This window comes from Cuculus canorus, chromosome Z (genome assembly GCF_017976375.1).
Source record: "Cuculus canorus isolate bCucCan1 chromosome Z, bCucCan1.pri, whole genome shotgun sequence".
Lineage (NCBI taxonomy): Eukaryota > Metazoa > Chordata > Aves > Cuculiformes > Cuculidae > Cuculus > Cuculus canorus.
In genome coordinates, this window is record NC_071441.1 from 13,803,247 (window position 1) to 14,033,552 (window position 230,306).

General features: G+C 39.5%; 2 protein-coding genes across 4 annotated transcripts; one reads left to right on the plus strand and one right to left on the minus strand.

The window, feature by feature from the left end:
• The first annotated feature begins 36,507 nt into the window (after nt 1-36,507).
• HOMER1 (homer scaffold protein 1) lies at nt 36,508-128,684 on the plus strand. 2 transcript variants are annotated; one of them, XM_054054884.1, is made up of 9 exons: nt 36,508-36,648; nt 56,964-57,120; nt 66,074-66,205; nt 70,407-70,499; nt 80,442-80,584; nt 104,622-104,778; nt 117,602-117,712; nt 119,374-119,454; nt 125,152-128,684. In XM_054054884.1, exons 1-9 carry the CDS (start codon nt 36,644-36,646, stop codon nt 125,338-125,340), a joined length of 1,068 nt encoding a protein of 355 aa, XP_053910859.1. In that variant the 5' UTR covers nt 36,508-36,643; the 3' UTR covers nt 125,341-128,684. The 2 variants fall into 2 exon arrangements, with proteins under 2 accessions (XP_053910859.1, XP_053910860.1); XM_054054885.1 differs by lacking the exon at nt 125,152-128,684 and adding an exon at nt 119,992-120,301.
• Nucleotides 128,685-137,185: 8,501 nt separating this feature from the next.
• JMY (junction mediating and regulatory protein, p53 cofactor) lies at nt 137,186-204,110 on the minus strand. 2 transcript variants are annotated; one of them, XM_009566291.2, is made up of 11 exons: nt 203,214-204,110; nt 184,517-184,690; nt 172,150-172,300; nt 170,034-170,203; nt 161,970-162,135; nt 158,022-158,209; nt 152,777-152,863; nt 150,312-150,407; nt 148,528-149,074; nt 145,838-146,148; nt 137,186-142,507 (listed from the first exon to the last, which is right to left on the minus strand). In XM_009566291.2, exons 1-10 carry the CDS (start codon nt 203,976-203,978, stop codon nt 145,841-145,843), a joined length of 2,652 nt encoding a protein of 883 aa, XP_009564586.2. In that variant the 5' UTR covers nt 203,979-204,110; the 3' UTR covers nt 137,186-142,507; nt 145,838-145,840. The 2 variants fall into 2 exon arrangements, with proteins under 2 accessions (XP_009564586.2, XP_053910858.1); XM_054054883.1 differs by lacking the exons at nt 158,022-158,209; nt 161,970-162,135.
• Nucleotides 204,111-230,306: the final 26,196 nt, after the last annotated feature.

Here is a 230,306-nt window from a genome sequence, read left to right on the forward strand (position 1 = left end):
TCCTATCTGCCACTAAACCATGTCCCTGAGCACCTCATCGACCCGTCTTTTAAATACCTCCAGGGATGGTGACTCAACCACCTCCCTGGGCAGCCTCTGCCCATGCCCGATGACCCTTTCTGTGAAAAATTTTTTGCTGATATGGAGCCTGAACCTCCTCTGGTGCTGCTTGAAGCCGTTCCCCTTTGTCCTGTCCCCTGTCACTTGGGAGAAGAGGCCAGCTCCCTCCTCTCCACAACCTCCTTTCAGGTAGTTGTAGAGACCAATAAGGTCTCCCCTCAGTCTCCTCTTCTCCAGGCTAAACAACCCCAGTTCCCTCAGCCATTCCTCGTAAGACTTGTTCTCCAGTCCCTTAACCGGCGTCATTGCTTTTCTCTGGACATGCTCCAGAGCCTCAACATCCTTCTTGTAGCGAGGATCCCAGAACTGAACACAGTATTCGAGGTGCGGTCTCACCAGTGCTGGGTACAGGTGGAGAATAACCTCCCTGGATCTGCTGGCCACACCATTTCTGATACAAGCCTGCTGGCCACGCTTCTTTTGATGCAGGCCAGGATACAGTTGGCTGCTGGCTGCCTGGGCTGTGAGTGCACGTTGCCAGTTCATGCCGAAGTCCTTCTCTCCCGGGCTGTTCTCAATCACATCATCCCCATCCTGTACCGAAACTGCGGATTGCCCCAACCCAGGTGTAGGACCTTACACTTGGCCTTGTTCAACTTCATGAGGTTCACACAGGCCCACTTCCCCAGCCTGTCCAGGTCCCTCTGGATGACATCCCATCCTTCTGGCGTGGCAACTGCACCACTCAGCTTGGTGTCATCTGCAAACTTGCTGTGAGTGCACTCAATCTCGCTGTGTATGTCATTGATGAAGATATTAACCAGCACTAGTCCCAGTATGGACCCCTGAGGGACACCACTTGTCATGGATCTCCACCTGGACATCAAGCCATTGACCACTACACTTGTCTCCCTGTACTCAACACTGGTGAGACCACACCTCACCAGTACAGTTTTGGGTCCCTCACTCCAAGAAAGACATAGAGCTACTGGAGTGTGTTCAGAGGAAGGCAATGAATCTGGTGAAGGGTGTGGAGCAGAAGTCTTACGTGAAGCCACTGAGGGGACTGGGGTTGTCTGGTCTGGAGAAAAGCAGTCCAAGGGGAGACCTTATTGCTCTCTACAACTGCCTGAAAGGAGGTTGTAGTAAGGTGGGTGTTGATCTCTTCTCCCAGTTAACAAATGATAGGACAAGAGGAAATGGTCTGAAGTTGCACCAGGGAAGGTTTAGATTGGATATTGGATAAAAAGTTATTCACCGAAAGACTGGTGAAGCATTGGAAAAGGCTGCGCAGGGAAGTAGTAGAGGCACCATCCGTAGAAGTGTCCAAAAAGCATGCAGATGTGGCACTTCTAGACATTGTTTAGTAGGCACAGTGGTGTTCAGCTGATGGTTGGACTCAGTCTTAGAAGTCTTTTCCAACCTTCATGATTCTATGATGCTGTAAGTGTCTTGTCTGGCAGTGATGGCCTCCTCACGCTGATGAAGGAGTTACAGGCTCACAGTGCCTCTCCACTGACAGCTGGTTCTGGCTGAGGCCAAAAGGTAGGTAGAGCACTGTGGGTATTTGGATTTCTGAAGTTATTGACCAATGGTAACTGAACTGCTGTTCACAAGAGTGTCAAAAAGATAATATTTCAATAATTAAATTAGGACTTGGCCACCAGAGATTGTAGGTGTGCTAGGATTTAGTAGGCATGTTAGTATTGTGTTGATGGTTGGACTTGATACTTAGAGGTCCTTTCCAGACCTAATGATTCTATGATTCTATGATTTTATAAATCTGAAGTCAAGAGTGAATTAAAATGTTTGTACCCTGATGGGTAAGGATTTCAGAAGATATATGAGCCAAATCAAGTTTGATACCTTCCTCTGGAGAAGGACAATTACCCGAAGTGGACTCTTGGCATTGAGTAGATAGCAAAACAATGAATTTGCACACACACAGAAGCTTCCACTTTAGAGAGGGAAGGGGCAAGCTGAGGGCTGGCTCTGCTGAGAGCTTCTTGCTTGAGGGCTTGCTCAGCTGAGATCTTAAACAGAAGATGAATAGTATAATAGAACTTTAGTTTCACAAGAATCTCACCACTGCCCAGTTATGCAGGACTTTGATTTTCATCTGGAACTGAGCCCTCTCTATATGCTCTTTGTTTGGAATCGAAACCTAACTTTCCAGCTTCTGCTTAAGGCAGAAGCTTTGTGTCTTCACTGTTGCAGTCAGTGATACAAGTCTTGGTATCTGGACTTCTACTTCATAGAATCATAAAATCATAAAATCATTTGGTTGGAAAAGACCTTTGAGATCATTGGGTCCAACCATACCTGTCCATATCCCTGAGAACCTCGTCTACTCCTATTTTAAATACCTGCAGGTGACTCATCCAGCTACCTGGACAGCCTGTTCCAGAGTCTGATAACCCTTTCAGTGAACGGGTCACTTGGCCCATTCAGACAGTGTTCTCACACTGTGTGATCACTCTTCTCACCATTATCTATCCATTAACCAATAACATACCATTCTTCAGGGCTTCTCACATTTGCCATGTATTTATTTATAACAAATATGATCTGATACAATTAATATGCTTAGTAACAGGCAGTGTTTATAGCATTGTATTAAGCACCAGCATTTTTTATACAGTGAACAGGAAAAAAACAAGATTTAGAAGGGCATTTACCTAAGTAAAGTACCTTGTGTTGCTATGTTTTGCCTTGACTCCTCTTCCTCCACTTCTTGGCACACGGCACCCTGGTGTTTTGTATGTGCCTTAATACAGATAGAAAATCTAACCCTTTTTTTGGAACAGTGTGTTCTCTCTTAAAGATTTTTCCCCATGTCTTACCTGCATCCACTTGTCAAGATAGCTGCACATTTCAGTGAGGCACCCAAAATAACCCAATGTTTTACAAATAGCCAACAACCTTCTGAGATAAATATCTGTGCGTTGACATGCTGAGAGCTGCTCTATTTTTTTTTTTCAATATGTGCCTTCTTCCTTCCTGACCCTGACTGTGATCTCAGAAAGTGAACGGGTTAGATTCTTTTCTGTCAGAATAGACCTACAAAGCTTTACTTCTGGTTTTAGTCATTCAAGCAAAGAATTAGACCAGCAGTCAAGAGATACTCAGATGAATAACTGTACGACAAGGAATTTGAGAACTAGCACTAGAGATGCCACCAGATATCCCAAAATAGAGTAGGATTAGTGTAGGACAAGGCCTGACAGGCAGTGGAAAAACCCAAAGTACAGAAAGATTGTTTAAGGGGGATGTGTTGGATAAGCTTGGCCACAGACCTTGGATAAGCTAAAAACAAGAACTCCCCTCAAGAAAAGAAGAGCAAGGAGTAACAGCTATTTGGGCTACGTGCAAATGGCATAGCAACCATCTAGATGGGAGGAAACCTTGTTACTGTCGAAAGAAACTAATGACCTGCAAAAAGAGTAGATATCTGTAGCTATGCAGCAATGCTAAATATTAGCTCATACAGCAATGGACTATAACCAATCAGTGTGAAACACGTCGCTTGTAACTAGTATAAATATATATTAAGAATACAATAAAATCGACATCTTGCTTGCATCAGGCTGTGTCCCGTCTCTCAATCGCAGCAGATTAGGACCAAATATTGCTTTAGAATAAAAAAGGTGTATTTGTTGTAGCAGGACAGTTTGTAGAACTGATTTATTGGAACAATAACAATAAAGAAAATGAATTACCAGTGGAAGAAAATTACCATCTGTAACAGAAGCATAGGCTACATTCAGCCTCTAAAAACTATAAAGAATATTTAGTTCTGATGGATAGAAGAGTGTAGTTTCCAGAAGTCATTAGCAAAGAGGTCTCTGATAAACCAGCTACAATCTGTCTTAAAGAATAGAAACAATTATGCAACAATAAAGTTCCTGTTTGGTGCTGTTAGCAACTTTCTGAAACATAAAAGAGTTGAAGTGCTTCAGGTATAGTTACCATCTGAAGGTAAGTAGCGCTGGGAAGTTTCATCAAAGCAGCTCAACATTCAAAAGTTCAAGAGTTCAAGAAAAAAAAAGAAAAAAAGGACACCCTACCTTCCATTCCTCTGTGGAAACCTTTGTCTAATCTTAAAAAGTCTATGTGCTCTTTTCGCTGTCTTTTGGCACCAGAGAAGGCCTATGGGAACTGAGACATATAGAACATGCCTTACCAGAGCAAACAGCCTTATGAGAGAGCTGATACTTTGATACTACTGCTTCGAATCGTCATAGAATTGTAGAATGACCTGAGTTGGAAGGTACACAGAGGAATCATCAAGTCCAACTCCTGTCCCTGCTTAGGACAAAACGCAACATTCACACAGTGTGTCTGAGGGCATTGTCCAAATGCTCCTTGAATATTGTCAGGCTTGGCACCATGACTGCTTCCCTGGGGAACCTGTTCTAGTGCTCCACTACACTCTGGGTGGATGAACCTCTTCCAAATATTCAACCTAAACCTCCCTTGGCACATCTTCCTGCTCTTTCCTCGGGTCCTATCATTGGTCACCAGAGAGCAGAGATCAGCACCTGCTCCTCCTCCTTCCCTTGTGAGGAAGCAGAAAATTGCAATGAGGTTTCCCCTCAGTCTCCTCCAGGCTGAATGGTCCAACTGACTTTAGCTGCTCCTTATGCAACGTCCCCTCTAAACCCTTCATCAACTTTGTGGCCCTTCTCTGGACACTGTCCAGTGGCTTGATAGCCTTTTTGTATTGTGGTGCCCAAAACCGCACACCGTACTCGAGGTGGTGCCTTGCCAGTGCAGAGTGGAACAGGACAATCACCTTCCTTGACCAGCTACAAATGTCATGCTGGATGCACTGCAGGACACTGTTGGCCCTCTTTGCTGTCAGGTCACACTGTTGGCTCATGTTCAGCTTGCTGAGAACCGAAATCCCCAGATCCCTTTCCACAGGGCTCCTCTCCAGCCTCTCACTCCCCAGTCTGTATGTATATTCAGGGTTTCTGTGTCCCAGGTGCAAAACCCAATGCTTGCCCTTATTGAACTTCGTGCAACTGGTGATTGCCGAGCTCTCCAATTTATCTAGATCCCTCTGCAGGGCCCCTTTGTTCTCAAAGCTGTCAACAGCTTCCCCCGATTTTGTGTCATCAGCAAACTTGGTTAGTAAACCTTCAAGTCCTGCATTGAGGCCATTTATGAAGATGTTAAAGAGTACTGGCCATAAGATGGATTCCTGTGGAGCCTCACTAGTGACTGGTCACTGGCCCAATGTAATCCCATTTATAACGACCCTTCGAGCCTGACCCATCAGCCAACTGTTCACCCATTGCATTATGTATTTATCCAGCAGTAGGTTGGACATTTTGTTTAGAAGGATACTGTGAGAAACAGTATCAAAGGCCTTGCTCAAATCCAGAAAGGTTACATGAACTGGTTTCTCTGGGTCAACTGGGTGGGCAACTTTGTCATAGAAGGAAATCAAGTTTGTCAGGCAGGACCTTTCACTTATAAACCTGTGCTGGCTGGGACTGATGTCTATGTTGTCTTTTAGGTGTTTTTCAGTAGCTCTCAGAATAATCTTTTCCATAATCTTACCAGGCACTGAAGTGAGACTGACAGGCCTGTAGTTATTAGGGTCATCCCTGCAGCCCTTCTTGAAGACTGGGACAACATTTGCCAGGTTCCAGTCAACTGGCACCTCTCCAGTTTCCCAAGAACACTGAAAAAATCACTAAGAAAGGTCTTGCTATAACATCAGCCAGCTCTTTAAATACCCTTGGATGAATCCCATCAGGCCCCATTGACTTACAGGAATCCCGCTGGATCAGCAAATCCCACACATGTTCAGAATTGGTGGAGAGTTTATCATTTGCAGACTTTGTCCTCTAGCCCAGGGCTCTGGGTGTGCCTGAACCCATCATCGGTGTTGAAGACGGAGGTGAAAAAAGCATTAAGTGTCTCTGCTTTGTTTGAATCCCTGTTTATGAGGTGTCCATGCGAATCAAGTAACGGGTCAATGACATTTCTGGCCTGCCTTTTGATATTAACATATTTTAAAAAGCCCTTTTTATTATCCTTCACAGTGTTGGCCAGCTTCCACTCTAACTGAGCTTTGGCTGCACAAATATCTGCCCTACAGTGGAGAACAACATCCCTGTAGTCCTCTCACGTCAACTGTCTTTGTTTCCACTGGCCATATAGCTTCCCTTTATGCCACAGTTTCAGTAAAAGATCCCTGCTGAGCCAGGCTGGCCTTATGCCTTGCCTGCATGATCTCTAGCATTTTGGAATTGCCTGGTCCTGTGCTTTTAGGAGGTGGTGCTTAAAAAGTCACCAGCACCAATGGACCCCAGTCCCTTAAAAAGCTTTTCCCAGGGGACCTAACTAAGCAGTTCCCTGCTTTTAAAAGTGTTACCTGATTACAGGTGATTAAAACCACGTACTCATGTACGCATTCTTTTCCTACTGGGAAATTACTCAAGTTACTTGAAACATTTTTAGAGTCAAAACCAGCTGTAATATGTGATCATTTATGATGTTATTAGTCTCCAGAACCAGGTCTGAAATAATGAAACTTGTATCAGTACAGTGCTTCATTTTAAGTATGCCATTTTCTTATTTTGTACTGAGACCAAGCATGGCAATTATATTAAAATAAGAAATATAACTCTGATTAAATAAATGGAGCTATAACAGGGGTTAATATGGTTCAGGATCCACAATGAAGACTGTAGCTTTTTAAGCACGATACCCATATGATATGCTTTGCGGTTTGTTTAGCAACCAGGATATTCTGGGATTGAAGCCAAACCAGAGACTTAAGTCTAAAATAAATTTTATGCACCAAGCAGAAAGCAGCTTTCCTCAGGAAAACAATACAAGGTTTTAATAATAATACAAACCCATGAATTAGATGTACATTAAGAAATAATATTCAAAAGGCACAAATCACTTGTCAAAGCTTGGCAGGTGTCCATGTAAATATCCACTGCATTAAAAGCAATATTCAAAAGCTTAGCAAGTAAATACTGAAGGAAAAATTAATAGTTCTCTTAATTAAACAAATGCAGTATGTTTTTTCCTGCTGTGCGGCATCATGGCTCTGGTGTTCAACATTCAGCAAGGTTTAATGATGTTAATACATGCCTTTATATGCATTCTTTAGTGCTTTTTAAGTGAGAGATCAGTTGATACATTTATTAAATACGTGTAAGTATACTTAGTTTATTACAGGCATTGATATGAAAATGTTAAGCATCTATGCAAACATGTATGTTTTATCTATGAATTCCAATTCAAAATTATAAAATACAGACTTTACAAAAGTAGTGTGCTTACTTATAGCAAAATATATATTTACAGTTATCTTCATTTGGGATGATCTAAGAAACATGTCTACATATGAATGACCCCTGTATCTTTTTCAGATGAATTGTTTGTAAGATGCCATTTTAGATTATTTGGGGTTTTTTTTAATGAGAATTAATGCTGTTGTGATAACTGCTGTGCAATAGTTAGATTAGTAAGTATATTTTTCCAAAAATGTCATGACTTCCATGCTTTGGTTTTGTAAATTTTGTAATTAAATTCTTCTAAAGACAACTTTTTTTTTAAGGAAGGTATGAGTTCTGGATTTTCCGGAATTTTAATATTTTTTCTTTTTTGTGAATAAAGACAAGTTTTAAAATAAATAAACAGGGTCATGAATTTTGACTGAAAATTCACAGTGGATTATGTCTATTAATTGTGCACAGCTCTACAAAACTGGGTATTTTCACTTACTTTTATTTTAATACATCATAATCTTGGATGTTCCCCAAGTCAGTAAAGTTTTTGAAAGGTTTGCCTTGGATCCTGAGTGTTGGGTATTTAAAATGGTCTTCGATTATCGTTACAAAGGTCTAGTAAATAAATACTTCACAGTGGCCTACTTTTTACCAGTAGCTGAGAAAAATTGATTTAAGGTTAATGAATCTGGAGTCAGTACCTATTCATTAACTTAACTTTGTGCATATATTAACATCCCCAAGTAGGGCGACAGAGAAATACTAGCTTTTTTCTGTCTTGAACTAAGCATTTTATAGAGACAACAAGTATTGCCTCTACTTTAAATGCATCTTTACTAAATAAGGCACGCACTTAGAAGTTATGAGGTCTTAACAGGCATATTGAGATTTGAACAAGTTGTGAAGGTCCTTTTATGAGTTAATAAATATAATAGAACTTGCTACCTGATGTCTTTTTTCTTAACATTTCTTACATGCACTGGCAGAGGTAGGGTAGGGTGCCAGAGCTAGCTTTTGGCGGTCAACTTATATTCTGTTCTATTAGATTTCTTCACTGTCTACTTCAGATTTTTATATGCGGTTTTGATTGCATACTTGTTTGTGTAAAATGCATCTGAACACCTCGTGCATTTGATTTGGGAGTTTTCCCCTGGTTAAGAACTAAGTTTTGTCAGTTGGGTGTAAATAATTACAGTATTTTATGGGAAAAAAACTTTATGTAGTGGCTTCGATGGCAAAGATGTGTCCCTGTCAACTAAGGAATTTGTTAATCTTACCCTCCCAGAGCAGATTACTAAGGATATTACTATTCTGGGTACTACAAGTCTCCTTACACAAAACCCATTTTAAAGTTTGCCAAATTTCAGATAAATTTGGAAGAATGAGGAACATTTATATGTACCATAAAGACTTTGAAATAAAATGTATTAGTGTTAAGAGGTTTTACTCAAGTAACCAGAACATTTTTGTTAACAGGTTTAAAGATTACCTTAAACTTTACAATATGTGTATATGTGTTTTCTTCGGGGGTTTTCTATGAATTCTTGCAATAGGAATAATTAAAGACATAGGTTTCACTTAGCATTTAAGTAAAGCAGCCTATAAAAAGTTGGAACTATATACTTTGGCTCTGAAAACTCAGGTCCCTGTCTCTCAAGTTGCTAGCCTTTATGTTACTAGTAAGCTATAAAAGAGATTTTAAGATGTAGGCAGCCAAGAGATGGACTCTGTGTGCCCGTAGACACTCTTACTGAAGTCAGCTACAGAAATCTAATCAAAAGTTATAGGTTCAATTCTGTCTAATGCAGCAGTAATCCACAGTGTTGCTCTTATTCACAACCAGCAATCTTCTAGGTCCACTTGGTGTATGTTACGAAATGAGCTGTAATTTAAATAAAGTCATTTTTCCCATTTTACATTTTCAGATGTGTTCCTTCCTGCCTTCAGTTTTAATTTAGTGTTTGTCAGGCCAGACAGCTTTTCAGCCAGTGTCACAGAGGAAATGAAACAGGGCTCTGAAAGAAACCTGCCAGCACCTTATCTATGAAGAGGCTACCACATATCCATAATACATTGCACCAGGTTGAGGCAAGTTCAGTCTTTGTTGTGAGCTGTGTATCAGCACAGTTTCTTCTGAATAATTTATAATGTTGCTGTGCAAACTGGGTTAGTATTAGGAGCCCTAGAAATGTCAAGTTTCAAAATAATCCATCTATTGGTAAAAGTATTCAGTGTGAAATACTATATTAGAGCAACACTGAAGGCGAGCTTTTGAGACCACAAAAGGCAGGAAATGCAGAGTTAAGGTTGCCATGGAAACCTTAACTCTACACCTTTAGGTAGGTAGGTAGTATGATATGGTTTTCATTACCTCCTCTTTATACAACTCTGTAAAGTTGTTCTTCTTTTATTATGTGAATTCTAATTATATTGGATGCTGTTTGTAATACATATTAATTACATTCGTTATTCAGTAAACGTTAGAAATCAGGCATTAGCTGTGGCTGACAGTATCTTGCACTCTCCTATTAGGGTGATTGTATGATATGTATCTAGAAAAGAATATTACAACTAGCTAATTGACCAAGGTATTAAAAAGTGGTTTTGCTGAGTTAAAATTGCACAATATGGCCATCACATTACTGAGTAATATCACAAGAAGAGCAAAATCTTAGAAAACACAGGTAATTTATAGGAGGTAAACTGAAAGTGATACTTCATGGAAGTTTAGCAAGGATGATAGAAGGCTTCTTCAGGAAAATGAGAAAATACAGTATCAGTGCTTTAGAAGTGTGTGTTGTTCTCTCGGGTGCGTCATCTTGTACTTCACAGGACAAAACTCTTGTTCCTTCTCCTACAGTTTCCTTCCCAATGGCTCGGTGAACCTCAGCAAAGTTTGCATTAGGCTGAAAGCCTGGAAAGTCTCCAGCCCAATTCAGAATTCTTGTATCTGCCTGTGAAGGGGCAGACTTATCTGAGGTTTTGCTTTCTTTTAATTAGCCATTGGCTTGACTGATATGCAAGAAATGTCCAGACGTTGAACATGAGGAACCTCAAGTTGAAAGACCTGGCAGTAAGCTAACATTTTTGTATGGTATCTTGAAAGTGCAGCAAGTTGTACGGTACTTTGGTGTGAAAAAGTCCTTTGTTTATGAAAGGAATTCATATGATGTTGATGCCGTGAAAAGCCAAACTCAATAATCACTGCCAACTTGATTATTATGCAGATTATTCTTTAATAAACAGCATCAGGGTACACATAGGGTAATCCACCTAATATGTTCCACCACTGAGACTGGTTACATGACTTTTGTACTGGTTAAACATACATATCCATATAGACTCCTGGAAACATGTTACATGTCCATTGTTTTTCACCCACTCTTGTACGCACATCAGAGTTTCTTTGTCTTCAGAAGCCTCTGATGTTCTTTATCTTATCTCCTTCCCCATTGTGTCCTCTTGGTGAGCTCAGGTCTGTCCTTTGTTCCTACTGCCGGACTGTCCTTTCGATACTTGCTTTGTTCCTTGTTTCAACTAGTAAACAAGCTAAACTGCTGTTACAGTCACGTTCTTCCTATCTGCAAGCTGGCCAAGATTTGATTCTTATTATTCTTATTATTGCTTAAGCTAATTCATTCTCTTAATGTAATGATTTATTCCTTCCTCCAGTGTCTGGGAGAACATGTTTCAGGGAAGGGCACACTTTCAACTAAAATGTCTAGTATTGAAGTTCGGGAGATTTTAATCAGAATAGTATAATAAAAGGATACACTGTGAGAGATATGTTGACAGCCAACTGTGTCCTGGGCTGCATCTGCATCTAAAGAAGTGTGACTAGCAGGTCGAGGGCGGTGATTCTGCCCCTCTGTTCCTCTCTTGTGAGACTCATCTGGAGTATTGTGTCCAGTTCTGGAACCCTCAACATAAGAAGGAGATGGAGCTGTTGGAATGGGTCCAGAGGAGGGCACCTCCCATATGAGGACAGGCTGACAGAGTTGGGCTTGTTCTGCCTTGACAAAGCTCAGAGGAGACTTTATAGCAACCTTCCAGTACCTGAAGGGGGTCTATGAGAAAGCTGGGAAAGGACAGCTTACAATGGCTTGTATTGATAGGACAAGGGGTAACAGCTATAAACTGCAGAGGGGCAGATTTAGACTGGACATAAGGAGGAAATTCTTCACCGTGAGGGCGGTGAGACACTGGCCCAGGTTGCCCAGGGAAGCTGTGGATGCCCCATCCCTGGAGATGTTCAAGGCCAGGTTGGATGGGGCGTTGGGCAGCCTGATCTGGTGGGAGGTACCCCTGCCCATGCCAGGGGGGTTGTAACTAGATGGTCTTTAAGGCCCCTTCCAACCCAAACTACTTGATCATTCTATGATTCTATAACAGGAGCGTAATTAATTTTTCTCAAGCCGTTGGTAGCACCCTGGTCACCACGCCTCGGGTACCCCCGCCCCCCCTCGCTCGCACGGCGCGGGCTCCCGGCCCCACGCGGTCCCCACGGCTCCCGCCAGCACGAACCGCCCTCCCCCCCGCGCTGGGCCAATCCGATCGCCGGCGGCGCGCGGGGCGGGGCTCGGGGAAGGGCGGGAAACCTCCGGGGCTCGAGGAAGGGCGGGAAACCGCAGGGGCTCGAGGAAGGGCGCGAAGCTGCAGGGGGACAGGGGGAGGGGCGGCCGGTGCCTGAGAGGAGCGAGCCTTCTAGACCCCGGGACACGGCCCGGCCTCAGCGAAGGTGTGTACCGAAATGCTTCCACGAAGCATCCTATGAGTCTGTGGTGAGACACTGGCCCAGGTTGCCCAGGGAAGCTGTGGGTGCTCCATCCCTGGAGGTGTTTAAGGCCAGGCTGGGTGGGGCTTTGATCTAGTGGGAGGTGTCCCTGCCTAGGGCAGAGAGGTGGAAGTGGAATGGTCTTTAAAGGCCCTTCCAACCCAAATCGTTCTATGATTCTATGGCTCAAGTTTTAGCTTTCCTGCTGTGAAAAGTACACGGATCTCTATTGTGCAGTTAATAACGCGCCAGTTCTGACAATCAGATTTCTCCTTCCAGCTCAGATTTTTATTTTTTTTTTTCCCTTTAATTTCTTAAAGTGCTCTTCGTGGTGCTCCCTGAAAGCAAAGACGAGATTTACTCAGGAAGGCTTCCTGAGGCTCGTGCTGTTCCTGCCCGGTAAATGAGCTTGCTGTCCTAGTGCAAAGAGCCAACTACAGTGCAAAGCAAGGCGGGAATGAGAGGGGGGGCTCAGGACGCAGCCCGTTCTAATTGCCAGACTTACTCAGCTTTCACACTACACGATCAGCCGAGGTGTAATGGAGTGTCTACATTTATATGGCTAAAATTCATGTCAAGCAGCAACCAATGAGATTTAAGGCTGAAAGGTGGTTCGACCTGCAATGTCCAGTGCTCCAATGCTGAGCACTTCTCTCTGAGATCATGGACAAACCAGGGCCTAAACGCCTGGCGGTACAGAGGGCCAGGAAAAGGCATGCAGCATCTTTAGGGCTGCATCTGGTAAATGCCCTCCAGCAGTGTTCCTCAGGGTTCAGTCCTAGGACCAATTCTATTCAATATATTCGTGCATGATCTGGATGCAGGTGTTGAATGCACCCATATTTAGTTTGCTGATGACACCAAACTGGGAGGTGCTGCTGACTCGCTTGAGAGACAAGCTTGCAAATGAATCTAGATAGAACTGAGCCACCCTGTTGGAGCACAGCCAGACAGTACATAGATGCAAGATGACACAGGGGCCATCCAAGAAGTTGCTAAGATTGGCACCTGCTTCGGGAGTCCTTCGGGTGGGGAACGCACCTAGCAGCAAGCACATGAGCAGAACAAGGGAGAAGACTGCTGTTATCTGTAGCCTCAGGAGTCCAAGTACAAGGGATCCTCTACGTGATATACCAGCGAAGGCAGTCCTTCTGTAGGTTAATTTATGAGTGAGGGAAGGATACCAAGTTGATGTCTGATCTCAAGCTACAAAACTGACTTTGAATCTGTTTTGCACTTCAAGTGTCATAGTGATTAACACGGTATTGTAAAAATATCACAACCAGGATTCCCTAATGTTGAAAGAAACATCTGATCAAACTGAAAAATGAGGAATTTAGAGCATTAGTTAAGCACTAGCAGTATTTGAATCCCAGTATTCCTAAGCAGAGAAAATTACTTGTAGTAGAATTCTAGGGCAGCATGAAGAAAATATCAGCTAGAAACAAGTACCTGCTAGGTTCCATTATTCCTTGCTGAGAGCTTAAGGAACTTGTTTTCACTTTTCTTGCTAGCAAACTTTAGGTTAGAGGTTGACATCTCCTCACAGAGATACTGCTTCACACTCTCTACACTGTCTCCCTTATTTAGCATTACAACTGTATTCCTTTAGGGGACAAAGTGCACTGTTCTACTCCGTGTCTGCGCACGTAGGTCTCCTAAGAAACCCAGAGCAGGAGTAGGAAAGAGGGAAATGTTGCTTCCCGATAGTTATTTGGGCTGTGGCAAAGCGACATATGTGCCTCCCATTGAGATCTAGACAGTTTTCTCAAATTCCTCAGTTTAGGTATGTACAATGGCAATGTGAAGCATCTCCATGGAGCTTCTGAAAGAAAACTATTTCAGAAAGACTTGTTTCCCCATACTGCCTCTGCAGTGGATGTATGCTTCTGTATAGCAGAAGGTGAACTTCAGTCCATGTTATGAACTTAATTCATGGTGGGGTTAACTTTTGTCGATAAGCATGAGAAAGAATCTAGAGAAATAAACTTCCCTGAACTTATGTGAACTTGAAGAAACATTCACTAAAGCTAACAACAGTCAACCAACCTATACTCATATTACCCTGCCAGACTTTAGAAAGTACCCAAAAAGTTTTGTAGCTGCAAATGCCACAGCACCACACACTAACCTTCGCTTATTTTGCTCTTATCAGATATCCCAGAGGTGATATCTTAAGATAATTTAAAAAGGGCCCTTCAAAATATTGCATATGAGTGCACGTAAGCTGTTACAGATCTAGACTTTTCAAAGTAACTAACCAAGATCATGGCAATGAATGCATATCCTGGAATGTACTGCATTTTGTGCAGAGAATGTGATGATGTGCATACTCCTCTCTCTGAGTCTATATCGACAAATGTTCACAATCATCACAGAGGATGAGCTAAAATAAAACATGTGCTCTGTATACCTTTTGACATTAATTTCCTTGTACGATAATAGATCTGTTTCTTTGTAGTGAGGTTAAATGGATCTAAGCTTGGACACAATCCCAATGGTTTATTGTACTAATCAAATTAAGCAAAACAAACAGAAATAATAACAGGAGTGCATGCATCAGTAAGGAAATACATTTAAAGAGAAGTAGTGTGGCTGACTTGACAGGATGTTAGTTTGGGCCTCAGAACACAAAGGCCATATTAATAGACATGCTGGTTTCTGGCAACCTTGGACAGGGTTATTCATTCTGGGATTTTTTTCCCCCAGTCTGTCTCTTACATAGGGTACTGATATTTAATGTAAAGATCTGAAATTTCTTAACCTCTAAGGTAAGAGCCTCAGCTAAGAAATATTATTAGAAAACATAACTTATGTCAGGATTTGTAATTGGAAGCCAACATGCTCTTTCAGCTTTCTCCTTAGTTTCCATGGGATATTTGTAAGGATTACCGAAAACATCAAGTTTTATCTTTTTTTTTCAGTCTAAACCACTGTATGTAGACATTTTAAAACTGAGATTTTTTTTTGTTTTTTTACTTCTCTTGCCTAATCAATATTAGAAAAAGTATGTATTTTTTCTTACCAAAAGTAACCGTTGCACCTTTATACTTCCATAACAACCCACTTATTGAAACCCTAGCCCACTTAAGTCAGTAAAAAAATTTTGATTTAACAGGCTAGTTTTCTCTGTAAGACTGTCTTGCTCTGGAGGGAGAAGGAAAATAAAACATTGTCAAAGTCTTTGAGTACTCAGAAAACTATGGAATACGTTTAAATATAAAATTAATTGAATCAGCTCTTTCTTATAAAGTTACACCAATTTCTGTATAAAAAAAATTGAAGATTGTTCATAAACAGCTTAGTTATTTTTAAATTTAGTTTGAAGAATTTTGTTATCTCAGCAAGTTTTTTCTCTTGTAGGACACTATCCTTCATGCTATCACTTCAGGCCATAAGAAATATCCACATTGGAAAAAAGTATAAATACAGTCCAATTCACCATGACTGAAAACTGTGCTTATAATCTTCATCATCTCCTGCTGAAAGGCTTGAGGGTGGTGGGGAAAATGGGACTGGAAGAGGAGAAACTATTTTAAGTGATACTTCAAGGTGAGGAACAATTACAACTAACTGCAAAACTGATATTCTCCTCCCATGTTGTAGTGTTGGAGTTATTTTTGGCCCTCCTGCTGAGCACTGAAAGATACACCAGAGATTCTCTTTGTGTCCTTTCCTGCTCCTTTGTGTCAACTGGTGCTAAGATATTTACAAATTTATTTATATAATAATTCATCCGTGAGCTGCTTTTTCCATTCCCACAGACTGAACAACAAGCTGAACAGATATGTACCTAGTTTCTTTTACTCTTTCCTTCTCTCTCATTTGACAATGGACAGTGGAGGTTGCTCCTTTCTTTTTTAAATGGAACTGGCAGCCTGTCCTTGTTTCCTGTCATAAGCAGGAAAAAAAATGCCTCTAATCCTTTGTCATATTCAAACCCTTTTCTTTCTTGAAGGACAAATAATTTGAAAAGGTCTACCTAGTTTTCACAATTATTGAGATGCTTCCTACTTGTATATATGATCTAATGCAGCAGGAATCCAACTTTAAAGGCTTTTTTTTTTCTGTAAGAATACTCACCCACTCCTCTGGCATTGATACATGATCCATCTTCTTCTGCCCTGGTCCAGGGTTGTTGCTTTTGCCTTATAGGTAACTATTCTCTGTTGGCTTTCTAGTGGGGCAACATGCATTTCAGTGCTCCCCTCTAAATGTAGCTCTGTATCACCTTTTCTCCCTCACACATCCTGGAAACTCAATCATACACAAAACTTTCAGTGAAGTCCATCCTGACTTTCTTCAGTTCAAAATCTGTGCTATGCACCTCAGATTCCAGCAGATGACCGGCTTCTAGTACTCCTAGTAAAAAAGTAGAATTCTATGAATGCATAGAATTCTGTGAATTCATAGATTTTTATGATTCTATGAAATACTTTCCTTGCACCCATTAAACTCCTGCCTATTCCAGCTGATTCTCAGGCCTCCTTCTCCCTGCTCTCAACCTGCTATGCTCACAACACCAAGTTACTCCCAATGAATTAGTGTTTTGACTCTTCTCTTTTGTATCAGAACGAATTTTTCAGATGCCTCTGTCATTTCATACTTAAAAATTACAGCTTCACAGATTTATTATTTCCTTTGCATCCAGGCTGTCTTTGGTTACCTAAACATGACTGGAACAAACTTTCTGCTTTCAATAAATGTTAGTCATGCAAGACAAGAAGGGAGAAAAAGCTAAGGAACTTCAAGTGATGTAGCTATAGAGTCCACACGAGGACTGAGGAGAGCATCACCTCAGAGCTTCTGTCATGCTAAGGCAGGATTTGAAGGCTAGTAACTAGTAGTGTAACTGAGGGTCAATACTGGGTCCGATATTTTCCAATACCTCCATTAAGTGGATCATGGGGCAGAGTGTACCCTTAGGAATTTTCCTGGTGACATAAAACTGAGAGGAGTGGCTATACACTAGAGGTCCGGCTGCCATCCAGACAGACCTTGGTAGGCTGGAGAAAATGGCTGAAAGGAACATCATCACGTTCAACTACTGGAACTGTAAAGTCTCGCTCCTGGGAAAGAAGCAGCGTATGCAGTGGACTGACTAACTGGAAAGTAGCTTTTCAGAAAAGGATCTGGGGGGGTCCTGGTAGACACTGAATGTAAAATGAGCCAGCATTGTTCCTTGGTGGCCAGGAAAGCCAAAAGTCTCCTGGACTGCATTAGGAGGAGTGTTGCCAGCAGGCTGAGGGAGAAAGGAGGTGGGGCCTCCTTAGCTAAGACAAGGCTTAAGGGAAATCTTATCAAGGTGTATAAATGTCTGGAGGGAGAGCGTAAAGAAGATGGACCTGGGCTTTTGCCATTGGTGCCCAGTGACAAGAGGCAATGAGCACAAATGGAAACACAGGAGGTTCTTCCCGAATATCATGAAACAGTTTTTTATTGTGAGGGTGAAGAAGCACTGGCAGAGGTTGCCCAGAGAGCTGTTGGAGTCTCTGTCCTTGGAGATCTTCAAAAGCCACCTGGATATGGTCCTGGGCCACCATTTCTAGGCAGCCCTGCTTGAGCAGGGGGGTTGGACAAGATGACTTCCAGAGGTCCTTTCCAAGCCCTGAGGCTTTCTCATGGCAGACAAGTGGTGAGTCCTTCTCCCCAACAGCCCCTAGAGGAGCCTTTGGCACCAATGAGGTCACCGAGACAGGCTGCCCTTGGGACTGGTATCCCATGGGGCTGCTTCTGCTGCCACTTCTCAGCCTTCAAGGAGACCCTTCAGGAGGCCCTTCTGCTCCTCTCCCAACGCCTTCTGGGGCATTCATTGCTTTTTTGTCCCTAGCAACAGGACAACTCTGAACATCTCTCTTGGCAGGACATGACATCAGGTGCTTCGGAGGCTCTGGAGCTAAGTGGCTCTGCCATGATGGCCACCACCAGCCAGCTGCAGCAGGCAGGGCAATGGGAGGCAGTGGTAGATGACCCATGCTCCATCTGCCTGGGTGAGATTAGCAACACAGCCTACGTCGATGGATGCTTCCACACCTTCTGCTTCAGCTGCATTCAGCAGTGGGCTGCCATAAAAGCTGCTTGCCCTCTCTGCCAGCAGCCTTTCAACCACATCCTGCACACAGTGAGGGCAGATGATGACTACCAGCAGCATGTGGTCAACTCATCTGCTTGCCAGCAGAAGACCACAACCAGGGAGCCAGTGCGCAGCAGGTCCCTGCAGTGGCGCAACCACCCACAGCCATCGCCTACCAACAATGAGCCTGCATCTGGAAGAAGGGGACGTACAGGAAGGCACTCAGAAGCACAGGATGACACAGCTCCAGAGCACTCTGACGCCTCTGCCTAGTAGGCTGCACAGCAGCACCAGGCCAGCCTGATGGATGTAACCACTCTCCACTAAAAGCTGCTGGTGCTGCAGCCGTGGCTGGCTCTTTTCACAGAAATCCAATAAAGATCCAGAAGCTTTTGCGGTGTGTTTCTTTCAAAACCCAAAGCATAAACCATTGCAGGGAATGTTTTCCAGCGGGGTTGCAACAATGTATGAAAGCAAAAGGGGAGAATTTCTTGCAGTGTGCTATGAACTTTAATGCTGCAACAGAGCTCTGTTCGCTCACACTCTCCACTCCCCTTTCAAGGCACTGGGCTAGGGCTTTCCAAGGCCCTTCACCATCAGCCAACTTGCCTGTCCTTAAGACTCGTGAAGGCCAGGTGCTACGGACAGAGGCCATGCTGACAGCCCTGTCCCTGCTGGTGTCACCTGCTGGGGTCACCTGCTGGTGCCTCTACACCCAAACAGCCCATCATCCTGCAGTGATAGCCCTCCAGGCCTCTTTCTGACACATAGCAACAGCAGCCCAGATCCTCCATCCTCAAGTGCCCTGGCTAGGAGCCATGAGGGGGTTGCTCTTCTCATTACCTGCTTCCCAAAAGCCATTGCAGAGTCTTGTCTGTTGATCAGCATGCAGTGGCTTGATCTTGGTCAGGAAAGCAAAGCTCCAAATCTGGAGCATCCGAGGATTTTGTCAGCAATCCAAAAGCAGACTGTCATGCAAGCAACACGTTTGTGCCAGGGGCTGAAAGGCACTGCCTCTCCCACATCTGGCAGGACACATTGCTACCTCCCACCTTTGAACCTTCCTCCCAAAACCCTAGCATGACCCTTGCACATTTCCACAAGTCTTTGTCAGTGTCCCACTAGAAATTTCTAATGATTTGTGTCCTTCAAAGATCCATACCAGGACCAACAGTGTTTAATCAATGACATGGACCACAGGATTGAGTGCATGCCCAGCAAGTCTGCAGGTGAGACCAAGCTGAGGGGTGCAGTTGATAGGCTAGAGGAAAGGGATACAATCCAGTACAACCTAGACAGGCTCTGGGAGTGGGTCCATGCAAACTTCATGAAGTTCAGTAAGTGCAAGGTCCTGCACCTGGGTTAGGGTAGTCCCCAATATCAATACATACGTAGTGGTGAATGGGTTGAGAGGAGCCTTGCTGAGGAGGACATGGAGGAAACTGGTGGTATGAGCCAGCAATGCGTGCTTGCAGCCCAGCAAGCCAATTGTATTCTCGACTGCAGAAGAAGCATCTCCAGCAGGTCAGGCGAGGTGATTTTCTACCTCTCCTTGGCTTTGGTGGAACCTCACTTGTAGCCCTGCATCCATCTCTGGCATCTTCAGTACAAGAAAGACATGGACTTGTCAGAGCAGGTCCAGAGGAGGGCAACAAAAATCATCAGAGGGCTGGAACACATACCAGTGTCCCGCTTTTGAGCATTTCCCAAGAAACCCTGGCATGAGCCTTACAATCCCCAGACCTTTCATCACAACTTTTGGGCACCCCCAAGAACATCTCTGACAAGAGGAAGGGCTCAGAGAGCTGGGACTTCTTCCTAAGCCCCTTTATATGGGTCACAAAATTGCACAAACACAGTATGTTTGAGGTTGGAAGGAACCTCTGGAGGTCATCTTCTCCAACCCTCATGTCCAGGATCTCATCTATGTGTATAAATACCTGATGGGAGGGATAAAAGAAGACAGAAACAGCCTCTTCTCACTGGTATTCAGTGACTAGACTAGAGGCAATGCACACAAACTGAAATACAGAAAAATCTATTTCAGGATAGGAAGAAACATTTTCACAGTGATGGTGGTCACACTGTTCTGCAGCTTCAAAAAAATGCCTGTCAGCCGCTTATGTCCATGTGTATCCAAAGTCTGTACACAAGAGACAGAGTTCAAATTTGTGGAAAATACTTCAATCTTTGATCGTAATTATTATTTTTTTTACCATATTTAAGATGCTAGCCTTCCTTTTAAGCTGAAATAGAAGGAAAAGGAAGGGACGTTCACATACATCAGGTATCTTTTTTTGCTCTCTCTGCCTGGTCTTACATCACAGTTTAATTTCTACTGTGCTGTGTAGATCATCAGGAGAAATGAAGGATTGTGCTTAAAAGGTAATTTGCAAACCAAAACAGAGGAAGAAGTGAAAAAGGATACTTTTGTTTTACCTTATACTTACTTTCTCAGTCAAACCTTAAGCATGTCAGGAACAGATTAGGAAGATGCTGGAAGCAAGATATGGTCTAGCCATTTCTCCCAGACTTTTGCTGTAAAGGATAATAACTACCCTTTATCATTTTTTGTTTCTGTCCTGGTAAAGGGGAGAGGAGTCACCAGTATTTTTTTCTGTGGAATAATTCTGCAGACACTTTTTCCTCAACTGCATGTTTGTATTGAAGTTGATATGTATGAAAGTAGTTGCTCCTGAAAACATAGATTGAGCAACCTATTACACAAACATATAAAATGCTGCCACACATCCTTCTCATACATGACATTTCTTTAGTGTCCCCTATAATGCAGGTTCTGAGAAGGTGTATGTCATGTACTGGTAGCACTCAGCCTTGGTGCCCATTACAAGGAAGACATGAAGCACATCTCATTGGTGATTTGACTCCTGCCATGGGAGACAAGCTGCAGCACTGTCTAGCTGTAGGGCAATACGTGCAGTATAGCAAGGTCTTGTGTTTCCCCAATTGTAGTTGTGTCCTTTCTGCTTTGATGTACTTGACATTAGGATTGCACACAGTGGGTAAGGAAAAGGTTGATGTTTGTAGTGTATGACTGAGGGTATGAATCATAACACAAATCCCTAGTTCTAAGCAAGCAAAATGCCCTTCAGAAAGTATAGGGAAATAGATAGATGGATAGATAGATAGATAGATAGATAGATAGATAGATAGATAGATTATAAACTTGTTTTTACAGAAATCTGTTTAAAAGCTTTCCATTACAACTTAAGGTCATTGTCTTTTTTTCTTTCACTGAGCTAAGTTTACCTATGTTTCCCTTACTATTTCCTTGCTTACTGCCCATGAAGATCTCGGGTCTTCCACAATTAGGAAAGGATGATGAAAGAGGGCTGCAGAGCTCAGTGCTTTGTTACTCCTGATACCACAAGGTCCAGGGAACTCAGGGGCAGTGGTTTGCTGAAAGCTATTGAACTAGCAGGAACATTTTGGCTAAAATTTACCAAGCAATAAATCCTGTTGCCTTTACGTCAGTTCCCACACAGAGGTCAAAGCTAAAGCCAGTGTTCTTCTTTACTAACGCTGTAACCTATCTGAGAATGCTGCCTTTATGAGAAATTGCTCTTATATTTGGGGGCATAGGGGCAGCTGGTATGTTTTGCTTACGCAAAGGCAAATCAAAGCTACAGTAAGGGGGGTTGAACAGCAAAAAGGAAAATAATATACTTCTAACAGATGAGAGGTAAAATCATGTAAACTGTAATTATATGCTTTCCATATAATTTCCAAATGTTCAGAGAGGTGAAGAGATGTAGGAAATAACATTCTGTTCTATTGTTTGTTAGATGCCAGTAAAGGAGGATTGGTGGGGGGAGTGCTTTTTCTGAGCACATTTACACGCTGTCAAGTATTTGGATAAATGGTAACTTTGGATGGCAGAAGCATCTATCAGTGATGTACCAGCTCAGCAACTGAGGCAATAAAAGAGCTGAGTGTTGGCCCTCCGAAACAACACAGACTTGACTACTACAAACAGGTAAGCACATATGATGCCTTCCCTTCATACATACCGGACAGTTAAGCTAACAGTGTATGTGCTGTCTGAGGGCATTAAAGCATTAAGTAAGTTTGTAGACTTACCTATTTCTCATCCCTGACTAAGGACCACTGAAGGATAGATTTATTTTGTAAGCCAGATTTCTTTGCATGGCTTGTCCTTGAAAAGGAGCTAAAAGACTGATCAGAAGGGAACATCCTACCCCAGAAGGCCCAAAAGCCAGATAATTGCCAAAGAAGCATGAAGTCAGCAAAAATCTGTGGAAACTAGGGGAAAGGTAAAGATGGCAGGTAAAGAAAGGTAAAGAGATTGTGACCACTGACTCAATGGACTGGAGGCTGGCTGATGTTGTGCCCATCTACAAGAAGGGTTGCAGGGAGGATCCAGGGAACTACAGGCCTGTCAGTCTGATCTCAGTGCCCGGGAAAGTCATGGAACAGGTGATGTGCAGGTGATGAAGCACATGAAGAGAACCAGGTGATCAGGCCCAGTCAACACGGATTCACGAAAGGCCGGTCTCGCCAAACTAACCTGATTGCCTTCTATGGCAAAGTGACTCGACTACTGGATGAGGGAAAGGCTGTGGATGTAGTCTTCTTGGACTTCAGTAAAGCCTTCGACAGTTTCTCACAGCATTCTGCTTCAGAAACTGTCAGCCTCTGGCCTGGACAGGCGCACACTCTCCTGGGTTGAAAACTGGTTGGATGGCCGGGCCCAGAGAGTGGTGGTAAATGGAGTTAACTCCAGCTGGAGGCCAGTTACAAGTGGGATTCCTCAGGGCTCGGTACTGGGTCCAGCTCTGTTCAATGTCTTTATCAATGACCTGGATGAAGGCATTGAGTGCACCCTTACCAAGTTTGCAGATAACACTAAGCTGGGTGGAAGCGTCGATCTGCTGGAGGGTAGAGAGGCTCTGCAAAGGGATCTGAACAGGCTGGACTGCTGGGCCGAGACCAATGGGATGAGGTTCAACAAGGCCAAATGCCGGGTCCTGCACTTGAGGCACAACAACCCTATGCAGTGCTACAGACTAGAAGAAGTCTGGCTAGAAAGCTGCCTGGAGAAGGACCTGGGAGTGTTGGTTGACAGCCGACTGAATATGAGCCAGCAATGTGCCCAGGTGGCCAAGAAGGCCAATGGCATCTTGGTTAGTATCAGAAACAGCGTGACCAGCAGGTCCAGGGAGGTTATTCTCCCTCTGTACTCAGCATTGGTGAGACCACACCTTGAGTACTGTGTTCAGTTCTGGGCCCCTCACCACAAGAAGGATGTTGAGGCTCTGGAGTGTGTCCAGAGAAGAGCAACGAAGCTGGTGAAGGGGCTGGAGAACAAGTCTTATGAGGAGCGGCTGAGAGAGCTGGGGTTGTTTAGCCTGGAGAAGAGGAGGCTGAGGGGAGACCTTATTGCTCTCTACAACTACCTGAAAGGAGGTTGTGGAGAGGAGGGAGCTGGCCTCTTCTCCCAAGTGACAGGGGACAGGACAAGGGGGAATGGCTTCAAGCTCTGCCAGGGGAGGTTCAGGCTGGACATCAGGGAAAATTTTTTCACGGAAAGGGTCACTGGGCACTGGCAGAGGCTGCCCAGGGGGGTGGTTGGGTCACCTTCCCTGGAGGTGTTTACAGAGTGGCTGGACGAGGTGCTGAGGGGCATGATTTAGGGATTGATAGGAATGGTTGGACTCGATGATCCAGTTGGTCCTTTCCAACCTAGTGATTCTATGAATTCACAACCAAAAAGTCTTGCCCCCTCTCTGCTGCCCTCTCCTTACGGAATGTGCACACTAATTTACATAACAAGCAAAGCTAATTTAGATATGTTTAACCGATTATGTGCTATAGTATAACCAACAACAATAATTTTGCGTAGGTTTATGCTAATCATGTGACAAGATAAATAACTTGTAATGCCTTCACGTGGCATGGTAGCTCTGCAGAACCCCACCTAGCACCCACCTCTGCACAGACAGGGGTTAAACGAATACCTTGACTCCATGTGCTTTGATTGGTATTTTGTACACCAGGTAAAGAAATCTACTTTTCGGACAACAATCCTGCAGCAGAACTGTGAGGACTGGAGTGGCAGAACAGGAGGTCATAGCGCATGTCATTCCAGGACATGTAGCAAAAGTTTTAGCTTTCTTGCTTTGAAAAGTACATGGAACTCTATTGTGCAGTTAGTTAATGAGCTGGTTCTGACAGTCAGATTTCTCCTCCTAGCTCAGATTTTTTTCCCCCCCTTTAATTTCTCAAAGTGCTCTTCGTGGTGCTCCCCGAAAGGCAAAGATGAGATTTATACAGAAAGGCTTCCTGCGGCCTGTGCTGTTCCTATGAGGGGTTCTCCCTTATGGTGTCTCTCAGGGTGCCACAATCTTTGCTCGCTCTACATAGAATCACAGAATCATAAAACAGTTTGTGTGGGAAGGGAGACTTAAAAGTCACCCAGTACAATATCCCTGCAATAAGCAGGGACATCTTCCACTAGATCAGGTTGCTCAGAGCTCCATCCAACCTGGCCTTGAGTGTTTCCAGAAGTGGAGCTTTTACCAGCTCTCTAGGCAACCTGTTCCAGTGCCTCACCACCCTCGTCATGAGAATTTTCTTCCTCCTATCTAGTCTGAATCTACCTTCCTTTCATTCAAAACGACTACCCCTTGTCCTACCACAACAGACCCTACTGAAAAATCTGTCTTCATCATTCTTATAAGCCCCCTTTAAGTACTACAAGGCCACCATAAGGTCTCCCCAGGGCTTTCTTTTCTCCAGGCAGAAAACACCAACTCTCTCAGCCTTTCCTTATAGAAGAAATGTACCACCCCTCCGGCCATTTTTGTGGTCCTACTCTGGACATGCTCCAAAGTGTCTTTCCTGTGCTGAGGGCTCCAGAGCTGGATGCAGGGCTCCAGGGCTAGATTCAGTACTCCAGCTGGGGTCTCACCAGAGCACAGTAGAGGGGCAGAATCACTTCTCCCAAACTGCTGGCTATGCTTCTGTTTATGTAGCCTGGGATCCTGTTGGCACTCTGGGTTGCAAGTGCACTTAGTGAAGGTTGTTCAACCTGCTCTGTCCTGGTGGTTCGCACTGATGTTGAACCCTTCTTTCTGAGATCATGGACAAACCAGGATCTAAATGTCTGGCTGTACCCAGGCCCACGAAAAAGCAGCCTTGGGGCTGAATCTGGCTGGCAAACAGTCTCCAGCGCTGTTCCTCAGGACTCAGTTCTAGGGCCAGTTCTGTTCAATGTATTCATGCATGTCTTTATCAATGACCTGGATGAAGGCATTGAGTGCACCCTCAGCAAGTTTGCAGATGACACTAAGCTGGGAGGAAGTGTCGATCTGCTGGAGGGTAGGGAGGCTCTGCAAAGGGATCTGAACAGGTTGGACTGCTGGGCCGAGACCAATGGGATGAGGTTTAACAAGGCCAAATGCCGGGTCCTCCACTTGGGGCACAACAACCCTATGCAGCACTACAGACTGGGGGAAGAATGGCTGGAGAGCTGCACGGAAGAGAAGGACCTGGGGGTGCTGGTTGACAGCTGACTGAATATGAGCCAGCAGTGTGCCCAGGTGGCCAAGAAGGCCAACGGCATCTTGGCTTGTATCAGAAATGGGGTCACCAGCAGGTCCAAGGAGGTGATTCTCCCTCTGTACTCAGCACTGGTGAGACCGCACCTTGAATACTGTGTTCAGTTCTGGACCCCTCACCACAAGAAGGATGTTGAGGCTCTGGAGCGTGTCCAGAGAAGAGCAACAAAGCTGGTGAGGGGGCTGGAGAACAAGTCTTACAAGGAGCGGCTGAGAGAGCTGGGGTTGTTTAGCCTGGAGAAGAGGAGGCTGAGGGGAGACCTTATTACTCTCTACAACTACCTGAAAGGAGGTTGTGGAGAGGAGGGAGCTGGCCTCTTCTCCCAAGTGACAGAGGACAGGACAAGAGGGAATGGCCTGAAGCTCCGTCAGGGGAGGTTCAGGTTGGATATCAGAAAAAAATTCTTCACAGTAAGAGTCATTGGCTACTGGAACAGGCTGCCCAGGGAGGTGGTCGAGTCACCTTCCCTGGAGGTGTTTAAGGAACGGGTGGATGAAGTGCTTAGGGACATGGTTTAGGGAGTGTTAGGAATGGTTGGACTCGATGATCCAATGGGTCCTTTCCAACCTTGTGATTCTGTGATTCTGTGAATTTAGATGCAGGAGTTGAATGCACCAATAGGAAGTTTAGCAAATCACCTAGGATCTAGGGGTGCTGGTCAGCAGCAGCCTCAACACCAGTCAGCAGTGCCCTGGCAGCCATGAGGGCAAACGGCATATTGGGGTGCATCAAACACAGCACAGCCAGCCCATCAAGAGATGGCATTGTCCCACTGTATTCATGTTGGCAGTGCCTTACCTTGAGTACTGTGTACAGTTCTGAGCCCCACAATTTAAGAAGGATGTGAAGGTCCTTGAGGAGGACAAAAAAGCTGGTGAAAGAGCTGGAAGCACATCCTATGAAGAGCAGCTCAGGACTTTGGGTTTGTCTAGTTTGGAGAGAAGAAGGCTGAGGGGCCACCTTACTGCTCTACAGGTTCCTGAGAAGGGGAAGCGGAGAGGGAGATACATGTCCCCCATATCCAGTGATAGAATGCATGGGAATGGTACAAAACTGCACCAAAGGAAGTTTAAAATGGACATTAGGAAGCATTTACCAAGAGATCACCAGACTCTGGGACAGGCTTCCTAGAGAGGTGGTCAATGCCCAAAGCCTGTCAGTGTTTAAGAGGCGTTTGGACAATGCCCTCAACAAGAAGCTTTGACTTTGGGTCAGCCCTGAAGTGGACAGGCTGTTTGACTTGATGACCATCGTAGGTCCTTTGCACCTGAAACAGCCTATTCTGTCTCTATTCTGTTGTATCTGTGGGACACAGTGCAGTCTCTGAGCAGCAATACCCTGTCCTGTCCTTCCAGGAAGCTACAGCCAAAGGAGGGGCAGGTTGGCCAGGGCAGCACTGGGGGCTGCATTGGCTGCCCGTTAGCTATGAGCCTGACCAACAGAAGAAGAGGCAGAGTTGCCGAAAGGGCAGTATGAGGTATTCGGCCCAATCAAGAGAGAAGAGAAATTCATTTGTCCTTGGACTGATTGAAAGCAATGTGAGGGTGGTAATGGCCTCACTTACTGGTGGGGCAAGGCAGCAAGCATGGACATGGGGCTATTACAGAGCTTGTTAAGGTCATTCGATGAGCAGAATCAAGATTGTAAACACACACTGAAAAGTCAAAGGGAATCATAAAACAGAAGAAAATGGGAATACAGATAGAGGAGAAAGGTAACATTCCAGTCTGATTCATCTGTTTCACTGACTTATAAGATAGAAAACCATAGTGCCTTTACATGAATCTTGGACATAATAAAAGCTATGCCATACCATGCCAACAGAATTCAAATGGAAAGTTAGATGTTCAGAGTTACGAAATGACAGGAATGAGGTTGCCTGTGGAATTTTAATCCAGCTGCTTTGTGTGTATGCATTATGTTTACTTTATATATCCTTCAGTCTGTTGAAACAGAAATCCTATTAACAACCCTGACATCTAGTAGTGCCAAAAACTCAAGTCTTCCAGAAGACAGAGAGCGCTCATGCCAACTTTAGAGTTGTCCTCAACTAGAATTACACATTACTGTATAGTAATAAGGCAGAGGTAGGTTCCCCAGAACAGACTTCAGCTACTGTAACTATAACATCACCCCCTCATTTCAGTTCTTTTCCTCTTCCACTGAAAAGCTGCTTCTCTGGCTCTTTTTAAAGCCTTCATAGTACAAGCCTTTTGTTCCAGGCAGGTATAGCCAAGATTCCACTACGATATGCATACATTCCAAGCAATGCAATGCACAAGGCTTCTTAGAGGAAGGTATTCCTTCACGGCAGATCATCTTCCAAGCAGATCCATCTTATTCACTGAATGAGGCAGGAATTCTGTGCAAAAAAATATACATGCAAGGAAATTTCAGAGTTTGCCTGTGCATCCTCAGTTGTGGAATTCCTAACCCTCAAGAGTCTAACAATTCAACCTTCCAGTGCAATCTCTGAATGTCCTTAAAAAATCTGACCCATAAAAGACAAATCCCACCCTGTGGCATCATATGGTCCCACATGGGCCACCATCAGGATGGAGTCATGTTGTTTCTCAACTATTTAGAATAACCACTGCAATTTACAGTTTAGCACTGTTACTCAGAGGGCGCTGGACAGGGTAAAGCACAAATGGAGCCTGTGGCTTTCACTGCTGTGTTCTGACAGCAGAGGAATGACTCGCTGTGTCCTTTACCTGCATCTGGAGGAAACACCTGCCCTGCTAAGCACACTGCCCATCCAGTTTCACCCATCAGATCTGAACAATTCTATCACACCTTATTTCACCCTCTCCTCTTTTGACTCCTCAGGTCGTATTATCTTTGACTTGTCAATTTCTGCTTCTAAACATAAGGCTTTTCAGTTCACTGACCTACCAGTCTGGAGCCTCCCTTCTACCCTTCTGCTTAGATTTTCCTCAGCCTACTTTTTAATTCAATCAGTTTCCCCACCTGCTAACCCTTTCCAAGATACTCTCGCTGGACTGTAGCCCTGGGTCTTTATCAGACCTCTGTTTCATTCTTGGTTTACTGATTGCTTTTGCTTTGCCTACCATTCTTCTCTCCGGTCCTTAATCATGATTTCCACTTGGACTTGTGACTGTTTTCTCTAATGTGAAAAGCTGGTTGCACTTTTGACCAAAGTCATACAAGATTGAAAGTAGTCTTCTCTCTTAAGCCTGAACTGCAGAATGGCACTGGAACAATCTTTAAATATTTAAAGGTAAATTCCCTGGTGTGTGTGAAAAGTCTTTTTTTGTTTCAAAGTTTAGCCTGTTGTAAATTTGACCAATCCGCCAGAGGAATGGAAGCAGACTAAAAATGAAAAAGAAAAGAAAAGAAAAGAAAAGAAAAGAAAAGAAAAGAAAAGAAAAGAAAAGAAAAGAAAAGAAAAGAAAAGAAAAGAAAAGAAAAGAAAAGGAAAGGAAAGGAAAGGAAAGGAAAGAAAAGAAAAGAAAAGAAAAGAAAAGAAAAGAAAAGAAAAGAAAAGAAAAGAAAAGAAAAGAAAAGAAAAGAAAAGAAAAGAAAAGAAAAGAAAAGAAAAGAAAAGAAAAGAAAAGAAAAGAAAAGAAAAGAAAAGAAAAGAAAAGAAAAGAAAAATCTATATATAGGTGTATATATATATCTCTCCAGAAAGTTTACAGCCAAGCTTCAGTTTTCTGCTTCGCAGTGTGAAGATGTTAGTGTTTCTCGAATCTTGGTCAGACTTTTCTTATGGGGAGAAAAAAACTTTGTCTATGCTAGGACTCCCATTCTTGGCAGCAGCTAAAGTCCAGGTGCATGGAAATTATGTGGAAATAGTTAAAAATTCTGGATGTTCTGGATGGTAAGATTTACAGAAATACAGCAGGAAAAACTCGTGTCTAAAAAGGAAAACTCAGGCAGAAAATGAAGCCGTTTCTTCAAATATTCACGGATTCTATTGTTAGAACATCTACAAGAACTTTTAAACAATAAGTAGGAAAGAAAAACTGCTAAAGACAGAAGATAATTATTCTAAAGCAATCTCATATTCACTAGTGAATGAGTACTTCATATGCCACAAGTTTTCATACCCTGAGAAATCAAAATATTAACTGATTGTTTCAAAGACTGGAGGAACAGATATCGTAATTATGGGTGATATTTGGAATTTGTTAGATCTATGAGCGATTGGCTTTGTCTGATTTGGCAGACGTGATCAAAAAGAAAAATGCCATATGATTGCTATGACTTACTCTTCCTGAAAACATAGGCCATATTGTCTATAACATAAATATGACTGACAGAACTTTTTTATCAGTATATGTTTTCTCAGATGTGTGCCACAAAAAACACACTAGAAAAGAAGCCTCATGTTGTTCAAGTACACTTTTGCCAAGAAGCGAATTCTGTTGGAGAGGTGGCAGATCTCCAATGCCATTAATGCTACATTTCCTAACTCATAAATGAAAAATACTCTGTTTTTTTACAGTATTTTCAGCACGTACAGCTGAAACTGCAAAAATACCTACAAGGATTTGAGAAAGCAAAGCTGAGTGATTTATCTAAATAAACTTCGAGTAATTAGACAAAAATGACAAGCTGACATAGTCAGTCTACTGTCACAAACCATGCATTCTGTATAGTCAGAAAAAACACTGGAGGAAATAATAGCCACTGATAAACCTGACTAAGAAATGAAAGCATTACTCAGGGCTTGATATCTTTAAAAAATTCCTGTAGGGGTGTAGTGCCACAGAGCTGTGTAGGAGATGTGCGATCTATTTCTGGTAGTAAGACAATGAAATGTTGGAAGTGGGTGCTGGAAAACTAGCATTCACTGGCAACAGGACAGAGTTAGAAATATTGGACCATAAGGCATCTCAGGGAATTATGTCATACAGTTGCTTTCAAAAACAAATCTAGTCTTAGTTTGAGAGTACCGCATTTACTTGAATATAAGGCAACACTTTCACTTCTTCATCTATTCCAGGAGAAAAAATGGTGAATGTAAATTCCTCCAGAAACTCTCCCAGGCCCACTTGATATGACGGTGAAGGTTTATCAATACTGATGAAAATGTGGACAGAATCCTTGGGCTCAGAGAAGAGAGGGCCATTTACTGTCTTCCCCTCTTTTCTCTACGTAATTTATAAATTAAATGCAGATCCTGCAAGAGAAAGTGATAGAGAAGTGATCCCACTCACTGAAAGAAGCATGTGTGTGGGGAGGGAGATTTGTAATTAGACAGGAGAAAGGAGGGCAAGGAAAAGGCATAAAGGAGTAGGAGGAAGGAAGAGACACAAAATAGCAGCGATGTATGAGAAGTGAGGGGAGTGTGAGGTTCTGGATCCCTCATCTTCAAAGGGAATAAACACCCTTGGTTTCCTTAGGGATTTTGGAATTTACATTCATCTGGTATTAAACCAAACAGAAGCTAATGTAAGAAACAGCAAGAGTACCCTAGCCCAGAGCCCTGGAGGAAGCAGTGTCTGCAAGCTGCGAGCGGCTAGAGGAAGGATGTCTCTACCCTTCCAGCTACCTCCACCTCCTCCCACATGCAGGCAGTGATCGCTGCCATCTGTGATTACTTTTCAATCATTGTTTCTTTCGCACCTAGTCCTTATTTTGGAAGGCTACTCCTGAAGCTACCAGCTCTTTGAAGATCAACAGCCTTTGAAATGCCAGGAAAAAAATACTTTTAGTGAATTTATACTGATTTATTCTGTTGGCCTTTAGTAGCTCATTTTGCTCCCTTGTTTGTGTTAACCTCATTCAAAATATTTGGAGAGCATAACTATATGTTGTGTTGGATTTTAGTTTGATAAACTAAACAAACCAATTTTTACTTTTCTATTCTTAAATAACAGCTCTGATGTTCCCTAAACATCCTTAGAGTTTCTCTCTGGTTTCGGTGCAGCTGGATTTCCTTTTTTCTTGAGCTGATCAAGGACTTGCAGTTCAAGTCTTTTGAGTGCTTTATGCACTGAAATGGGGTTTCCCTGCCTCTTACAAGCATGTTTTTCTTTTCTGTGCAAATATTAGCTCCTAACCAATGTGTGGTCAACCTATAAAGACCTGGTTTTGCATAGATAAAAACCAGAGGTTCTGTGGAAGGTTAGGCAAAAACGCAGACCCCTGTGGTGCTTCTTGATTTTCCAGCCTTGTTCTGCTGCTCTTTCAGGGCTTGGCCAGGCCAGTGGCCACATTGATACTCAGCAGGCTTGAGATTCAGACAGCACAGCCATCTGGTTTTTTTCCTATCTACAGGTATCCCACGGGGAAGTTCAAGCCAATACTCCTTTCAGAAGTATTGATACTGCTGCCAGGTTTACAGGTGTTGCCCCAGCTGGTTGGCCATTCAGTGTCAGAACAGGCTTCAGCAGCTCAGTCATTGGCATGAATCTATGTGCCAGGAATATCCTACTTCAGAGCAGCAAACATCAGCCTTCCTCCTGCATCACCTTGTGCTTTGCCCTACGTGAAGCCACCCATATCTTGTTTGATTATGGCATTGCTTGGTATCTTTGAGGAGTAAGAGTGACTGACCTGCTGGCGGTTTCCATCAGGCAGTGTGCTCTACAGCTCAAGACTGCCTCCATCAGAGTGCTCTAGACAAAGAAATTTAAAAATAGCACGGGAAAAAAAAACAATACATCCAACTAGAGTTGAGCCTTTTGTCATCACTACTAAATTTCTCCGTGTTATATAACTGCAGTCTTCAAGATGAGATGATTGCACATTGTTTCTCCTGTTAATGTCTGTGATTTAATCGCCTAGCTTGCTTTCTCTGTATCTGCATGTACAGTTCAGCCTTAACTGATGGATGTCACCATGTTTTTGTATCATATTTTAATTTGAGGATTGGCAAGACAGACAAGTGGTTTCAGTAAGCTTGGCAAACATAAACAAAGGCTTTTTTCCACAAGACAAATGATGTTAACTCAACCAAATCAACCTGGAAACTGACCAAAATTGTAAAAGTGCATAATTGGGACAAAACTTAAGGGCTTAGAGACAGACCTGGAGAAGAAGTAACAATAAATATGGAAGGGAAGTAATCAATTATGTGGAGCTTGTACACTATACGTAGTAATCAGCTAACACCGTTTAAATGAACAATTTGGAAATAAAAAAAGATGAGCTGTGAGATTTACTTGTAGTGATGCATTCTCTGCCCCTACAGCTCTGTTCCCCCACCTGGAATCTTTCCTGTCCCAGTACTTATGTTTTATTATTTTGGGAGAAGCATGAAATATATACGGCTCTTCACTAGTCAGAAAAGGCACTCTTGTTATCCCCCACAGGGTTGTTCTGGAGATAGCAGGGTTTCTTCGCCCCTGAATCTGTTCACACCTCTGATTCTCAAGTGAACACACAATTCTTTCCCCCAGGGCTCGGTGTGCTTCTTTCATATTTTTAATTTTTCTCTTCAGTCTTGGGGATTTCTGATTTTGCACCCATACAGTGGGAAAACATACTTCATGCGAGCCAAATATGTGAACAAGTTGAAAGGCAGAGACAGATGGAGCCATCTCTGTGATATCCAAACAAAATGCTTTGGATATAATGAAATAATGAAGCATTAGTGTGAGCTTGAGCTGAAAGAACAAAACTGATGCAACAGAGTTACTCATATTTGGATTTAGAGCCTTGGTTTCTTTGCTCCTGACTTGCCATTACCGCGTGCGAAATGTCATGTGGGACTTTCAGAAGCTAATGAACCTGTGCTCCTAGCTACCTGACATCGAGGGATGTATTTATAAATTGTGTGGTTTTAACACTTACCTAGTTTGAATTATTTTTTATTTTGGTCTCTTTCGCTCTTACCACTAATTATATGGAAGAAAGAACTGTTGTGGATCTTCATCTTTCCCCCACCAATACTGGAGACTGCCTCAAACAGTTTTAGTGATTGAAGCCTTTGCATCTAATTTGATTTTTAGTGAAATACACCTTGTGCTGCCTATGTTTCAGAGTTGGCATGTGAAATCCAATAGTGGCAGTCCACAGAAGTAATGCAGCCTTGTCATAAGCATGTGTGTTCTGAGCGTTGCCCGCAACAAACCTCAGACTGTTGCCATTCAGTGTGAAGGTTTTGTAGCTCAGACGCATTAATTTAGATTGTGAGGTAACATGTGAGAAATGGTAAACTGAGGAAGCTATTGTTTTTTCCCTTGTGAGGCAGTTTGTGTTGCTGCTGCCGCTAGGTGTGATTCATGGTAGTTTTCTTATGCTTATTTTTGTTCGGAAAAGGTTTCCCTTTATATTTCATTTGTCATCTTCACTCTTAGAATAGAATCATAGAGTAGTTTGCGTTGGAAGGGACCTTAAAGATCATCTAGTTCCAACCTCTCTGCCATGGGCAGGGGCATCCCACTAGATCAGGCTGCCCAACACCCCATCCAACCTGGCCTTGAACACCTCCAGGGATGGGGCAGCCACAGCTTCTCCTGGCAACCTGTTCCAGTGTCTCACCACTCTCATGGTGAAGAAATTCTTCCTCTGAAGAAACTCTTCCCATAGGTAATAGCTTTTGCAGGTCAATATGTTGAAGCAAGAGTCTGCGAAACACAAGTATGTGTGAATTAAAATAACTTCTGAAAATGTCTGTCCTTCCCTGGAGATACTAGATCGCTAGATAAATCTTCTCACTTTCATTCCAGCCACTCCCTGGCATATGCTTGGTCCTAGGCACCAGAGATCTTCTGAGAGGACAATCAACCTTTTGTCAGAGAAACATCTGTGGACATACCGTCCTTGGTTCTGTCATGCTTTACGATGCCATGGCATCCACTCCTAAGACTCGAGTCTTCTTCCATTTTTATGTTGGGATTGACATCTTATCAGTACCTTATCAGTATCCCCTCTTAACACTTGTTATAGTTTGATATACCTTTGGTGGCTACAACACCACTTGTACAGGAAAAGACTGATGCCGTGAAAAAGCCAAACTCAATAATCAATGCCAATTTGATCATTAAGCAGGTATTCCTTTAATAAATGGTGCCAGGGTACTCATGGGGTAACCCACCTAATGTGTCCCACTACTGAGTCTCATTACATGCCTTTTGTACTGGTTAAACACACATATCCATATAGATTCCTGGAAACATGTTTCATGAGCATTGCTTCTCCGGGGGACTTATTATCATAGTTTATCAACCACTCTTGTACACATCTTGTACGCACATCACAGTTTCGTTGTGTCTTCAGAAGCCTCTGATGGTCTTTGTTATCTCCTTCCTCATTGTGTGCTGTTGGTGAGCTCAGGTCTGTCCTTTGTTCCTGCTGCGGGACTGTCCTTTCAATACTTGCTTTGTTCCTTGTTTCAACTAGTAAACAAGCTGAACTCCTGTTACAGTCACGTTCTTCCTAACTGCACGCTGGCCAAGATTTGATTCTTATTATTGCTTAAGCCAATTCATTCCCTTAACATAGCAATTTACTCCTTCCTTCAAGACCACGAAGATGTTGAAAGTGGTCCTAGAAGCAGCAAGGAGCTGGAACACACGTTCCACGACGGGTATCCTAATGCCATGGCGCTGCCTAGGCGCAATTACACCTAACGTTTACGAATTCGGGAATCCCAGGGGAGTTAACAGAGGTGTTACCGCTCCTGCAACGGGACAGGCGCCCGGCAAGGTCGCAGGCGGTGCCGTAGCACCCACAGCCCCCGAGGGCTGCGCCGGCAGCAGCGGGTCCTGCAGCCTCCGCCACGTAGCTGTGCCGCCCCCTCCCCTCGGGGGGCGCCTCGCAGCTCCCGCACCGCCCCCCCTTTGCGCGCTCTCCTATTATAGCCGCGCTTCCGGCGGCGCGGGCCGCTCTGACATCATCCCCCGCACCGCGGTGGCGTCAGCGCCGGCAGCGAGGCGTGACGTCGGTGCGTAGGGGAGCGCGGTGACGTGCGCTATTTAAAGCTCCCCCGGGCGGAGGATGGAGGCAGAGCGAGCCCGTGCTGCGGGGAGCGGGAGCGCGGCCGGCGTGTGCGGCGGCGGGGGGCTGTAGGGCAGCGCTCGGCGCGGCTCGGCTCGGCTCGGCTCGGCTCGGTTCCGCTGGGCTCGATTCCATTCGATTCGGCTCGGCTCGGCTCGGCTCTACTCGTCTGAGCTCGGCTCGTCCCTCCAGCGGGAGGAGCGGGCCGGGGGCGGTGGCCGCGCCTGCCCACCGCGAGGGGCCGGGCGGGCGGGGGCGGAGGTGTGAGGCGGGGGCGGGGGATGTGAGCGGGCGGCCGTAGCGGCTCGGGGGCGCCGAAGCGGCGGGGCAGCGCTTGCTCGCTCGCTCCTTCCCTCCCTCTCTCCCTCCCTCCCTCCCTCCGTGCCCGCGGCGAGGAGCCCCTCCCGCCAGCAGCAGCCGACCCGCCGCGCCCCAGCGCGATGCGCTCGCCGCAGCGGAAGGCGTGACGGCGAGGAGCGGAGCCGCCGCGGGAAGGAGGAGCGGCGCCCCGCATCTCCGCAGCCGGGGGCGGGCGGGCGCGTCGCGGGAGCGCGGTGCCCGCCGCCTGGCGCCGGGAGCCCCGATGTGCCGGGCGCCGCGGGTCGCTCCTCGGGAGAATGCGCCGGTGCCCGCCGCGCTGCCGGCAGGGCTGCTAGGGGGAGCGGCGGCGCGGAGCCCCCGCCCGCTCCGCCACTGAACCGCTCGCGTCCCGGCGAGAAGCGCCGCAGCCGCCGCCGAGCGAAGGAGGCGAGCGCCGTCGCCCGCAGAGCCGCCCGGAGCCGCCGCCGCCCGCCCGGGGGCCGGAGCCGCTGCCTGCGGGGGCCGGCGGGCATGGGAGCCCGTCCCGCGGGGGGCGCTCCCTAAGGGCGCGGGCGGCCCCGCTCCCTCCGGGCCTGCGCGGCCAGCCCGGCGCTGCGGAGCCGCGAGGAGCGCCCCGGGGACGCGGCACCGCCGGCCGCCATGGGGTAAGGAGCTCGCGGGGCTGCGCGAGGCGGGGGCGCGGCGCGGTCGGTGCCGAGCGGCGGCGCGCTCCGAGGGGGGCGCAGCGGTGATCCTCTGCGCCGTAGCCGAGCTGGAGGAGCCGCATCGGCTTCGCGACCCCCCGGCCGTGGGGACGTTCCTTCCCGACCTCGCCTCGGGGACCTTGGCGACCCTCCGCCCGCGGGGATCTGTCTTCCCCACCCCCACCGTGGGCACCTACCTTGGCGACACCCCCACCTCCCCCGCCTTGGGGGACCCTGGGCGACACCTCGCCCGCGGGGACCTTTCTTCCCGACCGCCGCCTTGGGGACCTGCCCCCGGGTCGCTACGAGCTGGCCAATCCCGGGAGCGGCTGCCTTCAGCCCGGTGTGCCAACGGGAAACTTAAGAGCAACGAAGGCTCATTTTAACTGTTGTGGAGTCTTCGGTGGGTGGGAAACATTGTGTGAATTCCCCAGAAAAGCGAAGAAGGCGCTGAGGAAACCTGCTTTTACAGCAGGTCCGCGTAACCTGGGGTGTCTGCTTGAGGTTTTAAGGGAACCACAATCTTTAAAATGAATCGGATCGCCTCTAGATTAGTCGATAATAAAGGAGTGTATTTTCACAGATACCTGTGGAAACTTTCCGCAGTTCTATCGTTAGTGATTTGTATAGTGAGATGAAAAAATAAACCCCACTACCGGCCTGATCGCCTGTGAGTGGAATGGAAACTCATCCATGTTCAGAAGCAGCAGAAATCTGGTGTGATTTGGCTAACTGCAGAATGCAGGCAGGCTTTTAATGCATTAGCAGGAAGATGGTTTTCTAATACTTTATGTCAGACTAGAAGAGGATAAAAGCTCCAAATCATGTCTTTTGTATCTTGGTCATTCAGGAATTCGAATGTGAAATTGATGTATTAACGTGGGTGTTAAAAATGTCTCTTTTCTCCAACCATTAAGGACAATTGGAATTCTCTTCATTTATTAACTTCCTTGCATGTAGTGATAATGGATGCGTCCTTGGCTTTGTCATAGTCACTGGGGTTCACATCAGAAGATGTAGGAAGAAATGATATATTTTTCTGTTGTCTTCCCTTCCATTAAAAAAAAAAAAAGGCAGAGGAAGAAATCCCAAGCAGAATAAGCCTAAGCTTGCAGCCATCTACATATTCACGAAAGTGATAATATGTTCCAAAAACCTGCCGAAAGGCAAAATGATGTTATAATTTTTTGGGAGATATATTCATAAACTGTTAAGCAGACACAGAATTATGTAGCTTTTTACATTCCAATTTCTTTACAATCAGAATTGTGTTTGTAGATACAAGTTAAATGCATCATGTTACAGAGATCTGTTGAAGAGAGGTCAACATTCTTTCTCCAAAATGAAATTGAGCATTTCTGAAAATAAAAACCAGACTTAAACAAGAAAAGACTGCCCCGTTTCATCAACACCAGTACTGCTGGTGTTTCAGTATTGTAGCTTCTAAACGAACAGTACAAATCCATGTCTGTAGAGGTGGTTGAAATAATCCTAAATAACTGAAGTTGTAGGTGTGGTGATTTGAGTAGTATTTCAGCACATGGAGGTCAAGAAGACAAAACTTTCTGACAAAGATTTTGAAGCCTTTTTAGACACTGCACGTTGAGATATTGCAGTATAGAGTTCCTTTGCAGACCATTTTCTAACAAGTTGGACAAAAACATAGGTCTGTGTCACTGATAAGCTCTGTGCTCTCTAGATGTGAACAAACACATGCAAGCTAAGGCCAGCCCCAGCTTTGCGGTAAAGTATCAGATCTTTGCTAGTGTTCAGACTAGAGGTCTGTAGCTGTTTTCTGTTAGCATCTCGATGAAGCTGTGCATGGATTTAGAGTATTTCTAGACACTGCAGTAGAGTCTTCTGATACTCTACTGAGGTCTTAAAATTGAGTACTCTAGAAACAGGTTGCAAAATGGTTGATAAACTGTGTACCTGACCACAAGAGGGTCTGTGTATGATAGTATTTAATAACTACGGCTATCCTGCATAAGCTTCTATGGTGAGCTTGTAGTACCTGCCTGGTGGAGACCTTACCTGTTCCAATGATCAGAACACAGAAATCTTGAGATGGGAGAGAGGAATTGGCTTGTCAAGCCAGCAATGGCTTTCTTAGTTTCATTTGTTATAGTAACTCTTCTGCCAGTGTAGTTCAGCCTGCTCGGTGCATTGATTGGGCAAGCCAGGTAATGATGTGCTGTGCGCATCATGGATAGCAGCTGCTGGCGACTGGTGTCTGGACCAGTGCTGCTGTTAAATACGTGTTTTAAGACTGTTGAAACTAGAGGGTGGACATTGAGGTGCAATAGTTTAGGAGATGCTTTTGCTAGTGTTGTATCCCATATATCTGTGGGTGTTTCCCATCTACAAGAGAAGGTAAATGAACCAGGCTCTGGGAATTGTGTAGGCCAGGCACATAGGATGTCCACTCTTGCTTCTCTGCCTGTCAGTCTGTCTCTCCTCTCTTAGTTCCTTGTCCCTGTTTCATAAAGACAAGTTCTTATTACTAGTCATTGATGAGTAATATAACTGTTTGTTTGTGCAGGACCTACTATTGGGTTGACCACACAGAATAAGCTTTACTTAACAGGAAAACATGGATCTTTGTGTAAATATATGTTTTGCCCTAATTTGTAATGTCTGCCTTGTATTCCCAGTATTGAGAAACACAGAATTTGTCAGCATTATGCTATCTTCTTTGAGCAGGGGTTTGATTACATTAAAAAATCCTCAAGAAATATGCAAAAGTTGATAGTGTTTGAACGTATAGCGTAGAGGGGTCTTGCTGTGGAAATCTGTTTTGGTCTACTGCCTGTTGACTTGCTTTTGTAGGTGATTCCATGCTACAGACTTGTCTGTAAACTTCAGTTTCTTTTCTCTGGCTGGATATAAAGCTATTAGGAAGCAGAAGCATTGTTGAGGGTTGAATTTGTCCTGACTCAGGTACCACCTGTCCTTTTCCCTCCCACAAGGCTTAATGATACCACTCCCAAAACTTCATGTTAGCAACAGTTCCATTGGCTGTGGTCCTCTGACATAGAAATATTGAAGATAACAGAACAGAAGGTATTGTTTCTTGTCAGTAGTTCAGTGTTACTGTAGTTCCTGGTCATCCCACTATCTCGGGGGGAGGGGGGGGGGTAAAGCGAGATCCTTACTGTCTGAGAGCCAATGGCAGCAAAGTAGTTGTGCTGTCTTCTGTGGAGAGTGTAACAGAAACAAACACCACTAACTATAGATAACACCCACAAAAATTGATTATCTAAAAAAAAGAGAATTAGTAAGATAAATACCTAGATAGTTGGACTGTATGTAAATCAGCTTGAAACGGTTAATGAAGTACTGTGTCAGGCAGCAAAGTGCGAAGACCTCTACCATGCTCAAATTATCTTCTGTCACAGTAGTTTTATGACCATGAAATAAGCATGAGAAATCTAAACCAGTTTTTCTGGCCTGACAACACATAAACAAGCATCCTGAACACTGAATTGCAGAATTGTTTAGGCTGGAAAAAAACTTTTGAGATCATCAAGTCCATGCCGACCTAGTGAAGGTATTTGTAATGTCTTAAGGTTGTGATTGACCTGTTTCAGTATTTCCATGCATTTTAAAGGTTGTGTAGTCCTGCTCTTTAGGTGAAAACCTAGTTCTGCTGAAAAAAACCAATTTCAGTCCTTTACATTGATCATGTTGAGATTACTTTTATTCTCCGTGTCTCGATGAAAACATCAGATGAATGCTTTTTGTGCATGTCCTTGTGATTTCTCTCTCCCAAACAGTACTTGCCCTACCACAATTCCCATTATCTTTGCAGAACTAATAACCAGATGTCAAGACAATACTTGAGGAAATAGGCAATCTCAAAGCCATAGAGATTGCAATAGCTTGAAATACTGCAACAGACCAGTGGTTCTAAACAGGGAAGGCAATGACGCTTAACTGACAGTAGAGTGTTTCTGCTTGCTATTAGTAAAAGTAATAAGTAGAACTCTGGTATCACTTTTATGGGAGAATATTTATTCTTTACGATTGTCTCTTAAGACTGTAACTTGATTTAAAGCTCTTAGCTGATCACTCTTTAAATCACAAATTTCCAAATCTAGGTCTGTGTTTTAGTGTACTACACAGAGAAAAGTATTATCATATGATGTAACACTATTTTACCAGTAATTTCTCATCAATACAGGTGCTTGGACATTTTTGCTAAGCCTATGGTTTTCCAGTGTATTTCAGATCAGTGACCATGTAACAGTGCAAACACTTCTTACAGGTTAGAAACTTTGTTCTTCTACTCTTTTGGATATCTTTAATTTTGAAACTTTTGAGGCCTAAAATAATTACTGAGAGCTAATGTGTCTTTGGGTCCAGAAGTTACAGTTTAAGTGGTGATTAGCAAGGGAGCGAGTGTGCTGTAGACAATAGCCACCGAGGTTGAGAGCAGGTCTAGAATGGACTCACCTGAGTGTGCATATATGTATATACGTATAAGCACACAGAAATTATGTGGCTTGTGTTTTAACACTGTATGCTTTGTGTCTGAATCAGTCCTGCACTGGAGAAAAACCTCAGGCTTCCCCCTATGTGTGGTTATAGTCTTAGTAGCAAGAAACTGTAATGATGAACAAAGGGACAAAGGCTTCTGTGTTACTTACAGTAGAAACAAAAATCAGAGTACTTAGTCCATCTCTCTCTTTTTTTTTTAAGATACTACTTCAGGTCGAAATCTTTATTTAAAAGCTCTGCTTGGGTAAAAGCCTTCTGTAAAAATATTTACAGGAGCATGCTTTCTAGTTCAGGGTTTCATGCTGTTCTCCCTGTGAGGCTTTTTCAGATGTATTCCATCTTAAAGGTAAGGTGCAATGGATATGGAAGCGTTGCAGTACGAAAAATCCACTTTTAGATCTAATTTCAATGATAGGTTTCTTTCCCCATTCAGTTGCGAGTATTTTATTTTTTTTTCCAAGACTGGGCCATGTAAGATCCACCAAAATGAGAGAGGATCCTAGAGGGAGCTGTGGTTGTGTTGTACACAGGCCTCACACCGTGTCGTGTTGGGCTCAGTTGTATTTACACAGAGTCTTGGTAGTGGTATTAGTATTGTCTGCTCCATTCTGCGAAGTAATGGAACCGTGTTTGAATACTGTATTGATTTTCTGGAACTGCATCACAAATATGCTTCTGGCAACATGCTACATTCTGACACGCTTCTCTGATGGCAAGTAGTGGTGAAGTCATCGTTAAAAAAATTAGTCTAGGCAGACACTGTTTGAGCATGCAATAGACAATGCTGGATTGCCAGATACGAGCTTATATTGACATTTCCAGGGCCTAGTCATGGTTTGTTTTTTTCTCTTTAGCTACAGATATGAAGTTAGCTAACTTAGACAGTGTGTGTCACTTGTTTTGACTAATGGCTTTTAACTGAATAAAAAGGGAAGAACCTGAAATATGTAATTCCTCTGAGGTTTTTCTTCTTCCTTCACCTACAAGCATATGATTCACAGGCACTGTTTGGTCCATGTTCATGGCTGTATCCTTTGTCAACATCTTGATGGTTAAATTTTCACTGAACTTGCCACCAAAATATGGGAACAATGGAAGACTGGGGCTGCTTTTGCCTGTTGTCTGCTGCAGGACAGACATTTATGCGGTGAGCCACACCAGTACTGTAATGTAGCAGACAGGGGTTGGCACAAGGGAGGTGTCATTATAGGTGGAGTAGACCTGCCGTTAGCTAGAGTGGTGTCTGTTTGTTCTGGTGGGGAATATTCGAAAAGACCCAGACTCAGAGCTGTCCCTGCCTGAGTTTGCTCCTCTGTCTCAAAGCTCGAGTCTGGAAAGGGTCGTTTGAGGCTCTCCTGTAGGTTAAGTCTCAGCTTGTTGGGAAATGGCATTTTTTCCCCTTTGAAGAGTGTCTTTCATAGTAAAAATCATATCAGGCAATATTGTTGTGGTTTAGAATTTGGAGTTTTTTTTAAAGTTCTTTTAAATTATTTATTCTGTAAGTAGTATGCTGTAGTCTTGAATCCATAGTTAATCTTGAAGCTATTCTTGTAACAGGACATATTATAATGAGACCTTCCTTCAGTTTTGAAAACTGAAGAATGAGCTCTAAGTGATCAACACTTTACAGCGAAGTATTGGTGAAATAAATCATCTTTGACATGTATTCTCATAATTTCTGCTCCTTGTGCCTGTTCATTTCCAACAGTGTGCCAGCCCTGGCTTGTCTGTACAAAAATCTAAAAGAACGTACAGTGTGATATTGCAGAAACCAGTGTTTTCTCCAACACGTGACTTACTGTGGAGTGTGCAGCCATGTCAGGGATTCTTAGGCTATGAAGGGTTTTCCATGCCAACAAAAATAAGCATATGGAATAGTATATATCACGTACCTCTGTTGTCAAATCATTGCAGCAAACTGAGGTCCTAAACAGCTCTTCGCCCAACTGGCTTTGAAACTGGAACTCTTGTGCTTTTGTACTAGCTGTGCTTTTCACTGACTCGTGTGTGACAAAAAGACTTGACCTGCAGTTGGACAGGAACAATTTCTTTTGGATTAACTTACTTTCAGCTTCTGGATACTGATTTCCACATGCTTTTTCAACATCTGAGTATATGTCACTCCCATGTCAATGTTTACTGTTGTTCTTTCACAAATGTGGAAGGATTTCCTATGTCTGCTTAGTAGCAAGCCTACTACACAGGCATCCAGAACTCTCTGTGTCTAGATATACGTAGCACTGGGTTCCTACCAGGAAATGGTGGGTTGTGCTTGGGAATAGTCCTGATTCGAGTCCTAGGTAGGCTTGCTTCTGCAGAAGCACTACACAGCGCAAATGGCAGCATTTCTAGCTACGCACAATAGTAAAAGTCCCAGGAACTTTGGGGAATTTTCTGGAAAAGGCACAGGATCTGAAGCACATGATCAAGTAATTGCCCGTTTTGATATGATTTTGGTGAAACATGAGCACTAAACTCTAGTTTCTCTAAGATCTCTCACATCTGAGTGCAAATGCTACCCATGCCTTTTACAACAGATCTTAACAGGCTGCTCAAGATCCAAGGTAGTTTTTTTACTGATAACTATGTATTTGGTGACCTAATATGCGAGAGAGGTATTTTGTAAAAAGTTCCCCGTCTTTGTCCAGGTTAGAGATGAATTTTTAAAATCTGGTTGAAACAAATGCTAGAATAGTTGTTTTATTGAAGTGGATTGAAGGGCGTTATAGGGACCTTTTCTGTAACATCTGTGACTTACTTTTATCATTAGCAGGATTTGAGAATTAATATTCTGGAGGAAGGTTCTTAGACAATGGTGAGCAATCTGCTACTTTCCCAATTGTTCTTACAAAGAACAATTTTACTTAGCATGAAAATACATTTTACGAATCCTTTTCTTCTGCTCCTTGGTATCAACCTTAAATCCTTAATTTAAAGAATACTGTTGCTCCTGAGTGCTCAGAATTGGGCGTGGTAGTCTTCAGACGACTTACACTAACTCAGCCTTTACAGATACGACCCAAGTCTAGATCTTGTAAAGATTAGCTTCTGTTCCACCTTCTTGATTATCTTCTTGTTTTGCTACTTCTGCCTATGTCTTTTGTTTCTGTAAAACTTCAGCCTGTGCTGATTCAGAGGACTTCGTTGTCACTTCAAGCAACACGTGTAGGATGTTGCATGTGTTTCTGGGTAAAGGAACACTAGGGTGTGACTTCTTAGATTTAGTATCTATTCTGATATTTATGCTGAGGGTGGGTGAGGGAGGCTTTTCTAGTTTTTGGTTCATACATAGGTTTTGAGTGTGTTGAACCCTACCAGGTCTTTCAAGTACCCTGTAAGGAAAAGCATTCCTGTTTATAAAAGAGGTCATAGTGAAATAACTAGCTAGCTTTTAACGAGCACTGGTTCCTGGTCTTTGATTACACCCTTCCCAACTTGTGCACAACTGTATAGTGTGCACTTTGTTTGTCAAAATACTAAGCAATTTCTTGAGATCTGATTTTGTTTTCTGTAACTACATTTACAATAAGTAAAGTAATTTCCAGCTGGGTAAAGCCCTGATCTTACCTTCTATCTTGAGGTTAGAACTACAGTCATTGTAGGTGCCTTTCTGAAGTATAAGCTGTGTTTTAAAGTATGCTTTGCAAAGTGGCTGGTAATCTAGTCCCAGTACAACTAACACAAAACATTTTGTCTTTACCAGCCTCTACCCTTGCAATCAAAGCAAACATATGAGCCATCATTGAAGAAATTTGTTTTTACGTTATTTGGGTAGCAATACCCAAGGGTAGTGCTGATGCAGCCGTTGCATTTCTGGCATGGTTGTCTTCCCTATGAGCTGTTCATCGGTGAGACAGCCTGTTCCAGGTATGACTGATCCTCTCCAGCTGCTGGGGCCCATCCCCATAGCACAACACTCGGTACAGTCCCATAGATGACGTTCATTGTGAAAACCTGTGTATCCATTCCCATGTTGGCCTCTGCAGCGGGCTGTGCAGGACACCACTTACTCTGTGAACAGTGTGTGGTCATACTGGTGTATTTAGAAATGGATTGTGTCTTTATGCTTGTTGTGAATCTCACCATTGTGATGGGAAGTTGTCTGACAGTGCAAGGCACATCACTGGGGAGACATTATTTGGAGCTATCCTAGGAATACCTTCAGTTACTTGATAAGCAGACTGCTCTGGAGGCCCATCAGGAACAGTATTTGGGTGTCCTGCCTCAGGAGGAGTCTCGGAGCATCTTTGGCGTATGTCTGATGTGAAGAATCAGAAAAACAGATCTGTCACTGCCAGTTACAGCTCAATATAAATGCAACAACTGCTTCCAAAATTCAATAGTGTTTACTAGGCTGTAAGTTATCAGAAGGGAGGGACTTGCTGGCATGGTAATGGCATGCTCAAAGTGAATTAAAGAGGCTTTATAGTTCCTGCAGTGCTCAGTGGGATGATTCAAATTGATTTGTTACTTATGAATATAAAATTAATTTGTTTACCTTTCTAAGAGTTTAATCCAGTTCCTTGCTACAAATGAAATAATCCAAGTCTCATCTTGTGGTGTGGACCACTGATTCTTTTTGAAACTTAGCATGCAGCTGTAGCAGTCTGGATGGGATTGCAAATTATTTGAAGATAGTTGATGGTGATAGTGATGAAATGCACGTTTTTTCAGCCTGGCTCTTTCTGCTCGCTCCGTATGTCATTTGTGATACTTCCACTGGTGATGGTGGAAGCATCACTTGAGCTTGATGTGTCAGTGTTCACTGTGCAGGTTGTGCTAATGATTTATTTTAGGGAATTTATTTCTGAGTGTTAAGCATAAAAGCTCTCAAAAATGACTGTTAACTGACAACTTCTTAACATTAAATAAGGAGTTTGCGAATTTTAAGCTGGAAATGAAAGGAATGACAGGGGCCAGGCCCTTTAAAATAAGCAGCATTTTCACATGTAGAAAACGTCAACCACCCTGACATCTGCTGGAAAAGTACCACCACAAACAGTAGACAATCCAGGAGACTCCTAGAGTGCATTCAAGATAATTTCTTTAACGAGGTTCATAGACACCCTTGCCCAGGGAGGTGCAATACTGGACCTGGTGGTCACCAGTGCAAGTGAGCTCATCATTGACGTCAAGATTGGAAGCAGCCTGGGCTGCAGCAATCACACACTGGTGGAATTCAAGGTCGTGAGGGATATGGGACAGGTGATGAGTAACGTCAGGACTCTGAATTTCAAGAAAGCAAAAGTCTGGCTCTTCAAGGAGTTAATCAACAGGACCCCTTGGGAAATCGTCCTCAGGGACAAGGGAGCAGAACAGAGCCAGCAAATATTTAAGGGTGCTTTCTGTAAAGCGCAAGAGCGCTCAGTCCCCAGATGCAGCAAACTGGGCAGGGAAGGGAAGAGTCTGGGGTGGCTGAGTTGAGACCTGCTGGTCAAACTGAAGAGCAAAGGTAACTGCACAGGCAGTGCAGGCTTGGACAGGGGACCTGGGAAGAGTCTAGGGGCGCTGCCCAATTGTGTAGGGATTGAGTCAGGAAGGCCAAGGCGCAGGAAGGTGATTTGAGACAGCCAGCATGACCAAGGGCAAGTCCTGCCTGACCAACCTAGTGTCTTTCTTTGATGAGGTGACCCCCATCAGTGGACACAGGAATAACAATGGATATGACCTATCTGGACTTACATAAAGCCTCTGACACGGTCCCTCACAACATCCTTCTCTCTAAATTGGAGAGAGATGGATTTGATGAGGAGACTGCTCTGTGGATAAGGAATTTGTTTGATGGGTGCATTCAGAGAGTAGTGGTTAGTGGCTCAATGTCCAGATGGAGATCCGTGACAAGTGGTCTGTACTGGGACCAGTGCTGTTTAAAATCTTCGTCAGTGTTATAGACAGTGAGATTGAGTGCACTCTCAGCAAGTTTGCAGATGACACCAAGCTGAGTGGTGTGGTTGTCACACCAGAAGGATGGGATGTCATCCAGAGGGACCTGGACAGGCTGGGGAAGTGGGCTTTTGAGAACCTCATGAGGTTCAACAAGGTCAAATGCAAGGTCCTACACCCGAGTCAAGGCAATTTGCAGTTTCAATACAGGATAGGGGATGACATGACTGAGAGCAACCCTGCAATGGACTTGGGGGTGCTGACTCATGAGAAGCTCGACATGAGCCAGCAGTGTGCACTCGCAGCCCAGAAGGCCAACCCTATATTGGGCTGCAACAAAAGAAGAGTGGCTAGCAGGTTGAGGGAGGGGATTCTGCCCCTCTATTCCTCTCTTGTGAGACCTCATCTGGAGTACTGTGTCTGGTTCCGGAATCCTCAACATAAGAAGGAGATGGAGCGAGTGGAACGGGTCCAGAGGAGGCTACAAAGACGATCAGAGGGCTGGAGCACCTTCTCTATGAGGACAGGTTAAGAGAGTTGGGCTTGTTGTGCCTGGAGAAGAGAAAGCTCCGAGGAGACCTCGTATTAGCCTTGTAGTACCTGAATGGGGCCTACAAAAGAGCTGGGGAGGGACTTTTTAGAAGGGTGTGTAGTAATGGGATGAGGGAGAATGGCTTTAAATTGGAAGGAGGAAGATTTAGATTAAACATTAGGAGGGAACTCTCCACAGTGAGGGTGGTGAGACACTGGCCCAGGTTGCCCAGGGAAGTTGTGGATGCCCCTGCCCTGGAAGTGTTGAAGGCCAGGTTGGATGGGACCTTGGGCAACCTGATGTAGTGGGATGTGTCCCTGCCCATAGCAGGGGGGTTGGAACTGGATTGTCTTTAAGGTCCCTTCCAACCCAAATCGTTCTATGATTTTCTATGGTTAGTAACTTGGAGATGTGGAAAAAGTTGAGGTGAACTTGGTTGATTGAGTGAGAAGCGGGAAGAAAGTGGGATCGTTTCTAGATTATGACCCATGAGGAAGCAAAATGTTTAAAGGCAATAAGGTGGGTAGTGAAAGAAAACTGGCAAGAAGTGGTACAGGGAGGTATTGCTGAAGATTGTGGTGCCAAGTGAAGAAACCTTGTTTTGCGACAGTAATACATTGGAGACAAATTTTAAGTGTCTCATATTAAACAGGGAAGATATGTTTTCCTTGTTTTTTCTGTTGTAAACAAGTTGTGGAGAGAAATAGTCATTAGAACAGCAAAGTAATGACGAGTATTAGTTGAATATTGTCTCTCAAAGTCAAAGATGATTGGAAAAACAGCAGTTAACATCATGAAAAAACCCTAATTTTTAAATATTATCACTGTTTACCATTTAGTTGCTGATTATCTCAGTGGAAACACATGATTAATTGATTCTATGATTTTGTCTTCCTTCTAGTCCTCTTTAGGTTCCAAAATTCTCATCTGTCTCTATTATCAATGCCCCGGCTTTGTCTCTGTTGCCTCATACCTGTGAAATAAAACTATCAGAATAGAAATTCTTATCTTGGGCAACAATGAGACTTGGTAAAATTGCACAAAATCACACTGGAAGTCAGTTTAGAAAATACTGCATTTACATTGTTTGTTGGATTCTGCTGTGTTTTATGGAACTGAGGGTAATGTAGGATTGCCACTCTTAGTTACTAATAGTGCTGTATGACTGGATGTTCTAGTGCCAAGCCTCTGTCCTTGATTCCTTCTTGATGCACTAGCTGCACACAGTAGCACTTGTCAGTGCTGCTGAAGGATTTCATTACAGCAACTAAATTGATCTAACCAAACTTCAGAACAGAGGGTGTTGATTTTTTGGAAATCTTGTGCTTTCATTTTGGGACAAAGCAGGGAGTTTCAATCTGTCGGTTGTTTGAATGTGCAGCTCTGGGTGGCACTTCAGCAACTGCTGTCTTAGGACCCTTACGTCCCACCAGACAGTAGGGTTAACATCAAGCAGGGTGCTGGTTTTCCCCATCTGTGCCTCAGCAAGAGCACCTCAGTGGGTCCATGCGATTTGGCTTAATTTTCACCTTGTTTATTCAGCATCAGTCAGTCTAATTAGTAATTTGTGAGTGGCATTAACAGCCCTTCTCACAAATTGAAAATTGTTTTGCAAAGAAAGCTACTGAACTTTATCTCTCTAAGAGTCCACGAACTAATTTGACGCTGTCTTTGAAACGTGACAAGGAAAACATGCTGGATTAGAATAGGTTTGCATTCTGGAGATCGCAGTAGAATGAAAAGCATGTCTTATCTGGAGCCTTCCTCCTCCTGGCTTACCAGGACTGTCTCTGGACACCAAAAGCAACTTTGTACTCTTGCCCTCTCTGCTTCTGTATTTGAAGAGCTGTGTTTGTTCTGCTGGTGTAGTGCTTTTCTTACTTTCTTTTATCTTCTTTTCTTTTCCCACCCCCTGCTCCTTCCCCCTTAAAACTGTAGGTATTGTAATAATTCAGAAAACTATAGGTACTGCCCCTGAGGACTGTGTCTAGAAAGTGTCATTTATTTTAACTCCAGAAAACTGGTGGTGTTACCTGCTTTCCTGACTTGCTTCCCGTGTCATACAGAAACTTTTGTTCATTGATACAAATAATCATAAGTAGACAGTTTGTCTACTAACAGAAGTCCATAATCGCTGACTTAATTAGTTCTGTCTACTCATATGTGTTAAAGTTAGCCTACCTTGCATAAAACTATGTTCTTTGCACCTAGCTGTATACATAGGTGTTTTGCATATACGTCTTAGCTGATAGTTAAGTGTTGTGTTCTACCCTAGGTTTTTAAGATATGCAGATATAGTGCAACTGTCCCTCATCCTGTCTGAATAGCTCTCAAATGTCAACTAGCCTTTGTAGGGACATTGAAATTTCAAAGATAATAGATTTCTGAGATTTTTGTGAAAGCGAAGGACCAGGTCAAAAAGACTGCTTGTTGAGAGAGCAAAAGCTCAACTCTGAGTCACAGAGGAATCTCCTGGGTCAAATATTGTGCCTCAAAATGCTGGAAAGCTTCAGGTGGAAGTTTCCTTTCACTAAATGCTGGAGGTCCATCTGCGAGTTAGAATTTTCTTTAAGAACAAATTTTTTTAATTCTACAATTTATGCTAATACTTTAAACAAACAATCAGACTTAATAAAGAAGAAAAAGGGGTTGCTGTCATCATCAACAGCTCTTTATGGAATTACCAGTGCGGGACTGTGTGCTAAGCTGTCTCTTCAGCATGGATGGTGCGGGTGTAGAATTGAATGAAGTTCTCTGTCACATTTCCACTGGAATGGGTACCGTGGTGTTTCTGTTAGGTCCGACTGTCTGCCTTCATTATAAGTAATACCAGTGCTCTGGAGTCTTTTCCTGTGGGCTGTTTTCCAGGGCCTTTTATATGAACCCATCACAGAATCATTTCCAATATTAAAAAGCTCTTATAGCTTGGACGGTATCTTAGAGTATGTTGTAATTTTCCATTCACTGGATTGAAGCTGCTAAGTAAATTTGAATTCTAAAACGAGCTGTAAACTCAGCCTGCTCAACATTAACGTTACCGTTGTGCATTGCAGTTTTGAGAGGGGAGACCAGCAATGCTTTTGCTTATTTATTTATCCTTTGTTAGAAGCTGATTCGTTGATGGGTTTGCCATTATCTTCTAAAACTATTGGACATCTAAGGAACTTTAGAAATCTAGTGTTTGAATAATACTGTATTTTCAAAGTCTGTTCTGCAATTTCATAGGATTGGAATTGCTTCAAACCATGTTCTGTATTTCTACCATCTTTGTAACTTTGTAAGATTAGAGCTGAAACATGGATAAAGAAACATAGATACTGTAGTGTGCACAGAGCTGCAGGCCAGGAGGTAGAGATTACAGGCTGGGTTGTGAATCTTTCCTCCCCCCAAACCCAGCAATACTCAGCATCAAATTGTCTTTTGTAGATTTATAAAAATAAATGTTAAAAACATAGTCTGCAACTTACCCGTGACAAAACTCTAATTTCATAGCAATGTAAATATGAGCAGATCACTAAATGTTTTTCTTCTGACTTCCTATGTCTTATGTCCTTTAAGTACTGTGAAACACTTCAGTTGTGAAAAAAGAGATTCTTGAAAATCTAACTTGCAGCATATAATGATACTTCTGGCAAAGGTAAATGTGTTTTCACTTAACCTTATAGGTTTAATGAAAAGTTCCAGACCATTTTTCTCCCTTCAGATTCTGAAAAATTGATGGTGTTATTTGTGATAATTTGCTAACTCTGAAGCGGCTAAAGGTCTAATGCTAAAAGATCGTTGTTAAATGGGAACAAAACAGTTCAGAAAAAAGCTTGAAGGGACTGCTCCATGCAGCATTATGTAGCTGTACAATGTATTATATAACTTGTTAAGTTTTATAGGTAGTAGATGCATATACAGTGTTAATTGACTGAGTACAAGAAACTTATTAAGCTTTTTAGGAACAACTTCCTCAGCTGACCTTGATTAAGTTTGACTCAAACCCAAAACAAAATGGCAAAAGCAGGTGAGGAATGTAAATGTAAAACTAGAGAAACCACTGGTGGTATGATTTATTTGATTGCTTGATTGTACCTTCCACTTTTTTTAGTATCTCAAAGCTTTTTTTGAGACATTAAAGTTGTTGTATGTAAGTAGAAGTAAAATGTTAAGGTGTACTGTTTTCACAGGTATGCTGATTATGTCAGTGTCAATTATTTTATAATTATTTTTATTTCAAGATGGCCATTGTGAGTCTTTTTCTGTCCAGAAAAAAGGCTTTATTTTAGAACAGTCTCCATGCGACAGGAAGCCAGTGTTGTGCAATACTGTACCACAAGCTACCATAGTCAGTATTTATCAGACTTAAGAGCATTTTTAGGAATAAGGAAAATTGTGTGGTTTTCTGTTGCTTTGAGTTGCGTTTGCAGAGCTTGTTCACTCAGACTCCCATTGGCTCTGTTTGGATGTCATAGCTGACTATAGCTGCACTTTTAATCAACTTTCCTCATTTATTTTCAGGGATCTTTCGGCAAGCTGCTTAGACTAACGAAAGCTTGCTACAGTTTTAAGAACAAGCTAGGGAGAGTATTTTTTAATACTGCAGCAGGTCATTGGGAGAAAGCGGTAGTCTTGATATGGTATCATTTTGAAAAACCAAGAGGTCTTTGTCGAATACTAAATCTGAGGATAATTAGCAAATGCCTGAGAGATTATGTAGGGGATTCTTGTCTGATATGAGTAGAAATTACGTTGGCTGACTGATCACAGTGGCTCAGGACTCAACTCTATGCAAAATTACCACCTGGAAAAATGTGTGTGATGACCACTGAGAGAGCTTGTAGTCCTTAGGACTGCCAAAGGCTGCTGTGTGGCAGTCTGCTGTGCCTGTGATGGGCTGAGGGCAGCATGCTTTTTGTCCAGTCTTTGTTGTGGATAGGGAACTTGGGAGTGTGGTTGTACTCCAGTTCTGAGCACAGGGCTGTTCTGGCTTTGGATGCACAGGGCATCATCTTGCTCTGAAACTCTGAGACCAAAATCTGAAGTGTGCGATGCTCTTCTCTCTGCAACTTGCAAATGTGATGAAAAGGACTGCCAAGGCACGTTTTGTTTTAACTTGTCTCAAGAACAGTCTTGTATGTGGGCTCCGGGTGCATCAAAACCAGTTTGGATAACACACTTTGGAGTTTCTGAGACCCTTATCAGGGAAAAGAAATTGCTGAAGTGATGGACATAAATGTTCATTCTCATGGACTCTTCATTACTCGATAGATACTTCAGAGCTATCAAAAGCTGAACTGAGTAGGGTGACCCCATCCTTCTGGACTTGCGTATTGATCCCCTTTTGTCCTACTGGTTGGGGGAAATAGCTCTGCTTAGACCTAAAACTTGTAGCGTGTTTGAATGCTTTGATGATCCAAGAGGATATTATATAAAGATGACACCTCTGCTTAGGTCTTTTTTTTATCTTTCTCTCCAGCCCTAGTCCTGGTGTGTTCCTGTGTCTGCACAGGGCAGTCCCTGACCCCATCCCAAATGATGTAGCACCACCTCTACCAAAACCCTATCAATTTAGCCCACTGAGGGGGGTGAGGGGAAGGGAGGAGGGTATGTAGTTTAAAAAATAATTAGCATTATTAACACAACATAAGGGGATACAAGTAGAACATCAGCTGATGTTGTAGAAATTCATACCTTCTTTTCAGTGACCTTATTGTTTTGACAGTAACAAATATGACAGAATCCCAGCCTTGAGAAGTTGTTGGTATTATTGCAATGAAAATAACTTTGGAATTATGATAAACAATAGTGTAGGAAATAAATAAAGGGAAGGAGGATTTCAGCACTGGTGTTGGTGTGATCTGAAAGTACCAGATATGCCAAAGAACAGTTGCTTTTTCTAAAAAAAAAATCAAATATTGATTATGGATTAGCAAATATGGATTATGGAAAGAACTTAGGAAAGTTCTTTCTAGCCTAACTTCTGTACTAACTTAAGCTTCTTTTGTGAAAGCTTTAATTAGTCTAATACATGGAAAAATGAAACTTGAAGTTCTTGTATTCAATAGTATACATTTTTTTAAAAAAGGTAATGTTAAGATGTGAGAATGGAAAGAGCGGGTGAAAACACTGTTCATTCGTCTGTTTGGAAACAACCTTTTCTTCTAAGCCTGGGACTAATCACATATCAATGAATGGATTTCTGTATCAATGAAAAAAATCTGGTGTGAGTCTGCCTGCTTAAGTGGTACTTCTCATGTTTCTTTAGTCCTCACAATTCTACTTAAGTCCAGGAGGACTTGGCACTTATTTCTTTTCAGTCTGTGTTTGACCATTATAATGTTGCAGTCCATGCTGGTTAAGAAAGCAGCATATTAACTTTAATGTTTCTGCCATGCCCGAGCAGACATTTCTAATACTCAGATGGTGTTACTATGGTATTCTTATTAGCTTCAGCATCAGGATATTTCTGGAAAAATGAATTGCTTCTTTTCCTAAGTAGTGATGAGTTCTCTTCTTAGTTCCTATTAGTGTCTTTAATTAATACTAAATAATTTCTGGTAATGAAAGACCCACAAGAGAGAGCTGAAAGAGGAAGTAAAGGGAGAGAAGGTAAAGAACTGGCATTGTTTTTTTTTCAGGATTATTTTTTCTTATTTAAAACTCTATATAGGCAAAAGTCGGGGGTTTTTATATTAAAATATATATTTTCTATTATCTATCATAAAATATAATTTTAGTATAGAGTAATAGAACACTTAGTAGGGGGATAATGAAACTATTCTCCATTTAACTAATATTCCTATAATTAACATTACTTCAGCTGACTTAATTGAAACTTCCAGACTGGGAGGGCATCATGTCCTATGTGGATAGTGGAAGAACAAAAAGTTTGAGTAAAGATTGATCAGTTGAACTTACAGATCTTGTGTATGTGTTACATATTACTTTTAATTTGTTTCTGAAAGTTTTAGCAAATCTAAAATTTTAGTAGCTCTATCATATGTTGCTACAGAAGAGAATGTATGACCCAATTGTACAGTATCTTTGGAGGACTTCAGTGGCACATCAGTAACTGATTCTATAACACATTTAGTCTTGTAGACATAAGGTGCATAATTTCCATTTGCTTGAAGAAATAATTGTTATAAATGTTCATCATCAAGTGTCAAAAAGTTGGTCTCAAAAAGTTGTTCTAATTCAAGAGGCATCTGAAGTTTGGCGTCTTTATCAGAAAAAAATCCTAATTACCCCAGTCATCTGGTAAAATCAAGATTTATCCAGCTAGTTCAATGAAGGAGCTATGCTTTTTTTTCCCACAGAATGTAGACAGCTTGTCATTCAGCAGAGCTGTAGCTCTGGTTAAAACGTGAAAAGAAAAGACTGTAACTCTAGTTTTATTAGGAGCAATTAAAAAGAGTGAGTGTGCTTCATTTATGCTGCTCCATACCCAGTTGTAATGCCTATGCCAGATCCACACAAGTGCCCTGCAAAGTGCACTGGTTTGTCTCTGAGCAACATTGCGGAGCAATCTGCAGGAATATGCAGGCCACCTCATCAAAGAAATTGAGGATATTTTGCTGGGGCTGTGGAGGAATTTTTGCTGTCAGTGCAGGAGAGCAGCAGCTCAGGGCTGAAAAATCGGTCTTTTACTGACACTCCCATTTGCTTGAGTTGTGTAGGTTTTGTCTGCCTTTCACATATTGAAATCCTAACCCGTGGAAGGTCCCAGTTGTGTGTTGCACTGTGTTGTGACAGAATTGAGTATCGGGCTGGTCAAATGTGTATTCATTAACCACACATCTACAATTAGGATTTAGCTTCTCTTTTGTCCTTTTAGTTAATGTGATCAGAGCCTTTATTTTCTCCTTTCTGTGTCAATCTTCATCCAAATAATTGTCAGGCTTCTAAGATTTTCATTTTGATGGGCTCTTTAACTTTCTAGGCTTAGAGAACTGGTTGCATTATGGCAGTATGTATCACATTACATTTGGATATGTTTAGTTTGGCGGTAAATGCAAAATGTATCTGATAGTGAAGACAAGAACTAAAGTATAAATATGATTGAAGAAGTAATTGTAGGTATTCAAAAGAGTGATAAGGATTAGTGTTAAGGGTTCTTTTAAGCAAAAGGTCTATAAAAGTCACCTTTGCTTAACTTCTGTGTGCAAGGGATTGGGATCAGGAAAACGGCTACCCAGCCTCCTCTAGCTTGGTGATTTCTGGCAGATGAGCTTCAAGGAGCCTTAATTCCTAGCTGGGTAAAACAATTCTGCTGCTGAAAGCAGCTGGTCTCAGCTGCTCTTGCTGCCAAGTGGTAGAGGTATTTCTGAGCGTTCACATGTACCCCTTTGTAGTGAGGCTGTGTTAAACCCCTTTGACTATAAATTCTCAAAATCCATTTTTTTTCTTATGCTTTTATTTTGGGTGGAAAAAATATATTAGAAGTGTGCCTCTTGAAAGGAAAAGAAGGCAGGGACAAAGGATATGTTTCTTCACATCCTGGAAGTGGGGATCAAAAACCTGAAGTTAAATCCAACTATCTTTGGGATTTGATGGCAACATTCCCTGAAGAATACAGCAATCTGTTTGTCACTAAATCTGTTTGTCGCTAAAATGCAGCTAATTTTAAATTGACAACCATCTTAATGATGATAAAATATTTTTAGATTTCTATGCAATACTATGTATCCTGGTAATGGTCATGGGCAAAATCAGTTGTAAATGTTGAAATACAGTTTTTGGTTTTTTCTTTTATGTAATTATTTTTTGAAGGGCAGTTCACTTTAAACCCTGCGTCTTATACATATTTAGTGTTGCTGTGAAAATGTTCAGGTGTGAGGCTCCAAGGAGTGAGGATTTCACAACACATGCTCCTGGCCCTAATTAATATTAATTTTAGAGTAATTGCATTGAATTAGCCAGTTCAATTTCAGATTATGGCCTAAAAATTATTAGAATCATCAGAATGTTAGAGGATATGGAGAAGATGGGGATTCGAAGTTGCACACATTCATCAGTGTGTGGTGTAATGAGATGAAGTTACACATGTATTAATGCCAGTTATTTTAAAGGGATAGATGGAGCATGAGGGCTGGGGAGGTGATGAGACAAGGCTGAATCTATCTTAGAGATGTCTGTCTTTATCTGACGCTACAGCTGGGTGCTGGATTTTGCCTCCGAAGGCTTGCATTTTGCTTGCATGTGCATATTAATGCACTTATCTGCTCCACGCAGTAACACATACATAAGTTCTTAGGAAAAAAATTATCATACAAAGTGGAACGCATACATCGCAGTGGGGACAACTAGCAGATAACTTGTGTGCAACAATATTATGTACAAATTAGATTCATGACTTTTATGCTCTGTCCTTCAGGGAACAACCCATCTTCAGCACCCGAGCTCATGTCTTCCAGATTGACCCAAACACTAAGAAGAACTGGGTTCCCACCAGCAAGCATGCTGTTACTGTGTCCTACTTCTATGACAGCACAAGAAATGTCTACAGGATAATCAGTTTGGATGGCTCAAAGGTAAGTTTTATTACAGAAAACTTGCTTACTTCATCATTTTTTAAATTTATTTTCTAGTGTGGTGTCTTTCACATGTCTTCTGAGATGCTTTTGTCATTATCTGAGTAACATTACTGACACATTAAAATGGTGACATTGCTTCCTTACATATTTTAAATGCTTCATTACATGTTTTAAACATTTATTTGAAAATGTTATTTCCCATGCATATATATTCCATATATATATATATATATTTCCCATATTTACGTTGATAAATCTGTTACTGAATATAAGTGATGACCTGTTACTTAGATAATATTATGAGCAGGCTAAAAAATGCACTAAAAAGTACAAATAGGGTTACAATAACCTGTTTTCATCTCCACGTTCAACGATCTATCAATATCATTGACTTCAGTGTTATGAGGGACAGCTGTTCAGTGCTCATAATCCCTCAGTAAATCCTTTATTACGTAATCTTCCAATTTTTGCTGTGGAGAATGTGAGGATTCCCTCCAAGTAAATCTCTGTGGTAAGCTTTTATCAAAACTCAGTTGATTTGAATTTGGTTTTTTGGGAGGTGTTTTTCTTTTTGTTTTTTCTTTTCTGTTTTTTGTTTTGTTTTAATTAGGAAGGATAATGTGTTGAACTGCTGTTGCCAGAGACCTTGTCTAAGACATTAATTTGACATAGAGAAAATACTCGACTGTTCCTTAGGTTCTACATCTACAAGTGGATATAAACCCAGTAACTTTACAAGTGACATATGAGAAAACTCTGAAATAAGTACACTAATGATATAGAGTGTAATCAAATGTAATCCTTTCGAGAGACTTTAATTTGCAGTTCTGAAAGGGGGTCAGTTCATGGTGGTTGGAACTGAACTGTGTTAGACTATAGCAGTATTTACAAAGGTTTTGTGGGTGTTTATTGAAAGTTGAAAACCTTTACTCTCCTTGTTTTTCCGTCCCCCCCTCCCCCCGGCCCCAATCCAGAGTATTGCTATATGAAATGAGGAGGAAGAGTTTCTGTCTTAAAGTAGTGTGCAGAAATATATTTCATCATCAAAGATCTCTGTATGATACTGCCTCATGTGATTGAGACTCTGGTATCAAAGCCTACCAGAATCTTTCCAAATTTAAGGGTAACTTTGTTTCTTAGATTCCCAGCATTTCTTCGAATGATTCTTTTACTTCTGTCAGATAATTAAAATACCTTTTGTGTGATCACTTATAAATAAAGACTCAGGGATCAGAACTGGATGCTATAGGAAATCAAAGCTACCGGTTGTCATCTGGGGCACTTTAACTGATCTGTACAGTTTACAAAATCCTTATTCTAGTATCCACTCAGTTTCCTCTGCCGTTTTCCAAAGCTGCATCTCCTGCAAAGTGACTGCTGGGTTCTATTGTCAATCACTTGTTCATCTATTTATTTGTTCTTTTGTATACTGCAGCATTTCTTTTACATTTGCAGTACTATTGGCAAGGTATATTGATAATGCAATCTATCACTTCTGTTTACTCTCTCTCTGATTGCTGCAATCCTAATAATGTTTTTACCCAAGTGCTAGATGTCTGAACTAAGATCTAGCATCGTAATCATGATTAATAAAGACTCATTTTTTTAGGCATTACAGCGCTGCTTTCAGACACCCGCTGATGAATAGCAGGGGACCCATGGAAAAATTTTACGGAGGTTTTCAGCACAATTCCTAGAGAACTTTTTAATTGTTAATTGAAGCCCCATCTTTTTTAACACGTCTGTGCGTCTACAATATAGTATGTACAAAAGCCTAAATATAAAACATTCTTAAGTTTGGAGTGCATCCAGATGGTGTGTCTGCTATGTAACGTATAACCAGGTATCAGTAACACTGCTGGCATCTGAGCTTGCAATACTGGATATTGTTGATTGATCTACAATATTGATTGATCAAAAAGAGAAGCGTTAAATTTGCGAAGGAGAAAATGCTATGCAATTTAATTCTCCCATTTTAAGTTTTGAAATGAAACTCAGTAAAGGTGATTTTGTGGTTTTTTTTAAAAAAACCCAAATTTTACGTGGAAAATGTCTCAAATACATGTGCTGCCAGTGGCCAAAACCACTGTTTGAAGCTGTAATGCCCCTCCCTTGGAGGGAGTAGGTCCAACCTGGTTTTATTATATGCCTAGGTTTAGGTGGAATTTACAGCACCCTTTAGGTTTGTGCAGTGGAGAGAATGATGTGCATGTGGCCACTCAGTCGCATTCGCTCAGATGCTGAACAGTAAGTCAATAAGTAATGGCAACTCACAGGTATGCTCATTTAAACTGCTGTAAGGAAAGTTTGAGAGAGTTATTCTCTAGATTTGAGTGATATCCCTATTTCTGTGCCCACACCCTTTCCTCTCGTTAGCTCAGTGGGTTTCAGTAGGATTCCTGGAAAAATTTTAGCTTTTATGCTGATTGTCTGAAAGTCATTGAATTATTCTTCTTGAAAATGAACAGACGTTTTTAAGACATGATCTTCACTCACCTCTGAGGAATCTTATTGTACATGGCAAATTCCCACTTGCTTTTGTTTGCAAGGGTCTGTGGTGCATTTTGAGAGAGAGTGTTTTTTTCCTTGTTCCATATCAATGAGTCTATGAGCCAGATTCAGCCAAAATAGGTCCTGTAGAAGCAGAGTCTGCTAATTTTTCATGTACTCTCTGTAATGTTGCTTTCTGAAACTACAATCTTCTCTTAAAATACCTTGCACATGAAATGCTGCGTACCCCTCTTCACTTGGCTCCAGAAAAAGTTCTAGAGCTTCAAGGTGTTTAGTGCACAGTCCAATACAGTATCTGGATCCCTGTTCACTATGGCAGGGAGGTCTTGATGCAAATAATCCAATAGAACTTGAGGCTGGTTTCTGTGACCTCTTGAATAAATATCTTTAATGTGACATTTTTCTTCTACCATTCTAGGAATCAAGAGAGAACCTGAAAAATAAGATTTCTTAATGCAGTATAACATGACAACATTCAGCAGTTGTTGCTAAGGCTTTTGGTTCTCATTAATTTTATAATAATTTCATAGCTCCTTTGAAAATGTGTTTTAGAGTCTCTTTCTCCTAGGTGATGGAAAGAAGCCTCTGTTATTTCTCCAGTAACACTGCAGATAGACACTAGGGTTTTTCCCAGAATCCTGCTCTATTTTCTCTTCAGTCTGACAGCCGCTGAGAGAAGAAAGATCAGGTAGTGTGGATCCTGCAGTACTACTTAGCTCCGTTAATTTTCCACAGATGAAAGATATGACAAACGCCCTAATAATCTGAAACAAGAGAAGACTCTGGGAAAAAGTGGTTTTCCAGTCCGTAGGTTCCATGAGCCTTGTATATATTATTTCAGAGTTGTCTCCCTTGAATGATGATTCTCCCCCACTGATGATTGGAAATGGGGATCATGTATCAACAGATGAGGAGAAGGCTAAGGTATTTAAAAACTTTTTTGTGTCAGTCTTCCCCAATAACTGCTCTCCTCGTCCCTCCTGGGTCATGGAACAGCAAGATGGTGACCAGGGGGGGTAGACCCCCTCCAACAGTAGAGGAGGACCGGGTTTGCGAACACTTGAAGAACCTGAACATATGTAAGTCATGGGACCTGGTGAGATGCATCGCAGAGTCCTGCGGGAATTGGCTGATATGGTTGCCAAGACACTCTCCATGACATCTGAAAAGTCATGGCAGTCAGGAGAAGTCCCTGGAGACTGGAAGAAGGGTAACATTGTGCCCATTTTTAAAAAGAGTAGAAAAGATGACCCTGAGAACTACCGACCTGTCAATCTGACCTCTGTGCCTGGAAAAATCATGGAACAGATCCTCCTAGAAGCTATGCTAAAGCATGTGGAGGGCAGGGGGGTGATTAATGGCAGCCAGCATGGCTTCACCAGGAGCAAGTCCTGTATGACCAACTTGTTGGCTTTCTATGATGGAGTAACCGCAGCAGTGGACACGGGTAAACTGATGAATGTGATCTATCTGGGCTTCTGTAAAGCCTTTGACACAGTCCCACACAACATCCTTGTCTCTAAATTGGAGAGAGATGGATTTGATGTGTGGACGGTAGGGTGGATAAGAAACTGGTTGGATGGTCTTATTCAAAGAATAGTGGTCAATGGCTCCAAGTCCAGATGGCGATCTGTGACGAGTGGTGTCCCTCAGGGTTTCGTACTGGGACTGGTGCTGTTTAATATCTTTATCAATGATATTGACAGCGAGATTGAGTGCAACCTCAGCAAGTTTGCAGATGACACTAAGCTGAGTGGTGTAGTTGCCACAGTGGAAGGACGGGATGTCATTCAGAGGGACTTGGACAGGCTGGAGAAGTGGGCCTGTGGGAACCTCAAGAGGTTGAACAAGTGCAAGGTCCTGCACCTGGGTCGGGGCAGTCATGGTTTTCAGTACAGGGTGGGGATGACGTGCTGAGATCTGCCCTGCAGAGAAGGACTTGGGAGTGCTGGTTGATGAGAAGCTCGTCATGACCGGCAAGGTGCATTCGCAGCCCAGAAGGCCAACACTGTCCTGGGCTGCATCAAAAGAAGAGTGGCCAGCAGGTCGAGGGAAGGGATTCTGCCCCTCTATTCCTCTCTTGTGAGACCTCTTCTGGAGTATTGTGTCCAGTTCTGGAATCCTCAACATAAGAAGGACATGAAGCTGTTGGAACGGGTCTAGAGAAGGGCTACAAAGATGATCAGAGGGCTGGAGCACCTTCCCTACTAGTACAGGCTAAGAGAGTTGGGCTTATTGTGCCTGGAGAAGAGAAGGCTCAGAGGAGATCTTACAGTGACCTGTACCTGGAGGGGCCAACAGGAAAGCTGGAGAAGAGCTATTCATAAAGGCTTGTGGGGAAGAACCAGGGGGAAACTGGACAGGGGCAGATTTAGACTGGAGAGGGGCAGATTTAGATTGGACATTAGGAAGAATTTCTTCACCATGAGAGTGGTGAGGCACTGGCACAGGTTGCCCAGGGCAGTTGTGACTGCCCCATCTCTGGAGATGTTCAAGGCCAGGTTGGATGGGGCCTTGGGCAGCCTGATCTGGTGGGATGTCCCTGCCCATGGCAGGGGGGTTGGAACTAGATGATCTTTAAGGTCCCTTCCAACCCAAACTATTCTATGATACTATGATTCTAATGTTACTGTAATAGGTGATCTTTGCATTTTAATGACTGTTGCAAAATAAACAAGTCGCACATGAAAATTATAACCTGTTTAGTGCTAAATACGGGTTTTAAATGAGGCCTGTAAGCACAGGTGTTCAGTGATATTCCTTTGAAGAAGTTAAAAAGTACTGTTTGTCTTAATTACTGTTGCTGTCAGTTTTAGCATAAGATGAAATTGTATTTGACCACTGCTGTATATCTTGCAGCTGTTGGGTTTGTAGTCAGTAAAATGAACAGCTAAGACACATGCCCTATTTTCTCATAACTGAACTAATATGAAAGGAAAACATGAAAGCTATTTTATTTTTCTAACAAAATCTAAAGATAACAAAGTCAGTTTTCTTGAAAAGCTAAATGTCTGCCTGTCAGATTGACTCTGTTCTGGTTTTAAGACATCTTTGTACATTTATACTAACAACATTCTTAAAAGTTGATGAACTGTTTGACACTTGTTATACAGGTAGGTCTACCGTGAAATCTGGTGTAGAGAAGAGCAGTTAAAACAGTGCCTATTTGAGTAGACAAGACAGGCTTAGTTATAAATTCTAACTTAAAATATAGAATTTTTTTTGAGCTGAAGATGTGTGAGATTCACAGCTAATGTTTTCCAGAAGTAGCTGACACTGACTGTATCTGTAGCATGCTCTTGTGTTTCACTTTTTAAAAGCATAATTAATTTAGCACATGAGAGATCTAGCATATTAATGCTTTTAATTCAGAGAGGATTGAAAGCCTTGATTTCCTTGTGAAGTTAGTAAATCTAACAAGAAGACTCTTCTTGTTTTACTGGGCTCTGAAAGTAGTCTTTCCAGTGAGAAACTTGCTATCTTTGGACTAACACTGTCCACTGGAGCAGAGTTTCCTATTTTCCTCTGCTGGAAAATAAAGGGAAAACTCACAGCAACTTAATACAATTTTTTTTTTTTTTTTTTAAAGTTTCCTTCCTACCTTTCTCCCTTGCAAGGAAGCAGTTGACCATTACTCTAACTGAGCCTAAAGGCAGCCTCCTGTCAAAAGAGGTATCTTATTGTGGTCCAGGCAGCCAGTTCTGGGTTCTCTTGTGCAGCAGCCGATCAGCTGCAGCAGTGAGCTGTCTCAGCTGAAAGCTGGTTGATTTCTCCAAGACTCTCCTCTAGGTTAATTTGCAACCAGGTATGCCACTGTCACTGCAGCAAATGCCACTCCTTTAGGCTTTAAACCTGCTTGTTGCTTGGAGATCGTAAGTCGCTGTCCTCAGTCTTCTACACTGAGGAATTTACATCCATGACATGATATGCACTCTTCACGTCTATGATGTAAGTTTAAATTAATCAAGCAATGGTTGATCTAGGGCTTAAGCAAGCTAGACAACATAGCTAGAGCTTGAGTTGAGATCAAGACTCTTCTACGCTGTCCCCGGAATATTTAATTTTGAACATACCCTGTTGACACCTTCCGCAGCAAGTGAGACTGATTAAGTGAACTTGCACAGCTCTCTTCTGGGCTTCCACCAGGTTATTTCAAAAGTGTACTTCAAAGCACTAACAGTGTACAAAAAGAAAGAGCTCCAAAACGCCTCCTTTTCAAGAAGTCCACCTCCCAGTCTCACATTACCCCTTCTGTCCTATGTGGCATGGACAGCCTTTTTCTCTGAAGTCTGTTGGAGTCCATAGTGTAAAGGCAAGATTCCCAGCTTTACTTGGTCTCCGAAGCTTATGCCTAAAGAAAGGAGAGTGGTATTTGCATTACCAGTGACTTCACTGACCAGCTTCTCTTATATGAAAATCTGAGGAGATGTTTTGTGGACAATTAATGCTGGAAGTGCTTCTCTAGTCTCTTATTCACATTGCAAATCCTGTCCTTGACCTGATGGTGCTTGTTGGTTCAAATGTAAGCTTTCAAGCATTCCACAATTTTCCCAGAGTTATTCACAATGATAGCCAAAACTTGCATTTTGAGGCAGAGGTTATCGGAGAGAACTGCATGTTTTAAAGCCTCAGTTACATCCAGATTTGCTTTTCTAATTTAATGTCAGTATAGTGGAGCAGCCAAAGCCACTGCAGAAGATGCCAGTTTTGTTAAATCTGTGCTGCAATATCTTTGCTTGGTTTTGTACATGTTACAAGACAATGTGTTCTGTACTTTATTGCATTGCTCCTCTGCCACTTCATTTGAGACTCACAATAAGCACATGGGAACTGTCTGTGGGCTTCACTGGCCCAGGTGCAGTAAATTTTACAGGTTTGCCCTGTAGAATTGAGAGAAAAATATATGTTGATTGCAGCTAAGCTCCATTGCTACCCAAATCTCAGCAAAAGTGAAGGTGCTATGTAAATTGTATAGCTACTCCTTTTAATATTCACCCAGAAGGCCATCTCACACAAGTAGTATAGACTGATAACGACTTCTGGAAGATCTCAGACTTGGGAGAGCAGTACTTAGTCTCTCTGGTGCTGAAGTTTCTCACTGTCGCTGTCCTGAGAAAATACAGTTGCTCTCTACGTGTCTGTACAGTTCCTGCTATTCAAAGAATACAATAAAGATTTTGTTAACTTATGACAGAGAAGATGGTTTGAACCCTGTGGATTTTGCTGTTCTAGAATTCTTGTGTAATCACTGGCTTTAACCTGCAAGGGTTGGGGCAGGGTCTGTGGTTTCATGGAAGCAGGAAGCATGCACATTGATGTTCAGAAGGTTCTCAGCTTGCTACTGTAAGATAATTGCAGTAGGACACGTGCTGACAATACCCTTTGGAGCACAGTGAGTGGCATGTAATATTCTTGCTATATTGTTCTGCTCACAGTGTGTGCTATTTTCTGGGAAGTTTTAAGGATGTTCTCTTCCATGTGGGTATTCCAAAGTACTGATGATTCATTAAAAGACCTGTGAATTATTTAATAAATGTGGCTGAAACTCTTAGTAGCACCAAACGGATGAGAAAGCGTGCCAGCATTTCACTTTAGATACATGTATCTTTGGGTTTATAATTAGTCTTGTTCATGTTGACTGGTTATAAATTGTACTAACTGTTAGTTTTTTTTAGTTAAATGGAACCCATTGGTGTCACTCTTAAGACTTTATCCTGACATACTTTAGGTCAGCTGGATAGTTCCACACCGCAGATGTAGAATATGTTACACAAACTGCAGAGCGATAGAAATATTGTTGGAATCCATGGTAAAACTTTAGTTAATTTTAGTGGAAACAGCATCTCACCCAACAGTTGCAATATTTGTTTATATTAGCAGAAGTTGTATACTGTAAGTTGTGCTTCTTCCGTCCTGTATATATTGAGAACTAGAGAAGAAATATTATTCTAGCAGTAGCTCTTCTTTTATAGTTGGTATATGACTACATGCTTGTGTGTGTGTAAAGGAAAGAGAGAATTGTGTAATACACAAGTTTAAAACAAATTTGTGCTTCTCATCTTACTGTATGTTTTCCAATGAGAATTTTATTGGCAGTGGGGTTTGGGGAGGTGCAACAGTGAAGCTTACAGTGCTTTCAGGGACAAAGAAATAAAGTGGATACAAAAACGAATTTTGCTAGTTCTTCTATTCTGGTATCATTAGCCTATACAGATCCTTTTAATGGACTTTTTTTAGACCTGCGAACTACTAAATGACAGCCTGCAATTGCAAACAGGTGCCCCCACCCCGCTTTTAGTCCTTTTACAGAATGCATGCGAAAATATGCTTTTGTAATTATAGCTGTGATTGAATTAGAAGAAGTTTTCCATAGTTCCCATTGTATGTCTCATTCATTGTACACAGATATCTGTTTTTTACAACTATTACTTTTTTTCAGGCAATAATAAATAGCACCATTACCCCCAACATGACATTTACTAAAACATCCCAGAAATTTGGCCAGTGGGCAGACAGCAGGGCAAATACAGTCTATGGCTTGGGATTTTCATCGGAACACCACCTTTCAAAAGTGAGTATGACTAGTAGCAAATATTCAGCTAATCAAGTGGCTTAGGAATATTTGATTTCTGCTGATTGTATCTTACCTGAGTACTCGCTACTATTGTTACTTAAAAATAATTTGCAAAAAAATGTTCTTTATCAATCCTTATAATGTAAAAAAATGAGGTGAAATATGACACCTGCAAATTTTCTTTTAACTGATGAGTGAAAAGGGGGATATTTAAAGTATCAGAGTGTATGTTGTTAACACTTTCTAATTATGTTTGTTCTCTTTTTTAAGTTCTTCTATTACAGCTTTTCATGATAGAATTTAAAGGATTAGACAATTTAGTGTTTCTTCGGTATTTAGATCTATAAAAAAAAAATTGATAGTCTTCAGATGCATTGTTGTCATTGAAGCCACATGCAGTGCATCAAATTACAGGTATTTTAATGTTTGCAGGCTTAAAGTAAAGCTAGTGGAAAATATAGTTAGTGTAAAAGAAAACCCTATTTTCTTATTGGAATACAAAAGTTTAAGTGTTTACTGAAGAAACTTTGTGCCATATGCAAGCGTTTTTTTCTGATCTACTTGTGCAGGAGGGAATTACACCTTATTCTGAGGAAAGCAGTAACTCCTGTTGCTCAAAGTGATGATGTCATTCCTCTGAGCACCCTTTCTACAGTATTTCAACAGTATTTCTATTGATACTGCTCTGACAGATGAGCCCAGGAACCTCTACAAGCCAGTGTAATTTTTCTCCAGATGATGAATTTCAGTTCAATTTGAGAACATCCCTATCTTAAGCAGGCAATTTTAATCTTTGAAGTATACAAAAGATATGGAAACCCAAGTACAATAAAAAGGATGTATAGTACATGTTTAAGGTGTAGCGATTGGCTTGTTGCTTAAAAAAACGTAATCATGCCAGCCCCTTTAAGAAAGTATTTGTCATTATCCATAAGCGTGGGCCTGGTAGACCATTAAAATGAGAATCAGTATATTGTCGTTATTTGAACAAATGTTACGCTTGTAAGATTTCTTCTTTTCATAATCAGACAGCTTTCATTTCCACAGAACGACACAAACACAAAATTCTGAGTGATACTAATATTGTAGGTGCGTTCGTGCACCTATCAATGACCTTGGAAGCTCTGTCGCTTATTTTAATTGGTGTGTATGTGCTAGGGGCACTTGCTTACTGATGTGGTAATAACTTTTCTTGCTATTTCAATGAATTTAGCGTAAATGCTAATCTAGTTTAATCTCTCTCAGAAACTAGCTTGTTTTTCTTAATCACAGAATGCTTCTTTGTAGGCAAAGTATCACTCTCTAGTCATGCACGCTCTGTGTTTTCCTGACTTTAAACACTAGTTTATCCTTGCTAGTGAAAGTATTTGGGGGATTTTATCTGTCCTTTCCTTGACTCTTTTCTTGCTTTTCCTGTGTGGTACTTACTGGCTTCTTAATTACAGTTGTTTCAATCCCATTTTTAACATGCGCTCATATGGATGTCTTAAGAGTTTTAAGTATGCCCTTGCTTAAAACTTTACATTGCTATTGAAAAAATAATATGAAAAGCTACAGTATTTTGTCTTAAGCACATGTTTGATGTGCAATTACGCAGATTGTGCATATACAAAGAATACACAAATCTGTTTGAGAAAAATAAATACTAAGTCACAGACCCTTTTTTAAGTTCCTGATGATGAATCTTTAGGACCTTTACAGAAAACTGTTCCTTTTGTGTTATATCTTAATTATCAAACTGATATTCATGTGATCTAGTTGCTACTAGAATTCACGAAGGTAAAACTTTTTGTGTTTATTTAAAATTAAAAAAACATCTTTGATGGGGAAAAGAAACCTTTCTTTAGATTAGAGTCTATTCAGTCACTGGAATTGATAGCTGTGTTGGTCTTGGAATCAGAAAAGCTGAATTAGAAACCCTGAATCTCCTATGTGGCTTTACAGAAATTATATTTATGTTTTCTTTCTTGTCTTTTCTCTCTGCTCAGGTTGCTAACTCTTCACTGTGCTGGCGTTGTAGCTGGGTTTACCGTAGCATTCTTTGGTACACACAGCAGTGTAGGACATGAGATCTAATTTAGGGTTCAAGATACTACTAGGTATCAGTAATAGAGCTAACATATAAACTCTGTTAATGGATTTGTTCAGAATCAGGTTGCTTTTTGAAGTTGCCTTAAAAATTGATTCTGGAACTTCTTTTCTGTATTTGATTTATCCAAGTCTTTAGGCGAAAAGCCCAGTTGTACGTAATTTGTATTGTGGTAGTGACTCTGGGCCCCAGTGAAATATTTCATGTTGAGGGGAGCAAAAGACAGCCTGCAACCACGAAAGACTTCTTGTATTCTAAGACTGATTTCAACAGATTAATGAAGCAAATAATCAGAGCAGATAGAGTAAACTGCAGATCATTGTCTGCTTAGCTTATAGTAAATATTTTGACTTTTGGACTATTTGTTTTTGCTTTATGTGCCTTTGTCCTCCTAAATTATTACTAGGGTAGAGTGCAACAGCGATAACCTCTTTCTGTATTATTGTTACTGAGAACTAACTGAGTGGAATGTCTGATAGTTAGATGCTTAGAATATTCGTCCTCCAGAGAATCTTTCCTCTCGTACATGAGATCTCATCTTTGTTACTCAGGGATTTTATCAAGCAATTGCTATTATCTGTCACCTGACTCTGTCATGAAATTCTAGCATATATGTGAAAATTTCCATTACATTACTTTTGTTGCCTCTTTCTTATAATGTTTATCTCTCCATTATTTTTTACAGTTTCAACCAGTCTGATGCAGAAGATCATATTTACTGTCTTATGTTTTCAGCCATTTATTCTAATCTTCAGCATCATGTTTTCCATTTACCAATCCTCTGATCTTAATCACAACTTCAATATTAGGTTACGCATCAGATTTGAGACCTGTATACAAGTCTTAAGTAAATGTCATCCAGTTCTGGTGATTTGTTGCAAATTTTATCATCTGTTGTGAGGTGCTTTTTGATGCTAGATTAGATTTTCAGGGTGATATCTTTTGTCTCCTATATTCAGAAATGTATAGTTTTAAATAACGTAACAGTTGAAATATAGGATACAAGCAGAGAGAAATGATTTTTCTTCAAATACTAATAGCCTACCAGGAGAAGAAGTTTAAGGACAGTAAGCTTTTTTAGGTATCACATGGCGTGTGAAGTTCGGATTGAAAACAGTTGAGGAGATTGTGTCCCACAAAGGGTGGTGCTCATCCTTTCTAAATACCTGCAGTGCAAAACAATGTCTTTGTATGCTGCTGCTGGAGAGATCTAGAAGCTGTGAAGCTTCGAATGTTTCTGCAGAATCATTTCAGTCTTAAGCTGATCATAATAAGCTAATGTTATGTATAAAAGCAGTAGGAAACAAAAACAAATGCTTGACTACTACAGCAGTTAGTATAATGTCAAGCTGAGATCTATGAAGCCAAACTTTTCTCTACTCAGAGAAACAAGGACCTATTCTTAATAAAGAGATTTAATCTTTAAGGCTATATGTATTTCTAGCTCTTTTCTGGAAAAGGTACATGTAGCGTAGAAATAAAGCTTCAAATGGCAGTTCAGTGTGCCATTCTTGAATTTAGTGCTCAGTATACGCAAGTGTTTAGTTCAATAAATTTGTTCTTTTACTTGATTGATGTCAGTGAACAGTCAAGAAATTAACTTGACTCAATATTCCCACTGCTGCTTTCCTAATTAGCTATTGAAATTAGAAATGCTATTAAAATTTGGGAATAAATCAGCATTGTTTCTGTCATTAAAGAACAAAGCCCATTGAAAGCTCTAGGCTAACAGTGACCACAACAAGCTTTGGAACTAGATCAGAAGGAGGAGGGTAAAACTTGATTCTGAAAGCAGCTGTGTGAGGCAGCTCGTCACTATCATTAGCTATCTCTGAGGTGAAGTTTTTTAACACTATCAGCAACAGATCAAACTTCAGTGCATCTGCCTCATAGTTTTCCTGACATATAAACAATGCAATGTGTCTGAAAGGTATATCACTGTAACTTAAACGAGTATCTAATTAGGAGAGAAATTGAAAAATTTTACTGACAGAATTTGACTTTGTAAAATGTTAAGTGCAGCATTCTGTTCTGCATGTAATGTACTACTTCACGCCTACTCTTTCTCTTTTTCATTTTTTTTTTTTTTTTAAACATATGTATCTTCAGTTTGCTGAAAAATTTCAGGAATTCAAAGAAGCTGCACGACTAGCGAAGGAAAAATCTCAAGAAAAGATGGAGCTAACAAGTACACCCTCTCAAGTGAGTCATTGCTAGTTCAAGCCTAGTATTTAATATCTGTGCTACTTTTTCTATTGTATCTTACATGCACATGTTGTATTAAAACAGAATGTGGTACTTTCCAGTTTCTCCAAATCCTATCAGCAGTCATCTAGAAGTGTCAAGAAGTCTTAAGAATACATTTAACGTACACTACAGAAGTGTCAAAGGGACTTGCTTTGAAATAAAATTGGTCTTTTGTTTATTCCCATTCCTTTCCTTGAGATTTCACCAGAAAGTGAGTGAACATGGTGAGCAGTTATGCAAGTAAATCTGTAGTGAACACCTTCTGTGTTTTTGTTTATTGTATCTGTGAAACTCGAGGTGATGGACTGTAAAGGACATTTATAGAAGAATCATTACAACAAAAATTTCACAATGTGAAACCAGCAAACCATTTTTACTTTTTTCCTACTCTTCAGTATTCACCTGTGAAATGTGTTGAAGGAAGATGACAGATTCACATACTGGTTTTGGAGTTTTACTGCAGTTAGCCATGATGTAAAAGAAGAGTTTGTAAAAGGTATCTCATAAGATGGACTGGATTAATATAGGCATAACAGGAGGATGAATTAATATAGTCACATTTACATGAGTCATGCCTAAAATTAATATATGAACACTTTGAATTTGCTTTGAAAAAATAAAATGCATGAGACTCTTACGCCCCTCCACTCCTGCCCCAGTCACCCCTCCCACCGCCACTCTCGTAGCAGATCTTTGGGTAGCTATTTTCTTTGTTTTAAGCAGTAGTGAGGACAAAGGTAGTTCCTTCTCTTGGAGAATGGAGCAGGTTTAAAACCACAGCAGGGGTTCCTGAGTTGAGTAGGATTAATGCTGCCGATTTTTTTCTGGGCATTTTTCATTCATTGAGTCCCTTGGGTGGTTTGCATCTGTAATATGCTCTTGATTTTTGATGGGAGAAGGATGACAGGCAGTTTGCAACATGCTCTATGAACAGTTTTATTGCCACCAGAAAGCTACATCTGATGTCCTTCCAAGAGAAGTCAGTGGAAACTGCAAGAACATACACAATGAACCAGCCTCATGTTGTTTCCTTAGAAGGCATCTTGCCCAAGTGCTAGGTTGGCTTTTGCTGTTAACAGGAAACTGCTTGCTCTACTGTAACAACACAAAAATAAGGCAGTCCTTTTTCATTAGTTTACTTGACTGTCTCTAAATTACTGATAAATTCGTTAAATAAACACAGAGATAATAGAAGTATTTCAGTATTATAGCCTAATATACACTTGGCTTTAGAAACAGTGAAATGCTTCAGCCAGGCCTCTAGTTACTCAACATTATAGGCAGAACAATTACTCTGCTTCTCTTTTAACACGTTGATTAATAGTCTTTACTCAGAAGTTAAATCTGATGCTGTTGGAAGGAGTGACTTATTACTTCATTTGGACATAAGCTTTAACTACTCACTCAGAAACAAGATTCTTTCCTCTAGCAGCTGCCCAGAGTTCAAGCTTTCTCTTAAGCTATATGAGCTATTAATATTGTTCATTTTCCCATGCAGATTTCCTTTTATGCTTGGAACCTAACATTTCATACTGTAGGCAGTTACAGAAATTTTACCTTGAGCGATTCTATAATGCATGTTGAGAGCTGCAATTTAATTACTGCACACTTAGGAATAATTTCATATTCAGGCCTTGCTTTTCATCTCTTGGCTTTTTGCTGTGTTGTTAAGTTAGCATGTTATTCTGAAAGATACAGTTAGTGCAAGTGCTGACACATCAGCATAATAGTCTTCACATTTTTAATGCTTCTCGTTAGTTCCTCAGAGAGAGGGAGTTGAATCAGGAACTTCAGAGTTTGGATCAGATGAGAAGTGATGGCTTCATGGAAAAATGCTTCACTTCCATGGTGCTGGGGCTCATTCAAAGGGATGTATGACTAGGGGGAAGATGAGTGCTTAGTACTGGGTAGGAAGGGTGGGACCTTAGAGGACTTTGAAGGAGCACACACCGTCTTTTTCATCATCTGCTAATAAGTGGCTGCAAGGCAAACAATTCAAGCATCGCCTTTATAAGCCATTTTACAGCTCTTCATTCGTTTTCTACAGTGATCCTTTGCAGAAAGGAAGGAGGTATATTCAGTAGCCAGTGAAGTCTTCATAGGAACCTAGTTTTTAAGGAAGCTTTAACAGGAAAGGAATTGGGAGGTAATGTGTGAGTAGTGAGCTCTGTAATGGTAACCCTCGTAGCTACAAGTGTCAGTCACTCTGCTGTCTTGAACTTGGAGATAGCCTTTTGCGTTAAATTAATAATATATAGAAAGATGCTGCATATCAAACCTGGAAAATATACCTGTCAAATTTAAATAAGATGTTGTATTTCTCTTAGTACTGCTTTAAAAAAAAAAAGCCGTCGTTATTTAACAGTTAATTAAACTACTAGATGTGGCACATTGCCCACCCTCTCTGCTACATGATTCTGAAAGAGGAAATGTACATGTGCATTTTTATGCAGTCAGTATGTTCCTACAGATTGAATCTTTATTAAAATGTCTCTAGAACTAGTGTAACAAAACCCTGCACAAGTTATTTGCTGTTCACTGTTGTTTGATGTAACCCTGTAAATACTACCAGTATGTGTGAATCTCAATTCTGAATGTCCTGTGAAACTAAAGAGAAATGGAAAGCAAGGGTAACAACAGAAATATGTCAAAAATAGAATATGTATTTGTGGTTCAAGTACTTAGCAGAGTTATCCATGTTACAATTGAAGAACAATCTTGTCTAAAATCCACTGAAGTTAGGCTGCTTCTCTGAGTCTTATGAGCTTTAGCAAAGTGTTGGTACTATTTGGCTAGGCTTTTCCATCAGAAAAGGGCTTAAATGACCTGAAAATAGTAGCTCAGGTTTGGTTTATATATATATATATATGTATATATATATACACATATATCTTTTTATATACTGTTTCATGTAATGGCAAGAATTCTTTGGCTTTTGTGTGTGTGTGAAACACACAGTAGAAAGTAAACAATATATAGCCCAATTTGCAATTACTTAATGGCAGGAGTTCCTTTCCCCGTAAGCTATGCTGCTACTAATTTTAAACTCGGCATTCTTACTATTTCTTTAATAGTGCCTATTCTCCTTTTATTTACCAGCAGACATTTTAATTTCCCAGAATTGCTTATAATGTATAAAATCACAATGTACCTTGAGTATAAAAAGAACTTAACTTGTCCAGAGAAAAAAGGTGGCCTGAACCAACAAATTACAAGAGAGATGCTACTTTGTTATGTGCAAGTCCCACTGAGTGCATGGTGCTTTCTTTAAATTAAGAGGAAAGCATTGTTTCTATGTCAGAGAAGTTGCACTTTTGACCCATGTCTGTTAAGATGGATCTATATAATAATACACACTTTACCTAATATACCTGGAGACTTAAATCTAGGAATAAGTTGTCTGTTTTGGTACTTCTAAGACCACCAGTGCAAATAGGTACCCCGACTGGTGTCTCTTTAACTCGGGCTTGGGTAATAAGGCTTGGCAATGCTCTTGTTAATAGAAAACTAAAATACTGGCTCTTCTGTTGTGTCACCTCTTATTCCCCTGACCCATCGTTTAATAGAGGGAATTATTTTGCTCGTGTTATAAACTTGTGGATCTTCTGTGGTCTGTTTTCTATTATAAGCTTGCCTGTGCACTTTAAGAGCAACATTTCAATCTACAGTTCACTCAGCTGCATGAAGCGATAGCCTGAAAACAGTTTTCCTCCGCCCTCCTCTGAACTGATAAGGTTCAAGAACAGAACCAAGTAGAGTGGTATGTGCTGTGTGCAGTCTCACCCCATCAGTCTTGCAAACAACTGGAGTCTGAACCTCAGTTCTTTTTTTCTAAGCAAGAATCTGTCCTCAGGTATTTACTGCTAAGGCTGGTTCTCAGGAATCCCAGACCTTTTAAGAAGAAGAGAAAGTCTGTGGAAAGGAATCCCTTGGTCGACGAGGATCAGGTTAGAGATTATATAGGCAAACCTGACACCCATGAATCCATGGGGCCTGATGGGATACACCCACAAGTGTTGAGAGAGTTAGCAGATATTATTGGTAAGCCACTTTCCTTTATCTTTGAGATATCATCCTTTATCATTGAGAACAGAAGAGGTGCCTGAGGATTGGAGAAAAGCCGATGTCACTCCAGTCTTCAGAAGGGGCAAGAAGAAGGACCCAGAAAGGTACAGCCTCGCCTCCATCTTGGAAAGGTGGTACAATAGCTCGTCCTGGATGTCATTGCGAAGCATCTAGAGAAGAAGTATATTGGGAGTGGTCAGCATGGATTCCCCAAGGGGAAATCATGCTTGACCAGTCTGATAGCCTTCTCTGGTGGCATGACTCACTGGGTAGATAAGGGAAGAGAAGTGGCTGTTGTCTACCTCAGCTTCAGAAAGGCTTTTGACATTATCTGCTGTAACATCCTCATAGGTAGGCTTAGGAAGTGTGGATTAAGTGAGTGGATAGTAAGGTGTAATGAGAACTGGCTGGATTGCAGAGCTCAGAGGGTTGTAGTCAGTGGTGCAGAGTCTAGGTGGAAGTCTGTGGCCCAGGGGTCAGTTCTTGTTCAACTTTTTCATCAGTGGCCTGGATGAGGGATTAGGACGTATCCTCAGCAATTTTGCCAATAACTCAAACTGGGAGCAGTGACTGATACACTGGAAGGCTGTGCTGCCTTTCACCAAGATCTGGACAGGCTGGAGCGTTCGTAAAATTATAGCATGTCCTGAGTTGGGTTGACCCACAAGGATCGTAGAGTCCAGCTCCTGTCCACGCATAGGACACTCCCGAAATTCACACCATATGGCTGAGGGCATTGTCAAAATGCTTCCTGAATATTGTCAGGTTGGCACCATGACTGCTTCTGTGGGGAGCCTGTTTCTAGTGTTGTGCTACTGTCTGAGTGAATAACATTTTCCTAATATCCAGCCTAAACCTCCCCTGGCACATCATCCTGCCATTTGGGACGGAGAGAAACGTAGTGAAGTTCAACAAAGGCACATGTAGGGTACTGCATCCAAGGAGGAATAACCCTATGTACCAATACAGGTGAGGGATTGACCAGCTGGGAAGCAGCTTTGTGGAGGAGGACCTGGGAGCCCCTGTAGGCAGCAAGTTAACCGTGAACCAGTGATGTGCCCTTGTAGACAGTAAAACCAATGGTGTCCTGGGGTGCCTTATAGAGAATGTGGCCAGCAGGTGGAGGGAGGTTATCCTCCCTTTCTACTCTACACTAGTGAGGCCACTTTTAGAGTATTGTGTCCAGTTCTGGACTGCCCATCGCAGGAAAGATGTGGAACTTCTGGAGAGAGGCCAGCAGAGGGCCACAAAGATGATCAGGGGACTGGAGCATCTCTTATGGCGAGAAGCTGAGTGAGCTCAGTTTGTTTAGCCTGGAGATGACTGAGGGAACTTTATCAATGCTTATAAATATTATAAAGGGTGGGAGTCAAAAGGATGGGTCCAGATTCTTTTCAGTGGTGCCCAGTGAGAGGACAAGGGGGAACAGACACAAATTGGGCACGTGAGATTACACCTTACCTTGAAAAAAAAATTCTTAGTACTGTGAAGTTGATGGAGCACTGGAAGACTCTGCGCAGGGAGGTTGTGGAGTATCCTCTGGAGATATTCAAAACCTGCCTGGACGTACTCCTGGCAACTTGCTTTAGGTAAACCTGCTTTAGCAGGGGGGTTGGACTAGATGATCTCCAGAATTTCCTTCCAACTGTGATTCTGTGATTACTTTTGACCCCAGTCACTTCAGATTAAGAATTCTGCTAATTTCTGAATTTGTGTGGTAATTTACGTGAAATAATCTTGTTTGCCATTTTGATCTCCTCCTATGCCGATGATTAGGAATGGCTATTGCCTGAAAAGGTTTGGAATCACAGTATTTTTTTAGTGCAAAGAATGGGTTGGTTTTAGAAAAATGGTCATGGCTTATCATTTGGTGGCTTTTTCTTTGTAGGAGTACAAAAATTACTTTCAAGCTTGTCGAAGAAGTAACTTTCTGGGGTGTTACGTGAATTTCTATACTGGAACAAATATTTCACGTGTTATGGTATCTGAATCAGTAGCTCGCAGACTTACGCCGTTGCCAATCAGTACTGGACAGGGAAGCACTATGAAGAACAGCAGTGCTGGGGAAGCGTATGGAATACTTAATGAAAAAGCAGCATAATGCTGAATCAGAAAACAAGCTGAAATTGTTTTGATTTGCTTATGATTTTAGAATCACCTGTTCCTTCTTTTCTTCTGTTACATGTTTAGTTACCACTAAAAGAAAAAAGAAGTCTACTTGTTTTACCTTAAAGACACTTTTGTGAATGCATGCATTTTAAGGATTTTGAAATTTACAACCTTTTGATGAATTCTACTCTTGTTACATTTAGCTCATATATTGTAGGCACTGTCATTGATATACCAATTTGCATCCCCAGAGTTCCGCATTCTCATTAATGGGCCAGAGCTCATTTAGACACTGAAGATCTCTGACAAACTCTTCCATAGCAAACTATACCTGAGTTAGACTCTCACATTTACTTGTCATACAGAAAAATACTAATCCTCAGTCCATTTGTAAGTCCAGGACTGGTGAGTGACTTAAACTTCAGTATTGTCCAGAAACCAACAGTGGTTTTACACCACAGGAGAGCTGTTAATCCTTTCTTCTGAAATGCAAGAAATACTTATTTGTAGCTGTCATGAGTAGAAGTGCTACCTTGAGAGGAAATGGCTTCAGATTACTCCAGGGGAGGTTTAGGTTGGATATTAGAAAAAATGTCATTATCAAAAGAGTGTTCAAGCATTGAAATAGGCTGCCCAGGAAAGTGGTGGTGTCTCCTTTGCTGGAGGTGTTTAAAAAAAAAAAAGTGGACATGGCACTTCATGACATGGCTTAGTAGACACACTGTTGTAGAACTGATGCTTGAGCTGGATGATCTTACAGATCTTCTCTAACCTTAATGATTCTATGATTCTACTTACAGGAAGACTTGTAATTTTCAATTTAAGCGCTGGTTTTTTCCATATAGTGTCTATGCAGTTTAATGGTAGAACTAAGTAAATCTGCTCTCCCTCTAGAAGGGAAGTGTGAAAATCTCTTTAAAACTGACAGCAATTTCTTCCCCAACTGTCTGGAGTGCATGAGTGAGGCTAAAATGATGTGGAATAAAAACTTTATTACACGTGAACATCTCACTAAATGTTTCTAAAATTCTTTTACTCTCTCTAATATAAAATGGGAATATATTGTTTGTAAACACTTGTAAAAATTTAGTTCAGTGTAAGTGGCTTTTCCTGCTGTCATTGGTGCTTTATTCATAGCCATTTTCATTATAGTTGGCTGCACATAAATTATTTATCAAGCAGGGATAGTTGTGAGTGTGTGAGAACACTGATTAACCTGTATTATTGGTAGTAGAAATACATACTACAATCTGATTTTTCTCTTGTGCATACAAAATCAGCCCCTCATGAATATGCAGGCAGTGAACCTTTAGGTGTTACATAGACCATGATGTTTGTCTGCATTAATTTTTGTCACTTGAATTTCTTTCTCATGACAAGTCTATGAAAGCGCTCTTCTGAAAATTAAGCCTAGATGGAATTTATACATTTGTTTTTCTCCTACTGAAAAAAAAAATGCATTCACACTTAAAACATTTTATTAAGTAGGCTCTGGCTTTGTGCACCTAATAATAGTTGTAGGAATTTTAGCTTACAGATACAAGACATCCAGGTTTTGTAGGGTGTGGTATATATGTTTTAGAATGTCCAGGGTAGTCTGGGAAGAGGGGGAAATAAAAGAGAAACCCTGAGTCCATAAAGACATTCATTTAATGTCAGTGAAAACTGTTTATCGAATCAGAGGATAATAATAGACAAAAATATATAATTAATATAAAATAAATAGTTTGTCTGATGAGCTTGCCATCTCTGTTCTTTCGCATTTAATTTCAATGCAATTTCAGTTCAGTAAAATTGTTCCGTAAAAATCAAGTTCTAATTTTTACGTTTAAAGTATTAAAACTATGATAATAGTTTTGAGTATAAAATAACAAGATTCTTCCTGAAAGTAGGTAACAGTTTGCATTCATATAATAAAAAAATTATATTCTAAATTACAGTTTGTATCTGTGGAATTAAACCTGTATGAGTTAATTATTTCTGCTTTTTAATCAGTAAGAATTTAATAAGAAGGTACAGAATGGAGATAACTGGTACATATGTATTGTATAACTTGATGAATGCTAAATGTAGCAACTTGAAGTCAGTATGAAAAGGTTGTATCACTCACTAATTCAAGTTGTCGAGCGAGGTACATCTCTCTCACTGTGCAGAAATGTGGCAGAAAAAAAGCAAAATTTTGACAATTGTTGCACTGCAAATGCTTAGTGAAATTTAAAATGAAATGAAGACATTGAGCGACAGTATTTTTGGTTGAGAAATATGTGGAAGATGATGATGACAGCCAGAGCTTACTTTCCTCAAAAGAGCTGAGTTTTTCCATCTAGTTAAGTCTCAAAGTCAAGGACAGTATTTCCTGTAGATGGGGGATCAGATGCAGTATTGGCTTTCACAAAGCCTTATCCTTGTAAACTGTTGAACGCTACAAGTGGAAGCTCAGAATTAAATCGTGATCTTGAAAGGTCATGACTATCTTTGCGTACCTCGTAATTTCTTCTGAGATTGCAGTTCTGCTTCCTCTGCAGAGCATCAAAGAGCTGGAATGAGAAGCTGCTAGCGTTCCAGAGGCTCTGCTTGTGCTTTAGTTTAATAACATTAAATAGCAGTTTTATCTGTTCCCTGTGCAGATGGTAGAAGGCTCTGTGGCCATGGGAGGTGCTCAGCTTTTGGAAATGCTGTAATTCACTTGTTCCTCTGCTGTATAGACACACCTCCATGACATCCATTGAACTTTATTTGTGAAAGTCTTCTGTCTTAGAGTTAAATGTTACTGATTGATTACTAAAAGCCTAATTTTAAGACATTTTAAAATTGAGATGAGCTACTTAGCCTATATGACTCACTTATCTCCTGCAAAAATCACTACTTGACAAAGAATATAATAGGAAAGAAAATAGTAAAATTAAACCACATGCAGGGCCTGAAAAGCCTGTAATGTTCTGCCTAAGGATGTAGGCTGTAAGGGTGTACTTTGTATGAAAAAGAAGTGGCAAATGCTTTTTGTTGGCCAGAATACCAGCATAAATGTTGTTGTGATCAAGAATTAAATCCAAACCAATGCCCTCTTCTGGGAGGCAGCCATTAAGTTTTTCAAGTGTCCAGTTACGTAGCAGTAGCGGAAGCTGCCTGAATGTAGCTTGAGTATTTACCTTCCCAGAGAATACCATGGCCAGCAAGAGCTAGGGCAGGCTAACGTGCCCATAGGCATTCTACAAGGACTGCAGAACAAGTTCTTTACAGATGGCTCACAGGAGAAACTGAACACACCACCAGCAGCCCTTACACTGTTTGCTTTAGTTAATAAACAATAGGAAAGCTAGATTTTGAAACAAGTGTCAGAGTTGGTTTTTTCACCATGTTAGGATATAAAGTAAGAGACAAGAATTCTGTGTGTCAATAGTCACCCACTGTGTAGCAGGATGAGGGCTGAATGCAATACTTGGAAAGAGACAGAGGTCTGTAATAAGCAGGAGGCAGCTTACTTGGAAATAATTTGTGTATCAGTTATGTTTTGTACAAGATAATGTGAATCTTATGTAATATACTTCTAAATTAAATTCACATGATGAAATATGACCGCGATGGGTGCTGGAAATCTGAGCCTCACATCAATGCTACTTAAAATTTGTGTATCAGTTAAGGATTAATGTTAGTGCTTATATGTATGTAGCCTTCCTGAGCAGATCAGTTTGTAATTTTAATGTGTTTTTTGTTTTACTTAAGGAATCAGCTGGAGGGGATATTCAGTCTCCTTTAACGCCGGAAAGTATTAATGGGACAGATGATGAGAGAGTGACGCCAGAAGTGACGCAGAACTCAGAACCAAGGGCTGAACCAACCCAGAACGCATTGCCATTTACCCATAGGTACAGATTCCATTCCCACATCCTGATTAAGTGATACCTGTCTCCTTCCTCGTTAAAGGGACCTTCTCCCATATTTTGTGAAACAAAAAACAACACTCCACCTCCCCCCCCCCCCCCCAAGAACTGGACTGGCTTTCAGTTTTGCAAAATAATCTTTGTTTTAAGGAAAACACATGTATGAGAAAATCTCTCAGACAAAGAATTCGGGGAATACTACTTGTAGTTTAATCAGCTTAATACCAGCCCTTGAACCTGGTAATTGCAGGTGTCCCTTTAACAGGAAGCATTATTTCTGTGTCTGAGATCTTAGTGAAATTAACTGCTTCACACAATATTCCAGTTAAATTATTTTTGCATACGTTCTTTAAATGACTGATAGGACTCAATGTCAACCTTTCATTGACGAGCTTTTGGAAGAAAGGAGACTAACAACGCTTCTGGATTATAAAGTTTAAAGCAGCCTTTTGTTGAACAGTTCTCTGACAGTTGAAAATACTTTTTCAACTTTTTTCAAAATACACGAGAAGTGTAGTTCTACTTCAGACTGAATTATAATTCATTGCACTAGGAATGCTATGCTCTGTTCTTTAGGAAAGTTAGGACTTTTTAAATGATACAAATAATGAGTTAAGATGAATATATCTCACTTGTTAGAAACAATTACAAATGGCTTACTCTCAATAAAATCATATTGTATTGAGACCATGGAGAGTAACTGAAGCATTTAATAAATTTAGGACAGAGCTACAAAGATTAGATTTATTTTTTTAAACATTGTCTAATTCAGTTTAATTAGAGTTTAAGTAAACTCTTGATCAAAGGGGGATACTAGGACATCAGATACGTAATGCAATTCAGAATGAGCAGAGACTGAATTGGAATTGAGCAGGACTTCTCAGTTTTTGTAAGAAAATGATACTATTAAGCGTATCTGGAAAAAATAATATATGTTTTCAAATGAGAAAAAAAATTACACTTTTGCACTGATTTTTTTAACAGAGTGATTGTGTTTATTTTTATACTTCACCTGCCATGAGTTCATCTATTATATGCTTTACAAGAAATGTTGCTTTATAAGAATGCTATGTGCATGTTGAAAGAGTATTACAAATGTTGCACATCTATCAGTGTTCTGTAACGAGCTCATTTAAACTGTTCATGTGTTGGAATTCTCTATCAATATTTTTGTGAAAAGGAGTTGTGATAAAGTCCACACATGAGTAGTGTTATTTGTTTTTTAAAAAAAATTATAACTGCAAGATCTCCCCTGTTGTTCTGCATATGTTAATATGTGTTCTGGTATGCCAATATGGTAACTACATGTTAAGCATGATTGAAGATACATTTTGGAACTTGTAATTTTTGATAGTGTGGAATAGAGGTTACAAAACTTTTACGTGCTTTGCATTTCTCTTATCTACTTCATGTATCCAGTGTCAGTGCCTTGTTTTAGTTTTTTGTCCTGTGAAATACCACTAGCTGTACTTGGTTTTCCAATAATAACTCTGCATTGTAACACTCACTTCCAGTGATAATACTCAAAAGACCAGAATTTTGTCTTGCTAATGTTAGCTTGAACTTTATTAGTGAGCTATTACTGACGAAAATCCAGATTTTAAAAGTCCATTGAAATAAATTGCATTTTAAATAAAAGAAATATTATAAATAAATAAAGATGCATGAAACACATGCGTGAAAGAGACGGAAAGTGAAGCTTCCAGGTTTGTGTTAGTCTTGGTTAAATGGGCATGTTTTTGTAAAGGTGTTGCATAGTAATAAATTGGCAACTAGGCAGCCATATCTACTTTCTTGCGCTGGCTGAAAGGGTGCTGAATGCAGGCAGTCTGCTTATCCACATTTAAAAGAAAAAAAAAATTTAAACCTTAAATGATGATCAGTGGAGACTCCCTGGGTTTTTAATGTATTGAGGGTACAGAAGGGGCTACAAAGATGATCGGGGGGCTGGTGCACCTTCCCTCTGTGTGTGATGGAGAGGAGTTGATGAACTGAGCCCTTTCCTTGTGCACCCTGGTGACTCCTGACGATCATTCAGCCTCTTCCTGCTGCACCCTGTGTTTCAGCAAATATGAAGTTTAGCCAGTGCTTCTCAGTGAGGAGCGTGATGCCAGAAGGGCATTTGGGTGTTGTCTTGTGCGTGGCAATGCCTTTAACATATTTCCTTTGCTCCAGGAGCTATTGAACAGTTGCTAGGTGTTTTTCAAAAAGGCATTGTGGTCTTTGATCCTATAGGTTCAGGTGTAGGGGACATGAGAGTCACTTAGGCTGGCTGTTCTTCGCTAAGGTGACACCACCAGAGCATTTATTTATTTCTGTGTCTGTGAAAGCTGTATTCTTCTCTGGTATTGGCAGTACATACTTGTCTTGTGAAGAACCGTAAGCAATGGTCCTCAGCGTAGGCTGGATCACAGGGAAGGCACGTGTACCAGCTGCGTGGCTGGAGCCTAAACAGCCATAGGGCGTCTGTGGGACCTTTGTGGGCAGGATGATGTGCTGCAGAACTGTGCACAGTGAGGGTGACTTGTGATGCAGGAGCTGCATTACTGTGGGGAGGGTCAGCAAGCTCAGCTGGGTGCAGGTGCCTCTGCGGCAGAAGACGAGAGCAAGGGTTTGAATGGCTGATGCTGTCAAAACATTGATACAGGAAAGGAATTTTCGTGCCTTTGTATGAACTGGAAGGGTCTGACAGGACTTGAAAAGGTCAGAAATTGCAGGTGTGGAGGTCATACTTCAGTCTGCACCTTACTACTTGTCATTTCTAGTTTGCGCTCTGGGTTTTGATTTAATACATCCTCTCTGGCCAAATATATCCTCTTCTGCAACCATTCTTCTCAGATTTTTCCATTGTAGTGTAAGTAGTTGAGGCCTGTTATTTCAGCAGTGTGAGTATAGACTACATTAGTATTTATAGTTATTTTCTGACCTCTTACACCCAAAAGCTGAAAACCAGCGTTGCTTAAATCGCCAGTTTTGTTATTAGAAATCGCAATTTCTTATCATTTCAGTAAGTGAATGTAAGTATTGAAATTAATATTCTCCAGTATAAAACTAAAATGCTATTCATATCCCATAAGCATAACAGAGCAGAAATCTAGTTACTTTAGTTTATCCTCATCTGGAAAGTCCTTATGTTATTCACAAACAGTGTAACTCTAGTCAGCTGTTTGAGAGATAAGGATATTAAACAAGAATCTTGCACAGAAGGTAAACTCTTGTAATTAAGCTTCTTGCCTTTTTTTAAAATACCTGTGATGGTTAATGTTGAATTATGAAGTAGCGTTACTTGGGAACTCCCACATCCTATAATATACTATAGCCTGAGTACAGCTATCATGAGTAAATATTGCCAGAACAAGTGAAACTAAAATGTAGCCTAAGCCTAGCATTAGAATTTTTAAAAATCTTGATTAATGCACCAATCAGTCCTTTTCTCAACAATAGCTTGTCCAGGATGTTTTCTTTCTAACAGAAGCTAGTTAATCAGATCTAATATTTAAAATAATTGACTAAAAAACCTATATATTTACGTTCTTAAATAAATCTTCATTTCTTCTTAAAAAATATTTTGGACATTCTTTAATTTTTTTTTTCCCCACTGAGAACTGTTGATCATAAGATGGGGTTTGGAGAGATAAAAAAGTTACTAAAACTTTCAGCTACTTCTGATCTGATGGGGTTTTAAATGTAAGTTTTAATCCTGATGGTCTAGGGTATAAAATTCCTGTTCATCTGTCTGACACCAAAGAAATGCTGTACTAAGCTTATTCAATCTTAGAATATAATTCAGGTCTTAAACCTGAATAGTCTGACAAACTCTGCAACTGCTGCGTGGGCCTTCTTGGTAACTGGTGAACTTGCTCTTTCACTCTTAAAGAGAATACATTTGTTTATAACAAGCTTTATTCCATTTTTGATACCTTATGAAGCTGACCAAACACGCTTTCAGAAACAAAATGTAAGAGGATTCTTCGGGGACAAATCTTGAAAGTCTTCAATTTTCTGTCAACCATGACTTGAACATGTTACCTCGTTTTTTCTTGTAATACATAAGCTTGGAATTTCTATTACTTAATGTTTTGATCAGACAATATATATGTGTGTGTGTTTGTTACTTGTTCCTTTAAACTCCTATTTTTGTATTCAAACAAGTTTTAATAGGGAATTTTGACTCGTACCTTAGTGAAAATGGACTTGATTCAAATGATATTTATATTTTATATGTGTTACTGTCTGGATGGTCTACTGGTTAATCATGCTGCATGTAAATCCAATGTTGTACAACAAAGAAGAAAAGTCTTGATGCTAGCTCCTGTTCCTTCACTGAGTTTTCATTAAAAGTTGTATGCAGAAATCTCTTTAGTAGATTTTTCACTTTGTGTATTAAAGCTACTCACTTCCACAAACTTTCATGTTTTGGTTATGTAACAGTATAGGTACTTTGTAGATGAAGTGTTAAATTTGCTTTAAGGAAAGATTTTGAGTTAATAATTTTTGTGGTGTTTTCTAATTTTAATTTATACTCAAATCCTAGTAATTGAATGTTCTTTGTAGGGCTCTGCCTAACTTCCTTACCAAGTAGTCCAGGGTGTGAGTGGATGTGTATAACTAGATTGTAAAAAAAAAAAAAAAAATTCATGATTGTGGATGTTATTTAACCTGATCATAGGATTACTTCTTCTTGTGGGGAAGCTCAGGAGCTTTCTAGTCCAAGCTCCTGCTCAAAGAAGGTCAGCTATGAGATCAGACCATGCTGCTCTAAGCTTTATGCAGTTGGGTTTTGAAAACCTCATAGAACGGACTGATAAAGCAGGCTTTTTGAAAAGGTTTCTCGATAACATAAAAGGCAGTAACTGCCCTCACTTTGCACAGTACTATAATGAACTGTGACATTTTAGGGCACACCAGTGGAACTCTGGTAAATTCAATTACTCTGAGAAAAGGTTATTATTTCTTGAGGCACACTCTGAGAAGAAACTTGAAGGTGCAGCATTCCTGCAGCCAGAGTAAGCAAGGAACTGGTTAATATAGCAACTTAGACAGAAGTCTTGACCTCACCTCAACCAACATTTTTTTGATGTTGTGGAGGTCATAGCTGTACTGTTCTTCTTCAGCCTCATGTGCTCCACAGGCAAGAGACTGGTGGTCTCTGGAAGAAGCAGACTAGGAGAGGTTGCTCTCCCCTCCCTCCCTGACTCTGTTACTGCTGCTTTCTGCACTTCTGCCTAAGCTGCTGGGATCCAGCTCAAGTAGACTATCCTTCAAAATAAAACTTAGTGCTAGGAAATTCTTAGTTTGAAAGGAAAATCTTATCTTACTTCGCCTTTGTGTAATTTTTTTTTCATGTCTTTGACTTTCCTGATCGTGACAATTTCTGAAAACTTGTTAAAGAATCTTTGGAATACATAGTAAACCATTACAGGTTTTTAAACCACTAATATGTCAAACACAGCATAATGCTGCTCATCCTGCAGCATTTTCATAAGATGTCTCTAGTAATGGAAGAACAGGTGAAGGGGACTTACACGTGCTATTGGAAGAACGGTCATGGTGAACGTGTTACTTAGCTCTTCAAAGTGAAGAAAGTCTGCAACTAGTTTAGTTGCATTTTAATGACTGGAGGAATGGATGAGAGCCAAAACCAAAAGCAGTCTAAGACTTAAGAGAGTAATTTCACCATCTCCCTTGTGCACCTAAGTACGTTCTAGTGTGGAGCATGTGAATTACCTATTTCCTGCTGTTTATTTAGTGAGAGCTCTAAGGGGTGATTCAGACGATGTGAGCTGGGTGCTTGAAATTAGATGATATAAATACCATCCTCAGGGAGAAGTGAGCACTCTTGAAACGTATCTGTCAAGTACGTTCTTAGAAAAAGAACATAATCCTTGTGCAATTCATAATTTTTGAAAACAAGCAAACAAACAAGAAAAACCAAACCTGTAGTACTTGTACTAGATAATACTTTCCCCATTAAACATATACAAAAGGGAAAAAAAAAGCCCAGCTTAAGAAAAAAAATCTCACTGGTGGAATGAACTTTCATCTTCTAAAATGCATCTATTGTTTTCAACCTATCCAAAGTATGGATGACATTAAAATAGTATTTGTTAATACTAACATTGACTCTGTGAACTGGGAGATACAACGATTAACACCTAATCAGAGTCTGTAGGTGGAGTGGTGGTGGAGTTTTTTTCTGGTTGTGTCCATTAATTCACAATCTTTAATTTTGTTAAGCGTGTTCAAGAATACAGTTTTCTGAAACATGTTGTTCGGTTTAGGAGTTTACTCTTAGCACACAGTGACTTTTTTGTTGTTGTTTTTAGCCATTGGTGGAGGAGATATTCTTTTTGTTCTAGGTTTTCCTAGTAGTGTACCTGATAATGAACTTCTTCTGTGGTGCATTTTGAAACTACTGTATGTTTGTTTAAATTTGTGAGCAGTGTCTGTGAGGGTTTTTTTGGTATGATTTGTACATATATTATTTAGAATCTGCTGTTTTGTGAGTTGTAAACTCAAACGTGCAATCATCTTTTCAAGAAGAGCTAAAATGATAGTTATAGTGGATCTTAAAAAGACAGTTGATACCTCATGTTTTCTTTACTCCTGTAATACTTCTGTTGGTGTGTTCGATATTGTTTAGTGCCATCATAGGAAACCTTTCAACCAGTAAGTAGGGATGAGCTGCAAACTGAAGTTTCCCTGGACACCGTGACGGAGTCTGAGGTGTTGTCTTTAATACACAGAGATACCTCTGGTAAATTTTGCTGAAGTTAGGTCAGCATTTCCAACTATAACCAGTGTCTTTTCAAAGACTTCTTTCACAAGTAGGAAGTGTCATTAGTATCAAAGAGAACATTCACCGAAGAAATGGCGGTCACAATGCACTACTCTCCAGAAAAAAAAAAACCACAAGGAAAATTTTTGAATAATCACTCTGTGGAATTGCTTTTTATTTTGAAATCATCTGTGGAAAGACTTGGTAGTTAGAAAGTACAACTATCATGCCTGTTTCAATTGGAAACGTCAGTGCATACTTAACCATTTTCCAGCTTTAAAAAACCCAGAAAACCAGAAATTAAAACAGAAATAGAAAGCCAGTAACAGCAGAAGTTACCAGGCAGAAAATACCCATGTAGCTATTGACCCCCTGAGTCGCACATTAATTTTTTAACAGTCATGGCCCTGAAAAGAGAAGCCTTTTTGTGAAAAAGAAGGGCAGAGGGCATGTTTTGCAGGACAAACGTGTTTTTCATAATGTTGGACTACTCAGACTTAACTGTTTTCGTTGGTTGTTGTCACAGTTTAACCCTGGCCCAGCTTGATTGGTGGGTAAACAGGACCAGTTATACTCCACGCCCTCCAAACCTCTGGGAAAGAGGAAAGGGAGATGAGAGAAAGGGACATGTGGGCTGGAAGTTAAAACTGAAACGGCTTTAATGAAACAATGATAGTAAGAAAGATACTATTAATAAGAAACTAATAACATGTATGCAAATGTGTGACATACCCCCTGCCACTCAATGACTACGTCACCAGAGATGCTGCAGAGCAGGCATAGGGACAAGGTCCTGGTGGACTCCACAGCAGGAGGGACCTTGACTCAGGAGCTGGATTCAGGAACACATGGATCCAAGATCGGGGGCAAAAAGACACTATCCTTTGAAGAAGAGAGTGTGACCCTTGCAATCCCTTAGTTTTATACTCAGTATGACCTGTATGAGTTGGAACACTCTGTCCGTCAGTTTTGTGTCACCTGTCCTGTCTGTTCCTCTATGCAGGTGCAATCCATTCTTCACCCCCCCACCCCCACTTTCAGATACAGCATTCCACCAACTCTGGGATGGCCATAGGAATAAGTATAAGGATGTCCTGTCTGTATAGTGCCCCACGTTACAAATTCTAGAGAGAAACGCTGTCTGAAAAAAAGGACAGTTCGCTTTCAGAAATGAAGTTACTCGGACAAGGTTTAGCTGAAAAGTTAGAAAACTGGTTCTACTTAAACTTGAACCACAACAGTTAGGAAAGTGGGTACATGAAAGTATTTCATGACCAAGATAATGTGAACCATTCATGCCCATACCTTCACCATGGGATTAATTCTTGATGAGGGGGTGGGGAGCTTTCTTCAGAGCCTTAAATTTTGACTGTTTGTAACAAGACTTTACTATGGCAGTCTGTTCTGCAGGTAATGGTATTGCACACATCTGCACACACACATACATTGCCTCTTCAAAGACACCTCTTCAAATCATGCTGCAACCGCCACTCCAAAGTATATGTTAGAAGATAGAGGCTCTGTGTGGCTGGTGTGTAACTGCTTCGTTTCAAGGACAAATCTTAGTCCACTTATCTTTACCAACAGAAAATGTAATGCTTATGCAACCGTCTATATGGGTAGCAAAGTGCTAAAGAAACTTTTCCAGACTTCTTAGGTTACTTTATCTGTTTGTGAATGGACTCTTAATTATACTGTTTCTATGAATCTGGAGAATAATATAGATTTGGGTTTCAGGGTACATAGCAATTATTGATAAGGTTACACAGTTTTAGAGAAAGGAAATTAAAGAGAATTGAAGATATGTGGCCTTCAGATCACTGTTAAGTATATTGCAGAACAACCTCCATCACTATCTTATTCTGATTTTTGTGCATTTTAGTCATCTCAAGCTTCACATATTGTCAGCTTTGGAGTATTTTGTAAAATCAATATATAGAACATGGATGAACTTGTGTAACTTACAGTCATTGTAGATATGGTAGAATGTCTCTGTTATATCCCTTAGAAGTAAACGAAATTGAAGTGACACCGGATAGTTTTGAGTTTGTAGTCCGTAAGCTAAAAAATGGCTTTAAAAGCCTCAGAAATTGAGATAAAACTTGGCTTGTTTGTCAGTTTTGGTTTCTTAAAATATGTTATTATTCATACCAATAATATAAGCTCAACATACAGCCTTACTCTTTTAAAGCGCACATTAACCTGCCCCCAAAAGCCATACTTTCTTGAATATTTGTGAAGTTTGTGTCTCTAGTCAAGAAACATCTCCAATTGTTCAATTGCTCAAGTGCTTGAATATCTTCTTCCAGTTTTTTTATGATGAGAGTGATGAGGCCCCAGGACAGGTTGCTCAGAGCATTTGTGGGTATCCAGCCACTGGGAGTGTTCAAGGTCGGGTTGGGTGGGGCTTTGAGCAGCACCTTGCACTGAAGGATGTCCCGGGCCATGGGAGGGAGGCTGGACTAAGTGGTCTTTAAAGGATCCTTCCAACCCAAACCATTCTAGGATTCTGTACCAGGAATTAGCTTCTTGCTTTACAGAGAAGACAAGAAACAAAAAAAACCCAACCCCATCAACTCCATCTAAGCAACAAGAAAAGCCCAAACCTTTCAGTTAGTTTTCAAGTGTAGGCTTTGTATTTCTAGTCACTTGACCTCTACCCTGCACCAGGTATAGTGTCTGTTTTGCCTGCGCCTCTGCTCTTCTGAAAGATCTCTGTGTAGCTCATCTCTCTGCTTTATTCTAAGAGAAGGGTTACATGTTAAGTTTTTAAGGCAGTAGTGCCTAACCCAGTGGAATACTTAAGGGAATTATTTTTAAAAAGCGGGGAGGGGGCAAAAAAAGGTAGAAAAGTCTGTAACTGAGTACCGTCTAGAGCAGGTGAAGCTCCATTGAATGCTTCTGATTGATAACAGTTTAGTCTTTCTCTTACTGATACCAAGAAGTTACTCTGACTTCTGTGTTATCTCAGGGGTAGCAATGGATCATGAGATACATGGAATTCTCATTTGAGAAGATGCACATGTGTGTCTATATCGATACGCACTTCTGAAATCTGTGCTGTGTCATTATAGTTTCATTGCCATCTGGAAGGCCTGATCGTAAACATACAACTATGACGGCAACGTTAATAACTAAACAAATACTATTCTTGAAGCAGTGCAGAGCTCATTCTTCGTGAGCTTCTAAGCAGGATATAAATGTACCACCACCCTTCAACAATTCGTATTGGAGATGAAATTATCAATGCTCTGGTTTTGTATTCTCTTCATCTTTTCTGTATTGCTCACTTAACTGCCCCCTCCCTTGGAAAAGAGGTACGCTAAACCAGAATTTGTCTGGCTAGAGCCATCTTCTGCAGAATTTTTAGCTTAATAGCCTGTCATTAGTTCTATTCCTACGGTCATTTATAAGGATACTATTACATATGTGGTAGGGGAATTTACAATACATCTGGCCTGAGTTACAAGATGCCAAGCATCGTAAGTCACAGAGTATTTCCACTTTAAGTCTCGGTGAATTACTAATTGAGGATTCACCTACAATGTGCCAAGTGAACCCTTGGATCTACAGGTTTTTCTCTTTATAAAGTGCTTAGGTGGTATTAAGCCTATATGAACTAAAATAATTAAATAATTTTTAATCAATTAGATAGCTTTCTTCTAGGGGATTGACCGTGAAAGTCAGAGCCAGTGGTAGGTCGCAAGAAGTATTTAAGTTATGGATTCTTTTCATTTTGGAAAGATGAGAAAGATGTGCTACTGTGCCAAATTCTGCTTGGGTTAAAAAGAAACAGAGATGGATTGTGAGTTTAGGAGGTGGATGCAACTCCTATTCCTATGCTACCTCTCTGATGCTGTAGTTGAAGCTTCAGAATCAGCAAATGTAATTATCAACTGTACCTTGAGCAGGTGATATGGACTCCTCCAGTGGTTACATAGAAAGGAGGACTGGATAGAACTGCTTCAATCCTTTTGTCCCGTGGAATATTTTTTACTTCCAGGAAGATGTGACTTAGGAGCTAACTGTGCTGTGCCTGTTGATTTCTCTACTTCAGAGCTGCATACAGTTGTTTGCATCGTGCAGAGAAATCATGGTGAACTTGATGAAGCCACTTGCTGTCTTTATTGATAGGATTCAGCCAAATGGATTACCTCTGCCCACTTCTTGAAAGAATGCATATATAAGAACTAAAGTTTGACAGAGCAGAGAAAAGCAGTTCATAAAACTCTCTATATTAAAAATACACACAGTGTGAGTACTAACAGTATATGTTTTCAAGTGATTGTTTCATCTTTAAAAGAATCTGTTATACAAAGATAGCTTTCATCAAAGTAATTTTTTTTCTAGCATTTTTTGGAATAGAGTTGATTGAAATTCATAAACTGTGTAACAGTGTATTATTTGAGGGATCATTTTGCATCCCTGCGAGAGATGTAGAACCAGGGACCTGGAGTTCTTAATTTTCACATGGAGTAAAAAGCGTGTTTTCAAGGCTAATTCAAAAGACCCACACTGTTTTACTAATACAATACTTTTTGGAGTGTGTAGGTTTGTCAGATTAATCAAGATTGCTAAAGGTTTCTCCCTTATTTAGAGGCAGGCTTTACAAGGAAACTTAGATAAGGCAGTACTTCCTTTGGAGAATGCAGTGGCCTGGGTCCTGTGGAGATCGGCAAATTCTGCCACATGCATGTGACACTGAGGTCAAAAATATATTCCTGAGGAGCTTCTGCGATGCCCAATGCATTTTCTCCTAGATAGGCATCTAAGACTGGTCAAATGCAGAGCCATCTCATACTTAACCTCCCTTGGCTCTTAAACATCCAAACCTGGGGAAGATGAGTTTCATCCACTAAGCCGTCTTTACCTGCTCCAGCCTTAAATTATATCTCCTGACGATGTTACAATCCACAGTTGTGCTTCCTGTTTTCTATGGAACTAACACAGTGTTGTGTTCCCTGGCATTGTTGTCACCTTGCCATGGCTCCATGGTGGGCAGTTTCGTTCACTCTCCCTACTATCCAGGTCATGGTTCCCATCCGGATAGCATAAGCCCCTGAAAGACTAGCATAAAGCTCATTGATGACTGAAACTGAAAGCTGCTTTATTGTAAACCATTTCAGAATGTGTTTGAACGCACAAACAGTATTCAGGCTCCACCTGAACAAGCTGTGTTATTGAACGTAAATGTGTCATGTTGATTATTTTCTGTCACATTGTAGTGGCCAGACTCCCGGCATTTTTTGATAGTATTGACCTCCTTCCTGCAGGCACAGGTAGAGGTTAGGGGCAGGCACACATAAATACAGAAGTCGAATATTTTGTCTGTCAAAAAAATGAAATACTTAATGTATTCTCTTCTTGAGGTCAGAGGTTGAAGAATAAAATGGGGAAATCGACATTTCCTGTAGTTTTCCATCAGGTTTATGCTTTAGGGAAGCTTTCTGTACCTAGAGAATCACACCTTTTGAAGTCCTTTAGTATCGCTGCAGATGCCAGTGACACTTTGTAGGACAGGCAGAGAATGACTTGTGTTGATCAGTTTTGATCGTATACCAGGGGCTCTGCTGAGATGAATTTAAGTTGCTGAATAGCACTTCGGTGAGGTGTGGACAACTGGCAATTCATAAGCATAATCAAAGTATTTCACAGTGATGCCAAACAGCCATCAAATTTAGTCTGCAATGAATTGGGTTGGCACAAGTCAGCAATGAAGTAGAATATAAGAGGAGGTTTTTTAATCATCTCTAAAGCCATTTGGCAAATGGAGAAAGCTGGAGCTGGCTGAAGGTGATGAAATAAAATGTCTGGGTTGACTAGGACTGTGTTTCATCAAGTACATAATAATAATAAAACATTACCTGTAGTCCGTTTGTTGTGATGAACTTTATTTGTAGGGTTGTTTCCTTTGCAAATCTTGCTCTGTAGCACTGTAGTGTAATAATGTTCTGTCTTCCTGTCATGGAATGCACGGTGCGCTGCTTCAAAATGAAAGTTAGAATAGTGAAAACCATTCCTCTGGGAGACTGCAGCCACATAGGAAATTTTAAAAGTAATTTTATTTAAGCAACACAGCTCAGACAAAAAAAAAACGAAAACAAACCAAAACCCTAGAACTGAATTGACTGAATTGTAGTAAGTTACCCAACTCTGTAGTTTGCCAAAGGAAGGAAAATAAAAATTGGTTTCCCCTCACTGTGGTGAAAATAGGTACAGAAATATGTTATAGGCTCATTGTCTGAAGCCGAATGCTTTTTGATGTAGGCAATACATTCAGATTATGTTGGTCTGAATTTTAAGAGGAAAGTTAAAATTTCTAACTGATGGCTGTGCATGACTGACTTGCTTGTTCACTTTATTTAGGAAATACTCTGAAATTTAAAATTAACGTAATTACATGACAACACCGATTGCATAGCGCATTCTTCCTACAGTCTCCAGAGATTTTAGTATTCTTGCTTAATTGTGCTTTAGCACTTCAGGGATAGTTTGTGTTGGGTTTACATTCAGCACAGTAGGAGGTTCGGGAAGGCTGCCTTATTTATGTCTTCATTTTGTTTGCCATACCCTTTTCCTAGTCTAGGTGCTTTGTCAGGGAAGGTGAAATAGAGCTCTCAATATTAGAAAAGAAGCATGCTGGAACAGCGCTGTGGCACATAGGTCAAAGGATAGCATTGTCAAAGGATGAGAGCTCAGAATTTCTTCTGCTGTCTGTGAATTCACAACCAGCAAACCTCACGTGCAAACTTCATGCTCCTGGCATCCCTGCTGGGTGTGTGATGAGTTGAGTAAATGGGGGAGGGAGAGACGTGGGAAACCAAAGTTTTTATTCCTCTTTGAAACTGTTGCATGAATTAAGTATTGAATTGGGAAGAAAAGGTCTATAATTTATTATATTTTTAACTTCCATTGGAGTTTTTGATCCAGATCATTTGACCTGTGCATTATTCTGAAAAGAAGCGGAAGGGAACTTAAGACCACTTAGTCTAGGCTGGGTAAATAAGAACTAGCGACTACTGGAGAATTAAGGAAAGTGCCATGTTAGGTTTTTTTCTTAAAAACTGGGATATTTTACAATAAGGGAGAAAGAGAAACTTGTATATGGACTGCTTTCTCTGAGTGTTAACCTGTAGTTCATAGAAAAAGTGTCAATATCAGAGAATTCTCGTATATTAGAATCAATCTTTTTTTCATCCATTTAGTCTCTTTTTTCATAAATTTGACTCTTAAGATCAACATAGTGCAAGAAATATAGTCTTCTCGTGAATTCAGGTTTGGTTTTAAACAAGGCAAATTTCGTACTTCCATTCTCTTAAAAGCTGGGACGGAAAAAAAACCGTGAGTGACAGTATCCATTTATAAGTGTTGCAACTCACTAGGAAGCTGTTTTATTCAAGCCTATACAGTCAATAAATGTTTAACTGTGATCATCTAGTTCCTGTGACTTATTGCTTGTTCTTCAGAGTACTTCTGGCAGCTCCACAGATGGTTTAGTTTGGTCTTTATATAGGCTACAGACTCTTAAGTAATTGTATGGCTATCACAGGAGATAAATGAAGCTTAATTAAATTTGCCATGCTCTCACATAGCCTGTGTTCCCTTAATGGAATAAAATTATTTTGTCATCAGCATGTAAACTGATAGATCATCTCCTGCACTGTGTGATTAATGCATGTCATGTTTACTGGGATAAGCAAAGTGGCAATTGTTATGCAAAAAATTAATTGCACCAGTAGTTAGTATTTGATTTTGTAAGATAACCTAATGCATTAGCTGTATGGAGGACAAATAGACATAATTCACAATCTGTATGCAACTGCCTAATCACACGTGTTTCTGTAGGTCATTCTATAGCATGTCTTTCTCTTGGCGGTAGTGGAGTTGTGAGGCCCTGCAGCTGTAATAACTGTTCTGCTGAGTTCAGTGCTTGCGGTGGAAGTAAGACAAGAACCAGGAGTCTTAGAGGCCGGGCTATCCAGTAGTATCACTAACAGAAGATTCAGCTAAGATCTAAAATAGGCACTTGCAAATCTTTTAACATTCCGCCACTTGTAACAGCTGTTGTCTTCAGCAGAGGCGCAACACGCTGCCCTTGTTAAAGCTGTGACAGGCCCTAGATATACAAGCAGAGACTGATGCTGAGGATCTCCACTCCTTGGATGTGGTGTATGTCAGATTTACAGGATTGGGAGAGGTCCCTTTAGCCACACACACTGCTCTGTGTGTGGCTGCTGTTGCTCAGAACATAGCTCGTACTGTCTTCACTCTTTTGTTGGAAGCTGAGAGTGTCTGCTGAGCTCCACGGAATCAACCTGTAGCCTCAAAAGCCTCATGGGCCCCATCTTTATGTCTAAATAAAATAGACCTTGGCACTGAGTGCTGTGGGCTGAACCATTTCTACATTACACAATGATGCTGGATCTCTTCTGTGCCTGTGCAGTGTCCTCACAGCTGTAAGACACAGTTACTGTTTTGCACAGGGTCCTTTTCTGGTTCCACATACCTGCAATGATTTGAGGGCTGCATTGCCACCCACTGGAGTGGTATTCTTGCACAAAAGCATGGATATGCATTGTGTGCCCAGAAGTGTTTCAGATGGGCTTGGAGAAGTTGCAGATCACATAAAGGCTTTAAAGACTTCATAAATGGAAGGGTGCTAAACCTGACTGTGTGCAAACTGCGTGTGGGATCTGTCTGCCCCGCTGACATGGACCAGGGCAGTTTGCAGAGTGTGATAACTCCCCGGCCCGTATGACCACCAGAAGCTCAGGGCTTTCTGGCCCTGTATAACCTAGTGGCAGAGGTATGGTCACCGGTAAGGGTTGCTCTTTGTCCTTAACTACCATAACATTTTTGTGGTGAATTCTCTCAAACCCACTGAGGTGTAATTGAGACCACAGCTCTGTCAAATTGTCAAAATCAGAATCACACTCAATAAATGAGAGCTCATTTGAGAGAAGTGTAGGGCAGTTGAATACTCCCTTCTCTCTGTTAACACTGATGGCAGTGCAGATTGGTTCAGCGCACGCACTGAATTGTTGTTAATGGTAGAATTTTTGAAAGAAACATCGGATTTTGTCTAGCCAGGAGCCTCAGCAAAATTGGTCTGCACTAAAGCAAAATGTGAGTTTACAGTTAAAGCTTTAAATTCTTGTGTGTTCAAATGAGTTCCATAATGAAAGTGTTCATAATTCAGAGCATTTTAGTATCAAGGTCACTGTGTCGTGGTATCTGAGTTGCCAGTAACCACTTCATCTAATTGCTTTCCTAAAAATATTAAGTGCCACAGGAGCCCAAGTCATTTTCACTTTCTTTGCACCCAAATAGTGAGTAATTTTAAGAAATGTTGCATCAGTTTTAAAGTAACTTAGCTTGCTTTTGAAAATATAATTTTGTTGGAATACTTGAAGTTTTCGACACCATAGCAATGAGGAGAAATTGTACTTAGTGTTCATTGCACAAAAAAATCTTATCAAGTATCAGTTGTGAAAAATGAGATGCATTACAGACACAAGAATAAGCTATTTCCAGTGATACCAACAAGCAGTGAAGAACAAGGGCATATTTTTGTTTAATTTTTGGAGTGTGTGGTAAAATTTTAGGTCTGCAAGGTCTTACAGGCATGAGAATAAAATAGTTGCGGTGATATTGATAAGCAATTTCAGTAAGGGGACAAGGGTAATTTTTTATTTCTTTCAGAGTATGTGATAAATATTAGGTCTGCAAGGTTTTAATGCTAGCTAAATGCTAGTAAAAAAAGCTAGAAGTGAATTAGCTATGCTCATTCTTGCAAAGAGCTAAAAGTTATAAGGCACAGTTACTGATTTTGGTTTACACTCTGAGGCCTACATGACATAACCTAGTGTCTCTCTACTATATAAATTTAAATGACTAAAACGAAAATGAAATCTTTTTAAAGGAATAAAAATACAAGTTGAGCCTCTTCAGAGAAAGCAGGAATTTTCTTAGTGCTACTGTGATGAATGAGGTTAAATGCAGGTTTTTTGCATTGTGACACACTGTTCAAAAGACATACGTAAAACATTCTTAACGGTATAATGAGAAATGAGGTTTAAATGTCGCTTATGTAAACACATCCAGAATACACTAGCAGAAGCTTGGAAACATCATTGTTTCTTGTGGAGAGTAGTGAGTGACTCTTATTTTTGTCCCCACTTGAACTTGGATCGGAACTGGGATCCAAGTCCTTGATTAATAAGAATCATAGCTGAAGCATTAATTTTATATTAATATCCATTTTTTTTGCATCCCATGGAGTGCCTTTCAAAAGCTCTTCTTGCTATTGATCTTAGTATTTCAAAAGCAGTGAACACCACCATACTTGAGCATTTTTCTCTCCAACTTTTTTGTCTTGTGCAGAAATACTGTACTTGTTACCATAGAGAATATTTCTGTGAGATTTTCCTTCCTTAAAATGAATTTAATATCTAGATAAGCTTCCATATTGAAACGTAGTCTGTGTTGTGGTGGTTTCTGTGGGCCCTGTGATGAGTGAAGGCTGTATTACAAAATACAGAACGTGGACTTAGGTGGTGGATATAAATAGGGTATAGTCACCAATCTGAATAGCATAGTGGTCTGCTATATAGTAGAAAGAGTGTACTCTTACTCAGCCTCTTTGGTCAGCTTCATCCATTAAGTTTGCAAGGATATTGACCCTTTCCCAGTAAGCTGATAAGGCATAGCACAAGAGATGCCTAAGAACAGAACTGCCTGTAGCAGAACCTGAAAACCAACTCATTTTCTGTCCATGGGCTACAAGGGTATTTGGTATAATTCAGGATCGAAGAACGTGATCAAACTGGAAGGCTAAATGAAAGTGGAAGATCATATATGAAACACCTTGAAAGAGAAATCTGTAATAGCTCCATAAGCACCTCTCTGCTCAAATGTGGGGAAAAAACTCCTGCGTTTTTGTCTTCTACACTGACATAGAAATTGGGAGTTCATACATATTGTACTTTTGAGTTGAGTGAAGAGGTGTACAAAAACCTCTCAAACAATATATCCTGGAATGTATCCCAGCCTCAACATTTGTAGGAAATGATAAGTTCTCAGAAAAGCCGTGCTCTCACATACTGATTTCAGCCATTCAGCTTCCTTTCTCACTTTCCAGTAGGTGTGTGTGGCTCTGTTATGAGTTACCTCAATTAAAGTACAATATGCTTCGAGGGTACTCTTCAGATTTTTTGCTGTGATTGAATTTGTCATTTAACCAATCTAAAGAGCTGATTCACAGCTGTTTCCCTGGTTTTGTGCTGATGTAAGTCCATTGAGATCATGTACATATTCCTTATCCCAAAGGGAAGAGCAGGTCTTTCATGCTCCGTTAATGTTCCTTCCTCTCTCCCCAGGGGAGCTATCCTTCTTTGCTAAAAAATCTTTTGAATGCTCTAATTAAGGATAAGGATCTCTTTGAATATTAATTAGTTTTTCATTGGGCTCACTCAAAATATTTGACTCAAAGCAGTTTGCTGGTAATTTTCTCTTGATTATAACTTTGAGAAGATTTACCCTTTTTAAATAAATTCCAGTTTATCAAATAAGACTTCTTTTCGTATATGTCCAGTTAATCACAACTACAGATAAGACAATAACTAGTAGCTGTAAAGAGGCAATTTTGTTTTGTTTCTTAAGTTTTCTTCTTACAAAAGCTGTAATTCTTACCATAGCTTTCTCCTTTTTTGCTGTTTTTTAATTATTTAACTATACTGTAGATATATGTGTCCTTCATGCACATAAATTTGAAGTCTTTTGAGTGGCTCTTTACCGGGCCTGTACAAGCAGACAGCTTTGTAGGAAGACTAAAATGGCAGCATAATTCAAAGATTTTCTTTCTCGCCTCTTTCTGGAATAGTGGGATAGGACCTGATTTGCTCCATTGCTCTTTCTTCAGCTTCCCCCTTGTTCTACGGCGCCTAATTAAGTATACTTAAAGTAAAAAAAAAAAAAAACAACCAAACCAACTTTCTATTTCAAATTTTGCTTTGGTATGGTACCTTGAACTAGTGGCAGGACAGACTCTAAAACCATCATATTTATATCCTTAGTATCATGAAGTAATTTTAGATATTTAATAGATGGCCTCAGAAGATGCCTTTCGAAACTCTGTAAAAGGGTGACATTCCCGAAATGCCTGTTTAAATGTCTTGTAATTCAGGTTACAAGGTGAGGAGCTTAGATCTCATTCTAGGCTTGAATGAGAAGAGATTCTTGTGTGCTTTTAGGAACACCTTGAGGAATGCTGCACTCATCATCTCTGCCAGCAGAGTCAACATTTCCTTTTAATAAGACTGTTACATCATTCCGATGTAGGCAATAGCAAGACTAGCCTGTTGCTGAGATCTCACCCTTCCAGCCTGGGACCTCAGCACTATCTGAAGTTTATTTCAGATGAAGAGTTTCATAAGGAACTTGTGCAGAATTCCTTCCCAAATGCACCAGGAAGTTCTACATAACCCTAAACCCTTGTCTTACATTCCAAAGAGAAGAAGCTACACTGCTTGAGTTCACTAAAGGGAACACCAAGATGCTACTGTAACAGAATCAAATGATTCACAATCTTCCTTTGCTTCCTTCAGTGTGAAGAGCTGCTCCGTAAGGCTTACCCACAAGGCTGTCGGAAAGGATTACCCCTTGCTGCTAGCACAGCTAATGCTTTGTTACCAGCTGGTTGACTTTCCTCTCCCACTGACTGGTAATACACACTCCACCAGACTCTTGGGCTGCTTCCAACACATGCCACTACGTATAATCTGGGCAGCAGCTACAAGGACTCTGCTCTGTTCATATTTTTTCAGTCTTATGGATTTAGTTACCATAGCAGCTGCCAAATTTTTGTAGTGAAAGTACTCTATTCGCTACTCGGCTAAATTCCTCATTTCTGCTATCCCAAGACAGCACTGCTCACCATGCATCTGCAGTGCAGATCATAATGACATCTGAAGAATTTACATCCGTTTGAGTATCTATAGTTCTTTGAAACCATGACGACGCTATAGTAAGAAATGAGTTTTTAAAATTCACTTTACACAATGAATCCAATATTAAAACCCATAAAATATTAATTAAACAGAATTCTGCACACATTTTATTTCTATAAACTGAAATGAAGCTTAAACCATGTTTTATAGTGTTGGTACTGCATACAACTCAGCAAACAATGAATAAGCAATACTGATTCAAAAAGCAAAAAAATGTCTCTTGATTGGAACTGCTTTTGTTTCTTTCTTTCATGAAGACATCTCTCAAAATAACTTCATTCTGAATGCAACTCATTAATATGTGCTCCCCGCCCCCTGCCTTGGCAAGCCTTCTCTGACTGGCTAAATGTGGTGACTGGAGCTTTTCTGATTAATTTTTCTTAAGTGACCTACTTTGCAGAGAAAGATAATCATGCATTTATAGCCTCTGGCCCTCTATTCAGGTCACAGATGGGCAGACAGCAACTATTCCTCGGTGACTTACTGGGGTTGTAACTAATCCCCAATGAGAAAGGAGATTGGCCAGATGTTAGTTGATCAGAATTGCTAAAAGTATGGAAGGTCATTGGCCCCTGCTTTTATTTTCAGGGGGTTGTCACAATTTGGCTGTATAGCAGCCAGCAGTTGTTTGAGGAGTGTTTTGTCGTTGTGATTGAGTTACTGCATGCCGTAGCTGTTGAATATCTGACTTTGAATTCTTTGCCTGTGCAGTAAGGCACCGTGCTGCTCTGTGTTCTGACTGTGGACGTCTTTGATGTCACACGTGTAGCAGATACCATGGCTGTCACCAAGAGTAGGAGATTTGGGAGAGTTTTGACCTTTTGCTCACTAACAAGTGCTTAGAATCCTGTGAACACTTGTCATTGTAGAGATAATTTCCTGTGCAATCAGACCTAAGCCTCTTAACATGAAGGCTTTTTTTTGTATAACACTCTCAGTTAAGCCAATAAAACTCATATTTTGCAGTTATCCGTTAAAGATCCGTTCTCTCTATTATGTTTGGCACTAAATAGTGAGATATGCAAGACAGCTTGTTCTCTTATTTTCAGATGTTCAGAAGTTTCACAATGGAAATGACCAGGCTTTATTATCTGTTAGGATATTTTTAAATGTTTGGTGGAGCTGTTCAAACTGAGAAACAAGCAAGAAACAGGACTGTTACAGATGCCACTTTTTTTGAAGGCCCATCTTGAAACTTTGAATGTGTCAGGAAGTCAATGATGTTAATTCTGACAGGTCTGAAGAAATAACTGGTAAAATTTTAACACTGCCAGCAAGGGGTTGGATGACTTTCAAAACAAAACAAAACATGTATGCAGACTGAATTATCGCACCAATGGACTGCAGATATTTATATCTGTTTATGCCTGTGTCCTCCAGTGCATATACACAGCTTTGCTCTTTGCACCACAGTGCAAAATTGAAAGATGTTCTGGTAGATGTTGCAATGCAGTTTGGATCACTTTAAGCACTGAGTAAGTGTTTGTATTTCATGTGTGTCCTAGAGCACAAATATTTTCAGAACATATGAGGAATGATTTTAGTTTGTCAAGAAAGTATTTGAAAGAAGTAAGACAGCACTTACAGGATTGGATATGTGCTATTTTAGTCACATTATGATTCGCAAAAATTTTCATTTTTTGTTCTGTATTTCGTGGTATGATATTCATCAAGTGGTTGTATTTATGTCGGAAAGTGTGGAGTTTTGTAAGAAGAAACAGGGTAAGTCTAAATAGTTGGGATATTATTGTGTGTAATCGGATACAAAACTAGAATAATTTAAGTAATATGTTTCTATTTTATGGAGCCATAGTACAGTCTGTAGAAGATACAGTAGAAATTATTTGTAGAAAAAACCATTATATGCTACAAACAAAAAACATCTGTGTTATGGTAGATATGTTCATGCCCACTATGTAGATAAAATGTACAATCAAGAAATAATACTGGTGCATTCCTACTGAAAACAACCAATTAAAAAATATCCAGCTCCGAAGAAATCTTCCAGCTTTTGAACCAGTGTAGCCACAGCAGTAATGGAAAATGCATGCTTCATATTTAATGCTGACATTCCAGTATACAAGCAATAACTTAAGAGCTCCTGGCTGTTTTCTTGGCAATGTAGTAAGGACACTGGGCAAAAGTGAAGGTGAAACATGCCAGAAATCCCTCTTGCATTATTCCTCAGTAGTACCCGAGAGTCTGTCTTCTGGGTTCTTCATGGCTTAGAAGTTTACCTGGTATCATTGTGGGTATACAAATGATTTCATTGGAAAAAAATCCATTTACTTCCCTATTTGCTTATTAAACTAGGATATTTGTGGTCAAACAGTTCTTGTTGTGTAACTGTCCAAGATACAAAACTTTAAGTCTGCTGCATTACATCAGTGTCAAGTCTTGTATGTGTGTTTCTGTGAGAAAGGATGAGTAGTAAGGCATACTTGGTTATGTGTCATGCACACACCATTTGTTACTACCAAGCAGAGCTACTCACTTGCATGAAACGGCTGGAGTGGATATTTGTTTGCCAGATCAGAACAACAAGGAGGAGCTACAAATACAACAATGAACTAGATTTTTTAGGGTATTTTTTACAGAATTTGTTGATCTGCTGTGCTGCTGTAAGTGAAAAGTAAATCTGATCAGGGAAAGTTGAAAGTTTGTTCCCATTTTTTTATATGTGAGTCAGTGTTCACTGATGAAGTAACAATATCATTATTTTGGTTCAGTCATTTAAGATGTAAAATTTCCAGTGGTGAACTTCTAAATTGTTGAATAGGTCATGAAATGCTAGAGCAATTTGAAAGAACCTGTGTTCCTCTTCGGAAGGAACTTGCATTCCTGTTCAAGGGGATGAAGCAGCATATTTGGAAGGAAATGCTGGACTGTGGAAGACCAATCAGAGATCAAATTTTAGTGAAATAGTAGGTGTGATCTGAATTGATAATGAATGTACTTTGGTAGCCGATTGATTTTGAACACCTAAGGAGCGTTTGTAGGAGTCATAATGCTTTTGAAATATGCTTTGGTTAGGTGGGCTTCACATATGGATGAAATGGAAGAAAGAAACTGTGGATAAAATGATGGCAGAATGTTTCACTGCTCATATGTACAAAGTTCACATAAACCTATAAATTTACATGCAAATAGTAACCATTTAGAATGAAACTAAGCATATTAAATATGTTTATGATAATAATAAGATTACAGTATTTCCCCATAAGTAATCACAAACCTATCTACAAAATCATTTTGGTCAGAGTTACAGATCTTTGTTTTTCAATGATGCCTTTAATAGTAAGCCAATTAGAATAACTATTTTCTGTATGTACTTTCCATGTAGGTGTGCACCTCGTATACTGTTAGCATTATGCAAGTAAACATTAATGAGCTATTTGCATACTAACACATTCACCTGATGTGTCTGAGATGCTTTTCCTTGCATACTGATTTTAAAGATAGAGTCTGTGGGTGATGGCAAACTAATTACCTGTGAAAATTGAAGTCTTGTGTTTGCTCAGAGGATGATTAAACTGTAAGCAAGTATCGTTCCTCCATGAGCTGCTTTAGTAAACCCCCAACACTGGCTTCCTCTTTGCAATAAAGCAATATAATCTCTGTGTTCCTTGATCTTTAATGATATTACTGTGTAAGAGCATATTATAATAGTATTATGATGTTGAAATTCAAGATCTTTGCATTTGCAAATAGAAATTAAATATGGTATTTAATTAAAAAATGTATTTCAAGGATAGGGCATTAGCATTAAGACCACTAAGCTGTAGTTCTGAAGCCCTGCATTAACTGTCTTTACTCAAGTTGGTGACAAATCTTTTTCTATGATATATTCATATAGTAGTAGATCAAAAAAGCACTTTGATTCAGTACGTATATATTAAAATAGTGACTAACCATATATATATTTTCTAGATTTACAGTGTTGCTTTTGGGAAGCTGATGTGGATTTCATAATCCTTAGCTTTTTATTTAAAAAAATACCCTATGAAACAGGGAGAGTAGATGTTGTTTTCCAATAATGATATATAAATATATGTATATATATAGTGAATTTGTAGTTTTGATAATCTGAGCATTTGGAGTCTCATTTGGATATGTAGTCATAGGATTTTTGCATAATTCTATTTTTCCTGGGTATTAAAAAAAAATTATATTTTATGAAAAAAAAGGTGGGGAGGAAAGTAGGAGGGTGCTGACCGTTTTCATTCTGTCTCTGCAGTTCGACAATCAGCAAGCATTGGGAGGCAGAACTGGCCACGCTGAAGGGTAATAATGCTAAGCTCACAGCAGCCCTGCTGGAGTCCACTGCCAATGTAAAACAATGGAAACAACAACTTGCTGCGTATCAGGAGGAAGCAGAACGCCTTCATAAGCGGGTAAGTGAAGGCAAACAGCCAGGACCCTTGAGATTTTCAAGTAAAACAAATAAGTTTATCTTTGAGGCTTTAGGTTGATCTTTGAGACAGAAGTCAATGATTATTTTAAAGCATATGTTGCCATTGGGAAGTTCTTTCCTTTGTAGCACTCCTTTTTCTGGGAAGGATGTTGTTGCAGGAAGGGTTATCTAACCTTATGACATTTGCCCGTTTTCACTCTTTTATTTGAAGCCATTACATCTGTTTGCAGACCTTCTCCAAAGCATTGCACTTAAGTCCGTCTTGTATTTAAGCCCACGCAAACTTGCATCAAATCTGTAAGAAACACTGTTGTGTGTATGTTCCACGTATAACAAAAGTGAACAGCTTCCTCTCATTCTTGCACCTAAAGAAAACTGAACATAGTTTTGAGATTGTTATAGGTGGTTAGGGATATGCTCCTGCTTTTGTACAGGAAGGGGTTAGTCCTATTCCCTTAACAGTAATTATTGCAGAGATCATTTGGCAAACCAGAAATTAGAGCTCAGTAAGGGACAAAGTGACAGTGTTTGAGGCAGGAATAAAACATGGGAGGTTGAAGGCTGCTTTATAAAAACAAGTATACAATATTTTCATTTCTCGCATTCAACTCTTTACATATTGTGTAATCTCTTCACCTTTATCCATATGATTTTGTCATCGTAGCTTAGGACATATTTTTGTGCAAAGTGAAGGCAAGATTAGTACACATATGGAGGAAAGATATCTTTGATGAAGTTGTATTTCTTTTGTTAGTATCAGTTAACTTAGAAAAATATCAAGGAGATGTACTTAGTTAAGAAAACAAAATCGAATAAAAGCATTGTTTTTTTGTGTGAAGAAAGGTATGAATATGCTGACAAGAAGGGAAAGGTCAAATAGCAAACATGGCAGACATGACAATTTGATGTTGGATTATAATTTTTATTTGTGTATTTTCATATACTCACCTATATGAAATAAGATATGGCGTACGCAGTTAGCCAGATCCTGCGGATTGTGAAGGGCCTTTCAGACCTGTCTGGACCTGTCCAGCTGAAGGCCGTTAATAGTCCCAAGAACAAGACTTATATTCATCTGAGGAGGAAGAAATTCTGCTACGTCTAACCTGGGGATGAAGAAGAGTAGCAAGAATTCCCTTGAGGCTGAGAAATGTGGGGAAATGGTGGGTTGTTGGGGCTTCCCTACACCTAGGCTGACTTGCCGGCAAGGATCCTGAAGTCACAGCCAAGTTATTTGGTAGGGAGGAAAGACAGTTTCTCTTGGACTGTAACTGTGTGTGCCATAGCTGGGTAGACAAAATGCATGAAGTGTAACTGGTACTTATTGCAAAGTGGTTTCAGTTCAAGAAATTGGCAGTTGCTGACAAGACAGCTTTGCTTCAGAAATTTTCCAGTCAGGCACAGGCTTGTCGTGTGTGTGTTTGTGCAGAGGGAGACTTTCGCTTTGTCATCTTATTTAAACTGCTTCTTTGGAAGGGTGGGAGTTCGAACCTGTGCTCAAGATTTGTGAATAGATGACAACAGTAATTGTTGATAAAATTATTTAAATTATTTAAATTGCGACAGAATTGAAATTACTGTATTGCAGACATTCAGCTGGATTTGGCCATCAGATAGGCTCTACAGTGAAGAACTCATTGCTAAAACAGGGACACAGTGAGTTAGTATTCTTCCTAATAAAATTTATTTGTTACAAAGCTGAGACAATACGGTCATTACCCAAGAAAGAGAAGAGAAGTATCACAGAACAAGAGCAGCTGCATTTGTTGTGGGGAGACCTAACCCAACAAGATGGGATCTCTTTTCTTGATGTTACTATCAGTCTTAGTAAAATCTTATTTAAGATCTTTTTTTTGGGAAATATAGACCATGAAGTTTTGGCATGTCACTTTGCGTTTGTACTACAATTAACAAAAGTAGTAACTAGGTCTTCGTATTTGATGATTTTTCATAACCTTTGCCCAGCAAATTTCCTGCAAATATATTGCATTTCTGAGGGAATGCAAAATCTTATAACATAGGATCATCTACACTATGCTCTTTTGATCACCTTTTACATGCCTTTATTAGATGTTTCTATAATCTGTGGTCTCAGGGCTTGCTGATATTTCATGCAGAATATAGGAATTCTCTGTGCTTGTGTCTCTCTGTGCCTGCCTGTAGTTTACGACAGGATAGTTCATCAAGAATACTGCCCTCTGTTGGAATTGCTTTTATGAAGATGTAGATTTGATTAACCCAATAAATTGAACTTTCTAGATACAAGTGGGAACATCGTGTTACAAAAAAATGAATGGTCTCAATCTATTATCCCTAGAGTGTGATACAAGGGCTCTTCTAACTTGCGTGCTGGAGACTGGTCTTTCAAATTGAAATAGTGCCCTATTTCAAAAAGAATGTGCAAGTCAGATCCACTGCCACAGGAAAGCTGATTTCAAAGAGAAAGAAAAATTTGGATATTAATTTGTATGTTTAGTTGTAATATAGTTGTTGTTTTGTGTGGAAAAGTTATCATTTTAAAAAATTAATTTCACTTAGTATTTGCCATGTCTGATTAAGTATAAGATTTCCTCATCTATCGGTTTAGTTTTTCATATTAACCTACACTTGCTTTCTCTGAGGTCTTTACCTTCCTTCTTCTATTTGTTAGCTGCCTTAATTCCTAGAGTGAGATGAAAGAGGCTACAGATTCAGTGTGGCTGAGTGCAACGTTCCAAATAAATTGAAGTTTTGTGCTCTTTTCTGATATATTGTGAGCTTCAGTCAGAAATACTGTATTTTGATGTTTTGTCAGACTTTACGTTTTTCATTTGTTTGCTAAACAAGTTTATGGATTTTTCCCTCTCAAATACGAAGAGATAGTAATGTGATGCCCAGTCAAGAGCTTAACTTGGAGCTCTCATCCTTCTCTAATCTGCTCAGAAGTGACTTAACAGCAGGAATTTCCCATTAAACAAGGTTGAGGAGCACTCCTACACACCTTGCATAGCTTTTTGAAGCCAAAAGGGATCCATGAATTTGGAAAAGCTCAGTATTGGAAAGAAAACACCCGAGGTGAGCTTCTTCAGACAAATAGACTAGCATTGATACTAACTTTAATCCTAATACCACAAAAAGTAAAGGACCGAATGATGATATGAATTATAGAAAGTAACCCAAAGTTCTGTCTTTGTTATGTTAAAAATGAAAATGGTGATTTTTTTTTTCTTTCATGCTAAATGCTAAAGTAAATCATCCTGTGACACTGGGCAATAACACAGAGTAATAGCTTCAGTGCATAATAATAAGAGCTGCAGTCCTTGAAGATAATTCATCTGCAGTAAAAGAAACCTAAGATAAGAAGAGATGAAGGGAAATGATCAAGCTCTTGGGTATTCCTGAATGAACAGAGAAATAAAGTCTTGAACTCTAGCTTGTTATTTTACTGGGATTTCCTAGGAAATAAGGTAAAATTAGCCTATTATGCTCTGGTTCTTTTATTCAATGAATGAAATAAATATGAGGACATCTTATGGAATCATCAAAACCACTGACAAATAATGGATCCTGATTTCCCTACTGTTAAAAGAGATTTTAAAGTGCATGTTAAAAAAAAAATGCATGAGCATACAGAAATAAAACCATGATCATTTTACTGGGCTATTTCTGTGCTACATAAAGAAAACAACAATTAATAAAAGCTGTTATTAAAAATCCACAAGAAGTATGGAACACTATATTAGCCACCTGCTTAGATTATCTATAGAAAATCTTTGCAGACCCTTTAACAGTCACCTCCCCGTTTCCACCACCAGCTGCATTAATAATTGAGTAACCAAAACTAAATTTTGAACATGCAGATGAGGTGAAGTTGCTTGCTGAATCGCAGCCCGTATTGTGGGCCTGATACTTGTTGAGAAGTCTCACTAGCACCGCTGTGGGACTACTGTGAATAACTGTTTGGCTTTATGTGGCTGAAGAAGGCCATTGTCTAAAAGCGGAAATATGAAAGAAGGCTATTTAATCAGATCAATAGGATTATAATTTTGTTAGTATTTGTATGTGCATTTATTTGAAAGAGGGGTCTGCACAGATGGACCAGTTCTGAGTGCACAGAAAGTGGACGACTCATTTCATATATTTATGCAGTCCTTTCATCTGGAATTACAAGCAAACTCTTTTTGCACTAGCAACTTCTGAGAAGGCAAAAAAAGAGGGCAGTTTTTGCCCAAGTGAGATTATAATGTTAACTATTGACCAAATGTTCTAGAGGGATGTTCTGGGAGTATTAGGGTTTTCTATGACAGTAAGATGTTCAAAGGCTAGTTGTTCTAACTGTGTTAGTTGAGTTTTTAGAAGACATGGGAATATAGTGACTTTCGGTTTTGAAATTACAATCTTGCCTTAAGAAAGAGATTTTGTTTCAGAGCAGGCTGTAATTATCTACCTAAGGTCCATTTCCATCTTGTAGTAGAACTTGTTTCTAATAAAAAAAAATCCAGAGTAATATTTTCAAAATCTGTGACAAACTGTTGCAGAGGCTGACCACCTTCTTTGCTTTAGGGGATACCAAAGGAAAAATACAAGCATTTTATTTCAGAGGAAACGCTTTTTTTTTCTCAAATGTACATTTTTGCTCCTTCATCATCCATTTCAGCTGTCATAAGTTTCGTATTATTTTTAAATGGTGTGTGTTGTCAGTTTTGACTTTAGAATATGAGAGCATGTCCTAGGACAGGATTTTGGAAAACCAGTATGAACTCTCAGCTCCCTTTCCACATGTGATTCCTAATACAAATAATCTACCTCTAGCCTTTATCGAGGATCAACTGTTGGTTAATAATTGCAGTTTACTAAAAAGACAGTCTTTTTTCAGACTGAGCATGTTAATCAGGGTAAGTGGCAGATTTAGCAGGGCTGGATCAATGGTTGGACTCAATGACCTTAAAGGTCTTTTCCCACCTAAACCATTCTGTGATTCTGTTCCAGAAATCAAAATGTGAATTCAGCTTTTTTTAAAGTACAGTGAACTGAAGGCAATCCCAGAAGGGTTTCTTCATCCCCATCTTCATCTTTCTAAAGAAAAAAACTGAGAAACTTACTAAAATCCATTTATCTGCAAGTTATGAAAAGCATACTTTGTGGAGGAATGCCACAATTTTTTTCTATAGTCAAAGTTTTATAGAATAAAATGTATGGTATAATTCCAAAACTCCACTGGAGAACGAGTAAACTACTGGATGTAAGTCCTCAGAATTAAAGGATGATGTATCTGTATGGTATTTGCTATTCCGTATACTTCACGAGCTGGACAGATAGCTGGGAAAAGTATTTGATAATTAGATTGCAGAGAAAGGGATGTCTCCTAAAGTAAGTATTAACATCATCAGTTGCAAATAATAGTGCATGACTGAAGCTAAAAGCATTGATTTTAGTAAACTTCTTATATTTTGAATTATTCCTACTGTGGTTTCATTACTTTCTTCACAAAAATCAAGCAGATGATGGATTATTCCTCTTTCATCTCTGTAGGAATGAATAACTGGAAAACATTTTGATATTTCCATGGCTTGAGGCATCAGTGCCCACAGAGAAAAATGTGTCCTTTTCAGCAAAATCTTTAATTGTTTTCTCTGTTGAAAAAAGTAATATATTGTTGGTAATGCACAGAACTCCCTCCTGCCCCCAGGTTATCGTTTTATTTATGGGTAGATGTTGGAAAACTACAATAATTAATTTGCTGTCAGGAGTGATGTATATGAATACTACTATGGTGCGCTTTTTGTTCTTTCAGCAGCAACCCTGGAAAGCAATTTTTCTTGTTTTCTGCATTTTCACATTTCTTAGCACCAAAAATCTTTCCAGAATTTTTTATTATTAGAAGTTATACTGGAATTAGTTTATGATCAGCTTGTTGCACGCTGTCTTGCATCTTACTGTCCACCATGAAGAACTGAGAAGCTTTTGTGTAAACCATGTTAAAACTTTATGCAGTTATTCCTAGTTTTGCTGAGCCATGCAACATCATTTGTCTTCTTGTGGAAAGTGAAAGGCTCTTTTTTCTTTGTAGGAGAGTTTTCCTGAATTATTAATGGAATAGTATTGTCACAGTCACAGTTATGATCCATTTAGGGATGTAACTCAACCAGCAAAAATGCATAATTAATAGTTAAATCCAGTCTTGCATATGTGCACTGTAGCCTGGGCTAGTAGACCTTGGGTACTGCAATATGTTGTAAACAGGAGAGATAAAAGTACCTTGAGATAACAACACCTTCATGTTGTCAGGTATATAAAACAGGCTATGGCTACAGTGAAAATATGTTCTAATCTGTCTTTCTTTGCATTTCTGTAGCAGTTGAGGTAATTTGTATATGAAGTTTAGAAGGAATTTCATGATCTGTTGACACTGAATTTATTATGTTGAATAAAAACTTTTGTTTGGGATCAGAAGTGTACAAATTTATCTGAGGTGTTTTAGAAAAATTTATCAACCTGCAGAGAACATAGTGCAGATACATTGAATCAGTAATTGCCTGCGGAAAATGACCACTTGAAATATTCTGTCATTCCACTACTTTGCCTCTGTCTAACTGAAGTCTTTACTTGTAAAGTAGTTAATCTGTGTGGGAATTTACTGCAGTCTCCTCTCTTGGTTTCTTTGTAATTTCATTTGATCTGTTTTCTTTGAGATATTTTTTAGTCTTCTGAAGCTTTGGGCAGTCACTGTCGTAAGCTCACATCAAGGCTGTTACTTCTTGTTGTGTTTTGTGCCTCAAAGCCTCACTCCTCCAGTCTTTCCAGCATCCCAGCATGTGCTGGCTGCCTGCTGCAATGGAAACTTCTGCCTGGCATTCTCCTCTATTTATAGACAGTTGACTCTAGATTAGAATTACCAGAAAACTCTAGAAAGGCCTCTGCTGAGAAGGCCTAGGCTCTAACAGAACAAGTTGCCTTGCTGTTTTATTTCAGGTGATGCATTTCTCACTGGTATGCCGTTACATATAATGCCAGCTGTACACTAGAAGCATTAGCTCATTAAAGAGTCAATAAAAACCTTTTCAGAATTTTTTCCCTATCTGCAATACTTACCTGGATAATAAACACAAAATGAAGAAGCAGGGGCTAGGAACAATATTTTTTTTCTTTTGAAGTCTAAAATACAAAGACACAGTGCTGACTTTTTTTCAGCACAGTCTTGCAATAGCACAATAGAAGAACCTTGTTTAATCAGTTATTGTTCAAAGACTGTTCTTTCAGTCTGAATTCTGTGCTTTAAATAAGGCTTAATCACAGGTAGACTGCTCGGTTTTGCTCTGCAAAGGCTTGAAGGATTGATTGAACCTTGCTCTTAAACATGAAACACTGACTGAGGACATGTCCCTGAAAACAGGTGTGGGAGGATCAGACTAAAGCATTTTATCTTCCTTTTATGCCCCCTTCTATGCATGATGCATAAACAGTTGTTTTTTAATGATTTTTGGACCCCTGGTCATGACAAAAATAAATTTAATTTGAAACAGGGAAATAGAGCAAGTAAATGCTATCCAGAATTTTGCCTAGAGCTTTCTCTTTTGTTGCTTCTGTTTTCTGCATATTCTCTATATTGCATCATTTTCCGGCCTATCTTCACAGATTTTTTTTGAAGGGTTGCAGTATGGTTTTCTCTTTTATAGGTGCATTCAAGAAGGTAACATCGTGAAATATTTGACATCTTTTCAGATCACTGTAGGAATGGGCATTTTAATTTCAGATCACTGTAGGAATGGGCATTTACCACCACCCAAAGAGTGGTGGTAAATGGAGTTAACGCCAGCTGGAGGCCGGTCACAAGTGGTATCCCCCAGGGCTCAGTGCTGGGTCCAGTCCTGTTCAATCTCTTTGTCAATAACCTGAATGAAGTGATTGAATGTACCCGAAGTAAGTTTGTGGATGACACTAAGCTGGGTGGATCTGCTGGAGGGTAGGGAGGCTCTGCAAAGGGATCTGAGCAGGCTGAACCGCTGGGCTGAGAGCAATGGCACAAGGTTTAACAAGGCCAAATGCCGGGTCCTGCACTTGGGGCACAACATCCCTGTGCAGTGCTACAGACTAGGAGAAGTCTGGCTAGAAAGCTGCCTGGAGTAGAAGGACCTGGGGGTGTTGGTTGACAGTTGACTGAACATCAGCCAGCAGTGTGCCCAGGTGGCCAAGAAGGCCAATGGCATCTTGGCTTGTATCAGAAACAGCGTGACCAGCAGGTCACACCTGTACTCAGGTGTACTCAGCACTGGTGAGAGCACACCTTGAGTACTGCGTTCAGTTCTGGACCCCTCACCACAAGAAGGATGTTGAGGCTCTGGAGGGTGTCCAGAGAAGAGCAACAAAGCTGGTGAGGGGGCTGGAGAACAAGTCTTATGAGGAGCAGCTGAGAGAGCTGGGGTTGTTTAGCCTGGAGAAGAGGAGGCTGAGGGGAGACCTTATTGCTCTCTACAACTACCTGAAAGGAGGTTGTGGAGAGGAGGGAGCTGGCCTCTTCTCCCAGGTGACAGTGGCCTGGATGGGCACACAGTCTCCTGGTTTGGAAACTGGTTGGATGGCCGAGCCCAGAGAGTGGTGGTAAATGGAGTTAACTCCAGCTGGAGGCCAGTCACAAGTGGGGTTCCTCAGGGCTTGGTACTGGGTCCAGCTCTGTTCAATGTCTTTATCAATGGCCTGGATGAAGGCTTTGAGTGCACCCTCAGCAAGTTTACGGATGACACTAAGCTGGGAGGAAGTGTGGATCTACTGGAGGGTAGGGAGGTTCTGCAAAGGGATCTGAACAGGCTGGACCGCTGGGCTGAGGCCATTGGCATGAGGTTCAACAAGGCCAAATGCCGGGTCCTCCACTTGGGGCACAACAACCCTATGCAGCGCTACAGACTGGGGGAACAGTGGCTGGAGAGCTGTACAGAGGAGAAGGACCTGGGGGTGTTGGTTGACAGCTGAATGAACATGAGCCAGCAGTGTGCCCAGGTGGCCAAGAAGGCCAATGGCATCTTGGCTGGTATCAGAAATGGTGTGACCAGCAGATCCAGGGAGGTTATTCTCCCTCTGTTCTCGGCACTGGTGAGACCACACCTTGAATACTGTGTTCAGTTCTGGGCCCCTCACCACAAGAAGGATGTTGAGGCTCTGGAGGGTGCCCAGAGAAGCGCAACGAAGCTGATGAGGGGGCTGGAGAACAGGTCTTATGAGGAGCATCTGGGGGAACTGGGGTTGTTTAGCCTGGAGCAGAGGAGGCTGAGGGGAGACCTTATTGCTCTCTACAATTACCTGAAAAGAGGTTATGGAGAGGAGGGAGCTGGCCTCTTCTCCCAAGTGACAGGGGACAGGACAAGGGGCAATGGCCTGAAGCTCTGCCAGGGGAGGTTCAGGTTGGATATCAGAAAAAAATTCTTCACAGAGTCATTGGGCACTGGCAGAGGCTGCCCAGGGAGGTGGTTGAGTCACCTTCCCTGGAGGTGTTTAAGGAACGGGTGGATGAAGTGCTTAGGGACGTGGTTTAAGGGAGTGTTAGGAATGGTTGGACTCGATGATCCAGTGGGTCCTTTCCAACCTGGTGATTCTATGATTCTATGACAGGGGACAGGACAAGGGGGAATGGCCTCAAGCTGCGCCAGGGGAGGTTCAGCCTGGACATCAGAAAAAAATTTTCACAGAAGGGGTCATTGGGCACTGGCAGAGGCTGCCCAGGGAGGTGGTGGAATTACCATCCCTGAAGGGATTTAAAAGACGTGTGGATGAGATGCTCGGGGACGTGGTTTAGTGGTTGATAGGAATGATTGGACTTGATGATCCTGGAGGTCTTTTCCAACCTAGTGATTCTGTGATTCTGTGAAATAAGACTGCAATTAAATTTACCCCATTATTTAAGTTGATCTACTTTTTTTCCAGCTTACTGATTTTTCAACAAACAGTTAACAAAACAGTTGAACAGTGTATTATTTTCTTGCATAAGCAGTAAGAGATATATGTTTGCACAGAGAAAAGCTGGAGAAGCTTAAGACATCACAGCCCTTTTAGTGTTAGTAATTAATTACCCTTCTGAGAGCAGTTGCCTCTGTTGTCAAGGGTTTTGAGAGAGCACTGCCTGCAAAATTAGCTCTGTTTGCCTAAGCAGTCTCAATAGGTGTCTTGAATTAGTATAGACCAGAGTGTAGTAGCGAGCATTCGTGTGAGCCATGCAGCTGGCAGGGTTGTTGCGTAAGCCATTTTCAGCCAGTGACAATAGGCACAGCCAAGAGCAGTAATCTTTCATCTGCTGCAGTTCAATCCACCAGCCTCCTTCTAATCCAAGCACGCGTCCTTTCTGTGTGTACCAGCCCAGAGGAAAACCATGTGGAGAGCAGTGGGGGTTGAAACACTTCCTTAGTCACAGGGTGAGACACCTCTGCTTACTTGCTTCCATGGCACTGAGTACTAGGAAGGAGGTGGTATGGGAACTAGGCTTTATTCTGTCTCTCCAATTGACACTCTAACAGTTTGAATAAAAGAGTATTTGCTGAATGCAACAGCTTTACAAGGCAAATTGACCTTCTTGGAGATTACCATAAAAAGTTACAGTCTTTCACAGTGGGTGGGAGGGGGCCTGACCCTGGGTGCCCTTAACAACCCTAGCCCTGGGTTCACAGAGGCTTCCACCTCCAATTCAAGACTCAGTTCCGCAGAAAAGCTTGGAAATGTTTCAGAAGTTAAGCATAAGAAGCGGTGAAGGTGGGTGATGGAGTGACATTAACTGTTGCAGCAATACCTAGGAATGAGGTACAGCTCTGCGTAAACCTGCAATGTCATAAATATATGAACCTGCATCAAACTGTGGCAGCACTGGTAGATAGTGAAGGGTTCTTGACGGGGCAAGACCCTGAGCAATCAAATGTGACTTCAGTATTAGCCCTGTTTTGAGCAGGAGGCCTTGACTGGATGACCACCAGGAGCCACTTCCAGCATAAATCACTCAGTACCTCAGTGATTCTTGCTGTACCTAGATGTGAATTCAGGCGTTGTGTAGATCTAGGTCTATCCCAGTTGTTGGTTTCCAATTCTGCTTGTTTGTGTTTGTGTAATTGTAGTGGTGAATACTGTAAGAGTCACAACTGATGGCAGTTGCAGGGTATCTAAATAGGTATATTTTTGTGTAGAAGGAGCAAATTGAAAAAATTATCTCACACTTCAGTTGTGCTCAGAAGCATATAAAATGCAACAAACTGCTATTATTTTTTGCCATGAACACTGATATTTCTTTTGGAACAATTCCAGCAAATAAGATAGTTCTTTGGGTTGGAGGTGGGGTTTTGTGTTACCAGGCTATATCCTTATCCCTCATTCCCCTTGACCCTACCAAGAATTTCCTGTAATGTCAGTTCTCTTAATTTATAAAGCTGATATGCAAAAATGTCTAATCATGATTTTCCAGTAGAAGAAACAAGATCATCGCAGCTGTTACAGAGGGGAAGTTCATGACCTTTGATACAGAAATAAGATGGCAGAGACTTCCATTTTCTTCTGTTTCATCTTGGCTTTCTTTTGACTTCTCTCTGCACTCAGTATTCTACCTTTTAAGCCTACATGTAGTCTGAAATTACTGCCAATGCAGAGCATCACTACCTAGACTACATTGGTGCTGGAGAGCACCAACCTTGATTCCTTGAGATGTTCAAGAAATAAAATTGCCCTGGAGAATGCCTTCTCTTTGTCTGAAGGCAACTTCTCCAAGAAAGTTAAATGGACACCTAAAGGTTTCATTGTAGAATTGGATAGCACTTTGTTCAGAGGAGTTGTTGGGCCAGAATTGTTAGTTACTCTAGGTAGGTTGTGCAGCTTTGTTGAGGACTGTATGCTAAGATTGACAGGTTCATATCTTCTGTGAAAAAAAGTAAGTTATTCGGTTTTTAATAGTAATTTTAATATTTTAGCAATTTGTTACTAAAAAAGAGGTTTTAATGAACACATCCACACAGAAATGCACTGAGAGAGTTCTCCGGTATTTTGATCTATGATTTGAGAGATATATTAACTAAGACTTTTCTGCATATACTGTAGATGCATGGATATTATTTTGTTGGTTCAGGAGCTATTTTTTGTCAACTCTTTATGTGTGAGCAGCAGGATATTAAAATATCTTCAGTTGAAAAATAAAATAAAAGGACATTCCACAGCCAGATATCCAAGGGCAGATGGAGAGTGTTTGTTTTCTGCTAATAAAGAGGAACTGTGCAAATCTGAATTGTGCAATTAGCTGTTGGCTTTGTGACTGAGAGGTGAGATCTGGAACTAAAGGAAGTAAGAAGTTGGTAGCCGTACATTGGTGACTGAGTGTCTACTATTACACTGTTGATGCAGAGTCAGAAATTGAGGCTGTGAAATCTTAATTAGCTTGCTAGGAAGTGGGTGAGCATTGCGGCTTAGTTGATGTAGATGGTGCAACATTAAAAAGTGTCAGATGGAGAGGTTAGTTAGACAGACAGATCTGTGTTTAATTGTCTAGCCATTACTGTTTCGGAAATGGTAATTCAGCCTCTTTCATAAAACTTTCAATAATTAGTAATTATAAAGTTTAATTAATGTTCTTTTCAGCAATGTTTTAAATTTATTGTTTCCAAGAAGTCATAGCAACCATTTTATGCTGAACAATTCAGAAAGGAATTTTTTGTTAACTTCATAAGACCACCTTCACTATTTTAATCAGTGTAAGTTAGCCTTAACTACAGGCATATATCAAATGCAGCTATGGATGTTCAGAGGTAATAGTACCTTGAATTTGTTGAAATTAATTCTGTATGTGTTGCTTCTACTTATTTCAACAGGTGACTGAGCTAGAGTGTGTGAGCAGTCAAGCCAACGCAGTCCACACACATAAAACAGAATTAAACCAGACAATACAGGAGTTAGAGTCTACGCTGAAGAAAAAAGAAGAGGTATTTGCTTATATTTATTCTTGGCTTTTCTATTATGTCATTTCTAAAAGCTTTCAATTCTAAGCTTGTGATGGCTGGTAATACTGTATTATTTCCTATAGATGTTAGGAAGTAATCTTTTTTTCAGCTTTTTTGAAATTATTACTATTTTTCCATGTATATAATTACATCAGTCCAATATAGAGCTGGGTATCTGAACAACAACAAAAAATATTATGTTTTCCTGTTTGCTTTTACCAAGCATCTCTGCAAAAGTAAGTCATTAAGGGGTTTCCACAGATCTGTCATCTCACTGATGCAGTTCAGATTTACTAAGAAGGGAAGCTGTTGTAAGCATGCTTTTGTTTTTCTGGAGAGTATGGTTTGTAACAAGTGATAGAACAATGCCTTTTCAGAACAATTTGTTTTTCAGGCTATGTTAATATAGCTAGCTTTTATGATCTGTAAGATCAGCCCTTTTGTTAAACACATGCCAAGCCCCTGGCCTGAAACTTTGTATTTATTGCGCTGTGTGCCTTGGGCTGGACCAGCAGCAAGAAAATAAAAGGAATTGGGATAACACCTTCATTAGCACGGGATCTAGAGTTAAGCAGATTTGTACTGCAGAATGATGAACTTCTGCATTTATGGATGGGAAAAAGGACGTGGAAAGACCTGCATAGGAAGGATTATTTGCTGTGTGTAAGACCAGGTCCCTCAAACGCTCCATGAAAGACACAGTGGGCACTGGTGTCCGTGTTTGGAGAGGCAGAGTGTCTTGCAAGATCTTGTCTCCAGCAGGGCAGTTGTTAGGTGTTTCCAAGAAGGGCACAGGAGAAGCACAGTGGTTACAGAATATCCTCACAAAATGGAACAAAGTCTTTTCCAAACTCTTTGGTACCTAAGAGGTTAGCCCATGGTAATGTTTCCCAATTTGGTGCTCATTCACCTTTGAATTATGCTGAAGCGTTGGCTGCAAAAAGATCTTTCCAAAAGAAGTTCTGGGAGGTGAATATGCCCTTCTGGGGAAAAGTACTTAACAGTTTTGATACATTTTCATTTCATTAACTGTTTCTACTGTTGTCTCCTGAAAGAAAGCTAAGAAAAGGCTTCTCTTCCATTCGTTATTTCGTCTTTATTCAGTTTTTTTCATACCTTATTACTTTCTTCTTGCTAAATTAAAGACACTGTTTCTTTTAGAATCTCTTTTTACAGAAATCAATGGTCAAAGCAGGCAATTTTTTGATGCTCGGCCCTGCTGGTAGTCACATAACAAGCACCTCACAGATGAAAATTGGATTTTTCTCTTGAAAGAATGGAGAAGGATAAATTCTTATAGAATTTAAAGTATAAAATTGTTTTTGCAATTACAAGGACCCTTAGTTTTCCAGGAAAGACATTATTTCACATCTTTTGTGTGAGAGAGGAAGACTGGGACTTTCATATAAAAGAAAATGCTTATCCGTATTGCTGTTTCTTCACAATGGAATTGCTGCTTTGGGATTGTGATTCAGGAGTATTGAGAGCAGGGCTTAAACTTCATGTGTTGTGATGGGCAATAACCAACTACAAGTTTTGGTATCATTGCAATGGCTTGCTCAGGAAAAGAAGCAGAAACTAGCTTACCTGCATTGAGGCCAAGCCAGGTAACGTTGCCAGCAAGGTTCTTTTTTCTCCCTTAGGAAATAGAGGGATTGAAACAAGAAATTGAAAATGCCAGAGAGCTCCAGGCACAGAGGGATTCTCTGACCCAAAAGTTACAGGTGAGTTATGGTGCATCATCTTAATTTAGAGAGAAGGGAGAAAATGATCATCAGGTGAGCAGTTCACATCAGCAACTAGTGCTGTATTCACTGGAAGTGCCAGATAAAGATCTAAGTTAGACTGCATTGCGAAGCAGTGGGTTGGGATGAACCCTAGGAATTTGTATCAAGATTCTGTAAGTTACCTTAGCTTCTGTAAGCTGCACTTTTTACTTGAGGGACCAGACCCAAATTTAATTTACAAGTCCATAGGGTACTCTCAAGCTAGCAGCTTTCCTTGGGCAGTTCTGGTCTCATTTTCACTGTGGTGTCTTCCCACAGGTCCTGTGTGTGAACTGAAACAGTCAGGCTATGTGTTGTCAGATTGTGATGAGTTTGTATTCATCTTTTAAACATGCTCTGAGAAAGTAAAGGTTAAAGTGTTTGTGTGTGGTACAGACTTTAAAACCACACTTTGACATTTTCTTGAAATTCTTTAGAATCATTGTGTTTTTATTGTTGTTTTCTGGGTTCTTTCTTTACTGTGCTTAAATCCAGATACCTCAGCCTACCAGAATCAGTGTACCCTCAGTATACTGTCTCTTGCTACATCTGAGCTCCTGATTGTCTGTCACTGGGCTGACTGACCAGCATGTACTCTTCTACCTTGTGAAGTCTGCATTTGGAATGAGCCTAGCCCAAAACTTAGATGGGCTAAACTCAGAATTCACACTTCAGAGCTTTAATAAAACTGGAAACTCAGGCATTAAATAGCTCCTAATCCAAAGTGCTGAAAGGTGACCCTCATTGTTCTGTGGCTTGACCTAAACTGCACTGAAAGCAGTGCATCAGACTTAGCCATAGCTTAAAAATCATTAAGCAGGTATATCTGAAATGCATTTCACAAATTGGAACTTCCTTGACTCTCATTTTAACTTACAGAATAAATCACATAAGAATAAAATAAATTGAGTGGTTTTTCTCCATTCTTAAGTCAAATTAGTTTAAAAAATTATATTATTACTTTAAACAATCTTTAAAAATTTTTATGAATACACCTGAACTTGCCTGTCCCATTCTTCCAAAAAGTGTTGCTGGCTTAGGGTAAAAATAATGGGATTTTTCAGCTGAAAAGGCGCTCATCTGAGAGACTCATAAGGAAGTTTATAATGAAAGTTTGAAATAGTTCTAGCAGTAGCAGGCGATAATTTCAGTATAAAGTCATATTAAAAGTAATAGTGAGACAGGCATCAGTTATCCTTATCAAGCAAAATTATGAGAGGCTAGTAAGAGATTAAATATTAGAAAATGGTAAGTTTTTATTAAATTATGTACTTTATAAAAGTTAGTGTCTTCTTTTTGTGTGTTTATATCTTCAGTAACCAAATGGATATGTTGTTCATTTATATCTCTACATCACATTGTAGGTGATCAGTTTCTGCAAGTATTTCTGTATAGTTCTGTTCAAGTAATTTTGAAGCTCACTTGGGATCTGTATTAAAAATTGCCTTACCTAAGCTTAAAGCTTAGTAGTGACCTGGTGCAGCCCATCTAAAAGATCGTGAGTCTTTGCTTTGCTGCAATTGTCCTGCTTTTATACTGGTCTTCTCTGAGCCACTTCAGCCTACATCTGTGACATCAGTGAAGTGGTATTTTCTTCTGTAGCTCCAGACTAACCATCTCACATCTGTTCACTGGTTGATTCATCATGTTTTTTCAGGGTGATTGTCTACAGGGTCTGTATCTGGTCGTCTTGCTCTTTTTTTCTTCTGCTTTAGTTTTTCCCTCTTGTGCTTGCAACTGTACTATTACATAATCTGCTCTCAACTATTTTGGAATATAGCCTGTATGAAAAATGCTGTACAAAGAATTTACTATTTCAAGGTGTATTGCATCTCTGACACACTCATATCAGGGAATGAATTAGAAATCCATCGCTGGCAAATTCCAGTGTTATCACTGTGATGGGTAAGTGTCAGGGCCCTTGTTACTTTATAGATTCATTAGCGATGTAGAAAAGATTTATCAATGAGTCATGATCAGTGTGACTCTATCAGTAAGTCAGGATATCTTTATTACTATGGCTTATTCCTAAATATAGCTGTTGTGTATAGTTTGAAGATTTTATTTGGATCTTTGCACCAAATTTACAAAAGATTATTACAGTGCAAACAGCAAACACAAAAGAAAACATATGAGAAATGACCTGGTCCTCTGTTGAGAAGAGCTTGAAAAAACAATGTAAAATACACCTTGCAAAGGGCATGAATGTATCAGAAGAGTAATTTTATTGTTAGATGAGATTAACTGCAAATAAAGTGAAATGACACAACTAGAGGGCTAGATTGTTACATGGACACATATTCCCTACATCTAATCATGAAGCAATAGTTTTGGGGTAAATGTAAACCAATTCATAATAGGAAACTGCATAGGAGCTGGACGTGAATTTGTAATGCAATACTATTGCAAAAATAATTAATACTAATCAAGGGTAAATACGTGTAAGGATCAAATGTAAAATTTAGGAAGTAGCATTTTCCAGAAATTGCAGAAAAACAGCTCCTGGCATATTTCAGTTAGTTCTAGTTCCTATATGTCATTAAATATATTAAGCATAAGTTATGGAAAATAAACCAGGAGGAACCGTGGGAGAAAGTATGTGTGAGGAAATGTTTGGGAAGATAACAGTATATGGGTTAGGAAAGTGATGTCAAGAGTAGAATACAAATGAAATACGCAAACTGGGACTTTAAATAAAAAAAGGCAGCTCTTCTGATTTGAAGATCTACAGGACAAAGACTAGCAATGGAGAGTTAACCTTTTGCTGAATGCAGATGGAATTTTCTGCATCTAACATCAAGATTTTGGCTTTACCTGGGTGCTCCCACCCTTACAGCTCTCAGCACAACAATTCTGCACTTTTAAGGACATCTGAGGAGGGTGTGAAAGGTGACCTACAGTGCTGGATACTGGCCGTGCTCTTCATACCCAGATATCATGAAATGAAATCATGCATGTATCAATGGACTGTTCCAAAGCAGTCCCTTTAATCACTGGCTTGCCTGCTTATAGAAAATAATTATCTGTGTGGTAAGAGTAGTGATAAGGAGACTTCAGAGAGCATATGCATTTGGTGAGTAGAAGAGGAACAGCAACAGGAGAAGTAGGACATGTGAGCAAACATTTAAAAACAGCAGTGAGTTTTGCATGAGCTAAAGAAAAGACTATCGTTCCTGCAGAGCACTTGGCCTCAGAGGGTCTAGAACTGTGCTGTCACTACACCAGGTAGTACTCATCAGTACTCTGTGTGGAGGGGAGGAGTAGGCTTAATGAAGGAGAGACTTCAGAAGGTGTGGCTGGCTTGTAATCAGTTAGCTTTTTCGATTATAGCAGCAGGGAGTTGCAAATCACTACATAAGCATGTACGTATTTTAATTTACACAAATTACTTAAAATAAGTATTTGTTTCCACAAATACTTTTTTCAGTTAGCTTCCTTTAGTGCTTTGGCAACCATATCGTTCAGTGTTACACAAATTAAACTAATTATTTTCTTGGTCCTGGCAGCAAGGCGTAATTCCTTCTTTCAACTGTGCTGTTCAAGACCCACACCTATAACTCTGTAATTTTTAACTTACCCATTTACAAACAAGATGTAAGGCAGGTTTTCCAGTTCAGCTTGGACATAACCCTTGGATACACAAGCAGCCACAATTATGAGGAGATCAAGTTCCTGAGGCTCTGCCTTCTCCACCTGTGTGCACCACTGCTGGGTGTCCCAGAGCTCTCCCTCACTACAGAGACTGGGAGCCAAAACTGAGCGCTGGCCACATCACGCCATCCCTCCTCTGGCTGGGGATGCAGCAGGTGATTGATGCTGCCACCAGTCCCCTCATGGGTGCAAAAGTGTCTTGCGCCACGGACTTTGACGCAGGGCTGTCATTTCATACCTTAGACTTGACTGCCCAAGTACGCTGTCATGTTATATACTATCATAGTATAGTTTGGGTTGGAAGGGACCTTAAAGATCATCCAGTTCCAACCCCCCTGCCATGGGCAGGGACATCCCACCAGCTCAGGCTGCCCAAGGCCCCATCCAACCTGCCCTTGAACACCTCCATGGATGGGGCAGCCACAACCTCCCTGGGCAACCTATGCCAGTGTCTCACCACTCTCATGGTGAAGAAATTCTTCCTAATGTCCAGTCTAAATCTGCCCCTCTCCAATGTGCTCCAGCCCTCCGATCATCTTTGTAGCCCTCCTCTAGATCCATTCCAACAGCTCCGTATCTTTCTTATATTGAGGATTCCAGAACTGAACACAATACTCCTGATGAGGTCTCACAAGAGAGGAACAGAGGGGCAGAATCACTTACTTCCCCCTGGCCACGCTTCTTTTGATGCTGCCCAGGATACGGTTGGCCTTCTGGGCTGCGAGCGCACATGTCGAGCTTCTCATTGACCAGCACCCCCAAGTCCTTCTCTGCAGGGCAGATCTCAAGCACGTCATCCCCCATCCTGTACTGAAAAAGGAGATTGCCTTAACCCAGGTGGAGGACCTTACACTTGGCCTTGTTGAACCTCATGAGGTTCTCACAGGCCCACTTCTCCAGCCTGTCCAGGTTCCTCTAGATGACATCCCATCCTTTCGATATAACTGCACCACTCAGCTTGGTGTCACCTGCAAACTTGCTGAGGTTGCACTCGATCTCGCTGTCAATATCATTGATAAAGATATTGAACAGCACCAGTCCCAGTACAGAACCCTGAGGGACACCACTTATCATGGATCTCCATTTGGACTTTGAGCCATTGACCACTATTCTTTGAATAAGACCATCTGACCAGTTTCTTATCCACCCTACCATCCACACATCAAATCCATCTCTCTCCAATTTAGAGACAAGGATGTTGTGTAGGACCGTGTCAAAAGCTTTACAGAAGTCCAGATAGATCACATTTGTCCGTTTGAGGTCCTCTCAGCTGTGTGTAACGTGCCGCTTCTTCATCTTTCTGCCTGCGGCATGGGAGCCGCTTGTCTGTACAGCACGGGTGGCTCGCATGCTTCCCCTGCTCCCGCAGCTGCGACACTGCGTGGCTTGCACGTGGGTGCTCCAGGGCACCCTGCCTGGCAAGATATTCAGCTTGCACTTGCTGGTTTACCTTTATTACAGTTCGCATCACTTCGACATCAGTCTTGCTAGCTTGTTTCCCCTCTTAATTTGCAGGATGAAAAGGCCTATAATGTGGGACAGGAGTAAGGTAGCACTCCTCCATCCATAAAGCAGTATTCTGGGTGTGTTTCTGTATGAGACCTTTAGCGTGGACTACATCCCTGAGCAATTCATGCAGTCTAAATCAGGGAATACTCCAACTTCAGTAAGCCTTTGAGAAGATGTTTTCAGTAGGTGGAACATTTCTGAATGATAGAAGCAATAACTTGCCTGAATAAGTACATCACATCGGTTATTCACTGACTAAATTTTATCCATCTTAAAAGGTTTCTATCCTTCAGCTGAATTGCTGAAAGGTGGAGGAAGTGGTAGTACATACGCAACTGTAATAGCAATTTGAGTTTTGGGTTTGGCTTAATGGAAACTGTTTTAATTGTTTTAAAAAACAGTTGACAAAAATAGCTCTGGAAAACCAGCAGAATAAGGTTAGACTGCTCTCTGTTTGCAGGCAACACATTAACATGTTATGTATTTTCTCTGAAGGAAGTAGAAATTCGAAACAAAGACCTGGAAGGCCAGCTGTCTGATCTAGAGCAACGTCTGGAGAAAAGTCAGAATGAGCAAGAAGCTTTTCGCAATAACTTGAAGACGCTTTTAGAAATTCTTGATGGAAAAATATTTGAACTAACTGAGTTACGAGATAACTTGGCCAAGCTAATAGAATGCAGCTAAAGAAATGGGATTTCAGTGCCAATCCGCTTAAAGATGCACTGTCTCTCTTCATAGGACTGTGTTGGGCTCTGCATCCAAGTTGCACAAAATTAGAAAATGCTCCTATGAGAGGGCTTGTTTTAAATTTCAGTCGTATTTCAATGTACAATTTAGAACTCAGCTTGTAGCTTGAAGAAAAAAAAAACAACAAACAAAAAAACTTGAATTACAAATTACCTCCTTGTACATTATTGGCCATAGATAACTTGAAAGATACTAACAGTAATTGAATGCAATCCTTTTCTAATTATCAGTGATAGAACAAATAGCAGTGTCCCAGGTCATATCCCCTTTTTGTGATAGACAAAATATAGGTTATCTACTGTTTTATTTATTTAATATATTTAATTGCTGTGTTTTGTGCAAGAACTTAGTGATGACAGCCCTTTATTTTGTTGTTCTTAATAATTTCTCAGGATACTTTGCACTGTGGAGAAGCAGTGCCATTACCAGTTTATTCTTGCCAGGACTGAGAGAGAGTTTGCATCTTTAATTGAAACAAAGTTACTATAACTGCTTGTATAAAGTTCTTCCTTTTGGGGATCTTTTGCTTCATTGGTTGGTTGTTTTTTGGTTTTGTTGATTTTTGGGTTTTTTTTAAGAATATATATATATATATATATACACACACACACTGGAAGATACCATATTTCTTTATGGAGCTTACTCTGGTGTTCTACAGTATTGTCCAATGTAAGGTTTACTTTTTCATATGAATTCCATGTAATTACAGTGAGATACTATCTTCCACTTAACTCTGTTTTGAGGCCAACCATTGATGGAAGGTGAGTCCCCCAAGGGAAAAAAAAAGGCCCTGAGGATTTGAAATGTAAAATTTGACATGCACAGATAACAAGGAATAGCCAGTCATTTGTTTTCTGGCCTTGATACATATATCTAATGTGTGTGTTCAATTAACCGTTAACCTGTTCTGCAGGAGACTTTTCAGAATGTTACATGAATTTCAGGTTTTATGAGTAATGGCTTCTGGGGAGCACTGTTTTGTGACAGATTGCATCAATGGCGTACAGCTCTCGCAAGGGATTACTGTACAGTGAACTTGTCCAGCTAAGGAAGCTATTTCTAGTAGTTTTGTTGTCAGAGCAAATTGAAATGGAGACATGTTTACTCTTTTATGGGTCTTCATATCACATCTTTATTGATAAACTACACCAGGCAATATTCTGAACTGTTAACTAAATGTTAAAAAACAGGAAATTTAATTCAGTTATCCTCAGTGAGCAGGTTTTAAAGTTGTTTTGATGTAATTTTAACAGACTTTTGGCAAACACACATTTCTTTATATAATAGATTTATTTAAAAAAAAAAAAAACTCAACCTTTTTGAAAGGTAAGCCAAGTGTCATGTGTCTTGCATCAAAGTGCATTCTTGCCATAAATTGCTTGTAATGTTGAGGAGAGCTTTTTTAAAAATGTATGAATGAGTGTCAGACTTCAGAGTCGAAAGATGCACGGACCTTTGTTTGCTCCCCAGATTAATTTGAATGTTAAACATGAAATCTAGCTGCTTATTAAATTTGTACAACGCAATTTTCTCCACTTAGAGACTGCTATTCAAAACTAGAAAAGATAAGGTTGTTTTTGTGTGTGTACTGTGTGTATATACCATATAATACACACAGGTTCTCATTTGTATTAGAAATACATGCTTTATTTCTAAATACCTTTTTTTTTTCTTTACCAGTGATTTATCAGGTCTCCCCTGATTAGTCAGGAAAATGGTTTAGGTCAAATGCTAAACTGTCATGTATTATATAGTATGTAATGTACACAATGTTTACGTTTTCTCCATATTTTTAGGGTACTTTCTCACTTATTTTATTTATTAAAGGGGTGGGGGGAGCTTGGTTCAGCGTGCTACTGTTTGAAAACTTTGTGGTGAACTACATATTTTTCATTTGTTGGATTTTAGATGATGGTGTGTATATCTTCATCACGTCCAGATGAGCAGATACGACTAGTTTTTAACTTACTTGGGGATGTTCGGGCCTGATTCTCCTGTCACTTAAGCTGCTGTAAACCAAATGTCCTTGATGTGATGTCAGCAACATTCAGCTGGCATAACATCTGTGGAAGTGCAAGGAGAGTCTGGCCTTTTAATGCTCAGTGGGCGTAATAATGATGAAGAAAAATAAAAACACAGGAAGTTGATGATGGAATAAATGTAATATTATTTTTAATGATACTATTATTGACATTTTTAAAGATATTATGTCATTTACATGTCGGAAAATAGTGGACAGAAATATTTCCACTTAAATTTTGTGAATATGTGTGGTACATGAGTATTTCTATGTATACGTACACACACATATGTATATACAGAACATGAAAAAATTTAGATGTGCACATTTTTAATATTTTCCTATTGAAATTAAATTTAAGATTGGAAATTGATATTTGAGAATTTCTTTTCTCATAGAGTAGATATGCTTCATTTCTTTTTTTTTAAGTAATACAATTACTGAGGGCTGCACCTTTGAATTCCCAAATAGTTGCCAAACGTACATATGGGATAAGGTGGACCGACGTGCACATATAAATAAAATCCTATTGCTAAGACTACTTTTAATGTTTATGTACAGTAGGTGAGTGTTTAGAAATTGTGACCTAAAGTTTGTACTTAGGTGGCTATACCTACTGTAGCCTCTCCACTTCTGTTTTAAGAGAAAAGTTTGCCTGTGTGAAACTTTACTTTCCCAGAGACAGGTATGCATTGTACCTATCTTTGATGAAACCATGGGAATATGTATATGAGAAAAGTGTTGAGTACTTTATCCTGGAGACACAACCACGAACTTGCACTGGAGAGGAGAGCAGTCACATTGTGTTTAACTTGTTAAATGGCAACTACAGTCTTGTAAAAAAAAAAAAAAGCAAAAAGAATTACCAAAAAAACTAACAGAAATACTCAACAAGAACAAAACCAACAGCAACAACAAAAAGAAAAATAAAACCTTCAGTTTTTTATTTTGAAATACACTTGCTGTTCTCTGGAGAATGTACTTCTACTCTTTCTTTTTTTCTTAAATCTTTTTCAAGTATGTGCAAGTGATAGCAGCAGCTACCTTAATCTTTCAGGTGCTACTGGATTTTGCATTAGCATGTTATGTTGTGAAATCCTGACTTTGACATAAAAGATCTTTGTAAGTATATCCCCATCTGGATAGTTAGCTTTTGGAGTGTCTTGTTCATAATCCATATGCCTCCATGATCCAGAAATTGCATTTTTCTATGTGGATGAAGTAAAAAGTGTGAATTAATCTGCCTGTTACAGACTGGGAATTCTTTTTCCTGGCTAATATACCCAGGAAAGAGAAGAACAAAATGAACTGATAATGCAGAAATGCTGTTATAAGGTCTCTAAGAAAATACATTTTCAGGTAAAATATAAATAAATAAAGGGCTAAACCAGATGTAACACAAATAAGTATCATTTAATGCTATCGGTGGCATTCCCAGGATAATTCCTTTAAAGAAAACCCTCCAAGAATGAACAATGCATCAATTAAAGATTAATATTTTGGAATGTGTCTTTTCAGTTGTCAGTTGTGAGAGGTTTCTGATTTCTGCTCATTTTTCTACCAGTTAGGGATTAACTTTAGGTTTACCTTCAATACGAGGCTAAACCTCAATTCGTTTTATCATCTTTTATATTCTGTATTGAAGTGGCTACTGAACAGCGCTCTGTGAACGAATACCACATTTTGAAGTCAAAATCAAAATCTTTTTCAGAAATTCCACATGGAGAGAGGAATGGAAAACTGTTGCAGACCTTAATTCTCTCCAGAACTGGGGATATCAGTAAAAGCACTTAATTTGGTTGATTGCAGAAATCTTGGATCTTGAGGCCAAAGACAAATCTGATTAGAGATTAGGCCTAGATGTCATAAGACATCGTAAAGAAAAGGATCATCAAGAAACTCTGCCCAACCCATGTAGTTCAGTCTCAGTAACTGGACGTGCCAGCTGAGTGCACAGCTATACACTGATTTTTTTTCAGGAAATGGACTTGCCTCTGCAAAGCGATGTTCAAATTGTGTTGTTTACATTTTCTTAGTAATGCTGCATATGCACACTACCTCTGAATGGTGCTAAGCAGAGAAACTATCGCAGATCAACAAGTGTTTTTTTAAATCTCTGTTTTTGCTTAATGGCATTAGTTCCTTGTTTTACTCTACTTCTTCAGACAAGTAGAATTAATTTTCCCCATTAGGTTAAATATTTGGGAACAATGAACAGAATTTTGTGTTGGATCTTGGAGTCATTTCAGCTCACGTCCACCGTTTTGGCCATGCAATGTAGCCAGAAAGCAGGTGCAACTCTTTATATCACAATACCTGCAATACCTATAGATACTATAGATAGATGTGGTGTTTCACACCATATGGGGTCTTGTAATTTGCCCATCACAACCTCTCAGGGACCCATAGCTGCCAGTATTGCCTCTGCACTGCTGGCAGCTCATCCTAGGACCAAAGAAACATTAAGTGCAGTTTATATCCACTTTCTCCCTCATTGCTGGGTCTTGCACAAGCGAAGCTCATCCACAGCAATACATCGGGTAGTTTGTGTCATTTTCAGAGGCAAACATGGGAAGGAAGAGTACCATCAAAGACATTTTAGGGTTTTGGGGAGCGGGAGGAGGAATGCAGAGGTGTCAAAAAGATACCCATAAACAGAATCGTTAGCTGTAAAAATAGGTGAGAGTGGTTTCAGCAAGGAACACACTACCCGAACAAAAAGGTTCAGTAGCAACGAGAAGTTCATTAGAAAAGATTTTTCTTTCCTTCAGTGAGCACACCTGGCTTGCCCCAGACTCTGCCCTGGTGTGGTAGGCTTCTCAAGGTCAGCATTAGGTGTGCATTTCGTGAACACAGCCAAGTCCTGGCAGTCTGCAAACCCCATGTCCTTCCAGTCTTTTATCTTCACAGCTCTGTAGGTTTGGTATCAGTCATCAGTAATGGCTGACAACACACCTTACTTTTTCCTTCCATTAGTGCCTCTCACCTGTGGAGCTTGTGTAACAAAGTTCTGAACTGGTGTTTGGGGGTTTTCTTTCTTTTGACTTCGAAGTAGTTTCAGAACTACCCATTCCTGCTGTGGGGATTCTCATCTGCTCTCATCTAAGTCCCATCTCACTGCATGGATTCAGCAGTGTCAGCCACTTTTGTTTCCAGTACACTGAGAATAGTAAACTAGAAGTTTTCTTGGAAGAGAACTTGCATTTCTGTGATTGTGGTAATTCTTGAAGAGGAAGAAGTTTTTCCCAGTAGATCAAGAAGGAGGCAGAGTCCAGGACCTTCACAAACAATATATGGATCCAGGTGCTAGGGGAGAGGAAGAGCTACACTGACAAGGTATGTTGAAGTATAATCTGCATGTACGGATTTCCTCCTTTTGATTTAAATACAATCATGCAGATATTTGCAAACTTAAGGTTTTTGTAGAGGGGAACAAGGCATTTGAAATTCTTTGAGTCTGGATTGTATTATATTAACCGACGGTAGGAATGTTCTCTAAAAACAAAACAAATGGGAGGCAAGATAATCTTGTACTTCCCTGCAAGACATCACAGCCTTTTCCTGTGGACAGAAATGTAAAAATTAAATCTACTTCTTGTGCATCTGTATACTGTTGTTTTTATAATCCCAGCAGTGTTGTTTCTCAGGAGTCCGCAGCAATGGGAACCAGAAATGTACCAGTGAAAGTCACAGCTCACTCTTTGATTTTCACTTAATGAACCAGGATAGTAATGTGTTGTCAAGTAGTATCCAGTCTGAGCATCCAGCACCGAGTTCCCTCCTGTCAGCCTGCGAGCTGTCTGGACACTAGATCAAACTTGGCTGCACTTGCTATTTGTCCCACGAGCAATCTCAGAGGCTTTTCTGTCCTTTGTTCAGAAGCTGCTGGTTCAGACCGCAGCATCATTATGACTTTTTTTGCTCCAGAGCATTCTGTGCATTTGGAGATTTGGTTACGAGGGGAGAAAACAGAGAGGAAATTTCGTTCTGCACATCTGAAAGAAGCAGAGTAGTGTGTTGGTTTGATATATGGACCTTTCCCCCATCTCTTTGCAAGACAAAGAAAGCTTTATTTGGGTTGGTTATCGCTATAATTTGAACCTACAAGTCAGAACCTTTCCATCCTATACTTCCTGTATTTTTCTTTTTTCTGTCCGTGGCTTTTTGTTTGTTTGTTTGTTTCCCTGCATGACATTAGAGCAGCCAAGCACATATTTACAACAAATGTAAGAAAGTCTAAACTGCTTATGGAATGAGACACATAAGCATCCAGTGTCCTGCTTATCAGGCAGGCACACCAGCAGCCCCCAAAAAACCACAACACAGAAGTCACCTGCAGGTATGAGATTGCTGTTTGTTGTGCATAAACGTCTCAGCCTCAGCAAAGGAGTCAACCAGACAAAGCAGTGAAGAGGCAATGAAGAAGCATTGGGGATATTATAAACAAGCATTACTGAAGCATGCTAGGAGGAATTATTTTGAGTCAAAGCTGATTTTAGACAAAACAGTGAGCAGTGCAAGTATTTTCAGAAGACAGGAGTCTGTATGTGGTTTTCTGATGAGGAATAGAAAATACCTATGAAGTGTTTCACGCAAATCAAAATACAGTAATGTGTCAGGATTAGCAGGCTCTTTTCGAAAGAAACTAGGCTGATTTTCCTGCGAAAATAAAGGGATCATATACCAGGCAGAAAAAATTCCCATCCAGCCAGAGGATTTCTATCATCAGCTAGAACAGGAGACAGATCTTTTGCAAAGGAATTAAAGCAACCTTTGGAAACTTCCTTAGAGAAGCAGTACAAAGATGAGAGCAGATTGCTGTGCAGCAGCTGCGATGTGCCCAAGTCAGACTGTCAAAGACTCCTGTAAGACTTACAGTCCAGACTGGCCAGACAGGGAGGCACCAAACTACTGAAGGGTCAGAGGTTTTCAAAAGAACTGTGACACTTTGGCCAAACTGCTGTAATGAAGCTGTAACAGGGACATATGTATGTAAAAATAAAATCCAGAAGGAATCAGGGCCTTGGAGAGCACCCCACCAGGGATCCTTGTTTTTTTTCAAACACACAATTGCCTCTGTAACCCTGGCAGAGAGAAAGGTTACTTATGACATAAAAGCAAAGCAATTAACCAGCCATTGAGGCTGGGTTTACAGTTCAGGAGGAGCTGGTAGGTGGCTGTGGAAGTCACCATGACATTTTAAGTCTCTCTTGCAGCATGCGTCACCAGAAAAGGGAGCTGCTACCCAAGGAAGTCATTAGCTGACCTCCATGACCCCCATAAGCATAGCTTTGTGCCTTACATTGGATAAAAGATAAGAGTGTGGCTACTTGGAAAATAGCTGATGTCGGTAGTGTGTCAAGGAATGAGCTGGAAGGTCTTAATAGGAATAAGTGAATAAATTCTAATTTTCTGCATTTCAGCATATTAGAATTTTTTAAAGCAAATCTCATAACAATGAGTTGCAATGACGTTGATGGGTTAACAGAGACCATTGTGTCCTGTGGGGAAACAGCTAAGATCCCTCCCACTGGGTGAGCTCCAAAGGGAGCAGGAGCTAAATTTTGCATTGTCACTTAAGGAAATGGTACCGAAAGTACCAAACACTTCCTTATGCAAAAGCATCCCTGAAACCTTAAGCATCCTCAAAGCTGTGTATCTGCCTCTCAAAAGGCAGGAAGACTTTCGATCCATTGGGCAGCTGATGGCTGCGAGCAGAACCCCGGTTTATCCCTGATGGCTGACAGTACGTGACAAGTGCTGGTTGGGACACAGAGATTCTGTTTGAAGTTTCTTACTGCAAATTGAGACTAAAAGCTGAAGACTTTAAGGAAGATTTTTCCTGTGAAATGGGATATAGCATTGACTTGGAACTGTAACTGCTTTTGAGTATTTTAATGTGTTTCATATGTTAGTTTATACACAAATCTAAGCATAATGTGTCCTTGTAGGCAACCTGTGGCTCACGTTCTCCCTGCGAACACAGCCTGGTAGACACTTCATTGTTTTGTTGGGTTTTTTTTTAAAAAAAGGAGAGTGTAGATATTCATTTCCTCACTAGAGATTTGCGCTATCAGTCAAGCATGGTTACTGCTGCTACCTTCGTCTGTGGATGTCCCGCGCTCCTCCCAACTTTTTCCAGAATGGATTAAATGAGAGTGGACATGGTCCAAGTGTCACTCATTAGCATGTATCTTTTCTCGATCCTGTCTGCTGGCCACAGGCACTGGAGGAACGGCCCATGAACGGCCAGACCTCGCGTAGACTGCCAAGCTGACCTACCGAGTGTGGTTTGATTTAAAGTTGCTTGACAAAGCAAGGTGGGGTGGGGGGATGGTGAGACACAGGTGGAAATAATTGGTTCATACAGTACTAGTGGGCAGGAGAAGTAATGACTTTATGTTTCAGCTTAGCTTGGTATTAAGAGGTGTTCCACCAGTAGGCACTGCAATGGATCACTTGGAGAGGCTGTGATCTTCTACCAGTAGAAATCTTCAGGAAACTATTATGGGAATGACACAGGTATATGTGCTCCAGCAGCAAAAGATGTGTAAATTGTTTGGGGTTTTTTTTTAATATTACTGTATTATTTAATGCAAATTCAAGACTTTTTTTTTAAAAAAAACCCTTGTCATTAGAATCCAAGAGCACCATGCAATGGCGTCTTTGTCAGATTGTTTTTAGCAAGACCCTGTCCACTCCAGCAGGAGTTTTACTCACAAGTAGTGAGTATTGGAGGCGGGGAAATGGCCATCACTTTATGATGCTTTATATGAAGTTAATTCATAAAACTTCTGTTGTGTTGTTTAAATTGTGCAGTTAACGTGCATGGCAGTTTGAGCATGCATTGATGATTTTGTATGCTAAGAGCTCAGTTACATTCTTACTGAAATTTAATGGGATTAAAATAAAGTACTGAGGAAGAAAAAGTATAGTTAATATAAATGCTTTGTATGAATTGCATGATTCTTCAATTTTTGTTATTCCTGTGATTTTTAAACAGTAATATACAGAGGGACTGTGATGCAAACTAGGGAAGTTGTTTAAGATAAAAGAATGATGTAAACAGTGAATTTTGTTTGAAAGACCATGAATGTGCTTGGCTTCATGTAAGCTATCTGGGTCACAGCGAGATGCCTCGGAGAAGTGTATTGTCTTCCATGGTGAGGAAAGAAAGAGAAAAGAAGGTAATACACGTAATTTGTCCGTGGCAGAAGCGTCTCCAAGAAACATCCCACAGACAGCACACAAATACAGTAGGAACAAAGGGAGAAGGCAGCAGATACAAGGAGTGGTCTTGAATGTAATTTTCATTTTCCCATAGTTTCGGTTGATTACTGAGGAGAGCATGAACCCCAGCACTACCACACAGACAAGCAGCAACTGTAAATGCACTAATAAGAATCTCTGCCTGTTCCTGTTGAGGCATTTCAAGGGAGATTTGCCATCTTTGAGCTGATGAAAGTCTGAACAGTCAGCGTGACAGTGATGAAGACTTGCATAAAATTTTAGAGAAAGTAAGAGATACTTAAGTCTCAGTGTAAAGGGGGAAAGGGCAGGAAGGCACATCTGTGGGAAAAAGGCAGGTCTGCAGTCCTGCAGGATGGAGAGCTGGACAGAAACTTGCAGAATCATTTTCTGGAATAGTTTTCTGTGGTTGTGCAGTTTGTGTCAGCAAAGTGATGCTTTTAACAGTTAAATGGCTGACATGGTACATCTAAAGTTTACAGAAGCTACTTTATTGTTAGGTTAATTACTTCCCTCCCTCTTAAAAGGTAAAAATACAGTGGCAAAACACTATGACACTAGACCTAGGTGATCAGTGACACAAGCACTCAGATTCTGGTGGCAGCAGTAAAATGCTAGTGGTTTGGTGATTCAGAAATACTGCTACAGTCCAGGTTCATGTAAACTCCCTCTTAAGGCAGGAAGTACAAAGCCTGTAAAAAGGGCTTTGTAAGAACTCCTAACGAAAGAACAGTTCATAGATTTTGAAAAACAAGCTCTCACAAACTTGCTTTCCATTTTCACTTCTCTCTTCTCCACATTCCCTCTGCCAAGTACAAAGCACTTAACAGAAACAAACCCTAGTTTCCATCAGAGAGAGGTGGTGTTTTATCTACAAGTTTGAGGACTGTGGCCCAGTGAGTATTTTACAATGTACTTTTCCTCCATGTCTACATGTAACAAACATGAAAAAAATGATGGTTTTACCCACTTCCCATCTTCTATGTGTGGTACAAACATTTAAGCCTTATTCCAAGTACCATGCCACTAACTTCCAACTGTGCCTACAGATATGTTCATTAATTTGCATTCTGATGCATGTATTAAATGTATTTCCAAGCTGTAGGAGTATCTGTGAGTCATAAAAAAAGCAGCTATTTATCTACAGAAGCCAGTGCCAAAGCAGACACCAGATGATGGCAGCAAATACCCTTAAAATGAAAGGTATTCTGCAGAGCAGAACCTGTGAAGGCACCCTCACCAGGGTCACTCACTCTGCCAAGGGCATGGTGAGAGCACTGAGAACAGACTTCCTGCCACAACTAAAACCTTCTTCTCTCAAAACAAGAGTCAGTGATGATCAGAAGAACTTTCTTATTTCAAAATACATTCCCTACTTGTTCTACGTGTTCTGCCACAACCCAAAGTTAACTGCATAAGCCATTATCACCAGAAGTGAAAAATACCACTAGGAAACCTGAGCCAGACAGGCCCTGGATTTTGGGTAAGACACTTTGCAGTGCAGACACTCTGCAATCTTTCTTTCACTGTGTTATTAGAAATAACCTTTTTCTTGTTCTCTCAAGATGGTAATTGCACTAAAAAGTTCCTGTTCCTTAAATACACCAATTGTTTTTTTATTTCTCATGCTAAGGGACCAGCTGGGCATAGAACCTGCCTGCACCGAACTGCCTGCAATGTAATTCTTTTATTGTACCAGAAACACAGGAGTGAAAAGATACATGACACAAACAGACCTCTGCCACACCGTGAACATTTTCGTAAGATTTAAGTCTCTACAAATAACAAGACAAAATGGCTACAGGAAAAAAATAAAACCAAATAGCTGGCAACTCTACTCTGGGACAGATTAATCATCTATTTTGGGATATCTTCCCACCCCTGGAAAAAATCCCAACTTTTAAACTCTTCAGAACAGTCATAAAGGTACTTTAAAGCATGAGTTCTTTATGTACCACCTACTTTTCTTTTTTATTATTTTGTACATATGCAAAAAATCAAATATTGGAGAAGCCACATGGTTTTGATTTGAGCTATTCCAGTATCTTCACTTATCTTCTTAAGTGATTGCAGCTGGAGGCTTGCATGTAACAGCATTTCCACTAGCTAGCTGTAAACAGGTAGGAGAGTATAATAAGAGCTAAGCACTTAATATTTCTGGGTTCAAATATTTACTCTTTTTCATAATGTTTTTGGTTTTTGATTAAGAGATAGAAAGTGTGCATGACTTGCATTTAAGCACAACCATCCTGCATTATTTAAAAGCAGGATTCCTCTATAATCCTTAAATTGTTTACATGACTTAGTTTACAAAGATGCTACCTACATATAATTATGCCTTGCTGCAACACAGCAACAACCATCTGCCATTAAGCAATGGCAGGCAGCTGGATGAGTTAAAAGTATCAATGGCAACCTAAATGAACGAAATATAATTATTTTTGTGGGAATCAAACTGTACTACAAATATTTTTTTAATGCTGGTACATAGTCAAAGTTAAAACAAGACAGTGGTCAAATAAATATCCTTTAATAAAGACAAAAGGAATATTTTAAAGCACCAAAACTGTGAGTATGATGTTACATCGCGTGTACAAGAAGGTGAGTGCAGTATTTTGTGTACAGGTTTAAATTTGAGTCATGACAATAAAAAACATGAAAAACACAGCAATAAACTTACATTGCAGAAAAGCTGCATTAAAGAAAAAAGAGCAGAAGGCAGACAGTTAAAACTTTTTTTAGTTTTTAGGTATTGCTAGAAATGTTTTTACCTTTATTTTAAACATACTTGTTGCTTAACACTTTATAACATTGAGCATTTTTAGGCATAGTAAATTTGCAGAGTCATTTACAATAAAATACACATTTAATATGTCCTTTTGAATATAATGGAGTTCAAGAACTTTCTTAAAGCCAAGCACAATGTGCTAGTAGTGTTTGAGTCTACTGATAATATTGCACAAAGCCAGTGAATGGCAAATTTATTTTCTTTTGATTATTCCTAGTCAATAGGCTTAACGAAGAAGTTAGTTTCATTAAACTTCACTGGCTTCATTCATGCAAGAAAACCTGCAGCCATCTGTATTTCTTAAAACTTTCATCTTATGATGGCGCATTTGTATGTATTTAAAATGAAATTCAAAACATATAGCAACCACAGTAACAAGCTGCAAGACATTAAGCTAATATCCCCAATATTGAATTCAGAATTTCTGAATTCAGAAAACGAAAACATGTTTCTATATCTGAAACTCAAGCTAGTCTACGGCAAACTAATTACTGAATAGGTGACATGACAGTCTCTGGAATAAAATCTCTGCGGAGTATGGACTATACTCATCAAAACAGCTTTAAACAATACTCTACATTACTACTGGAAATTCAGCATAGTAAAATTCATTGCTTGGTCATTTTCCATATTAGATGTACATCAGAGCATTCACATTTGAGAATGGAAAGAACAACTTTTTCTGTGAAATTCTGAAGCTCTGGGCCACAGAATCAAGAAGACCTTTTCACAATGAAAATACATAAATGTCAGGTTGTTGATTCACCACAGTCAGAGCTGGGAGTTTTGTATTACTAGTCAAACTGAATGGGAAGTGCAAAGAATTGTATATACAAAAGCCCACCCCAAAAATATACTGGCATGCCCGCCCACCCTTGACCCTCCTAAAAATTCTAAGTATTTCTGTATTAGGCAGCAATTAAATATAGATTTATTTGGGAGGAAAAGTTTAAGTTACAGTATATTTATAGGTTAAAACCAGCCACTGCTGTGCTTTTTACAGCATTGATAGCAATACGTCAACGTGCTTATTGCACCAAAGAGCAATTTGCAGTCAAGTTTAGGATGACCTACTGTCTCTGTCAGCTCCAGTAGCACTGAAATCATGCAATGCACTCTCCCAGTAAGGTGCTTTTGTTAACTCCTTTCCTTTGCAAAAAGCTTTGCTTGTTCTTAACATTAATTCTAGTGCTAAAATTAACATCTTGTCCATGCTTATGGAATCATTACCAAAAATATACCCAGGTAATTTAATTACATAAGCATTGCAATTAAAAATAAAATCTGGTAACACACGCGAGCCAACTTGATTTACAAACCTCAAAATTCAGTGCAACAAACAGAATAAGAGTAACATTAACCAAAGTTTCTGCCTCTTCTCAGTAAGTTGCAGCTTCAATAATGCACCTGTCATTACTTTAATATTGAACATTACAGAATATAGTGCTTATATTCAAAATGATTCTTTACAAATAATGTAGTTAAAAATGTTGAATTTTATCCCCAATGCAGCCACAAAAGAACACAATATGTAATCATACTAATCTATTTTACAGGTGTCTGGTGTAGGATACAGACTGTCAGATTTAAAAAAAAAAAAAACAACCAAAAAGCAGAAATAAAAATGGTATTTAAGAAAAAATAAAAAAGCGTTCATCTACCCTAGACAGAACTAACATCTGAAAAAATATCAAAGTCAATAACAAAAGACTGTTGGTCATTTCTAAAGGATCTGGAACCTCTATGAATGAAAGCATAGAATTCATGTTCATGCAAATTCCATTTCTGATCAAAAGGCTATTGCTTTTTAGCTTGCATTTTGGTTATTTCAGAAGAAACCGAGTATTTAGTTTCTTTTCTCACTCCTAAAAGATTTTTCAGTCCTCACATATGCATTAAATAAACCTTATGTATTCCCAACTCTTCACCTCACTGGATCAGATACACTATACTAAAACAGTTTTAATTGAACAAAGAAGTTTCTAAAGATGAAAAAAAGCATGAAAGCTGACAAACTGCTTAATATAAATGACTAGCAACAGAACAAGGCAGCTACAATAATGAAGCCCAGCCATAACTGAAAAATAACAGTAATAAGTAGAGAGATCTTTTTATGGAGGCTCTCCTTCCTTGCACCTGTTTTTTCTGTAGTGATGCTTGCTAAGATTTCTCAAGGACCAACAAAATTGTTACAGCTTTTCTCAGCTATGAAAGAAATAAACTGAGTGCAAGACTGTCTTAATTTCCCTAAGTTTCTTGTGAATATATTTAAACTTTCCCTATTTGCTGCTCCAGCCATCCCAATGCAGAATTTCACATTACAGAGCATCGGAAATTTTATGCATTAGCCTGTACACTACACATGCACAGTTTTTTAGACAAAAGTGGAGAATTATGTGAAATTGCGACATCTAGTGACTCATGCAGGTTTAAAATCTGGGATTTTTTTTTAGCAGTATGTAAGGACAAAAAAGATTTTCTTTCCCCATTGAAGATGGCAGTTTTGAACTGATAGAAGCTGCTATGCTCAGCATAACAACCACTTTTAGCATGTACTTAAAATGCATGTTAATATGAGAACTCCATTTCTATAAACTAAGCTATTACAGGAACATAAGATTTCAGCTAAAAATAAACCAGATTAAGGACAGTACATTTTCTCAATCGTGCACACATTTTTCAAAACAAAGAGGACAGCTCATGTGGCAAACAAATCTGAAAACAGTACAGCATGGAACTGCTTACATAAATCACAACACTGGTAAACTGCAGACATAAATGTTGTTCAAGGGGACCATTACACCTATACTTTAAAATTACACTATTTTCCTCACCTTGGATTTTTGCTGGTGTCCAATATGCATAATTTAAGTACTAAAACTGCAGAGATAAAAAGGGACGTAATATAAGTAGCTCAATCACCGTTAATTTAGCACTAAGTTTCAGATTAACTGTATAATCTGAGGTACCATTCTACATCACAGTGGAATCATCATTTGTGCTACAGCCGAAAACTTATTTGACTACCTCAGTTTTAACATGTGGTGTGACTGGAAATACGGAGAAATGTAGAGCAAAAATACACCACAGCTTATGGTACAGGCAATGTCAAATGAATATAATGGAATTTGAAATTGCTGTTACTGCTACAAGAACACGGTATTAAGACAGCTTACAACCACACCATGTAACTCTGAGTTCAGAGAAGCAGTTTAAGAAAAAAAACATCATGAAGTTTTAGGTCCTTGGAAAGCCAGTATCAAGTGTTTCATAGAGCTGATGTCAGGACAGAAGAACATAGACCTGCTAAGGGAGCAAAACTGATAAAACTCTTAAGAGTAACACTGCTCACAGGTGCTTTGGAAATCAATGTTCACCAACTTTATAAATAAGGCAACAAGGTTAAGAAAATGTCTGCTGATAGCAACATTAAAGTGACATCCCCTTAAGATGTTTGACTGAGCTTTAATTTCAGGCCAGCCACAGCAAAACAACTAGTTGGTCCACTAGCTGAGGTTCCTTTAAGTTACACAGCCTAGTGCTAAGGTAAGTTTTGTTCCTCTCTATATAAATAAATGGCAAGACATGAAATCTCCTGTTACAAGCATTAACATAGAATGTGTTCCATTACATGATACAGCAATGCATAACTCCACTTAAAAATCCACATAGCAGTTTATCTCTGACCTGTCACAATATGAACAGTGACTGGAGTGTGCTACATAAAGGACAGGGGCTGTTATTTGTCAAACAAGCGTATATCTCACTAGTGAAAATAAAATGCTAGTGAAAATCTGGTTTTCTTCAAATTCTAATGGGCTGAATTTATAATCACATGCAGTTTCTAGATGGTACAAGGTATTGACATACCTTTTAGCACTGGAGTATCGTTAAGAGTAGTTACCTGCAGCCGTTAGTCATGATGATTAGGATTACTTCTATTTGTTCAGTGCAGAGGAAATTGTAACTTTCCTTTAAAAAAAACAGTTAGAATCAAAAGGGCTCTTTTTTTCAGCCACTAGGCTTTTGGGTCTGAAATACAAACATTTTTGCAGCCACTAAAGGGAATAATAAAAACCAGCAAAAGATGCATGATCCTCACAACTGAATTATCGGTATGTTTAAGTGCTCGGATCTTTTTAAATAAGGCTGCTTACAGTAAAAAGCCATTTTAAACCAAAAGAAAAAAGTGAAGTATGAAATAACAAAATAGTGCTTCTCATAATGAAAGACAAAAGTATAACTAACTTAGTTCAGCATAGTGAAGTATTTTTAAAAAAGCATGAAAACATCTACTTTGAAAAGCTGTAACACTACAAATGACCTTCTGAAAAGGTGCTGTAGTATGTCTTCCTAAATGTACCACAACACACGTTATTGAATATGTACTGAATTCAACTCATTTCTCATTGTGCTGTGGTCACTTGTTACTTTCCATACTGACATACCGACATACACTTCTTTAAACTAAGAAGGAAAAAAGTCTCAGTTGCATGTTACTGAATTTCAGCTACTGTAGTACAATTAAGATTTCTGGTCTTTCTGGAGTACCACACAACTACATAGCAAGCTTCTCTGCAAGGAGCCATCTGATTGGACTTTAAAGGAGATATATTCAATGCAGTGAAGGGGAGGTTTTATATCTGGTTTGATGTCTTGCCCAAACCTCAAAGTTATTCTAAAAGCAAGTATTCTCTCTGCTCAAAATGCCCCCCTCGCTTCACTGGCCACACATTACAACACAAATATAAAAAGTGCTTGAGAAACGGGTGTTCTTGATTATATAAAACGCACATCTAAACATCTTAGCTTTCTGTCCAAACCAGAATTTTTGGAACAAATTAAAGAAAAAAGCCACCCAAATATTAACATTTCAGGCGATTTTTTCCTCAAATGGTATAATTTGCCAAAGAAAGACTATTTCTTTGCCAAAGAAAGCCTCCCGTGGAATTGATGGTCGTAACTGCTGGCTCTGAATTTTCAGAAGTGAGGAGGAAAAGTAATCTTCAACTGGGGTTTCTTTTCTCACATCAGTGGCTGCGAACCACCTGTTTGGGGGAAAAAAAAAAAAAAAGGAACATCTGAAAAGCTAAATGGCTGTACAAATACTCCCTGATCAACATAGTAGGCAATTCCAACACGCAACACTGAGCCACACCTTCAAAAGCCTCGTTTCTCTTTGTGGGGGGGTAATGACACACTAACTCTGGAGCCAGGACACGGAATATTACCAGGTCTTTTTTTTTTTTTTCCTTCTACTACCATTGGCAGTGAACACAGATTCGAGTTTGAAGTGGCCAGAAATACTGAATTAGCATACTGCGGAGGAAAAAAGCTAGTTTCTTATTCATTAGAAGAAACCTAGGTTTGGCATTACTGAACAGCACTCTCAACATACTACAGTGATTTATGAGCACCACTATGTACACACACGCATACACACACACAGACCTGGGGTCCTTTTGATAACCAGTAATCTTCTGATTTTTCATACAGAAGCTATGCACCTTTATACTATTTGTTTAGCTGTACTTCCAATACACAGAATGTCTCAACATTTTTGTTCGTGGTATAGTGTCCATAAAGAGGGAACTGCTCCTAGAAGTTTTATGCAGAAGATAACTCATAAAGCAGGTAATAAAAGAGATTACTAGATCTGCAGGATTTAGTTACTATTAGTATGTTTTCAAACTTCAATAAACTAATGAAACCACTTCAGTGGGGACTGTTAATACTTCTTGCACGTACATTAAGACACTTTTTGGCCCTTCATAGAAATACATAATTATATTACATTTAGCCTTCATTTCTAAGGCAAATAATTGCATTACATTTAGCCTATGTAAGGCTGTACCTGTATTAAGCATAGTTCGTAACATATGTGCCAATATACTTCGTATAACTGTTTTCAACTTAAAATCTCTGTGCAACTGTTTTTTGTACGTGCAGAGCTTATTGTTTTTGTTTTTTTAAAAAAAGCTGAATCTTAAAACATGGTCTTAAATGGATAACCTTATAGTAAAAAGTATTATCCTGAAATTTCTAGAACACACTAATTAGACTTTGCTTTTGTGTAACAAATTCTGGGTAACCAATCTATACGTTCAAGCAAGTACACTCATCTATGCGTTAAGTATTTATTCAGCTGAATGTCATGAGGGCTTTGTCTCAATCTGTGTTCTCCATGGTTATTTAACGTGCTTCCACAGATGGGGCCTGTTCCTTCTTTCTGAGCTATTAGCTATTTTCACAACCAATTTTCAATCAAATCTGCACTATCTGTTTAATAGTCTCATTTCATGAAATGGGATTGTTTCCATAATAAAATATGATATTGGTAAGATAGGAGGTCTCGGATGCGTGCAGAACTACAAGGAGCACATACTCAGAATTCTGACACTGCATCCTGCTTTAGGTCCCATAGGGCCTCAGCATTTGACAGGAAAGCACCCTTAAATGGGGAACATACCGTAAATGTAGATTCATAAAAATGAGAAAATAATCAGTGCGCTACAGTTACTGCATGGCAGTGATTTTCGACCTGCACTTTAAACTATCGGGCTGCAAAAGACAGCAGAGGAAAGCATGTATTTGTATTTTATGGCAATACACATGTAAAAATTTTAAAAGGATACACTTCCAATGGAAAATGTTTAGGAGGTCCATCAACTTGATTAAATATTAAAATTCACTCTTGGATAAATGCCTTTTCCACTTTAAAAAAAAAAATACCCATAGTATTAAACAGTATTCTTGCTAAAAAATGCAAAATCCCAAAGAATAAGTTTGATTTCCTAAAATCAGGAAGTTAAATCAGAAAGTTTAAATTTCCTCAGTTATCTAGGAAATTAAAAGAGAGTAGTTGCACTGAGAAATCCAAGCCAGTTTCAAGGCATGTGTTTTCTTGTAGCTGTCACTTGAGTTCTAAAGGGGTATGGTAGCGAGAGTTTTCAGTATGCAAGTAACAGAAATAAGTTATATCCAAGTAAAATTATTTTCACTTTGAGTTTCAGCAGAGGGTTAAGTACACCTCCACTCCTGGATTTTCAACTCCAAAATTAGCAGTATATTTGGGATGGAATACGAGAAACATCCCATAATTAAATGGTATTAATTCATTAGTATGGCTAATAACTAGTTCATGAGGAAATAAAGGTAATATTTATTTTCCTGTTTAAAAATTTTAAATATTATTTGAAAATAGCATACCAATGGATCAGCTTGAGACATACTATTTCATAATCATGACATTCAGAAGATGATGTGCTAAGTCACTATCACTTTTTAAACACCTGCAGCACTCTATCAACAGTCACTCTCCAACTATGGAAATAACTAATGAGGATAGAAAGGCTTGACTGTAAACATCCAAAAAGGCTATCTTTTCCCTACAAATAGCTGTTTTGCAAGGACTGTAAATATCTTCCATACTCTTGAAAAGACTTTGATTTCTAAACAGATTTTGAAATTCTTTACAGATTGTCACACCTCTCTTCTCTCCAAATTTTTAGTGGCAGCCTTCACTGAGACTAAAGTTCATCCATATGCCAGTAGCAGAAAAGTACCACCATAGAATATTCCTGTTCTATTCAAAAACCTTTGTGCTACTGATGCAACCATAATTTTGAAAACTAACTTCTTGACAATTTCTGGTTTGTTGTGAAATTATTAACTTAATCTGCTTAAGTCTAATATCTGTACGTTCAGGCACTGTAGCTAGGTATAATGCAAGTTCCTGGGATTCATATAAGTAGCAGAAGTAAAAATTATATTCGTATGTTTACTGTTTATAGTCTGGAAAGTCAATTAAGTCAGAGAACTTACAGACTGAAATCAAGCTATCCAAGAACCAGTCACTCAAAATAACAAATGAGATTTCAATGTGTTCAGCAGTCAAATCTAATGGTCCTTCACCTAGAGCTATTCAGTCTGAAGTGATAAATACACTAAACTCCTACAAGGCTAGAGTAATTAGAAAATAAGTACAAGGTGTGCCTAAGAGTGATTGTGCTGCTTTGTTACTTAAAAGCTTTTTAAAAGCTTTTTAAAGCTTTTTGGGTAAGTCTCTTCAAATTTACTAAATAAAATAGAGGTTTTTATAGGAGCAGTCCTGTTGATATTCATAAAAAATATTAAAACAATAAAAGGCTAAGATGATGAAACCTTAAAATCTTTGAAAAGTCAGTGCTACTAAATTCATATGTGCACGTTTTACCATGTTGGATGTCAGATTAGTCACATTCATACTAAGTTTCCTAGAATGCACAACCTGAGGCTTAGCCACTATTGTTATACAATAAGTATTGAAGTTGGTTTGGGTTTTTTTGGTGGTGGGTTTTTTTTTGTTTTGTTTTGTTTTTTAAATGTAGGTTAATTACAGGTTAGTTTTCCCAGTCTGTGCAAGGCAAACTCTCCTCTTCATCCTCTGATTCAGGTGATGCTTCCTTAATTCGTCGCAATGCTTCATGGATGCTCCTTGTCAGTGGGTCAGTATCAGGCAGAATTGTAAAGGATTCTTTCAAAACATCTTTCTGCACCTTCTTCAGTTTCACCCCTTTCCTGATCTGTGCCAAGATGTTATTGCTATCATCTTCATCAGGAAAAGGAGGGAGACTTCTCTGCTCAACTTTTCTTAAGTGAAAGCTGCCACGTTTCAAAGATGCCAGCACTTCATCCATTGGAGAACTCACTGCAGTAAATCAAAAGACCTTCAGTACAGTTTTTACTAAATTTTATCAGTCATCATTTATATTCCCTAAATACCAAAAAGCAGCCGCATACTATTAGTATCATAATCCCACACCAGAAGAATAACAGTAGCTCCACTATTTTTTCAGTCTCTGTATTTGTCTTCCCTATTACCAGGTCAAAACCAGTTCAAAGATACCACTATAATTTCTGAAACCATTTAATCTCCTATCAGGAGGGCAGCCAAAGTTTTTTGAACAAGATGGCTTTCCTGTGTGCAGTCAGGAAAATCAAAATGGCTGCAATGAAACCAACACAACTGAAGTGTTTATTACACTGCCTTTGTTGACTTTGAAACTCAGGTAATGAGAATGTATCTTAAGCATTGGGCTGTGCAGTCCATTGTCAACAAGTTTGTGGTTGATTTTACCTTCTGTTTGACTACTACTACACGACATTAAGGGAAGCAGCAGTAAAATAAACTGCAACAGCATGTATTTTCCTGCTTCTCTGGATTCATGTATGTATTAGCACTCAGTCACAGGGTGCCTATGAATTCTTTCCTTTATAATTAAAGAAAAAAGAGAAATAAGAGTTAGTACTTTATGACTAATCTTGTCTTTATCACAAATTTGAAAGTAGCTCTCTAGATTTATAAAAATCAGAAATTGGCTTTTTGAAGATGGAAGATGTCTACCCCAGAGACTGCATTAGACTAAAGTACAACAGTTTGAAATAACTTGTATACACTAGCGCATACAATTTGCAGCACATGTCAATCAGAAGATGAACATTCATCTCCGATTCTTTTCTGTATATTGTAGAATAAACTTTTAAAACCTACTTCGCATTTATGAGTGGGCTTTTAGTATCAAACTAGTGGCCCAGACAGATGGAACAGTCATGAGGAAAAAAGAAATAACAGAAGAATACAGGACTGCACATTTGAAGGAGGAAGGAAGGGTTGTAAAACACCTGGCCGTTATACAGACAAATTTCTGAAGCCACTTAGACACCTGGAATATCTCAGGGAATACAGAGCAGCAAACAGAGCACTGCTGCAGATATTATCAATACTTTAAAGAGGGAGGACATAATTTGATTTTACATTTGTCACTTTATGAAAAATACCAAATTGCACACACAATATGTGCTTTATATAAAATTGCAAAAAGGATGTCAGAGAACCAAACAATAGGACTTTTTTTCATAAAAAGAAAAACGGAGCACAGCAACATCAAAATAGATAATGAATTTAATACACTACTCCTGCAATCTGCAAGACTCACAAGAGCTTAATTCTGCAACTGCAGTTGCTCCAAGGGTTTTCAGTCATTTTAGAACAATTCTAGAGGAAACACTCTTGTTTCTGTCTGATTGATGAAGATAGTTCTAATTTTGATTTTATCTGGATAATGGAAAATGTTAATAGAAGGAGCTTTTCTGTACTTGTACATGACAGAGACAGATTGAATTTTTAATAAAATGTTATTACAGTCACATTACAGCAGTGTGAATCAGGGCCCACTTAATGTATTTTTCTAGTGACTTCCAGTAAAGCAGTTCAGCTGAGTGCTTTTGAAAATCTTACCTCTGCTTTTCAAGTAAAAACTTAGCTCCAGTATAAATATAGTATGTTTCACTGAAACACCAGGATTATTTTCTCCAAACACGGCTGCTATTTGCCCCATTTCATATATGGGATAATGGATAAACAAGTAAAACAAGTAGCACATAATTCACAAGCTGTAACAGATCTCCCAGGTCAGCCCTGTGCTCTATTAATTCTCCTGAGTTTCGAAAGAAGTTTTTGATCTTATAAGTATTTATTAACATGCTTTGAAGAGTGATTACAGATTTAATTTCCAGTTGTAGTTAAATGTATATGTTCTTACTCAGCTCTCAATGGTACTCAAGGGCTTGTGGATTTTTGCATGAATATTTGGAGAAACCTTGAAGATCACATCCTCAACGTTTCCTGTGTCCCAAGATGAGTATTCAGTTTACAAGGTAAAAAATTATATAAAATTCTGTTGTTAAATAAACACTGTACCCCCAGGTGAAGCATATAATATTTGCAGTGCTGGCTGCAAAGAAGGATAGGAAAATTCTTTTAGGCCACGTTTAGCTCCATTTTCTAGCTAGTCTAATGCAGTATGTCATACAATCAGTTTCACAAGTGTTTCTGTTTCACTGAACAAGTATACTGCACTCTCTGGTACAGGTCCTAACACTTGAGCTGCCAACATTTGTCAACTGAAAAGGATTTAACAACTTTCCCATTAATAAAAAGTAAATCACAGCATATACTTCTCTAAAGAGCAATTTGAAAAGGAAATTGGCACGTATTACAGCTATATACACAGAAATGAAATATTACCTCTTCTCCTCTGTAAACTCTCCAGATCACCTGTCTTCTTCAGCTTCTTCTTGGCACTGACTAGCTGACTGCTGTCAAACAGATGTGCTGGTGGGAAACCAGAAGAGTGCTGGACTCCTTTCTCCTCACTTTGACGCTTAACAATGCTGTCATTTTTCTCTAAGGATTTTGTGGCATCTTCCTTGGACGGTAAAGGTGGAGGTGGAGGTGGAGGAGGCAAGGGGGGTGGAAGCGGTACTACAGTAACAGTCTCTGGCTGAAGCTCATTAGTGGTGAGTGTAGAAGTACCAACTTGAGGCAGTTCAGAGGTAACACCAGTGGGAGGTAACGAGATATCCTGATGTTGTTCTAAGCCTGTAGATTCCTGCACTTGCAAAGGCTTAACTGCATTTTCCAATTCTACGTCTTCACTTTTCTCTTGGGTTTGTATGGTTGCTGGCAAAGACTGAGGCTGATCAACACAGGACACTGAGCTGGCTGCACATTTTCTTCTTGCATGAGCCAGCCGTAGTCTGGTTGACTTAAGTATTACTTGCCCAGGGTACCGCTAAAGTAAATAAATCATTAACAATTAGATAAGTAAATGAAATGCACTATTGTAGATTCTAAGTACTTGTCATCAGGGTTTTCCTTTCTGACAAGTAGGATTCACCTGTTTTCATTCATTTTGCTCTGGATGTAAAAACAAGGCAAATCTATCACCTTCATGCACAAGTTCTCTTAACTTTTTATATTCTTGGTTAAGTCATAATTTATAGATGACTAGTCTAGTCAGGGATAGGCACAGGTCAGAATTAAAATTTCACTAAGAAACAGACTGTACATTCAAAACTTTCTCTGGAAACCACAATTCAAAATTCCCTCTTGCTTTCCTCTTCTAAAACTGGTCAATGGCTCCCCCTGCAACAAAGTCCTCTCTGACACTGCTTAGACGTGAATGATACTGCTTAAAAAAGCATCTCTTTAAAACATCAAATATTGAGACTTTTGAAAGTATTTTTAATTCAGTTCTTAAATTTGCTGCCTCAATATCTTTTCATATTAGTTTCATCCATAGCCATTTTTATGCAAAGAATTCAAACTGCTTCTGAAAGACAGGTCTAATATATTTTAAACATTTATGGTACACCTAAGGCAGTAGAGATCATAACAATATAAACACACTCATACATAGTCAGTTCTTTAGCAGTTGCTGGTCAAAATAAATAAATTTGTTTCAATTAACAGAATCAATGCAATTCAAAAGCCTTGCAAACAGAAAAGTGTACTGCTGAGCAAGGCAGCTTTCCAGTAAATATCTGTATTTTGCTAGGTATTCAGCAAAGTCAAAAAAAGTCCTTTACAACTAATACAGTCTCTTGTTTTCTTTCACATTCACGCCTTTCCTTGTTTTGTTCATACCATACTCTATCCAGTTTGACACACTGTAATAGGAAGGAGGGGCAGGCGCTGGGCAGGTGTTGTAGCAATCAGTGGTAGACAATGGCAATGATCTTTGTTGGAAATGCCATTTAGATTATACTTTTTTAGGAAAGTTTTCCAAGTGTCTGGTCACAAGGTGTAGATGCAAGAGTGATAAGAAGCTTATTATGGCACTGGGACTTATTGTGGCACTGGCCTGAGGAATTTGCTACCACCAATGCCATATTTTGTTGTAAATTTTCCAAAGAACAGTTAACTATGCAATGAAAGAGAGTAGCTAACAACATAGTATAGTCCTAGAATGAGTGAAAATTACTTTTGCAAATGAAACTGGTAGAAAAGAACAATTACTCTTCTGTTACCTGTTTAAATGTGCGAAGTCTGTCCAGTGTTTTCTGTCGTTCCTGACTAACCCAGGAGCTCTTTCTTTCCTCTTCATCTTGTAACTGATCTCTCTTCTGAGGAAAAGTGTAGGAAACATGTAAATATGACTTTCAATTCCTTGTCAGAAACTACCTAACAGTCTACTTCTCAAATAAACACACTTCTAACTTCAAAACTTGGTGTTTGTCTCACCCTTAAAAATATTATGCATTTCATATTTCATAGGCTTGAAGAAATGCTAAGCTCAGGAAGGGAAAATGGGAGTCTGGAACTGGAACACCTGAAGACTTGTAACTTGAAAGAAGAGGAATAACTAGAGACAGAACAGAATATTTCACTGAAAAAAGCGTCTTGAAATTAAAAATGGTATAAGTTGGCCAGAGAGGAAACCAGTATCCATTTTGTTTCATTCCAAGAACAAAATGACAGTCCAAACTGCAATGTTGCCCATTTAAAACAAGTCATGTTAGTATTTCACAGTGCAAGTAATCACAGAACTCAGTGCTACAGTTTCACATCCAATACTGAGCAAATTTAGTAAATATTTTCATAATAATTTATAACAATAAATGAAAGTTTCATATTCAATTCACCTAAGATGTCATTATGTAATCCATCTTGATTTTCTGTAATCTCACTTCAGTACATCTTTAAAGTTCTTCCCTGCAACTATGACACTTGTATTTTTTCTTGTGGGAACATCTTAGTGAAAACACACATTTGGATCCACCTCCTTTAATTAGTCATGCATTTTCACAAAATTTCAACAAAGCTGCTACATCTCTGAAAAAAAATACTACTCTTCAGTTAAATCTGTTGAAGTGGATGCTAGTTATCTAATGGCAAAAGTCACCACAGGCAACTTCAAAGTTATCAGGAAAAGTGATTTCACTATTCTTACCTAAAAGGAAAACAAAAAAACGAAGCCAAACAAAAAGCCCCTTGAGTTTGAGACTGCTTCATAAAATATTTTACTTGACGGTATATGTAGCATGCAGGTGCAGTAGCACAACTACCCTTTGTTCTTGCTCTAATCTTTTATTTAAGCTTCTATTTTAACTTCTTTGCTCCACTGCTCTGCTATTTTCTTTTCACCACATTCTTCTGTTCCTCTTCACCTTTTCCTATTTCTTGTCCTTACTACTTTTCAGACATGGTCCCCTTTTCCTCTCCCTAATGCATCTATACTTATCTCCTTCCAAATCACAGGGATTTACTCTTTTGGAAAGACACCAGGACACTGGCTTATTTCTGAAAATGGCAGAAAGGCAGACACTGCTTTTGTGTTGACTGAATGGCAATACAAGTTCACAAAAGTGATCAGAATTTTTAATTATAAAGATCGGTTTGTAAAAGTAATACTTAATGCTCAGAGTCTTTTAAGAATTAAATCCACTCAGACTAAGGTTTTTTCTTTACAATAATAGAAGAATTTTTCAGTCACATTATTAACAGAAAAGATGACAAAAAAATTTAGCATAAGGTTCTTTATATAATCCAAGTGGGCAACTCCATGAAATAATGAAAAAGCCCTATAGTGTCTGAGAGACAAGAAGGTCCTTCATTTTTGTCAAGTCTTATTTTTAAGAGTGATAAATGGACTACAATCCACACAGCAAATTCCTTTGCCTTATTACAAGAACTGGGGAAAAAAAAATATTTTTCTAAGTTCCTAAAAGACTATGCCAATATGTACTCTCTCACGAGTAGCCTTTTCATAAAATAAATTATGCAGCCGACTTCCTGGACAAATGTATCAATGTTAAAAATGTATAAGGATGAAATAGAATCACTTTCACTAATCTAATTGAAGCCTGAATTAAAGAGGCTTGAATTTCAATGCATCTTTGTCAGTGATCTTTATTAAACATTGATGCTATGTCAGTTCCAAAGACCTAGCCCAGAATTTGAATATTCTTTAACAAAGTCTGTTATGTTCAGCACTAGAGTTGGACTAGCTAGCCTATTCTCTGCATGAGACCGTGTAAAGAATCACGGCGCATACATGTGAAACTACATCTTTATATAACTCAAGTGATTTGTATTGTAGAAAGAAGAAAAATAATGAACAAGTTCACTAAAATTCAGGAACAAATGTGTATGGTTTCTTTATGCATTTCAGTACACCTGATGCTGTTACTCTTCAGATGTCTGGAATCATCTATGTGCACATTACCATAAACTGCAAGCTGCCTAACCCTAGCAGTAATCACTTTTAGACTGTCACCACAGCATTAAAGAATTGTTTATATTTGCTTGTGCTCAATGTCCTCCTAACACAGCTTTATGCTCCCCTTTAACAGAAATCTATGGTGTAAATGTCAGGGTATGCACATTCTTTCTAAAACAGCTATCACTATGAATACTCTCCTAATGAATGTATAATGAGGGATGCACGCTGTTAAGTAAAGGCTAAACTCAACAGCAGAAAACTGAAACTTACTAGCTGAACAGCATGGTGCATTTTACATTCCTCCACACTCTGGTGACGCTGCTGGATCTTTTCACTATGCTTTGCAATACAGATCTCCTGTAGAGACATAAAAAGTTATCTATAAAATATGAATTTCAACTATCGATTTACAGGTTACAATGTTACATTTAGCAAATACGACCAAGAACTAGAAAAATAAAAATTACAAAGCCTATCTCAGACAAGCTAATTTAACTTGCAATAAAACCATAAAATGGAAACAAACCCAAGACAGACCAACCCAAGCCTATTATTTTTAACTGTCAATATACACAAGCAACAGCTACTTTAAAAGCCTGTTCTACAATACCACTACACAAAAGTGGCAGCAAACACCAATCTGTCAAATACTTCATAAAACCCTTGTGTAACTCCATGTTTTTGTATACACTGGTAACAGCTAACTCAAATATACTAAATTTTTCTGTTTAGGCAACTAGGCAGCTTCCCATTTACAAATGTCAGTTCATCTCTTGCAGGTACCATCTGTAAACACAAACATTAATAGTGTTGTTACAATTTTATGCATGCATAAGCAGGTTCACTTATACCAACTTCACATCTGTAACATCTGGTTTTAAAATAAGTATTTATTATATTGCCTGCAAATACAAACAGGTTAAAAAATTAGGCCACATTACAAGAGTTAACAAGGAACAGGGTGACATAAAAACCGCTTGTAGAGAATACGAAAAGGACTGGATTACATAACAGTTACAAAGAAAAGGCATGTGTAGGAAATCAGAGTAATGACAAGACAGACTAGTCCATAGGACAATACCAGGAAGTCAAGACAGTATGGGTGACGAAATTAGGCTGGACACAAGCACCATGCAGAACTAGAAAAAAGTTAGATGTATAGTTAGAAACATCTCATGGCTGCGTACAAAGGGGGCAGCATTACGAAGGAGTTTACAGCTAGAATACCAGAAGCAATGGGCTTCCCAGGTATCTGTCAGCCTGAACTACTGGGTGGAGCCAGACAGGAGATTTGCCATTAGAAGCACTGCTTGGAGCAAGTGATGGAGCTACTAGCCATCAAGCAAGATACTACAGTAGTGGCAGAAAAACAGGAAAACAAGGAGGGGAGGGTTAAAGAAAGCCTATCACTTTTGACACTTGGAAATGCAGGAAAAAGCTATGTTCTGCTAAAAGCTGACTATGGACATACTGTTATCACACAAAAAGGCAGCAAGCATTCCCATCTAGGACAGAAATACCACATTATCTTAAATGTTTCTATATAGCAAGACCACCAATGTTGCTATGTATACAGTTAGCACTCCGATAATCACTTAAGTTTCAGTGGAAACACTGTCCCAGTATTTCCCAGAATCTATATACACCTCCATAAGAGGTATATATAGATACATAAACATTGTTTTACGTTTGTTTGTTGAGCTTTTTTTTTCCCTGAGAAGTGTTTAATTAATACACCTGGAAAAGTTAATCCATTTAATTACAAACTACTCAAACTCTGCCTTTCAAAGACACCGCAGTAGCTTCAGAATATTATTAAACAATCTGGAAAGCTTTTTGCAATACTACTACTGATTTATCTTTATAGTTTATTCTCTACTTATATGCAAAGTATGATTAAAAGTCTTCTAAAATAATGAGGAATGTATGTTATGAGATATAAAAAGTATTATAAAATAATGAGAAAACATATGTTAGATATGGTTCGGATTTTTTTACGGGGGCATATTTTATGAAACATTTTCTCCTTAGTATCAGTATTTAAATCTGATTAAGACCAATAATGAAAGACATTTCAAGCATGTAAAGAGGAAAAAGCAGACCAAAACATATTTGGTGCCAACTTTTTACTAATAAGCAACATACTTTAATGTAATTAGATGTCTATGATTTGAAATAATAAAAAAGACTAGGAGGGGCAGGAAACATGCTGCAGCACAGGATTAGAAATCTGAATCATCTGAACTAATTACAGAAAAGGTCTAAAAAAAAAAAAAAGAAAGGTGGTAATTTCATAGGGACAAATGCAGGGTTCTACTTCTAGACAAGATTAAGTGACTGTAAACAAAGGATGAAGGAAAAAAACAGCCAGGTGGCAGCATTAAAGAAAATTATCTGGATTATTATGGCAGATGACAAGTTGCACATACTCTTAAAGGAACAAACTCTAGCATAAAAAGAAACATCATAATTGTGTGTACGAGCAGGAATACAGCCCGCACCACATATGAACCAGTCCTTCCTTCCCAACACTGGGAAAGCAGGGTTATTTCCAGTGAGAGCCACACATTAAATTAAGTAAGATCTTGACCAACTGTATGGAAGAAGTATCAAGACGTAATGCTCAATTCTTTTTTGATCACCAGACTGATTTCACAGTATCAAATTGTACATCTATTAGCGAGACAAAAAAGGAGATCTGAGGAACCTTTTCAACATTCATCACTGGATAAGCTACCATGTTTAGGACTAGAAACATGTAAACCAAACTAATGCCTGTCTGCACTAGTATTATATTTAACTAGTTCCAGTGATCCTTGCTGATTGAAAAGCATCCCAATTAAAGGGTTAGGTTCACATTTAGTAAGCTCAGTATTTGCAGAAGCTATATTTTACTATAAACATTCTGTGTATTTATGCCCTTATGTTGCAATAATAATAATAATAATAATAATAATAATAATAGACAACAACAATAGTAATAAACCAAGTAACCCTATGCCAGCTGCCACTGCATCTATAACACACCTGTTTTGGCATGAGCTATGCTTTAAACTGAGGGCTTGCATAGTAGTGAAGGCGTCCTATTAAATGGACACAACAGCATGTTAGAAAGGTCACTAGATCAAGGTGCACATTTTGTACATAACCCCAAACAGCTTCACCAACCGTTTGCTACTCCCAGTTTGCTCATGACAAGCAACACGATTTCCTGAATGTAAAATAATTCAATTTCTTCACAAGTCTATTTTTCCAAAGATAATTTTCTAAACACCTTTTACAACATATTTTTTACCTTGATGCTTTGCTATAAATTTAGGTCCTTAATAAAATAGCTGCTTGTTTCCCTTAACTGATTTATACCACTGTGCAGCCAGCAGGGGGTAGACTGGGATAACAACAGCAATATCCTGCACGAAATAACCATAACTAGCTCTCAAGAAGTAAAAATTATTAGACTACTATTAAAATCTTATTTTTCAATAACTTCCTGTCATCAACACATACAGGTATTTTATAACAGCATAACCTTGAAACAAATGAACCAGCTGAAGGAGACTAGTTCATTAGATAAGAAGGCAAGGCTAAATAAATCTCTATTCCTGTTTCAGGGTTACTTCTTGACTTGTTATTTCCCATAAGTCAAGCAAGAAGCAGCAACTAGGCTGTCACTTTGAAACAGGTTTGTGTACTGTAATGCCAGCAGCATTATTACATATTCAGGAGAAAATAGCATAACTACTATAGTACACCTTAAGTTAAATAGCACAACATGACAGACAGGATCTATTTCTAAAGTGCTAAAAAGCCAAGCTTCTTGATACATTTTCTTTGTACAAACTTACATAAACTCAATTACTGTGAGCAAACCACTTCCCTTAACTGGCTAAAAAGAGACATATTTTAAACTAATTTATCTGCAGTCTTCACCACATTATATTAATCAGACACAGGACGGTGACCGATGAAATATTAAAAAATCTGATATATAAAATGTATCAGCTACTGTTCTGTTTGCTCTGTTAGGCTTCAGAATTGGGTACAGAAATATGTGATCCAACACAAAACAAAAAAACCCACAAACGAGACTGACCCTATAGTTTGGGAACAAAGAGTAGAAGGGGAGAGACTGAGAGATGGTTATAGGATATGTTCTAGTCTGTCGTAGTGAGACAAGGTGCAATACAACTGCTTCACTCAGTATGGGTGGATGTGTGTTCAAATACATTGTGCAAATTAAAATCAAGACAGTGCACCAGCTCACCCCGCTTTTGTGAAACAGTTTTTAGCTAGCAACATCACCCTGCTTCAACACCCATCCTGTTTGCCAGATGTGGCTCCCTGCAATTTCTACCTCTTCCCAAATATCAACTTGGTGCTCAAAGGAACTTATTTTGTGTTGGTAAAAGATGTGAAAGCAAAACCGATGGAGATTCTCAACAGCCTTTTAGACAACGATCTGTGGAATTGCTCTTAACGTTGGCAGCATTGTGTGTCAACTCAGAAGGGAGCTATTTTGAAGGTGACTGTAGTTAATTTTCTTAATTCATTAAATAAGTAGAGTGACAGGGACAGTCTCCGGCTTTTTGTGTAGGACCTCACAGTAATTAGTTAAAAAGGTGAGGCAAGACCTGAAGGCTTTACCCTCAGTCTTCTGCAACTGTTTACAGAAAGGGGTCATCTCCCACACGAAGGGAAATAACCAGGAACATACAACCACACCAAATCTGATCCCAACCTAGAATGAGGTCTCAGCTCGGCAAAACCTTATAGTATATGGTATGGCGTGGAAATTTATTTTATAGAAAAGTATTACAATGCTTTCTCAAAACTTCGATCTACTCTACGCATTCAAGTATCTTACTCATGATAATACTGAATTACCCACAAACTGCTAGGGAACAATAAACAAGTCATTCTAGAAAAAACAATGTATTTACATACACTTCATAAACAATTTTAAACCATTACCTACATTAAAAGAATTTTCTGCATGTCTCCATGACATTACATATGAAAAAGGATAGCGGCCTTGAACAGCACACCCAGGTTTACAAATTAAGGTTATAGCCTGGATTCCATATCAATTTGCTTCATAGAGTATCAATGACGTGACCTAAGCTTAAGAGGATGAGTTAAGATTGAAATAGCACTCGCCAGTGAGAAAATACCCTTAAAAATTCTCTTCTGCATGTACATATAAAACTCCTCTCTGTAAAAACATGCATTCTAGCATGTACTTTCCACATGAAAGTATTCTGATTAGTTAATACAACAAGTTTATTGACTTCAAAGTAATTAAAGGTTCCCTTAAGGCTAAAAGGTAAACTGAAACTTAAATATATCAATTTAATTATATTTGCTATTCCATTTGGTATTCTATGAAACACTTTTAGAAAGAAGAAAATACAATCCACGAAAATTCTGGGAGGCTTGTAAGTTGTATCTGAAATAAAATCTTTTGAAGTTTTATTAAATTTGCTAATTATGCTACAAACTTGCTATTTAATAATACCTTCTTATTTCTGAGGTAGGCTTTCTTGGCTGAAATACGTCCACGCCTTGCTTCCAGCTGGCGGATTTTTTGTTGTAACTTTTGTAGCTCCTCTTTTTGCAAGTGTATAGATGTTGCCATATCGTCTTTTTCAAGCATGGCTTCCATACTTTCATAAGTGTCATAATATACCACTTCATCTCTCTTCTCTGTTTTAATAAAGTCAGCAATGAAAAAGTCAAATCAATAGTTTGTATTTAACACTGTTTAGTTCAACAACAACCCTCCCCTGTGTTGCAAGATTTAATGCAGAAGAAAGCTAGAGTCCTTTCAGAGGACGATTAAAAATCCAAAGATCAGAGAAAAAGCACTGAATGGCAAAATAAGCAAAGCGCTGTAGCCTTTAAAGTTAATATGAAGAACAGAAATCAATACCAATGAAGCACAGCCTGGTATTCAGAGCACTGAAAAACAATTGCACCTGTACGCTTGTGTCTGTAGCCTAACCTAATCACAGTGGCCATGCATGCTTTGGGTGCCTTCGCTAATACAAGGGACCTGCAACGTGCAGTAATATATATTCTCTGGTCTTTACTACAAAGTTAAGGGTTGACAGACTCTTTCTGCAGTCTTTGGAATGAGATTCTTCTGACATTTCTATTAATTTCAAGCAGGACAAACTATCAGACAACAAAGCATAAAAAAATCCTCTCTTCAGTGGTTTTGACCTCCCTGTTTCTGCAGTCGCTGCCTGCTGCTCTAAGGCAGCAGAGAGGGCAACTTCAAGGCTATCCTTCAAAGCATTACAGGCCTGAAAAGGAGGTCATTACTAATAGTTTTATCAACACTCATGATTTTTAGCCTCCTAAGTGAAGCATTCAGTGAACACTGAGCTCATCTCTGAATGCTGCCTTCTCATCTCTTGCCAAGAAGGAAAGACTGATTATTACAAACCCTTGCAGAATGTTAGGATGAAGCAGCAAAGGCCTCTTATTCCTTATTTCACTGGCATACTAAGTAGGATATCTTTGTAATACATCAAGAGGGATATGCATTACTGCTGGGTGAAAGACGCAGACACAGCTGGCATGACTCAAGTGTCTACTCGGCAGCACCCCCAAACCTTCTAATTTCAATTTCATTCAAATACTTTTAGTAAGACTGTACTTCCTCCTACTTCTGGTCCTAGATTATTTAAAGAGGAGGGCAGGCTTTTCTTCAGTACACTGTCCATTTTAAAAACTGTTGTCACTTCATGTTATTTGTGCGTATAGTCTCTGCTGCAATCAAAATTCTGATTGACATGCTAATTTCAGCTCAGCAGAAGACGTGGCAGAACCAGAAAAGAAAGCACAGCACTATCCTAACATCAAAACAAAATCTAATAAAACAGACTTAGTAATTCTTTACTTTAGTGCTCAGTTAAAAAAAAAAATGTAACACCAAGTTTCAACCATACATAAAACTGCCAAGTCACTAAAATCTGCTTTGAGACATCAGTGAGGAAAACCAAAACTCATGGCCTTAACATAATTCTATTTTGCCTTGCACTGAGAAAATTGGAAAATTTACATGCAAATTTTTGTTTCAGACCACTCTCGTGCAGATTTAAGGACAAGAATTTACACATAAAACCCCAATAGCTCATCTGTGAATCAGTCAAAAGTACCAGTTCTAAAACATAATGTTAAATTATATTTTACCTTTTGAAAAAAAACCTCAAACACTGGCAACTATATTACAACATCCATCAAACATTTCAAGGGTCTTGTACAGCTTTTGAACTGCTTATGTATTTGCTAAGTGAATAACTTTGTCACCACTCAGCTACTTACAATAAAACAACTAGAATCATTCTTTTTGAGATACAATCCATATTATTTATATTTGTTCAATCCACCCTCCAATAAAAGCAGGAACATACTATCACATTGTCTGTTGAGAGCAATGCATCCACCACAAAACCATCTTACTCACGTATGTATGATGTATGAACAGTTTGTATGGACAGGATAAGACCTTTAAAATTTTAACCAAATAAATTTCCATTTTGTGAATTTCAGTGCAGCTATATGGTTAATGACAGTAAAAACCTACTACTATTGTTTATAATATGACAATGTATTATAATTTTATACTTTTCAGATCCAATGTGCTAAATTTGCGAAAGATGGGTTTTGTTACACTCAACTGGCAGTCCAACCAAATCACACTTTCAAGGAATCCTGTGGGGACTTAAACAGCAGTACGGATCTTGTCCCTCAGATCAAAACAGGATCACAGAGACTCTTCGAAATCTCTCTGCGGAGTCAAAGACTAAAGAACAACAGCCACTACAAGTCACTAAGTACAAATCATAAGAGATGTGCACAATCAAAAGGCTATTACTTTACTGACTAAGCACAATTCAAAAAGCAAGCATAATGGAAGATGCACAGATCATTCTTTTCTTTTTGACTGCATAGGAAACAACAGGCATTAAAAGACCACTGTCATCTTTCAGATGCTTTCATTGAGATTAGGTACTCAACAGTTCTGAAGAGATATACCCACTTCAGTGTCACATTCTTCACACTCACTGCTCTATCCTCTCCACCTACATAAAGTCCAAAGAGGTAATTTCATCTTTTGAACAAAATCCCCGTACATTTAGGAACTGTTTTTCACTTTCTGCCCTAAGGGGTATTAGCCAAGAGTTGTTAAAAAAAAACAACAGTAATTCCTTCTAACATAGATCGCTGTCTTTAATACAAAAACATCTCCAACTTTTGGATTTTGTATTAATGAATACTTTACATATTTAAAACAGTAAAGAAAGCCAGAAAAGTGAACTATTTTGTTGCCATGGAGAAAGGAGCCGTTGTTTTCTTGGCTGACTTAAGGGTTTTGTTTTATTTTGCGTCAGGTTGTGGGGTTGGGTTTAATCTCTGAGGGCCCTTAAGTTTTATCATTACAATGAAAAGAAAGGATTTTGCTGCACATTGCTTCTCACCCTCCTGTTCAAGGCATTTCCTTCAGTCTGCAGGTAAGGAAACAATGTCTTCAATACCAAAATTAAACGTCTGATTTCCCAACTACAAAACATATCTCAGTCTGGAGCACTAACTAGTCCTACACAAAGGTACTTGGTCAAAGCTGCCACATTCCTTTAAGTAATTTACAGATTTTTCAGTCCTCATCTTCCATACAGGCACTTAACAACTTGCCACCAGAGGCCTAAAAAGAGCAGATTCATATAACAATGAGAAGAATCCACGACACCTATGTTTTCTCTTTTTCCAGAAAAAAGTCACAATACAATCCAGCTTCACATCTCTCTTTTTAAGTGACTTTTCCATTCATAAAAATTTTATGATGTGCTTAACAATAAACCAGAGCTTGTGTCAACAAAAACATTAACTACAGAAAGGTCCAAAAGATAGAGCTCGATTCAAATATGCTATCTGATTTACCAGTACCATTGCCATAGTTTTTAAGTACACAAGGTATAGTAGGTTCTGGAAACATAAGGTTTGCATCACTGCTATAAATCAGGGAGATGACAATAGAACAAGCTTCAAAGTTTAGCTGAAGGACTCCGATTTGCATACTTTTAAAATACCTTTTGAAAAAAAAAAACACTTCAAAGAAATTAGTAGTACCAATGCAAATATTTAATGAGACACATCCAGTAATTATGACATTTCCTCCTTCCTGAACGTAGTTTTCCAAAACTTACATCTTCTGCTTACTTATCTTCTACGCTTATTTTGAAACACAGGCAATAAGAACCAGACTAAAACTTCCAGGCATGTATGTATACACCTTATGAGCTGGTGTAAATTTTAACTTAACGTGCTTATGTTAGAAGATACAGCTTTTCACAGGGTAAAGAATCTGTCCTCATTTCATTCCCACAGGGTTTACTAAGACTTTTAGAAAGAGAATTATCTTTTACAGATTACATCTTAATTAAAATGCATAAAGCACCTGACATCAGTCTTCTGATGCTTTCAAGTTGTGCTGTCAGCAGCAGCTCTTCACATTTCAAGATCTCAAACTGCACTTCATATAACTGAAGCTGTAGATCATAATAAGCAGCTTCTAACTGGTCCAAATGTGCTATGGCTTCTGTACCACCTTTCAGGCTCTGCATCTACATTGAAAGAGAAAAAACAAACAAACAAACAAACAAAAACCATACAACACCAGGATAATGAGAACAAAATCACACACATTACGATTACAGCTAGATACAGTCTGGTTCACTAAATGTAATGTATTAAAATTGAACACACCAATAGAAGAGGCTTTGATCAGCCACATACTTTCAGACATATTCAGCATCTGACGTCTTTTCTATATGGCATTGGCATTTATGTGACTGTCAAAGTGAGAAGTCATATAACGCATAGCGTGAAACATCCATACCACTTTTGCTCTACTACTCCATACGCTGAAGGTATGTAGTGAAACTAGTATTCACTTATCTTCAGTTTAAAAGGTCTAAAAGTTGTTTTGCTAACAGCACCTAAAAAACAACAGCTAAAATGACAGTCGAGAAGTTTCATCGTTTATAGAGTCCTTCACAGGAGAAAGAAAGATCTATACCAAAATATTTACATACTTTTTAGCGCTTACTTATGTCATCTGTTTAATATAGAAAACTGACACAAAACACAAAGTGAATTCAAATCATCCTCTTCCATTAAGCCAAATAAGACCGAACTGCTAAATATGGTTGGCCATTCTGACAATTAATAAGAAATACCAACAAGCAAGAGGATGGATTCACTGTCTCACTTTAGAAGATATTCAAAACCATGCAGGCTCTACAACCTGCTGCAGAAGAGTTCAGTCCACATCCAAGTTCTCTACCTGCTTAAAAAATACATCTCTAATAGCTTCCACCAGATAATGGATGAAACCAATTCTAATTTTTACTGAAGATTTTCAATCTATCTACCTTACTGTGCTAATAGGAAGCAAAAATACAAGGTCTAGCAAACTATACTTTAAGAAATATTTGCTAGTATGTTTTTGCATTATGGTGGTTTCGTCAAGGTGTAAAACTGTATCTGTAATTAATAGCCAGAAATGGTTTTACTAGGTTTCATTTATCCTACATGTTTAAATATAATTGTACTAAAACAGAGAGGTATCTGTACTGACCAAACCAAAGCTCCATCTTGCTTAATACACTGCTTTGGATAAAGGTTAACTGCAAATATCCAGGAAGACAAAACACAAAAGGCACTGCAGTGATACCTCCCTACAGTGTTTTACCAGCCTTTGGCATAGCTTGCAGCACACCTTAAACTGCAGTGCTGCCTTTAAATAAAATAAGATTTCCTGGATTTTACTTCATAAATTTGTCTGAACCCTTTTATTTAGAGCATGAATGCTTTTAATGCAAGCATCATTAGTCATTGATAGGGATTTCACAGTTCAATTAAACACTAAAGAAACAGTTCTGCATATTATGCTTCTTTCCATGCAAGACTGATAGACAGAAAACCTGTAAATTAATTCTTGTAAGATCTGTTTTAAAAAATACTACTACATTGTATATTTATTGAATGCATTTCTTTATATTGTTAGCCTGAAAGGCTCAGTAAGTCCTTAAGTAAATATCATAAATCTTACAATCAATAACGCATAATTTGTGTATTTGAGGCCAGCATGACACCACAATGTCTTGTTATACCATGTTATTACTCTGCTTCCATATTGAGTTGCTAATTGTGACCAGAACAGTCAATGACACAATGATGGCATATCTGGAATGAATTAGAGGCTAGCTTTTCAAGACAAAAGGACTGATTCTCTTGAACTTTTTTTTTTTTCTTTTAATCTAAGAGCTATAATGTTCATTTGTCAGGCAACTTATCATGGGTTTGAGCATTTTCAAAGGATTTTCTTATTGTAAAAAAATATACCAAAGCAACAAAATGTGGTGGGCGGTTTTTTTGGTTGGGATTTTTTTTTTTTTCAAATTAAGGAAACATTAAAATTTCTACCACAATTAAGAATTTTTGCTTTTCAGTGGACTACAAAATTCACTCAAAATAATATAACTCTTTTCTTTAAAAAAAGACGTTCTTCAATTTAAGGTCACTGACTTTGTCTGAAGACCACATAGAGACATAAACAGACCATCATCAAAAACATCAGCTCATCAAGTTGTAGCAGGTCAGTATTTCATTTGTTTTGCGGAATCAAATCCTATAACCCAAAATGAGTTATAAAGCAGGTATGTTTACTTCCAGCGCTGGGGTGCAAGGGGGTTCTCCTCCTAGCTTACACACCGTATAGCTTGAATATATTTCTTTTTGAACTTTACGCAGACTCAGTCTCCTCTGGCTGTTTTCAAACTCCTGAACCAAATGCAGCCAGCTTTCTGCACTCCAATGCCTACTTATCAGTAAACTGCTGCTAGCTGTCTCCTTCATTATCAACTTCCAAGATCTTCAAGGCGAACAACACCAAGCTCTAACGAACGCTCCCAGCCCTCCTTGTCTGCTTTCGCACATCAATTCCCCCCCTTTCTTTTTTAACATGGGCAAATTCATTTGCCAACTCTGTCACATGCAGCTGTGTTGGAGTCTGCCTGACAACCAAATCTTAGCCATACAAGCACACATTACAGATGCCACTGGCTACCTGGTCAGTTTTAAGGGTATCTCACCACCATACTTAGTTTTCAGGTACAATGGCAATGGGAAATTAATATTGTCATACGGCTCTTCAGCAGATATCCTAGCTACAAAATAGCCCCTCATGTTAAAAAAAGAGGACCTTTAATTTCAACCATTTTATGCGAGATACTATGGACGCATGATAATTCAAAACAATATCATCATTTGTAGGAAAACCTCAGCATTTTTAAAAAAAAATAAGACTTGTTCAGTTCTTCATGTTACATGCTGCTGTCTAATCTGTACTAGTTATTTACTGCATCCTTAGAAGGTCTCAGGTTGATCAACAGGGTAAAAAAAACACAAGAACTTTAATAGGCCAATGTTAGAGGAAAGAAGCATTTTGCAGTTGAAGAACTAAAACTGTGGAGATCCAAGTTCAATTTCCTGCTACACCACAACTTCTTGCATAAACTCAAACAAATAATTTAATCTCTCTGCTCCTACTTCAAGTAACAGCATTGTCTCACTCATACTACATAAAGAACTTATGGAGGAACTTAGATTTCTTAGAAGTTCTAAGGCAGAACTGTATCATCTGTAAACCCACACTTTGGTAACAAAGACAATGGGTTACAATAGAATGCTTTTGACAAGAATTATGAACAGACATACTAAGGGGATAGATGACAAAATTAATTAAAAAATAGCCAAACAGGGAATGCAAATTCAGTTTTCCACCACCATGAAATGCTTTCAGACAAATCTAAAATGAACTACTTTCATAATCTGAGTTCTTAAAACAATTTTCATGTAGTCACTGTTGCTCATATTCTGCTTTTGTAAAAACAAAAGCTTCTACAAAACTGTTTGTTACTCCCACTCAAAGTCTGTTCCGGATACACCCTCCTAACCACCAGAAAACCTCTTCTCTATTTCCAATGTATTCACAATCAGATAGTACCATTTCTTCTTGCACCAGTACTGAACAGCAACACACACTGCTCTTGACTAATATTTATACCCATTAGTATTTTTGTGGAGAGCAAATCTGTACCATCTCAGTCTTCGTTTTATTTGTCAAAACAACTTCAACTTCTACTGTACAAGAGACTTGCCATTCCTGGAATCATTGTGATAGCTCTCCTTGTAACTGCTCTACTTGGAAGTAATCCTTCTTAGGTGATCAGAAATGCATAGAATAAGAGTGTAGAAGAAATCTGACAAGTCCATGTGCAGCAACACTAAGACTTCTCACTTTACTTGAAAGACCTGATCTAACAGATTAGAAAGCATATGCTGCTATACCACCCTGTTGCACCGACAGCTCAATCACATTGCCATCAGCTTATAAAACCATAGTTATTCTCTCCTGCTGTCATTTACAAAGTAGTTGACCTGCAATTCCCAGTAAAAAAATGGTACCGCTTTTTCCTAACAATAAATATTAACACCTATTATTGAATTTTCTATTATTCAACCCTTTAAGTAATCCAATACTGTTCGAATAGAATACAAAGTCACGTTTCACTCCACTCTATGTGAATCCTGATGGTTCACTAGTTCAAGTATTCACTTCAATTAATCACTGTTGCTGTCTGAGAAATCTAAGAAGGGAATAAATTCAGAAAAGGATTTCAGGTCTCTAATAAATACGGAAGCTAATCCTCAAAACCAACAGAAATTATTTTAAAGGATTTCTAAATGATTTTAAGGGAAACAGATCATTGAGAACTGATGAGGCAGGCTCTCACTCAGACCTAGCAACTTGTGAAACAGAAGTATTACTCCAATCAATTAAGTATCAGGAGTCAATTAGAGTCAAACCATGAAAGTACAGGATACAGTATTATCAAGAAATGAGTTAAGCTGATTACTCACAATTAGTATCCTAGGCAATCAAAAAAATTCAGACACTAAAAGAAATGTCGTTTCTCCATGAAAGAAAAAAAGGGTGTATCATTATTTTTATAACTTCTATTTCTTTTCCAAGACTAAAAGTTCAAAAATCTATAAACCACTTGCTGAATACCAACAGTGCCCTCATAAACCTCCTGGTCTTTGAATTGTCATTCTATCTGCCTTAATCCTCAACTCAAACCCTAATAAATTAGTTTCTTGAGCATTATCATCTTTTTGAAGGAATATCTTGGTTTTATCTTCTATGCCTAGAAACCAGCAGATAAATTGTTTGCCACAGAAGGTCTATTACAGTTCTTTTCTTGTAACACTGCCACAAGTCTGTTTTAAGTAACCATAAATACCTAATCTTATTTTTTCTCTCAGTGAATGGGAACTAAAAGTTGGTGATGCACAAAATCCTTCAAAGAAAAGAAGTATTTTCAAGTGCTGCAGTTCACTATCTTTAATATCCTTTAAAACAGATTACCCAGTCATATCCTGGAAAGAAAAAAGTATAAAAATAAATTACATTGCAATAAGGTTATTTCAAAAGAACTTGCATGGGATTTTAATATTAAGTCCAAAGTAGGCTGTCATTGTTAATTAGTAATTTTCTAATGATGCCTTATTGCACTAGTTAAAGCCTAACTATGACTCCAAGTTTTGTCTACAGAATGTACCCCATTATTTCACATGGTGCTTAAAGCTTTCTGCCATTTTCTTTAAACATAATGACCACTTAAAATAATTTCATTTTAGCCTTTTTAATTTTTTTAATGGTGATTATTAATATTTAATGTAAGAAAAAATAAAATTGCCATTTTATGACCAATTTTAGTTTACCAATTTGAACATTTAACAGTGCAGAGAGCAAAAGCATTCCTAATGTTATTAAAAATAATAATTAAAATATATTTAAATAAATCTTCAAAGATTTACCAATTTTAGCTTCTTACTTCCCTCCCTAAAAAGCTAGCGCAAAAATAAAAAAGTTTAAAGATACAATGAAAGCTACCAAAATGAATGCACTTGTCTGAAAAATAGTATGTTGTATCTGGACCAAAAGTCACCGTCAATTCCTCACAAAAACGAAGATTAATTTTCCAGAAATAGCTCGTCATGCCTTCTTGATTAGAATCCAAAAATTTCATTTATATAAGTATCACACAACATTTATTATGGAAATTAAAAATTTGTTCTTAAGCATATCTTTAGACATGAACCGTACACTTCTAAAAGGAGAAAAAAAGAGATGACCAGGTACTAAATCATATACATCCAAGATAGGACTTGGAATTTAAGTCTCTAGTCACTTCCATTTGTCCGAATTACTTTACATACTTAAGAGAATTACAAAGATTCTCACTCTGATTTAATGCTTCTGTTTACTGTCAAGAGGACAACACTTGGCAACCAGTCCACAAAAGCAGACTCTGGTCTACCTCAAAAGGAAAGTTTTCATTATTCGCCTCGAACGAAATTCGGAGCAAAAACGGATGGAACTTACACAGTAGAAATCAAGAAAACTAAAAAAGTGTGGTATCTAACTAATGTAGAGTTATTATTTTTCTTTTTTTAAAAAAGATACAAATAATCATAGAGCTAACAATTTCATCTGCCAAAACAAAAACACAAAGCTACCAAAAAATGTGAATCACCTACCCAGACGATTTTCATATGGTAACTTGGAAAATGTAGAAGCTTTCTAGATATTTGTAGATGTACAGAGCGAATACATTTTAGGAAACAAAAATTAATCAATTTTTCAATTAATTTGCTCAATTAATACTGGATGAAAACTATAGAAAGAAAAATATTTTTATTGTCCCTCTTAAAATCAATCAGCAAGGTCAATTTCGATTTGAGGAAGATGAAATTATGTGCAACAGAAAAGTGTATTATTTCAAATACCTCTTCTTTTCCTACTCTGAGAGAGCAAATTTATATATCCAAGCACATTAGGAAGGTCTTCATTTAAGCTTAAAGAAGAAAAACTAACACCTTCTCATCTTTCTTTTGTTGTTTACTTTTTTAACTGCCATCTCTTCCAAATACACCAGCTAATGTGATCACCAAATATTTTATGACTGCAAGCCTCCTCTACAATACAGGATTTCCAGTCATGACTGCAAAAATGGTTCTTTCAAAACAGAAGCTGGTCCTCATATCTCCCCACACCATGTTTTGATCCAGAGTTCTATATATCTCGTATTACACCATCCCAAAGTGCCATGTCCATCAGATGTTCCTTACTTCCCCATCCTCAAAAGCCCCAAACTCTCAATTCAGAACCCTTTACCCCCAGTACACTGCAACAAACCTCTCTTTTTCCTCTCCAGCCCCCTCATACTTCTGCACATCAAATAACCAACCACTCATTTACCAGACTGAGATCTCATTCAACAAAAATTCACTGATCTCAACCGGGAGAAAAATAAGATGTGCTACAGAAAAGATGATGCATGGCTGCTCTAAATAAGTGAACATATTTAGTATTTCCAATCAGGACTGCTGGGTTCTCTCATCAACTCTCAGTTAAGGAGAGGCAACAGCCTGATAAACCAGGTTTCCAGACAACTCCTGGCTTTCTAAATATAAAGAGCATTGAAATGAAACAAACTTCATGTTCATGCTCTGCGTCTTGCACGTACCCTCTCTTCCCTGTAGATCAAGCTGTCTTCCACAGAAGCTCCTAAAATAGGCACGTGGTCTATCAGGCTTACAAACACACCAAGCTATACAGTGCTAAAGTTGCGAGTTCTCCAGGTAACCTTTTCATAACAGAGCCACCGGTTTAGTCAAGTTTTGCTGAAATATGTCAGAAGCAATCTAAAAACAAGCAACTGACTGGATAGAACATAAATTAACATAAGTATGACAGAAAGTTCTTAGCACTGAATAGTCATATGATAAATTTTAAGAGAAGATTTGTAGCACTTTTGCTTTAGAAATAACATAAGATCGAATAAAAGTGTTTATTTTCTGCTAAGACATTTAAACACAGTCTAATGCATGCATTCTTTCCTCAGCAAAGCCATACCTAGCACAACCCTCTCTGGAAGACTGTCTCAATAATTAGAGTAAGCAGACACTAAGAGAGTACAGCCCAACAGGCTAGTCATCTGTATATTTCCTGTATATAAGTGTTCAGACACTTTCCATTTGGAACATCAGAACTATTCCAAAAAAAGTGGCCATGCCTCTGAAAGCTAAAGCTACCCCTTCTCTTCATTTTATTAATCTCAGTGGATAGCTATAAATATTCACAGTGAAAACTGTCTTCCTGCTCGACTAATAAGGTGAACAGAAAACATAAGTGGCATGAAATCCACCAAACCCTACCATACCTGCAACTCTTATTTGTCTAACTTAAATGCAGACTTCCATTAATAAAAGCTGAAAAGAACAACCAGACTTGAAAACTCTTTTTTTTTTTAAGTACTTAAGAACCCTCTTTAAGGCAAGGGTCTTCACTGCAAGTTTTAGTTTCCTGTTTATGGTTCTGTAAAATTACCTCCTCTTTCAGTGCATGTTTCTTCTGCTCCAAACAGATTTCTTTAGCACGCATCAATTGCAAAGTCTCCTTAGAAACTGCATACTGAAGCTTTTCCATACGTTCCACTGCTGCTGCCCATGCTGCCTTACCAAATTTTTTCTGGTCTGCTCGCATCCGATCGTATACAGCTAAAGAAGAGAAGAGAAGAAAAACAGCTTACAATTCTACTCTTTGTATCACCAGTCATTCTACTTTAGAGAAAATACACATACTTGTATCCAAAAGCATGCAAAGTTCTCTTAGTAGCTACTAGTCATTCTACAAATACTAACACTCAAATCCAGGCTGCAAAACCTCTTAGGAGTCACGTAAATATGCAATTAGCTATTTGTTTATAATTTTATCTTTATAATTCAAAATTTTTGTTATCCACAGAGGGACCATTATGAATACACAGTACCTGAACTCTTGAACCACTGGTTCAGAATTCCCAACTTAAAAATACCTTAGTAATACTACCACGTGGTCTTATACTGCATCCCAGATTTTTCCCACTTTGAAAGCCCCAAATATTATCTATTAGTCTCCAGTTTCATCTATGCTGACACACACAAGATTTTCATCATTTTTAACAAATGGAACGATCACACAATACTGTACACTTAACTCTGCAAAGCAAATGCCACAAAAGTCACACAACCAAAGAGCACATTCAATCCTCAGGTGCTAATAGATATTACATGCTGTTGTTCGGTAATAAAAAATACGTTTATGTTCTCATGCGTTTTTCCTCTGCCATCTGTTAGCATTTTGGTAAGACCACCCTGTGACTAGCAGGAAGCCAAAAACCCCCAACCCATAACAAAACAGACAAGTGACCTGAATATAAAAGTTCTACGGTTCAAAACAATCTTCAGGCATTTCCTTTCCCAGTGTTCTTCCCCACAATCCTGACTGCTGCATATAAAAATCATAGAATCACAGAATAGTTTGGGTTGGAAAGGACTTAAAGATCATCTAGTTCCAATCCCCCTGCCAGAGACAGGGACACCTAGAAGGTAAATATCACATTCTTCAACAACTAATGGGGCATTGTATTCGCTGCCTTTGTCATAGCAGGCAAGGAACCAAGCTGATTAAACACATTTACAATTTGCTGTAAATAAATTAACTCAAACATGCTTGAACCAGTTTAGTCACTTTTTCAAAATAAGGTGTAGTTCCATTTTATATCTAACTCAGCTTATCACCAAAGGGACTCATTTTGCAGTGACTGCTTGTCTTAAGATCTAGCAGTCACTCAGGGTGATGTCAGGAAACCTACCCAACAAAAAAAGATTCTCTCCCAGGGTTACAACTCATTTATCTGGTTGCACAATTACTATCACCAAAGCAAAGAAACAAACAGAAACCCACAGTCAGGCAGGGAAGACAGTGAAACAATCTCTGTCAGTAGTAGCCCACAGTCAAACTGGAAGAGGTGACGTGACATCGCATTCTCAGGTGTGTTTGCCCTAATAAATTGATTTAAGTTAACATGGTACAAGGATGAGAATAGAGATGTACATGGCAAGTCATATGACTACGTTTTACTCCACCAGGTGTTTACCAAAGCTGCTACACTATTCAAGCACAGAAATCCATGAAGATTTCTGAACAAGAGCAGCTTTCACTGAACAGTTGAACTGAGTTGCTGCTTCATATTTGGAAATATGAAAAAAATTACAGAAAGGCAAGCATAATGAGAAAAGGAAATTAATTGAAAGGTAATAAACACTGTAGTTGTCTGCCACAGCTAGTATAGGAGACAGAATTAATCAGGGACTCTATGTTCCCTAAATCCTTTGCAGATGTACAGTGCAGCTAATACAAACACAATAAGAATGTGGTTGTGAAACTTTCGTGTAAAATTTCTGTTCTGCTCACTTCTGAGGATGTTCTAAAAAAGGCTTATTGGGGAAAGATTTGAAAAGACAGAAAAAAAAAACCAACCACAAATAGGAATGACAACTGCATTTTCCTCCCAGAGGATTGGTTGGGCAAGAAAATCACAGTACAATATAGAACATTGTAAACATTACATCAATTCCTAGAGATCTTTTATTTGATGGATAGAATAGTAGAAAATAACTACCTTTCTGTGTTTTAGCTGTTATTTCAAAGTATTTAACTGTGAGATCTTGAATCGATAGCACAGCCATGTGGGCTTTTCTCTGCCAATCAGCATCTTCTTTTTGCAGACTTTCAATTCTTCTGGGGCCTAGGTAGTCATTCTCGATGGAGATCTGAAAATAAATCAGTCTATAATTAACAACAAAATTAATTGTTGCTACTTTGCCAACAACAGCCAGCTTCAGGGTGGCTAAGAAAGAAAAACAAATAGCAGAGAAAACTACCAGCAAATCACCATGGCTTCTATTCAACAGAAAAAACCTCTCTAAAGCACTCCTTTCTGTTGAAAAAGAACATCCGCAGTTTCATCATTACTCTTACTGGAAGCACAAAACCTCAAATATAAATTTGATTTACCAGTATCTTTTTGTTAAATATTTTATCTTCAGATAACATGTGTGCTTTATATAGGCTTTCCTCCAAAATTTTTAATTTTGAATTGAATGAATGCTCTTCAGTCAGAATGAAGCTAGAAATAAAAATAGGGCAAGTGTTGGCACAGTGGTTAGTAATCATCAACATTTTAGCAGTTTTTCTTTGTTACAGGCGACTTTTAAAATCATTTTTTTCTTTACCTGGGAGTTCAAGTATCTCTTCACTGAAAAGACAAAAGTAATTTTATTTTAAAGTAACACATATCTGAAGCTATTAAAAATCTGGAGCTTTATCTCCCAAAACTAGTAATTTTTACACACTTATTAAAAGCCAAGTTATTAAGTAAGCCCAGTGCAGACAACAGACTATATATATCTAAGTACGTAAATTTAAGCCCGGTCCTGCACACCAAAGCCTTCATTTTAAATATTTTTTCATTTACATCAGTAAAGACAGCACTTCAATAGTATAGCCAAAATTCCCAAAACCCAAAAGTGCTCAGAATTCTTTATGCCTCCAGATATTTTAACCTGAAGTTCTAATCCTTAAATATTAATCTTGATTTCACAAAGTTTCAGAATGGCCTCAAAAAGCCATTCCTCTCAATGGCTGAAGAGTAAACAATAGATTTTAAAGTGACTACTCAGGATCTACTTGTGCATATCCACTTATTCCATCTCTTAGAGGGGTGATTTTTACAAGTAAAAATACAGAGACACCTTCTAAACCATTCTTAAAAAATGTTTAAAGTAGTTTAATACACTATTTTAATCTACTTGTGTAATTCCAAAACCCTTAGAAAGGCAACACACAAAATAAAAATGTAGACAAACATTTATACAAAACATAGAAATTATTTGGATTTGTATGTTATCACAGGAACTAGAAAGTAAGCCCATAAGATAAAAAAATACATTAACAGGGAGAGAAGTTGGAGAGGAAAGACAAGCCACTTGCCACTTGAGGTTGCAGATTATGATGAATACACAGCGGCTTTCCTCCTTACCTATACCACCTTCCTAGTCAAAGTGACCACTCTCTACATTTATCCTAGATAAAATTTTAAAAAAGAATTAAGGGAAACAGATGTGGACCCCTATATTCTCTTTGAGAAGAATCTTTCTTAGCAAAATTGGCTAAGATTTTTTTTCTCCTGACTAAACTCTCTTTGAAGAACGTCATGTTTTGCAAGCTTTACTTCAGATAATGCCTTGAAAGTAAGGAAATTATGACAGCCTTCATGGAAGTGGTTGTTGGAAAGCACAGAAGAAGAAGAAAGAGCAGAAACCATTAACCTCAACACATCATGTGAACTTCTATTTCCAGCAGCTGTTACTTCAGAGTAATGGAACACAAAAGAACACATTTCTTCACCATATGGACACATTTTTGAAGGAAAACAAAAATTAATTCAGAGGAAACAAACTGAAAGAAGGTTGCTAATCTGGCCTGTGAGCAAGTGAGAATCAGAGAGGCAAGACTCTCCTGCTGGAAGCATTCTTCTCTAGGAAGTTATATTGTCATTACATTGAGTTTTGAAGAGAACAAAGTCTATTCTGAGAAGATATGAGAAACAGGCCTGCAATGATAGGATTTCGTTAAGTCTCATACAGTATACATTTCCTAAAGAAAGGGTCTTCAAGGGTCTTTAAATATTTCCCATATTCTTTCCAGAGACAGCTGGGACAAGAATGGACAAGACCTGACAGAAACAAACATAGGCCCGGTCACATCAGTCAGAGATCTGTGACGTCTCTCTAGCTCCTTTCATTGCCTTTCTCCTGGACATACTTGTGTTTTTATCCTTTTCTGCTCATGACCAGGTGTAACAACAGCAGGTCAATTACTTATAAGAACGAAAAAAGTAAGTTCAAGGAGAACTACAAATGACTGTGGCAACCTCTGTGCCTGGGAAGATCATGGAACAGATCCTCCTAGAAGCTACGCTAAAGCATGTGGAGGGCAGGGAGGTGATTAATGGCACCCAGCATGGTTTCACCAGGGGCAAGTCCTGTATGACCAACTTGGTGGTCTTCTATGATGGGGTAACCGCAGCAGTGGACATGGGTAAACCGACAGATATGATCTATCTAGACTTCTGTAATGCCTTTGACACAGTCCCACACAACATCCTTCTCTCTAAATTGGAGAGAGATGGATTTGATGGGTGGACAGTAAGGTGGATAAGAAACTGGTTGGATGGCTGTATTCAAAGAGTAGTGGTCAACGGCTCAAAGTCCAGATGGAGACCCGTGCCAAGTGGTGTCCCTCAGGGGTCCGTACTGGGACTGGTGCTATTTAGTGTCTTCATCAATGATATTGACAGTGAGATTGAGTGCACCCTCAGCAAGTTTGCAGATGACACAAAGCTGAGTGGTGCAGTTACCACACCAGAAGGATGGGATGTCATCCAGAAGGACACGGACAGGCTGGAGAAGTGGGCCTGTGAGAACTTCAAGAGGTTCAACAAGGGCAAGTGCAAGGTCCTACACCTGGGTCAGAGCAATCCCTGTTTTCAGTACACAGTGGAGGATGACATGATTGAGAACTGCCCTGCAGAGAAGGACTTGAGGTGCTGGTTGATAAGAAGCTCGACATGAGCCGGCAACGTGTGCTCGCAGCCCAGAAGGTCAACCCTGTCCTGGGCTGCATCAAAAGAAGCGTGGCCAGCAGGCTGAGGGAAGTGATTCTGCCCCTCTATTCCTCTCTTGAAAGACCTCATCTGGAGTACTGTGTCCAGTTCTGGAATCCTCAACGTAAGAAGGATATGGAGCTGTTGGAATGCATCCAGAGGAGGGCTACAAAGATGATCAGAGGGCTGGAGCACCTCCCTACGTGGACAGGCTGAGAGAGTTGGGCCTGTTCAGCTTGGAGAAGAGAAGGCTAAGAGCAGATCTTATAGTGGCCTTCCAGTACCTGAAGGGGGCCTACAGGAAAGCTGGAGAGCGGCTATTCGCAAAGGCTTGTGGGAGTAGGACCAGTGGGAATGGGCATTAACTGGAAAGAAGCAGATTTAGACTGGACATTAGGAAGAATTTCTTCACCACGAGAGTGGTGAGACACTGGAATAGGTTGCCCAGGGAGGTTGTGGATGTCCCATCTCTGGAGGTCTTCAAGGCCAGGCTGGATGGGTCCTTGAGCAGTCTGATATAGTCGCATGTCCCTGACCATGACAGGAGGTTGGACCTAGATGATCTTTAAGGTCCCTTCCAACCCTAACTATGCTATGATACTATGAATATACAAAAGGGAACCAGCTTCATACATAAAGAAGTGGTTCAGACCAAAACACTCAGCTACCTTCCTTTGATACATTCCAGTAAGCCAACCAAACAACTGCAACCACAGCCTGCTAGATATATTAGTAATAATACAGGCATTTCAGCTTCGTCATCCATTCAGGGACTTCTCAAAGTTAGTTTCACAGCTTTTAATACAACTGTGCTCCCAGACAGTAACACAAACTCAGCATTATTTCCCCAAATGTGTTAGAACTCCACAGGTACTACTGCAAATACATTAAGTGAAAGGACACAGCTGTAAAAACGGCTTTATAGTTTTACTGTTTTTATCCAAAAAAATCCTGAGATGGACTTTAACGTAAATACATGCAAACTAAATTAGACTGCATGGCCTAGATGCCTTAAAATACCTGAAGCCTGAAACTGTCAGTACAAACTACAGGCGGGCTGATCACTTTCGTCAAGATACAGGAGAACTCCAATTCAATAAAGGCTGTAAAGTAAGTGAGAAACTAAAAAGCAGACGATGTTAGGACATACAGAACAAAGACTAAACAATAGTGTTAGTGTACTGCAAAGCGGAGCAGTGAACATTTTTTCTAGAACCATGGAGAATGTTTGAAAATTAAGAGGTATTCTTAAATAACTGCAGTGAAAAAAATCACGGATTTGAGATTATGGCAAGAGTGAGAGGAATAACTGGGATTATTCAACAGTTTTTTTTCCCTGGGCACATAAGAGTGCATGTAAAAGAGCATTAAAACCACCAAGTTAAAGTAATTTACATTGGCAGTTGACAGAATTAAGGCTAAATTGTGCACCTTGAGTTATGCCTTTCTTATTTATCCACACTGTATATCACAAAACCTTTATTCACATTTCAGCTTCATTGACTAAGCTCCACGCTAAAAGAAAAAAGGTCACTTTCAAAAAGAAAACTTTACTTTAAAAGAAAAAAATGGGTTTTTTACTAAGACATATTCTGTCAGTTCTTTGAAAATTTTGTTTAAGTGAGCTTGAGTGTTAAATTGAGTGGCCTTGAGTGTTTCCGTGTGTTCTAGATTCTATTTGTGGATGGGAAGGACTGGATGGAATTTTGAAGCTTCAATTTAAAATACAATAGATAAAACGTTAAGCATAGTAATAAGGAAACAGCACTAGACAAGGAGAAACCAGATTAAACCCATACAAATACCCATATATACAGATACTGAAAATAACTGTAATGACTAAAGATGAAGCCCTACAAGATCCAGTGTAAACATACCATGAAAGCTTGCAAAAATTGTTTTGTCAGGGCTCTACCAAAAAAAAATACAAGATTTCAATCTATTCACAGGTTTCGGTAAACATGAGACTTAAAAATCTTACATTCTTGTGACCAAATTCTCCTGGCTTTGAAGACCTTACGCCCCTTCTCCTTGCCCTCCACAGTCTCCATAACATTAAAGTCTCTTCCTTCTTTCTGCTTCCTTTTATCCAGTACAGCAAAGGAAAAAAAAATTCACACATCTCCAGTTTCTACCCTTCTTTACTCAAATCCTGGCAGGGACACACAATTTAATATCTTCTGCATGTTTAACATCCTTTCAGGATTTCATCAAGATACCTTTTTTGAATGGACACTTATTCAGAATCGTTCTGCACCATTTCCTCCCCCACGCTAATCTTGGGTCCAATACAAGGCTGTCCTGGCCCCTGCTTCCAACTGTAATTATTACTAGCACTTGGTAAAAATGAAAAAAGAAAAAAGCCAAGAGGTATGGACACAGTGATAATAATTGCATAAAGGCTTCCTGAGCTGATGGCCCCTCTGAACCATTGTTAATAGATACAGATGGGTCTGCTCTTTCCAGAACATGTATATACCTGGTGCTCATGCTTGAACTACAGAAATTATTGCCACAGAGCATGTAAGGTTGTGTTTAAGAAGCATTTAATTGTTTTCCCTTCATTTGCAAGCTGTTTTAAGGCACCACAAGTTCATTGAGGGGCTCCTATATTTTTAGTACAAAAAAGACTGAAAGAAAGCACTCGGTATTTTCTTCCTATTATCATTCATGATTTGTCTACCTCTGTCTTATGTGAATCACCTGCTTTCCAAACTTAGACAAACTGATTCATTTACTCTCTCCTTGCACTGAGGCTTTTTGCAGGGAAATATCCTTACTATCCTGCTATCATTTTGATCTGGCAGTATGTTTCTGAGAGGGAGAAACAAACTGCAGCATTCAAGATACAAGTATAGCATGGATATATGCTGAGGTGTGATATTGTTTTCTCTTTTGTTTTGTGGGTTTGTTTCTTCCCTTAATTCAAAACCTTTCTTTTCTCTTTCAAAATGCTGAATGGCAAGCTGTTTTCAGAGAAATCAAGATTATTCTCATAATTAATGTTTACTCCTGAGAAGAAAGTTAAGTGCATACAAATGTGCATGTCTACTTTCAGAGGTTGTCATCACCCTTCTGCACATGTGTTACTTTTTATTATTAACAAATCACCTACTGTTTTATTATCCAACTCATCCTTTTGTAAAAGAACTTTTTTAAAGCCAAATCAACTAACCAACATTTTGGCATTCAAACATAATCAAATTTTTCTACAAGTCTTATCAAGCAAATTTATAATTGAACACTCAGAGCAGTTTTGTACTGTATGTATCTTGCGGATAGGAAAATTTAAAGTGATCAGATACATGCTCCTATTTTGTACTCAATCTCATACCAACAGTTCAGTTTCCTTATTGATTCAGACTACCAGTCTGCATTGCATCAGACCACCTGTTCAGAGCATCATCACTTAGAGCCCCTAAAACTTTAAGTCAGCAAAACAGTTCGCTATCAGCTCATATAATAAATCTAGAGGATTCATAGTTCAGAATGTGAACAGAGATTTGCCTATAACCATTCTGAAACAGATCTTGAGACTATAAAGATTATCACAGCATAATATAGCAAATTATTGCTTTCTTGTTTGAGGAATGGGTATATTTTCAATGAAGTTTATGACCTTCATTTGCAAACCCAGCCATTTTGCATAAACTTAGATTACTGCTTCTTCCCTACTATACAGGTTTTTCAAAAGCCAAGTTTACTTAAGTATGATTTCTGATGATGCAAGGACATATCTTCAACTAGTCATACACTAAGAGCCTTAAGAATTCTTTGAAGTCTTTCAGTCTGTCCACTAAGTACTACCTTAAGGGTTTTGTTTACCAGACGTTTTTCATCAACTTCTTGTCAGCAAGTCACTAGTTTGTAACCACTGGAGAGTACAGTTTGTGAACTGAAAGAAATTAAGTTGAACAGATTGCCATGCAATAAATTGTAATTTTTTTATTAGCACTGCTTCAGTGTCCTCCAATATGCATATGTAGCTTTGTATCCATGTTTTTCACTGCAAAACCACCATAAACTCAAATATATTATGAGGCTTAAAAAAAATAAAAATACACAGTTCAGAAACCAGCTCACTAAAACATCGGTAATTGAGCAGCCAATGACTGAAATATGGATTTAGTAATACAAAACTCATGCATTTGATGTATGGAAGCAACACTACCAATTACGAGTACGAAGCATTGACATCCACTCCCTTCCCCAAAACATCTTCAGTTGCCTGTGAGACTTTTTTTAAAAGTAGTCTCTCTTGAAGTACTTCTTAAAGAAATTCTACTTTGCTAGCTATCCTTATCATTAAACTTACTTCTCCTTTGAACTTGTTTCATACTTCGCAGCAATACTTTTTGCCAAAACCTAAAATGTTCTATGCAACATAATTTAAGTATTTCATTTTGCAGAAATCAAAGTCAAATTAGCTATAAGCTTCATTACTGCAATTTCCCAGCATGTATTAAACCAACACGTAAATCCACATATGGTTGAGCCACAGTTATATTTTCAACTATATCAGTATGTGCTTAAAGGAGCTTGAAAGGGAAGCCAAATGACGAATAAAGCATTCTAAAATTAAAAAAAAAAAACCTCTGAATTTGATGTATTATCAAGCTATATGCTGCTCTCTTATTTCCAGTGGTAGAGCTCAATGCGTGTATTTAAATAAAGTCCTTAAAACCCCTCACATTCAAGTCAATTAAGACATCACTGAAGATAATGAATATGTATGCAATGGAACTAAGAACACTTTTAAAAATATTTTATATATAATTACATTTTAATGTTCTCATTTCCTGGAGATGAATTGAGAGGTAATGACGACTATACACTCTCAACTGCATCTAGATACTATCAGTTCTCAATTAAGCAGATCCAATCCAACTCAGACCTAGAATGCTTGTGTCAAAGTTTTGCTGGCATCTACATGTAGGTTATGAAACCATTTATCTTACATTTCATCTTTAGTCTAATACCAAGCACATTAAAAAAAGAAAGAAAAAAAGCGTGAAAAAAATAAAGCCTTGCACTGATCTCACCTGGTGTTTGATCAAACACAGTGATACTCAACACAACCATGAAGTACTGCCCATAGTTATGAGAAAATGAAAAATAAGAGTAGCAAAGTAGTTTGTTTTGCTTTCTAACGCCCTGTGAACAACTGTGCATGCAGGCTTGGGTTTTTTGCTCATGATTCTATTCTTTTGAAAGTTTTTTTTCATCTTTTATATAAGCAGAAGTGTCTAGTGTCAAAGAGCACTTTAAATCTTGGTCTTAATGGGCTTAAAGCTTGATTATATTAACTTGTCAGTAAATTCTTTAGCCAACCACTAACTTGTCCATCCTCTTCATGGTTTCGGAATAAGACTGCACTATATATGGAAGATCTGGCAAAATTAAGATTTAATTATCTTAAATCAAAGGCACCAGAGCACAAGTATCTATTCTACCTCTTCCAGACAGGATCAGTATTTCACCTTCAGGTTTCCAGCTACTGATGCCTACTACTCCCCACTTCTCTGCTATGGCAACATGCATTGTTAACATGCAAAAAAAAAAAAAAAAATTCACTGAGTTTTCACAGGAAAATGACCCATTTTGGTAAATGAAAATTCGTGGTCATAAAATGTGAAACATTTCTAGGATGAGAAATATTACAGCCTTTTCTAGTTCATTTTAAGTCTAAAGGAGCACCTTGAAATATATTTAGAATCCTAAATTATTAATGATAGATAAAATAATCTATAAAAATTGTTTGCCCTGTGGCTCTAAGTTCATACTTGTCTTCTAGATTTTTGGAAAAATACCTAGACAGACCAAAACATATAATACAGCATTTGAATATCAAGCTTCAGTTCTCTGATACCTATGTTACATCTGGGAGTATGAAATCAGGAGAAATGAATCAGTAACCCAAACAGTGAAATTAACATGCTAAAATTCACCAGTTGAATGTCTTTAGATAATTACCGCATCTAAACTAGCCCAGAAATAATGAAATTTAGAAGTGTTTATACAAATTTGGCACAGCTTTTGTGTGTATATACATTATAATACTGCCTTCAATTCCTTTATTACATCCTCTCCAGCATTCAGTGAACAAAAAAACAGTTCTGACTGCTTGGCTGGTTTATACGTAGAACTTTCCACATCTACTTTTCAAAATATGGCCATGCTAGAAACACAGAATAGTTTCGAAAGTATATCTTACATTTTTATCTTTAAATAGTATGGACTTACTTCTTTGATGAGCATTTCTCAATTTGATGACACTATTCATTACAAATCAGCTTTCATTTCCATGTCCTCCATAAAGGCATTGGGGCAAGCAGGGTAATTCCCATATCATATAAATATATATATATATACACACACACACGTATACATGTGTATAAATAAAATGTAAGTCAGCCCCAAACACTGTTGTGCTTGCAATGTCCCATTTTTTCAAGAATGCATGGTATCTGGTAAGCATTTTGCTGTGCTCCAAGGGAAGTCCTCATGGATCTGTGCTGCACTTACAAATATTAACAAAACTAGGTTTCCGAAGCTGAAAGCTCAAAACTGCAGAAGATATCACTACTGAATGCATTGTTCTAGGGTCAGATGGCTAATCTATAATTAAATAGAAATTCTGTCAGAAGTCAGCTTTCCAGAGTGACATTTCCTTTCACAATAAGCCATCCTTTTCTTCTTCCATAATCTTCTACCTTCGTTATTATGTTTTCCAAATTCAGCAGTATTTAATGCTTGACAACACAGCTTTGATTCCTCATCCATACTAGATGATCCAACCTTCAAACCCTCAAATGAAAATAAATACACCTGAAAAACTAGCATACAATCAAATTAAATATAAAACCAAAATAAAACAGAAATACCATCATACCTACCAGGGAGAATACTAAGCTGCATTTTCATTCTTCAAAATGTTTTAAGATTGTTATGAACTTCTGCTCTGCGTTGTTGGCTGCATTTTGTTTTGTTTTTATCTGAAAACAGAGTGTGCAGAGCATACAGCTGTCCTACTCTAATAAGCCTCCACTGACCGGACAGAATTTTGTGTTTGTTTCTCCCTCCCCTCGTACAGGCTTGTTAGTTGCTAGAAATTTCACAGCAACAACAGAAATTTAACACCCATGATATATTCTCTAAGTTTTTTATGTCTTGATCCAAAAGCAGAAGACATAGAAATTCTTCTCAAATATTATAGGCAAAGCAATTTATTTCCTCCTAACTTGATCTGAAAACTGACAAAATGAAACCAATGAAAATACTTAACCCCCCACAAATTCTTAAAAAATAAAAAACAACTTCCATACAGATCAAAAGCAGATACCCAATAGTGAAAAGGTCTAAAAATGTTAAATAAATTAACTACAGAAGGCATGTGCAATCTTGACTAAATATTGATATTTGTATTCAAGTTTAAAACCGATGAAACTTATTTGAGTAACACACTCTGCAGGTTCTTCCTTCCTTACCCAGCCCTACATCCAAACTTTATCTTTCTCTTTGTCACTTTTTATATGTAAACAATAATGTATATTACACATTCACAGCTTCCATTTCACTGAGGAGTAAGCATCAGAAATACTTCTGTTATGCACGAAAATGGAGCTAACCCCACTCATAAGGGTTTATATAATCCCAAGGATCTTTCTTTCATTATTAAGCCTGCCAGACATATGCAGCAAGTTAACACAAACCATTTCATGAACAAGTTCTATTTATAAAGCAATTCTTCTACCCTAGCTACCCAGCATAATATATATTTTGTCATCATAGATACAAGTACTGCTTTCTCTCAAACAATGAAATGAAAAACATGCGATAGGATCTCTCTCTACCACATAATACAGACATCCATGTTTTACAACTCAAAAATTGCCAAGTTAGGAAAAGAACTTAATGTTAGATAACACTATGTACCACTAAAATAATTGGCCACAGAACACGTCTCTGAAGTTTATCAAGGTTATTCCTTCAGAGGGGGAAAAAAAAAGGGGGGAGGATATTTTAAAAGTCTAATTCAAGAGAGAATTAAGGTTTAACCTCCCCCCCAAAAAACCATCTCAACCAAATAACTCTTAATTCATACTCCCTACTGAATTACATTTATCTTCTCTTGCTTGACAAAACAACAAAAACCCCACATTCTCCTCTGCTACAAATTCAAATAAAACTTGAACTATTTCAGCATGCTTTGAAGGCTTTTTATTAAATGTAGTGTCCATAACCTTCAACTACATCATATATCTGAAAAAAAATTCCTCCCAATTCTGTATGCATATATCATTCAAGGGGAAAAAAAGGCATTCAGTTCAAATATCATCATATTATCTCACTCCATCAGTTTCAGATTGCCGAATTTTCTGAAAAATTACTTTATGGACACAGTAATAACTCAAATCAAAATAGTTTTCCAATCTTAAATCCTCTTGCCTGCCTCCCTCACTCTATACTCACAGCCAGAGAAAAGCACTGTGTTTTTACATTGAAACCAGTAAACCCAATGTTGGCTAACCAAACGAGGTGCCAAAGTGAGATAAAGGGACATATGCAATACAGATTAAATGAAACCAACCCATTTTAGCTCCTACATTACCACGTATGTAATGGAAGAATCTCCATGGGAAATAATGATTTTATCAAAAGCACTTCTGAGATGCAATGAAGCTGACATCTGTTATTTTTGGTTAAGTATTTAAAATTACAATTACTTTTAAATAAAACATGTATTATTTATGTGTTATAAAACAGATTTACCAAAATGTACTCTTCAGCTGGCTATGTTTTTTTAAGCTCGTATGAAAACACACTGTTAAGTGTTACAACAAATGAGACACTTCTAATACACTTCCACCCCTAAATGTTTCACATTAGATGAGAAGCTACCTACTTCTCAGGGTTTATCAGATTATCTGAGGAAACTAAAATGAAAAGTAACTTCCTATTACCTTTAAAAAAAAAACGATAGCAGAGATACTATATATGAGTCTTTCTATTTTACGTGTCAGTATTCACAGTAATGAAAAAATTTTCAGCTTCACCTACTAAATTCAGCACTAATTTGAACAGTCAAACATAGCAAGTTGAACAGATAATGGTTAGCTACTTGTCAGATAAATTTCTGTTCTCCAAAAACACTCATTTGAATGGAAGAACCAGAAAAACACGGTTATCCTCTAGTGGAGAAACCATCACTGCATATACTGCATAATAAAAGTAATAAATAGCAAATAGTAACTAAAAAGTATAATTTCCCCAAAAAGCATTATTTCCCCATTAATATAAAGTTCCGTTACCTTTACCATACCTTTATCTGCTGCCTCCTAAGCATCGCAAGTTCCCTCATATCTCGGAATGGCTGTAGTAAGTACTGGTAGAGCTCAGTGGTAGCTTCTGCGAGACTACTGTAGGCTTCATCTTCCATTTGATACAGTTCAAGCAGCTCTACCATGCTTTCTGTGTTCTTATGTTTTTCTAAGAGCTGGAGAAAAAAAATGCCAGTTTTAGTGGACATGTTTAAACATTCCTGCTAAGGGTAACAGTCATTTAAAAAACAATTTTTAACCCATCCTCTTTTGCATCTTCCCTTTCCCACAGAATTATCACTTGGAAAAAACAGATAAAAAAAAATTAATCCCCACCGACATCTTTAACTTTGCCAGTCAAGTATGAGCATATCTCTGATAACCTTAATTCAAAACGTGCAGCACTCCTATCAGTTTTTCCTTTCCAGGAATCTATGGAAGATAATATCAGCACAGATACTGCACAAAAAGCAACTTAGCAAAATAATCTGTAGCATAGCAATCAGATAAGCTACTTCACATACTTCACACTTTCAGGCACTGGAGTCCAAGAAGTGACAAGAAAGGAGAGAAATGTGAAGTCACATTTTGATCTTTCCAGGTTTTTTGGCATTTGCTGGGGTGTTTTGCATGTCAGTGCTCTGGAGTCACGCAGCCCTAGTATGTCAGTGCACCTCCAACCACACTCAAGAATCTATATGAAACAGAACAGTGATGTGTGTTTCTGGTGAAGTCTGTCTATTCCTTCCTTTAGCTCTTATGAAACCAAACATTCATCTGCTCCTACTAATTGGTTACAATATATGTTTTTAATTTATATGCTTGTCTTGCATCCTTTTGGGGTATTTGCCTGGGCAGACCTCACATGCTACTGGAAATCTTTTACCATTTCTAAAAAAATATTCAACTATTTAACAAAATCTAATCTCATACAGACACACGAAATACCTACTGTATTTGCAAAGACAAGATTATCTGAAATTAGATCTCCTCTTACATAATTTTCAAAGTCTCATCCTTTATATTATAATCTCAAAAGCATATATTTGCAGTTCAAGTTTATTTAAACTTATCAAAAATTAGGAATATTATGGAATAAGCACATTGTATCTTCTATATGTTCATTCAAGTTGAACACAAAATCGACATGAATATATTTAGTCAGTATACTCCAATGCATCAAGCATTAACGTTAAAACTGGAACACAAAGGAAACTGCAGATTAGAAACTGAAGCTTTTGTCAACAGTCCTTCTGTGCCTGACTCATCTGTATCCCAGGACAGTCAAGAGCAGTCTTGATTACCATACTGCCTACTCAGTTTGCTTTATATTACTATGATGTGTTTCAGTTACCTGAGCAGATAAGAAAAATATTTTCTTTCTTCAGAATGTAAAATCTGCTTGTGAAGATTCCCCTAGCCCCTCCTGGGTTTCCTACGAAGCACTACAGATTGGCTGAGATTAGAGACAGGGTGCAGAGCAGAATGCAGATGGGCTCATAGTAGCTTTGTTTACATGTTCAGTATTAAAATGCCGGTCAGGTGACAAGTCAGGAAGAACCTGCCCCCAGCAAGGCTTAGCAGAGCTGAAAGGTCTAGGAGGGACTGTGCACAGGGGATGTGACATTCCCCAGCAGCATGAGGCAATTTGTTGTATTGCCCAAACAAGTTCACCTAGGAAATCATTCCTATTCCAGTCACTTGCTGTGCTTTTCTGCTTCCAGAACTAGGTAATATTTGATGGAACTTGAGTTCTCACTGAGAGTATTGGGTAGTGTTTTGTGGCATGCAGTCTGAAAAACTGACATTTTATCAACTTTTAGGGCTAAACACTCATAATCCAATCTGTAATTATGCGCACAGAAGTCATCCCTAGACACTCTTGGGTTTGAATCCCAAGTCCTTATGGATTTCATGTATTATTCCAGCCCACCAGCTGTTTTAACTGTCTTGTCTATAAAACCACTTAATTCCTCAGTTTCCCTTGCTTGCTGCTAGTGCCTAAAACCAGAATTGCCATACTCAAGCCTTCTCCTACTTCCCCCTGGCACGTTCTTGCATGCAGGTACTGAAAAGCCAAACCTTTCTTCTCAAGCCATTCATTGCAAGGGTCTCTATTCAGCAGCGCTACATTACACTGTAATGTTAAGTTCTTTTTAGTTGCTTAGGCTATTAGTATCTTCTTACCACATTTGTTTCATTGAGAAACTCCACTATTGAACTGAGACGCAAACCTGAGAGGGCAACAAAAAAATGACAAAAATTACAGAAAATGTATCACTATGAGAAGGAGAATCTTGAGTAATCTCATTCCAGGAGCAGAACAATGAGATGCAGGACTTTCCCCCCTGCCTCCAATTTACAGGCCAATTCTTAAGGCCTATCTAAGGATTCTGCTATTCTGGAAGACAGTCATGACTTTGCAGAAGCTGAAGTGAAACTGCCAAGAAGTAAAAGACCGTTTTAATTTTATGGCTACTGATATAGTACAAAGTCAACTTAAGGACACTAAAACCAAGTATCTACTTATAATTAGTTGGTTGTTCAGTGAAAATCACATCCGCCAGTAGAAACTGTATGCATAGAGAAATTAATTATCATCACATTCTTGCACATACAGGAGGTAAGTAAATGGGCACCATTTCAAGGTCTTGTTCATGCTGCTGGGGGTACCCCCAATCCTAAACCTAATCTTGAAGCCCTTCAGAAATACTAAGTCATCATTTACAAAAAAAAAAATGTGAGGGCAAGTTATTCATACAGTATATACATACTGTTAAATTATTAACACAACTTAAACAACCATTCTTTCCCAAGGCAATGATCACAGAGTGTCTAATGAAGTCTCTTCTGACTGAAAATCCAGACAAAATTTCACTTAAACTACAGTTGCCAGAAAAGACATAAGAAAATACGAAAACTGATTTGGACAAAGAGTATTGCCTTATTTGGTTTGGAGCAAATATCAAAGACCTACTCAACAGTAAAATTCTTTAAAACAGGTAGGAAGACTATCAAACTGTGAGCACTGATTACAAACACCCTCATTACTCTCATCTATCTATTAACATATTCTAAGGCTCATTCAACGAGCATTTTGGGGGAAAATATCTGAACATTAACCTTTTACACAGCAGTTGTAAACCAGCTCAAAAGTACATCGCAATTATTTTGTCCTGTCAGATCAACCCCACAGAACTGGTACTTCATATTTACTCTTGGGCAAGAAGTTACATGAGAGAAAGAAGAAACTGCATAATTGGGGGGGGGAAGAGTTTTGAAGAAGAAAAACAACACAGAGAAATTACAACATGCATTCAAAATTATAGCTATGATCTGTGCCCAGGTGGCCAGAAAGGAATAGCAGGAGTAGGGAAGGGATCATCCCCCTGTACTCAGCGCTGGTGAGGCCACACCTCAAATACTGTACTCAGTTTTGGGCCCCTCATTACAAGAAAGACATTGAGGTGCTAGAGCATGTCCAGAGATGGACAATGAAGCTGGTGAAGGGTCTGGAGCACAAGTCTTATGAAGAGTGGTTGAGTGAATTGGGGTTGTTTAGTCTGGAGAAGAGAAGGCTGAGAGGAGGACCTCATCGCTCTTTACAACTACCTGAAAGAAGGCTGTAGTGAGGGGGCGTGCTATAGACTCTTCTCCCAGATAAGGCGTGACAGGTATACAAAAGGCTCAACCTATTTTCTCTCACTTTTTGGATCTGATGTGATTACCTTTCACCAAGTCTTCACCAGTATGGTATTGTATGAAGAGAAGACTGATTGATAGCTTTGATTCTGCTTCTAGACAGAGCTTTGTAAACCTCATGAAGAGTGAAGGCTGTTTAACTGTCACCAGTTCTAAAGGAGCACTGATACAGGGGACAGATGGTACTAAGCTGGCTGTGTAGAGGACCCTTCTCACTTTGCTCTAAAAAGCAGTTTGATGGAAGCTCTCCTGTTCTGTACCTGCTAGCTGAAGCATTTTTTCAGCTGGCTGCCACCCAGACAGTATTCAGACTATCGAATAACAATAACGCTGGGTCTAGCACAGAATCCACTGAATTAATAATGTCATAAGGCAAACCAGGCCCTTCACAGACTCACAGGTAGTTTAACTGTGTATGTTCCAATTCTCACAGAGGCAGTACTTATGCAATACACTATATAAGAAACAAAAATCCAGCAAATACCTTTTTTTTGTAAAATTAAGCTGGACAAATGCCTAAACCAACCTGATACCTTAAACCATGTGGTGGTCAAAGTGTTAGCATAAAACACAAGAACAAGTTCTGTAGCATGTTTTATGCCTCACTCACGACCAGTTCTCAGCACGGTTGATTTTCCTGTTCATTTACTTCAATGCTCTTGGTATGAATTTTTCACTTCCACAATTTTTTTATTATTTAAAATGGGTAGAGGAAGGTAGCGTAATATCCTGTACAGGCCTAACAAGCCCTATACCCATTGAATACTGCATTTATTTTAAGAATCGTGTTTCAACAGATGTTACATTGTTCATAACTAAATGAATCCATATATTTTAGGCAACTATTAAGAAGACAGACTCCAACCAGCAGGAGACGCATTTTTTTTTCAATTTAGCAGCACATACATTTGAACTATATCATAAAGATTATTTCTGTCTTCAGTAGTTTTAAAAAATATTTTTTTTCTCTAAAGTTGTAGAAGCATTATAGCAGACAGTGCAGTTATGTGTGGGTTGGCCCCAGTTGAGAGCATCATCCAAAGCCTGATTTAGTCAGTGAAGAATCAAGTCTTCATTTCCTTTGCTATTATTCCCAAAATTTCCCCCATTATTTTATTTTGCATATTTTATAAAAAGGTTGCAATATAACATACATCCATTTTTAGCTAAAACAGCGCATAAAGACATTTTTCAGTCTCTTCCTAAGCTTCTCCATATTTTGGAGTAACAGTAGTTAGAGTAGCCTATCTTCCTACGAATTTAGATTCTCAGAAACCTGATAGTATTACTTGCCATTTCCATGATAAATTCGAAATATTTTTAATTGAAGCACCCTATTTAAGATCAGAGGTGAAACTAAGGATAATTGTAAGACAGCAGTACAGTACTGCACATAGAGCAGTTTTTAGATACTCCATCCTTTCCACTGGAGCCCTAAGAGTAAAATACCAAATCCTCCTGCTGATACACTTCCAACTGTCTGCAACAAGCTTATGACAATGAGTTCCACAGAACTAGAGCTCCAGAGTAAATAACACTTGGACACAAAATTTTAGATACTCTACTCTTACTATTTCTTATATAAGAATGTGCTTTAAATTGTTTCTACTCTCTATCTCTTTTTAAGCCATCATTAAGCAAAATGTACTATAGGCAAATTGCTTTTCTCTTACACGCACAGTCCTGTACTTAAACATCACTTGCTGTTGTTAAAAGATCAAGCCTTGCCATGACATTTAACCTTCTGTTTGCGTGATTATATTGCCATCACAATCGTTCCCACTGATAGTATGAAAAGACTATTTGCATTTTTGTAGCAGATGAATGCCCCAGTCTGACTCTTCCGTATCGATCTAAAATACATTTTACTGTTGGGGCAGTACATATTTAAGAAAACATAAAAGGTGGATACAGAGTTGGAATAGCATAAACAAATAACATAATACAACCCAGCCTGAAAAGCGCTGAAACCAGCACTACATCTGTCTAACCTCTTAAGATTAGGAGAGGTTACAAACAAGTGAGTTCCACATTAAACTTACTTGGAAATCACACAGTCTGTAAGTGGTATATAAAGCAATCATCCATGTACAATTTTTCCAACCAGGCTTCTGAAGACAGGGAATTGCAAGTGTATGCAGATGCATTGCAAAGTTTATTGTCGGGATTTCAGAGGAATTTTCTCATGGGCTGCTTACAGAAGATCAATTACAGTTTAATTACAACCAATCAAACCAACCAATCAAAATACACATAACAAGTGCAAAGTTTGCTGTTATTCTAAGAAACAAATGGCAAACACATGTACATAACAAAAACCCCCCAAAAGATATTGGGAAGGAAAACACAGAATGTTTTAAAACACAAGCCATAAAAAGGAATGCTTCCATTAGATTTGTCTTGTAGATCTCTGAAGAGCCGCTCATATCAAGCAAGCCACATTACTTTTATTTAAATCCTGTTTAAAATGGTCTTTTGTCTGTGCACAGAGAGCCTGTGTATGTCAGTACACGTGTGCAAAAAGATGGCAAGGTTTTGGAAGCATAAGGGCTTCTGTGAGAAGATCTCAGAAGTTTCCCGTGTCCAACAGAGCCAATGCCAACTGACTCCAAGATCGACCCGTCTCTGGCCAAGGCTGTGCTCATCAGCAACAGAGGTAGCCGCTCTGTGATAGCACATTTAAGAAGGGGGAAAACCTGTTGCACAACAGCAGCCAAGAGAGGAGTGAGAATAAGTGAGACAAACAACTCTGTGCACACCAAGGCCAGCAAAGAAGAAGGGGAAAGAGGTGCTCCAGGCATCAGAGCAGAGATTCCCCTGCAGCTCACTGAGGTTAACAGTGGAGGAATTACCCACCTGAAGCCTGTGGAAGAACCCAGGCTTGAGGAGGCAGATGTGCCCAGAACAAAGCTGTGACCTCATGGAAAGACTGTGCTCAAGCAGGCTCCCAACAGGAGCCCATAGAGAGGAGCCCACACTGGAGCAGGTTTTCTGACAGCACCTGTGGTTCCATGGAGGACCCATGCTGAAGAAGCCTGTTCATGAAACACTGCATCCCGTGGAAAGGATTCATGCTGGAAAAGTCCGCTCCTGAAGGACTGTACCCTGTGGAAAGGATCCACGTTGGAAAAGTTCAACTGTGCCCTGTGGGTGGGACCCCACACCAAAGCAGGAGAAGAGCGTGAAGAGGAAGGAGCAGCAGAGACAACATGTTATGGAGTCACTGCAACCACCATTCCCTGTTCCACTGTGCTGTTCGGGGGAGGAGGAAGAAGAAATTGGGAGCGAAGGTGAGCCCCAATAAAGGGGGAATAAAGGGGAGTGGGGTGAAAGGTGGTTTAAGATCTAGTTTTATTTCTCATTATGCTACTGTGATTTGATTGACAATATATTAATTTCCCCAAGATTAGTCCGTTTTGCCTGTGACAGTAATTGTTGAGTTCTCCCCATCCTTATTTCAATCCATGAGACTTTTGAAATATTTTCTTACTCTGTTCAGCTGCAGAGAGCGAGTAACACAACAACTTTGGTGGGCACCTGGTGGTCAAGGTCAACCTACTATAACAGAGCACAACAGGAGGCTAAGACCAGCACACTTCAGATTGCCTGGCCTCTTTTCATTTGTATCAGTTATCTTCATTTATACTTAGGCTAACAGCTTCTAGGACAGTAACAATTACTTCCGCGAAGTTCATTTACACTGCAAAATCTACTACCAAAAATGCACCTCATTTCAATTTGCAACCTGTAATACAAGTCTGTAGAAAAGGGAAAGAACTGAACTGGATAAGAAAATTGAAGTAGTACATTAATGTAGACAAGTGAGCCAAAAAGTTATTTCCATCTATGCATCATTACTGAACAATGCAATTTCTCTCCTCCCACACAAAAATCTACTCCGAAATCTAAGCAGAACTGCATGTGCATATATAACTCGTTGGAACATCACAAGGCTTAGTCTTAAAGCTGCCAACTCTGACAACAATGTATGGCACACCAGATCTCACCTGAAAACTCAAGAAGGAGATGTCAACAACTAAAATCTATTTTCCATTTTCTGTAAACAAGGCAAACATATATATAACATCATGGTAAAGTAGCTTTTATTTTAAGATGGTACTTGTCTGACCACCTTACCTTACTGAGTGATTTGGCTGTGTCACTCCTGAGTTACACTACCATGCCAATTGAGTGTCTACAAAAAACAGGTTATTTGTTTGAATTTAGTATATTAGAATAGAACAGCCACAAATAAACTACAGAAATCATAGCAAACAAGGGCTAATTCCATAGGAACGTTCACTTTATAAAAATGCTAGCTTTTTTTTGCTGTTAGTAACACAGAAGTAAGTATTGACATTGTAATGTAATCTGATGAATAAAATACAACTGTTCACCATATTTCAAAGTTATTAAGGCACTCTGGGACTCCTTCTATTTGGAAAGGGGCAAAATAACTGGAAGATAAAGTCATTAATGAATCACTGATCAGTTGGTACATGGTAGCTCTGGACGGAAAGACTTGTAGACAACACCTCACCCTGAAGGCTTGGCAAAGAGCTTATTTTACACGTCCTAATGAGTTCCAAGCAATTTTTTTCTGCAGGGGTCTGATAAAAAAAAAAACAAAACCAGAAGACTGCAAACATGCATTACATAAGCATTCATCGTGTGCCATAAAATACACGAACTTCTGGTCCGCAGACCTTCCTCTTCAGTGCTTCTGAACTATGCTGTTATTCAGGAAAATACATTCAAGAGCCTCAAAACCAACAACTGTTTAAAGAAACTACCATTTGCACACAATGAATACATTTACATAGCAGGCATTATAATGCTACTCTTAAAACTTTTCTCTGATTAATGTCTGCAGCATCAGGACACAGGCCTAGCCATACATCCACTCTGCTAAAGAGAAAATGTTCTTTCATGAAAATAAAGGCAAAAAATTGATGGATGAAAAAAAAGTAAGAGGCATAACTTCACTCTGAAGTCAATTTATGGGACTCACAGCAGTAGCACTGAATTAGTTTTACAGTTTTACAATGCATTTGGCATGGTAGTAGCAGATATTCTCTAATGTTCGAAAATCTAATTTTAGACACTTAAAATCTAATTCAAAGCAAGTAAAGCATTGTGACTATATTAGATTCAAACCACCAGTATAGGTGAATTTACTTCTTAGGCTGAGCTGAGCTAATGGCTTGCTCCTACTGAGAGGAGATCCTACTTCCCATCTCCTTTTCCCTCTCTTCTCCCCACTTTCTCCTGGTTCCTTGGACCTTCTGCTCTCAAGTGCCCTCTTCTTCCACTGCAATGGCTTTGATATTTCTCAGATCCTTCGACAAATTAACTGAGCATCTGGCAGAAAGCTATTTCTGTAGTTTCTCTTGGATTAATTTACTGAGTTGAATCAGCACATGGCAAGGAGAGAGAAGCACAACAGGAAGGAAAACAGAGCTGAAGAGGAGAGGCCAGAAACTGATAGGATCCTCACCTTTCAGCACTAGGAAGCTGATGATCCAGTCCTTCAGCTCCCTTCAACAAGGCAGCTGATGAACACAAATAGCCACTTGTGCCATTTCTCAATAGTTCAACATTGTTTCAATCTCCACAGCACCTTATACAATGGTGAAATCATACAAGGGCAGCTCTAAGAAGGAAACAGCATTATGCATGACTTAATGCAATTTTTCAAGTTTAAGACAAAGTAATGAGGTTTTCTGTTCAAAAGTTCAATACAATAACCAGAACATGCCAATAGAAAGAATATGTTTACAGCCCACCAATACTAACAAGAGGGTAAATAAGATATTAAAGAACTTCTGAAATCCCTTATCATGCACACTACTTCTCCTTTAACATAAAATACCACGTAAATAATAACCTATTACATCACTTTCATAACAGCATGTTTCAGACAAAAGCTATTTATATTATTATCAGGTGAACACAGACTTGTATTTTGTGGTGCTACTCATTTGGGTTGGTTTTATTCCTGCTTTCATGGAGAAATGAAGGGGAAAGGATATACAGTTTACAAGTTATCGATCTATAAAATTAATGTGTCATAAAGCAGCATGATAAAACACAGCTGAAATAATACATACATTCCCTTTACCTACTAATTTAACTTTTCCATAACAGCCCCAATTCTGCAACTAGTTTAGGATTTTTTTAAACTCCTCCTACATATGTATTTTGTGCTGAATTACACTACTCTGTGAAAAAAATGGTACAACTGAATTCTGACATGTGATAATTATAAACAAATATCACGAAAGCTGAATAATCTGGACTCTGAAGACAGTGCTATTTGTAGAAAAATTACGAACTTTTAGAAACTTTTAAAACATCTACAATTTTTTCCTCTGAGAAGTGTCACAACTGAATTAGCACATTTATTTCTTTTTCTTTTATTTTTTAATTCTCTTAAAACAAATATAAACCATGCAGTGTTATTTAATGCTTCAGGCTTTTATTTTTGTGCTTTGCTCTTTTTTTAAAAAAATGCTCTAATCAAAGTTAGTTATATTTTAAACATAGGATTAAACTAGAAAACCCAGATAGGTTCTTTCTAACATGACAATCTATGATTCTAAGTTATTGAAAAATCTTTTATAATAGCCTCTCTCTGAAGTAGCTCAAAACAAGTCACGATGCAATACTGTTATGTGAAAAGTTGTACCACTACTAATTTTAGATGACCTACAAATTGTCTGCAAGTCATCACAAACAAATGCTAATTGATTATTTAAACATTTTTCAAAGCAAAAGAACCAACCCAGTTCCCTCACAGCAATATCTTAGCATTTTTCCAAAACATGGTCACAAACATTTGTCTACAAATTTGTCTTGCATTTTGGAAAGTACTATAACAGTAGCATAAAATAAAAACTTCCATTACCACTTAATAAAGTAAAGGCATTCAATTTACTTTCAGGAAAAACAAAAAAGGTTGCTGAATGACTAGAAGTGTTTTACAACACCTTTTCAGGAGCAATTCAAATAGTCCACTAAGCATTCAAGTTCTTCTAAATATTTGTCTGCCCCATATGTAACAAACAAAAAATAAGTCCCTACATTTGCTAAGTTTTACTGTATAAATACCACAAACAGAAAGGACTAGAAAGGAAGCCCAGGAACAGGGCCCTACCACTAAAACATCTGTAACTGAAAACAACTTCTGCCAAAATGTTTACAACTGCTGAGCAGAACCACAGGCAGATACACCACTAGCATTCTATTTACATCTACTCTGAAAGGCTCCAGACGATGATTTTCAAAACTAGCTTGCCAGGGAAGCTCTCTGCACAGTGGAACACCTTTCTGCCTATCACAATAACAGTTAATCCAAAAGTTAAATCCAAAGTGCCTAAATGAGACTCTAATAAGGTTACTAATAATAGTAGACACAATCGATAAGCAAGAGCTAGTAAACAAGGAGATATTTGTGGAGACTTGACACAAAAACACGCTTCCCTTATTAATTTATACAGCTTATGACTGTAAGATAAATGAGTTCATCCAACATTCTGCTCAACAAATTAGGACAGTTTTCTTTGGTTTTATAATCCTGTTTCAAGGTACGCAAGACTTCAATAACTGTTTTTGAAGACTAACCTGTATTCTATCAAACAGCAGCACTAGATTTATGATGAGATCATACTACCACTTCCTGTAAGGGTACAATTCTTTTTTCACCATTCTTAAAATATTACTGCATGTCTGCTACTAAAGAGCACTGCACTTAAAGAAGGGATTTGCAGTGAACTATCCAAGGTCTTTGTTCTGAATGGTTACACAGTAATATTAATACTATGAAAGATGTGTAATTCAAATAAACTGTTTCAACGTATATTAACTTAGGCTCCCTTCCTCAAAAGGTCTCAGGCTTCTAATCTTGGTCAGTATACACCACACAGTTAAGTCCATATTTATTGTTGGCCTCACAGGCTCCTTCCCCAGAGTGCTACCATGCTGAATAGCAGTAGCAGGACAAAAATTTCAGATGCCGAATTTTTAACATAGGAAAATGTTTTTAACAGCAGAATATCTTATTTACAAGCTTTTATTACATCATAAATTAACAGTAACTTGTGGCATATTTTATAAAAAGTTAATTTATTTTAACTAGGGATTTTTTCTGGGAAAGAACTAGGGATGTTTTCTGGGAAAGAGACAAGAAACAAAGTAGCTGTGGCAACCTCCCCAGTGGCAAAATACATTTTAAGTGCAGGTTTCTCTACAGAGTTCAATTCACATTAATTTGCTTCTCCTACTTTTGTATGGTACTAAAAAAATACATAATAGAATTATAGTATCATTGAACATTAATAGTTGATTCCTCTCCAGAGGAAATAAAGGCTCAATCCTCTTCCTCCTATTTAAGACACTCTCAACAGTTAAAGCAATAGACTTAACATCCCACAATAACACCTTATCACACCGCCAACCCCTAAGTAGCAGTTAACAGTCTCAGCAACAGTTCAGATATATATACATAATACCACTGAGTTAGTCACAATGTATCTTAAGAGTATCATCATTCTCCTTCCCTGTCCTTCTATCCTACCTTCTTTCCTACCATACTCCTTATGGCTAAGTTTTAATCTCTGGAAGATAGAAGAGTTCTACAGATGTATCTTTAGTTGGATTGAGTCTCCACTTAGACTGAAGTTCTCGCCAATAACAGGAATTTCCTGGTGGACTGCAATGGTATATTTCTACTAATATTAAAAAAGGGGATCCCTAAAAGCAGCTCCCCAAAGAGAAAAAATGGTAGGTGCAGCCATTTCTGAAGAACTCTGCTTTTCAGTGCCTTCTTCTGCTCTGTGGTAGTAATATTCACATATATATAAGACAATAAATCTCGTTGATCATCCGTAAGCAGAGCATTGTCAAGAGACGTAAAAGATTAAATTATTAGAAAGAATCTGCTTTCAAATTTCGAACTTGCCTGTGTAATTCTTTCTGCAGCCAGAAACACAGGGGAGGAGGTGGGGGTGGGAGTGAGGGCAGGGGAGACAGAGTGGTAAATTACTGGATTAAGAAAGTAGTTCTAAAAAAGTATCAACTTGAAGGCAGGACATTCAATTGAAGAGAAAGAAAATAATGCTGAAAAAACGAGAAAAAATATGCAAGAAGACAAAAGCCAACACGAAAGAAAGACAACCCACCACCACTATAGAAAGTGGGGAAAAGAGAAAAAAACCCAAACTTTAAATCGAAAATAAGTATCCTACTGAGACTGGAAAAGATACAACACAGAAATGAACTGAAAAAACATCTAATTAACTTATAATCACAAGTCAATACATCTCTGAAAAACATTACTGCTTCCTAAAAAAAAACAGAAGTAAAAGTGAAGGACAGGAGAAAAAAAAATCAATATTTATTCAAGAAGATATCAAATGGAAGAAGGATAAAAGATAAGATTTTTCAATTAAAAGGTAAATTGTTATTTTACTTAGGACTTAGAAGGTTTTAATACACAGACTAAAGAGCAAATACTATGGTAATATGATCTAATATCCTCTAAACATGGGATTCCTAGAGGCCACTTTGAAGTATAAATTTTAAAACTGTACGTAATCACATCTTAGGCTTTCAGCAGCTCTGAGCCCACTATATGATTAAGCCATTGTGCATATAATTATCCTTGCTACTAAAGGTCCAAGAATCTCCATGTAATATGCATTTACATATACAGAACACATTTCAGAAACTCAACAGAACACTGAAAATACCATGTGACTTAGAGTTTTGTTATTTGCAGGGAAGTGGAAGAGGGGTAACCGCTTCACATTTAATTCCACTTATCTGAAAATGTACTGCAGTATCCTTGGCAATGCATTTGATGCTTTCAGTCAGGTGCGACTTTCCAATGCCTAAAATGCTTTAAAATATTTATTGAATTAGGACTGCTCTGTAACAACCAGAAATAACTGCTAATGACTCCAGATGCAAATTATATAAATAAAAAGCTGATGGCTGACAAGGAAGATAATATCTTTGCTTGGACTGTAAAACAATTACTAGCCAGAGTACTGTTAGCATGCATCTCCTAAGAATTTGGAATCTACTTTCCTGTTGCATAGAGCATGCCTTAAGGCTGCTGACATGTTATATTTTGGTTAAACTAACCTGTAGTACTGATACAGTACTTAAATAGCTTATTACAAAGTAGGCAGAAGCGAATAGGAAGAGTTTTACTGGAAACAACTGTTAAGCCCACAAATAATGAATATGTAAAAAGAAGCTTTCGAACAAAACCAGGCTGGATTTCCAGAATGCTCAGCATTTGTCTTAACTGCGCTGTTAGTGTCAATACGGAAAAAAACAAAACAAAACAACCCACAGTGTATCCTATTTTAATCCTCTCTGCTCCCAAAGTTAAATCTGAACCAGTGTTCTTTTCTCTCCTGAGACATCTTAGATATCTTCTAAATCCAGCTACTGCAGTTCACACACGCGATCCAGTTTTCTTTGCTTCTTGCATAGAAAGATACTGCATTAGTTTTGATGGAAACACTAGTGCTAGCATTTGCTTTTTGTGTCACTGAAACTCAGAACACTTTTTTGGTAGTGTTTAATATTATGTACTTTTGCATTGTAAAGTTTGACATTTAAATCTCTCTTTAAATCACAGTGTGCCTAACAGTAGATCATTGAATAGAAACAGGTCACCTTACTTCCAGAAAACTTGCATGTTTGGTACAGTGCCCCACTACTGGCACATATACATTCACTTTAGAACTGATCACATGTTGTCAAAAAGCAAGGAAATAAAGTTCTTTTAGTTACCAAGGTGACCCTGAATATTGATTCTCTAAAATATTAGAACAGGTTCAAATAAACTAAAGAATAACCTATGGATCTTATTTAGATTTTTGATAAAACCGGAAATATGTGACAGCATCGTTGGAAAGCAACAAATGTGAAATTCCATCTCTAATAACTGGATTGATTACTTACCAATTTGTGTGATTTAGACATGAAAAAAGAACTACCCTATTAAAGATGTGCAAGTGATTTTAAAAAGTTGTATACATACCGATTTAGGAAGAAAATGACAACACAAATTACTGTGAAAAACGCTACATTTTCTTCTCATACAACTTACTGCTATGACAAAACAGATAAAAGATTCTTATGTTAATTTTTCTTAACCTTTCTAGCCCTTTGAGTCAAAAGAAAATTATGCCAACCAACATAAAATATAAATTCCCAGTGCTGTTCCCATGCTTATTAAAATATTCCATTATGCAGGAGAAGGAGATTAAAAATATCAGCAAATCCAAACTCCCAAGGCAGTCTTCGGTTAGCCACAGAAAATAAGAAGCTCTCAGAATTTCTTCAGAATTTAATTATCACTAAAAAGTGTTTTGGAACTTTTCTATTAAAGCAATTCAAAAGAACACACACAGAACAGATATTCAAAATGGCTTTTAACTGCTTGCAGATACTAAAATTCATAGATTTTACAGAGCAACAAAAAAAAAAAATTAAAGCCAGTCTCTTGAGTAGCTTTATAACTGGAATTCAAGATCCTACAGACCGTGTCCTGCTAAATTTCAGATTGCTATTGCAGGTAAGAGCTATAAGAAACAAGAGATTACAAGTACCATTAATGCAGAGATGCTGAGGGAGGCATGTAACAAAGACAGACTTCCCAAACTCACAACACGCTATTTGCAAGAGCAAGTAAAATGATAACCATACAATGGAACATATTCACTAGTGTGACTAGGCCACCAAAAGATTTTAACAGTATTTTTCACTGACATCACTTTTTATTCAGCAAAGCCGTAACTACTTTCAACCTTCTGCCAACACAGCACTGACAAAGAGGTACGACACCATCTTTGATATTACTCCTCTCTTGTTACACTGGGAGGAACACAGACAGGAAACTAAAAGAGAGAACTTCCTCTGTCCTCTGCAAAGTTTAAGGTTTCAGAAATACTGGCCAAGAAGTTGGAATCCCAAATATGGATTCAGTGCCATCCTCTGTTGAAATAATAACATCTTTTTATAGTCATTAACTGATTCTGTATCGTGCCTCATTTGGGAGCTCAGAACTCCAGCTAAGCATCCAAGAAATTTTTTAAACAAACAAGCTTAATGAACACGGGCCCCAAACAAGTGTTTATTCATTTTCAAAAATGAGGCAGAAAAATATTTATTCCTTTAGGTACAAACTCCTAAGCTATTCCAGAATTAATAGTTTTATTTGAAAAAACAAAAGATGTGGTATTTCAAAACTACAAATCATGCAGAAGAAATTAATTCCAGGTCATACAGTTCCTCTACGACTACTTTTCTTCTTCACATTGGATCTGTTTCTACTTGCAACATTCTCCTGGATTATTAAAGGTTAATAATTGAAACAGAGATAAAAATGCCTATTACAAAAAGCAACAATTGCTAACTACTGCAAAAATAAATTGGCTTGTGTGTGGTCTACAGAAATCAATAGATGGCCAAGCAGAGGATGCTGAAACAGTGAACATAAGAGATTCTGTCACTCACTTTGATTCTCCACTCGAATGAATATAAGCAACAGAAACTGCAAATGTTTCTTAGGTAATATCCAACTGCACAAAGGAATTCGTAATAGATGAAGTGACTGTAAACCACAGAGACATATTTTGAAATGTTAAGCCAAGGTCTTGGAGTTGTAAACCTGTTTTTTGCAACATTTTACATTAATGAAGACCTTCCACATTCATTACAACCATCTTGGTCACCAATGCTGCTCAATCCTTTCCCTTTTTCCTCAAAAGTTCTGCCCAAGAGGTAAAATCATTTAAAACTGCAGGAATCCAACACTGCATTCCTACGATCAGCTAACAGTCAAGACTTCAAGCACAGATGGAAAAGTAAATCAAAGCAAAAGATGAAACATTGACTTGGTAGGTTATGTCAAAACTATGAAAACCCTTTACTTCACAAATACCAAGCAGTACCCATCACCCATTGCTTCATTTGCCAAGAATTGCAATGAGAGACAATACGAGTATTTGCTTAAAAGAAAGACATTTCCTGTGGACCAACTAAACCCCTAACTGGTAAGGAAGGGAGAAACAAGAGCTAGAACAGAAAGAGCAGGTCATTCTACTGGTTTCTTTTCTTAAACATGAACTACTTTTAACTAAAGGAGGATCAATTTACATAGCTGACAGTGACCGAAGTAGAGTTGTTCTGACTTTAGGTGCAGTACTGGATTGGTTACCACGAGCTAGGAAGGTTGTACTGTAGTCAAATACACAAATAGGCTCTGCCGTTTCATCTGCACCAAGTTTTGAATGTTAACCAATAATAAAAGTGTTGTTTAGAGCTCTTTATGGATAAAGCTAGCATTGACAGTCCATTCATTTTTTGCCAACAGTACTACTGCTAACAGAATCTGAGATTCTCCGAGAAACAAATAGTTCTTGCACAGAAATTCCAAATAACCATTTTCTCCAAAACGTCACACACTTCTAATTAGGTAGCCTGTTCCCATACTCCACATATTTGACAGGAACTTCTCCTATCCTGCTCAGCTCTTTACACAAACTCCTGGTCTAAGGGCTAAATGAATCTAAGCACACATTCCTAAGCATTCATGAAGTTAAACAGAGCAAAACAGAAGGCAATATGCTTTCATATATTTCAGACTAAAACTCCTGCAGAAGACCATGAAACTAAGTAAAGGTTGTATACCAAAATTAATGAGGATTAATTCAGGTAAACAGTCGCTAAAAAAAATAAAAATCACAATATGTGCTAACACTAGAATTTGGAAATAGACTCGCATGTGACAATGCTACACTTGGATGCCCTTATCGTGATTTCATCATTGATAATTTTCTCAAACTCAGTAACTCCAGTCACTAAGAAAGAGCTCAGCTTGAATCCTACAAGGACTCAAAATTATGCCATCAAAATAGACAGCAAGCAGACGTACTCACTCTCCAGCAAGGAACAAACATTCACCATGACACATTTTCGAAGACACGACATTGGCAGGGTATATGCAGACAGCAGAAGCAGCCAAATTTGACCTATATCCACAGAATACAAGTTAGATGGTGTTTGCAAAAATGAAAGTCTCAGTAACAACCTAACACATACGTGCACCTAGACAGATCCCAGTACATATTGTAGCAAGGCCATCAAAACACAAAAACAGGTGTAAAGTTCTCCTTTTTCACTGGAAAAATCTGGATCCTCATATATCTCCATCCACAACGACGTGAAAAAATTATCACACACGGATGCTATAAGTTAGTAGAAGCTCAACTACTTTCACCTAAATCGTATGGCATAAGAGAGATGGGGTGTCATGAAACATCCAAGTCTTGTCAAACACTAGCAACTACAACACAGTGAACACTCACTAGGACCAGACAGCATGCTTTTTAAAATCCCAACCCTAAAAACTTAGCACCTAAACAAAAGTTGTACATACTCCAGTTCCACTGGAGAACATCACCTCACTTGAAATACCAGACTCATTACCCAGAGCCTGAAGGAACCTAAAATTTTTTGGCCTAAAGTACCTAAATTTCACTGTCAAAATAAACACCACATGTTGCTGTTCCCATTAAAAAGAAAAATTCGGACTCCAACACAACCCGGTGCAAAGCAACAGAAGAACAAAAATGTGGGAGCGACCTTCCCAAACCTGTCAGATTCTTCATCACAAATATTCACATTCGACTGTATAGAAAAAAAAAAATAAGGTACTGACACATTCAGATGCCTAGGGAAATCTGCATCTTCTTAAATCCTAGCCCTACAGACCTTGGCAAGCTTCGTTTTCTTACTTAGATTTTCCAAAGCTTTTTTTTTTTTTAAACTAGACAATTTTCATATACTTTTTTTGTCGTCCCACAGATCGATTGATTCTGAAAAAGCAGAAGGGAGCAGCAGGAGAGAACTACAGATGCCAGAGTAAGGAAGAGGTAACGCCGAGGTGGAGATATACGGACGACGCGGTAGCCTCACCTCCTGGATTCTCCGGCGGGCCCGCTGCAGCACCTCCTCGTACCCCTTCTGTCGCAGTTCACTCAGGCTCTCGTAATACTCTTCGGGGTCGTCGGTCTCGGCGAAGAGTATCTGCGACAGTATCTTCCAGCCGCAGGTATCCAAGCTGTGGACCAAGTAACCTTGCAGCTTGCAGCAGAGCGCGTCCATCTCCTGCTCCGAGAGCTCCGGGGCTCCGAAAAGTACGGTCCACATGCCCGAGGGCTCCTCTGGGAAGGCGGGCAGGTAAGGCTCCAGCTCGGAGTTCACCGAGCACAGCTGCTGGTGCACAGCCCTCAAATCTTGGAAGGAGAAGAGGCCGGCCCAGCTGCACTCCTCCCCTACGGGCTCCGCGTCGGGGACGGTCGGCTCGGAGGGCGGCGGCCCGGCGGCCCCCTCCTCCTTGCCCGGCTCCAGCACCTCGATGTCCTCGGGGCCGCACGCCGCCGCGGGGCCCCGCCGCCGGGCCGGGCTCCCCGCACCGCGCGCCGCCGCCTCATCGCGGCCCCGCGGCGGCCCTGGCTCCGCGCCCCGGCCCGCAGCGCCGCCGGGCCTCGGGGTGGGCTCGCGGGAGCCGCCGCGCTGGCGCTGCGCCGTGCGGTTGTGGCAGGTGATGGCGAACTTGCCTTCGATCTCGTTCCAGGCCACGATGAAGACGAACTTGTGCTTCTCCCGCTCCTGGAAGGCGTGAGGCCTCACGGCCACCCAGTCGGCCTCCAGCGTTTCCTCCAGGGCGAAGGCGGACATGGCGCTGCGCGGCTTCCCACGCAGGCACGCTCCCCGCGCCCGGCCGCCGCCTCACCGCCTGCCACCGGCCATCTTGGCGCCGGTCTGCGAAAGGGGGGAAAGCACGGAGAGGAATCGCCTCGCGCTTCGGATCTCGGCCTCGGCGGACAATGCCCCCGCGCGCAGGTAGCGCGCGCGTCACGTGGGGCGGCGTCTGTTTACAAGCGGCGGCGGCGGCGCTGCGGCAACTCCTCGCCGGAGCCTCGCCCGCTCCGCTCCGCCCCGCCTTCCCCATTGGCTGGCGCTGCGCCCCGCCCCTTTCCCGCCGGCCGCGCTCTCGGCCCCGCGCGGGGCGTTCCGTGCTGGGGCTCGCCGTGACCTTTTGGGGCGGGGGGGGGGGGGTGAGCCGTTGCCAGGAGGTATTTAAGCGTGGAGATCCACTGAGGGCCTTCCCGTGGAGAAATGGCGTCTGTTTTGCCTGTAAAGTGGCTTTCTGCGTGGTTATAGTGACAGGGGACAGGACAAGGGGAATGGCTTCAGCCTGCGCCAGGGAAGGTTCAGACTAGATATCAGGAAAAAGTTTTCACAGCAGGGGTCATCGGGCAGAGGCTGCCCAGGGAGGTGGTAGAGTCACCATCCCTGGAAGTATTTAAAAGATGGGTGGATGAGATGCTCAGGGACATGGTTTAGTGGCAGATAGAAATGGTTGGAGTCTGATCTAAGAGGTCTTTTCCAACCTAGTGATTCTGTGTTACAGGAAAGGACGTGGTGCTTCAGCAGCTGGTTTTAGTTGTATGATTCAATTCTGACTAGAGATCGAACCTGAAGGAAGAAATTATTTGTTCTAAGTTGCTAACCAATTATGCATTTGAATATTATGTGTACAATATTGGGATTTTAGCACTAAAGTGTAGCATGAGCTTGAATAATAACTTCTGGCTAGCCTGTGCCTGGATACCTATGCTTACATAAGGAATTTTAACAAGGCTGCAGTAAAAAATGTGGCTGCATCTAATTAAGCCAGATATTGGGGACTAGCGCGATGATAAGGGAAAGACCCAGCTAGGACTAGATGCAGCCTTGAACAGGTACCCAAGGAGTCTAAGAGCGTGTGCAAGAAGGAGAGTTGAAAAGTTTAGCTGTGAGCAAGATCTACGATCTTCATCCCGAGATCCCTGAAGAAAACTCCGAGATGGCAGAGCGGCTGCACCAAGGGAAGGGAACTAATATAAATAATTCCAGGAACTGATTATAACAGACACACCTGTTCTAGAAAATGTGATGAATCATGTTCTTTGACTGTGTACAGCCTTTGTGAATTGTACTGGACATTGCACACATGTTAGGTGGAGCAGCGATCCCCTGTATGCCCAGTGTCGCATTAAAGAATACCTTACTTAATAATCAAATTGGCATTGATTATTGAGTCTGGCTTTTCATGGCATCAAGCCAAAAGACTTCAGAGATCCATTATGGAGAGCACCTAACTGCATGCTGTACAGCACAAGTTCTCGCTTGGGCCACAAAAGAGTGCAGCATCTGTAATGAGACCTGGAGACAAGAGCATGCTCTAGTCTTGGGCAACTGTGAATTTTTATTATTGGAGTTAACTGCACAGAGACAGCAGTTTAAGCTCATGATGGCCAGTCCTTGAGAATTGGTAGTGCTTGTAGCACCGTCTGAGGCTTCCAGGTGTGTTACAGAGGATGTAGGGATTCAAAGGCCGATGGCTGGTTTCCTGGTGACCTTCAGGAAATACCATTTCTCGTCTTGCATAAATGAAAAAAAAATATTTCTTGCTATAACAATCTCAAAATATTTGCATAAAAAATAATCAGTACAAAATACACAATTGTACACCTGTGATATTTTCATTCTGCAAATTTAAAGGAAGTGCTAGGGAAATAAAACATTCTTAACTGAGTTTGCCAGAAAAGCAAGAGTGAGTCACAGATTTTTTTTCTAAAGTTACCATATTGACTAGCATCCTGTCCTTGGAGGCTAGGGTGTTTGAGGAGGGCCTTTGAAAAGCCAAACATTCTCTAACATTCTCACTAACAAAGCAACCTCCTATATACAGGAGAATCAAGGTGACAAAGTCTTATGTACCCAGAGTCAGAACTCTTAGGAAAAATGAGGAAATTATGGCTCAGCAGGCAGAGGAAAGACTGTATCTATGTTCTAAAGCTAAGGGTGATGTGTGCCATACATCTCGAAGAGCAGCATTCTTTTCTGTTACTGTAAATTTAGGCACCAGATCAAAGCATCTGTGAAGTGATCTGGAAGATTTGATTATACCCCGTGTGAAGTGGCCAAGTAAGGGAACAAAGAATACATTAGTGAAGGAAACACAGTCTATCTGTTAAGTATTCAGAAACAAATTTTCAGCAGAAGAATGTAAGGAGCCATCCTGTTTTGTCTTTAATAATGCATCAAAGAAAAACAACGAAGATGTTAATCTATATCTCCAGGTTTAAGAGAATTAATCAAGGATTCACTATTTCTCATCAGCCAGGATATCAGAGTCTTAGTGTTTCAGATGTGTAACTGCAGAGGCTGAGATCTTTGAAGCAGTATTAGCCTGGCTGTTCTCAAACAGCAGAAAAAGCGCGTATGGTATTTGATAAATGTAACATTAGGGAGTTAGCTGAAAACTTGTCTGAAAATCACTCACCTGCAATCAATTTTCTAATAGGTTTCTTTTTTTTTTCGGCACTCAAGAGCTATTTAGATATTGTCAAAATTATACCCTTACAGAAAAACCACAGGGAAATACCTGTTTTTCAAAATTGTGTTATTGAGGGACACCGAGTAGCCTTCATAGTAACTTCTGTACTGGGGGCATGCATTACCTGTCAGTCATAAAAATATGAAGGGAAGGCTTTTCAAATGTTGATTAATTTTTCTAAAGGTGGATAAAGGAAATGCATTGCTGATTTCTACTGAATAAACTGACAAAAAAAAAAAAACAAAAAAAAAACCCCAAAAAACAAACACCTCCCCCCATTCTTAAAGTCCTTAATTGCCACTGAACAGGGCTTGTCCTGGGGTGTACTCTTCATCACTAAACAGAAGTGGGTTAGGTAGCACCCCATCAGGCTGACCTGTGGTTGATTCCCTCTAAAAGGATACCAAGTTTGTGGCAACTGAAATAACTACTGCGCAGTGTCTCTGAAGAAGACCGAAGCTGGCTGGAGAGAAGGGAACTGCTGCCATGCTGCTGCCAAGGAAATGGCAGCTCAGCACATGGGCATCCCATGGCTGTCATGGAAACGACACATGTGAGGGACCTAGTTAACCTTACCAACAGGGGTGCTGGAAGTAGCAGTTAGTCAGCCAACAAACTGGATTATTACATTTTATACAGCCAAAGGTTTTTAAGAGCCACAAGCATCCTGTCACTGAAATGACAGTGAGCTGAAATGTATTTTTTTTGGTAGGAACTCGGTCAGTGCCGGAACTTTTAAGGCAGGGAGTAATTTGAGTCATTGCTATCCCTGGGAGTGTTCAAACAGTAATATTTAATAAGATCTTGAATTAGTTAGCCAGTGAGGAGCAGGTTTGTGCAATGCCAGGAGTTACGCCATGCTTTTTCTGCCTGTCAGTATCATTTACCTGAGCCTACTGGTTCTCAAACATGATCTCGGTTCAGTTCAGTGTTGGGAGAACAAGGAAACTAGAGAATTGAGCACAAATGGTAGTCTTCCTAGGCAGATGTGTATGTGATAAATGCAGAACCGAGCTGGTGATGCGATGAAACCCCATGGAACTGGGCATACGTGCTTACTTGCACATATGTGATGTGAATCGGTAGTTGCTGGACGTAAAAGGGTGGGTCCTCTGTGGACTGAATAACCTGAACCACAGCAAAGTGATCTCACCCACTGCTGCCTAAATTGTTTTCTGTATGTTGATGTTATGAACAAGAACAGAAATGACTCTTGTAAGTGCTTGCACAAAGTGTGTGACTACTACAGCATGCTGCAGGCTGAACTGAAAGTATACCCTTCTGGATCTGAGTCTCAGAACACTTTGGGTAACCTAGCTTTAGTACAAAGTGGCTTTGAGAAAACCAGGTCTCCTCTGGGAAGTCTGATTTAAGGTTTGATCAATTCCAAACTACTGCTGTTGCAAATTACTTTTGTCCAAATACAAGACTCTTATGTTCTCTGTGCAGTTCCTTACAGGAGTGAAGATGAAGAGGGGGCATATGCAATAGTGTCTTCAAAGTACTGCAGCATCAGGAGTTTTTTCAGGTGTCCTGAAATTGCTATTAAGTATTGTGCTTAGCACAGTTATACTGGAAAAGCATTTTAAATAGGTTTCTATTGATATTATGATTTTACGTAGTCAAGCCGAATAGCAATGTCTGTTTGTTGTTAATGATAGTATTTCTGGAGAGTTTTAGGAGTATTTTTGAGAGTATGTAAAGTTTTGAGAGTATGTACATACATAAGAGATTTGGGGTAGTTTCCAAGGACAAGGAGTTGCATTGTACAGCAGAATTAGCACAGCTGCAGTGCATGTGATAGCCCATCCATTTTATGGAGGAAAACTGTATACTTTGGATATATATATGCTGGCTCTAAACCGAAGATTCTTCTGCAACTAAATATTATTGCAGTTGTAGAACATGTGGAGTTATTACTGTGTGGTAAGCTTTACAAATATGTGATAAACTGAACATGTAATGTAATCTCATGCTTACTGCTGGGAGGACCCAGTAGTTTAAATACAAATCAATCTTTCCTTGAAAGGAATCATTCATAAAAGTTAATCTTCTCTCTTTTAGTCAAACAAGTAGACTGGCAAAGTTAGTTTGTCTGTTTAAATGAAAGGCAGAATGAATTTCATGGAGTAAAAATTATGTTAGTAATACTCAAGAATCTCTCTTTGAAAGCTCAGAAGATAGAAAAACTTCCAATTTAAACTTGCCATTGTAGTGGCAAAATTCTAAGTGTAACTAGTAAGATATTTATTAAATTGCATGAAATTCACCAGTATTCTTTGTGGTAGATAAAAAACAGTTTGCAACAAGAGAAACAATTGGAGGAGTCCTGTCTTCCAGGCTGGATGAGTTGGGAGTGATGGTGCTTGGAGTTTTCATTAGCAGTTTACAAAGCAATCCGTCAACTTGTTTGTTTACAGAAACGGTGTACTTTTGTGCTCCACCCAAGTACATGGGGCTAGGGAAAATGATCCTGATGACAGAAAGAACGATTTGAAGCTTTGAGAAATACAAGGTTTGTTAAAAGGACTTGATTTTTGTCTTAAGTGCAAAAATACAAAAAATATTTCTAAAGTGGGGAAAAAAACAAACCTCTTTTTGTCATGCTTAGTATCTTCCAATTAAACAAAGATAATTTTATCAAACAGTTCCCCAAAAGTTGTATTTTCTTTGAGAATGAGAGTGAAAAACTCCAGGCATAATATTTTGAGACTCCTCAAAATACTGATCTTTGAAGAAAATGCCTACTTGGCTCTGAATACGGTGTACTGCCCTGTGCTGCAGTATCAAGACTGTAGTGAAACGCTGGAAGCTATTATTCAAGGAAAGAGGAAGCAATATCTTAGCCACATCCACAATTCAACTCAATCAAGAACATTTGTAACTAGGTGGGGAAGCCACAAACCACAGAACAAGCACCAAGTTATAACAGACGAAATACCTACATGAATCTAAAAAAAGGAAATTACAGTTCCTATGGTAGTAAACACAGACTGCCTTCTGATTAATCACTGGAAAAAGAAAACAGTTCAGATTTTTTTAAGTAGTCTTAAGGGTCTCATCCTCTCTGTCCTTGATATGTTGATACGTAATTCTGGTGTGCACAAGGTCATGGCAGGCCTATAATAAAATAACGTGAATATACAGAAAAAGATTTGTCTGATGAAATCTGAATTACCTTTCAATTGAAAAAAAGTGGATTAAAGGCCACTTAGGTTTTGACCAGTCTTTGTTTATCTGGGTTTGGTATCAAGGGGAGCTGCAGGCATGGCATGTATGAGAAGATGCCACAAGCTTCCCCCATGTGTGATAGAACCAGTACCTGCTGATGGCCAGTGCTGACCCATCAGCCACAGTGGTAGGACCTCTGCGATACTGCACAACAGCAGAGAGGAGTGAGAATGTGTGAGAAACAACTCTGCAGACACCAAGGTCAGTGAAGAAGAAGGAGGTCTTCCAGGTGCTAGAGCAAAGATTCCCCTACAGCCTATGATGAAGACCATGGTGAAGGCAGGCTTTGGAGGTTGACAGCAGAACAGATATCAACCTGTAGCCTGTGGAAAAACCCACATCTGAGCAGGTAGATGTGTCCTGAAGGAAGCTGTGACCTCATGGAGAGCTAGTCCTGGAGTAGCTTCCTGGCAGGACCCCGTGGATCCTACTCCCACCCTGGAGCAGGTATTCTGGCAGGACCATGGGGGATCCATGCTTGAGCAGTCTGTTCCTGAAGGACTGCACCCCATAGAAAGGACTCATGCTCAAGCAGTTTGTGAAGAACTGCAGCCTGTGGGAAGCACTCAGTGTTGGAGAAGTTTGTGGAGGACTGTCCTGTGTGGGGGACCCCACACTGAAGCAGGGGAAGGCCATGACGAGGAGGGAGCAGCAGAGACTGTGTTTTGAACTGATTACAATGACCATTCCCTGTGATGTGCGAAAGCAGACAAGGGTGGCTGGGAACATTCATTAAAGCTTGGCCTTGTTCGCCTTGAAGACCTTGGAATTTCATAATGAAGGACCCAGCTAGCAGCAGTTTACTGATAAGTAGGCATTGTAGTGCAGAAAGCTGGCTGCATTTGGTTCAGGAGTCTGAAAACAGCCAGAGGAGACTGAGTCTGCGCAAAGTTCAAAAAGAAATATATTCAACCTGAGGAAGACTTCCTACTTCATCCCTAAGACCCCGTCCCACGACCATCAGGAGGCACTATTTAGGCACAAGACTGGAGCGAACTTTCCAGATCTAATTATAATACAAAGCGGGGATAGGGTATGACTGTGTAGTAGGCGCTTATACCTATGGATATCTTTACACTATAAGTAGCTGCTTGTTCAGCTATACGGTGTGCAAGCTAGGAGGAGAACCCCCTTGCACCCCAGCACTAGAAATAAACATACCTGCTTTATAACTCATTTTGGGTTATAGGGTTTGATTCTGCAAAACACCTGTTCCCTTGCACTGCTCAAGGGAAGGAAGTAGAGAAATTGGAAATGAAGGTGAGCCCAGGAAGAAGAGAGGGGTTGGGGGAAGGTTGTCTCTACATTTGTTCTTATTTCTCATTATCCTGCTCTGATTTGGTTGGAAATAAATTAAATCAGTTTCCCCAAGCTGAGTCTCTTTCGCCAGGAATGACAATTTCTATTCTTGTCCTTACCCCACAAGCTTTTTTGTCCTATTTTCCTTTCCCCTTGTCCGTCTGAGGAAGGCGAGTGATAGAGTGGCTTGGTGGGCACCTGGCAGCCAAGGTCAGCCCGCTGCAACCACGTATCTTTTTAGTTGGGGATACTGGCATCTCCCATAAACATGTAATTTGTTGTTCCTTTGGTCTGAGGAAGGAAAGCTGAACGCTGGATGAGTCATTCATACTTACAGTATGTTTCCAGGCCATCTGACCCCTGCAAGATTCTGCATGGCTTATGTCACTGCATTATACGCTGGCTGAGATGAGCATAGCAGACTATTGTAAGCACAGCCAATGCTGTCCTTAGGTCACAATTTGGATGGTTAAATTTCTAAATATATTCTCTAAAAGACTGAGAATATATTGAGTAATGGACCTAAATTGCTCAATTACCTGATTAGGGGAAGTGTGACATTTCTAGGCAATACTCAAGGGATCTTAGCTCAGATGTGATCAATTTAATCTATTAAGGTGACAAAAATCTGTATTCAGCTAAGAAAGGATTTTTTTGCATTTCTTGTGACTTTCAAAGCTGTCTTACCAGACAAGACATTTGATCTCATATCAAGACAACTTCAAGGAGTGGCAGGAAGTTTGTCTTTTGCTGTCCCCATTGCTTTCTCTGTATTGCTTAAGATTCTAAGCATGATCAGTTATCAAATTAAATATCAGTAATGTATAATATCACAAAACTAATTTTTTTTTTAACCAACATATTCATATGCTTATCCTTCTGCCCCCCATTCATACAGAGCACGGAAGCCCACGGATACATAGTGATTTTCTTTAGTATTTGCTTACTATGTCAAAGATGCCTAGTGTGTTTTGAGTCACTTCATAGTCTCGCCACTGAAACTAGTGTATCTCCAGACAGTATATAGTGCCTTAGTTATTTCAGCTGTACTCTTTTACCAACCTGCTTGTGTTAAAGCTGCCTTGTATATAGGTGCAGGATTCAGTCACAGATCTGACTACAGTGTAGGCGTGCTTGAAGCCTTTGAAGAGCAACATCTTAGAAGATTAATTTTTGGTTGGCACAACAGCAAGAGAATAAGCTGAGATTGAGGCAGAGTTGGAGCTGAAGCTAGAAGACAGGGCAGACTAACACCAGTATTAACAGACTTCGGAACATAAAAAAAAAATTAGACTTGTTTGATATTTACTAAGCACAGTATTTTCCTAGGCATTTTGAAATTCTCTCTCCTAGTAAAGCCCAACTCGGCAGTCTAGAGCGAAGTTTGAAGTCTTACCAGCTTTTGAGCAGAGGTAACAACGGTAGCAGCAATAGTTTGTCAGATATATGTTCCAACATTTAGGAATCCAATGAGATTGGAGACAGTTCAAGACAGAGGACAGGCTGATGGGTAAAGAAATGCACACCAGTGAGAAAGTCTTGCAACAAAATTCTCTGAAGTCCTATGGGAACACTCCATTCAACAGCACAAGCTTAGCTTGTAGAGTGAAAAGTGACAATAATGCTGCTGGTGGCATAGACAAGCTTTCATCCTGAGTGTTCATGTGACAGTGTGTCAGTATAAGACCCCTGCATCTTGACTATCTGAAGTGTTCTCTCCTGCAAGTCAGAAGAAGGCCTGATATTTGGCTTCACTTATGGAAGAAGTTTGTATCCAGATTAAACTGTTCTGGAGAAATACTGGATAGCATCAGCTGCTGTCTGTAGACATAGCCTCACCCGAAGCTCCTACATACTTGAGTCTGATCCAGTTACTCAGTACACGAGAAACAGATGGTATCTTCATCTGGTTCCATCTTCAGCTGAATTGACATGTGATCCCACTGCCAGCACCAAGGAAAGGAAACAGCCTTTCTAAAAAGAACTCCAAATCTTCTGTTGAGGGGCTCCATGCTTCCTAGGTGATGGATAAAATCCCTCCTTAAATCCAGATGGTCATATTTTGAAGAGTAACAAAGTCCAACAGATGTCATACAGAGCTATAATTTACAGTTTAAATGAGAGTGATGAAAGGGAGATAAGTTTTGATTCTTTTTGTAATGTCACTGGGCATTACCGTTTGGCAAGCCTATAACTAAGCATTCTGCAGTGGAGCAGCAAAGTTCAAGGATGTGAGATGGGTGAGGGCATATTGTTAGAAATAATATGGGTGTCTGTGTCCAAATAGTATTCAGCATTTGTAGAAAGTGGTTGTTTCTGATTCTTCATTACTGTCACATAATTGCTGATGAGTTGCTGGGCTGAACGAGAATCAGGTGTGTACAACAAAAAAGAACAGCCTTTATTTTTAGAAATAAATACCTTTCCTTTCAAGCAGTATTTGAACTCTGCACAAAAATTTACCTTCTGATTGTGGCCCTTTAGAAGAGAAGTAATGTCCTTATCATTACTTTATAAAGTTGTTTGTAGGCAGTCATTAAATGTGGCCTTTTTAATTGAAATTAGAATGTTACCTGTGTCAGATTTTATCCTAATATTCTCTATCCCATTTAATGAGTCTTTTTTCAGTTCTTACGTTTATGCCTCAGGCAAAAATTTATTGTATGAGCAATAGATTATTCAAAACCATTTTCTTACAGATTTATGTTCTATATCCTCAATTCAATGTCCTAACTCTGTGCACCCCCTCAAGGCACCACCTCATCTGGGTAAGCATCAGTATGTGCTATGACTCATCGAAAGCTATGTTAATACACGTATGTGTGTCTTCATTGGTTGCTGATACAAAGCCTAAGCTGTGTGTTTATGTGAGTGTTACCAGCAGATTTTTTTGAAACTTATAAAAAGTGCATTTACCCATTGGCACTTCACCAGCTGAACCAGATGACCAGTTGTGTTCTCATCCAATCTGAATCATTTTGTGATTCAACATTATTAAAATTAATTTACCTTTGGATACATTAGCTGCTGGACTCATCCAACCTGAATTATTTTGCAATTCAGTGCAAATATTGGACAACACATTCAAATATTATTAAGTGTGGAGTGTCACAGACACAGACTGATGGGTGGCAATTGTATAAACCTTGTTTTCTTGGAAGATCAGGTTAGCATAGCACACCCAGCAGTGGCTCTGAGATTGGCACTTCAGTGTCACTAGCTCAGGCTCTACTTCTCATATTACCAACATTTACTTTCAGCATCTGTCATGCCTGACGTTATTGAAATGAAACAGTATGACATTATAAAGTATTATCATATATATTAACAATGACCTGTTTGGTTTTAGCATGATGTAGCATATGTAAGACAAACCAATTTTTATTATGGTGTTGTGTGTTTTCTTTAAGGCTATGGTCTTTTTTTCTTTTGCAGAGAAGCTGGTCATCCATAGGAATATTTTTTATTAATGATTTCTCATGTGCTTGTCATTAATTACCAGCTGACACCATTTCCAGCCAGTCTTTATTCCTAGAATTGCATCATAAGACAAACACATGTCAACATCCTTCACTGTTGATGCAAGTTCTGAAGGATTCTGAGTTGTTATTCAAGTTTCTGTTGGAAATTTCCTGTCACTATACCGTGGCACATCCTTTCTCTTTAATTGTATCAAAGCCATATTCTGTATGTTTACTGCTTTTGGAGATATCCAGGTTGTCATAACCATAGTTATGGAAAATAGAAGACTAAAAATGTATAAAATAAGGGAGAGATGCTTTTTATTAGACAAGTATAGTTGGGGTAAAACATGCTCTTCTTTAAAAATTGTTAATTGACACTATCGGTAGCTGTTAAATTCTGTTCTTTTCCCTTTATGTAGTTATCAGGTTCTAAAAAGCTCATTTTCCTAATGATTATGTTATTTTTCTATTTGTTGGACACTGAAACATGACCCTTTTCATTTGCTTGGTAATTCCTTGTTTACTTACTAACACAGAAAACTCATTTGTGCATTAATCACTCTATTTCTTCTTTAAAATGTCAACTCTTCTTCTGTAATTAACAATAGCATTATTTTTAGTGGCTTCCTGTTTTCTGTAAGACTTGATGGACCTTAACCTATTCTGTCTTTTGATCATTTTCAGCCAAAGTTTTGAATGTATTTGTTGACAGAAACAGGTCCACTGAAGATCTTCACTTGTTACAACTACTTCAAGTCAGCTGCAATGTGTCTGATTTTATTGGATATGTCAGAGGAGTTCAATGTCTTGAATCAAACACTTCTATTACCTCATCTCTTGTTTACCTTTGCTCCAGTGAGATACTGATCTTTTCCTCCATCTGGTGCCTTTCTTTAGCATCCATTCATATTAATTTCACAAATTACATTTGAAATTTTCCCGAGCCTTCTGAGTGGTAACAAATGTACTTTATATGGCAAGAAAAATAATTATTTACTTCAGGACCCTATTTTTAATTTGTAGATCTTTAAAACGTTCAATGCCATTTAAGTAATCAAACGTATAACTTCAATATAGTTAATTTGTGATTCCTTATTACAGCTATCTGAATGTGAGTCTCCACAGTCCCTTAAATGTGCATTGTTATTACCCTAATACTTTACAGACACTTACATGCTTAACTTTACTACCCTGAATTGGTTCACTGACTTGAAAGGAACATCTTTCACTCCCAGCAGTATGGCAAATATTTAATACAAGCTACTTCTCTTGACATGTTCAGTCAGAGTATGCACTAAGGAGCAGAGGAAAAGGAAGGGATCTGAGAAAAGCCTGATATAAAAAGGGTCAACCTGCAATGGGGCCCTAGGTGGTGGCAACATACTTCAATTACCAAGAGCCTGGCTTCAGTGTAGTTTGACCACAGCTTTTAAGTGGCTGCTTGAACAGAAGGTAGTCTTACCTAGCTTAAGTGGGGTCAGATATTGCTACTTTTATTACAGAATCAAAAACTATGTTTGGGAAGGACCTCAACAGATCAGGTGGGTCATCCATTCTCCCAGAACACAATCCACTGCTGGTAACTCATTCCTGCCAGATGTCTTTGCTGTCTCTTCCTTCTGTGTCCTAACAACAGAGGTTCCACAGTCTTGCTGGATAAACTGCTACACAGCCAAGTTTTCTTTGCCACATAAAGGTGTTTCTTTGTGTGAAACTTACTTACCTTCTGCAGTTTCAATACTGGGTGAAGTCCTTTGACTCTGTTTTGGCTAGAATCATCCGTGATATTGTCAAAGAACAATAAACTGGGAGAGGATGGATGCCCAGGAGCCTGGCATACATAAAGAATCTTTCCAAGGAAAGTGGCTACACAGAAAATGGGGTGGAATTATGCTGTGAGAAGAAAGAGATGCTGCAGTGGCTGCCAAGGGCAGAGGGGAGTCATAAGCTAACAAATCGTACTATAGTTGTAGGCCATGATGTTCAAGACAAGAATATGAAATATAGAATATGATCTGATCTATAAAAATGCACTCAGGCCTCACTTCGTCTTCATCAGAAGAGCTATATTTTCTCAGATTTATGTAAGCAAAAGTGAAGACACTGAGTTTTAGCATGAAGGACTCTTTCAATTCAGTAAAGGATTTCAGCGTATAAGCAGCTCTTTCCTGGGGAAGACAGAGATGGTTAGGGCTCGTAAGTCAGTAAGGGTGGAGAGGTAACACAAGGAATGGCAGCTAAGCAGTGAGAGGAAGAGGACTGGGAAGAAGAAAATAATGAAGAAACAATGGCATAGCGTGTCACAGAATCACAGAATCACTAGGTTGGAAGGAACCCACTGGATCATAGAGTCCAACCATTCCTAACACTCCCTAAACCATGCCCCTCAGCACCTCATCCACCTGTCCCTTAAACACCCCCAGGGAAGGTGACTCAACCACCTCCCTGGGCAGCCTCTACCCAATGACCCTTTCCGTGAAAAATTTTTTCCCGATGTCAAGCCTGAGCCTCCCCTGGCGGAGCTTCAGGCCATTCCCCCTTGTCCTGTCCCTTGTCACTTGGGAGAAGAGGCCAGCTCCCTCCTCTCCACAACCTCCTTTCAGGTAGTTGTAGAGAGTAATAAGGTCTCCCCTCAGCCTCCTCTTCTCCAGGCTAAACAACCCCAGCTCTCTCAGCCGCTCCTCATAAGACTTGTTCTCCAGCCCCCTCACCAGCTTTGTTGCTCTTCTCTGGACACGCTCCAGAGCCTCAACATCCTTCTTGTGGTGAGGGGCCCAGAACTGAACACAGTACTCAAGGTGTGGTCTCACCAGTGCCGAGTACAGAGGGAGAATAACCTCCCTGGACCTGCTGGTCACACCGTTTCTGATACAAGCCAAGATGCCATTGGCTTTCTTGGCCACCTGGGCACACTGCTGGCTCATGTTCAGTCGACTGTCAACCAACACCCCCAGGTCCTTCTCCTCCAGGCAGCTTTCTAGCCAGACTTCTACTAGTCTGTATCACCGCATAGGGTTGTTGTGCCCCAAGTGCAGGACCCGGCATGTGGCCTTGTTAAACCTCATGCCATTGGTCTCGGCCCAGTGGTCCAGCCTGTTGCAGAGCCTCCCTACCCTCCAGCAGATCCACTCTTCCACCCAGCTTAGTGTCATCTGCAAACTTGCTGAGGGTGCACTCAATGCCTTCATCCAGGTCATTGATAAAGACATTGAACAGAGCTGGACCCAGTACCAAGCCCTGAGGAACCCCACGTGTAACTGGCCTCCAGCTGGAGTTAACTCCATTTATCACCACTCTCTGGGCCCGGCCATCCAACCAGTTTTCAACCCAGGAGAGTGTGCGCCTGTCCAGTCCAGAGACTGACAGTTTCCTAAGCAGAATGCTGTGAGAAACTGTGTCAAAGGCTCTACTGAAGTCCAAGAAGACTACATCCACAGCCTTTCCCTCATCCAGTAGTTGAGTCACTTTGTTGTAGAAGGCGATCAGGTTAGTTTGGCAAGATCTGCCTTTCGTGAACCCATGTTGACTGGGCCTGATCACCCGGTTCTCTTGCATGTGCTTCATGATAGCGCTCAAGATCACCTGTTCCATGACTTTCCCCGGCACTGAGGTCAGACTGACAGGCCTGTAGTTCCCTGGATCCTCCCTGCAACCTTTCTTGTAGATGGGCACATCAGCCAGCCTCCAGTCCAGTGGAACTTCCCCAGTCAGCCAGGACTGCTGGAAGATGATGGAAAGGGGTTTGGAAAGGATATTCGCCAGCTCCTTCAATACTCTTGGGTGGATCCCATCTGGCCCCAAAGACTTGTGGGTGTCTACCTCCTCTGTGGAGGATGGAAAGATGACAGTGACATCCTGTATTAATTACAAGCTTTAAGCCTCTTTTACTGGAACAAATGAGTCAGGAGGGTCACAGGTATTTATTTATTTATATGCCCTGCTGTACAATACTGAATAGTTGATGTCTGTCCATTCAGAAACACCCAAATATCCTTCAGCAAACACCCACATCTAAAAAACCCACCCATATCTTAAAAGAAAGCCCAGAACAAGCAAACCCCAGAAGTTTAAACCTTTATTAGCCACAAAGAGAAAAGCAGTGGAAGCAGTTGAGGGAAATTTTAACCACATCTCTTGCTTCATTTCTTCATAGTTTTAGTAGTTGCTGCTAGTTTTGTTTTGTTTCTTATAATAAGGGAAACTATTGTACTTGGCAGCTTTCTAGCTGGTATTGAAGATGGTAATAACTGTTCTTTTTGGATGAAGAAGTTAAGACAACAGGAGCTGCTGTTATTACTGCTGTGGTAAAAAGCCTGAATCTGCCTTCTAAATGATAAATTAAGACAAGCAAACATTAAGGGCGGAGGGGTGGGGGGTGGGGAGGGGGAAAAGGAGAGAGGGAAGCCAAGTTAGAAAATGTACCTTCTGTTTCTGGTCCTGACTTTAATTTACAGCATTGCTAGAGGAGCCTGAGCATAACACACAGTAACTCCAAGATTTGGCTTTTATGAGCTGTTTAAAGGCATTGCTTTCACAGGCATCCCTGTTTCGGACATACTTTGGTGCTACCAAAAGAGTGATCTAGTTGTTTAAGGCAGAAGCTGAAGGCTTAGGAAAAGGAGCAGAAAGAAGAAGAGGCTGGTGAAGAAAAGAGGCACAAGTGAAAAGATGTGAGAGCAGGAATGCAAGTCACCTTCCATCAGCTCTATTTGCTTAAACTGAAGGAAAAGACAGTATCATGCATACAGCCTCTAGGCGCTACTCCAGTCAGGGTGTTTCTTAGGACTGAGGAGAGGAGACTCGCAGGGATCACAGTGGATCTACTTGTTTGCCACACAATCCTATCATGGACCTTGGATGGCTACCTGGAGACCTCTCTAGACTTTTCTGACTTGTATAGATAATGGTCTTATGCAGGCTGCTACCTCTGTTCAACACTGATGTTTCTTGGCTGTCTTTTCCCTGACTGAGCTTCTCTCAGGGCATTTGCCTTTGAATATTTGGTAATTAGGTAATCAGAGCTGCTCTTATAGTTTGAGACCCATGCATAACTCTTAAAATACCATGATTTACCATGGTACTGACTGTATTTTTTGAAAGAACCATTGAACTATTATATGAGCTGGAATGGATACATGGTAAACATCAGCTAGCCCTCATTAAACATTTTCTTCCCTACTTTGGGAGAAAAACCTAATTTTATAAGACAGCTGTAGAATAGTTTATGTTAATGAGGAACTCTAGAAGATCCTCTAGTTCAACTAGTTCAACTCCCCCTGCCGTGGCAGGGACATCTTTCACTAAATCAGGTTTCTTAAAGCCCCATCCAACTTGACTTTGAACACTTCCACGGAGGGTGCATTCACAACTCTGGGCAAGCTGTTCCAATGCTTCACCATCCTCATCATAAAAAATATTATGACAGTTTATTTCACGTTTGTTTTACTGTGTCTTTTTAGGGCTGAATGATGTCTCTAACTTTCTTTGTTTCCTGGTGTTCAAAACAACTGGCCTGGTTGGGCTTCCACATGGGAGCCCAAGCCCAGCAGAGGCAAATGTTCTCTTAACCTACATTTAATATTTCCTATTCTACAGTCTACTTCTTAGTTCTCATCTTTACCGCAGAGTTTTGCTCAGCTGCGTATCTTCTCCATAACGACTGAAGTGGACTTCTGTACTTTGGACAACTTGGGGCATGAGTTTCTGCCCCCCAAGCCAGGACCTTGGTGGGAGGCCAGGCCCCTTCACTCCTTTGAGCTTATTGGCAAAATCAGCTGATTTTGAAAGGAAAGATTTGAAGAAAAACAAAAACTTTTTTCAATTTTGTTCAAATTTCTTCTTCACTTTGGTTGGAAATAAAAACTGTTCCAGTGATATTAGACAGAAATGCAAGGAAAATGGTTTTATTTTTTTGTTTTCCTTCTCAAGGGTCAGAGGAAAACATTTTTATTTTAATATGAAATGAAATTTTAGGAATCTTTTGAATAACATAAGCATTTTCCTAGTGAAATACAGAGTAGCTTTAAATTTATTTTGCTGGAATCATGTGGCTTGTAAAGAGCAAAGAAGCAGTGGGAACTGTTATGCCTTTGACCTAAAAAACAAAAGGGTTTGGGAGCCCAGGAGAAATTAATTGTGCCTGAATACGAGCTAAGGACTGTTTTGTAATTAGATATTCCACTGCCCTGAAAGAAGCATTTTCTCCAATTTAGCCACATGAATGAATACATTTTACCACCTATGAACTGTCAGCTGGAGGAGCTGAAGCCTGGAAGGAAATGGAAGGTGCAGCTGTAGAGGGGCAGGAAACTGCTGGGTGGGAATCTGCAGTGATGAATTTGTTGGAGACACACTCAGAAATGCACGCTAAGTAATTTTAATTGACTGTAGTCAATAATAGGTGTGAAGTAAGTCAAGCAAAGGGAAGATTGAAAAAATGGAGGTTATGATGTGATGAAAATGCATTTTCATTATAATGCATCGCTACGGTTGTGAAGCACTGAGATCCCTGGGGGACAACACTGAGTGTGAGAGAAGTGAAACAAAAGCTTTCAGAGCACTGCAGCAAAAGGTAAGCAGTTTGTTTCTTTCCTTCTGTTCTATTTTCTCTGCTTTTGTTTTTGTCCTAATGTTGTTTGCCTCTTTCCTCTGTAATTCCATCACTTGCATTCTTGTTGCTTGGCCTTCTTTGCATGCCCCAACTAAAATGTAACTATACTTTTGGATTAAAAAAGGGATTTTCTCTACTACATTTTCCTTTGACAATGTAATATGACTTAAAATTATGTTGGTGTATGACAAAATTGAATTAAAATTTTGACTCTACTTTTTTTTGAAGTTTGAAGTTGTTTTCTGCCTTACAGAAAACAACTTCATTGTATACATTATAGAGATATAATTGTATACATTGTATACAATTGTATAGATATTGTATATATTGTATACATTATAGAGATAAAGATATTTTATTTTATCTTCTTCCTTCAAAAATCACAAAAAATTTAAATCAAAGCAATAGTATTTATGCTTTCATCTTTGAATTGTTTCCTGAAATAGGCTGAGTGGAAAATAATTATCATGCAACAGCTTAGGCAAAGTGCAATTGCCCACAGATCAAAGACGCATTCACAGGAAACTTAGCTGATGGAGAACTACAGAATGTTCTTCATGGCTCTGTGGTAGGAAACTGACTAAAACATAAAACTACTTCTGGCATTTGTGTTTAGTAAGCACTAGGTTGTCTAAATGCCACACATTTTCATGGCATTTTTGTAAAAATTTCAGGTCGGCTTTTCTAGTTTTTCTTTTCTCATTGGGTGTCTAGTGAATTTGATCATTATTTTTGTTATTTAAGTCTAAAGTTTTTATTGAAGTGCAGGCAAATAGTGCCTAAATATAGCCTTTAGGGGCCAGACTGCCCATGTGTTATTAGTTAAGGCTGAACTGTAGCATTACCTAGAAACCTGCTACAGGTAGTCCTTCTCTGGAAGATTCTTCCCATTATTTAAAGTTTCAAGAGCCTGAAATTCCTTTGGCAATTTTAAAATTTGTTTCCTGCTGCACTTTTAAATTTAAAAGGGAAGTTTTGTAGGATCTTTGCTGGATCCCATGGCTGGCTCCTCATGGCTGGATTTACCTTTTCCTCTGGCTTTCAGATGAAGAAGTATTTTTGTCACTGTAACTTATCAGCTAAATTGAAACTGCTTAGACAAGCAGTCATTTATTTCCAGTGATTTAGCAATAAATATAATATGCATATCGACTCTTGGAGCAAGTCTTCCCTCTTTTTGATGTAGAGCACTCTTCCATTTATACCAGTAAAATCATCTGTTCCATTGTGATATTTCTTACTATGAAACAGGCAAATTGGCAAATTTATACTTTCCATGCAATGATATTATCTATCATGGTTAGAGACCTTGTATATTATATACTTACTGACTTATTTTTATAGAATTAACATTTTAGCTTTCTGCAAAGTAATGAACAGGCAATTTTGAGATTTTCAGTTGGATGTGCCTTCATAATATATGTTCTTTTGTGTTGTTTTTTTCTAGGTTCTGTCTTTGAATGCCACTGAAAAGGGTGTTCCAGAATTTTGCTTTTTGCTATTAAAGCCAGAAGCCTTTGAGACAGTGAAGCATTTGTCTCATGCCCTGCATCACAATTTTATGTTATCAATGCTAACATGACAACATGGCAAGATGAGGTTTAGATTGGGTATTAGGAAAAATTTCTTCTCTGAAAGGGATATCAAGTCCTGGAACAGACTGCCCGAGGAAGTGCTTTCTTCACCACAGTGGCGCAAAGCAGTGAAATGGAAGAATCAGAATGCTATGGATGTCTCATGATGCGGTTCCAAGCCTGTTGATGGGAATAGCTACATGCTGCTGCAGTTGTGTAAGTTGTGTCAGAGTCAGAACTGCCTTTTGCTTCTTAGGAAAAAAAAATCAGAAACTGAGGTGAAGAGGGACTTTTCCCAACAGTAAGAGAAATTTTCCAGTGGTGGCATCTGGTTCATGCTTTCCTAGCAAAGTAAACCGTGTTCTGCACACGCTTTGTGACTTTGATCTGAGGCCTCCGGGGATTTGACCTGTCCCCAATAGAGAAGGGCAGCATTTATAAATCTCTGAAGTATTTCAACTACCAGCTGTCTTTCAGTCTGTTCCACTTCTCATTGTGGCATAGTCATCACATCCGTTCTGTCCTTTCACTAGAAGTAAAGGTGACAATTAGGTGGGTCACTATAGCAGCCCTTTTCTAACTATAGATTTCTATACAGGGAAAATTATTTCTGTAGAAGATGACTCTTCCTGGAACCATACAAACCCAGATGTTGTAGTGGGAGACAAACATATGCTACTGAGGAATGAGACAGCACTGTGGATTAGCATCATTTGCTTTCCCACTAATGCTTACAAAAAAGGAAGATATTAAGTGCTGAAAAATAAGCAAGAACACAATGGAGAATTAGGGTATTATTGGCATCTGGCTCTACAGTCATTACAGTGTGGAATGGAAGGATGCAAGGATAAATGACTGAGAAATAAAATTTCTTATCTGAATTATAGTGTTTTCTTGTAGGGATTATTTCTGGTCTACCATCATCAGGGGTTCCAGATTTTTTTCTAATATTTTGAGTGCAGAATGACTGTTTAATTGTTGAGAATTCTCCAAACAGATTATCCTGACAGGATGCTTCATCTGATAGAGATGGCTGAGGATGTATTTATTTTCCTGAAATAAAACCTTACACATCTGAACTTTCACCAGAAAGTTTGGATATATCCTTCTGTCCTTAGCATACCATATATATATATATGGTATGGTATATATATATATATAAAAGTTAAAATAATCAAAGTCTTTATTTCCAGCCTTTTCTGCAGTATTTGAAAACATATTAGTCACATATCCTGCAGGTTTTTAAAGTCTCGAGTCAGGATCAGTAACAAGCACTATCACAAAAGATATTAAATCGGTCCTGAATTCACTGTCTGAACGCCTAGTGCTGCAAGGCCATTTGTACAGGAAAATATTTGTGCCAGCATTAATGTTCTTGCAGGACTGTGTCCTTAGACAAGAAGTAATATATCAAATAGAATAAAAGAAAGAAACCAGTGAAATATTAATGGTCTTACTATACATCTGTTTCTGTTGTTAATATAGATAGATGAAGATGTTCTTGGAATCTAAATAACTACATATTTGGTTGCGGCACGACAGGCTGTTTTATGTATGAGCTGTATGCAATTATACTGAAAACAAACTTTCCTTCAAGAACATTTTTGGCTCTGCTGTGCAATAACACAAAGGGCCTTTGTTCTGCTCTCAGCAGAGTTATTTATGGATTGTGAAGGACTTAGTAAAGAACAGTTTCATCTGGTGGTATTCATCCACTAATTCAAATTTAAAGGCTACTACTTATGTTCATACAAATCATAATTACTAATATGTTCAACCAGATGAAAATATCCAAAACTAGAAATGGGATTGCTCTACAGATTCAGACCTGGAACAGCAGAAAAGAGTGGAGTTTCAGATGCAGGGCTTTGAATGAGCCAGAATGGAAAATGCAACAAAAGGCTTTGCATAATTCACATCAATTACAATCATCTTCAGTTGAATTGAAAATGAGGTTCTTGGTGTCTTAAATGAGGAAAACAAAGTGAGTAGAAGGACCTAACTGGCTGTTGGGAAGAAAGGAATGTGAGAGCAAAGTGAGTTTGTGAACATGTGCCAGAAGATCCTGCAGGACGCTCCTGAAGCTAGGTAAAGGAATTGTGCTTTCCTGTGGCCCACCTAAAACTGCCATTGCATTAAAGGATTACTTTCAGAAATACTGTTTTTTTTTCCAAATTTTTCCTGCTTTACCCGTGGGACTTAAAAAGCATCCAATGTCGACTTTCTACTCTGCTTCAAACTCAGCATGACTACGGACGAGCTTTTTAGGGCCATATTCAGATCACTTGCTATCAGAACAAACCTTTGGTTTCACAACAGCTGTGGCATCGAGGTTCAAGAGCGTGCTGCTCAGCAATTCAGAGCATTGTTCATACACGGCTGAAAGACCCAGCTTCCCTATGGCACCAGTGGAGGAAGTATTTAAGGCAGCGAAGTTAACTTGAACTAATCTGAATGTAACCTCTGTTCATCCTGCTCTGGCTTCCCAGCTCTGAAGTAGATGGTCAGTAGTTATTTACCTCACTGGGTTCCTGTGAAATTGAACACTTTAAATGACTATGAAGCACTGGGATATTGCAAGAAGGGAGGTTATAGAAATGTAGTCCAATTAGGTAAGGTTCTTCAGATGAATTAGACTTTCATTGCAATAACCTTCTGCTACATCCTTGTTGTTTATTCATGCAATTAGTGGTTGCAGAGGCTAGATGTTATTTGAGACAAGGAATCTCAGTCTTATTTTCTTTACTCAGTGAAGAATTTAGTTTTGGTCATGCAAACTGCTTGCAGGTCACATTAGCCCTATCTGTAGTTGCAGAAACTGAATACTTCTAACCATTGGGGGCAATTTTCTGAAGAATTCAGTATTTCTTTACTATAGCATCTCTCTCATTGTGATTTCCAGAATTCACTATGACGCATAGTTACCACCTAACTCAAAGTTCATTGTGACCCTATGGGAAATGACAACAAACATTGTTTTGTACAGGTAGTAGGCTCAGGAATTAAGAAGACCAACTAGGCGTCATCAAATCACTGTTTACAAAATATTTCTTGACTTTGTGCTGTTCTTTAGTTACTAACTAAATAATTAACTGTTAATTTACTTACTAACTAAAAGCACTGGATTCTAATCAGGTCCTTACTGTTCTGAATGATCGAGGCATTGTTCTGTTGTTTCTTTTAGGAACCGCTGAGGGGCAGCAGGTTTTCACATCGAAAATATTACTGGTTTTCATGTGCAAGGAAATCTTGAGCTGTATCACACATTTTATTACTTTATGAATAAAGAATGTCCTACCAGATGTGTCTGAAAAGAACCTTTTATAGCTCTTGAGTGCTTGTAGGACTGGATTCATAAGTAAGTCTATCATATGTACAACACACATTTAGGCACTACTTTTAGAAAAGAGGCTGGGATATTAGGATGAAACAATGAGAAGACCATTGATTTATTAGCTACAACTAGCTAGATAAGTAACGGGGTAGGCTATGTTACTTGGAAATCTCTTTATGCTTCAGATAACTGTTTTTTAAGCAGACATCCTATTAAAACAGATTCTGTTCTAGCCAGACTATTAAACCGAGTCATGAACAGTAAATACATATCTAATAGTGAGGGCAGTCTGTCCTTACATTTAATGCTTCTGCTGTAGTTAGCTAAACAGACTACATGACTGTCTATTTGTCTTGATCCTGGCTGCTCAGCTACACTGAAGGGAAGCCCAGAGATCTGGAATGAAGGGCTTCGGTCTGTCAGCATTGAATGTTCATCTGTGTGATATGCCCAACTATTAATAACCCAAGGGAATACTGATCTAGATCCATGATTTTCTGCATATATTAGTGAGAACTGAAAAGCTAATCACGTTTTGCAGAGGATTTCTTCATGGCTTATGCATGAAGCTTTGAACCAAGGGCCAAATCCTTGTTTGGCTGAACAATTTTCTGCATACAATTTGAGAAGGGTTAGCAATAACCATTTGGACTTGCTCCTGTCTCCTTTCTGTCTTTGCCTGAGGACAACTCCCTGACATGGCTTTTCAGTAACACCTCAGGGTACTCTAAGCTAAATACTCTGGTAAAAATTACAAGTAAAAATCAGAGATCAGAGTTGCTACACTGTATGTTTTGAGCAGTTCATAACAATTCTTCTCAGCATAAATGTAAATCATGAACAGACCATAACTTTTTACCTATGCAATCTTCCTTCCACAGGCTCACATGACCAAACTGATGAACTATTTTAATTTCCTAGCCAAAAGCAACGAGAGTGTGAGCTGTCCTGGCCACGCTCCCACACCTTTGCCATGTTCCACATTCCTACTCATGGGAAGAAGGTAGTGGGTAAGATTCAGGTGTATCATCATTATGCCACCCAAAGATTGCTTCATTTTCAGGCAAACACAACTAATCCAGTTTCTGTCCCTTTGTGCTGCTGTATCAGTGTGAATAGGATGGAGGACATATGGATTCAGGTCCAAAAAAAAAAAAAAGGGAAAATAATCTTTCAAGTTGGTGGTGCAAATGCTAATTATCTTTAAGAGTCCTGTCTGCCTAGCATAACCAGCAGAACCAGTCACATTAAACATAGGTGTAGCAGCATGAAAGTAGCGTGGAATAACAATTACTTGTCTGAGACAAGAATTTTCATATGAATAAAAGCATCAGGAAAGGCAGTGGAAAGTTTAAAGAATATGGCCTCAATCTGCTCTTCAGTTATGGGGCAGTCTTGCCAGGATAGCAGACAGAAACCTGGCAAGGTCTAGCCCTGCAGAGAGCAGTGGCTACAGTGGATGCAACACTGCATGCCCATTCAGCTCAGCTAAATTCTGCCCTGTTGTGTGGTAGATACAGTTTTGTATGGCATTCAATATTACACACTATGTCTTTGCCTCTGTATTACTCACTGGTAGGACAAACACATAAACAGGCAGGTTCAAGGATGTCTCATTAAATTTCTTAACTACTAAGAACTAAATGTCCAAAATTTGCATTCTAATAGTGTCAGAACCTTGGATTAGTATTAAAGGGAAGGCAAGGAGAAGGTAATGTTTAGATATTTTTGAAGTTTCAAGGTTAGCTACCTCCCAAATTTTTTCTCCACTGTCCTGTGCCTTATTATTTAAAATGTTTGACTATATTGTATGTTGTATGATTTTCTTTAAAAAAGAGTAGGTCTGGCCACACTCAAAAGAAATATTCAGCCTAGCTCTTTTATTCTAGCAGTAAAATAAGACTGAAACGTCTCACAATTGGATACTTAATTAGCTTTGACAGTCCTTGTAAAGAAAACACTTCCTTGTTAAGTAACTGTCCTGGTTTTGGCTGGGATAGAATTCTTTCTTTTCCTAGTAGCTGGTATAGTGCTGTGTTTTGGATTTAGTATGACAATAATGTTGATATCACACTGATGTTTTAGTTGTTGTCAAGTAGTGCTTCTACCAAGCCAAGGATTTTTTGGCTTCTTATGCGCTGACAGTGACTATGTGCACATGAAGCTGGGAGGAGAAACAGCCAGGACAGCTGACCCCAAGTGGTGTAAGGGATATTCCATATGATATAAGACCATGCTGAGTACATAAACTAGGGGGAAGCTGGCCACGGGAATGCTGCGTCTTGGGCATTGGTCAGTGGGTGGTCAGCAATCGTACTGTGCATCACTTGTTGAGATAACAATGGATCCAACAAAAGCCTGTTAAAACAAATTTGTTACAAGCATTCATTGTGTTAAAGAGTTGCTGGTCACAGTGTTGATTTATTTGCTCTCAAAGTTTTCTTATGTTATACTGTACTTCAGTGTTGTTTATCACCTCCAGGAGATGGATCACAATTATTATTTAGCTGTACTGTGTAACACCAGCGTATGTTACAGTAAAATTATTGGTCATGAGTCTAATCTGGTATTTGTACTTGGCACTGCTGTCATTTCCGTACCTTGAGAACCATCTCTCGGAAGCTACTAATAATCACACCCCATCTTTCCTCCTTGGAGAACCAATCTATGGGGAATATTGTGGGGACAATTTCCCTTTGCTCTTTCACCTTTCCTTTCTCCTTCAAGCTAGTTACAACAGCTCTTGAGAATTTTGAATATCCTTGAGATGTTTGAGCCAGCATGCTGCTATTGCTATATCTCCTGAATGTGTTTCAGGTCTTGTTTAGAGTTAAACTACTATTTAAAAATATCTCTCAGAGATCTGCCCCAAGGCTGGATAGTTATGCGTGGCAGGGTGTGTGGGATAGCATGAACAAGCACCTAGGACACTGAGCACCTCCAGTGTTTTGGAACTTCACTCCTGAGTAAGTGCAGAATCCTGAAAAACCTAGTAAAATACTTGGAAAAAGTATGCTGTCACCCTGGAAATTCCAGAGAGACACAAATCACTGCAACATGCTCGCGCCTGGCCCACGCCTGCCAAGCCCTGTTCAACACTATTCAGTACCCTCAAGGGGAAAAGATCTCTGTATCTGACAACAAAATGACAGGCACTGCAGATACTCCAGCCCTGGCGAAAGCACTGCAGTTACTCCAACCCCCAAAAAAGGCACTGAGGCTGCTCCAACCCCTGTTACAAGCACTGTGGCTATTAAAACCCCCATGACAGGAACCGCAGCTGAACCAAAGAACCAACCGATGCCAGTATCAGTCACCTCTAAAGACAAGAAGCGGATGTCAGCTCATTTAATGAAGGATGAAGAAAAAGCTTCTAAGAGGGCTAAGGAGGAAGAAGAGGTGACAGACTACACTGAAGCATGAACATAATGAGAATAGGAGGAGGAAGAGAGGCGGCCACTGACTGGGGAGAAGGAAGAGGAAGAACTAATAAACAAGGTGGTAACCACCCAATCCCTGTCATCACGTGAACTGCAAGATATATGAAAAGAATTCAGCTGTTGTCCAGGTGAGTGTATTGTCACCTGGCTGCTCTGATGCTGGGATAATGGGACCATTAGCCTGGAATTAGAAGGTAGGGAAACCAAGCAGTTGAAATCCCTGTCTAGGGAAGGGGCCATTGACAAAGCAGTTGGAAAAGGGCACAAGTCCTCAGCCTCTGGAGACAACTCCTGTCAGGTGTGAGGGAAAGGTACTCTTCAAGGAAGATGTTACAAGTCACCGAGGCAAGTGGACTGGCATGGAGAGAGATGTCCCATACCTGAGAGAATTAGCTGTACTGAGGTCATTTACGATGACCTGAACAACAAGCAGTTATCCGAAGATCCAGATGAAGTTAAGAGCATGCAATCCATGTGGCAGAACTTTGTACAGAGTGCACCATTGTTGTACGCCAACTTATTGGCAGTAAGGACCTGGAAAGACAGAAGGAAACAAACAGTGGATGGATTGGCTGGCCAACTCCATCAATATCAAGAAAATATTTCTTCCTACCTTGTATTGGCTGTGGAGAAGCTGGTCCAGCAACTCCAAGAGGATAGATCCTACTC

What these genes read in the sequence shown, in the direction of transcription:
- HOMER1 (XM_054054884.1), top strand. An exon ending in CGGAACACCACCTTTCAAAA is followed by an intron (nt 66,206 to 70,406) that starts GTGAGTATGACT and finishes ATGTATCTTCAG; the next exon opens with TTTGCTGAAAAATTTCAGGA. An exon ending in CAGAACGCCTTCATAAGCGG is followed by an intron (nt 104,779 to 117,601) that starts GTAAGTGAAGGC and finishes TTATTTCAACAG; the next exon opens with GTGACTGAGCTAGAGTGTGT.
- JMY (XM_009566291.2), bottom strand. Translation starts at nt 203,978, where the DNA reads ATGTCCGCCTTCGCCCTGGAGGAAACGCTGGAGGCCGACTGGGTGGCC. An exon ending in TTAGGAGGCAGCAGATAAAG is followed by an intron (nt 172,301 to 184,516) that starts GTATGGTAAAGG and finishes ATTTATTTTCAG; the next exon opens with ATCTCCATCGAGAATGACTA. An exon ending in GACTTCGCACATTTAAACAG is followed by an intron (nt 149,075 to 150,311) that starts GTAACAGAAGAG and finishes TATTTACTTTAG; the next exon opens with CGGTACCCTGGGCAAGTAAT.